Source organism: Rhinopithecus roxellana, chromosome 20 (assembly GCF_007565055.1).
Source record: "Rhinopithecus roxellana isolate Shanxi Qingling chromosome 20, ASM756505v1, whole genome shotgun sequence".
NCBI lineage: Eukaryota > Metazoa > Chordata > Mammalia > Primates > Cercopithecidae > Rhinopithecus > Rhinopithecus roxellana.
Genome location: NC_044568.1, coordinates 27,244,253 through 27,517,483, shown reverse-complemented (window position 1 = coordinate 27,517,483; position 273,231 = coordinate 27,244,253). Strand labels below are relative to the sequence as shown.

The 273,231-nt window shown below is 45.6% G+C and overlaps 4 protein-coding genes, 1 long non-coding RNA gene, 2 other non-coding genes and 1 pseudogene across 24 annotated transcripts; 4 read left to right on the top strand and 4 right to left on the bottom strand.

Moving 5' to 3' along the window:
- Positions 1-38,803: 38,803 nt before the first annotated feature.
- Positions 38,804-38,936, bottom strand: LOC115895338. Its single transcript, XR_004055545.1, has one exon. It is a non-coding gene; the product is annotated as a small nucleolar RNA SNORA70 (small nucleolar RNA).
- Positions 38,937-40,026: 1,090 nt separating this feature from the next.
- On the top strand, positions 40,027-123,814 carry TENT4B (terminal nucleotidyltransferase 4B). 5 transcript variants are annotated; one of them, XM_030925356.1, is made up of 13 exons: positions 40,027-40,141; positions 40,865-41,377; positions 101,436-101,559; positions 104,304-104,350; positions 106,496-106,616; positions 108,921-109,028; positions 113,699-113,827; positions 114,567-114,780; positions 116,053-116,179; positions 116,287-116,390; positions 116,635-116,681; positions 119,822-119,986; positions 121,113-123,814. In XM_030925356.1, the coding sequence occupies exons 1-13, from the start codon at positions 40,062-40,064 to the stop codon at positions 121,287-121,289; spliced, it is 1,956 nt and encodes a 651-aa protein (XP_030781216.1). In that variant the 5' UTR covers positions 40,027-40,061; the 3' UTR covers positions 121,290-123,814. The 5 variants fall into 5 exon arrangements, with proteins under 5 accessions (XP_030781216.1, XP_030781213.1, XP_030781214.1 ...); XM_030925353.1 differs by having other exon boundaries at positions 116,494-116,681; XM_030925354.1 differs by having other exon boundaries at positions 40,767-41,377; positions 116,494-116,681.
- A 616-nt stretch (positions 123,815-124,430) lies between these two features.
- LOC104672566 lies at positions 124,431-127,287 on the top strand. Its single transcript, XR_749407.2, has 2 exons — positions 124,431-124,535; positions 126,902-127,287. It is a non-coding gene; the product is annotated as an uncharacterized LOC104672566 (long non-coding RNA).
- An 11,993-nt stretch (positions 127,288-139,280) lies between these two features.
- Positions 139,281-212,919, top strand: ADCY7 (adenylate cyclase 7). 12 transcript variants are annotated; one of them, XM_030925202.1, is made up of 28 exons: positions 160,274-160,421; positions 165,864-165,966; positions 180,695-180,892; positions 182,065-182,484; positions 184,604-184,807; positions 185,885-186,046; positions 186,821-186,970; positions 187,467-187,615; positions 188,757-188,868; positions 193,302-193,429; positions 195,096-195,254; positions 195,464-195,596; positions 199,038-199,229; positions 199,605-199,639; positions 200,180-200,263; positions 200,453-200,525; positions 201,818-201,915; positions 203,123-203,207; positions 203,460-203,585; positions 204,353-204,451; positions 205,474-205,667; positions 206,534-206,627; positions 206,867-207,022; positions 207,724-207,870; positions 208,796-208,900; positions 209,135-209,249; positions 209,840-209,964; positions 210,192-212,919. In XM_030925202.1, exons 4-28 carry the CDS (start codon positions 182,269-182,271, stop codon positions 210,336-210,338), a joined length of 3,288 nt encoding a protein of 1,095 aa, XP_030781062.1. In that variant the 5' UTR covers positions 160,274-160,421; positions 165,864-165,966; positions 180,695-180,892; positions 182,065-182,268; the 3' UTR covers positions 210,339-212,919. The 12 variants fall into 12 exon arrangements, with proteins under 12 accessions (XP_030781070.1, XP_030781062.1, XP_030781063.1 ...); XM_030925203.1 differs by having other exon boundaries at positions 180,692-180,873; XM_030925201.1 differs by having other exon boundaries at positions 180,692-180,892.
- A 905-nt stretch (positions 212,920-213,824) lies between these two features.
- Positions 213,825-270,660, bottom strand: BRD7 (bromodomain containing 7). Of its 2 annotated transcripts, none has more exons than XM_010376373.2 (17): positions 270,423-270,660; positions 269,793-270,001; positions 251,613-251,742; positions 251,236-251,293; positions 246,531-246,675; positions 235,442-235,552; positions 229,932-230,116; positions 228,719-228,842; positions 223,822-223,897; positions 221,124-221,231; positions 220,585-220,720; positions 218,433-218,544; positions 216,838-216,894; positions 215,517-215,631; positions 215,084-215,227; positions 214,708-214,851; positions 213,825-214,057 (listed from the first exon to the last, which is right to left on the bottom strand). In XM_010376373.2, exons 1-17 carry the CDS (start codon positions 270,469-270,471, stop codon positions 214,002-214,004), a joined length of 1,959 nt encoding a protein of 652 aa, XP_010374675.2. In that variant the 5' UTR covers positions 270,472-270,660; the 3' UTR covers positions 213,825-214,001. The 2 variants fall into 2 exon arrangements, with proteins under 2 accessions (XP_010374675.2, XP_010374677.2); XM_010376375.2 differs by having other exon boundaries at positions 215,517-215,628; positions 270,423-270,585.
- On the bottom strand, positions 237,318-237,859 carry LOC104672567 (annotated as a pseudogene). Its single transcript, XR_749408.2, has one exon. The product of XR_749408.2 is annotated as a ubiquitin-40S ribosomal protein S27a pseudogene (transcript).
- LOC115895249 (40S ribosomal protein S27-like) lies at positions 242,233-242,501 on the top strand. Its single transcript, XM_030925213.1, has one exon. It carries the CDS (start codon positions 242,343-242,345, stop codon positions 242,499-242,501), a length of 159 nt encoding a protein of 52 aa, XP_030781073.1. The 5' UTR covers positions 242,233-242,342.
- LOC115895362 lies at positions 249,012-249,115 on the bottom strand. Its single transcript, XR_004055564.1, has one exon. It is a non-coding gene; the product is annotated as a small nucleolar RNA U13 (small nucleolar RNA).
- Positions 270,661-273,231: the final 2,571 nt, after the last annotated feature.

Genomic DNA, 273,231 nt, shown 5'->3' with positions numbered 1-273,231 from the left:
TTGCTTTTTCCTATAAGTTCATTGACTAGGGAGAATGCAGTGATAATTAGTACAGTTTGGTGCCCATGCCCTGATTCATACTAGACACCAGCAGTTTCATCCCATCACTTTAGTGTCCACAGCCCCAATGTGCCACTACAGCAAAAAAAGGCAAGTCACATTTAGTACTGTGAAAATAGTATTGACCTCATGAACCCCCCTGAAAAGGATCCGTGGAACACACTTTGAGAACTACTGGTCTAGAAAGAGCTAGAAAGAGAAAATAAGGAGGATTGAGACAAAGTTGTGAAGAAATCTAGTAAGTGCTGGCCTGGTTGGAGAATGAACCTGAAAAGAAACACAGAAGGAGTCTTCTGAGATGTAGAAGAAACCAGAAGGCTGAGCACAGTGACTCACACCAGTAGCCCTAGCATTTTGGGAGGCCTAGGTAGGAGGACCACTTGAAGCCAGGAGTTTGAGACCAGCCTGGGCAACAAAGCAAGACCCCGCCTCTACATTTTATACATTTGATTATTGATTGATTGATTGATTGATAAAGAGTTTCTCTCTTGTCCCCGAGGCTGGAGTGCAATGGCACGATCTGAGCTCACTGCAACCTCTGCCTCCCAGGTTCAAGCAATTCTCCTGCCTCAGCTTCCCGAGTAGCTGGGACTATAGGCACGTGACACCATGCCTGGCTAATTTTTATTATTTTTAGTAGAGATGGTGTTTCACCATGTTTGCCAGGCTGGTCTTGAGCTCCCGACCTCAAGTGGTCCTCCTGCCTCTGCCTCCCAAAGTGCTGGGATTACAGATGTGAGCCACGGCTCTTGGCCTCATTTTATACATTCTAAAAGAAAAAAAAAAAAAAAAAAAAACAGAAGAGTGCAGTCAAGAAGTAAGGGAGTGGCCAGGTGCAGTGGCTCAGGCCTGTAATTCCAGCACTTTGGGAGGCCAGGGCGGTGGATCACTTGAGGCTAGAAGTTCAAGACCAGTCTGGCCAACATGATGAAATCCCGTCTTTACCAAAAATACAAAAAATTAGCCTGGTGTGGTGGCGCATATCTGCAGTCCCAGCTACTTGGGAGGCTGAGGCATGAAAATTGCTTGAACATGGGGAGGCAGAGATGGCAATGAGCTGAGATTGTGCCATTGCATTCCATCCTGGGCAACAGAGTGAGACCCTATCTCAAGAAAAAAAAATTTAAAAAGAAGGGAGTGGCTTCAGAAGGAAGAAGGGGCCATGAGCATGGATGCAGTTGAGAGATGCAAGGAGGGATGAGGGATGTCTGTTGGTTTCGAGGCATGATATCACTGGAGACCTTAGCAGGGGATATTTCCATGGTGACCAGGTCAGACGTCAGGTTGGAGGGAGTGGGAGTGTGAGAGGGAAGGAGATGGAGCTGGTGAAATCAAAGCAGTCTTCAGAGAAATGTATGAAGGAGAAAACAGACAGCCGCATTTGAATGAAGGAGTCACAATTGCTAATGTCCTCCTTCCTGCATAAATGGATGAACTGGTGATGCAGAGGATTTGAAGGATGGAGCAAAGGAAAATGCTAAGATGATGCTTGGGTTTCCCACTTAGGTAATCGACTGAATAGTGGTCTATTGAGATGGGGAAACAAGGCCTAAGTTGGGTAGAACACTCCTGTAGTTTGAGATGAGAAAGCATTTTCCTACGAAATCTTTATTTCCTTTTTAAGGAAGTTTTTGGGTTCTTTTCTCCCAAACCTCAAAGACTGCCTACTGCTTCTGTTGGTTTACACACACACACACACACACACACACACACATACAATCAAGAGCTTCAAAATCTTAACACGGTCTTGTTCTCTTGTCCAGGCTAGAGTGTAGTGGCATGAACATGGACCACTGCAGGCTCGACCTCCTGGACTCAGGCAATCCTCCGACATCAGCCTCCCAGGTAGCTGGGACCACAGGCACGTGCCACCATGCCCAGCTCATTTTTTTTATTTTTGTAGAGACAGGGTCTTGCTATGTTGCCCAGGCTGGTCTCAAATTCTGGGGCTCAAGTGATCCTCCCACTCCACCTCCCAAGTGCTGGGAGTACAGGCATGATCCACTGTGTCTAACAAGGTCTTAGTTTTTTGTTTTTTGTTTTTTGTTTTTTTTTGAGACAGAGTCTCACTCTGTCCACCAGGCTGGAGTGCAGTGGCGCGATCTCGGCTCACTGCAAGCTCCGCCTCCTGGGTTCACGCCATTCTCCTGCCTCAGCCTCCCTAGTAGCTGGGACTACAGGCGCCCGCCACCGCGCCCGGCTAATTTTTTGTATTTTTAGTAGAGACGGGGTTTCACCGTGGTCTTGATCTCCTGACCTTGTGATCCACCCGCCTCGGCCTCCCAAAGTGCTGGGATTACAGGCGTGAGCCACCGTGCCCGGCCACAAGGTCTTAGTTTTAATGCTCTTTTTATCTTTTTATCTTTTTTTTTTTTGAGATGGAGTCTCACTCTGTCACCCAGGTTGGAGTGCTGTGGCATGATCTCAGCTCACTACATCCTCCGCCTCTGGGGTCCAAGTGATTCTCCTGCCTCAGCCTCCAGAGCAGCTGGGATTACAGGCACACACCACCGCACCCAGCTAATTTTTGTGTTTTTTAGTAGAGATGGGGTTTCACCATTTTGGCCAGGCTGGTCTCGAAATCCTGACCTCAAGTGATCCACCCGCCTCAGCCTCCCCAAGTGCTGGGATTATAGGCATGAGCCACTGTGCCTGGCCTAATGCTCTTTTTATCTTGTCCCTTCTGTGAGTTAAAAGTACATATTAATTATCTAAGAACAAAAAAAGTTATGTCTTCATATTGTGGAAGATTCTCAATTTTTGCTCATCAGAGAAATGTATATCTTTAATTGGGACTATTTTGGTCCACTTACTTGAAGCATTTTCTTCTTTTAGTGAACAGAATTAACTTGAGTCATTTTTTTCTATGCAGAGTGAGAATTATAAACAAGTGGTTTCAAGAGTTTTGCTTAAATGTATTCTTATTCCTCCTACTCTTATATAGGAGTCCTAATTATGAGAACACAGTTGCCCTAAAATTTTTACATTTTCAGCAATGTATGCTTGCCCATGAAAATAACACATTCTTTTTGAATAAAGAATCTACTATCTTCAATTACTTCCATTTAGTAATAGTGAAACCAGGGCCAAGTGCAGTGGTCACACCTCTAATCCCAGCACTTTGAGAGGCTGAGGCAAACAGGTTCCTTGAGCTCAGGAGTTCGATACTAGCCTGGGCAACATAGTGAGACCTCATCTCAAAAAAAAAAAAAAAAAAAAAAAAGCAAAACCAGGAAAAACACTTTTCTACTCTCATTTGTGGAAACAAATATCATGAGTTTACTTAACAAAGATAATTATTCAAGTAAAATAAGAAGAAATGAAGTTTTTCTGTTTTGTTTTGAGATGGAATTTCACTCTTGTTGCACAGGCTGGTGTACAACGGCAAAATCTCAGCTCACTGCAACCTCTGCTTCCCAGGTTCAAGTGATTTTCATGCCTCAACCTCCCAAGTAGCTGGGATCACAGGTGCCCACTACCACACCTGGATAATTTTTGTATTTTTAGTAGAGACAGGGTTTCTCCATGTTGGCCAGCCTGGTCTCGAACTCCTGACCCCAGGTGATCTGTCCACCTCGGCCTCCCAAAGTGCTGGGAGTACAGGCATAAGCCATCACACCTGGCCTGAAATGAAAATATTTTTGAATGAATGTTCTTGCATTAAAGGAATAATGGACAGGCGTGGTGGCTTGCACCTGTGATTCCAGTTGTTCAGGAGGCCAAGATAGGAGGATTGCATAAGCCTGGGAGTTTGAGGCTGTAGTGAAAATACATAGATAAATAAAGGAATAATGGATTTGCTTTTAGACCCATCAGATTTTAAATTACATATAATGGAACAGGTACTGAACATGGAGCTGAAATGATTTTCACAAAGCTGTTTCAAATAATCACCTTCATTTTTTTTTTCCTTTTTAAAAAGAATTTTAATTAAAAAAGATATAGAGACAGGATCTCCCTTTGTTGTCTAGGCTCGTCTCGAATTCCTGGGCTTAAGCAATCCACCTGCCTCAGCCTTCCAAAGCGCTGGGATTACAGCCATGAGCCAGCATGTATAGCCTCCTTTTTTCTTTCAAAGATGAATGTACAAAAATGGAAATTAAGTTTAAAATCATTAGAATCTTTAAAACTTTACACCATCCAATGAAATAGACAACTGAATGTTGCACAATTATTTTCATGAAAATTTGCACATAAATTTAATGCATTTCACAATTTGACAAAATATTCTCATAAACTACCAAAAAAGCCTTAACGCCATATGAAAGATACAGAAATGTTCACTTTTGATCTGTCACTTTCATCTTAAATAATAAGGTAAAATAAGTTCTGAAAATTTCAGATGACATTTTCCATTGCTGTATTGAAAGAAGGTATAGTTCCTTTGTATTTTCTTAAAACTGTGTTTAATAAAACAGGTAATACCCATGCCTTATAAACAGTTAAAACAATATTAAAAGAGAGTTCTTTTTTTTGTTTGTTTGTTTGTTTGTTTGAGATGGAGTCTCGCTCTTGTTGCCCAGGCTGGAATGCAATGGCGCGAACTCAGCTCACTGCAACCTTAGCCTCCCTGGTTCAAGCGATGCTTCTGCCTCAGCCTCCCAAGTAGCTGGGATTACAGGTACCCGCCACCATGCCCAGCTAATTTTTTGTATTTTTAGTAGAGATGAGATTTCACCACGTTGCCCAGGCTAGTCTCAAACTCCTGACACCAGGTGATCCACCCACTTCAGTCTCCCAAAGTGCTGGGATTACAGGCGTGAGCCACCACGCCCAGCCTAGAAGATAACTCTTGAAAAGTACTTTGGGTTGGGCATGGTGGCTTACACCTGTAATCCCAGGACTTTGGGAGGCCAAGGTGGGAGGATAGCTTGAGACCAGGAGTTTGAGGCCAACTCAACAAGAACCTATATCTTTCTTTTTTTTTTTTTAAAGAAAAGTTTTGGCCAGGCACGGTGGCTGAAGCCTGTAATCCCAGCACTTTGGGAGGCCGAGACGGGCGGATCACGAGGTCAGGAGATCGAGACCATCCTGGCTAACATGGTGAAACCCCATCTCTACTAAAAAATACAAAAAAAAACTAGCCGGGCGAGGTGGTGGGCGCCTGTAGTCCCAGCTACTCGGGAGGCTGAGGCAAGAGAATGGCGTAAACCCGGGAGGCGGAGCTTGCAGTGAGCTGAGATCCGGCCACTGCACTCCAGCCTGGGCGAGAGAGCGAGACTCCGTCTCAAAAAAAAAAAAAAAAAAAAAAAAAAAAAAGAAAAGTTTTGTTTTGTTTTGCTTTGTTTTGTTGAGACAGGGTCTGGCTCTGTCACCTAGGCTGGAGTGCAGTGGTGTGATCTCGGCTCACTGTAATCTCCACCTCTTGGGCTTAAACCAACTTCCCACCTCAGCCTCCCAAGTAGCTGGAACCACAGGCACGTGCCACCACGCCCGGCTAATCTTTGTATTTTTTGTAGAGACAAGGTCTCACTATGTTGCCCAGGCTGTTCTCAAACTCCTGAGCTCAAGCAATCCACCTGCCTCAGCCTCCCAAAGTGCTGGGATTACAGGCACGAGCCACTGCACCCAGCCTAGATTTCTTCTCTTTACATTTGGAAAGAAAAATAAGAACCAGAAACCTGAGTATCCCTCTTGCATTCTGGATTTTCTCCTTGCTTTAAAGAGGGCTTTAGAAAGAATGGGTCACTGGGTATCTGGAAGGCGCACGTGATTCAGCGCTCACCACGCTGGTTCCCCGCAGGTGCTGGGAGGTGAGAAAGTCCCTGTCCCTTCCTGCCTTCCAAGGTTTGCTGACAAGAATGAGAAGCCTGAGAAGTCTCTGTGGTATGTGGGAAGACACCACCCAATGAATTCTGAAAGAAACAGGAGAAAAGAGGCACTAAAGCCCACGTAGAAGCTTGAGGAAGAGAATGTGGCCTGTGCAGTTGGAATCCCATATTCCTGCCCTCATCCTGACACTCTGGTGACACCAGCCTGACTTTCAGCTGGCACCTGCTGCATTTCCTTGCCTGAGGACTTCCTTGAGCCCCCAGATCCTCCTTTGCCACAGGATGACAGGTCAGAAGTGCAGGGAGTAGACTAACCTGCCCCATTCCCTCTATGGATGACTGACAGGTGGAGGTGCATAAAGGCCCCACACTCCTGCCCCTTAGGCAGGAGGATCAGGTGTGCATTCTACATTGGCTCCCAGAGTTCTCTAGTAGATTAGGTTTTAGAGGCTCCCAGGGGACCCTGCTGGAACACACACCCACTGTTGCTCCCATCCCTTCCCTACTGGACTTCCCCTCTGCCCGCTGGTGTTTCTTGGGATCACCTACCTCCCACACAACTGGTTGCACTCAAAACCTTGGGAGAACTCAAGGCCACACAAGACATATTTGAGTTATATAGATAGACAGACAGACAGAGGGAGAGAGTGTTTGTTCTGTTCTGTTTTGTTTTGTTTTGTTTTGTTTTGTTTTGTTTTGTTTTGTTTTGTTTTAGCACTGAAGTCTGCCTCTCACCCAAGCTGGAGTGCAGTGGAGTGGTGCAATGATAGCCCACTGCAGCCTCAAACTCCCAGGCTCAAGAGAACCTCCTGCTTCAGCCTCCAAGTAGCTGGGACTATGGGTGCCCACAGCCATGCCTGGCACATTTTAAATTTTTTAATTTTTAATTTTTTTTTTTTTTTTTTTTTTTTTTTTTGGAGACAGAGTCTTGCTCTGTCACCAGGCTGGAGTGTAGTGGCACAATCTTGGCTCACTGCAACCTTCTTCTCCTGGGTCCAAGCGATTCTCCTGCCTCAGTCTCCCGAGTAGCTGGGATTACAGGCCTGTGCCACCATTCCCGGCTAATTTTTGTATTTTAGTAGAGGTGGGGTTTCGCCACGTTGGCCAGGCTGGTCTTCAACTCCTAGCCTGAAATGATCCGCCCACTTCGGCCTCCCAAAGTGCTGAAATTATAGGCGTAAGCCACGATACCCAGCTTTTAAGTTATATTTAAGTTGTTATTTGAAGTGGGGGAAATGTCTCTGTGTCTAAGATATGCAAGTTCATAAATTTACATTCTGGGTGTGTGAGAGTTCTATTCATTAGTCACACCTGTGGAGTAGTGCTTGTCAATATATAGGGCAATTATATTAGATTTCTTGCCTTAGGATAGAAGATAATTCTCCTGGCCAGGTGCGGTGGCTCATGCCTGTAATCCCAACACTTTGGGAGACTGAGATGGGCAGATGACCTGAGGTTAGGAGTTCGAGACCAGCCTGGCCAACAGGGTGAAACCCCATCTCTACTAAAAATACAAAAATTAGCCAGGTGTGGAGTGCGCACCTGTAATCCCAACTTCTAGGGAGGCTGAGGCAGGAGAATTGCTTGACCCTGGGAGGTGGAGGTTGCAGTGAGCTAAGATCACACCATTGCACTCCAGCCCGGGTGACAAGAGCAAAACTCCATCTCAAAAGAAAAAAAAAAAGGACAAATGATCTCAAAAGAAGACATTCAAATGACCAACAAATATAAGGGAAAAATGAACAAAATCATTAATCGTCAGGGAAATGCAAACCAAAACCATAAATGAGGCATCATCTCACCCCAGCTAGGATGGCTATTACCAAAAAGACAAAATAAATAAATAAATAAATGCTGGTGAGGATCTGGAGAAAAGCGAACTCATGCAGTGTTAGTAGGAATGTAAACCAGTACTGCCACTAAGGAGAACAATTGGGAGGTTCCTGAAACAACTAAAACTACAACTACCATATGATCCAGCCATCCCACTACTGGATATTTATTAAAAGGAAAGGCAATCAGTATACCAAAAAGACATGTCCGCCGGGCACTGTGGCTCATGCCTGTAATCCCACCACTTTGGGAGGCCGAGGCCAGTGGATCAGCTGAGGTCAGGAGTTTGAGATCAGCCTGGCCAACATGGTGAAATCCCATCTGTACTAAAAATACAAAAATTAGCCAGGTGTGGTGGTGTGCACCTGTATTCTCAGCTACTCAGGAGGCTGAGGCAGGAGAATCCCTTGAAGCCAGGAAGCAGAAGTTGCAGTGAGCCGAGATTGCGCCATTGCACTCCAGCCTAGGAAACGAGTGAAACTCCATCTCTCAAAAAAAAAAAAAAAAAAAAAAGACATCTCATCCCCTTGTTTATTGCAGCACTATTCTCAATAGCCAGGATATAGAGTCAACCAAGATATGGTATCAACTTTTTTCCAGTCATCTGGAAACAATAGATGAACGGATAAAGAGAATGTGGTATATTTACACAATGGAATACTATTCAGCCATGTTGTCATTTGTGGCAGCAGGGATCGAACTGGAGGACATTATTTTAAGTGAAATAAGCAGGGAACAGAAAGTTAAATAAACACTGAATGTTCACATTCTTTTTTTTTTTTTTTTTTTTGAGACAGAGTCTCACTTTGTTGCCCAGACTGGAGTGCAGTGGTGCAATATCGGCTCACTGCAACCTCTGCCTGTCAGATTCAAGCAATTCTCGTGTCTCAGCCTCTCAAGTAGCTGGGACTACAGGTGCGTGCCACCACACCCGGCTAATGTTTTTTTGTTTTTGTTTGTTTGTTTGTTTGTTTGTTTGTTGTATTTTTAGTACAGACAGAGTTTCACCATGTTGGTCAGGCTGGTCTCAAACTTCTGACCTCAAATGACCCACCTGCCTTGGCCTCCCAAAGTGCTGGGGTTATAGGTGTGAGCCGCTGCACCCGGTCTGCATGTTCATATTCATATGTGGAAGCTAAAAATAGTTGATCTCATAAAAGTAAAAAGTAAAACAGAGGATACTAGGGCTAGGGAGGGTAGGGAGAATGGAGGGATAGGGAGACATTTGTCAAGGATACAAAATTTCAGCTACATAAGAGGAATAAGTTATCATGTTCTACACCTGTATAGGATGACTGCAGTTAACAATAATATATTCTACAGTTTCAAATAGCTAGAAGGAGGGCCGGGTGCAGTGGCTCATGCCTGTAATCCCAAGGACTCTGGGAGGCCAAGGAAGGAGAATTGCTTGAACCCAGGAGGCGGAAGTTGCAATGAGCTGAGATGCGCCATTGCACTCCAGCCTTGGCGACAGAGTAAGACTCCGTCTCAAAAAAAATAAAAAGAAAAAAGAAAAAGAAAAGAAATAGTGAAGGGGCCAGGCGCTGTAGCCCGTGCCTGTAATCCCAGCACATTGGGAAGCTGAGGTGGGACAACTGCTTGAGGTCAGGACTTTGAGACCAGCCTGGGCAACATAGTGAGACTTCATCTCTATAACAAAATCAAGAAAATTAGTGGGGCATGGTGGCATATACCTGTAGTCTCAGCTACTTGGAGAATGAGGTGAGAGAATCGCTTGAGCCTGGGAGGTCAAGGCTGCAGTGAGCTGAGATCATGATACTGCACTCCAGCCTGGGTGACAGAGTGAAACCCTGTCTCTGAAAAATAAAAATAAATAAATAAATAAAAATAAAAGTAGTGATGGGAGGGATGTGTGATTTTTGTTCTTTGAAATGTGCCGAGATAGGGGCTGGGTGTGGTGGCTCACGTCTGTAACCCCACCAATTTGGGAGGCCAAGGTAGGTGGACCACCTGAGCCCAGGAGTGCAAGACCCACCAGGGCAACATGGTGAAACAAAAAAATAACCAAAAAAAATTAACCAGGTGTGGTGCCGTGTGCCTATAGTCTCAGCTGCCTGGGAGCCTGAGGAGGGAGAATTGCTTGAGCCCAGGAGACAGAGGCTGCAGTGAACCAAAATTGCACCACTGCACTCCAACGTGGTGACAGAGAGAGACCCTCTCAAAAAAGGAAGAGAGAGAGAGAGAGAGAGAGGAGAAGAAGGAAGAGAACAAGAAAAAGAAGAAGAAGAAGAAAAGAAGAAGAAAAAGAAGAAAGAAAATAAGAAGAAATAAGAACAGAAAGAGAAAGAAAAAAAGAAAAGAAGAAAAAAAAGAAAGAAAGAAGAAAGAAAGAAAGGAAAGAAAGAAAGAAAGAAAGAAAAGAAGAAGAAGGGAGGGAGGGAGGGAGGGAGGGAGGAAGGGAGGGAAGAAAGAAATGTGTTGAGATAGATTCTTCCTGATCATTCTTTTCTCCTTCTCTTCACTTGGGAATCTGAGGATATGGCACCAGGATGCTCTGCTCCAGGAACACCAATTTCCCCACTTGAGTTACCCATCCTTTGTGTCTCTTCTCTAGGAGCTCACACTCCAACCAACTGAGAAAAGATTTGGCTACAATGACACATTGGCTGGAAGACACACCCACAAACCCATGGACCACCGGACTGTGAGTACCGGTCCTTACTTATGCCTCCTTGCACCCCAGTGTTAAATATTGGTAGAATGAATGCATGGATGAATGAATGAATGGCAAAGACAGCTATTTAGTCAAGTACCCAGATATTTCTTGAAAAAGATGTTATTGTGGCCCAGAGGCTGTGCACCACCTTATTTATTTATGTATGTCACCCAGACTGGAATGCAGTGATGCAATAATAACTCACTGCAGCCTCTAACTCCTGGCCTCAGGTGATCCTTCCAGCTTGACCTCCCAAAGCTCTGGGATTACCAGGTGTGAGCCACCATGCCTGGCCTGAGCATGACTTGATCTTCATAGGATCCAAAGTCATGAACTTGTAGCCACATTGACAACTTGTCCAACTTGAACAGATTGAATGATCAAGCAGACATAGCTATAGTGTTACCTGTGAGAAACTGCAATATTTTATAGCTGCTTTGTTTGTTTTTTGAGATGGAGTTTCAGTATGTTGCCCAGGGTGGTCTTGAACTCCCAGACTCAAGCAACCCTCTCGCCTCAGCCTCCTGAGTGGCTGGAACTATAGGGACTCACCACTGTGCTAGGCAAAATTGTAATGTCTTATAGACACGCACACACACACAAAACTAAGATTTAAAAAGCTAGACAGAGATATCTTATAATTCAAGGTTTTTTAGCCATCAGCACATAGATGTTGATTAATCATTCAACATTAATTATGGTTGTGTTTTTCAAGTCCAGTTTTAGAACTTTGAACAAGGTTAATAATCTTGTATTGCTGTGGTCACAGTCCCTTGCTAATTACCAAAGGTAAATAAGATGTGATCACAAGAACAGTCCACTCACTGTGTCTCACATATTCTCTATAGCCCTAAGAGAAATGACTTTCATCATATTTTAAGTTGGTTGTATTGGCTAGTTTCTTTCTTTTTTCTTTTTCTTTTTTTTTTTTTTTCTTTTTTTTTTTTTTTTTGAGATGGAGTCTTGCTCTGTCACCCAGGCTGGAGTGCAATAACACGATCTTGGCTCACTGCAACTTCCTCCTCCCAGGTTCAAGCAATTCTCCAGCCTCAGCCCCCTGAGTAGTTGAGATTATAGGTGCCCACCACCACACCTGGCTAACTTTTGTATTTTTGATAGAGACAGGGTTTCACCATGTTGTCCAGGCTGGTCTCGTTCTCCTGACCTCAAGTGATCCACCTGCCTTGGCCTCCGAAAGTGCTGGGGTTACAGGTGTGAGTCATCGTATCCAGCTATATTGGCTAGTTTCAAAACAGATCGGGGACTATGCATTTGAAACCGTTCCACTAACATGATATGACAAGGTTTGTAAGTGATAAGCTTGGCAGCTTCGATATCTGGCAAGGTGTATGACCTCCCAGAGCTCTAGCCTGTTCTTTCTGACTCAGTTTTTCTTGCTCTGTAATGGGTTCTGCCCATTTGTCAGCCTGTAGATTTTCAGCTGGATTTTTTTTCATGTCAGCCAAATAAATACAGAAATTTCTCCCCCCACCCTGATTATAATCATTTTGGTCACATTTTTCAAAGCTTATTCTTAGACTATCCCCAAACTCCAGGGTAACTCCATATTATTATTCAAATTTTCTCTCAGATTAAATGTCTGTTAGGCTGGTTACACAATTACAATAAGGGAAAAGCTTAGCCCTTTCGTTTTGCATTTTACTTTGGAGAAGGTCCTCGTGGCTTGACTTTGCACATTTCTGGAAACAGAATTTGCCTTTCTGCTCCTTTGTGAGGTAGTCAAAGCACGATGTGCATGTGGTTCCAAACACAGTTAATTCTGTAGCTATTCTTTTGTTGAAGGTACTCACCACAAAACATCCTGAAAGGGGATTACGGGGCAGGTGCAACAGACTAGGGTGTTTCCTGGATGGGGAAGGCAGACCGCCAAGTAAAGGAGTAAGTGCTGAAGAAGGGACTTTACTTGAAATTGGAAGTCATAGGAGCTATTTGGTTTGGGGGGTGGATGTTTAAGTGATACATTTATAGAGTAAAAACAAAATTCAGGCCACGTGCAGTGGCTCACACCTGTAATCCCAGTGCCTGTGGAGTCCGTGCTGCCTTGGCCTCCCCAAAAAACAAAGAATTTTAGAGTCAATAGCACATTATGTTTTGACTACATCACAAAGAAGCAGAAAAGGTCCAGGCGCCGTGTCTCCTGACTGTAGTCCCAGCACTTTGGGAGACTGAGGCAGGTGGATCTTTTGAATTCAGGAGCTCAAGACCAGCCTGGCCAACATGGTGAAACCTCATCTCTACTGAAAATGCAAAAATATTAGCCAGGCATGGTGGCCTGCACCTGTAGTCCCAGCTACTTAGGAGGCTCAGTCAGGAGGATAGTTTGAACCCAGGAGACGGAGGTTGCAGTGAGTTGAGGTTGTGCCACTGTACTCCAGCCTGGGTGACAGAGTGAGACTCCATCTCAAAAAAAAAAAAAAAAAAAAAAAAAAAAAAAAAAATCCCAAAACAAACAAGCCACAACAACAAAAGCAACAGAAGGGTACATTCTTATTTTCCTCTTTTAAAAAATTTCCTCTGTTTCATGAATTATTTTCCCAGACGTGTGCAAAGCCAAGCCATATGGGCCTTTTCCAAGGTAAAATGCAAAACAAGGGGGCCAGGCTTTTCCCTTATTTTTCCCTCCTTGCCTAGGAGTTCGAGACCAGCCTGGGCAACAGAGCAAGACCTCGTCCCTAAAAAAAAAAAAGTAGCTGGATGTGGTGGTGCATGCCTATAGTCCCAGTTACTCAGGAGGCTGAGGTAGGAGGATTGCCTGAGTCCAGGAGTTGGAGACTGCTGCAAGCCATGATCACACCATTGCAGATCCAACCTGGGTGACAGAGTGAGACCCTGTCTCAAATAAATAAATAAATAAATAAATAAATAAATAAATAAATAAATACGTTCAGAAGAGTATAAAGTGAAAGTCTCAATTCTTCATGGATTTCTTATTCTCTAGTTTTCCTTCCCCAGTCTTCTGTTACTTTCTTGTATACCCTTCTAGAGATAGACTATGTGTATGCAGATAGACACGGCACTCTTATGACTGGTAACATATTATAACATTTGTGCACTTTGTTTGCTATTTTGCTTTTCTGTAACAATATACTCATTCAACAAATATTTATTAAGTACCTAATGAATGCTTGAATCCTGTCCTATGTACTCAGGATAGAGCAATGAAAAAACCAATCCATATTAGTTTTCTATTGCTGTGTAACAAATTGTTGCAAATGTAGCAGTTTAAAGAAACACACAGTTACTCTCTCTCGGTTTTTGTGGGTCTAGAGTCCATGCACTGTTTCCCTGAGTTATCTGCTTCAGGTTCTTGCCAGGCTGCAATCAAGCTATCAACAGTGCTATGTTCTCATCTGGAAACTCAACTGGAGAAGAACCTGCCTCTGAGCCCACTCCAGTGGTTAGTGGACTTCATTTTCTGGTAAGAATAGGATGGAGAGCTTTGGATTTTTACCAGCTGTTGTCCAGAGGTCCTCAGTTCCTGGAGGCTGCCCCTGTGCAGTTGACAAGCAGCAGCTTGCTTCAGGTCAGGCCAGCAGGAGACAGCATATCTGTTAGCAAGATGGAAGTCTTTTTCTTTTTTTTTTTTTTTTTTTGAGATGGAGTCTCGCTCTGCCGCCTGAGCTGGAGTGCAGTGGCCGGATCTCAGCTCACTGCAAGCTCCGCCTCCTGGGTTCACGCCATTCTCCTGCCTCAGCCTCCCGAGTAGCTGGGACTACAGGCGCCCGCCACCACGCCCGGCTAGTTTTTTGTATTTTTTAGTAGAGACGGGGTTTCACCGTGTTAGCCAGGGTAGTCTGGATCTCCTGACCTCGTGATCCACCCGTCTCGGCCTCCCAAAGTGCTGGGATTACAGGCTTGAGCCACCGTGCCCGGCCAAGATGGAAGTCTTATTGGCTGGGTGCAGTGGCTCATGCCTGTAATCCCAGCACCTTGAGGGGCTGAGGCGGGCGAATCACCTGAGGTCAGGAGTTCAAGACCAGCCTAGCCAACATGCCGAAACCCCATCTCTACTAAAAGCGGAAAAATTAGCCGGGTATGGTGCTGGGCGCCTATAATCCCAGCTACTCAAGAGGCTGAGGCAGGAGAATCGCTTAAGCCCTGGAGGCGGAGGTTGCAGTGAGTGCACACTACAGCCTGGGTGACACAGCAAGACTGAAAAAAAAAAAAAAGATGGAATTATTTTTGTATCACTCTCTGTAACCTCGAATTTTTGGGCTCAAGCAATCCTCCTGCCTCAGCCTCCTGAGTACCTGGGACTAAAGGCATGCACCACCATGCCCAGCTTATTTTTTTTTTTTTTTTTTTTTTTAGACAGTTTCACTCTTGTTGCCCAGGCTGAAGTGCAGTGGTGCAATCTCAGCTCACTGCAACCCCTGCCTTCCAGTTTCAAGTGATTCTCTTGCCTCAGCCTCCTGAGTAGCTGGGATTACAGACAACCACCACCATGCCTGGCTAATTTTTGTATTTTTAGTAGAGACGGGGTTTCATCACATTGGCCAGGCTGGTCTCGAGCTCCTGACCTTGTGATCTGCCCACCTCGGCCTCCCAAAGTGCTGGGATTACAGGCGTGAGCCACTGCACTTGGCCTGCCCAGCTAATCTTTAATAAACTTTATATTTATAGAGACAGGGTGTCACTATGTTGCCCAGGCTGGTCTTGTACTCCTGGCCTCAAGCAACCCTCCCACCCCAGCATCCCAAAGGGCTGGGATTGCAGGAGGGAGCCACTGTGCCTGGCCAAGATTGAGTCTTATAAAGCAACACAATCATGGGAAAAATATCCTATCACTTTGTCACATGCTTTTGGTTAGATGCAAATCACAGGTCCCACCCACACTGAAGGAGAGGAAATTACATAAAGACTTGAGCAGCAGGAAGTGGGGATCATGGGAAAGGAGACTATGTTAGAGACTGTCTGCCTTGCAAACCAAGCTCCTGTTCCCATGGAGCTTACGTTCTAGTAGGGGAAACAGACAACCAATGAATAGGAAAATAAGTGCATGTTGGGTGCTAAAAATAAGTGCTAAAGCCAAACAATAAATTTGGGTAAATGGAGCAGATGTAAAGAAGTGTTACTATAGAAGAGAGCAGTCAGGGAAGGCCTTTGGGGCAGCAACATTTGAGCAGAGACCTGAAGGAAATGAGGAAGGCACAGAGATTACTGGGAGAAGAGGCACCAGCCTCCAATGAGCACGTGCACAGGCCCTGCCGAGTGAGCATGCTGGAGGGTTCTGTAGCAATGCAGAGACCCATGTGACTGCAGCATAGTGATCCAGTAGCAGCATGCAAGGCTAGAGAGGAGATGGGGTTGGACCAGATAGGGCCTTGCAGCCGTGTTAGGTATCTGAGTGTGATACAAAGCCATTAGGAAACATGGGGCAGAGGAGAAACACTGGCTTTCCATTGCAAAGAATCACTTTGATCCTGGGATAAGAACAGATGGAAGAGAGGCATGGCTAGAAGGAAAGAAACCAGTCTTAATCATTTCAGCAAGAAACACTAGTGGTTTGGACCCAAGTCGTGCATTTCCTGGAAAGTAGGCAGCTGCCATCTAAAGGAAGAGCCTGCAGCATCAATGGTGGTTTGGATGTGTTGTAGGAGTGAAGAAAATGTTAAAGGTGATGCCAAGGATTTTGGCCTGAGTCACTTGAAGGATGGGGTCATCATTTACTGAGATGCAGAAGACAGTGAGAGAAGTGGGTTTGAGCAGAAAAAAAAAAAAAAAATCTGGAGTTTCGTTTGTTTCTTGTTTCTTTTTGTATTTTTTCTGGCAGGCAAGTTGTTACTTACACTCCTTAGTGGATTCTGACTTCCATGGCTACCATCCTGCTTAGAGTCTGATTTTATCATGTGCTGGAAACAAAGTGGCATTGTCATTGTTTCTTTTCTTTTTTCTTTTCTTTCTTTCTTTCTTTCTTTCTTTTTTTTTTTTTTTTTTTTTGAGACAGGGTCTTGCTCTGTCACCCACGCTACAGTGCAGTGGTGTGAACACAGCTCACTGCAGCCTCAGTTTCCTGGGCTCAAGAGATTCCTCGGCCTTGGCCTCCCAAAATGTTGGGATTACAGGCAGAGGGGGTTCCAAGCGTTGGTGTGGATGATTCTAGACCAACAGGGAAAGTCTGGGGTTTTTTTTAATGTAGGAGAAACAGGAAGGTCATACTTGTCTCTTAGGCACAAAGCAGAAAGTGACTCTCAAAACAAAACAAGAACAATAGTAAAACTGAGTTCCAGAAAAGAGCCTTGGAAACTTCTTTTGTGACCAAGTGACTCTTTTTCAAGAAGGCCTGGACTGTGTTTCAAGCTATATAGGCACTGCTAAGAGAACATTCTGGAATGAAGTGTTGACATTTAGTAAGAGCCTTTGTCTTTTTATTTCTTTTCTTTTTTTCATGCTATTCTGACAAAAGAGCCTTTGTCTGCCAGACGTGGTGGCTCACGCCTGTAATCCCAGCACTTTGAGAGGCAGAGGTGGGCAGATCATGAGGTCAGGAGATCGAGACCATCCTGGCTAACATGGCAAAACCCCATCTCTACTAAAAATACAAAAATTAGCTGGGCGTGGTGGCATGTGCCTGTAATCCCAGCTACTGGGGAGGCTGAGGCAGGAGGATTGCTTGAACCAGGAAGCCAGAGGTTGCAGTGAGCTGAGATCGCGCCACTGCACTCCAGCCTGGCAACAGAGCGAGACTTTGTCTTAAAAAAAAAAAAAAAAAAAAAAAAAAAAAAAAAAAAAAAAAAAAAAAAAAAAAAAAGAGCCTTTGTCTTTCAAAACGGAATTTGCCTGGTTGGATTGTTTAATGACAGGTGAGGTAGCAATTGTCAGTGAGCACCTTCTAAGGCAAGACCACCTTGTCTGAAGCCTTCTCCTTTATCCACAGACTATATGGCAGGGATGGGTTAAAAAGAAAGGGTAAAATGGGGCCAGGCACGGTGGCTCACACTTGTAATCCTAGCACTGTGGGAGGCTGAGGTGGGTGGATCACCTGAGGTCAGGAGTTCAAGAACAGCCTGGCCAACATGGTGAAACTCCGTCTCTACTAAAAATGCAAAAAATTGGCCAGGCGCGGTGGCTCAGGCGTGTAATCCCAGCACTTTGGGAGGCCGAGATGGGCAGATCACGAGGTCAGGAGATTGAGACCATCCTGGCTAACACGGTGAAACCCCATCTCTACTAAAACATACAAAATCTAGCCAGGCAAGGTGGCGGGCGCCTATAGTCCCTACTTGGGAGGCTGAGGCAGGAGAATGGCGTAAACCCGGGAGGCGGAGCTTGCAGTGAGCCGAGATCGCGCCACTGCAGTCCAGCCTGGGCGACAGAGCTAGACTCTGTCTCAGAAAAAAAAAAAAAAAAATTAGCCGGGTGTGGTTAGGGGCATCTGTAATCCCAGCTATATGGGAGGCTGAGGCAGGAGAATCGCTTGAACCCAGGAGGCAGAGGTTGCAGTGAGCAGAGATCATGCCACTGCACTCCAGACTGAGCGACAGAGTGAGACTCTGTCTCAAAAAAAAAAAAAAAAAAAAAAGGGTAAAATGCACAGCACTGCTAGAGTGTTGCATCTTGGTTGAGTTTCTGGGCTTTCTCTCCACTAGAGTGGCTGCCCAGAGACCAACACTTGCTTTGCATGCTTCTGGCCAAGGGCACTGCTTCCTCTAGTAACAGGAAAGATGGTGGGAGGAGCTGCCTACATGACCTTGTGAAAACCTGAATCTGAGGAATTTGTTACAGACCGGTCCGAAAATTTGAGAAAATGAACTCATTCTGGGAGTGGGTTTTTTCCACTCTCATTAGGCTGAGCTACCAATTCTTTTTAGGGGCCTTAGTGCCCGCCATGGTCAAGTTCTATAGAAACACCACTCAAAACAGAGATTATCGCTGGGCGCGGTGGCTCACGCCTGTAATTCCAGCACTTTGGGAGGCCGAGGCGGGCGGATCACGAGGTCAGGAGATCGAAACCATCCTGGCTAACACGGTGAAACCCCGTCTCTACTAAAAATACAAAAAATTAGCCAGGCGTGGTGGCGAGTGCCTGTAATCCCAGCCACTGGGAGGCTGAGGCAGGAGAATGGCATGAACCCAGGAGGCGGAGCTTGCAGTGAGCCCAGATAGCACACTGCACTCCTGTCTGGGCAACAGGGCGAGACTCCGTCTCAAAAAAAAAAAAAAAAGAAAAAGAAACAGAGATTATCCAGAATAGGCAAAACTATCAAGATAGAAAGTAGATTAGTGGCTGCCTAGGGCTCAAGCAGGAAAAGGAGTGACTACAAAGGAACCTTAAAGATCTTTCTGGAGACAGAGGTATTTTAAAATTGGAATGTGGTGATGATTGCACAGCTCTGTACATTCACTAAAAATCATTGAATTATACACTTAGGATAGGCAAATTGTACAGTATGTAAATTAAAATACAGCTCTTTTTAAAAATATTTAATCAGCCAGGTGCAGTGACTCATGCCTGTAACTCCAGCACTTTGGGAGGCCAAGGCGGGCTGATCACTTGAGCTCAGGAGTTCGAGACCAGCCTGACTAACATGGTGAAACCCTGTCTGCACCAAAAATACAAAAATTAGCAGGGCGTGGTGGTGTGCCCCTATAGTCCCAGCTACTCGTGAGACTGAGGTGGGAGGATCACTTGAGCCTGGGAGGCAGAGGTTGCAGTGAGCCAAAATCGCACCATTGCACTCCAGCCTGGGTAAGGAGAGTGAAACCCTGTCTCAAAAAAATTAATTAATTAATTGACAAATAATAACTATAATATATCTCTGTGGGATGCAATGTGATCTTTTGATATATGTACACACTGTAGAATAATTAAATCAAGCATATCCATCACTTCACATAATTATTTTTTTGCGGTGTGAACATTTAAGATCAGCTCTCTTGGTCAGGTGCAGTGGCTTACGCTTGTAATCCCAACAGTTTGGGAGGCCAAGGCAGGAGGATCACTTGAGCCAGGAGTTTGAGACCAGCCTGGGCAACATAGTGAGACCCTGTGTCTACGAAAAGTACAAAAATTAGCCAGGTGTGGTGCCATGCACCTGTCGTCTCAGCTACTTGGAAGGCTGAGGTAGGAGGATCACTTGAGCCCAGAAGATCGAGGCTGCAGGAGCTGAGACCATCCCAGTGCACACCAGCCTGGGTGATAGAGCAAGACACTGTCTCAATAAAATAAAATTTAAAAATAAAATAAAATAAAATCAGTTCTCTTATAGGTCTTGAAAACTTATTCTTCTGTATAATTGAAACTTCATACCCTTTGACCAACATCTCCCCATTGCCACCCCCCACCAATAGAACTCTTAAAACACACACTGCATTAGTCAGGGTTCTCCAGAAAAATAGACCAATATGATTGATCAGTCTATCTGTCTGTCTACCTCTATCTCTGTCACTGTATTATCATCTTTGACGTATTTTAAGGAATTAACTCATGTGATTATGGAGGCTGAGAAATCCCACACTCTCCTTCTGCAAACTGGAGACCCGAGAAGGCTGGTGGTGTAACTCTGAGAACTGGAGATCTGATGGTGTAAGTCCCGGGAGAGGGCAGAAGACTGATGTCTCTGCTCAACCAATCATGCAGACAGAGAAAACTCTCCCTCCCCTGCTTCTGTTGTTCTACTCAGGCCCTCAATGGACTGGATGACAGGACTGGATGAGGACCCCCACACTGGGTAGGTCATCTGCTTTACTCAGCCCTGATTCAAATACCAGTCTCATTCAGAATCACTCTCACAGACACACCCAGAAATAATGTTTTACCTAGGCACCCTATGTCCCAATCAAGTCGACACATAAAAATAACCATTACAAGTCTAACCCTTGTCAACCTGACACTCATCCTCATCTCCTGAAACCATACTTAGTTTCCAAATAACAACAATAACAAGGTCATAATTCTGCCTAATACGATACATCTATCCCGTGTACCACCGAAAATGCACAAACTCTTTCCCAGAAAAGGATGGGAATGAGTGATGTTTACTCTTCTCTTTGATATTCTTCTGAAACTTAAATACTGTGATGTTGCAGAGACAAAAGTGACTCCATCTTGAATGCTGATCTGCCATACTGACTTCTTACTAACCCCAGAATTGTGAATGCCTTCTGATTCCTACTTTATTTACTGTCCTTGGTGTAAGAGCATGTACATACTATAAATCCTGCCTTTAGGTCAAGGCAACCTTGATGTTACCACACAAATCACAGGCTATGACGCACATAGCATTCTTGCCTGTTCTGGAGGGCTGCTGTATTAGGCCATCCCTGCATTACTATAAAATTACTATAAAACATACCTGAGGCTAAGTAATTCTTAAAGAAAAGAGGTTTGGGCTGGGCGCCGTGGCTCATGCCTATAATCCCAGCACCGTGGGAGGCCAAGGCTGGCGGATCACCTGAGGTCAGGAGTTTGAGACCAGCCTGGCCAACATGGTGAAACCCTGTCTCTACTAAAAAATACAAAAAATAAAAATAAAAAATCAACCAGACGTGGTGGCAGGTGCTTGTAATCCCAGCTATTCGGGAAGCCGAGGCAGGAGAATCTCTTGAACCTGGGAGGCGGAGCTTGCAGTGAGCTGAGATTGCGATTCTCCCACCTGCAGGCTGCAGGCTATATAAGCATGGCTCTAGAATTTGCTTTTGGCGAAGCTGAAGGGGGAGCAGGCATGTCACGTAAAGAAAGTGGGAGCAGGAGAGACAGGGAAGGGGTGGGTGCCATACACTTACAAACAACAAGATCTCGCATGCAGTCAGGTGAGAACTCACTTATCACCAAGGAGATAGTGCTGAATCATTCATAAGGGATCTGCCCCCAGGGTCCAATCACTTCCCACCAGGCCCCACCTCCAACACTGGGAATCATATTGCAACATGAGATTTGAAGGGGACAAAAATCTAAACTATATCAGTTGCCTTAAGTTGTCTCTATAGAGCATATAGCCCCTTTCCCTTTCGTAGGTGAGCCTTGGGTCTGGGGAGGAATCATGCTGAGATCTACCTGTCTTGCTGATGCTCAAGACTAAACTTCTGCATATAAGTTCCCTCATAAATCACTCTTCATTGACAAACTGGTTCATCTGCCTCATTCCTTGGTTTCTCTGCTCCTTTGGCATTTGAGGGCTGCTTTGCATATATGACATTTTCATAGAACAGCTGTAAAATTTTTCTTGTTATTGTTGGTTTTCTTGTTTGTTTTCTATAGAGACAAGGTCTGGCTCTGTTGCCCAGGCTGGAGTGCAGTGGTGCAATGACAGCTCACGGCATTCTCATCTTCCCAGGCTCAAGCGATTCTCACCTCAACCTCCTGAGTAGTCGAGACTGCAAGTGCGTGCCACTACACCTGGCTACTGTTTTTTGTTTGTTTGTTGATTTGTTTTTTCTGTTTTGTTTTAGTAGAGATGAGGTTTTGCCACGTTGCTCGGGCTGGTCTCGAACTCCTGGGCTCCAGAAATTCGCCTGCCTTGGCCTCCCGAAGTTCTAGGATTATAGGTGTGAACCACCATGCCCAGCCTTTTTGAGAGAAGGTCTCACTCTGTTGCCCAGGCTGGAGTGCAGTGGCACGATCATAGGTCACTGCAACCTCTACCTCCTGGGCTCAAGAGATCCTCCCTTTGCAGCCTCCCAAGTAGCTAGGACTACAGGCAAGTGTCATCATGCCTGACTATTTTTTTTTAATTTTTGTAGAGACAGGGTCTCCCTGTGTTGCCCAGGCTGGTCTCAATCTTCTAGGTTCAAGTGATCCTCCCACCTCAGCCTCTCAAAGTGCTAGGATTACAGACATGAACTACCACAGATACAAAATTAACAATACTTAAATCCTATGATATAAAGTCATTACATGTTATGTTACATGATAAAATGAGAGGAAAGAAAACAAAGATATTTGCTACCCAAATGTGTTCATAATAAAATAAGGAGGAAATATAACAATTACAGTCCTCATTTCTGTAACCAGTCATGTGGTCATGGCTGTGTGTTTATTTATAACTACCTTCCTCCACTACCCCATTCTGTATTCCTTTTGCCTTCAGCAAACACCTCAGGTGGTCATGGTTCTTTATTTGGTGTTGTGATCCAAACCTTCATTCCTGAAGGATCTGGGCCATATATAGTCCTGTCTGGATTGGATTGTTGTATATTTTTCCATTCCACTTAATCAGAGGGCATGGTCATACTTAGAGGTGCTCTACAGGATCTCACAAATTGCAGACATACTCTTTCTTACTTCCATTGTGGAGTAGTAGTCCAAGTTTCCCTTGGTAGTCAGAATCCATTTATCTAGCCACTAGAGGATTCCTTTATTTTCTTATTGATTCAAGGTGTAGAGAAGCCCAAAGTGGCTGGGTGGTAGCCTTAACTTCCAGTTGAAGGCAATTATTGTTGTGTCTCCAGATGGAAGTATTTCTTCTTCTGGAACTAAGAGCTCTAGACCAGCAGAGCATAAAGTTGTGAGAACAAGAACCAAAAATTTTGCTACTGGGTCACCAGGAGTAATAGTGGTTCAGCTGGGCACAGTAGCTCATGCCTGTAATCCCAAGGCAGGAGGATTGCTTGAGGCCAGGAGTTCGAGACCAGCCCAAACAGCACAGGGAGACAATGTTTCTACAACTATATATACATATATATATATAGTTGTTGTTGTTAAACTAGCTGGGCATGGTGGCAAGCACTTGTAGTCCTAGCTACTTGAGAGGCTGAGGTGCGAGGATTGCTTGAGCCCTCGACTTCGAGGCTGTAGGGAGCTATGGCCATGCCACTGCACTCCAGTCTGGGCAACAGAGCAAGACTCTGTCTAAAAAAAAAATTGGTGAATGGTGCCACTCCCATTTCCACCCTTGATTCCTGACTGTGATTTCCTGCTGTAAGAGAAACAGCACCGTGACCAGGCGCAGTGGCTCATGCCTGTAATCCCAGCACTTTGGGAGTCTGAGGCGGGTGGATCACCTCAGGTCAGGAGTTCAAGACTAGCCTGACCAACATGGCAAAACCCTGTCTCTACTAAAAAATATATAAATTATCCAGTGTTGGCAAGTGCCTGTGATCCCAGCTACTTGGGAGGCTGAGTCATGAGAATTGCTTGAACCCAGGAGGCAGACGTTGCAGTGAGCCGAGATCACACCATTGCACTCCAGCCTGGGCAACAAGAGCGAAACTCCATCTCCAAAAAAAAAAAAAAAAAAAAAAAAAAAGAAAAAGAAAAAAGAAAAAAAAAGAAACAGCACTGTATATTGGATGCTGATTCAGAGCATATACAGCCTTCTGATGAACCTTGCCCTAGCCCTGCAAGATATTGTCACCTGCCTGGTACTGTAACTAAGTCTTCAAAAGACCATTCCACTGTTTCACCAAACCAGTTACTTCAGAATGGTGGGAAAAGACCAGTGAATTCCATGAGCTTGAACCCATTGCTGCATTCCTTTTGCTATGACATGAATTCACTGATGAGAAGCAATGCTGTGTGGAATACCAATACCATTATGATGGATTCGACATTCTATAAGTCCACAAATGGTAGTTTTGGTAGAAGCATTGTGTGCAGGGAAGGCAAATTAATATGCAGAGTAAGAGTTTATTACAAGCCCACACAGTGGAGCGCACCTGTAGTTCCAGCTACTTGGGAGGCTGAGGCAAAATGGGAGGATTTCTTGAGAACAGGAGTTCAAAGTTGTAGTGTGCTGTGATCATGCCTACAAATAGCCACTGCACTTCAGCTGGGGCAACATAGCAAGACCCCGTCTCTAAAAATAAAAAATAAGAATGAAAAAAAGTTTAAGAATCTATTACAGTAAGAACAAAACACTGTCCCTTCCATGATAGAAGCTGTCCAGTGTAATCAACCTGCCACTGGGTAGCTGGCTGATTACCCCCCGGGGAATATCAGGGACTCAGTCTTGGTCTCTGCTGCTGACAGATTGGGCACTTGCCAGTAGCCACAGCCAGGTCAGCATTGGTGAGTGGAAGTCCATATTCTCAAGCCCATGATTAACCTCCATCCCTGCCATCATGGCCACTCTGTTCATGAGCCCACTGGCTGATGACAGGGATGGCTGGAGAAAGAGGCTGATCGGTATCCACAGAACAGGTCATCTTATCCACTTGATTTTTTAAGTCCTCCTCTACTAAGGTCACCCTTTGGTGAGCATTCACATGGGAGACAAATATCTTATGATTTTTGTTCATTCTGCGAGGTCTATTCACATACCTCTTCTCCAAATTTCCTTGTTACCAGTTTTCCAATCATATTCCTTCCAAGTTCCTGAACATCCAGCCAAATCACTGTCCACAGCCCATGGAGTTGGTGTATAATTGCATGTCTGACCATCTCTTCCTCCAAGCACAGCATGCTGCCTGAAGTTTTGCCCACTGGGAAGATTTCCCTTCACTGCTGTCCTTAAGGGATGTCTCAGAGAGAAGCTGTAGTGCTGTCCACTTTCAGGTGGCACACACGTATTGTGCAGAACCACCTGTAAACCAGGCCTGTCTTATCTTCCTCTGTCAGCTGATTGTAAGGACCTCCCTAAGAGGCCATAGGTACAGAACGGGAGAGAGAAGGCAGTGTAGTAGGGGGGTGGGGCGGGGGGAACCATTGGTATTTGGGCCAGTCCTTCGTTAACTTACTTGTGCCTTCAGGGCCTGCTTGAACTCAATCATGTGTATACTACTCCCATTGGATGGTGGAGTGCTCCTGTGCACATCCAACTTTACGGCATTGGAGGTCATATAGCACCCAGTTTGTGATGGGCAGCTCAAGTCACATTGTAACTTGGTGGCCATGGTTGAGCATTCAGTATTTTTTTTCCCCCAAGATGGAGTCTCACTCTGTCACCTGGGCTGCAGTGCAATGGTACAATCTCGGCTTGCTGCAACTTCTGCCCTCAGAGTTCAAGTGATTCTCCTGCCTCAGTCTCTCAAGTAGCTGGGATTATAGGTGCATGCCACCATGCCCAACTAATTTTTGTGTTTTTAGTACAGATGGGGTTTCACCATGTTGGCCAGGCTGACCTCGTGATTCGCCCACCTCAGCCTCCCAAAGTGCTGAGATTACAGGCGTGAGCCACCGTGTCCTGCCAAGCATTCAGTCTTTACTAAGGCTCAGTAGCAGGCCAAGAGCTGTCTCAAAAAGAAAGTAAGCAGAAGGATGGCAGGGCTCTGCTGCAAAATTCTAAGGATCTGTTCTGTAATTCACTTACAGGAACCTTCTAAAGACTCCAAACAGCACCCCTGTCTGCCACTGACCTTTCAAGCACCATTGGCTCTACTGGATCATATGGCCCAAGGGGTGGAGCAGCTTGCACAGCAGCCTGGACTCATTGCAGAGCCTTGTCCGGTTCTGAGTCCCACTCAACACTTGGCAGCTTTTTGGGCCACCCAGTAAGTAGATTCGAATATTACACCTAAATGAAGAATATGTTGCCTCCAGAATCCAAAGACACCCACTGGGCATTGTGCCTGTATTCTGCCTGTAGGAGGGGGCAGATGCAACAACTTCTCCCTCACCTTAGAAGGGATATCTCAACATGCCCCACACCACTGGATCTCTAGAAGTTTCACTGAGGTAGAAGGCCCTTGAATTTTTGTTGGATTTATTTTTCACCCTCTGACATGCAAGCATCTTACCATGTCAGTAAGTGTAGAGTAGTTGAGACTCCTTGCTTCCTGGGTCCAATCAGCACGGTGGCTTCAATGTAATGGATCTGTGTGATGTCTTGTGGAAGGGAAAGGCAATTCCTTGGGAATTTAATTTTGTTTTATTTTTAATAATTTTTTGTCGTACATAGTAGGCGTATATATTTATGGGGTACATGAAATGTTTTGATACAGGCATGTAATGCATAATGATTATATGGAGAATGGGGTTCCATCCCCTTGAGCATTTATCCTTTGTGTAACAAACAATCCAATTATACTTTCAGTTATTTTAAAATGTACAATTATTATTTACTATAGTTACCCTGTTGTGCTATCAAATAGCGGGTCTTATTAATTCTTTCTAACTACTGTTTTCGTACCCATTAACCATCCCTACTTCCCACCTCCCCAACTACCCTTCCAAGCTTCTGATAATCACCCTTCTACTCTCTATGTCCATGAGGTCAGTCGTTTTGATTTTTAGATCCCACAAATGAGTGAGAAAGTGCAACGTTTGTCTTTCTGTGTAAATTTTGACATAGGGCTAGAGAGTTGACATATACTCCCCAGGCCGGACCTGAAGGTGTATTGTTGGCCCTGCCTGCTGAAAGCAAACTGCCTCTGTGGGCCTCATGGACAGGAATTCGAGGGAAAGGCCTTTGCCAGTTCAACAGCTGCAAACCAGGAACCAGGGGATGTGTTAATTTGCTTAAGCAATGAAACCACATGTGATACAGCAGCTGCAATTGGAGTCACCACCTGGTTAAGCTTGTGCTAATCCACCGTCATTCTCCAGGATCCATCTGTCTTCTGCACAGGCCAAATGGGTAAATTGAATGGGAATGTGGTGGGAATCATCACCCCTGCATCTTTCATGTCCTTGATGGTGGCACTAATCTCTGCAATCCCTCTGGGAAGGTGTTATGTTTTTGGTTTACTATTTCCTAGTTCAAGGCAGCTCTAGTGGCTTCCACTTGGCCTTTCCTCCCATAATAGCCCTCACTCCACAGGTCAGGGAAACAATATTAGGATTCCGCCAGCTTCTTTGTATGCCTATTTCAATTACACATTCTGGAACTGGAGAAATAACTGCAGAATGGGTTGGGACCCACTGGGCCCACTGTGAGGCAGACTTGAGTCAAAACTCCATTAATCACCTGACCTCCATAAGCCCCTACTCCCACTGGTAGGCCACAGTGGCATTTTCGGTACCCCAGAATTAGTATCAGCTCAGAGCTGGTGTCCAGTAGTCCCCAAAGGTTCTGATTATTTCCTTTTCCCAATGCACAACTACTGTGGTTACAGGTCCCTGGCTATAGGTCCCTTTGGGGAAGACTGGGAAAAAGATTAATAGCATACATTTTCATTAGCCAGGCACAGGGGTTCATGCCTGTAGTCCCAGCTAGTCGGCAGGCGAAGGCAGGAGAATCATTTGAGGCCAGGAGTTTGAGACTGCAGCGAGCCATGGAATCCCAGCAGTTTGGGAGGCCAAGGCCAAGGTGGGCAGATCATGAGATCAAGAGTTCGAGACCAGCCTGGCCAAAATGGTGAAACCCCGTCTCTACCAAGAATACAAAAATTAGCCGGGTGTGGTGGCGGGCGCCTGTAATCCCAGCTACTATGCTCCAGCTTGGGCAACAGAGTGAGACTGTGTCTCAAAAAACAAAAACAAAAACAAAACACACGCACACACACACACACAAAGATACATTTTTAGGAGTATTTGGATTCTTCTTCAACAGGACGAGGTCTCCCCTTCATTCAAGTGGTCCTGGATCAGTAAAGTGGCTGATGTCCAGCAATTCATTGAGGGGCTCTCACTCGATCTTTATGATTCATGTTAAACTTTTGTTCATCTGATCTAGAAATGTTCTGTATATACAGATCAAGTAAGAAAATATTTCACTTCTAGGAACACCCTGATAAACTTACCAATGCCAAAGGTCTTCATGAGTCAGACCATTTTGATTGCTGCCTTGATTCTGCTCTTCATCATGGCAAGCACACCCCCCTTTCCTCTGTTGGTCGAGTGCCAAAACTTGGCCCCTGCCACTCTGGGCAGGGGTGGGATCCAATGACTCCCATTGCATTTAGGCTTCCTGATTCTGTGAGCTCAGTTTCCACTGAAAGGCCAGGCCAGCTGGGCGCAGTGGCTCCCGCCTGTAATCCCAGCACTTTAGGAGGGTGAGGCAGGCGGATCACGAGGTCAAGGAGATACAGACCATCCTGGCTAACACGGTGAAACCCCGTCTCTACTAAAAAATGCAAAAAATTAGCCGGGCGTGGTGGCGGGCACCTGTGGCTGAGGTAGGAGAATGGCGTGAACCCGGGAGGCGGAGCTTGCAGTGAGTGGAGATCGCGCCACTGCCCTCCAGCCTGGGCGACAGAGTGAGACTCCGTCACAACAGAGCTCTCCAAGTATGTGCTCCCCTCACGATGTTATGTTTCACTGTATTGGTGAAAGGTGTGTCTTTTGAACTTTCCCAGTGTGGCTGAATAGGCCTTAAATGACAAATTCACTCTAGCATGCCAATCTCCCTAAGCTTCTGAATTCCTTTCCCTACATTAAACCAAGGCAGGTACGGCATTTCCAATTTGCTCACCATGGGCCAGGTTTCGGTCCATGTTTTCCATGTTTGAGACAACCAACCAAAATGTTAGAGCCTTTTCTTTTCCTTCTTTTTTTTTTAATACCCCCGAGACAGAGTCTTGCTCTGTCACCCAGGCTGGAGTGCAGCGGCTCGATCTCTGCTGACTGCAACCTCCACCTCCCGAGCTCAAGCAGTTCTCCTTCCTCAGCCTCCTGAGTAGCTGGGATTACAGGTGTCTGCCACCACATCCGGCTAATTTTTGTATTCTTGGTAGAGACAGGGTTTCACCATGTTGGCCAGGCTGGTCTCAAACTTGACCTCATGATCTGCCCACCTTGGCCTCCCAAACTGCTGGGATTACAGGCATGAGCCACCACACTCAGCCGTGTTTTTTTTTTTTTTTCCATTCAGAGTCTCACTCTGTCAGCCAAGCCAGAGTACAGCTCACTGCAGCCTTGACCTCCCAGGCTCAAATGGTCCTCCTACCTCAGCCTCCTGAGTAGCTTGGACTACAGGAACACACCATCATGCCTGGCTGTTTTTGTTTTGTTTTGTTTTGTTTTTTGAGATGGAGTCTCACTCTGTCACCCAGGCTGGCATACAATGGTGCGATCTCAGCTCACTGCAACCTCCATCTCCCGGGTTCAAGTGATTCTCCCACTTCAGTCTCCTGAGTAGCTGGGACTACAGGTGCACATCACCATGCCCAGCTAATTTTTGTATTTTTAGTACAGACGGGGCTTCACCATACTGGCCAGACTGGTCTTGAACTCGTGACCTCAAGCGATCTGCCCACCTCAGCCTCCCAAAGTGCTGGGGTTACAGGCATGAGCAACTGTGCCCAGTGTGTAATTTATAAATTATACTTTTCCATAGGTATGTGTATATAGGAAAAAGCATAGTATATGTAGGGTTCGGTACTATCCACAGTTTCAGTCTTCCACTGGGGGTCTTGAAACATATTTCCTTAGGCTAAGAGGTGACTACTCTACTTGAGTTTTCTAATTTATATGGACAGAAATGGGAAAGCATGTGTGAGAATGGATACAAAGGGTATGGGATAATGGCGGGAAGAACATAAGGCTGGGTCAGGCTAAATTAATTGATTTGGGCCCACTAAGCAGAGATTCTGCCTTTAATTCTTCAGTTTAGGGATTAGAAAGGCTCTAGGTCAGGTGTGGTGGCTCATGCCCGTAATCCCAGCACGTTGGGAGGCTGAGAAGAGAGGATCCCTTGAGCTCAGGACTTTGAGAGCAGCCTGGGCAACACAGCAAGACCTTGACTCTACTAAAAAAAAAAAAAAAAAATTAGGCTGGGCATGGTGGCTTGAGCCTGTAATCCCAGCACTTTGAGAGGCCAAGGCAGGCAGATCACCTGAGGTCAGGAGTTTGAGACCAGCCTGTGCAACATGGCAAAACCCTGTCTCTATTAAAAAAAAAAAAAAGAAAAGAAAAAAAATTAGCTGGGCGTGGTGGTGTGCATCTGTAGTCCCAGCTACTCAGGAGACTGAGACAGGAGAATCACCTGAACCCAGGAGGTGGAGGTTGCAGTGAGCGAGACTGTGCCACTGCACTCCAGCCCAGGTGACAGAGTGACACTCTGTCTCAAAAACAAACAAACAAAAAAATTAGTCACCAGAAGAGATTAACAATAACTAATAATAAAATAGAACAATTATAACAAACATGCTGTAATGAAAGTTGTCACTCACTGTAGTCTAACTTGCAATTTGAGGTGTGACAGCAAAACTAGCATGAATTTCATTTCTTTTTCCTTCTTCACAGTTTCACAGATAAAAGATTTGTTCTTACTATAGATCTTAGCAACCTCAACATATGAGTTTTTTTCTTTCCTTATTAAGTTGAGCACTTTCACCTCTTCACTTAGAAGAAGTACTTGACAGCTTCTCTTTGGCATATCTGAATAGCCAGCACCATTACTCTTACACTTTGGGGCTACTATTGAGTGAAATAAAAGCCACTTGCACACAAGCACTGTGATACCATGGCAGTCAATCTGATAACTGAGACAGCTACTAAGTGAAAATGAGTGAATAGCATACACAGTGCAGGTATGCTGGACAGAGGGATGATTCACATCCTGGGTGGGATGGTGTAAAATTTTGTTTGTTTGTTTTTTTTTTAAAGTATTGTATTATTTTATTTCTATTCTTTATTTCTTTTAAACAACCCTAAGACCGTTTAGCAATGACATGAGATTTTATCACACTACTCAGAACAACACGCAATTGAAGTTATGAGTTGGTTGGGCATGGTAACTCATGCCTATAATTCCAGTGCTTTGGAAGGCCAAGGTGGGAGGCTCCATTGAGGCTAGGAGTTCAAGACCAGCATGGACAACATAGTGAGACTCCCATCTCTACAAAAACAAAACAAAACAAAAAAATTGGCCAGGTTTGGTGGTGCACACCTATAGTCTTAGCTAACTTGGGAGGCCGGGATGGGAAGATGGATTGAGCCCAGGAGTTCGGGGCGGGAGTAAGCTATGATCACACCACTGTATTCAAGCCTGAGTGGAAAGCAAGACCCTGTCTGTCTCAATAACAAAACAAAACAAAACAAAACAAAAACAGAAAAAAAAGTATGAGTTGCTTACTTCTGGAATTTTCCATTTAATACTTTTAAATCGTGGTTGACTGTGGGTAACTGAAACCGTGGAAAGCAAAGCCATGGATTGGGAGGACTGCTGTAGTTCTTTTGGAGCATCGCATTCCTCCTCTTGGATCACACTTTGTACTTGACCTTATACTTGACCTTAGGGGCCTACTGGTACTTGGGTCTAGTTACAGGTCTAGAACCAAAGGGGGATGTTGGGGTGGTCCTGTAACAGAATCAGCATAGTCTTGCCTGTCAACTGCCTCAGTGGAGGCCTTGAGAGTTTCCTCAGGCAATGCAGAGTTAATTCCCTGAGATGGGGGTTGGAGAGTGATGGGGCGACCCATACCACTGGGGTGGGAAGGCCTCTTCCACTGGCAAGGGAGACACATCAGACTTTAGGGGCTCAATGTATCTTATCAGGGTCTTCCCACACATCCCTATTTCAATTTCCAGGATCCTGTCGTTTCCCAATCAATATGCTCACTTTAACAGTAGATGCCCTGTGAGACTAGATATAATTCAGTCAGTCACAGAATGAGGTTCTGCATTTGAATTTCAGCAGTCTCAGCTCTGTGGCTATAGGAAATAGAAGTCTTCTTCAGGCTTGCATACAAGCTCCAAAGCAATCTGCTTTACTAACGCTGTCACAGATACACCCAGAAATAATGTTTAATCTGGGCATGCTGTGTCCCAATAAAGTTGACACATAAAATTAACTATCACACACATATATACACACCAAAGACCCCAAAGTGGCTTGTAAACTGAGCAGTTTTGTTTCTAGAACAGTAGAAATAAAAGACATTTTGGCTGGGCAATGTGGCTCATGCCTCTAATCCCAGAGCTTTGGGAGACTGGGGCAGGAGGATCGCATGAGTCCAGGAATTCAAGACCAGCCCGTGGTGAAACTCTGTCTCAAAAAAAAAAAAAAAAAAAACAAAAACAAAAAAAACACACAAAAAGTTAGCTAGGTATGGTGGTGCATGCCTTTAGTCCTAGCTACTTGGGAGGCTGAGGTGGGAGGATCATCTGAGCCCAGGAAGTTGGTGGAGGCTGCAGTGAGCCATGATTGGGCCACTGCACTCCAGCCTGGGTAACAGAGTAAGACCCTGTCTCAAAAATAAATAATTAATTAAAGAAATTTGGATTATCCTGAGCAACATACAAGCTTCATCATTGCTAATTATTTTTAAGTCTCACTGGAAAATATTTCCCTACTTGGAATCCTCCTGGTATTTATGAAGGAGGAAAATAACATGAAACTATAATGTATATTTTGTGCAAAAAGGGGCCTAAGATTATTAATAACTGGAGCAAATGCTTCATAATGTAAATGATGAAGATACTAATATTAATAAACTATTATTTATGGTTTTTACTAACTCCAGAATAAAATACATTAATCACATACTGTCTAAAATTTAGTTGTAATGACAGTTTGTTTTTTTGAGACAGGGTCTTGTTCTGTCACCCAGGCTGGAGTGCAGTGGCAGGATTATAGCTCAACCCAGGAATAACCTTGAACTCCTAGGTTGAAGGAATCCTCCTGCCTCAGCCTCCAAAGTAGCTGAGACTACTGGTGCACAACCCACCACACCCAGCGAATTTATCTTATTGTTTCTTCTCCTTCTTTCTTCTTTCTTCTTTCTTCTTTCTTTTATATCTTCTGCTCCGCATCCTCCTCTTAATCCTCCTAATAATCCTCTTCCGCTTCCTCTGCCACCTATATTCTTCATCTTCTCGTCTCGTCCTATTCCTCTTCCTATTCATCTTCTTCTCTCTTTTCTTATTCTTCTTCTCTCCTCCTTCCTCTTCCTCTTCCTCTTCTTTTCTCTTCTTCTTTCTTCTTCTTCTTCTTCTTTATTCTTCTTATTCTTCTTCTTCTTCTTCTTCTTCTTCTTCTTCTTCTTCTTCTTTCTTCTTCTTCTCTTCTCTTCTTCTTTTCTTCCCCTTCATTTTTGACAGGGAGTTTCCCTCTTGTTGCCCACGCTGGAGTGCAATGGCACGATCTCGGCTCACTGCAACCTCTGCCTTCCAGGTTCAAGCGATTCTCCTGCTTCAGCCTCCTAAGTAGCTGGGATTACAGGCATGCGCCACCATGCTCAGTTAATTCTGTATTTTTAGTAGAGACAGAGTTTCACCATGTTGGTCAGGCTGGTCTCGAGCTGCTGACCTCTGGTCATCCGCCCACCTCGGCCTCCCTAAGTGCTGGGATTATAGGCGTGAGCCACCATGCCCAACCTATTTATTTTTTGTAGAGATGGGGAGTCTCATCATGTTGCCCAGGCTGGTCTTGAACTCCTGGCTGAAGCAATGCTATCCTCCTCAGCCTCCCAAAGTGTTGGGATTACAGGCATAAGCCACCACATCCTGCCTTAGTGACAGTTACTAATAATATCAGGTAGTTGTTGTAGAATTTCCCTTCTGTTGTGTTCAAGTTAATAAATCAAATCTGGGCACAGTGGCTCACACCTGTAATCCCGGCACTTTGGGAGATGAAGATGAGAGGATCATTTGAGGCCAGCAGTTCAAGACCAGCCTGGGAAATCCTGCAGATTTACCAGGGAAGTGGGAGGCTGGACTAGAATAGTAATGCCAGCCCAGGTGGGAGGATCGCTTGAGGCCAGAAGTTCGAGACCAGCCTGGGCAACATAGGAAGACCCCCCCCCCCCCCAAATCTCTACAAAAAAATGAAAAAATTAGCCCGGCATGGTGGCACATGCCTGTAGTCCCAGCTACTTGTGAGGCTGAAGCAGGAGGATCCCTTGAGCCCAGGAGTTCCAGGATGCAGTGGGCTAAGGTCGCACTACTGCACGCCAGCCTGTGACAAAGTGACACTTCAGTTCTAAAAATAATAAATAACTAAATGAAAACACATTTAAATTTGCATGATTCTTGGGTAGTTTTCTTTCTTCTTATTTCTCTACTAAATTTTTACTCTGTAGAACTTTGGTGTTTCAGTAAATCTTGCAAGTTAAGACCATCAATTCAACATGTTTCTTGTCTAGGAAGAAAAATATTGGGAATGAATAGGATGCTAAATTACAGAGGAACATGTCTGGGGTTGTAATAGCTGTGTTTTTTGACTTATCAACTTAGATGATTTTCAAGACTCCAATAAATGTCTGTTCTTTTGTTCTAAATAGCAAAATGAAAAGGTTGAGTAAAATTGACTATTTCTTAAAATTGATGGGGTGCCCAGGCTGGTCTCGATCTCCTAGGCTCAAGGGATCCTCCCATCTTTGCCTCCCCTGTAGCTGAGATGATAGGTTTGTGCCACCATGTCCAGGGAGCTGATTGATTGATTGATTTTAAGACGGGGTCTCACTCTGTCACCCAGGTTGGAGTGCAGTGTCGTGATCTCGGCTCACTGCAACCTCCGCCTCCCGTGCTCAAGTGATCCTCCCACCTCAGCCTCCCAAGTAGCTGGGATTGCAGGCACAGGCCATCATGCCTGGCTAATTTTTTGTATTTTTAGGAGAAACAACATGTTGCCCAGGAAGGTTTCGAACTCCTGGGCTCAAGCAATCTGCCCATCTTGGCCTCCCAAAGTGCTGGAATTACAGAAGAGAGCCACCGCGCTCGGCCCCAGCTGAATGATTTTTAAGGTACATTCCAGAAGATGTGCTTTATAATTCTATACCATGGCACACATCTGACACTCAATCAGTGCTTCATCTTGTTGCCCCCAGAGCAGGTTCCTGACCCAGGGCCTTGGTGTTTGTCGTCCCCTCTGTCTAATGGACCACTCCTTAGATGGTCACAGCCCACTCCTTCGCTTACTGCTCGGCTCAAATATCGCTTCCTCAGAGCAGCCTTCCCTGATTAGCCCATCTAAAAATAGCACACTGTCACTGTCCTTTAGCCTGCCTTCTTTTTCTTCATTGCATTTACCACTGTCTGATTTTATAGGCTTCCCTTGCTCACTGGCAAACTAGGTCCACCAGGGCAGGGACCCCATCAGAATTGTTCGTTGCTGTATCCCCAGAATCTGGCATCTAATAATTGCTCAAGACCGTATTTATTGAATTAATTGAATGAATTGCAATTTGAGTTTAAATATTTACTTCTTTTTGCCTCCTCAACCAGACAGCAATTCATGGAAGGCAGCCACAGGCCCTGGTTGCTTATTTATCACCTCTAAAGCAATTAGCTCAATTCTGCATGGATGATAGACATTCCACCAAGATTTGCTGAAGACCTTGAAACAAGGATAAGTTATACGGTTACCAACATGCATTCTTTCCAGGTGAAAGAGCACAGTAATGCCTTGTCTTTCGGCCCACACATCACAGTCTACAAAGTTTTTTTTTTTTTTTTTTTTTTGAGACAGAGTCTCCCTCTATTGCCCAGGTTGGAGTGGAGTGGCATGAGCTCGGCTCACTGCAACTTCCTCCTCCTGGGTTCAGGTGATTCTCCTGCCTCAGTTTCCCAAGTAGCTGGGATTGTAGACACACGCCACCACGCCTGGCTAGTTTTTTGTACTTTTGGTAGAGATGGGGGTTTCACTATGTTTGCCAGGCTGGTCTTGAACTCCTGACCTCAAGTGATCTGCTCACCTCGGCCTCCTAAAGTGCTGAGATTACAGGCATGAACCACCACGCCTGGTCATACAGTTTTTTGTTTGTTTGTTTCCAGACAAGTTTCGCTCTTGTTGTCTAGGCTGGAGTGCAATGGCACGATCTTGGCTCACTGCAATCTCCGCCTCCCAAGTCCAAGTAATTCTCCTGCCTCAGCCCCTTGAGTAGCTGGGATTACAGGCATGTGCCACCACACCAAGCTAATTTTGTATTTTTAGTAGAGACAGGGTTTCTCCATGTTGGTCAGGCTGGCCTCGAACTTGCAACCTCAGGTGATCTCAGCATCCCAAAATGTTGAGATTACAGGCATGAGCCACCGTGCCTGGCCAATAATGTTTAGTTTTTTGGGCTTTCCATTTTTCTTGTTTGAATTAAAAAGAAAAATGTTTCCCTGATCTTATGTCTTGAGATTGAATTTAAAAAATTTTTTTGGTTACTTTTTTTTTTTTTTTTTAAACAGGCAGTCTTCCTATATTGCCCAGACTGGTCTCAAACTCCAAGCCTCAAGCCACCTTCCAGCCTAAACCTCCCAACGTGCTGGGATTATAGGTGTAATCCACTATGCCTCTCCCAATTTTTTTTTTCAAGCAGAGTTTAAGAAAATATATTTAATTTTTTTTTTTTTTTTTTTTTTTTGAGACGGAGTCTCGCTCTGTCGCCCAGGCTGGACTGCAGTGGCCGGATCTCAGCTCACCGCAAGCTCCGCCTCCCGGGTTTACGCCATTCTCCTGCCTCAGCCTCCGGAGTAGCTGGGACTACAAGCGCCGGCCACCTCACCCAGCTAGTTTTTTATATTTTTTAGTAGAGACGGGGTTTCACCGGGTTAGCCAGGATGGTCTGGATCTCCTGACCTTGTGATCCGCCGGTCTCGGCCTCCCAAAGTGCTGGGATTACAGGCTTGAGCCACCGCATCCGGCCTTTTTTTTTTTTTTTTGAGACAGAGTCTCGCTTTGTCGCCTAGGCTGGAGTGCAGTGGCCGGATCTCAGCTCACTGCAAGCTCCGTCTCCCTGGTTTATGCCATTCTCCTGCCTCAGCCTCCTGAGTAGCTGGGACTACAGCCGCCCGCCACCTCGCCCGGCTAGTTTTTTTGTATTTTTTAGTAGAGATGGGGTTTCACCGGGTTAGCCAGGATGGTCTCGATCTCCTGACCTCATGATCCACCCGTCTCGGCCTCCCAAAGTGCTGGGATTACAGGCTTGAGCCACTGCGCCCGGCCTAATTTCTTTTTTAAGTAGACACCAGGTTTCATCATGTTAGCCAGGCTGGTTTCAAACTCCTGACCTCAAATGATCTGCCTGACTCAGCCTCCCGAATTACTGGGATTACAGCTGAAGAAAGACTTTTACTTAACACACTTAGGGTATTACTATGGTGTAACTGATGAATTAGCATCTGATAATAGTTTGGATATCTGTCTCCTCCAAATTTCATGTTGAATTTTTTTTTCTTTTTCATTACCTTGATCCTACATTACAGGAAAAGGCCCAGCTCATTTTTAAATGTTTTGTAGAGACAGAGGTCTCACCATGTTGCCTAGGCTGTTATCAAACTCCTGGCCTCAAGTATCCTTTCACCTCAGTCTTCCAAAGTGATGGGATTACAGGCATGAGTCACTGCACCCTGCTCATATATATATATATATATATATATGTATATGTATATATGTGTATATATATATGTATATATGTGTATATATATGTATATATATATGTATATATGTATATATATATACATATATATATATATATATACATATATATAAAATTTTTTTTTTTTTTTGAGATGTAATCTCACTGTGCCACCCAGGCTGGAGTGCAATGGTGCGATCTCGGCTCACCAAAAGCTCTGCCTCCCAGGTTCAAGTGATTCTCCTGCCTCAGCCTCCCAAGTAGCTGGGATTACAGGCATGTGCCACCAAGCCCGGCTAATTTTTTCTATTTTTAGTAGAGATGGGGTTTCACCACGTTGGCCAGGCTGGTCTCGGGAACTCCTGACCTTGTGATCTGCCTGCCTCGGCCTCCCAAAATGTTGGGATTACAGGTGTGAACCACCTCGCCCAGCTGGAGATTGAATTTTTAAAACAAATATGAGATCATCAAACAAAATTTATTTCTACACAATGTTTTGTTTTTGTCAGTGTCAGTAACATAAAAAATACTGCTAGTTATTTTCCTGGTCATGTAATAATTAGTATATAGCAAATTTCATTCAGGGAAAACTTTTTTTTTTTTTTTTTGAGACAGAGTCTTGCTCTGTCACCCAGGCTGGATTGCAATGGTGAGCTCTCGGCTCACCACAACCTCCACCTCCCGGGTTAAAGTGATTCTCTGCCTCAGTCTCCTGAGTAGCTGGGATTACAGGCATGCACTACCACACCTGGCTAATTTTGTATTTTTAGTACAAATGGGGTTTCTCCATGTTGGTCAGGCTGGTCTTGAACTCCCGACCTCAGGTGATCTGCCCACCTTGGCTTCCCAAAACGTTGGGATTACAGGCATGAGCAACCGCCCCCAGACAGAGAAAACTTTTAATACTGATTTCTAGTAATGTAACAGCAACAATAAAATAGAATGAACAAAATTCCGAAGGGTTTTTTGTTTGTTTGCTTGTTTTTGGTGGACAGGAAGTAGGATTTATTGGTGAGTATCAAGAGGGGGCAGCACAGTGGAAGCCCTCACGAGGGCAGGGCACGCCACTTGTCCAGAGGGCCATGATGGGGATGTACTTGACCCCACAGTCATCTGCGATGAGTCGCTTCTCAGCCACCATGTCTTCAAATTCATCCGCATTGAACTTGGTGAAGCCCCATTTCTTTGAGATGTGGATCTTCTGGCAGCCAGGGAACTTGAACTTGGCCCTGCGCAGGGCCTCAATCACATGCTCCTTGTTCTACAGCTTGTTGCAGATGGACATCATAACTTGGCCAGTGTGAACCCTGGCCACAGTGCTCTGGAGCTTTCCAAAGGCACCTCGAATGCCTGACTGGAGCCTATGCTGGCGTAGTGCAAGATCAGAGACATGAACAAACATCTGAATGGCCTGTCTTAGAGCAGCCCATACAAGAAACAGGCTGCATACACTACCAAGGAAGCTGTTGTTTGCAGCTGAAGAGTCTTTGTGTGTTTTCTGTATTTATGGTCACGCTATTTATTCTCTTATCAAAAAAAAAAAAAAAAAAAGGTAAGGTCAGGCGTGGTGGCTCACCCCCTTGTAATCCCAGCAGTTTTGGAGTCCGAGGTGAGAGGATCGCTTAAGTCCAGAAGTTCCAGACCAGTCTGGGCAACGCAGAGACTTTGTCTCTATGCCTTGTTGACGCGTGCCTGTAGTTTTAGCTACTCGGAGGCTGAGGCAAGAGGATAGCTTGAACCCAAGAGGCCGAGCCTGCAGTGAGCTGTGAAAAAGTCACTGAACTCCAGATGGCAGAGCAAGAGTTAGTCTGCAAAGAAAGAAAAAGGTAGAGCAATACTTAGTTCTTTCATAGTTTTCCATTATTTGTCATTAAAAAAATAGAAGGCCATTATCAGCCAACAGGGACTTGTTCTGGACTTTAGATCAACCTTAACGGGCCCACATAGAAGCTGTTCACTTACTTTTTGTCTCTTGATTTAAAATACTTAACATTCCCCTTTCCTTGTCTTTTTAACCACAGAGATTTGAAAGACATGCAAATAACGACCCAGTGGACAATCTTTGCTGATGCTAAATTTTCATTTTAGTCTTAAAAGGTTGTGGGTTTTCTTAAAATTTAATGCTGAACTCAGAAGAACTTTCTAAGGCTGTTGGTGCACCTTAGGGCAGGAGAGCGTCTTTGCTACGCCGCGCAGGAGTTTGTCTGCTTCTCTGTACATCTACACGTGTTTGCGTGTCCGTGTAAAGTGGATTGAGTGTGTGGCTGTGGCTTTCAGCCCTTGGCTCACGCTCTCAGTCTTAGTGGCCTCCCCCAGGGCTATGCATGGGGTGCAGGTTTCTGTGGCCTCGGGCCGGGATGAGGGGTCCCCCACCCCGGCCAGGGCGCAGCAGGGCGGGGCGCAGGTAGCTGTGCAGGGTCTCGCGCAGCCCGCCCCGGGGCACGCGCTCGGGCAAGGGGGCGTGTCCCCACCCCACCAGAAATAGTGTTATAGGCTGTTTTTCTTAAAAGAAAGTGTTTCAGAAAGCAGGCAGAAGCCGAGACGTCAGGGGCAGTTGGGAGGGCCCGGGGTCCAGCGGCCACAGGGATGGGAGGAGCGAAGGGCGGGGCGGCGCCTCCCACAACGCGCTCCCTGCGGGGCGGGCGGCGACCTCCATGCGGTCTCGTCCAGTCTCAGCGCCGGTGAAGCCCAGGCAGAGGAGCCGCGCGCGCGTCAGAGGCCCCTGGACGCCCAGGTACGTGGACCCCTCCGCAGATGGCGCAGGGACGGTTGGGCCGGGCGGTTGCGGCCCCGTAGCGCCGCGGCCTCTGTGACGCACGGCGCGGCCTCCGGGGCTGCTGTGCCGCGCGGCGGGGGCGGGGCGAGCGCGAGAGGGTGGGGCGGGGCTGGGGGGCGGGGCGGGGCTGGGGAGGGGGCGGAGCGAGCGGGGCGGAGCCGGCAGAGGCCCCGCCCCGCCCCGGAGCAGCGAGGAAGCTACGGAGCAGGCGCGTCTCGCCGCCGCCGCTGCCGCCGCCGCCGCTCGCCCTTCCGTGGAGCCGCCGCCGCCGCCGCCGCCGCCATTTGCACGGGGACCCCAGTGACAGGGGCTCGGCGGAGGGGCGGAGGGAGGGGGGGAGGGCCCGCGGAGCCCCCGAGGGCGGGAGCGACGCCGCCGGCGCCGGCCCGGCTCCCTGCGCGACCGCGCCGCCGGTGGCGGGCCCCGAGCAGCAGCAGCAGCAGCGGCGGCAGCAGCAGCAGCAGCAGCAGCAGCCGAGGCCGGGCGTGCGCCTGAGGCGGCGGCGGCGGCCCTGCAGGCGGCCGGGAGGGGCGGGGGCAGCGGCCGCCGCCGTTTGATGGATCCGAGGATCGCCTGGTTCCAGCCAGAGCAGCTCGGACCGTCCAACAGTCTGTGGATGCAGATCTGGGAGACGACCCAGGGGCTGAGGAACCTCTACTTCAACCACCACTGTCACAGCAGCGGCGGCGCGAGCGGCGGCGGCGGCAGCAGCAGCAGCACGGCCACCGGCGGGAGCGGCAGCAGCACCGGCAGCCCCGGCGGCGCGGCCTCGGCCCCGGCCCCGGCCCCGGCCCCGGCCGGCATGTACCGCTCCGGGGAGCGCCTGCTGGGCAGCCACGCGCTGCCCGCGGAGCAGCGGGACTTCCTGCCCCTAGAGACGACCAACAACAACAACAACCACCACCAGCCCGGGGCCTGGGCCCGCCGGGCGGGCTCCTCGGCGTCCTCGTCCCCCTCGGCGTCCTCGTCCCCGCACCCTTCGGCCGCCGTCCCCGCCGCCGATCCCGCCGACTCGGCCTCAGGCAGCAGCAACAAGAGGAAGCGCGACAACAAGGCCAGCACGTATGGACTCAACTACAGCCTGCTGCAGCCCAGCGGAGTGCGGGCCGCGGGGGGCGGCCGAGCAGACGGCGGCGGGGTTGTGTACAGCGGTACCCCGTGGAAACGGAGGAACTACAACCAGGGAGTCGTAGGGTGAGTGCTGGCCCTGCGGCCCGATGGCCTGGGAGGTGCGAAAGCGCAGCCGGGCACACGCCCACAGTTGGGGGTTGTGAGGGTCTGGGAGTGGCCACCCCCACGGCCTGCCTTTGCTTCTGGTGCACGAGGGTGCTGCTGGCCATCCCCACCCCCCTAGTCGTCCACACCTTTCCCCAGCCCCCTTAACCGTCGCCACCCTCCGCTCTCCTGTCCTCCCTTAGTCGTCCACACCTTCCTCCCCTCCCTCTTCACCGTCCACACCTTCCCCTGGTCCCCGCTTTATCCATTCACTCTCCTCCCATCCCCCTTAGTCAAACACATCTACCCCTGACCACCACACCGCCTCCAGCCCTCCACACCTTTTTCCCCATCATCACAACTCAAGATGAGACCGCTTAGCACGGGCATATCATTCATTCCCTGAGAACATTGGTATGTGAGTGTTTTTTGATGGTGCAGGACCCGGAGGTGCTTTCCTTGCCAAGAATAGAAACATCCAGAATGCTCCTCCCCCTCCCCCAGTCCCAGACAGCAATCATGTCAGCCCTGTAAGGCATTGCCTGCTCTTGACCCTTTGGCCCATCTTTTTATTTTTTAAAAATTCGCATATCACAGATGCCCTGTCTGTGGAGAGGGTGGCGTGGGATGGGTGACCGCTAAGTTTAGGCTGGGGAAGGTGGTGAGCTCTTCTGAGGCCCTGATAGAACTTTCCAGGAGTTCATGGTCCGCGGCTCCAGCTTCTCACTGTAAAGTTGTCATCCTGGCAGAGGCAGCCAATGCTTTTCATTCTAGGGGGTAGAGATTTATGCTAATGAGTGAATATTGCACCACTAGTGACTTTCTGTTTAAAGTTTAGCTGTTAGAAAATGGAATCTTACCTGACCCCTAGTGAATTATGTACATAAGCAGGGAATGTTTCCAGCTAGATCACCGTTCAGAAGAATCCCTGTGTTGGAATAGGTTACTGAGTCTTATTTGTTTTGCAAAACAAAGCTTTTGGGTCTCGTGTGTGTGTGTGTGTGTGTGTGTGTGTGTGTGTGTGTGTGTGTGTGTTTAGCTTGAGTATGGAGAACGGGCTTTCAAATTGCTTTTCATTTTTCAGATTCTGTTTTACATTGAGGGCTTTGGCATGCAAATGAAATTACCAATTAGTAATCCCATGTGAACCTTTTCCTGGATTTATTCATTCAGATCTGTCCTGCTTTGGCTGAGAGAGAGAGTTCTGTGTAACTTTTTGAAGGTCTAGATAAAATGAGTTGGTGGGTTCCATCTGCTTCCAGTGGGCTGGTGTCTGCTCTATGCTACTATTACAACTCCCACCTTTTGTGGAAAATGCAATCAAGCGTTTTAGGACTGGTGCTGTGGTACATGTCAAACCTGTCCTCACATTCCAGAAAGGGAACCCTTTGAGGATTGAGTCCTCTGTTGCTAAGCTTCAAGGGCGCTCTCCATGGTCATCACGTTTTATTAAAGGCTTGTGGTTCCATCCTGTTAGCATTTCCAAGTCTAAGCGTAAACCTGTGGTTTAGTGACAAGCAACTTGATGTTGAGGGTTTCTGGTAGTTTCATTTCATAGGAGTAAGCTCCAGTTAAGTAATCACTGTCAACGAAAACCTTGAAGTTCCTTAATTGCATTTTACTGGAGCCTCTTTACATGTGTCTAGCAAAAGATATAAGTCCAAGATGCTTAATTTTTTTGATAAATTAGAAATTGTCCTTTCCTCTGCTTGCTATTTAATGCAGAAGATACTCTAAAAGGTTCATATTTGTACCTAGTAGAAGCAAGATGTTCTTGTTCCTGATTCAAATGTATTGCCCTCAAAGGGATTAGGAGAGGAATTTTCATTTCTCAGAGGGATTACTGTTTTAAAACTGATTGTAAACCTCTTTAAAAACTGCTTATCACTTCACCAGATTTTCCATTCTTTTGCCTCCTCCCTTAGAGGATGTCAGCAGTTAAATTTTTTTAAAAAATTGAAAAAAGAATTTCAATTCTGAGACCTCCTAGTTTCAAAAAATACATTAAACAATTCCCAGGAGTGTTAAGAGTGTCTGGGTGCTTAGAAATTCTTGCTTTGATTCATGTATCCTGAATTTTTTTTTTTTTTTGAGATGAAGTTTCACTCTTGTTGCCCAGGGTGGAGTGCAGTGGCACAATCTCAGCTCACCGCAACCTCTGCCTCCCAGGTTCAAGTGATTCTGCTGCCTCAGCCTCCTGAGTAGCTAGGATTACAGGTGCTTGCCACCACGCCTGGCTACTTTTTTGTTTGTAGTAGAGATGAGGTTGCTCCATGTTGGTCAGGCTGGTCTCGAACTCCCGATCTCAGGTGATCTGCCCGCCTTGGCCTCCCAGAGTACTGGGATTACAGGCATGAGCCACCGTGCCGGCCTCATTATCCTGATTTCTTTTTTTTTCTTTTTTTCTTTTTTTTTTTTTGAGACTGGGTCTCACTCCGCTGCCTAGGCTGGAGTGGAGTGATGTGATCATAGCTCATGGTATCCTCTAACTCTTGGGCTCATGTGATCCTCCTGCCTCAGCTTCCTGGAGTAGCTGGGACTACAGGCACATGTCACCACACCTGCCTAATTTTTTTATTTTTACTTTTTGTAGAGATGAGGCCTCCATTTGTTGCCCAGGCTGGTCTTCAACTGGCCTCAAGCACTCCTCCCGCCTTGGCCTCACAGAGTGCTGGGATTATAGGCATGAGCCACCATTCTCGCCAGTATCCTTATTTCTTAACTTAAGGAAATTTTTCTGTTTTTGATACAGGTATTTAAAAATATCTGAATTGAGAGTGCACCTCGATGTTTTGCTGTTCTGAGATTAAATATACTAAAACTATTACCATTGTTGTCTGAATTCTTAAGATGTGACTGATAGTTAGCTAATAGGTTAACACATTGTGTTGGTTCTTGGCCTCTGAACTGATAGTCCAGATAGGGAGAGGACACCAGAAAGCATGTGAAAAATGGACTAGAACTATGGGACAGCTATATAGTCTCTCGCAGCTGTCTTTTGTGTTCTCTGCTTCAACCAAACTGGTTGACTTATTTAGAATTCTGACCTCTTGCATTGCCTAAGTCCTTGATGTTTTTGGTTTCTCCTCTGAACTCTCAAAGGGACTCACTTCATGCTCTTGGTATAGCCCACTTACGTTTAACTTTCCTTTTATTATGTCTTCCCTCTTACACATGACATGGACATTTCTTTTAATATGTAGAGTAAGATATTGGATTTCATCTAAAGTCTTCAAAATAAAACTCTTGGGCTCACCATCTCAGATTTCTTCATGTATCTACAGACCAGGGATTTTGTCTGCTTTTAAAAAAATTTTTATATTTTTTATTATTTTTAAATTTTAATTTAATTTTATGGAGACAGGGTCTTGCTCTCTTGCCCAGGCTGGAGTGCAGTGGTGTGATCTTGACTCACTGAAACCTTTGCCTGGGCTCAACCCGTCCACATGCCTTGGCCTCCCAGAGTGCTGGGATTACAGGTGTGAGCCACTGTGCCTGGCCTAAATTTATTTAAAAAATTTTTTTTGAGACAGGGTCTTGCTCTGTCACTCAGGCTGGAGTGCAGTGGCATGATCATGGGTCACAGCAGCCTTGGCCTCCCAAGCTGAAGTGATCTTCCCACCTCAGCCTCCTGAGTAGTTGGGATTACAGGTGAGTGCCACCACACCTGGCTCATTTTGGTATTTTTTGTAAAGATGGGGTCTTGCCATGTTGCCCATGCAGGTCTCCAACTCCTGGCCCAAGTGATCCTCCCACCTCACCCTCGCAAAATGTTGGGATTATAGGTGTGAGCCGCTGTGCCTGGCCTTATTTATTTATTTAATTATGAATGAATGAATGAGAGGGAGTCTTGCTCTCTCACCCAGGCTGGAGTGCAGTGGCACAATCTTGGCTCACTGCAACCTCTGCCTCCCAGGTTCAAGCAGTTCTCCTGCCTCAGCCTCCTGAGTAACTGGGATTATAGGCACCTGCCACCATGCCCAGCTAATTTTTGTATTTTTAGTGGAGATGGGGTCTCACCATGTTGGCCAGACTGGTTTTGAACTTCTGACCTGCCCACCTCGGCTTCTCAAAGTGTCAGGATTACAGGCATGAGCCACCGCGCCTGGCCTGGCCTTTTATGTTTTCAGTTGCTTCCATTGATTCTCTTTCTTGGGCTTTGCTGCCCTCCAAGACTGGCTGTGGTGTAGGATGCTGTCCACCTGCTGCTGCTTGTCCATGAAAACAAGCCATAAACCCTTTTATTTGGAAAGACTTAGTTGTTGATTGCTATGGAGAAAGAGGGGATGGCAAGAAGTAGCAAATACAGAGAATTTGCAGAACTTGGTCTTGAGCCCTGGATCCAGAAACTTCTTGTGGAAGGTGCTTGGTGTTTGTCCAAGCTCATGAGGATAGGTTTCTGTTGGCTGTACTGCCAGATCTGTAGATGCTTTTTTAAGGCTTGGATGACTTGTTCAAAACAATGTTTTGGAGTACAAATTTGGCTTGGGGACATCAAGACCTTGTTGGGAAACTTGGGTTTAAGGTATAATTTCTTAAACTAGGATGGTGGGAATGGGGATGTGAAGGGAGAATGAATGTGAGAGGCATTACAGGGTAAGGATGGAGAGGATTCAGATTCGTTAAGTGGATTTAATAATCACACTGTAGCTTTGAACTTGAGTGATTGGGGAAATGTTTGTGGTGTTTTTGGAAATAAGGGCCAGAAGGACTATTGGTTTGGGGAAGAAGATAGTAGGGGGATGTATAGGTAGACCCGCTAGTGGGGAGCTGAGATTTGGAGGGCCGAGATGTAGTGCTCTTCACTGCTGTAGGGCAGTATTGTCCTGTATGTGCCATCCTCTAGTGCCCATTTTTCACCATATCGTAGTAAGCCCAAGATGTTCATGCCTTTCTTCAGCGCTGCATTAAGGCTTATCTCTGCTTGCTTCTTTCTTTCTGTTTTTTTTTTTTTTTTAAGATGGAGTTTTGCTTTTGGTGCCCAGGTTGGAGTGCAATGGCGCGATCTTAGCTCACCGCAACCTCTGCCTCCGGTTTCAAGCGATTCCCCTGCCTCAGCCTCCCAGAGTAGCTGGGATTACGGGCATGCGCCACCATGCCCAACTAATTTTGTATCTTTGGTAGAGATGGGGTTTCTCCATGTTGGTCAGGCTGGTCTCAAACTCCTGATGTCAGATGATCTACCCGCCTCGGCCGCCCGAAGTGCTGGGATTACAGGCATGAGCCACCGCGCCCGGCCTATCTCTGCTTATTTCTGGACAGTATTATCAGTGAGATTGGTGTTACTGCTGGGCTCCAAAGCAATCAGACATAGTAAAGTAGATTGAATATGAAATAATTTGGAGGCCTTGTTCCAAATGATTTGTGCTCTGTTTAATTTCTGCGCATTTGCAATTATAGCCCACAGTAATTCTTAGTGAACTGGAACCTTCAGGTTATTGCATTTTACTGATTTGGGTACTGAAATATGCTTTTAAGAAGACGTTAGGTTTTCTATAGTGTAGATTGTACACTAACAATATAATTCATATTTAAGAATGTCTCAAAATTTAGTATGCTGTGTTCAACTAACTTAACTTTATTTGTTTTTTTTGTTTGTTTGTTTTTTTCTTTGAGACGGAGTCTTGCTGTGCCACCCAGGCTGGAGTGCAGTGGCATGATCTTGACTTACTGCAACTTCAACACTCCTGGGTTCAAGTGATTCTCCTGCGTCAGCCTCCTGAGTAGCTGGGATTATAGGCACCTGCCACCACACCAGCTAATTTTTGTATTTTTAGTAGAGATGAGGTTTTGCCACGTTGGCCAGGCGGTCTCAGACTCCTGAGTCAAATGATCTGCCCGCCTTGGCCTCCCACAGGGCTGGGATTACAGACATGAGCCACTGCGCCCGGCCACTAACTTAACTTTCATTCCACAGCTTCCATCTTTTATCCAAAATCTGTGATCAGTGAACACTGTCACCATTAACCATTGACATTTCAGTGTTTGGACTCTTTTTTTTTTTCTTTCCCCCTTTGTCTTTGTGGACTCTTTCTTAACACTCATAAAGTTTTAACTATTGAAAAGCAAAAAGAAACAGTGAGTGACTTTTTGGAATCTGTCTACCCAGTGCTCACACAAAAGGCTTACTACATTACAGGAAAGATAGGATGGGAAAGGGATACTAGAAAATTCTAAGTCAGGGACGAGGGTGTGTATTAGAAAAATTCTGATCCTGGCATGCCAGATGGCCTTACATCTCAACTTCTTCTGTGAAATTCCTGCCAACAAATCATAGTGTTGGAAGTACAGAAGGGTCCATGGGAACAGAATTTAAGGGCTCCCTTGGTGATACTGAACTGATCAGATGGTTCTCACTTGTTCTCAGATAACCTGCATACTGAATATCACAGGAAGGGTATAGACATCATGGCTATGGTTAGATATTCTTGCAACTGCTGAAGCTGAGAAAATTAAAGTCATTTTTTTTCCTGTGGAAAGTAGAAAATCAAGCTTTTATATGATTTCACACAGCTTTCTATTCTGTCTTCTGTTGACTCTGTTAAGAGTAACATTTAGTGGTGGAAACTATTTCAGGATCACACCCACAACACTAGAGACTGTATTAATCACTCACACACACATAGGTATAGAGTAATCTTGAAGGGGCTGTAGGCCAAAGATAATGCTTTTTTGAAGAATTAGAGACTAGTTACCAGCACCTGGTATTTGCTGTTTCCTACAGACCTGACTGGACAGCTTAGAGTCTGCTGAGGAATTCAGAGGATGGCCAGTAGAATGTTCTTTCCACCCCAGAATATTTGGTAGGGACTCAGCTGCTGTGGAATGCCAAAAAGACTTTAAGTTTCTTTCACTGTTCTTAAGATTACATGTAATTGTTTTTTGTAAGAGATTATATATATTCAAGTTGAGGATGGCTTTGAGCTAGACTTTTCCTTAATTTGGAACCACACAGCAGATGATACATTTATTTCCATCTGATAAGTTACTTGATGATGTAAAAGACATTTGAGTTAAAGATTTTTGGGAAAAAAGCTGAATGTTGAGCCATTTATGTTGTGTACTGGTTCCCTATTCACTTAGATAATTTTAAGTCTGAAAACAATCTTATCATATGCACAAGAGATTTCATGTAGTATTTGGTAATTAAATTGAGGAATTCTAGCTCAAGTCATGCTTTTTGCTGAAATAAATAAATAAATTAGTGCAGAAACCTGTGTTTTCAAAAAAAATTAATGTAATAAAAGTTTCAACAAAATGGAAGCCTTTATAACCATGTTTCAAATGTTATGCTAAACCTTTTCCATTTGTTATTATATTAACCTCCTCATACATAGCCCTACTATTTTTTTTTTTAACTTTCTATTTTGAAATAATTGTAGATTTATAGGGAGTTGTGAAAAATAGTACGGGGTCCATGTTCCCTTCACCAAGTTTCACCTAGTGGTAATAGCTCACATAACTATAGTTTAATGTCAAGAACCAGGAAATTATCATTGTTACAATCCATGAGGCTTTTTTAGATTTCACCAGTTTCACATGTATTTGTGTGTGTGTGTGTATATAATAGTATGCAATTTTATCATGTGTAGATCTGGATAGCCACTCTAACAGTCTATAGTTCTATATACAGAACTACTCCATCACCTCAGGGCTGCCCATGCTACCACTTTGTAGCTGCATGCACCCTTCCAGCAACCACTAATCTGTTCTGCATCTCTGTAATTTTGCCATTTTGAGAATGTTATATAAATGGAATCATGCAGAATGTAACTTTGGCTTTTTCCTTTTACCATAATTCCTTTGAGAGCCATCCAAATTGCTGCATGCATCAGTAGTTCATTTCTTTTTACTATTGAGTAGTAGTCCATAGTATGGCTGAACCACACAATTTGTTTAACGATTTACTTGTTGAAGGACATACCAGAAGGGTGGTTTCCAGTTTTTTGACTATTACAGATAAAACTGCTATAAACATTCATGTATATAAATATTTTTATATGAATTAAAGTTTTCATTTTGAGGGAATAAATGCCCAAATGTTTGGATTATATGGTAAGTGCATGTTTGGTTTTTAGAGAAACTGCTGAACTATTTGTTTTCTAGAATGACTGTATCCTCTTATATTCCTATCAACAACGTATGAGATATCCAGTTTCTCTGCATCCTGGCTAGCATTTAGTGTTACCACTTTTTTATTTGAGCAGTTCTGATATGTGTAGTGATAGCCTGTTTTGCGTTATATTAATCAATAAAAATAGCCTCATCTAATTTTAACTTTTTTATTTTAAAACATCTTGGCAGTATTGAACTTTCTCAGTGAGAAATCTCTAAAATTGTGACTTGAAAGGCTTGAATTTTCAAGTTTTTCTTTGGTTTTACTCTTAGCAGTAACATTTTAACTTTTTTTTGTCTTTGAAGTAATTTTCAGTGTTTCCTTTACATGTTGCTTTTTCTTAGAAACTAGTTATTAGCATGAAGTAGATCTTTAGTCTCATTTTCTAAAAACATAAAAAAGTAAAACTGCAGGATTTATTTCAAAATTGAGAGTCCTGTCTTTTCATATGAGGATATTTTATAGTCTGTTGGCTTGGCTATATTTTAGAGAGTAAACCTGTGGCTAGTGGTTTGTTGGTGGTGGTGGTGGTGGTAAAGTTTTCTTACAGCATTTTTGTACCTGAATAATACCTTTAGACTCTATAGAATAGATACTTGATCTTCAAATCTATCCTAGAATAAATTGTTTCATCTAAACAGCTTTGTGACCTGAGAACTGGGACTTAGTGCCTTAGTTTTCCCTTACTGGCCCTTTGTAGTCACTGTTTTGATTTAGTCAAAGTAACCTAACTCTTAGCACTGTCAGGTATTGTACATTCCTGCCAAAGCAAGAATAATAATACATAGGATTGTGTTTTAATTCTATGATTAGGTGACTTTTAGCTAATTTCCAGGAACTTGGACTTAATACAGTACTAGTGATAAGGCTTGAAATTTTAGTGTCTTTGTTCTTTAAAGTTATTCACTCTTTAGTTTCGTGTTTGTTTGGGGTGTTAGCTGAAATAACGGAGGAAAACCCCTGTAATGTCACTACCAGGATATAATTTCTGTTAATAGTTTGATGTAAAGATTTTTTGACTTTTTAATTTTTTTATGTATATATTTTATTTTTTTTCTTTCATCAATATGGACTCTTACTGTGGGCATAATTCTAATGTCTTTAAAGAGTTGGGTTTTGTTTATTTGTTTATTTTATTTTATAGAAATGGGGTCTCGCTGGGTGCGGTGGCTCATGCCTGTAATCCCAGTATTTTGGGAGGCCAAGGCAGGCGCATCACCTGAGGTCAGTGAGGTTGGTCACCAGGCTGACCAACATGGAGAAACCCCGTCTCTACCAAAAATACAAAATTAGCTGGCCATGGTGACATGCGCCTGTAATTCCAGCTACTTGGGAGCCTGAGGCAGGAGAATCACTTGAACCCAGGAGGTGGAGGTTGCAGTGAGCCAAGATTGCACCATTGCACTCCAGCCTGGGCAACAAGAGTGAAACTTTGTCTCAAAAAAAAAAAAAAGAAAGAAAGAAAGAAAGAAAGAAATGGGGTCTCACCATTTTGAAGGGTTTTGAACTCGTGGTCTCAAACAATCTTCCCACTTCAGCATCCCAAAGTATTGGGATTACAGGTGTGAGCCCATCTTGGGTTTTTTTTGTTGTTGTTGTTTGTTTGTTTTTTGTTTGCCACCATACCCGGCTAATTTTTGTATTTTTAGTAGAGACAGGGTTTCACCATATTGGCCAGGCTGGTCTTGAGCTCCTCACCTCGTGATCTTCCCGCCTCGGCCTCCCAAAGTGCTGGGATTACAGGCGTGAGCCACTGCGCCCAGCCTATTGTTCTTTAAATAAAAGAATGTTGTTTAAATAAAATAAATTTATTCTCTTACAGTCTGGAGGCCAGAACTTAGAACTGGTTTTCAGTCTGATTTTTTTTCTTCTTTGGGAGAAGGGCATCAGAATATTGTGAATATACTTTTTTGACTTAAAAAAAGTTTTCTCTGGGCATGGTGGCTCACTTGGAATTGCCTGTAATCCTGGCACTTTGGGAGAGGCTGAGGCAGGTGGATCGCTTGAGTCCAGGAGTTGGAGAGCAGCTTGGGTGACATGGTGAAACCCAGTCTCTACCAAAAAAAAAAATTAGCCAGGCATGATGGTGGCGTGCCCTTGTAGTCCCAGCTACTTGGGAGGCTTAGCTGGGAGGATCACTTGAGACCAAGAGGCAGAGGTTGCAGTGAGCTAAATTCATGCCACTGCACTCCAGCCTGGGTGTCAGAGCAAGACCTCGTCTTAAAAAAAAATTTTTTTTTACTAGTATGACAAACATCTTTTCATTTCAAATATATTTCTATACCGTTTTTAATGTCTCATTGCCTTTAGAATGACCTTGTATTCATAGTACAGGTGTATGTGATATTCCATTTATTTATTTATTTTTCTTTTGTCTTATTTTTGGTTATATTCCATTGATTTAATGTACCTTAATTTATCTTACCAATTTCTTGTTGACTATTTTGTTTCCAGTCTTTTGTTTTTTGTCAGACATGGATTAAGCTGAACCTTTGCCCCAGACAACATTATTTCTTTTTTATCAGCAAAATATGCGTGTAATAAAATTAAAATTAAAAGGCAAAAAAGGTTATCCTTTATTTTCTCCTTATTTTTATTGAGATAATAATTCACATCCCATAAATTTAACCCTTTTAAAGTGTACAATTCAGTGGTTTTGTATATTAGAAGGTTGTACCATCGCAACTAATTCCAGAACAGTTTCAATAAACTCTGAACCCATTATCACTCCCCACTCCCTCACACACCCTTAATCCTGGCAGCCACATAGAGACTCTCTGTCTCTGTGGATTTCTTTATTCTGGACCTTTCATATAAGTGGAATCATAACAATTTGTGGCCTTTTGTGCTTGGCTTCTCAAACTTAGCGCAATGTTTCCAAAGGTTATCTGTGTCGTAGCATGTGTCAGTACTTCATTCCTTTTTGTGGCTGAATATTTTATTGCATATATATGTCACATTTTGTTTATCCATTCACCTGTAGAAGGATTTTTAGGTTGTTTCCATTTTTTGGCTGTTATGAATATTACTGCTGTAGACGTTCACGTACAAGTTTTTATGTGAATGTGTTTTCATTTTTCTTGGGTATATACTTAGGTAAGAAATTCCTGGGTCTTATGTTAACTCTCTGTTTAACATTTTGAGGAACTGCCAAATTATTTTTTAAAGTGGCTGTGGCATTTTATATTCTACCAGCAATGAATTAAATTTCCAGTTTCTCCACATACTTGACAGCATTTTTGTTTTTTTTTTTTTGAGACGAAGTCTTGCTTTATTGCCCAGGCTGGAGTGCAGTCGCACGATCTTGGCTCACTGCAACCTCCGCCTCCTGGGTTCAAGTGATTCTTGTGCCTCTCAGCCTCCCAAGTAGCTGAGATTACAGGCACATGTCACCACACCTGGCTAATTTTTGTATTTTTTTTTTTTTTTTTTTGAGACGGAGTCTCGCTCTGTTGCCCAGGCTGGAGTACAGTGGCACGATCTCAGCTCACTGCAAGCTCCGTCTCCTGGGATCATGCCATTCTCCTACCTCAGCCTCCCGAGTAGCTGGGACTACAGGCGCCCGCCACCATGCCCGGTTAATTTTTTTTTTGCATTTTTAGTAGAGACGGGGTTTCACCGAGTTAGCCAGGATAGTCTCGATCTCCTGACCTCGTGATCTGCCCGCCTCGGCCTCCCAAAGTGCTGGGATTACAGGCGTGAGCCACCGTACCCGGCCTGATTTTTTTATTTTTTATAGAGACAGGGTTTTGCCATGTTGGTCAGGCTGGTCTTGAACTCCTGACTTCAAGTGATCCACCTGCCTTAGCCTCCCAAAGTGCTGGGATTGCAGGCGTGAACCACTGTACTCAGCCTAATTTTTGTATTTTTTATAGAGACAGGATTTTGCCATGTTGGTCAGGCTGGTCTTGAACTACTGACTTCAAGTGATCCACCTGCCTTAGCCTCCCAAAGTGCTGGGATTATAGACGTGAGCCACTGTGCCCAACCTGCACTTTTTTAATTATCTGTCTTCTTTATTATAGCCAACCTAGTGGGTATGGAGTAAGTGTCTCATTTGTGATTTTGATTGTTAGTGGTAACTAACAATATTGAATATCTTTACATGAGCTTGTTGGCCATGTACACATCTTTGGAGAAATATCTATTCAAATCTTTTGACCATTTTAAAATTGGGTTATTTATCTTTTTATTGTTGAACTATAGGAGTTCTATTTTATTTTATTTTATTTTACTGAGACAGGGTCTTGCTTTGTCACCCAGGCTGGAGTGTAGTGATGCCATCTTGACTCACTGCAGCCTCTGCCCCGACCCCAGGCTCAAGCGATCCTCCCACCTCAGCATCCCACAGCTGGGACCACAGGCACATGCCACTGTGCCTGACTGATTTTTTTTTTTTTTTTGTATTTTAGTATAGATGGAGTCTCACCATATTGCCCAGGCTGGTCTCAAACTACTAAGCTGAAGCAATCTGCCCATCTCAGCTTCCCAAAGTGCTGGAATTAGAGGCATGAGCCACTGTGCCTGGTCTATTTTATTTTTAAGATGAGGCCTTACTTTGTCACCCAGGTTGGAGTGCAGTAGCATGATCATAGTTCACTGCCATTTTGCCCTCCTAGGCTCAAACGATCCTCCCGTCTTATCTTCTTGAGTAGCTAGGACTGCAGGCATGTTGCTACCATGCCCAGATAAAATAGTTCTTTATGTTCTAGATCGGGGTGTCCAATCTTTTGACTTCCATGGTCCACATTGGAAGAAAAATTGTCTAGGGCCACACATAAAATACACTAACAGTAATGACAGCTGATGAGCTAAAAAAAGAATTACCAAAAAATCTCATAATGTTTTAAGAAAGTTTACAAGTTTGTGTTGGGCCACATTCAAAGCCATCGTGGGCCTCATGGCCGTGGGTTGGACGAGCTTATTCTAAATGCTAGACCCTTATCAGATGGATGGTTTGTAGCTATTTATCTCATGCTGTGGATTTTTTTTACTTTCTTTTTTTTTCCTTTAAGGTTTTTTTTCTTAAATAATTCAACTGATTATAAGCTTTAATCTTTTTGTTTTCTTGATAGTGTCGTTTAAAGCGCAAAGTTTTATTTCAATGGTGTCTAATTTGTCTGCTTTTTCTTTGTTTGCTTGTCATATGTAAGAAACTGTTGCTAAATCCAGAATGCTGAAAATTTACTTGTGAACTTTGTTTCCTTCTATGTGTTTTATAGTTTTAGCTCTTATATTTAGGTCTTTGATCATTTTGAGGTTTTTTTTTTTTTTTTTTTTTTTTGACAGAGTCCTGTTCTATAGCCCAGGCTGGAGTGCAGTGGTGTGATCTTGGCTCACTGCGCCCTCTGCCTCCTCGGTTCAAGCAATTCTCATGCTTCAGCACCCGAGTAGCTGGGATTACAGGCATGCACCACCAAGCCTGACTAAGTTTTGTATTTTTAGTAAAGAGGGAGTTTCACCATGTTTGTCAGGCTGGTCTCGAACTCCTGGGCTCAAGCAATCCTCTAACCTTGACCTCCGCAAGTGCTGGGATTACAGGTGTGAGCCACTGCGCCCAGTCCATTTGGAGTTCATTTTTAAAATACGGTGTGAGGTAGAGGTCCCATTTCATTCCTTTGCCTGTGGGTATCCAGTTGTCCCAGAACTATTTGTTGAAAAGACTGTTGTTTCCCCATTGAGCAATGTTGTGAGACCCTATCTCCATAAAAAAAAAAAAAAAAAAGAATGCAGAAGGAAACAGTTTTTGCCAATTTTGTAGTATTTACTGACAATTTGCATATATCTTTACATTCTTTAGCTATTTATTTTTCTTTTGAGTTATTGCCTTTGTTCATTTTTCTTTTGAAGGTGTTTGTCTTTTTCTTATTAATTTGTAAGAGATTTTGCAAATGTATACAATTTCTTTTTGAGATAGAGTTTTGCTCTTGTTGCCTAGGCTGGAGTGCAGTGGCGTGACCTTGGCTCACTGCAGCCTCTGCCTCCTGGTTTCAAGAGATTCTCCTGCCTCGGCCTTCCGAGTAGCTGGGATTACAGGTGCCCACCACCACACCCAGCTAATTTTTTTTTTTTTTTTTGTATTTTTAGTAGAGATTAGTTTCATCATGTTGGCCAGGCTGGTCTCAAACTCCTTACCTCAGGCGATCCACCCACTTTGGCCTCCCAAAGTGCTGGAATTACAGGTGTGAGCCACCGTGCCTGGACCTCCCACCTTATTTTGAAACAAATTTCTTTCTTTTTTTTCTTCTTTTTTTGTTTTGAGACCAAGTCTCGCTCTGTCACCCAGGCCGGAGTGCAGTGGCATGATCTGTGCTTGCTGTACCTTCTGCCTCTCAGGTTCAAGCGATTCACCTGACTCAGTCTCCTCAGTAGCTGGGATTGCAGGCATGTACCACCACACCTGGCTAATTTTTATATTTTTAGTAGAGACGGGGTTTCAACATGTTGGCCAGGCTGGTCTTGAACTCCTGGCCTCAGGTGATCTGCCCTCTTTGGCCTCCCAAAGTGCTGGGATTACAGACTTGAGCCATTGCGCCTGGCCAATATCACATAATTTCATATAAATATTTCTTTGTGTATCTTTAGATAAGGACTTAAAAGAAGACATAATCATAATACCATTATTAATACCTAAAAGAAATGAGCAATAAATAATTCATTTGTTGTATCAAATATCCAATGTTCATATTTCCTCAATTGTCCCATAATAATTTTTAAAAGTTTGCTTAAATCAAAATCCAAACAAGATTCTTTCGTTGCTATTGTTTGAGATACATTTGAAATCTTAATTTATAGATTTCTCTGCTATTTCTTTTCCCCCATATTTATTTGTTAAAGAAATCAAGTGTTATTTCCTATGGACTTTCTTACTATCTGGATTTTGCTGGTTATATTCCTCTGGCGTCAGTTTACTATGATCCCTTTTCCCCTGTATTTTCTATAAATTTGTAATTAGGTCTAGTGATTTGTTAAGATTTTGTGGGTTTTTTTTTTTTTTTTCCCAAAAATGCATCATAAATGGTGATGTGTAGATATCGCAGAAGACACATATCTTAATGTCTTTTTGTGGTATTAGTAGTTATTAATGATTACTGCCTATATTTATTAATTCATTATTTGGACTGTAAGTTTGATATTCTCGTTCTCTTGATCCTTTTTCTGTTGTTAGCTGTAATGCTTCTAAAAGGAGAAACCTTTCCTCTTCAAGCTACTTGGTTGTCTTAAGGGTTCACTTCTAATAGGGAAAACAGGCTAAGGGTGAAAAAGGAAATAGTTTTTAACTGAATCTGTTAATGAGCTGTCACCCCAGGCAAAGAGAAGCAAGGCAGGCCATAGGAAACTGAAGTGGGCTTGGGATGATTGGCGCCCCATGCGTGCATGCATGAAGGGAAGTTAATCCTCCCTGTAGTGAACTCTACTTGGCTTTTTGTCAGTGGCCAGGACTGTCAATGAAGACCTTTGTCCAAAGTCATACCTGGCCTTTGCTTTTAGCTCTTGGTAGCTGAAGGAAACCAAAACAGACCTATGACCTGCAAACTTCTGCTTAGTAGACAAAGTTCTCACAGCCTCAATTCAGTAAGCAGGAGTAAGATGCTTGCTTTTCCTTGAAGTGAAATGTGAATTACATGTTTCTTCAACTTGTGCTAATATTCTCTTTTTTTAAATTTATTTTATTTATTTATTTATTTTTTGAGATGGAGTCTTACACTGTCACCCAGGCTGGAGTGCAGTGGTGCAATCTCCGCTCACTGCAACCTCAGCCTCCCGAGTAACTGGGATTACAGGCTCCTGCCATCATGCCCGGCTAATTTTTTGTGTTTTTAGTAGAGATGGGGTTTCACTATGTTGGCCAGGCTGGACTTGAACTCCTGACCTCGTGATCTGCCTGCCTCAGTATCCCAAAGTGCTGGGATTACAGGCGTGAGCCACCACACGCGGGCAACTTGTGCTAATATGCTTAACAGGATGTGAATCATTCCTGCCCTCAGGCTAACATAACTCATACAGCCTTCCTTATAGGAAGATTTCCTACTGGGAGTGAATTTGCCCAGTAATTCCCCCAAAATATCCCCCAATCAAATATTTTAAAAGTCACCATTTACATGTAAAAACTGTAACAAGCATGGTAGCAGCAGTATAAAGAAACAGCAGTATGGCCCTTTTAAGGGAAGGCTCCAGAAGATGAGCTGCACTCACCCTCTAGGTCACAGCTACCTTAGGAGTTTGCAGTAGTTCCTGGGGAAGTCAGTAGACAAGGCCATCTCTCAGGCCTGGGCAAGATAGGGACTTTTTTTTTCTTTTGAGATGGAGTCTCACCCTGTCGTCCAGGCTGAATTGCAGTGGCACGATCTCGGTTCACCACAACCTCCACCTCCTGGGTTCAAGTGAGTCTCCTGCCTCAGCCTCCTGAGTAGCTGGGACTACAGGCACGGACAACCATGTCTGGCCCATTTTTGTAGAGATGGGGTTTCATCATGTTGGCCAAGCTGGTCTCAAACTCCTGACCTCAGGTGATCCACCCGCCTCCCAAAGTGCTGGGATTACAGGCATGAGCTACTGCACCCAGCGTTTTTGTTTGTTTGTTTGTTTGTTTGTTTGTTTGTTTTGAGACGGAGTCTCGCTCTGTCGCCCAAGCTGGAGTGCAGTGGCCGGATCTCAGCTCACTGCAAGCTCCGCCTCCCGGGTTCACGCCATTCTCCTGCCTCAGCCTCCCGAGTAGCTGGGACTACAGGCGCCCGCCACCTCGCCCGGCTAGTTTTTTGTACTTTTTAGTAGAGACGGGGTTTCACCGTGTTAGCCAGGATGGTCTCGATCTCCTGACCTTGTGATCCGCCCGCCTCGGCCTCCCAAAGTGCTGGGATTACAGGCTTGAGCCACTGCGCCCGGCCTTTTTTTTTTTTTAATTGTAGTGACAGGATCTCACTTTGTTTGACGGGCTATTCCCAAACTCCAGGCTTCAAGACGTCCTCCTGTCTTGGCCTCCCAGAATTCTGGGGTTGCAGGTTTGACCCACTGTGCCTGGTCCCAGAATTCATGTTTTTAAAAGTCACTCTGTGCCAGGCTCATGCCTGTAATCCTAATACTTTGGGAGGCTGAGGCAGGAGGATTGCTTGAGCCCGGGAGTTTGAGACCAGCCTGGACAACATAGCAAAACCCTAACTCTACAAAAATACAAAAAATAGCCAGGTATGGTGGCATGCGCCTGTAGTCCCGGATACTTGGGAGGCTGAAGTGGAAGGATCACTTGAGTCTAGGAAGTTGAGGCTGCAGTGAGCTGTGATTGTGCCTGGGCAACAGAGTGAAAAAAGTCACAACAGCCTGGGCAACAGAGTGAGAAAAGTCGCTCTGACTGTGGTGGGGAAAGTGGATTAATGGAGAATGGAAGCTGGGAAACATGGTGGTTCTTGCTAAGTCAGTATAAAGGGTTCACAGATGAGGGGGCTTCTTCCTAGTAAGGGCCTTGGCCAAATAGTCATGGATTTTTCTATTTGGAAGAAGCTCCTTCTCAATTTTTTTCCCCAAGGCATATGTGGTTGATGCTTGAACAACACAGGATGGGTCTGTATGGGTTCACTTATATGTGGATTTTTTTTCAACCAAACTTGGATTAAAAATATAGTTATAGGCCAGGGTCAGTGACTCATGCCTGTAAGCCTAGCACTTTGGGAGCCCAAGGCAGGTGGATCACCTGAGGTCAGGAGTTTGAGACCAGCCTGGCCAACATGGTGAAACCATGTGCCTACTAAAAATACAAAAAATAGCTGGGCATGGTGGTGTGCGCTTGTAATCCCAGCTACTCAGGAGGCTGAAGCTGGAGAATTGCTTGAACCTGGGAGGTGGAGGTTGCAGTGAGCCAACGGGGTGGAGGTTGCAGTGAGCTGAGATTGCACCACCACACTCTAGCCTGTGTGACAGAGCAAGACTCTGTCTCAAAAATAAATAAAAATACAGTGTAGGCCAGGTACAGTGGCTCATGCCTATAATCCCAGAACTTTGAGAGGCCAAGGCAGGCAGATCAGTTGAAGCCAGGAGTTTAAGACCAACCTGGCTAACATAGTAGAACCCCACCTCTACTAAACAAAAGTACAGAAATTAACCAGGCATGGTGGTGCACGCCTGTAATCCCAGCTACTTGCTAAACTGAGGCAGGAGAATTGTAATCCCAGCTGCTTGGGAAGCTTGAGGCAGGGGAATTGGGAGGCGGAGGTTACAGTGAGCTGTGATTGTGCCACTGGATTCCAGACTGGGTGACAGAGCGAGACTCTGTCTCCAAGAGAAAAAAAAAATTGTATTTACAGGACATGAAACCCGCCTGTATGATGTGCTGACTGGGAGACTAGAGTATGCACAGATTTTGGTAAACACGGGGATTCCTGAAACCAATCCCCTGAGTATATGGAGGATTGACTGTATATTTTAATAGAATTTATTTATTATTATTTTTAGCAGTTTTAGGTTTATGGAAAAATTGAGCAGGAGTACATAGTTTCTCTCTCTCCCTCACATTTCCCCCTTACTAACGTCTTGAAGTAGTGTGGTACGTTTGTTACAATTGAAGAGCCAAGTATTGATACATCACTGTTAACTAAGGTCCATAGTTTAGAGTTCACTCTTGGTGTTGCTGTTTCTATGAGTGTTGGCAAATATATAATGACATGTATCTACCATTATAGTATCATATTGAGTAGTTTCACTGCCCTAAAAATCCCCCTCGTTCTACCTTTTCATCCCTCCCTTCTATCTACCTGAGCCCCTGGCATCCATTGATCCTTTTACTGTCTCCATAGTTTTACCTTTTACAGAATGTCAAATAGTTGGAATCATATAGATTGGCTTCTTTCCATGTTCCTTCTGGCTTGATAGCTCTTTTCTTTTCTTTTTTTTTTTTTGAGATGGAGTCTCGCTCTCACCCAGGCTGGAGTGCAGTGGCGCAATCTCAGCTCACTGCAAACTCTCTGCCTCCTGGGTTCAAGCAATTCTCCTGTCTCAGCCTCCCAAGTAGCTTGGACTACAGGCGCCTACCTCCCTGCCTGGCTAATGTTTGTATTTTTGGTAGAGACAGGGTTTTACCATATTGGTCAGGCTGGTCTCAAACTCCTGTCCTCAGGTGATCCACCCACCTCAGCCTCCCAAAGTGCTGGAATTGCAGGTGTGAGTCACCCTGCCCTGCTAGCTCTTTTCTTTGTACTGCTGAATAATTCTCCATTGTATAGGTGTATGAGTTTATCTATTCACCTTCTGAAGAACATTTTGGTTGCTCCTAAGTTTTGGCAATTATGCATGAAGTTACTATAAACATCTGTGTGTAGGTTTTTGTGTGGTCATGTTTTTAGCTCATTTGGATAAATACCAAGGAGCACGATTGCTGGATTGTATGGTAAGAGTATGTTTAGTTCTGTAAGAAACTGCCAAACTGTCTTTCAGGGTGACTGTACCATTTTACATTCCCACCAGCAATGAATGAAGTTCCTGTCGCTCCACATCCTCGTTAGCATTTGGTGTTGTCAGTGTTTTGGCTTTTCACCATTCTAATAGATGTGTAGTGATATCTTGTTTTACTTTGCAATTCTCTAGTGATGTATAATGTTGAGCATCTTTTCATCTGCTTATTTGTTGTTGTTGTTATTGTTTTTTATTGAGACAGAGTCTCTCTCTGTTGCCCAGGCTGGAGTGCAGTGGTACAATCTTGGCTCACTGCAACTTCTGCCTCCCAGGTTCAAGTGATTCTCCTGCCTCAGCTCCCCAAGAAGCTGGGTTTACAGGCGCCCGCTGCCATGCCCGGCTAAGTTTTGTATTTTTAGTAGAGACAGGATTTCACCATGTTGGCCAGGCTGGTCTTGAACTTCTGACCCTCGTGATCTGCCTGAGCTCAAGCAATCCGCCTGCCTTGGCCTCACGAAGTGCTGGGATTACAGGCGTGAGCCACCGCGCCCTGTCTTCATCTGCTTATTTGATATGTGTATATGTTATTTGGCGGAGTGTCTGTTCTGATCTTTTGCCCATTTTTGAATCAGATTATTCTCTTATTGTTTCGGCGGTTCTTTTTGTTTGTTTTTTTGAGACAAAGTCTCACTCTGTCGCCCAGTCTGGAGTGCAGTGGCATGATCTCAGCTCATTGCGACCTCTGCTTCCTGGGTTCAAGCGATTCTCGTGCCTTAACCTCCCAAATAGCTGGGATTACAAGCATGTGCCACTGCACCTGGCTAATTTTTGTATTTATAGTAGGGACAGGGTTTTGCCATGTTGGCCAAGCTGGTCTTGGACTCCTGGCCTTCAGTGATCCACCCACCTTTGCCTCCCCAAGTAATGAGATTACAGGTGTGAGCCACCATGCCCGGCTTATTGTTAAGTTTTAAGAGTTCTTTGTATATGTGTATTTTTTGTGATTCTTTTAAAATTAATGCTTAATAAAATAATTGTACATATTTATGGGATGCATGTGATATTTTGATACATGCATACAATGTGGATCAAATCAAGGTAATTAGAGTATCACCTCAAACATTTTTCATTTCTTTATGTTGGAAACATTTCAAATCTTCTAGCTATTTTGAAATATATAGTAAATTATTAACTATAAGTCACCTCATTGTGCTACCAAACATTAGAACTTATTCTTTCTATCAGACTTTGTTTTTTTTACCCATTAACCAACTATTCTTCATCAGCTCCCCATCTCCCCTACTCTTTTTTTTTTTTGAGATGGAGTCGCTCTGTCACCCAGGCTGGAGTGCAGTGGCGCAATCTGGGCTCACTGCAACTTCCGCCTCCCGGGTTTAAGCAGTTCTCTGCCTCAGCCTCCTGAGTAGCTGGGATTACAGGCGAATGTCACCATACCCGGCTAATTTTTGTATTTTTAGTAGAGATGGGGTTTCACCATCTTGTCCAGGCTGGTCTTGAACTCCTGACCTCCTGATCACCCGCCTTGGCCTCTTGAAGTGCTGGGATTACAGGGGTGAGCCACCATGCCCGGCCCCTCTTACTCTTTGCTTAGCCTCCGGTATCTATCATTCTATTCTCTGCTTCTATGAGATCAACTTTTTTTTAGCTCCCACATATGAGTAAGACATGTAATATTCCTCTTTCTGTGTCTGGTTTCTTTGTATATTTTGGATAATAGTCTTTTATTAGATATGTGTTTTGCAAATATTTTTTCCCAGTCCGTGACTTATCTTTTCATTCTCTTAAATAGTGTCTTTTGCAGAGCACACATTTTACATTTTAGCACAGTCCAGTTTACCAATTCCTTCTTTCATGGATTTTGCTTTTGGTATTGTGTCTAAAAAGTCTTTGCCAAACTACAGTCATCTAGAGTTCCCCTTACCTTACAGGATTTTTATAGTTTTTGTTTTACATTTAGGTCTATGATCCATTTTAAGTTAACTTTTATGTGAAAGATGTAAGATCTATGTCTGGAATTTCTCTTTTTTTTGAGATGGAGTCTTGCTCTGTCGCCAAGCTGGAGTGCAGTGGCGTGTGATCTCGGCTCACTGCAACCTCTGACTCCCTGGTTCAAATGATTCTCCTGCCTCAGCCTCCTGAGTAGCACATGCCACCATGCCCAGCTAATTTTTGTTTTTTAGTAGAGACAGGGTTTCACCATGTTGGCCTGGATGGTCTTGATCTCCTGACCTCGTGATCTGCCCGCCTCAGCCTCCCAAAGTGCTGGGATTACAGGCATGAGCCACCACGCCCTGCCAGTTTTTTGTTTTATTTATTTATTTGAAACAGGGTCTTGTTCTATTGCCCAGGCTGTGGTATAGTGACACCATCAAGGCTCCATTGCAGCCTTGACCTCCTGGGGTCAAGCGATCTTCTTGCTTCAGCCCTCCTGAGTAGCTAGGACTACAGGTGAGCCACCACTCTGCCCAGCTAATTTTTAAATTCATTTTAGAGACAGGATTTTACCCTGTTGCCCAGGCTGGTCTTAAACTCCTGGGCTCAAATGCCCCTCCTACCTTGGCCTCCCAAAGTGTTGGGATTGCAGACATGAGCCACCCAGCCCAGCCAATATAATTCTCGGTTTTTTTTTTTTTTTGAGACAGAGCCTTACTCTGTTGCCCAGACTGGAGTGCAGTGGCATGATCACAGCTCACTGCAACTTCTGCCTCCCGGACTCCAGGTATCCTCCCACCTCAGCCTCCCAAGTAGCTGGGATTATGGGTGCCCATGACCACACCCAACTAAGTTTTTAAATTTTTTTAGAGATTGAGTCTTTCTTTTTCTCAGTCTGGTCTCAAACTCCTGAGCTCAAATGATCTGCCCGCCTCAACCTCCCAAAGTGCTGCAATTACAGGCGTGAGCCACTATGCCCAGCCTACAACTGTATTTGTAATAAAAAATCCACATATAAGTGGACATATACAGATCCAACCTGTGTTGTTCCAGCGTCAACCATATATGCCAATAATTCTTTTTTGTTGTTGTTGTTTGAGATGGAGTCTTGCTCTGTCACCCAGGCTGGAGTGCAGTGGTGCGATCTCATCTCACTGCAACCTCTGCCTCCTGGGTTCAAGCGATTCTTCTGCCTCAGTCTCCTGAGCAGCTGAAACTACAGGCACGCGCCACCACGCCCAGCTAATTTTTGTATTTTTTGTAGAGATGGAGTTTCACCATATTGGCCAGGCTGGTCTCGAACTCCTGACCTCAAGTGATCCACCCACCTTGGCCTCCCAAAGGGTTGGGATTACATCCGTGAGCTGCTGCGCCCGGCCTATAATTCTCTATGTTCATTGTTAGATTCAGTTTGCTAGTATTTTATTTAGCATTTGTCTGTGTTCATGAGAGGTATTGTTCTGTAGTTTTCTTTGGTTTCTTTTCTGTCTGGTTTAGGGTAATGCTGGCCTCATAGAATAGGTTAGGAAGTACTTCCTCTGCTTCTGTTTCTGAAAGAGAATTGAGATAATATCTATTTTTTTTTTTTTTATTTTGAGATGGAATCTTGCTCTGTCATCTAGGCTGGAGTATAGTGGCACCATCTTGGCTCACTGCAACCTCTGCCTCCCAGGTTCAAGTGCTTCTCCTGCCTCAGTCTCCTGAGTAGCTGGAATTACAGGCATGAACCACCATGCCTGGCTAATTTTTGTATTTTTATTAGAGATGGGGTTTTACTGTGTGGGCCAGGCTGGCCTTGAACTTCTGATCTCAGGTGATCTGCCTGCCTTGTCCTCCCAATGTGCTAGGATTACAGGCATGAGTCACTGCGCCTGACCTGAGATAATATCTCATTTAACAGTTTGGTAGAATTCACCAGTGAACCCATCTGGGCCTGGTGCCTTTTGCTTTAGAAGATTATTGATTATTGATTCAATTTCCTTAATAGATAAAGGTATCTTGAGATTGTCTTTTCTTCTTGGGTAAGTTTTAATACATTATGTCTTTTAAGAAATTATTCCATTTCATCTAGATTATCAAATTTGTGGATTAGAGTCCTTCATAATATTTCTTTGTTTTGCTTTTGATGGCCACAGGTTCAGAAGTGATGCCCCTTTTCATTTTTTCTATTAGTAATTTGTATCTTTGCCTTTTTTTTTCTTTCTTAATCTGGCTAGAAGCTTACCAATTTTGTTGATCTTTTCAAAGAACCAGTTTTTGGTTTCACTGATTTTTCTCTGTTAATTTTGTTTTCAATTTAATTGATTTCTGCTATAATTGGTTTAGTTCTGCTCACTTTGGATTTTTTTTTAGTTTTCCTAGAAAACTAAGTTTTTAAGTGAAAACTGAGATTATTGATTTTTAGATCTTTTTTGTAATGTTTATAGTTAATGCTATACAATTTCCTGTAAGCACTGCTTTCTCTGTATCTGACAAATTTTGATAAGTCATATTATCATTTTCATTTAGTTAGAAATATCTCTTGAGACTTCTTTGATCCATCTGTTATTTAGAAGTGTGGTGTTTAATCTCCAAGTATGTATTTTGGGATTTTCTGGCTATCTTTCTGCTATTGATTTCTAGTTTAATTACATGTGGTCTTAGAGCATACCTTGTTTGCTTTCTATTCTTTTCAATTTGTTAAGGTGTTCTTTGTGGCTCAGAAGTTGGTCCACTGTTTTTTTTTTTTTTTAAAAGAAAAACTGGCCAGGTGCAGTGGCTTATGCCTGTACTCCCAGCACTTTGGGAGGCCTAAATGGGAGGATCACTTGAGGTCAGAAGTTTGAGACCAGCCTGGGCAAAATTTTTAAAAGATTAGTTGGGTATGGTGGCATATACCTGCGTATGGCTGAAGTGGGAGGATTGCTTGAGCCCTGGAGGTTGAGGCTACAGTGAACTATGATCGCATCACTGTACTCCAGCCTGGGCAACAGAGTGAAACTTTGTTCTCTCTTGAAAAGAAAAAATAGTTGATGACATAAAGTTCATTCATCTTTTTTGTATGTGACTTCAAAATAACTACTGATGGTTAAAAAAAAAATCAGAATGATGCAGCCCAAGTGTCCATCAATGGATGAATAGATAAACAATATGTGGTGTATGAATACAATGGACTACTATTATTCAGCCTTAAAAAATAAGAAAATTCTGACAGTGCTGTAACATGGATGAACCTTCAGCTCATTATGCTAAATGAAAAAAACCAAACACAAAAGGACAAATATTGCATGATTGCACTTATATGAGGTGTCTGGAGTATAAAAGTCATAGAAACAGTAATTCAATAATTAGAATAATGATTGCCAGGGGCTCTGGGGAGGAGGGAATGAGGAATTCATGTTTAATGCATACGGAGTTTCATTTGGAAAAGATTAAAAAGTTACGGAGGTAGATGGTGGTGAGGGTTGCACAACAGTGTGAATGTACTTAATACCACTGAATTGTACACTTAAAAATGATTAAAATGGTACATTTTATGTTACATATATTTTACAACAATTTTTTTTTTTTTTTTTTTTTTTGAGACGGAGTCTCGCTCTGTCGCCCAGGCTGGAGTGCAGTGGCCGGATCTCAGCTCACTGCAAGCTCCGCCTCCCGGATTCACGCCCTTCTCCTGCCTCAGCCTCCCGAGTAGCTGGGACTACAGGCGCCCGCCACCTCGCCTGGCTAGTTTTTTTGTACTTTTTAGTAGAGACGGGGTTTCACCGTGTTAGCCAGGATGGTCTCAATCTCCTGACCTCGTGATCCACCTGTCTCGGCCTCCCAAAGTGCTGGGATTACAGGCTTGAGCCACCGCGCCCGGCCTTTTTTTTTTTTTTTGAGACGGAGTCTTGCTCTGTCGCCGGGGCTGGAGTGCAATGGCTGGATCTCAGCTCACTGTAAGCTCCGCCTCCTGGGTTTACGCCATTCTCCTGCCTCAGCCTCCCGAGTAGCTGGGACTACAGGCGCCCGCCACCTCGCCCGGCTAGTTTTTTGTATTCTTTAGTAGAGACGGGGTTTCACCGTGTTAGCCAGGATGGTCTTGATCTCCTGACCTTGTGATTCGCCCATCTCGGCCTCCCAAAGTGCTGGGATTACAGGCTTGAGCCACCGTGCCCGGCCCTATTTTACAACAATTTTTACAGATGGAAAAAATTTATTAAAAAACATCAGGATGGTGTTGACAGTGAAAAGGTTAAAGAGTTACTTTAAAAATTTACTTTATTCTGGCCAGGTGCCGTGACTCACACCTGTAATCCCAGCATTTTAGGAGGCCGAGGTGGACAGATCACCTGAGGTTGGGAGTTCGAGACCAGCCTGACCAACATGGAGAAACCCCATCTCTACTAAAAATACAAAATTAGCCGGGCGTGGTGGTGCATGCCTGCAATCCCAGGTACTCGGGAGGCTGAGGCAGGAGAATTGCTTGAACCCGGGTGGTGGAGGTTGCAGTGAGCCAAGATCTCGCCATTACACTCCAGCCTGGGCAACAAGAGCGCAACTCCATCTCAAAAAAAAAAAAAATTTTTACTTTATTCCAAATGTTTATATTTACTTTGGGGCTTCTGTGACCAGTTTAATTTTCATTTGTAATTGACTTGATAGAATACATTATGTTCAGTTAAGATTTCTTATGATGTGATGAGGAATAGGAATTTTATGTAAGTAAGCCCAAAATTGTATCAGATTAATCTGATATTTGCAGAAGATATTCATGCATTAATATAAGGACCACTCTGCTTATTCATTTGACTGATTTGTAGCAACATGGTTAGAAATCATCAAGGTGTTTGAGATCAAAGGATCATCAGAGGTCATATACTCTAATCCTTTCTTTAAAAAATTAATAACTTGAGCCTCAGAGAAGTTAAATGACATTACCAAGTTCTGCTGTTAGTATAGTGACTTTATCTTTACCTGAAGCCAGGGCTTCTTAGCCCTAGTCTGTAATGTGTCCTAGTATGCCCGTAGAATCTGGTCCTATCAGCCCAAGTCTGTTAAATCAAATAAAACTAGGGCTTGGTGCTTCCCCTTGTCTTCTACCATACCATTGGGTTTCCTGTGGACCATGCAGATAACGATGATGGGCTCAGTTGGCTTGATAGTGATAACTCCTAAAGCAGCTGCTTCTAAGTGTGGTTCTCAATCTGAGGAAGTTAAAAAAAATTTTGGTGACTAGAACCCACTTCTCAGCTACTCTTACTAAATAAATCTGTAGGGGAGTGATAGTTTTCAATTTTTTTTTTTGAGATGGAGTCTCGCTCTCTTGCCCAGGCTGGAGTGCAATGGTGCGATCTCAGCTCACTGCAACCTCTGCCTCCCAGCTTCAAACGATTCTTCTGCCTCAACCTCCCGAGTAGCTGGGATTACAGATGCGTGCCACCGTGTCTGGCTAATTTTTGTATTTTTAGTAGAGACGGGGTTTCACTGTGTTGGTCAGGCTGTTCTCGAACTCCTAACCTTGTGATCCGCCTGCCTCAGCCTCCCAAAGTGCTGGGATTACAGGCATGAGCCACTGTGCCCGGCCTTCACATATTTTTTGAAATAATAGGCCAGTTGTGGTGGTTCGTGCCTGTAATCTCAGCACTTTGGGAGGCCGAGGGGGGTGGATCACTTGAGGCCAAGAGTTCAAGGCCACTCTGGCCAACATTGTGAAACCCCGTTTCTACTGAAAATACAAAAAATTAGCTGGGTATGATGGCATGTGCTTGTGGTCCCAGCTACTCTGGAAGCTGAGGCATGAGAATCGCTTTAACTTAGGAGGCAGAGGTTGCAGTGAGGCGAGATCGTGCCCCTGCGCTCCAGCCTGGGTGACAGAGCGAGACTCTATCTCATTTAAAAAAAAAAAAATCATAGGCAATAAAGGTTGAGAACTGCTGCCCAAAGGATCTATTAAACTATAGGTTCCCAAACCTGGCCAATTATCAAAATCCCTCAAGAAGGGGCAGTGGGGTCTAAGGGACCCCACTGGAGGAGATTAGTAGTCCAAGAGTGAGGTGAACTGTTGGAAGTCCTCAGACTTCCAAACTATTAAAATAGAATAGTTTTGCTTCCTCAAAATAGAGTAGTTTTGCTTCCTCACTAATTTTTCTGTATTGATTAGAACCGTAACAAGTGAATTAAACAACTACAAAATAGTTATGTGGGCAACAGACATTATTGTAATGAAGTGAAGTTTGGCTCAGGCCTTGTAACACAATTGCTTTTTGGATTAAAAGTAAAAATATTTATTAAATCATGTGAGATTATGTGTAAGTTTTAAAAAATTGGTCTTATACAAAAGTGTTGGGTTTTTCTTTGTTTTTGGCTGGATTTGTTTTTAAGCAAGACAGAATATTTGTATTGTTGGAGAGTCACAGAGGAGGTGTGTTTGTGGATTTAAATGTGGAGATAGTGTGCCTTGAATGCCCTTTATCAGTCTGATTCGAGCCACCGATAATCATGGATTTGAACTACCCCCCCGCCCCCTGCGCCTAGATAGGGTCTCCCTCTGTTGCCTAGGCTGTGGTGCAGTGGTGTGATCTTGGCTCATTGCAACCTCTGGCCTAGCCTCTTGGAGTAGCTGGGACTACAGGCACACAACACCATACCCAGCTAATTTTTTTTTTTTTTTATAGAGACAGGGTTTCACCATGTTGCCCAGGCTGGTCTTGAACTCCTGAGCTCAAGCAACCCACCTGCTTCGGCCTTCCAGAGTGCTGGGATTACAAGGCCTGAGCCACCATGCCCAGCTTTCACTTCATGTAAAAACCATAGTTTTTAAAATCCACAGTCTTACTGACGAACGCAGAGGTTGTTTCCAGTGTTTTTCATTTGCAGTGCTGCAGTGATTGTTTTTGCACATGCCTCCTTATGCACATGTGCTGTGGCTTCTGGGACAGAGAATGGACATTTTAAGTGTTTTATTGATCCTGCTAAATTGTCCTTCAGCCAAACTGCTGCAGAGGTGATGGAGATGAGGTGGGTACTCAGGAGAATTGTGCCCAGTGCTTGTGTGCTAGTTGCTGACCTGGAAACATTTTATTAAAAATGCTTGATTAGGTTAGTGATGTAAAGATGATTACCAGGTGATAGTAACCAGAATAATTGTGTCAAAACATTAAGAATCATCAAGAGATGCCAGGCATGGTGGCTCATGCCTGTAATCGCAGCACTTTAGGAGGCCGAGGTGGGCAGATTGCCTGAGCTCAGGAGTTCAAGACCAGCCTGGGCAACACGGTGAAACCCTGTCTCTACCAAAAATACAAAAATTTGCTGGATGCAGTGGTATATGCATGTGGTCTTAGATATTCAGTAGGCTGAGACGGGAGGATCGCTTGAGCCTGGAAGGCAGAGGTTGCAGTGAGCCGAGACAACACTGCAGCCCGGGCAACAGAGTGAAACCCTGCCTTAAAGAAAAAAAAGAAAAAGAATCATCAAGAGAAAACTTAATTTGATGTGTTCTGCGTTTTCTTTGGTGCTTCCTGTCAGTGTTAGAAACTGTAGGTTATATATTTAATAATTTTTCTCCTGTATTTGTTCAACTTGACTATAAAATATTAACTCCAAATGCCTAGAATTTCAAAACATCTCTTTGTTATAAAGTATCAGCTATTTCTGAGTCCCCTTAAGCTCATAGTATTATGTCATTGTAAAAGATCTGTTGTGAAAAATAATTTTTGTCAACATGAAAGGTCTTACTGTGTCTCCTAGTTTACATTTTACATGGTCTTTTCCATATATTTATATAGTTGACATATATAGCTTTTTTTGTAAATATACTTTCCTATATGAACATGCCAAGGTTTACTTAAGCATTCTCTTATTCTTGGACATCTAAATTGCTTCTTATTTTCTATTGTAAATAAAGTGCTAGAAGCTTCCTTCCTGAAAAGTTATTTACTGTTCAGCTAGTATTTCCATCTGTGTTCCTCAAAATAAGATTGCTGAGATTCATGTATATTGCCAGAAAGATTGTGAGGTTTAACAGTGAATGAGGAAAACTTTTAACACTTAAGGTCTTCCAAGTACAGCAAGTTTTATCATTTTACTTTTTTTTTTTTTTTTTTTTTTTTTTTTGAGATAGGGTCTTACTAAGTTGCCTAGGCCAGTCTCAAACTGCTGGGCTCAAGCAATCCTTCTGCTTCAGACTCCGGAGTAGCTGGGATTATAGGTGTGCAGCACCACACCCGGCTTTCTTGTATTATTATTATTATTATTTATTTATTTATTTTTGAGGTGGAGTTTCACTCTTGTCACCCAGGCTGGAGTGCAATGGCCCAATGTCGGCTCACTGCCCTCCATCTCCCAGGTTCAAACGATTCTCCTGCCTCAGCCTCCCAAGTAGCTGGGATTAGAGGCATGCGCCACCACACCCAGCTAATTTTTCTATTTTTAGTAGAGACATGGTTCCTCCATGTTGGTCAGGCTGGTCTTGAACTCCCAACCTCAGGTGATCCACCCGCCTGAGCCTCCCAAAGTGCTGTGATTACAGGTGTGAGCCACCGCGCCTGTCCGCTTTCTTGTATTATTTTTATCTTGCTGTAGTGGTTGTAGGATTTTTGCCTGATGTGTTCATTGGAGTGTGTGTGTGTGTGTGTATGTGTTTGTGTGTGTGTTTTGAGATGTATGACTGTGTTGGTTGTGTTGTCATGCTTTGAAGGTTCATTCCTGTGCTCATCTATTTTTCTTGTTATACTTAGTCACTTAAAAACCTCTTTTTTTTGGATTTCTAATTTTTACAGTTCCTGTTTTATTAATCACCTTCTTATGTGAAAGTGAAGTAATAGTGTACCTGGCACCATTGAATTAGAAAATTGTGTGTCCCTGATCAGAAGATCACATACACAGGAACTAGATAAGTTGAGGGATTTAGCAGTTCCAGAAATGGGCATTTGTGTCTTCCAGTGGAGAAACATCTGCAAAAGAATTGTGCAGATTTGGTCGGGCACAGTAGCTCATGCCTGTAATCCCAGCACTTTGGGAGGCTGAGGCGGGCAGATCACCTGACGTCAGGAGTTTGAGACCAGCCTGGCCAACATCGTGAAACCCCGTCTCTACTAAAAATACAAAATTAGCCAGGTGTGGTGGCAGGCGCCTGTAATCCCAGCTGCTTGGGAGGATGAGGCAGGAAAATCACTTGAACCCATGAAGCAGAGGTTGCAGTGAGCCAAGATGGCACCATTGCACTCCAGCCTGGGCAACAGAGTGAGACTCCATCTCAAAAGAAAGAAACAAAAAGAATCATGCAAATCTATTTAACTTTCCATAAAGTGAGACAGAGCTCCGTAAGTTAGGGTAAATTTAAGGACATGTAATGTGCTCATTATGTTATTAGGAAATTAATGGTGAAATGGGTATTTTGGCCTTGTGTGGCTTCTTGAAGATGATCATGTGAAAACAGCAAGGCCTGGAAGGGAGCTGAATTGGGCAGATGCAGATTTGTGGACTCTAGTGAACTGTGGAGAAGCAATTGGGACTCCAGGATGAGATCTTCTTAGGTTGGTGCAGAAGTAATTACGGTTTTGGACTGTGAATTTTAAATCATTATAACTAGGCTTAAACACATCTTTATTAATCAAAATAGGAACCATTACAGTCAACACATTTTCACTAACAAGAAATAAGTTTGTTTCTTCCTGCAGCACAAAAATCCGTGCTTCAGGATTCGACAAACTCTTGGAAAGCATTTTCTGCATCCTGCTGCTTGCGGAAATGTTTTCCCTGCAAAAAGTTGTTGAGATGCTTCAAGAAGTGGTAGTCGGTTGGCAAGAGGTCAGATGAATATGATGGATGAAGCAAAATTTCGTAGCCCAATTCGTTCAACTTTTGAAACATTGTGTGACATGAGGCCAGACGTTGTCATGGAGAAGAATTGGGCCCTTTCTGTTGACCAATGCCGGCTGCAGGTGTAGCAGTTTCCGGAGCATCTCATTGATTTGCTAAGCATACTTCTCAGATGTAATGGTTTCGCCAGGATTCAGAAAGCTGTACTGGATCAGACCGGCAGCAGACCACCAAACAGTGACCATGACCTTTTTTTTTTTTGGTGCAAATTTGGCTTTGGGAAGTGTTTTAGAGCTGCTTCTTGGTCCAGCCACTGAGCTGGTCATCGCCAGTTGTTGTATAAAATCTACTTTTTGTCGCACATCACAATGCAATTGAGAAATGGTTCATTGTTGTGTAGAATAAGAGAAGACGACACTTCAAAGTGATTTTTTTTTTTAATTTTTGCTCAGCTCATGAGGCACCTACTTTTTGAGCCTTTTCACCTTTCCAATTTGCTTCAAATGCCAAACAAGCATAGAATTGTCAATGTTGAGTTCTTCGGCAACTTCTCGTGTAGTTGTAATCGATGATTGCTCTCAATTGGTCGTTGTCTGCTTCCAGTGATCAGCTTCTATGCCCCTCATCTTCAAGGCTCTTGTCTCCTTTGCAAAACTTCTTGAACCACCACTGCACTGTATGTTTATGAGCAGTTCCTGGGTCACATGGGTTGTTGATGTTGTGAGTTGTCTCTACTGCTTTACGACCCATTTTGAACTCGCATAAGAAAATTGCTTGAATTTGCTTTTCCTCCAACATCGTTTCCATAGTCTAAAACAAACAGCAAGTAATAAGTTATTAGCAAAAAACATAAAGCAAGAAATGCCCATTAAAACGATGTGTAACATAACCACATTTAGGAAAGTATTCCAGTACTGCAAATTCCAACAATGCAAAACTGCATTTCCTTTTGCACCAACTTAATACATTAAAAACACTTGATGCTTTAAATAAGTAGTGACCCTGGGATTCCTAGATCCCTTGTGGGTCCTGATGTAATGTGGTCTGCAGATGTTTTCAGTATTCGTAAAGGTGAACAATTTGCCTGTTAACTAAAATATGAAGTTGTATTTTGGGTTTGTGTGGGTCATCCATTCTCATAACGTCTGAGTCTTCTTTTTATTGACTTAGAGACTTCCAGTCCTCTTATTTTGCTTGGTGGTAGTATGTACAAGATAGAAGTTTAGGCACAATAATCTATTCAGTGGCTGTAATAGCAGCTTGTCCTGCCTGGTTTTTTTTTTTTTTTTTTTTTTTTGTAACAGCATTGAGGAGATATAATTCACCCATTTAAAGCGGGTGAATTATATCTTTTATGTTTTAATGTATTCCTAGAGTTGTGCAACCATCACCAGAGTAAGTTATAGAACATTTTCATCAACCCCAAAAGAAACTTTGTTTTCATTAGTCGTTCCTCCTCATTTCTCCCCTAACCTCCCAGCACTAGGCAACCATCAGAATACTTTTTGTCTCCACAGATTTGACTGTTTTGGACATTTCATATTAATGGAATGTACGATACAATAATATAATACATTAATTTTGGAAGGCCAAAGTTAATGGCCTTTGATGTCTCCCTTTTTTCACTTAGAGTAATATCTTCCAGGTCCATCTGTGTTGTAGCCTGTATCATTACTTTATCCTTTATGTGGCTGGGTAATATTCCATTATATCGTTATACCATGTTTTGTTTATCTATTCATCAGCTGATGGACATTTAGGTTGTTTTCCATTGACTATTAAGAATAATGCTGCCATCATGCTTGAGTTTTTTTGTTTTTTTTTTTTAGGGGTGGGTGGTGGGCAGAGGGCACAGTCTCACTCTGTTATGCAGGCTGGAGTGCAGTGGTGCAATCTTGGCTCACTGCAGCCTCCTCCGCCCTCTGGGTTCTAGTGATTCTTGTGCCTCAGGCTCCTGAGTATCATGCTGCAGTTTTTATGCGAGCATACATTTTCAGTTCTTTTGGGTCAATATCTAGGAGTATCCCCACTTTTGGTTCTGAGTGTTAATTGAGCCTGTTGTGTTCTCACATTCCCTGTACTTACATGGAAATAGTGCTTTGCCTAAAAAGAAAAACAAAAGACCTAATTGCGCAGGCGAGTGACAGAGAGAGAGAGAGAGAGAGGAGAGAGAGAGAGAGAGAGAGAGAGAGAGAGAGAGAGAGAGAGAGAGAGAGAGAGAGAGACAGAGAGACAGAGACGCTAGGGTTATTTCCACCCTGATACTCTTTGTGTAGTCTGGCTTCTGTGGGAATTTCTGCATCTTAGTAATGACAATTTTCAGTTACTTGCAGTAAGTAAATTATCAGCCAGTCTTACTCTGTATTACTTGTCTAGGAGGAATTTACTTGTATATTGAGAGAAATGCTGCAGCTTTTACCTTACTTCTAATGGGGATTAATGCTTACTTAACTTGCAGTTTCGGAGGCAAATAAAAAGTGTAGGACCAATTATGGTCTTTAAATGAGAGAGAAGTCTGGCTAGTGAATGGTGATTGGCAACTCCAGTTGACTGTTCATGGCATCTTAGATCTGTGAGGAGAGAGGAGGGAAGGAAAGTTCAAGCTGGTCTTTATGGTAAGTTCTGGAACATTTCCCTGTGTCAGTGGGTCTTCTGTTCATTCACTGTATAAAATGGCTGAGGAAAGTTTTCATTTTCATACTTCCTCATTGTGTAAACCTTTGATTTTTAGTGATTTCAGAGTCTGTTTTTATAATTATTTAAATATGTGAAGAGGATACAGAGTAGCATATGGAACCTCTGGTTATCTTCCACTGGGATTTGACACATTTGAGTTCCTTTTTTTCCTCCTTCCTTCCCTCCCTCCCTCTCTCTTTTCTTAAGGAATGCAACTACTCAGATTCACCTGCACACCCTTGGCATACCTCTCACTCCCGGTCACCCCCACTTCCTCAGAGGTGACCAGTCCTCAGAGCAAATGTGTGCCCTTTCCATCCGCGCTTTTATGCTCTCATCTATGTTTACATCTATTAGTACACTATTGTCTGTATTTTTAAACATTACATAAATGGTGTAATTTTTACTTTTAATTCTGTAGTGGTATTTCTCAAATTAAGTTCTGCATAAAACATTTTTATAGATATCCAGTGTTAGCTTAACGTTTTTCTTATTGTGGTAAAATATACGTAAGAGAAAATTTAGCATTTTTGCCATTTTTAAGTATACAAGTCAGCAGCATTAAGTACATTCACAGTGTTGTATAACCATCACCATTGTCCATTGCCAGAACTTTTCCTCATCCTAAACAGAAACTCTATACTCATTAAACAATAGTTTATCACTCCTTCTCTGCAACTAGATGCTGGCAGTCACCATTCTACTTTCTGTCTCTATCAGTTTGCCTGTTCCATCTAAGTAGAATCCTACATATTTGTCGCTTTGTTTCTGGCTTTTTTTTTCTTCTTGCGATGCTTTGTTTTAATTATGTTTCTGGCTTTCTTCATCTAGCAGGCCGATTCCAAGGTTCGTCCATGTGGTAGCTTGTATCACTTTAATTCTTTTAGAGATAATATTACGTTGTTTGTATATGCTACATTTTGTTTTTTCATTCAACCTTGATGGACATTTGGATTGTTTCCCCCCTTTAACTATTGTGAATAATGCTGCTATGAACATTGATGGCCAAATATTTGTTTGAATCTGATTTCAGTTCTTTTGATTCTACACCTAGGAGTGGAATTGCTGGATCATATGATAATTCTATGTTTAACTCTTTGAGGGATGGTCAGACTTTTCCACCATAGCTAAATCATTTTACCTTCCCATAAGCAAAGTTCAAGGGCCCTAGTCTCTCCCCATCATATCCTTTGCACTTTTTTTTTTTTTTTTTTTTTTGAGGCAGAGTCTCACTCTGTTGCCCAGGCTGGAGAGCAGTGGAACGATCTTGCCTGACCTCAAGTGGCCCCTGCTTTGGCCTCCCAAAGTGCTAGGATTATAGGTGTGGGCCACTGCACTCTGCCAATTTTTAAATTTTAATTTTCATGTAGTTTTCATTTTTTCATTTTTAGTTTTTTTAGTTTTTGAAGGGATAAGGTCTCACTTTGTTGCCCAGGCTGGTCTTGAACTCCTCACTTCAAGCAATCTTCCTACCTCAGCCTCTCAGAGTGCTGAGATTGTAGGTATAAGCCCCTGCACCTGGCCTTTACTCTGTCCTTTGATGCACAAAAGCTTTCCATTTTGATGAAGTCTATTTTTTCTCTTGTTACCTGTACATTTAGTGTCGTATATCTAAGAGACTGTTGCCAAATGCAATGTCGTGAAGCTTTCCCTCAGTGTTTTCTTTCCATAGTTTTATGATTTTAGCTCCTAAGTTTAGGTCTTTGATCTATTTTGAGTTAATTTTTGTATACCGTTTAAGAGTCAAACTTGAGACTCTGGGCGCAGTGGCTCACTCCTGTAATCCCACTACTTTGGGAGGCCGAGGTAGGTGGATCACCTGAGGGCAGGAGTTTGAGACCAGCCTGGCCAACATGCCAAAACCCCATCTCTAGTAAAAATACAATAATTAGCCAGGCATGGTGATGCATACCTGTGGTCCCAGCTACTCGGGAGGCTGGGCAGGAGAATCACTTGAACCCGGGAGGCGGAGGTTGCAGTGAGCTGAGATTGTGCCACTGCACTCCAGCCTGGGTGACAAAGTGAGTCTCCATCTGGGGAAAAAACAAAAAAAAGTCAAACTTGAGTCTTTTGCCTATGGATATCCAGTTTTCCCATCACTATTTGTTGAAAAGACTATCCTTTCTCAACTGTGAATGGTCTTGGTGTCCTAGCTGAAGTTATTTTTATTACTATGTTACTTAGGAACGCACGTAAGGCCGGGCACGGTGGCTCATGCTTGTAATTGCAGCACTTTAGGAGGTCAAGGTGGGAGGATTCCTTGAGCCGAGGAGTTTGAGACCAGCCTGGGCAATATAGCAGCAAGACCCCATCTCTATATTTTAAAAAAAGAAGAAGAAGAAGAAGAAAAAAACCACTCTGACACATAATTATTTAAACTTGTATGCATTCTTTTCTTTCTTTATTTTTTAAAAATTGAGATAGCAGCTTACTCTGTTTCCCAGGCTGGTCTCGAACTCCTGGGCTCAAGCAGTTCCTCTTACCTTGGCCTGAAGTGCTGAGATGACAGGTGTGAGCCACTACATCTGCCCTGCTTAGAGATTATAAAAAGAAAATAAGTTTACAAATTAAAGACAGATAAAATGACAGAATCAGTAAAATTAAAATTACTTTTAGGCCGGGCGCGGTGGCTCAAGCCTGTAATCCCAGCACTTTGGGAGGCCGAGACGGGCGGATCACGAGGTCAGGAGATCGAGACCATCCTGGCTAACACGGTGAAACCCCGTCTCTACTAAAAAAAAAAAAAATACAAAAAACTAGCCGGGCGAGGTGGCGGCGCCTGTAGTCCCAGCTACTCGGGAGGCTGAGGCAGGAGAATGGCGTGAACCCGGGAGGCGGAGCTTGCAGTGAGCTGAGATCCGGCCACCGCGCTCCAGCCCGGGCGACAGAGCGAGACTCCGTCTCAAAAAAAAAAAAAAAAAAAAAAAAATTACTTTTATGGAGCCGATGATGTTTATCCCAATTGATCCTCTCATTGTGAATATGGTATTGTTGCTGTGGCAGCTTTGGAGGCTTTGGCAGTGGCTTCTATTACCTTGCCATGAGGTAACTCAGTTCCCTCATTACTTTTCTCTGAGAACTGTAAAACCTTGGAGAGGTGCCCTCTGCCCTTCGCTTGGCATGTGTGTTATGCGGGGATCAGGTCTTACTCTGTTCTTGATTGTTAGTACAAACGAGTTAAAATCCTGTCATTTGGCCTTAGCCTGATGGTAAACACAACAGCACACATGGGCTTTGAAATCCCTGGGCAGCTCTATGTTTCTAGGGAAGCATCTCGATGATCCAGAACAGGCTTATACTGATGTTTTTGTGTAATTTTGAAATGAAAACACTGCATTTAAAAAATTCTCATAGAGAATGTATAGACCTGGAGAAGTGTTAGCAGACCCAGTTTAAGACATGTCTCAATATTATGGAACATTGCTTTATTCCCTATCCTGCTTATACATTTAATTTTTTCACCCACTTTTAAATAACTTGGGTACTGTGGCCTGTGCCTGTATTCCCAGCTACTAGGGAGGCTGAGGCAGGAAGATTGCTTGAGCACAGGACTTCGAGGGCTATAGTGAGCTGTGTTTGTGCCTGTGAATAGCCGTTGTGCTCCAGCCTGGGCAACATAGCAAGACCCTGAGACCCTGGGTTTTTAAAAAACAAAACAAGATACATGCTGACATTCCTAGTTTGGCAGGCAGAGCTTGTTCTGCTCCCCACCCTCCCCTTTCCCATAGTAACCGTTTATAGGACATCTCACTGTTGTCTACTCTGTGTTGCCTCTGCTTCCCTACGTGGTAGATCTAGAAATCTTAGGATTTCTTAGTTTTAGCTGGTGATCCATATATTTTTCTTAATTCCATTGTAACTTCAGCTTTTCTTATTGCTTGTAAGAAGGCTGTTTCCACTGAATACAAACAAAATAAAAGCTTTTATTTGTAATCTTAGAGATAGGATGTTTGTATTTAAAAATAATTGTGCTGTCAAAATTCTGTCAAGTTGGCTTCTACCACATTAGTTTTTTTTTAATGTGATTTATATGACCCTGGAGTACTTTGTCTTCTCACTGTTAAATTCTCAACTGAGTTGTCCCTATTTAAAGTGTGAGACTGTGCCAGTTTGATTTTAAAATATTGCAAGTGCGTTATGGCAAGATAAAGCTGCAAAGAAAGAACCTTCATGTTCCTTTGATTATAAATGCTTTTGGCACTTGTTTCTACTGGAAGATAACTTTTTCCTAATGTGTTTTTGAGGAAGGAACCTCCAACTCTCTAGACGGGTCTGGGGGCAAATGACTTAAAACATGAACTGAGGCCCTGGGCTGTCTCCATGAGGATATCCCCTCTATTGTCTCTGAAATGTCCCAGCATGTGGTACATTTCTTGTTAGTGTGGACTCCTCTGTATATAACACCCATTATTTATCTTCTGTGCATAACATGAAGTAGTGCCTTAATGCAATTCCAGGATGTAATTCAGAATGTCTATAAAAATACAATGTTTTTGTACATTTGCATCAAACAATAACCAGATAATTATATTTATTAAGAAAATAGTATTTTTGGCTGGGTTTGGTAGCTCACGTAATCCCAGCAGTTTGGGAGGCTGAGGCGGGTGCATCACTTGAGGTCAGGAGTTCGAGATCAGCCTGGCCAACGTGGTGAAACCCCATCTCTACTAAAAATGCAAAATTTGCCAGGCATAGCGGTGCATGCCTGTAATCCTGGCTACTCAGGAGACTGAGGCAGGAGAATCGCTTGAGCTCAGGAAGGGGAGATTGCAGTGAGCTGAGATTGTGCCACTGCTCTCTAACCTAGGCAACAGAGTGAGACTCTGTTTCAGAAAAAAGGAAAAAGAAAGAAAGAAAGAAAATAGTGTTTTTGGTATTTGTTTTCACAAACCTAGAGCATTTATGTGAAATAACATTACTAGTATTGATATTATACCATAGTATAATACTTAGTTCTTCAAATGATGTATCTCTGCTGATCAGCTACACGATATCTACGTGAGTTGTTGCGTGTTTTTTCTGTTTTTAAAGAGCAGTGCATTTTTGAATGCTTTTGAAAAATTGCAGTAAAATACATAAACATAACATTTACTTTGTAACCATTTTAATTGGTACAATTCAGTGACATTAAGTACAGTCCCAGTGTTGTGTAACCACTGTTAACTGTCTAGTTTCAGAACGTTTTAGCCCCAAATGGGTACCCTGTACTTGTTGAACATTCAGTCCTAGTGGCCCAGTAATCTTCTTTATGTCTGTATAGATTTGCCTGTTCTGCATATTTTATATAAATGGAATCATGTCTTTTTTGTCTGGCTTCTTTTACTTAGCATAGTATTTTCAAGGTTCATCCACCTTGCAGCATGTTTCAATACTTCGTTCCTTTTTATGTCCATTATGGATATACCACATTTCGTTAATGACAATTCTTTGGGGTAGCTACATTTTAAAACATTATAGTAAAATACACATGGCATACGATTTACTATCTTAACCACGTAAGCCTGCAGTTCAGTGGCATTAAATACATTCACATTATTGTGCAATTATCACCACCATCTGTTTCCAGAAATTTTTCATCTCCTCCAATTGAAACTCTGTATACATTAAACATGAACTCTCCATTCTCCCCTTCCTCCAGCCCTTAGCAACCACCATTCTACATTTCTATCTTTCTGACAGATTTTACTACTCTAGGTACCTGACATAAGTGAAATTAACCAGTATTTATCCTTTTGTGAGCAGCTTATTTCATTAGCTTAATGTCCTCAAGGTCCATCCATGTTGTAGCATATGTCAGAATTACTTTCCTTTTTAAGGTTGAATAATATTCCATTGTATGTATATGTCACAATTCGTTTCTCCATTTATCCATCACTGGACATTTGGGTTGCTTCCACGTATCGCCTATCTTGAGTCATGTTGCTATAGCTGTACAAGTATCTATTTGAGTCCCTGCTATCAATTCTATGAGTATATGCCCAGAAGTGGAATTGCTGGATCATATGGTAATTCCGTATCTGGTTTTTTTGAGGAACTGCCATGCTGTTTTCCACACAGCTGTATCATTGTACATTCCTTCCGGCAATGTACGAGGGCTCTAATTTCTTCACATCTTTGCTAACACTTACTAATTTTTTTTTTAATGGAATAGCCATCCTAATGGCTACTTTAAAAATATATTTAACTGGCTGGGCGCAGTGGCTCAAGCCTGTAATCCCAGCACTTTGGGAGGCCGAGACGGGCGGATCACGAGGTCAGGAGATCGAGACCATCCTGGCTAACATAGTGAAACCCCGTCTCTACTAAAAAAATACAAAAAACTAGCCGGGCGAGGTGGCGGGCACCTGTAGTCCCAGCTACTTGGGAGGCTGAGGCAGGAGAATGGCGTAAACCCAGGAGGCGGAGCTTGTGGTGAGCTGAGATCTGGCCACTGCACCCCAGCCTGGGTGACAGAGTGAGACTCCGTCTCAGAAAAAAAAAAAAAAATTAAAAAAAAAAAATATATATATATATATAACTTTATTTATTTATTTTTAAATTTTTTTATAGAGATGCCATCCTACTATGTTGCCCAGGCTGGTCATGAACTCCTGGGCTCAAGCAATCCTCCTGCTTCAGCCTCCCAAAGTGTTCGGATTACAGGCATGAGCCACCATGCCCAGCCCAAATTTAAATATGTAACTCAACACATAGCAGCTAACACCAAGCCTTTAAAAATATCATTAATAGGCTGGGTGCAGTGGCTCATGCCTGTAATCCCAGCACTTTGGGAGGCCAAGGTGGGCAGATCACCTGAGGTTGGGAGTTCGAGACCAGCCTGACCAACATGGAGAAACCCTGTCTCTACTAAAAATACAAAATTAGCTGGGCATGGTGGCGCATGCCTGTAATCCCAGCTACTAGGGAGGCTGAGGCAGGAGAATTGCTTGAACCTGGGAGGCGGAGTTTGTGGTGAGCCGAGATTGCACCGTTGCACTCTAACCTGGGCAACAAGAGCAAAACTCCATCTCAAAAAATAAATATCTATATCTATATATCGAACTTCTGACCCCAGTGATCCACCCACCTCGGCCTCCCAAAGCACTGGGATTACAGGCATGAGCCACCACACCCGCCCTATTAATTATATATGCACCTGTAATCCCAACTATTCGGGCGGCTGAGGCTGGAGAGTGGCTTGAACTTGGGAGGTGGAGGCTACAGTGAGCCGAGCTCACACTCCAGCCTGGGTGTCAGAGCAAGACTCTGTCTCAGAAAAAAAAGTCATTAATAAATGTGATCTTTTTTTTGCCCCTGTACAAGTTGTCAAGCAAGTATGACCTTCTTAATTGACCCTTTGACATGAACTGGCATGAGATCATGGAGGATGTTGAGGAGACAGTTGTTACCATAGTGCGCTTCTAAAAACTGTAATTCTATAGATTTCTTTAAAAAATTTGTTTAAATTATGAGTACACAATAGGTGCATCTATAGATTTCATTACCCTCAAATAAATGTACAAGGCAATGCAGAGAAATACACGGTGTAACTTGGTAGACTTGACCTATCAAGTTACTCTTGAATATGTTATGGAGCCTATGTGTTACTGGGGGCAGCAAACTTCTCCTGTTATGATAGTTGTTTTCAGCTTTGTTGAATCTATTTTCTCTGTCTTAACTACAACTGAGAAAGCAGCCATCGACAATATGTAGATGAATGTCCATGACTCTATTGTGGTAAAACTGTGTACACTGTAATTTGAATTGCACATAATTTTCATGTGTCCCCTGTATAATTCTTCTTTTGACTTCTTTTCAACCATTAAAAAATGTAAAAACAGGCGTGGTGGCTCATGCTTATAATCCCAGCACTTTGGGAGGCTGGGTGGATTGCTTGGGCCCAGGAGCTTGAGAACAGCCTGAGCAATGTGACGAAACCCTGTCTCTACAAAAAATTAGCTGGGCATGGTGGCATGTGCCTGTGGTTGCATCTACTTGGGAGGCTGAGGTGGGAGGATTGCCTGAGCCCGAGAAAGTCAAGGCTACAGTGATTTGTGCCACTGCACTCTAGCCTAGGTGACAGAGTGAGACCCTGTCTCAGTGAATGAATGAATACATTATTAGCTTGTGGACTATACAAAAATTAGAGGCTGTAGGTGAGCTGGGTATGGCCATTGGGCGTGGTTTGCTAACCTCTGGTAGAGAGGAATTAGGATATGTTAAAGGTGGTGGAACTGTCTGATACTTGCGTTCTTTTAGAAATACTTTGGAGTTAGCTTTTTGGTTCAGGCAAAGGACCAAAGAGTTAGGAGAGTCAGGCTGGTAAAGAGGAGTGGTGGGCCCATAGCAACAGGTCCTGGAGTCTTTAAGAGGAGGTGTGTCTCATGTGACATTGGTTGGTTGGACAAAAGCCTGGCATGTTGTCACCTTCCATAATAAGTGTTTGTGGCAATGTAGGTAATGAGAAGGAGGAGTAAAGGGTTCCTGAAGGATGAGGAGGAGGGCTGGTGGCTGCTATAGGAAGTGATCACCGTTTTGGTGGACCTGTCTTAGAGTAATGACCATCATACTCTCTCATTCCTTGTGAACTCATGAAGTCCCGTGGCTGCTAAAGCTAAAGGTCAAGTGGGGACTTCTCTGGGCACTGGGCTTGGTACCCCATAGAGCTGTGGAGTGGGCATTAATATCCCTGTTTTATAGATGCAGAGACTGAGAATGAGGACTGTTGGTAACTTTTGACAGGGCACTCAGCTAGAAAAGTCTGAGCCAGGATTTCAAGTCCCATGGCTTTACCTCTGTGGTCCTAATGGTTGGTGTGTTCAAGTGAGATCTGTTTTTTTCACATTTGGTTTTGATTATTGATTTTCATGCATTTTTTTTTCTTTTTTGAGTTAGTATATTCTCTCTCTTTTCTTTTCTTTTTTCTTTTACCTCCCTCCCTCCCTCCCTCCCTCCCTCCCTCCCTCCCTCCCTTCCTCCCTTCCTTCCTCCCTTTCTTTCTCCCTTTCTTTTCTTTTTTTTTGACAGAATCTCGCTCTGTCGCCCAGACTGTAGTGTGCAGTGGTACAATCTCAGTTCACTGCAACCTCCACCTCTGGGGTTCAAGTGATTCCCCCATCTCAGCCTCCCAAGTTGCTGAGATTACAGGCACCTGCCATCATGCCTGGCTAGTTTTTATGTTTTTGTAGAGACAGGGTTTCACCACCTTGGCCAGGCTGGTCTTGAACTCCTGACCTCAGGTGATCCACCTGCCTCTGCCTCACAAAGTGCTGTGATTATAGGTATGAGCCACTGTGCCTGGCCAGTATTTTTTTCTTTCTTTCTTTTTCTTTTTTTCAGGTTCATTGAATTTGCTTTGAGACAGGATCTTGCTCTGTTTCGCAGGCTGAAGCACAGTGGTGCAATCATGGCTCACTGGAGTCTCAATTTCCTGGGCTCAAACGATCCTTGCACCTCAGCACCCCTCCACTCCCACCTCCTACTCCTTTCCCCCACCAGTAGCTGGAACTACAGGTGCCAGCTACCGTGCTTGGCTAATTTTTAAAATGTTTTTGTAGACTAGGTTTCCCTATGCTGCCCAGGCTTATTAATTGATTTTCTGTGTGATCTTAGGGAAATCGATTATTTCCCATAAACATTTTTTAAATTAGATGTTAAATTCTGCCTAGTTTGCCTCACAGGATTATTGTGGATGACTGAATCAGAGAAGAGGTAAGAGCTCTTTGAAAAATATGAAGTACCATACAGAAGTTAGATGCTTTGTCCTGGTGAGACCCCTCCAAAGCACAGCTAAGGAAATATGGAAGGCACTCTTATCACATCATATAGCTTTGAAAGCCTAGCATTGAAAGTACGAACTTGATTCTTTTGGAGAAATCCTTTGGCTCTCAGTGAGTTTACTTTCTATTAATGACTGTATTAAGCGGAATGGAAACTGAAAGAGGAAAGAGGAGGAAGTCAGAATTAAATAGGAAGAGTAAGCCCATAGCAGAGTCCAGATTTAGACCCCAAGCTACTTGGAATGATACTGGACAATTATGGGTGTGTTTAATGATTACCCTGAGTCATGAAAACAAAAGGAGGCTTCAAATTATGTCTGGCTTAGTAATATAGCGTATTTTTATCATTATTCAAGTTTTAGCATGTAAAGAAGAAAAGTGTGCAGTACTTACACATACCATTTTCTATTAGTGAAACTAAATGAGGCCGCTTTAAAATTATCAGTGTTCACAATATCTTCCAAAAGACATGTAAATGTATAAATGTATAAAAAATATACATATAAAATTTACAATTTGGTGAGCTATATAGTAGATCTCTTATTTTGTCCATAGGTCTTAAAGATCTTATACTGTATTTAGGAATAAATATAACTTTAGTGGGAGTCCTTTACAGGGCTAATGAGTAAGCATTATTTTGATAAAGTGCTGTGTTGTCTACAGTAGGTATAGCAGAAATACTCTTGAAATAGTAATCATCCCAGGCCCTACTTTGGAGTGGAAGAAATAGTCAATGTAGAACTTTACAGTACATTGTACATAGATGTGCCTGCTAATAACTTCTGTAGACAGCAAAGTTTAAGAGAAATTAGGTGGTAAATACAACATATGTATCTAAATAAATTTGATCTGAGGGATTTGATAAGATGAAACAGTACATAGTCCAGAAAATTTTTATACTCAAAGAATTGTAGAAAATATCTTAAATGTTTTCAGTTTTGTGTGTATCCAGAAAATGTCATCCTGTGATCTGCTGTTTGGCAACCCATTGGCAGTATTACATGTATTGTTTTTATTTTGTTTCCTTTGCTATTTATTTGGTTAAGAGAGTTACCTAATTGGGAGTGTGAAAAAAAAAAAAAGATTTATTATAGTAGTGGGCTTTTGTTTGACTTCAGACATTTTTGTTGTTACAACAATATTAGTGCCTTGTTTGTGAAATTTGTTTACCGGGAAACCAAATACTTAGAATAACTTTTAGTTTGTCATTATCATCATCATCATCATCATCATCATCATCTCCATCATGAAAGGAAGAAGCCACCAATGTTGCTTTATTCTGCAAACAATATAATAGATGCTTGTTGAAAGTATGGAGTGAAATCTTAAATATATATGTTAAAAAGAGTACAACTGGCCAGGTGTGGTGCCTCATGCCTGTAATCCAAGCACTTTGGGAGGCCAAGGCGGGCAGATTGCTTGAGCCAGGAGTTTGAGACCAGCCTGGGCAACATAGTGAAACCATGTCTCTACAAAAAAAAACAATAGACAAAAATTAGCTGGGTGTGATGGCATGCACCTGTAGTCCCAGCTACAGTGGGGCTGAGGCAGGGGGATTGCTTGAGCCCAGGAAGTAAAGGCTGCAGTGAGCTGAGGTCATGCCACTGCACTCCAGTGTGGGTAACAGAATGAGACCCTGTCTCAAAAAAAAAAAAAAAAAAAAAGTGCAACTTTAAGCAGGATGTGGGCACATAACTGTAGTCTCAGCTACTTGGGAGGCTAAGGCAGGAGGGTTACTTGAGCCCAGAAGCTTGATGCTGCAGTGAGATGTGATTGTGCCACTGTCCTCCAGCCTGGGGACCATAGCAAGACCCCATCTCTTAAAAAAAAAAAAAAAAAAAACAGAGTACAACAACTTTGGTAAACTTGGAATATAAAGGTATTTCCTTAACCTGTTAAAGAGCTGATAGAGAGTGGTACTTTCAAACCAGTACACGTTATGTGAAACACCAGAGACACTTACCATTTGTTAAAAGAAAAACCTTAGCCAAATTAAATTTTTTTTTTTTTTTTCTTGAGACAGAGTCTTGCTTTGTCACCCAGGCTGGAGTGCAGTGGTGCAAGCACAGGTCACTGCAACCTTCGCCTTCTGGGTTCAAGTGATTTTCCTGCCTCAGCCTCCTGAGTAGCTGGGACTACAGGTGTGCACCACCACGCCTGGCTAATTTTTGTATTTTTTGTAGACACATGGTTTTGCCATGTTGCCCAGGCTGGTCTTGAACTCTTGGGCTCAAGGAATCTGCCTGCCTGGGCCTCTGAAAGTGCTGGGATTACAGACGTGAGCCACCATACCATTTAACGGTTTAATTGAGCAAAGAATGATTTGCAAATTGGGCAGCCTCCCGAGCCAGAGTAGGTTCAGAGAGACTCCAGCACAGCCATGTGGTGGAAGAAGATTTATGGATGGAAAAAGGAAAGTGATGTACAGAAAACAGAAGTGAGGTACAGAAACAGCCGGATTGGTTACAGCTCAGAAAATGCCTTATTTGAACACAAGTAGAGGTTTGAACAGTTGGCCACCTTTGATTGGCCAAAACTCGGTGATTGGCACAAGAGCAAGTTCCAGTCTCTTTACATCTCCATTTAGGTTATAGTTCACTATGGATGGAAAAACCTGTAGGTCAAACTTAAAATATGTGAGGAGACAGTTTTAGGCTAAACTTGATTTAACACATTAAATCCATAACAAGACAGGATGCCTGCCCTCACCATGTTATTTGATCTTATTTTAGTAATTCTAGCCAATGTAGTAGGGCCAGAAAACTGCCTGCTTGGTTACAAAATAGACATACAAAAGTCAACATCTGTAATATGTGACAGAAAATATAATTTAAAAAAGAAGAAGCCGGATACGGTGGCCCATGGCTGTAATCCTAGCACTTTGGGAGGCCAACACAGGTGGATCTCTTGAACTCAGGAGTTCAAGACCATCCTAGGCAACATGGCAAAACCCCGTCTCTACAAAAAAATTAGCCAGGTGCGGTGGTGCGCGCCTATAGTTCCAGCTGCTTTGGAGGCTGAGGTTGGAGGATTGTTTGAGCCTGGGAAGCACAGGTTGTAGTGAGCTGAGATCATGCCACTGCACTCCAGCCTGGGTGACAAAGTAAGACTCTGTCTAAAAAAAAAGAAAAGAAAAGAAAAGGAAAGAAAAAAAAAGAATAAGAAAAAAGAATTTCACTTACTAGAGGATCAAATCCCTAAGATAACTTAGAACAAAGCCAGAAAAGTGAAGAAAATATAAAAATCTTTACAGTGAGTTGCATAAAAAAAAACCTTGAAGATGTCAGATCAACTCATTAATGTGTTAATTAATATAATTAAAATCCCACTGATTTTTTTTTGTGGGGAGGGTGGGAGAGTCACTTGTTAAAATGATTCTAAAGAGCATCTGGAAGAATAAACAGGCAAGAATAGCCAAGAACATTTTGAAAACTAAAGATGGGTTTGGAAGACGATTGGTTTTGTACTATCAACTACTTACAGATTTTACATGAATTTTAAAGGGTAATCTGAGTCCTCGAATAGACAGAAATAGCCATAGATCTGAAAGAACACTTAAAACCTGATCTAGCTATCCATGAGAGTATGTATAATCAAAGTCTTTGTGTGTGAATCAGGAGTCTTTCAGGTGCAAAGTAAATAAACTCATAATTGCTTAAGCAAAGGTGGTATTTGCTTTAGTGACTCCAGAGAAAGCTCAAGTGCCTGTCTCTCCCTGACTTTGATTCTTTTTGGGGTTGGCTCCATTCTCTCCTGTTGCTAATGGCTTCCTTTGTGCAGCCAGAGGAAAGGAGGTGTGGTTTTTTGATACTTCCAGGCTTCTATTTTTATAGCTTGAGATCAAAGAGGGAAGTGACCTTCCTTAGAGTCAGTGTGTAAAGTCCTAAGGAAGATACCACGTGGGGTGCTGGGGCCATGTGCCCATCCCTGGCCCATGACAATGGGGATGCTACACTAACTGGATGCTACAGTCCTGCCTTGAACTGCCAACTGGCTTTGCACTGCAGCTTCACCAGAATCACATGGAATAGTAGGGATAGGAATTGTTTCCCAAAGAGAGTGTGTAGGGTGGTAAAATTACTAGTGGGGGAGTAAGGGGACTGGCCATTGGGCAGACTGGAGCAGCATTTACTTAGTCATTGAGAAAAGGATGGAACATTCAATAAAGGGTGCTGGACACAGTTTGTGCTCTAAAAATTTTGTGTTTCACCTATTAATTTATCCCTCCCCTTAGCCCCTGGCAAACACTGATCTGTTTACTGTCTCCATAGTTTTGCCTTTCCCAGAACGTCATGCCCTTGGAATCATACAGCATGTAACCTTTTCCAGTTGGCTTCTTTTATCTAGTAATGTGCATTTAGGATTCCTTCATGTCTTTTCCTGGATTGATAACCCATTTCTTTTTAGTCCTGAATAATATTCCATTGTATGGATGTACCACAGTTGATCCATTCACCTACTGAAGGTCATTTTGGCTGCTTCCAAGTTTTGATAATTTGAAAAAAAATTTTGAGACAGGGTGTGATTGTGTTTAAGATACTGGTCTCCTGAACAACTGAGCTCACGTGAACCCCTCTCCTCAGCCTCCTGGGTAACTGGGATTACAGCTATACACCACCGTGCCCAGTGTGACAATTATGAATAAAGCTGCTATAAACTTCTATGTAGGTTTTTTTGTGTGTGGACATTGGTTTTCAGTTCATTATGGTAAATACCAAGGAGTGCAATTGCTGGATTATATGGTAAAAGTATGTTTAGTTTGCTAAGAATCTGCCAGCTGGGTGTGGTGGCTCATGCCTGTAATCCTAGCATAATGGGAGGCTGAGACAGGAGGATCCCTTGAAGCCAGGAGTTTGAGACTAGCCCGGGCAACATAGTGAGATCTCATCTCCACAGAAAATTTAAAAATTAGCTGGTCGTGGTCTTATGTGCCTATGGTCCTAACTGCTTGGGAAACTGAGGTGGGAGGATCACTTGAACCCAGGAGCTGGGGGTGGCAGTAAACTGATCATACCACTGCACTGCAGCCTGGGTGACAAAGCAAGACCCTGACTTAAAAAAAAAAAAATAATAATAATAATGAGTCAGAGGGTCAGGAAGCAAAAATAAGTAAATAAATAAATGGAAGATAAAAGAAAAATCTATCTTTCAAAGTGGCCACGCCATTTTGCATTCCTACCAGCAATGAATGAGAATCTCTGTTGTTGCACATCCTCACCAGCATTTGGTGGTGTCAGTGTTCTGAATTTTGAATATTCTATTAGGTATATAATGCTGTCTCACTTGTTTTAATTTCCAATTCTTTAATGATATATGACATTAAGCATCTTTTTAATATGTTTACTTCTCATATATGTATCTTCTTTAGGGAAGCCTTTGTTTAGGTCTTCTGCCCATTTTTAAAAATGGGTTTATTTTCTTATTGTTGAATATTATGAGTTCTTTGTCTATTTTGAATACTTTTGCTTTATTTTTGTGTTTTTTTATTTTTATCTTTTTGAGACAAGTTCTCACTCTGTTGCCCAGGCTGGAGTGCAGTGGCATGAACGTGGCTCACTGCAGCCTCAACTTCTCCCAGGCTCAAACAATCCTCTTGCCTCAGCCTTCTGAGTAGCTGGGACTATAGACGCACACCACCACACCCTGCTAATTAAAAAAAATTTTTTACAGAGGCGGGGGTCTCACCATGTTACCCAGGCTGGTCCTGAACTCCTGGCCTCAGTCAATCTTCTAGCCCTCAGCCTCCCAAAGTGCTGATTATAGGCCTGAGCCACTTAGCCTAGCCCAGAATTTATTTTTTTATTTCTTAATTTTGAAAAAATATAGGACCTCATAAAAGTCAGTCTAGGTTTGTACATATTATGTTTTTGGTGTATATGTAAATGGATTCTTTGTGAATCAATTTGGTTTTGTTTTTTTGCTTTTAAAAATACCAGCACTGGGCTGGGTGCGGTTGCTCATACCTGTAATCCCAGCACTTTGGGAGGCTGAGGCAGGTGGATCACCTGAGGTAAGGAGTTTGAGATCAGCCTGGCCGACATGGTGAAACGCTGTCTCTACCAAAAATACAAAAATTAACTGGGCATGTTGGCACATGTCAGTAATCCCAGCTACTCAGGAGGCTGAGGCAGGAGAATCGATTGAACTTGGGAGGCAGAGGTTGCAGTGCTCCAAGATCGCGCCACTGCACTCCAGCCTTGGCGATAGAGCAAGACTTTGTCTTAAAAAAAAAAAGAAAGAAAGAAAGAAAAAAAACCGCAGCAGTGGCTGGCCAAGGTGGCTCACACCTGTAATCCCAGCACTTTGGGAGGCCAAGGCAGGTAGATCTCTTGCGGTCAGGAATTCAAGACCAGCCTAACGAACATGGCAAAACCCCATCTCTACCAAAAATACAAAAATTAGCCAGATGTGGTAGTGCACACCTGTAATTTCAGCTGCCTGGGAGACTGAGGCATGAGAATCATTTGAACCCTGGAGGCAGAGGTTGGAGTGAGCCACTGTATTCCATCCTGGGTGACAGAGGGAGACTCTATTAAAAAAAAAAAAAAAAAAAAAAAAGACTGGATACAGTGATGCACTTTGGGAGTCTGAGGTGCTCAGATTGCTTGAGCTCAGGAGTTTGAGACCAGCCTGGACAACATAGTGAGACATCATCTCTTAAAAAAAAAAAAAAAAATACCACCACTTGGTCAAAAGATTTCAACAGTGCAGAAAAAGAAAGCTGCTATATCTTGTCTCCAATTTAGTCTTGTTTCTAGTTTCGTTATCCAAATAATCACTACTAATAGTTAAAACATTTTAAATACGCATTGGGAGTTTGTCCTATTTAATATAAATTATTTATTGAGCAAATAATCACTGCTAGTATATTTTGGATACTGGAATTTTCATATGTAGGGGTCCTTGAATGTAAGGTGCCCCTTTGGTAGTTCTGTGCTTCTTTTACCTGTACTGTAGCATAGGGAAAGATGTTACAAATGGTTAGTATCTATTCTTAAACACCAGCCCTTCCACTAAAGGTAAACAACAAATAAATATATAAATGAAGTTTTGGTATTGGGATTACACAGGTTAAACACATCCATATTTCATTATTAATATTTAAGAATATAACAAACTTCTTATTGGCGTTTGGACCTTGTAGCTAGGGAAAGATTAAGCTTTGTTTATTTGTGCTTTGTTTTTTTTCTTCACTCAGATATTTGAGGGTTTCCCATTTGAGGAATACATTTATTAATCAAGCTTTAGTTGCAAGATATTTGATCTTAGAGAATACCATCAACCATTCTTCTTTAAGCTTCCTAACTTTACCCAAATTTGGTTGGATCTACTCAAGAGTAGTTTGGGTAGTTCAGAAATTTTATTGGAAGGGGAAATAATTTTTGACCCAAATTAGATAAAGCAACTCTTGGGTAATGATTTCTTTTCTTGTTCTCTCTTTATAATCAATTGAAAGTAGTAGTAAGGCTGAGTGGCAAAAGAAAGAGGCCTGGGGAGAATCGGGTGGTTTTCATTATCTGTTTTCATAGCAGCTAAGTGGGAAGGGACCAAGAGGAAATCAACTGAAAAACCATCCTTCTGAAACATTGGCCTAAAAAACTGTAGTCCAGAAATTGAGTGCAACTGGCAGTGGCATTTAAAAGGAATGCTCTAATTTCTAGGAAAGCAGGCACGACTACCTCTTAAAAGAAGAAAAAAATGAAAACTGTAATTTAGGACACACAGAGGAGTATCCATTCCCTGTACTTTTACTCTCGTGTCCTAACCAAGGAAGGGTTACCATAGCAAACACGGCATTCCTTAGCCATGATTCACTGTTGTAAATGCCTGCAGCATTCATAAAAGTAAGATATATGGGCTCTTTCTTTTTCCTTTTAAATCTGTATTTCTGTATTTAAATCTATATGTCATCATCTGTATTTTCTGTCTCCCTTGTTTTTTTAAATCTTGGGAGATGGTACAAATTATTTAGGAGAGTGAATAAGTTTCTTGTCTACAAATAGAGGAGAGAGAGGGCTTTTTGTCTTTCTGCTTTGGAACTGGAGAGCTTCCTATTTAGGCATGGCCTTTTTCAAGTGACCTTGTATTGTTATCAGTACTGTAGAAGGTAGGCACATTGTGCAGACTTTTTTTTTTTTTTTTTTTTGAGACGGAGTCTCGCTATCACCCAGGCTGGAGTGCAGTGGCCGGATCTCAGCTCACTGCAAGCTCCGCCTCCCAGGTTCACGCCATTCTCCTGCCTCAGCCTCCCAAGTAGCTGGGACTACAGGCGCCCGCCACGTCACCCGGCTAGTTTTTTGTATTTTTTAGTAGAGACGGGGTTTCACCGTGTTAGCCAGGATGGTCTCGATCTCCTGACCTCGTGATCCACCCGTCTCGGCCTCCCAAAGTGCTGGGATTACAGGCTTGAGCCACCGCGCCCGGCCATTGTGCAGACTTTAAAATGTAAAGCTTTTAGGCATTCCACTTGTAAACCTTGGCTTTTTAAAGAAAATTACATGTTCATTGTGAATATTTTCTTATCACCCTATCTCTATGCACGTGCAGACTTCCTTCGGCTACATTCTGAAAGGTGTAATTGTCTTCTTTAAGGACAGTGGACATCTATAGTTCTTAGGTCAAACTGTCCTCCTTCTGGTTTTGTCAGTTCTCAGCCACACTGTGTGAGCATCCATTTTCTTGGATCCTGGTTTGGAGCTCATTTTAAGGAACATCACATCCCTTTTGAGACTATGTGGACGTCGGGGTAGGTAGATGTTCCCCTGTGAAGAGAAGGCCCCTCCCTAAGGAGGTGCTTCTCTATTGAGTCTTGCATCTGGGCACACAGAGCCCAAAGCAGGAAGAGTTGAGTCTGAATAGGGAGGCCTGTAAGCCTCACTGCTCTGCCATAGCTAGGCCTGATTGGCCATGCTCCAGGAGCCCTCAGGAGTCTCTGAAGTCATTCTGCCTCTGGGAATTTTACAGAGGAGCTAATATTTGAGATCTCCAAAGCTGAGTGAGAGGGTGATTCTTGAAAAGGCAAGGCATGCGTTGGTCCAGTTGTATGGGGCTGTCATAGAAGAGGGCTCGGAAGTTCTTGTAAGTGAGGCTGGAAAGGTAGGCAGTGTTACCATAAGGAGGATGGAAATGACACAGATAGGCTAAGGAAGGGGACCTCGGTAATCATGCAGCGATGGCCTAGAAAAGGGAGAGGCTCATGGCAGGGAGACCAGTTTGGAGGCTGCCACAGTGTTCTACTGAGAGAGAAAAAGAATTAAACTCAAAGCATGGTCAGGGAAGGTGGAGGGGCAGGATCTGATTTGGAAGTGTTTTGGTTTTTGGTTTTGGGTACAAGGATTTGGAAACCTCTTGACTCCATAGATGAAGAAAAATGAACCAAGGAAGACTGAAGTTTCCACTCAGGGAAGAAAACACAGGAGTAGGAATAGATTTAAGAGAATGGCAAGCAGTTGTGTTTTGAACTTGTTTAGTGTGAGGTGACATCTTTGTAGGGATGTCTAGCTGCAAGTACAGGAGGCTGGATGTGTGCATGAGTTTCTTGGTAAAGATCCATCTTCAGTCTCCTGAAGATGTCACTCAGATTACACTGTCATCACCCCAGGGCCCAAGAGAAGACACTCGCTTCTCTTGGTGTCTAGGCGGGTTTGAAAAAAATCAAACAGTAAAAAATCATGCAAATTCAGACCTCTACTCCACCCCAGAGGAAAGTCCTGCTAGCAGTTTTTGTGTATTCTTCCAGAAATTTGCCTTGCAACATGTTTGAGTATATAAATAATCCCAGAAAGGTTGGGCCAGACACTAGCAGAAACTCACCACACACACTGCACTGGGCATGCAGAAACTTCGCGAAATATACTGGTGTGTGCTGTCACTGCATTCCTGGATTTGGGGGTCTTCTGTGTCCCCAGGTATCAGTATTGCCCACAGACTGACCACTGAGCTCCTTCCACAGCCGACCCACGTCACCCTCTTTCGAAGTGTGTCTGCAAAGCTAGATTATTAGATTAAGTGTTTCTGCTTTGTGTTTTCTTTAATGAATTTTTTTATAATGAAGTTCTTGTTTTAAAAATATACAGTGATAATTAACATGTATGCATTTTTCTTAAAATGACCCCCCAGTCCCTCTTCAGATGTAATCATTGTTAACAGTATCGTATATAGACCCTGTTCTATGTGGGGTGGGCAGAGGGCCGGTTAGCGGGTGGAACATGCATACTCACAACCATATTTTTCACATGGGAAAATATAAAGGTGACAGCAAATGTCCTGGTCTGTAATCTCATTAAGCAGACAATAATCACTGTTTGAAAAGCGGACAAATACATGCTGATTTTTTAAAAAAATTATAGTAGCACAGAAAGATACAAAAAAAAAAAGTTAAAGTCTTCCTAACTCTCCTGCCTGTACCCTCCACTGGGCAAAAGTCCCTGTCCCTAAGGTAATATCTGTTGACAGTTCTCCTTCCAGAAAACTTGCAATGCAAATAGGAGCATGTTGTGTATCTGCCTCTGTGTGTATGTGTTTACATGTCTTTTTTTTTTTTTTTTTTTGAGACGGAGTCTTGCTCTGTCATCCAGGCTGGAGTGCAGTGGCGTGATTTCAGCTTGCTGTGACCTCCGCCTCCCAGGTTCAAGTGATTCTCATGCCTCAGCCTCCCGAGTAGCTGGGATTACAGGCAGCCACCACCACACCCAGCTAATTTTTGTATTTTTTGTAGAGACGGGGTTTCAGCACGTTGGCCAGGCTGGTCTGAAGCTCCTGACGTCAAGTGATCCACCCGCCTCAGCCTCCCAAAGTGCTGGGATTACAGGCGTGAGCCACCACTCCTGCCCCTGCACATGTCTGACGCACACAAAAGGGATTCTGCTGAACACATTTTTTTGTGCTTTTTCTTTCCAACTTAACATATTTGACATCTTTATCAGCTTATATAGCTTTACTTCATTCTTTTAAAGAGGTTATTGACTATAAAGAGAAAGTCAAAGAGAAAGTCAGTCAATGGGTGCTTCTATGATTATTTAATTAGGTCCTGTTGATGGACATTGATACCATTTCTAAATTTTTTAGTATCCTAAATAATCCTGTGGTGAACATCCTTATACAGATGTCCTTGTTCCCTCATGAAAATATTTCTGGAGGATGGTAACAAGGGAAATTTTAAAAATTATTTATATAAACATTATCATTTGTTAGTAGAATGACCTGGGGAGACGTTGTAGTAATTTATGCTTCCCCACATGCATATGAATGCATTTTCAATATATTGTTTCAAAATTGGATATCATGAACCTTAAGATATATATATATATATATATATATATATATATATATATATATATATTTTTTTTTTTTTTTTTTTGGTGGGGGGATGTCCTGTTATTGACAGTTATCGAATAGAACTTTGTCAGTTCCTTCATGTAAGGATGAAGTTGGTAATTAAAGGGATCTGACTTCAGTTATGGAACTGGGAAAACTGGACCTTGATGTGGAGGTGGGCTCAGACATGCTATGTCTGGGCAGGTATCTCTTGGGAAGGAGTGTCACCCCTGAACAGAAGCATGGATGAGCCGCAGGGGACAGTGCTGAGCAGAGGGTCTGGCTGTGGGTCATCTGCCTCCCTTGACCTGGAAGGCACAAGGGAGCTTTCCACCTTTCCTTTGGTTTTGAGAGTGCAGAAGCTACTAAGCAACTCACAATGTGCCCAGGGTGGTCCAACTGAAGGATGCGAAACGGTTCTTCCTTTCCCAGCCAAAGAACTTGAACCTCCCACCCCGTGACAAGCATTATAAAATTCACATAATTTTGATAGGCTGGATTCCCTTTCTGTAGCAGATCTTTCCTCAGAGCAGAAGTGGTTTTTTTTTTTTTTTTTTAACCTAAATTACCTGTGAGTTTTATTTTTTAAATATGGAATATGTTTTTTGGATACCTCCTTGTCATATTAAATGTTGTTATTAAATTTGAGATTTTAATGTAAATTTTACCCCAGCAAATTAATTTTGTTTCTCTTACTCTCTTGTTTTTGGCATCTTTTCCCGTTATATAGTGGTGCTCATTTCATCATATTGTTCTTATATGACTTTTCCTTTATGAACAGGGATCTTGTTCACTTTTCCTTTTTTAACTTTTTTTTTTTTGTTTTTTCGAGACGGAGCCTTGCTCTGTTGCCCAGGCTGGAGAACAGAGGCACAGTCTCAGCCCACTGCACCCTTTGTCTCCCGGGCTCAAGCTATTCTCCCATCTTAGCCTCTTGAGTAGCTGGGATTACAGGCATGCACCATCACGCCTGGCTAATTTTTTGTATTTTTGTAGAGATGGGGTTTCACCATGTCATCCAGGCTGGTCTCAAACTCCTGGACTCAAGCGATCCGCCTGCCTCAGCCTCCCAAAATGCTAGGGTTACAGGCATGAGCCACTATGCCTGAGTCACTTTTCCTTTTAACATAAAAACACTGATATCCTAGAGAGGGCACTATATTTTGGGTACATATGAGTTCAGATCACAGAAGAGTTGTATTCTATACTTTTATCATTCTTACTTCAGTATGATGTATTTTATAATTTTATATGAGAAACTGTAACACTGGGCATGTGTCATCAAGCAATACCTACTCATAAATCATATTAAATTTTGATCCAAACATGGGACAAACTGAAGTTTTCCCTGTGTACTTGGATGCTTTCAGAGGCATAAAATTATATTACCATGTGAAAGCAAGCCTACAAAATTCCTCAGGCATCCACTCTGCCACTCAAATGAGAGCCAGACTTACAGTGCACACTCTACAAACAAACTTCAGCCCGTCAGGGTATTTTAAGTGCCTGAATATGCAAGGCACTGTGCCAGTAAAATTACTCAGTCCCGAGGATAGAGCATGTTAGAATTATTTTAAAATCTGTACTTGAAGTTTATTTCCTCAGTGTTCCAAGATACTTTATCTGGTTGTTCTCTGAGTATTTCACACGTAGCTAGTTACATATAGGTGAGATAGTGATGCTTGTGCCTGGTGTGGATGAGAAACTGAGCCTGGCAGACCTGAGATTGGATTTCCTCTTCTGACTTTGCAAGTGTGGCTTTGCTTTAATAATAGCCCTCCTCTTTTTCCGTATTCCTCTTCCCCCTTCCATTGTGCAAATATGCATCAATCAAAATACAAATTGATTGCAAATATGCATCAATCAAATTGTATTGTATTTTGATTGATGCACATATGCATTGATAGTTTCACATACGCATCAATCAAAATACAATAACCTGTGGAACCATTTTTTCTGAAATAGGAAGGTGGTGCCATGGGCTATTGATTGTTGAGGGTAGTCTTCAGAGCTAGTCTTATAAATCTATAATAATTTTCCCCCAAATTAATGTGCTAGTTAGAACACTAGATTGCAGCACTGAAAGCGAATTTTAGAATCTTTTCCAACTTTTTACCAAGTTCAGAAAACCGTTTTATTGGACCTTTGTTTGCCTCATGGTCATCTGGTTTCTTTATGCTGATAGTGACAGGGACCTTACTAACCTACAAGGCAACCCAGTCCATCCTGGGCAGCTGTGATCATTGGAAAGCTCTGAATCATTCATCTGGAAGCTGCCTATGGCAGAATAGTACAGAATATATGCATTGCACTATGTTCTACAGAACTATGTTAAATAAGTGTTCCTTTTCATTGTTAGATGGAAGTGACCCAGGGCAAGGATCATGTTTGATGAGCCAGTTTTCTCCTAGCGCCTTGAATATAGGCACTTGGTAATGTTTAGAGAATGAATTCTTTCTTTTTTTTGGAGACAAAATCTCACTCCACCACCCAGACTAGAGTGCAGTGGCACAGTGTCAGCTCACTGCAACCTCTACCTCCCAAGTTCAAGTGATTTTTGTGTCTCAGCCTCCCAAGGAACTGGAATTACAGGCATACGCCACCACGCCCAGCTAAATTTTTATATTTTTAGTAGAAAAGGGGTTTCGCCATGTTGGCCAGATGGTCTCCAACTCCTGGCCTCAGGCGATCTGCCTGCCTCAGCCTCCCAAAGTGCTGGGATTACAGACATGAGCCATTGCGCCTGGCCAGAGAATGAATTCTTAATCAGTTTCTCGTGACTTCAGATTGACTGACAGTTGTGCTAAATACTTTTTGCCTGTATTTGAATTAGAAAATTCGTAAGGGGGCCTTCAGAATAGATGCAGTCACATTTAGGAGTTTTTTTCCCCCCATTAGTTAAAATGCAGTTTTTCTATGGATCTGTTTTAGAACTACAAATAAACTCTGATCAGTCACTGCAGACTACGCAGTGAGATAAGAAGCAGTCCATTTGTTCTGTCGTTTATTCATGGCCCTCATCTTTGCCAGCAGACTTGTGCAGATGAGCAGAGCAAACTGTAAGCTTCCTAACAGCTATTCCCATTCAGCTGCTGTCTTCGAGAAGCAGAAAAGGATAGATAACCTTAGAGAACATAATCAAACCTGGGAAACTCAAATCAAAACAAAACAAAACTTCAAAACAGAAGTTGAAGGTCCCAAGGTACCCAGGGGCATAGCAAGGAAAACGGCCCCGCTGGGATATCTTTTGGATTCACCTACAGACCTCTCTGGAGTTTTAAGATCCACTTTTTGTGACATATTGCATAGCAAACAGGCCAAACGCTGTTGTAAATCATCCTCTACGAAAGGCCCAGGTTTTGAAACTGAAGGCCTGAAAAGGCTCCTGCTTACCAGCTGTGTGCTGTACCTGACACACTGAAGCCTGAGAGTGCCAGTCACCTGTCAGAGGGAACACAGCTGCCCTCAGGCAGAACCTGAGTCTAGAACTCAAGGTTTTTGACTCTTAGGCTAAAAATAAAAAATCAGAAGGAGGAACTATGGATTGCTTAATCAGTCACATTTTCACTTTCCAGAGTTTCTTGTAGCACAAGTTATAGCCTTTGGGGATTAGGATGTAAACACTTTTTTTCCTTCCCTAAAGCGATTTTTGGTCTGTCAGTTTTTCCAGCTTCCTGCTCTGGGCCCTGAAGGTGCCACACAGTTGCAGGCATGCTCCTCCTTCAAGGCTCTGTTAAGCTGTGGCTGCACTTCCTTCCCACTGCTGTGCCCCAGGCCAACCCCTCTGCCCCTTCCTTCCCCTGAAGCACCTTGCACCTGTTGCTCCGAGCCTCCTGGTTTATCCCAGTTAGTAGAGTCCCTGTGCTTACCTCCGTGGCTCAGTCCTCATGGGTGGTCAGTGCTCTAGGGAAGGTGAGCTGACTTCTTCACTTTCCCTTCCCAGCCATTTAATAGCTCTTCACAGCCTCACCAACTTAGAAAGGAATGCTGCTTTTCTCTCTGTCCCCCATCCTGACTACATTCAAGTCATTGCTCAGCCCAGTGAGTTTGTCCTTTCTTCCAGACCAGTAGTTTTCCCCCAGGCCCTCAGGCTTCAGCCCTTGAAGGCATCCTTAGCCCCCCCTCCACTATGATAGCCAGGCGCTATGCCTGGCCACAGAGTGTGGGTATGTGTGTGTGTTTTGTTTCTGGAGCCCATTCCTTTCCTTCCCAATCCTCCAGCACCTCATTGATTCAAGACTTTTCCCTGCATGTAGTCTAGTCTCTTTGCTGGTCTGTTGTTTGCATAGTTGCCAGTTTAGTCTTCTTAAAATGCTGCATTTTTGAAGTCAGTCTCTCTCTAGTCCCTGTCAGAAACATTTAAATAGCTCTGTTGCCACAGGGGGAAAGCTTGAACCTCTTAGCCAGTCAGTCATTCAGAGCCTGCCCTCTACTGGGGCCTGCTTTCCTCTCCAGATGCTTCTCCCACTCTGCCTGCCACAGCCCTTGTAGCTGGCTGATTGCCCTGTACCTCACAGGCTCTGGAAGTCTTCAGCTCCTTCGTGGAGCCTTTGTCTACCAGCCATTCTTTTCAAGACTTTGCTGTTGTTCGCTGCCTGATTTGTTCATTTGACACTTAATTCACTGAGCAAACATTATGAAAGATGTACTGTTTGCTACTGTGAGGAATGGATCCCCAAGAGGTAAGAGGGTCAGTCCCTACTGCCAGGAAATTTGCCTGCGTCACCTGGATTCAGTATCTTCTTGTATCTGTTAGATCAGAAGTGGAAAGGCCAAGGCCAGGCCGTATGCTTTTTAAATTTTATTTTATTTTATTTAAATCACCAGCACCTCAGCAAGTGTTTTGCACAGGAAATTTCTTATGTTATTTAATTATTTTAGTTTTTTTGATTAAATTCTGTACATTCCCATTTTAGCTTATCTTGAGTTATAACATTAAAATTAAGATAGTCATCAGCCGAATTATAAGACTTAATTAGATAAGATTCTTTAAGATAGTGATTTCTCATTAGATTGGCCCTGTTCATATTAACTTTTCTGCTTTTTTCTTCAGTCTGCATGAAGAAATCAGTGATTTTTATGAATACATGTCTCCAAGACCTGAGGAAGAGAAGATGCGGATGGAGGTGGTGAACAGGATCGAGAGTGTAATTAAGGAGCTCTGGCCCAGCGCTGACGTGAGTCCCTTCCTGGGTAGCTTATGCTTGGGACAGTCCTTGTCCATGGGCCAGAGGCCTATCTGCTAGTATCTCATGCTAGTCCTCACATGCAAGTAGAAGTACACTGTAGAGTTGTGGTCTAATTAAATTTTAAAAGCAAACAATTCTCTGCAGTCTTTAGAATTTGAGGCTTCCTAATTATTTTCGTTGGATTGGATGACTAACAACTTTTTTTTTTTTTTTTTGTAGTGCTAATAGCAACTACTAAAGGCAAGCTATCTTTAGAAATTATTAGTGTAAAGAGAAGAAAGACAAATCAAACCTCATTGTTGTAGTGGTCCATTATTGGATATGATATATCAAAACCTCATTACTACTTAGTTCCAGCCTGCCAGGGTAAACATTATGTAATTGTTTACAGCTGAATGAAAATGTCAAGTACGAACTTTTGTCACTTGTGGCTAATGCAGGCATAAGTCTTTTCTTATTTCTTTCCTGAAATTGCCATTTTTCATCTCTCTCAGACCGGCTAATTGCCTTTTAGACAGCTCCCAGTCAGTGAACAAAATGATTGCTCAGGATTTCTTCTTGGCTTATTTGTTGTTTTTGTTACTGGTACTAAGTCTTTTGTTTTTTGTTTTTGAGATGGGGTCTCACTCTGTTGCTGAGGCTGGAGTGCAGTAGTGCGATCACGACTCACTGCAGCCTTGATTTCCTGGGCTCAAGTGATCCACCTCAGCATCCCGAGTAGCTGGGACCGCAGGTGCACGTCACCACACCTAGCTAATTTTCGTATTTTTTTGTAGAGACTGTGTCTTACTATGTTGCCCAGGCTGGTCTTGAACTCCTGGACTCAAGCAGTCTGCCCGCCTGGGCCTCCCAAAGTGCTAGGATTATAGGCGTGAGCCACCACACTTGGCCTGTTACTGGTACTAAGTTAATACTTCACTTTTTAGGGCACTTTGAGGGCCTGTTTTATGATTTTGTGTATACAAAGAAGTACACAAAATAATATTAATAGAATCCATTACTTTGTGTTCTGTAACTTTTCTTTAGGCACTGTCCTGGGTGGTGTTTTTGTCCAATTGGCAAAACAAGGAAGTTTCACTGTATGTAAAAGTTGCATGTATATGACAGTATGTATATGATGCTGTAGGTAAAGGGAAAAGGCGAGGATACTAATATTTTATGAACAGTGACCATATGTCACATTCTTTCTCCTATGTGATCCAAATCAGTGGTTCTTAGCTAGTGGTTATTTTGCTCTCCAGGGGGGCGTTTGGCAATGTCCGAGACATTTTTTATTGTCCTGACTGGGTGTGCACTGCTAGTACCTAGTGGGTAGAGGCCATGGATGCCACCAGCCATTCTGTGATGAACAGTATAGGCCCTTACAACAAAGAATTATCCACTCCCAAATGCCAATGTTGAGAAGCCCTGGTCTAACTTAACCCTTATCTTTCTTAGGTGGAGGTTGACTATCTATCTCTCTCTCTCCAGCCAGCCAGCCAGCCATCATCTATCTACCTACAGATGAGGAACATGAGCTTGTGATTAGGTTCCCAGGTCCATCTTGCCTCAGAGGTTGAACTGGTTTCACTGTTTATCCTTTTCCCCCGCCCTGAGATGGAGTCTTGCTCTGTCGCCCAGGCTGGAGTATAGTGACACAGTGACATGATCTCAGCTCACTGTAGCCTCTGCCTCCCAGGTTCAAGCAATTCTCCTGTCTCAGCCTCATGAGTAGCTGGGATTACAGGCACCCGTCACCACACCTGGCTGATTTTTGTATTTTTAGTAGAGATGGGGTTTCATCATGTTGGCCAGGCTGGTCTTGAACTCCTGACCTCAGGTGATCCACCTGCCTTGGCCTCCCAAAGTGCTGGGATTAAAGGTGTGAGCCACTGTGCCCGGCCTATCCTTTTTTATTACAATTACCTGCACATGTATTTCTGCCTGAGTTCCCCTGTTCTCCATGGGTTGAGGTAGAATGCATCCCAGTTTTATGCCACAGCATGATGTTATAATGATGATGCCTGGTGTTCTCTGTGGAATTGACCTAAAGGCCCACACTTGCCCTACAGTTAAAGTAGTCTGATCCCAATTTAGTAATCTATTCGAAGACTCCTGCTTAGAGAACAAAAATTAAGGATTTGTGATTGTGTCTCTGGATAATGAGGGAACATTATTGATCTGAACTACTTCTGGAAGTTTCCTGTGGTTGGCTTTCTGTATCCTTAAGTACCACACCTCCATATTAAACCAACAGTGGATTGAAAATATTCAGAAAAAAACTATAAAAATAACAATGCACCAATAAAAACAATACAAATTATTTTAAAAATACAGTATAACAACTATTTAGATAGCATTTACATTGTACTAGGTATTATAAGTAATCTAAAGATGATGTAAAGTATATGGGAGGACTCGCATAGTTATATGCAAATACTCCACCATTTTATAGCAGTGACTCGAGCATCTTCAGATTTTGGCATAGTGGGACTGGAGCCAGTCTCCTGCCGATACCAAGGGACAACTGTATTTTGGTCTCTGTGTTTCTTATTTGAACCAGGTAAGTTTAAATTATATTCAGAATGTCTGCTTGTGAAACAGAATACCCACTTCATGAAGAATGGGGTTAGAAAAAAAATGCTCTTGTCATACCAAAAAGTACCAGTAGAGGGTAGCAAAAACTGACATTTCTCCATATCTTGGTGGCTTTATCTGATACCTCAATATAATAACTTCTTTTTCTGTTTCAGGTCCAGATATTTGGAAGTTTTAAAACTGGACTATATTTACCTACTAGGTTAGTACACTCATGAATCTTTTAAAGGACTGTACCTTTTCCTAGAGTGTATTCATTTTGGCTGTCAAATTTGTAAGGAGTAGAAACAAAACAAATTTATAAAACAAAAATGGGACTGGGCATGGTGGCTCACGCCTGTAATCCTAGCACTTCAGGAGGCCGCGGAGGGTGGATCACTTGAGGTCAGGAATTCAAGACCAGCCTGGCCAACATGGTGAAACTCCATCTCTACTAAAAATACAAGAATTAGCCGGGTATAGCGGCACGCTCCTGTAATCCCAGCTACTCCGGAGGCTGAGGCAGGAGAATTGCTTAAACCCAGGAGGTGGAGGTTGCAGTGAGCTGAGATTGCGCCACTGTACTCCGGGCTGGGCAACAGAGCGAGATTCTGTCTTCAAAAAATAAATAAATAAAATAAAATAAAATAAAGTAAAATAAAAAAGTAAAGGATTTACCAGCATTTAATTTGATTTACCTTGAAGTAGAATATCACTTCACATCATCTCCAAGACGTTGATGGTACAGAGAGATGGAAAAGGGATCATGTTGCAGTGGAATCAGTTAGTTACTAATTTTAGAAATTGACTACCTGGCAGAGTATTGCTCAGTCCCATAACTTAACCCACTGACAGAGATGTTAATGTAGTCTCATGATAAAATGTCTAATTGTATATCCTCTAGAATGTGAGTTCCCGCTGTCTCACTCACTCACTCTCTCACTCTCACTTTCAAATTAAGAACTCATTCTACTAGTTATGGCTCCAGCATCCTGATCCAGAAATTCAGGTACAGATCTCTTCTCTGAGAAAGATCTTGGCCTTTCAGGACTCTTGTTCAGTTTCAGTCTTCTCAAATGAGACCTCTCTTGATGCACAGCCTTGGAGGCTTTCTTTTGGAAATGATGTTTCTCTGGAGGGTGAATACTTACTCTCTAAGAATTGAAATTGTTTGAACATTCCATCATGGTTATTACTATTATTACTTAATCTCTCCAGAATAAAGTCAGCATCATGTTTTTCCATTTGAGCTTGATTTGGTACACTTTAGCCCAACTTAAAGCGTGCTGAAGTGGGTGGACCCTGGCAATTTCCATTCTTCCCATAGATGTCCTTGGCCTGCAAAAGTCATAATACTCAACTTCAAGTTCATATTTCTTACTTAGGTTCTCAGCTTCAGTAAAACATGAAAAATCACTCTTTCTTAAAAAATTTAATTAAATTTTATGAATAGGTAGTACATTCACATAGTTCATATTTGTAAAAGGCACAAAAATCAATACAGAGAAAAGTCTCAGTCCCACCTCTGCCCCCTGGTTCTCCTTGGAACAGCCACTTGTTGTTTTGTTTTGTTTTGTTTTGTTTTGAAACGGAGTCTGGCTCTTGTCGCCCAGGCTGGAGTGCAGTGGCGCTATCTCGGCTCACTGCAAGCTCCGCCTCCCGGGTTCACGCCATTCTCCTGCCTCAGCCTCCCGAGTAGCTGGGACTACAGGCGCCTGCGACCGTGCCCAGCTAATTTTTTTGTGTTTTTTAGTAGAGACAGGGTTTCACTGTGTTAGCCAGGATAGTCTCAATTTCCTGACCTCGTGATCCACCCACCTCGGCCTCCGAAAGTGTTGGGATTACAGGTGTGAGCCACTACACCTGGCCAGAACAGCCACTTTTACCAATTTCTCACATATCCTTTCAGAGATACCTGTGTATATAAAAGGACATGTGTGTATATTAACACAAATGGTAGCATGCTGGATACCTGTTCTGCATCCAGTTTAAAGCACTTCATAATATTTCTGAGTTGCAATTAATCTCATCCAGATAGGAAAATCATTATGTCTAGTACCGGAAGCCTTTATTAAGGAAAGGATGTTAAGTGCTTTTTTTTTTTTTTTTTTTGAGGTTTTACTTCTTTCAAAATCACCCTGTTTCCTGAGACCTGAATTCTGTGAAATGACTAGGAGGAGGAGTTTGTTAAAATCAACAACTACTATTTTCCCTTTCCACAAAACCATTATCACTAACACATTTAGTCTTCGTTGGCCAGGGTGGGAAATAGGTTTTAATTGTACTAATGAAGTCTATAAGCATGAGTGTCAGTTAAAACAAGTTTCCAGCTTCTTCAGACCCTCTTGTATATGTATTCTGTGTTCAGTGACATCGACCTAGTGGTGTTTGGGAAGTGGGAGAACCTACCCCTCTGGACTCTGGAAGAAGCTCTTCGGAAACACAAAGTCGCAGATGAGGATTCGGTGAAAGTTTTAGACAAAGCAACTGTAAGTTCTGCAGCATTTCATATTAAACCGCAGTTATTTACCTATGAAACTTGAATTAAAATTAAAGTTTGGTGAGCACAGTTACATTGCAAGTGAGTGATTCTTTCATTTTGTTAATGTCACCGTGCTTGCACATAAAAAGTTTTCTGGTTGTCCACGCTGGAGTGTGACCACACAATCTTGGGTCACTGCAACCTGTACCTCCTCGGCTCAAGTGATCCTTCTACTTCAGCATCTCGAGGAGCTGGACTACAGACACAACCTGCCATGCCTGGCTAATTTTTTTGTATATTTTGTAGAGACGGGGTTTAACTGTGTTGCTCAGACTGATGTCCAACTCCGGGGCTCAAGTGATCCACCCACCTCTGCCTCCCAAAGTGCTGGGATTACAGGCGTGAGCCTCTGCACCTGGCCTGCATTTCTTTTTTTTTTTTTTTTTTTTGAGACGGAGTCTCGCTCTGCCGCCCGGGCTGGAGTGCAGTGGCCGGTTCTCAGCTCACTGCAAGCTCCGCCTCCCGGGTTTATGCCATTCTCCTGCCTCAGCCTCCGAGTAGCTGGGACTACAGGCGCCCGCCACCTCGCCCGGCTAGTTTTTTGTATTTTTTAGTAGAGATGGGGTTTCACCTTGTTAGCCAGGATGGTCTCGATCTCCTGACCTAGTGATCCGCCCGTCTCGGCCTCCCAAAGTGCTGGGATTACAGGCTTGAGCCACCGCGCCCGGCCTGCATTTCTTTTAACAACAGCAGAATACCCAATTTTATCATACACAGTACTCACTGTAGAGATGTTTGTTTTATTCATTTTTATTATTATTATTTTTTGAGACAGAGTCTGGCTCTGTCGCCCAGGCTGGAGTGCAGTGGCGCGATCTCGGCTCACTGCAAGCTCCACCTCCTGGGTTCACACCATTCTCCTGCCTCAGCCTCCCGAGTAGCTGGGACTACAGGCGCCCGCCACCACGCCCGGCTCATGTTTTGTATTTTTAATAGAGACGGGGTTTCACTGTGTTAGGCAAGATGGTCTCAATCCCCTGACCTCGTAAGCCGCCCGCCTCAGCCTCCCAAAGTGCTGGGATTACAGGTGTGAGCCACCGCGCCCAGCAATGTTTTTTTCATTTTTTTAGAGAGAGATACAGTCCCACTATGTTGCCCAGGCTGTTCTCTAACTCCTGGACTCAAGTGATCCTCCCACCTCAGCCTTATGTGTAGCTGGGACTACAGGCGCACCCTACCACGCTCTGCTTATTTAAAAAAAATTTTTTTTTTGTAGAGATAGGGTCTCCCTGTGTTGCCCAAGTTGGAGCATTTTTTGAAAAGAACTCCTGATAGCTCATGTAAATAATCCTGTCAGTTTTTGAGAATAATTTTTATATCTTATCTTGTCAGGTTGCTTTTTGGGCTATTTGCAAAACTGACCAGTAATGCAAGTGGGTTGTAGTACATACCTTAAGAATCCAGCAATTTTCTTATTAGAAACAGTTTGATGATATAAAACATTTAATACCTAGTATTCATCATTCTTCATCTTATACTCAGAAAGTGTTCTCCAAAGTATTGAGAAAGGTTTTTGTTAGATAACTTAAAAATTATTATAACTGTATGTCAACTAATAAACGAGATGATGGGCTTATTAATTTACTTAACTGCGGTAATCACTTCAGTATGTATATCAAGATAAGTATATCAAAACACGTATGCCTTAAATATAAACAATAAAAATAAATAATCAAAAATTGGACACCAAACAAAATTCTCAATTTATAGAAATTACAAAATATATTGTATGGGGCCCAATGCTAAATATGCAACGTATGGTATTTGTAGCAGTCCAGAGTTACTGGGGTGTGCCATACTTAGAAGACTCAGTGTTCTTTTTTTTTTTTTTTTTTTTTTTTTTTTTGAGGCGGAGTCTCGCTCTGTTGCCCAGGCTGGAGTGCAGTGGCCGGATCTCAGCTCACTGCAAGCTCCGCCTCCCGGGTTCACGCCATTCTCCTGCCTCAGCCTCCCGAGTAGCTGGGACTACAGGCGCCCGCCACCTCGCCCGGCTAGTTTTTTGTATTTTTTTAGTAGAGACGGGGTTTCACCGTGTTAGCCAGGATGGTCTCGATCTCCTGACCTCGTGATCCGCCCGTCTCGGCCTCCCAAAGTGCTGGGATTACAGGCTTGAGCCACCGCGCCCGGCCGACTCAGTGTTCTTATGCTCTCATGAGATGATGGAGACCTCATGTCTAGTAACCCTCCATCCCCTGATTTTGTCATTTAATCTGGTTAAAGCATTTACATTTTACCTTTCTTCTCTTTATAGGTACCTATTATTAAACTAACAGATTCTTTTACTGAAGTGAAAGTTGATATCAGCTTTAATGTACAGAATGGCGTGAGAGCAGCTGACCTCATCAAAGATTTTACCAAGGTCAGAGAATTTAGTGTTTATACAATAAAACTATTAGAACGTAATTTTAAGATTCTGTTGTGGTGGTGTTCTAATATTTTTATATGCATGTTGCTGACAAACACCTCGCTCTCTCTCTCTTTCTCTCTCTCTCTTTTTAAAATAGAGCTAGGGTCTCTCTCTGTCACCTAAGCTGGAGTTCAGTGGCTGGATCATGGTCCACTACAGCCTCAAACTCCTGGGTTCAAGTGATCATCTCACCTCAGCCTCCCAAGTAGCTGGGACTACAGGCGTGAGCCACTACACCTGGCTTTTTTTTTTTTTTTTTTTTTTTAAGTGTTGGGGATCTCGCTGTGTTGGTCAGGCTGGTCTCTAACTCCTAGCCTCAAGCAGTCTTCCTGCCTCAGCCTCCAAAAGCACTGGGATTATAGGCATGAGCCACCATGCTCAGCCTGCACCTTACTTTTGTATGCAATGGTTTTGCTTTCTTTGAATCTGCTTGTAATGATCAGTGATTAACTTATAATGTGACCTCAAGTAAGAATTAAAAGTTGAAAAAGCTTTTGAAGAAATTGTCTGCTCTAGATCCTTCCTTGTAGAGACAGAAGAGATGGAATTCTGCTACACAGTTGATTCCATCTGTTTTTAACCTTCAGGAGTTCAGATTAAGAACCTTTCCTTTAACCCGTTTCCTGTTTGCCCCAAGAATACTCCGCGGGCAGTGAGCTGCGCTTTTTTTTTTTCTTTTTTTGAGGCAGAGTCTTGCTCTGTCACCCAGGCTGGAGTGCAGTGGTGCGATCTTGGTTCACTGCCACTTCCGCCTCCCAGGCTCAAGCAATTCTTCTGCCTCGGTCTCACAAGTACCTGGGACTACAGGCACCTGCCACCATGCCTGGCTAATTTTTGTATTTTTAGTAGAGATGGGGTTTCACCATATTGGCCAGGCTGGTCCTGAACTCCTGACCTTACGATCTGCCCACCTCAGCCTCACAAAGTACTGGGATTACAGGCGTGAGCCACCGTGCCCAGCTGTACTTTTTTTTTTTCTAAACAGGCAATAGGTTAAGAGTTTTAAGAGCCTTTTCTAGATTTCAATCCCTAAATTACCTTTAAGGTGTTTCCTACAGGCTTCCTTACTTCTATTTTGAAATGATTTAAGTTTATTTCTATTCTGTTTTCTTCCAAGATAGAGAAGAATTTGTCACCATTATCTGTGGAACATTTTACATACTTAGATAGTTGTCAGCTTTCTCCCCTCTAACCTAAACCATTAACTCCTTTGGCTTCTGTTAGAATATTCACAATTTTTTTTTTCTCAAGCAGCTCTAAAGTTTCTATTTCTTCTTTGTTTTTAAGAAAAAATGTTAACTACTTGATGTTGCAAGCATTATCATCTTGCATAAATGTATGGAAGACAGAAAAGCAGAAAAATAAAAGAAATATTATCCATAATCTCACTATATTGGGTGTGTGTGTGTGTGTGTGTGCACGTGCCTGTCTAATATTTTTCTGGAAAAAAGCTTTTAAAAATTGAAATTCGTATGCATGATAAAATTCATCAGTATGAAGAGATGGTGTAAAGTGAGTCACCCTTACACCATAGATAGTTAGATCATTTTTATAGAATTTCTCATTTCCAGTTTGTGTTGCTTTTTTATGTTCTTTAAAATTATAAGCAAAAGGAGTAGCACATTATACACACATTGTCTCATACCTTTGTAAAAACTTAATGTTTTGGAGGTTTCTTCCATATTGACACATGGAGGCTTGCTTTATTCTTTTTGTTGGTTACACAGGCAGTAGTCTTTTGTAAGACTGTGGCTGCTTGATTTAGCAGTTCTTCAGTGTTGTTCCAGTTTTTCTTTTGGTATTAGAAAAAGGGATTGACGAATATACTTCCATGCATGCATCTTGCTTCACACGTGCAAAGTGTTTGTAGGAAGAGTCCCAGAAGCAAAATTTTGAGGTCGAAGGGTATATCCAGATAAAATTCTGTTAGATATTTCCCTAATTATTTATTCTTTCATATTCTCATTTTCTCTCTGTCCCTCCCCTTTTTCTTCTTCCTCTCCCTATCCTTCTCTCTCTTCCTCTGTCCCTTTCTCTTTTCTCTCTTTTTCTTTCCCTCCCTCTCTTTTCTTTTCTTTTCTTTCTTTTCTCCTTTTCTTCCTTCCCCTTTCCCTTTTCCTTCCTTCTTCCTTTTCTTCCTTTCTTTCATTTTTTGACACCGGGTCTCACTCTGGTACCCAGGCTAGAGTGCAGTGATCATGGTTCACTGCAGCCTCAGCCTCTTGGGCTCAAGTGATCCTCCCACCTGTATCTGAGATCACAGGCGGGCCTACCACACCTGGCTAACTTTTTTTTTTTTAAATGGAGTCTCACTCTGTTGCCCAGACTGGAGTGCAGGGGCGCAATCTTGGCTCACTGCAACCTCCGCCTCCCGGGTTCAAGCCATTTTCCTGCCTCGTCCTCCTGAGTAGTTGGGATTACAGGCACGCACCACCATGCTTAGCTAATTTTTGTATTTTTAGTAGAGATGTAGTTTCACCATGTTGGCCAGGGTGGTCTCAAACCCCGACCTCAGGTGATCCACCCTCTTCAGCCTCTCGAAGTGCTGGGATTATAGGCGCGAGCCACCGAGCCCGGCCACTTTTTTTTTTTTTCCCAAAGTAGAGATGAGGTCTTGCTATGTGGCCCCCCCCCCCTTTTTTTAAATAGAGATGAGGTCTTGCTATGTTGCCCAGGCTGTTCTTAAACTTCTGGGCTCAAGCAGTCCTCCTTGCTTGACCTCCCAAAATGTTGGGATTGCAGACATGAGCCACCAAACCTGACCCCTTATTGTTCTTTGAAAGGGAACTGTATCTAGACTGACTTAACCACAGTGGTTTTTTTTTTCTTCTTTCTTTTTTTTTTTTTCGGAGACATAGTCTCGCTCTGTCACTCAGGCTGGAGTACAGTGGTGCGATATTGGCTCATTGTACCCTCCACCTCCCGAGTTCAAATGATTCTTGTGCCTCAGCCTCTAGAATAGCTGGATCTACATACATGTGCCAACATGCCCGGCTAATTTTTGTATTTTTAGTAGAGATGGGGTTTTTCCATGTTGGCCAGGCTGGTCTCGAACTCCCGACCTCAAGTGATCTGCCCACCTCGGCCTCCCAAAGTGCTGAGATTACAGGCATGAGCCACCGCGCCCAGCCCACAATGTTTAAAAATACTTACTTCTCCATATTTTTGTTCTTTCCTGTGCTTGCTTAGTTTGATACAATTTGCAAAAGTATAAGCTTTTTTTTTTCTTTTTTATAGAAGCCATGCGTGTTCACTGTAGGATATCTAGAAAACAGAGATAAGAGTAAAGAAAAAAATAGAAATCACTGGCCAGGTGCTGTGGTTCACACCTGTAATCCCAACACTTTGGGAGGCCCAGGCAGGCAGATCACTTGAGCTCAGAAGTTCAAGACCAGCCTGGGCAACGTGGTGAAACCCTGTCTCTACAAAAATACAAAAATTAACTGGGTGTCGTGGGCTGAGGTGGGAGGATCACTTGAGCCCAGGAGCTGGAGATTGCAATAAGCCAAGATTGTGCTACTGTACTCCAGCCTGGGTGACAGAGTGAGGGGGAAAAAATGGAAATAACTAGTAATTTTACCACCCTAAGTAATAATAGCTGTTAAGACTTCTTTGAAGATGTTGTGACTGCTTTGTTTTCCTCAGTGGCCCCAGCCTATGGCATGGCTTACAGAGAGGAATGAATGAATATGTGCACAGCAAAAGGTGGACTCATTCTGTACATACTTGTCCGTTCAGGTGTTCTCTCGGATAGCCCTGCCTCATTCCCTGTAAAGCGTGGAAGGGAGGGGTGGTCTGTTTGTAGTCATCAGCCCATGTGCACGTCAGCAGGCCGGATTCTTGTTTGCCCCAGGACTGTGGCAGAATAATCTAAAGCTCCCTAGTCTACAGTGGCGCGCCACCAAGAAAAGTGATTCTTAAAAATCTCACTGATTTAGTGCTTTAAGATGTTGGTGACTTTGTCCTTGTACTCTTTCTGTTATCTGTTTACAAGTGAATATTAGAGGGTCATGGTCACAAATGAGCATCATCAGTTACATGCTGTTAGTGTTTCTATCCTATAGCAAGTACTTTTTTTTTTTTTTTTTTTTTTTTTTTGAGACGGATTCTTGCTCTGTCGCCGAGGCTGGAGTGCAATGGCACGATCTTGCCTCACTACATCCTCTGCCTCCCGGGTTCAAGTGATTCTCCTGCCTCAGCCTCCCAAGTAGCTGGGATTACAGGCTCCCGCCACCACTCCTGGCTGTTTTTTGTATTTTTAGTAGAGACAGGGTTTCATCATGTTGGCCAGGCTGGTCTATAACTCCTGACCTCAGGTAATCTGCCTGCCTTGGTCTCCCAAAGTGCTGGGATTACAGGCATGAGCCACCATGCCCAGCCCTGTAGCAAGTACTTAGATGCTATTATTCATGTGTACATGTCTTACATTTTAGATATAAGGGGAGAACCATTCATTACCTATAGTTTACTCTTTTTTTAATAGCTTACTCTTAGAATGGAAAATTAAGTATGTTGTATATCGCTACCAAATTTTATAATGTAAGGACCAATTTATGCCCCTCTTAATGCTTAGATCTGTTACTGATACAGGAATTCATTGAAAATACAATTTTCTTTTTCAGAAATATCCTGTATTGCCATACTTGGTTTTAGTATTGAAACAATTCCTATTGCAGAGGGACCTTAATGAAGTATTTACAGGTGGAATTGGTTCTTATAGTCTCTTTTTAATGGCAGTCAGTTTCCTTCAGGTAAGTCATATGGGTATACCATGCTAGTGCACACTAAAAGCAAAAGTGATCTATCAGCTGGGAAACATTTTGGAAAAAATCAAAATCAACCTGTAATTGCATTGCTTTCCTTGATTACTTATGGTTTTTCCCTTTAAACTGGGTACATTTTCATCATTTAGCAAATACATATTTTTAAATTCCTATGAAAGAATATTTTTGGTTTCAAATCCCATACATTCTAGTATTTTTGAGACTTTTCACTGCAAATTTTAACATGCAAAATGTACGGCCTAGTTTCCATAAGCATAAATAGTATAAGTGCCAGCAATAAGAATGTCTTCTAAGCAGCTAAATCTTGTAAGTTTAGTTGGAATTGAGACCTGCTATTTGGATAAGCGAATTAGAGTCTTAGTATCGTAAATGGGTGTGTTTATGTGGTGCAGGGTTGCCAACTGCCTGAGTCTATTCGTGAGTCAGGACGACTTTGCTGATGTCTTGGGCCAAGCCAGCCCTGGTCGGCAGCCTGGTGCAGCCATAAAATTCAGCCTTACAAACAGTCTCCCACCATTCCTGCACCATGGGACTTTAGTGTTGTGTGTAACAGCAGTATAGGCTGCTGTTATCCCATTGTCAATTGACTGCTATGCTAAACCAAAATTATAATAATATTGCTTGTAGAAGTTAGAATATAATTTATTCCCCCTCTCCTTGATAATTTAGCAAAAATCCAATATAATTTCTTCTTTTCTGCTTTTAGTTACATCCCAGGGAAGATGCTTGCATCCCCAATACAAACTATGGTGTTCTCTTAATAGAATTTTTTGAATTATATGGACGACACTTCAATTATTTAAAGACTGGCATCCGGATAAAGGATGGTGGTTCATATGTGGCCAAAGATGAAGTACAGAAAAATATGCTAGATGGCTACAGGCCATCAATGCTTTATATCGAAGATCCTTTACAACCAGGTATTGAAATTAGGTAAATTTGTGGGCATTCAAAGAGAGGGCACTGTCAGTCACCTTATTATACTTTAAATTCTCTTTAGATGAAAAATGAAGGAACAACTTCTAATTGTTATTCTTTTTTCATCAAAATATTTCATGAGCAAACATACTAAAATAGACAGACACAGACAATAGAAAAACACCTTGGAGACTTCCAGATAAGTAGGGAGTAGAATCTGTTTAACCCTAAAAGCATAGTAGAAAAGGCATTACTTTTTTGGATGGATTCATGTTTGGTGGCTGCTTCTCCTTTTTCTTGGGTCCTTATTGCCTTGATTAACCAGTTGTGAGCAATTAATGAGGCTTTAATGAGATGATTCTGAAGTCCTTAGAGACAGCAAGCACAGTAATATCTTTGAATTCATGAGCAGAAGGATGCAAGGAGACAGTGTATTTTCTTTTTGAATTTCTCCTTTCCTCTTTGATTTTGCATGTCTCTTTATGCTTTTTCCAGCTTCGTGTGGGCTTGAAAGTAAGCAGAAAGTAAATTCCTTCCATGCTTTTTTGAAGTTCTGTTTGCTTGCTTATGTCCTGATTTTTCTGAGCAATATTTTTTCTTGATATAATTAGTAAAATGTTTAGATTCTGCATTGTTGGACTTCAGTGGAAGTGCTTTTAGTCATTTGCTTTAATGTGTAAACTTTGAAAATGAGTAAGGAAAGGGAGTGAAAAGATACAGTAGTTGCCTAGGAATCATTTTCTGGCTTATTGAGCTGCCTTATAAACATTAATAGTTCTATGTGTTTATTCACTGAGAAAACATTACATTGATTGGGAGCCTGCTGTGTTCAAAAGCATTGGGCCAAAGGACATGAAGACTTTTCAGCAAGATGATCCTTGCTTTTTAGGGGCTCATAATTTAGAGTGATAAATAGATATATAGCTAATATAAACCCAAAAAATATAGAAGTATTTCTAATGTAACTTGGGGTTTCACTCTTAGGAGTGAACAGGGCACTATTTCTTTTGTTTGCATAACTGTTTATGTATGGAATGGGACAGTTCTTGATGGGCCAGAATACATTTCGACAACTGATACACCATAATGAAGTACCAACTGCATGATGCACATATTCAGAGACTGGGGAGCTTTGGGGACAGCTCACAGCTCAGCTTCCAGGCACAACTCTGGTGGGATAGCTATGGCCCTTGCTCTCCTGGAAGAGGGTCGTCAACATTTAGTGCACATTAAGCACAGTCAAGCTTACTATGTTACCTATATTTCTTTTAAAGGTAATGATGTTGGAAGGAGTTCATATGGGGCCATGCAAGTGAAGCAGGCCTTTGATTATGCCTACGTTGTTTTGAGTCATGCTGTATCACCAATAGCAAAGTACTATCCCAACAATGAAACAGAAAGGTAAAAATTCATCTATAACCAGCCCATTGTGTCAAAATTGGTTGTGGCTTCTTATCTTCAAATTAATGTTATTCCCTCCCTCTCCCTTTCTTTTTAAACACGTGCAGCATACTAGGTAGAATAATTAGAGTAACAGATGAAGTCGCCACATACAGAGATTGGATATCAAAGCAGTGGGGCTTGAAGAATAGACCTGAGCCTTCATGCAATGGTAAGATATTTTCCTTGGTCGATTGACTGAGTATTAGAGGCTTTTCTGTGTTGTGTGCGTTTAATGGGAAGAAACGTTTTCCAATCTTTTGCCACTCTTTCAGGAAATGGTGTTACCTTGATAGTAGATACTCAGCAGTTAGATAAATGTAATAATAATCTATCTGAAGAAAATGAAGCCCTTGGAAAATGTAGAAGTAAAACCTCGGAATCTCTTAGTAAACACTCTTCAAACTCTTCATCAGGTCCAGTGTCGTCCTCTTCTGCCACACAGTCCAGCTCTAGTGATGTAGTAAGTATGAAAGCCTCAGCTCTTCTGAACTCAGACGCATGCACGTTCTCTTGCTGGGGTTAACACTATCTTGAAGGCTAAGGCTACTTCCTTTGCTTACATGTTACTGGGATATTTTAATAACTTTCATGCTTGTACTTTTTCTCAACATTTTGTTATGAAAAATTTCAAGCATACAGCAAAAGTGAACAAATATTAGTGAGCTTTCATGTACTCACCGATAGATTCTGCCATTAACCTTTTTACTTGCTTATCTCATACCTGTCTATCCATCACTCTATCCATTAATGCATCTTATTCTTTGATCCATTTCAAAGTAGATTACAGACATCAGTTCCCCTAGAGTACTGTAGCTTGTACGTCCTTGTAGCCAGACTGCAATATTTGTTTATTGTGTTTTCCTTTTTTTTTCTTTTGAGACGGGGTCTCCCTCTGTTGCCGAGGCTGGAGTGCAGTGGTATGATCTCAGCTCACTGCAACCTCCACCTCCCATGTTCAAACGATTCTCCTGTCTCAGCCTCCTGAGTAGCTGGGATTACAGGCGCCTGCTACCACACAGGACTAATTTTTTTGTATTTTTAGTAGAGACAGGGTTTAACCTTATTAGCCAGGCTGGTCTCAAACTCCTGAACTCAAGTGATCTGCCTGCCTCACCCTCCCAAAGTGCTGGGATTACAGGCGTGAGCCACCGTGCCCAGCCTGTTTTTTCCTTTTGATATGAAATTGACATATAAGGAAATCTTAATTGTACATTTACTAAATTTTTTTCTTAAATTTCCCCAATTTTTTTACTTTCATGGTGTAGGTTACTTGCTCATATGTTCACTAAATTTTATCAAATGCATACACATGTATAGCCCAAAATCCTAATAAGGTACAAATATTACCATCAACCCAAAGAGCAACCTCATGATTCTTTCATCAATCCCTAACCCCACCCTCAGAGGGAACCACTGTTACGATTTTCTTTTTTTTTTTTTTTTGAGATGGAGTCTCGCTCTGTCGCCAAGGCTAGAGTACAGTGGCGTGATCTTGGCTCACTGCAGCCTCTGCCTCCTGGGTTCAAGCGATTCTCCTACTTCAGCCTCCTGAGTAGCTGGGATTACAGGTGCACACCACCGTGCCCAGCTAATTTTTTTTATTTTTAGTAGAGACGGGGTTTCACCATGTTGGTCAGGCTGGTCTTGAACTCCTGATCTCGTGATCTACCCGCCTCAACCTCCTAAATTGCTGGGATTACAGGCATGAGCCACCCCACCTGGCCTTTAACATTTTTCTTGTTCTTTTTTTTTTTTTTTTTTGAGACGGAGTCTTGCTGTGTCACCCAGGCTGGAATGTAAAGGCATGATCTTCACTCACCACAACCTCCGCCTCCTGGGTTCAAGCGATTCTCCTGCCTCAGCCTCCTGAGTATCTGGGATTACAGGCACGTGCCACCACACTGAGCTAATTTTTTCTATTTTTAGTAGAGATGGGATTTCACCATGTTGGCCAGGCTGGTCGCGAGCTCCTGACCTTGTGATCTGCCCACCTTGGCCTTCCAAAGTGCTGGGATTACAGGTGTGAGCCCAGCTGTTACAACTTTTTAACACTATAGTTAGTTTTGCCTGTTTCAGAATTTCATACATATGGAACCACATAGAATATACTCTTGTGTAAGGCTTCTTTCACTCAATTTTTTTCAGCTTCCTGGTTGAATTTTGTTTGTTTTGTTGTTTTTTTTTGTTTTTTTTTGTTTTTTGAGACGGAGTCTTGCTCTGTCGCCCAGGCTGGAGTGCAGTGGCGTGATCTTGGCCCACTGCAAGCTCCGCCACCCGGGTTCACGCCATTCTCCTGTCTCAGCCTCCCGAGTAGCTGGGACTACAGGTGCCCGCCGCCGCACCCGGCTAATTTTTTGTATTTTTAGTAGAGACGGGGTTTCACCATGATCTCGATCTCTTGACCTCATGATCCACCCGCCTAGGCCTCCCAAAGTGCTGGGATTAGAGGCGTGAGCCACTGTGCCCAGCCAATTTTTTTTTTAATTGAGATATAATTAACATAAAATTCAGCATTAAAAATGTACAGTTCAGTGGTTTTTAGAACATATTCACAATGTTGTGCAGCCATCTCCAGTAATTCTAGAACATTTCCATACCCCAAGAAGAAACCCTGCATTTAGTAGTAGTTTCTCCTAATTCTTCCTTCCCTCCCTTATCCTCTGGTAATTTCTAATCTACTTTCTCTTTCTACCCTGATATAATTTTTTTCTTCCCCCATCCTGATAGAATTTATGTGTCAATTATAACGTAAGTTACCTTTTAAAATCGAAGTTAATTTGTAGTTTACTGATTTGATATCTAAAGCAGGCTTACCTGTTTGATTTTAACTTTATTAACTGTAGGACATGAAAAGTAATCTAAATATTGTATGTTGTTGATGACCATGTGTCAATATGGAATCATAAATCCTCCTGTGCAAAATCTCCCTGTGTGCCTTTTTGGTTCCTAGAGCAATATGCTCTGGAGGACAGAATGCCAAGCTAGATGTCACAGACACAGGGAGATGGAGTCTTGGGGAGTGAGAGAATGTGACTCTGAGATGCTGGGTAAAGTGCCAGGGCCAGGGTGGAGACCTGCAGAGAGACGTAGCATTGTCATGGTCCAAGCAGCCCAGAAACAGGTGGGGCTCAGCCCACTGTCGCTGGGAAGTCTGCACCCACCCACACCAGTATGTTTGGTTGGAATGATCACTGATTTGTCATTACAGACTCTCAGAGATTGAACTCCTTAAACCCATCATCTTGTGTCTGGCTGAAGCCAGGGACTAGGACCTAGGTTCCTCACTCTTTACCATACTCTTTCATTTTCTATAAATAAAAAAACAAATAAATTCAAACCTCTGTGAGCTCCTTCAAGGTAAGATGTGGGCAGTGGATTTAACAATGAACAGAAGCTCTCTGATAAAATCAGTCACTTTAAATGTTTGGAGGAAAATTTAAACAAACAAATAATTTTGTAAATTCCTCAGTGTGCTTCTTTTAACTCCCAAATGTTTAAATTTCGTCTAGAGAGTACTTTAACCAAAATTGTTTTTCTTTCTGAATATTGAGTATCTAAATTACTAATATGTCACATTATAACTCATGTGACTTGTGTTAGGATTCTGATGCAACACCCTGCAAAACCCCGAAACAGCTGCTTTGCCGTCCGTCCACTGGGAACCGAGTAGGGTCACAAGATGTATCCTTGGAGTCCTCTCAAGCAGTTGGCAAAATGCAAAGCACCCAAACCACTAACACATCCAACAGCACCAACAAATCTCAGGTGTGTGGAACGTGGATTTTTAATTGTTAGTATTTGATACAAAATATTTAGAGTTTCCTACATGTGAATAATATGCAGCATGGGTTTGAAGTAAACACTAGATTGAAGAACAAACTTACTTTATTCTAAGAGATTCCAACACAGGACAGTGCTTCTAGGAACAGGATGTCCTTGTGAGACACCATTGTAACATAAACCTCTTCAGAAATCTATTGACTGGTCCTTATAAGATGTTCCAGCCAAACTATCATATAAAAAATGTTTCAATTATACATGAAATAAGCTGGCATGAAGGTTTTGTGAGGCCTCATGGCAGTGTGCATATCTGGGAATAATGTATCCTTTTCTAATATTTTAATGTTCAATACCTTGTTGCCGGTGTTGAAATGATCAGCTGGCTGTCAGGCATGGTCAGTTGATTAACATTAACCTGGACTTAAAAGGCCACAGAGATACTCTAGGTTTTTTTGTTGCCTAGAATTGTCATTAACTGAGTAATGACTCAGAGTGAGGGGAGGAAGCCATTGATATGGGGCTCTGGCCTGAGGCCGGGTCACTCCTAACTGTAGCTAGGAACCTGGGAAGAGGCCTCTTGGCTGTCACCTTGTGTCTGATTTGACTCACTGAGTTCACTTTACCTCTGTGGCTTTTAGCCATGTATGCCAGACACAGACTCATCGCAAAATACCAGTTCAAGTGACAGGGTTGACAGAAGGGACGGGGGTCATGAGAAAGCCACAGGCCATGCATAGCAGGAAGGAAGCGGCCACCTGTGCTGACCCCAACCTACCCATGTGCCTGTCATGTCCAAGAGCCTCTTCCCACTATGTCACTTATGATGTGGTATTTGGGTTCGTAGGTTTCTTAAGAAAACCTTTGCATCCCACACACACTGTTAAGAAGGCAAGCGAGTGGTCTATGCTTTTCAATATTTCCATTAAAATAAAGTAAGGGTTTCAGAGCTAAAAAGAGTTAACCCCTGTAACAGCTTTTTCTGCCCACTAGATAAGTCGGTGATCAGTAAGGTAACTCTCTAGCCAGCATATTCCTAGTTTTGAAAGCTGTCCCGAATCCAGTTGCTTTTCTGCAATACTGATGTCTTTGTGGTTGTTTTCTGTTTCCGCAGCATGGATCAGCAAGGCTCTTTCGTTCTTCCAGTAAAGGCTTCCAAGGTACAACTCAAACAAGCCATGGTTCCTTGATGACAAACAAACAACATCAAGGCAAATCCAATAATCAGTATTACCATGGCAAAAAGAGGAAACACAAGAGGGACGCGCCCCTCTCAGACCTCTGTAGATAGTCGGCGCTGCGCGGTGGACTGTCTTCTCTGTGCAATGATCTCATGCTCAGGACAGTTGCGCAGGGACTCCTGGGAGACATTCAGGAGCCTCACACTGTTCAGACGTTGATTTAGCAACTGCGTTTTTTCCCAGCTCGCCACAGAATGGATCATGAAGACTGACAACTGCAAAAAAAAAAAAAAAAAAAAAAAAAAAAAAGCAAGCATAAAAGGGGGAAAAAAAGGCTGCTTATTTGATAAGTCATATGCTACAACAGGGTCATTTTAAGATTTAAAGCTTGAATGTAAAATAAATATATTTCTCATTGGCTTTATGCAGAGTTATAGGGAATAGTATTCAGTGTTGGTAGGGTGATAGAAACATAAAACAGTATCAGAGGATGGGGTGGGGAAGGAAAACAAAGGTATCTGATAGGAAGTCCAGATTCCAAAGGGGAAAGTGATCTGTGCATGTTTTTTTTTGTTTTTTTTTTTTAAATATTTTTGCATATATTTACCATTTTATTGTGTGTATGTATAGAAGACCATATAGGAAATTGATATTTGTAATAGTGGATTTGTTAATAATACTTTTTACATAACATTACTGTTTAAATTGTAAACAGATTTTTTCTCAGGATTAGTTTGAAAAATAATCTAAATTGTCATCTTAACATCCATATATAGGGAAGTGATTAGTTCTATTACTCAATTTGTTTTTCTCAGCATTGAAATGACTTAATAGAACCCTTGTGTCCTGCTGCAAAAATTTTTCCTCTCTAAAGAAAAGGTTTATGGTGGCAAATGATGTCTATTTTATTTTGTTAAAAAAAAAAATGTACTATGTACTTTTGTGTAAACACTGAAAAATCTCTGGTCATCTCTGAGAATTAACTTGCAACTGTTTTCTATAGTGCTGTCGTCTTGGGCCATGGGCAATTACATGACTTTGTGTTTGCTGCCTTTGCAGTCTTTTTTTTCCCCCCATTTCTTCCTAATAGAAAAAGACAAAAAACAAAAAAACAAAACAAAACAAAAAAACGGCCACCCATGTCTGGTCTCATTCCTGTTGCAGTGAAACTTCGAGTTCCACAGACTTTGCATGCTGGCTTCTCTAACCCTGTGTGCTGCGTGTGCCTGTTTCTCATCTCTTATTCTTTTTAAAATTCATGCTTAACTACTGTGGGAGAATAACTGTAAACAGCTTTAATTAAATCATACTTATAAAAACTATTTTCTTATATTCCACTTTATGCTTTTGGTATTGTTGATCTTTCCAAATTAAATGGTCTTTGATAATGGATCTATTTTGTATTGCCTTATTAAGACCAAATACTTCTTGTCATCCCATTCTTTATCCTCTTCTTTCATGGAATTGTTATCGTTAATTAAAACATTTTTAAGCATTGGCTTGTTTCAATCATACTGTAAATTTTGGTTGTAGTCAGCTTTGAGTGCAATGAGATGTATAATTCTGTTATCATTACCTGTTGAGTTTGAAACTCAGTTGGGAATATTTAATATAATAGAATGTAAGTGACATTTCTGAAAATGCTTTCTTTCAGGGTGAAAGCTCTTATGTTTAGCATCAGTGTGTATGGCTCTGTTAAATACAGCCATTTCTGAGACAAGATTCTTTTATATATATATACATATAAAGTACTATTGGCTTTTAGGAGTTTCTTTTATATACATTTATGAAATACTGAAGACCAATCAGACCATTAATGGACACTTAGTGTAACTTTTTATAAAGAAAATAATGCTAAAGTAAGACCAAAACTGATGTCATCACTGAAATTAACAATTTTCAATATGTTCATATTTTAATTCACAATGGAAAAATGTGTTCCAAAACTGGAAACTCATAGTACTCGTGTAAACTGTGGAAGATTTTAAATGTGATGTTATTTTGACAATGTTTTAAATTTTTGAGTCACATTCTGATCAGAATTTTTATTGAGATGTTGAGCTTTTGTTTTTGAAACTAGTTTGTCATAACATTGTGCATAATCACAGTATTTATTTTCTAGGACAATTGTGAATGTGTAGACTTATGTTTACTGCTAAGGGAACAATTATTTATAAAATAATATTAAATCCAGTATTAGCTGCCTATTTCAGACACTTAATACTTGCAGAGATCTATGTTACATTTACCACACTGAAGTTTTTTTTGTTGTTTTTTGTTTGTTTTTAAAGAATCACCCTCATTGTTGAAAGTAAATGTACTCTTAGGGTGCGAATATTAGTGTTCCAATAAGCATGTGATTATATTAAGGTGGTGGTAGCGGGAAGATAATCTTGATTCCATTGGGAATCTTAGGTTTTCGTAAATTTATTGGGAAAATAGTTTTTCCTGTACTGCTGAAGTTTCTTTTTGGTAAACAGTATCTTTCTAAAAGAAAAGCATGAAGGAGAAATTGAGGTGTGTATACATTTCCTCAAATGACCAGCATTGTATTCGTGAATACTGTGTATCTTGCAGTGAACAGTGGAAGCTGTTCATTTTTCAATCTGAAGTAAAATACTTTCAATAACTTTTAGTTTGCCTGCTCATTTGTTTTATACATTTCATCTCTCTATTTGACTCCTATCTTCTTTTTTGAGTTTTAATACTTTCTATAAAGATTTTGTGAATATATCAGAAATGTGTCATTTATATATTATAGTCCATTCATATCCATGAATCATAACCTTCCTTTGCCAATACTTGTAGAATGGGATTTTACAAATTCTGCCTCACTCTGGTGACATTTCTCTGGCAGTCGTGTATGTGTACCTGGCCATTAGAAATATTAATATTTAAATATTGTTTTTTAGAGGTGCTGATGGGTTGGCGAGGTATCAGCACAAAATCTTATGGGTTATGTTTTGATGATAAAAGTATATCCGTTTTTTCCCTCCAGCTTTAAGGTGACTGTGAAGGTGCCTGGTTTTGAACGTCTTTGTTTGGTTTGGAGATGCTGCACTCAGTTTTCAAATCTAGCTTGGATCTGTAGGACCTATGTTTTTTACAAGTAATTGCCCTCCAGTCTTCAACAGTTGATTCTGTTATATTTTTGGCCTGTTTTGAGTGTACTTTACCTTTTCTTGCATTTTGAGCCTCATTAATATTTAACTTATTTGATTTGGCTCCAGTATTCCTAGATAAAATCTGCACAGGGCAAAACATGGGCAATAGGGTGAGCATTTTTAATTGTCTTTTTCCGCTGGAACCTTATATATCTCCATGTGTTTTCTGCTCATTCCCTCCCCCATGAAATGGTAAGTGTACTTGTGTTTGCCTGAACCTATGGACTAGTGTTTGGGGTTTCTGGAAACACTAGAGGGTCAGGAAAGAGTAATGACCGCGTGAAGTACAGGATTCTCTTGCTGTGACATGTTCGTTGCAAAGCCCTCTCCAGCGACTGGGAGGTGTAGTTTTTAAGGCTGATCTGTTAGAAATCACCATTATGAGGTATTAGTGGTAAATGTTGCTGATATTTTTATTGGTCATGACTACATCTCAGTTTTACTTTAATATTGATCTATAGTTTGATCAGTTCCTTGAATTCTAACATGTTGATTTCTCAGTGTTTCTGTCACTAACCAAGAATGTTTCTAGACAGTTGGTTGCTTCACAGTCAAAATTAAATGGTAAACTATCAAAAAGACATTCCCAATTTTGCTGTGATAAATATTGAAACATTAAAATTAATGAACAGAAGACTTTATTCTTACCCATCTATTCTTGTTCTCCTAGTTCATTAAACTTTTTCAGTTACTGGAAAGGCACATTCTCTAAGTATTTGGTGAGCAAATATTCTAGAATGCCTCTAACAAACCTAATTGAATATAAAGGTTACATTTAGTAGTTACTGTTGATAGTAATTTTCATCAGAGTCATAGTTCATCTAGTAAAAATAGTAGAGAATGACGTTGACATTCCAGCATTAAAGTGGGAACAAAGATTTGTATATGAAATTCCTTGAAAGAGTTCATCTTGCCTTGATTTATGACCCTCAAGACTCTAGCTACCTGCCATCTTGTCAGAACATTTGTGGGTAGAATAAGTGTTAAAGATCAAATTTTAATATGCTCCTTAATATTTAACATAGCTAAGAAACAAGCCATATTTTACTGTAGAAGTTATTTACATGATTTGAAAACTTGATCTACCTGGAAGCCTTTTTCTCAGTCATCTTGTTCTGAGCCATCTTGACTTCACACCATTAGCAACTTTTCTTTTTTTCTGGTCAAAGATAATGAGCTAAATACATGTAGACATTGAATGTTGACAAAATTATTAACCAGAAAAATTGCTTATAAAGTCTGCTGATCTATTTGATATCGAATTAAATATTTGAGGACAGTTTTTAGTAAACTGCTAATGTTTATTTTATTGTCTCTCAGGTTTTTGGTTTGTTAAAAAAAAATATGTTTGGCCTTTACATTTTCTATTTAAGTGTGTACTTTATTGAGTTTAACCTTGTCCGTAGCCTAGTAGCCTGAAAGAAAAGGAGGCGGAACCAGAGAGATGGATGTAGTGCATTCCCTTTGGTTATTATAAATTTGTGGTAGCTCCTGGATTTTCTGAGAGATATTTTAGCTATGTCAATAAGAACAGCTAATGATGTGGAAATCAGGTGTTCTCTTGTGTATTTCCGTGAACGTTTTTTTTAGTATTTGCATATCATCTCTAGTTCTACGTTTTAACTTAACGTCCTTGTGGCTTCACCACTGAGGTACCTTTCACTACACCAGCTTCTGTGTGGTCTGGTAACATGGAAGGTCTCTTCTAAGGATAGTCTGGACATATTTTGGGGGAATGTTATTTATCTTAAAGATGCCTAGAAACAACGCATATAGTACCAGTGAAGTAAACAAGTTGCTCAGGCTGGGCATGGTGGCTCACTCCTGTAATCCCAGCACTTTGGGAGGCTGCAGTGGGAGGATTGCTTGAGGCCAGGAGTTCAAGACCTTTGTCTCTTAAAAAAAAACAAACAAAAACCTGAATGGTGAGGTGGGGTGGAATTGGGTAGGGGAGGGAAAGGAGGACTTGGAAAAGCATTCCCCAAAGCCAGTGACTTGGTGAAGTTCAGTACTTGCCTCTTAGAAGTTAGCCCATGCCTTTCAAAGAGAGTGAAATCATGGGTTATCAGCCACATTCTTGGAGTTAATATTTTTCTTCATCTTTCAATTTGGTTCTGTGCTATTCATAGCTCTTCCCTAAGACCATTTCATTATTACTTCTTATATTTAGGTGCAATTTATCATAATACGTTGTTTTGTCCCTAAACTTAATCTCCTAATTTTAAGATCCTCTCTGATTTTTGCATATTGAAACTTGCAGAAGTCACTTTAAAAAAATCTTTTGAAAGTCTTGCAATCCTAAAATAAATCACAAGCTTGTTTGTTAGAAGTGTCATGAGTCTCCAGTCTTTACTACTAAAAAGCAGCCCTGCCTTAATAAGCACATTGTTATGGGTGAAAAGTGACGGACAACAAGTGTAGTTTCTGGATATAAAGAGTGAAGGACTATTGGGTTAAACATTTTTAGTGGAATATACATAGATATGTATATTTAGAAACTTTGGTGAAGCCAGTATTTGTTTTTAATAACCTTTTCATTTATTTCCTTCTTTGATTAGCATTGTCTTCTGTGTTAAGAAATGTGGACTCCTGTGAGGTGCTGGAGGTTTGAATCATCTTGAAAACTTTTCCAGTCTTGTCTAGTTACCACTGCAGAGACACTAAGGAATTTACCAGAAAAAGATATTTGATACAAATGATTTAAGAAATCTCAACATTTCCTGAGGCCATATCACTGGGCAACCAGTGATGAAAACTATGAATGAATTGCACACCTGGAAGATTTTTTAAGCTAATGACAGTTTCTTCAAAGATGTCAATTATTTGCCTTGGAAATTTTATAAATTGCATTTCTATGCACATCTGCCCCTAGTGCTTACCACTTGGTTTATTATTCATAATCTGCAATTCAATAAAGGCTTTGTGCTTTCATTTATCTTCAAAACCTCTGGTATGAGCCCTTATGTAAAACCTGAATGACTACTTTTTCTAAAATTTAAAGACAGCTCTGTTTAGGCAGGTTTTCTTGTGCACATACGACATTTCTGTGGCTAGTTCTGTAAGGTGGTTCTCATCCTTTTTAATGCTAGTACTGGGAGATGCTTGAGGATGTTGTTTTCATCCTACTCTGTCCTAGACAATGATAACCGTTTGCCCCCCCCCACCAACAGCCACGGAAGATTATGGAAACTGATCTCATAGAATTTGGTTATTCACAAATGCCAGCCCAGTTTCACCCTCCACCTTAATGCAGGGGGTTATGCTTGCTATACTAAGCAAATGAAATGCATTACCATAGGTTGGGCAGAGTAACAAGTAACAGATAATTACAACAGAATAATGAAAACGGTTCTCCAGAGAAGCGATGAGAGGCAGGGTTAGTAACCAAAGTGCAGCCTAAGGCATGTCTCAGAATTTTCCCTCAGCAGGGTAGGACTTGGTTTGGACTGGTCTGTCTGCCTGGGAGCTAGCCAAGCGGTGACCAAAAAAATATCTCGGATAGTTTCCCATAAGATAATCCCAAACTGGCTTAGAGTGAAGGTGCTCAGCAGCATGTAGACAACTGGCGGGTGAAACCAGACTGCCCACTCCAGTGCAATGTCTTTTTTCCCCCCACCTTTTTTTTTTTTTCTTGAGACAGGGTCTCACTCTGTCACCTAGGCTGGAGTGCAGTGGTGCCATTCCAGCTTACTGTAGCCTCGTCCTCCTGGGCTCAAATGATCTGCCCACCTTGGCCTCCCAAAGTGCTGAGACTACAGGTGTGAGCCACCACACCTGGCCGATTTCTGCTGCTTAAACCTCTGCTGGAAGTGCTCTCTTTAAAAAGGCAAAAAAAGCAAAATCCTCCTAAATATTATCCCAAAAGTTTATCAAATATAATAGTAGAGAATGAATATCCATGACAATTTTGTCCATCTACCTAGACACTGAATTATTTCACAAGTAACATATGAATATATTTTCTATTGTGAAGAAATGTAAACATTTAAGTAAAAGGATCTAGCTGCACTTCAATCCCTAATCCCACTCATCTCCCCAAACCCATCCATCTTAATATTATGGGACATAGCCTAGATTTTTTTTCTGTGCATTTATACACATGAACAAGTATAATTTCAGGGGGTCTTTTATCCTTTAACACAAATGGGATCGTATTGTAGTTTTCTGCAATTCCCCTACCATATAAAGATGTGTTTCCAGGTCAGTACACATAGAGATATATTTCATTCCTTTTTATTATGCTGACTTTTGCTTGCAAGTTGCTTTGGCAAATTAATGTGTCAGACACATCAAGGCTAACAAATTAATAGAAATGTCCAGTATTTTCCAGCTTCCCTTTTGTTTTTAGAGAGAGGGTCTTGCTCTGTTGCCCAGGCTTACTACATCAGCTTACCTTAAATAGAGATTTTCTAAAGTACTACTATTTGATGACAATTTTCTTCTGAACCCATTTTACTAAGGAAAAAATCTTTCCTACAGTATTACATTTAAATTTTTTTTTTTTTTTTTTTTGGCCAGGCACGGTGGCTTATGCCTGTAATCCCGCACTTTGGGAGGCCAAGGTGGGAGGATCACTTGAGGCCAGGAGTTCAAGACCAGCCTAGGCAACATGGTGAAAACCCATCTCTACTAAAAAATACAAAAATTAGCTGGACGTGGTGGCATGCACCCATAGTCCCAGCTACTCTGGAGGCTGAGGCAGGATATTCGCTTGAACCCAGGAGTCAGAGGTTGCACTGAGCTGAGATTACACCACTGCATTCCAGCCTGGGCAACAGAGACTCTTTGAGACAGAGATTCTGTCCCCCCCACCCCCCCGCAAAAAAAAAGAAAAAGAAAATTGAAGAGATGGGGTGGGGGTGAGGTCTCACCATGTTGCCCAGGAACTCCTGGCCTCAAGTGATCTGCTCATCTTGGCCTCCCAAATTGCTGGGATTACAGGCGTGAGTCACCACACCTGGCCGGTTTTACATTCTTTTAAGTTGAATTTTCATGACTTGCTTTGAAAACTGTTTCATCTGATATTTTGCTGGGTTTAAATGTTATAGATATAACATGGTCATCTGAAACAGCGCTTTGCTATTTTTTCTATACTTTATTTCCACTTTTTAGAATATGTCACCCTTGGCAAAACTGATGAAACACTTACATTGGTCATTCTTCACCACCTACCGCTTAAAACTCTTTTAATTTCAAGGCCCTCCAATAACTGCAGCAGCAACAATTAAAACTCCCACTGAAAATAAGTGATCTGTCTTAGCCAGGCGCGGTGGCGTATGCACGTAGTCCCAGCTACTCAGAAGACAGGCTGGAGGACCGCTTAAGCCCAGAAGTTTGAGGCTGCAGTGAGCTATGTTGGTGCCACTGCACTCCAGCCTGGGCGACAGAGTGAAATCCTGTCTCTAAAAGAAAAAAAAATAAGTTATCAAAAAAAAGTAGAGTGGAATTAATTTTATGATGAGTAGAGGGAGGGAACTCAGGTGAGAAAAAGAATCCAGTTTTGGGGGACAGAAAAGGAAGAGTACTGCCTCAGATTTTGTTGGGAAAATCTGCAGGAAAATATGTTGGAAAAGAGAGGAGGATAAAATGTAGCTGTGAAACTGATCTCCCTAAGCCAGAGCAGTGCAATGATAGGTTTTTAAGGAGATATTTTCCTTGAAATCACTTTCTTAGGCTCTCATTATGTGACTGTAGAATTTCTGCTGTAATTGGCCGGGTGTGGTGGCTCACGCCTGTAATCCCAGTACTTTGAGAGACTGAGGCGGGTGGATCACTTGAGATCAAGAGTTTGAGACCAGCTTGGCCAACATGGTGAAACCATGTCTCTACTAAAAATACAAAAATTAGCTGGATGTGGTGGCACACGCCTGTAATCCCAGCTATTTGGGAGACTGAGGCAGGAGAATCGCTTGAACCCGGGAGGCTGAGGTGGCAGTGAGCCGAGATTGCACCACTGCACTCCAGCCTGAGCGACAAAGACTCTGTCTCAAAAAAATAAAAACATAAAAAAGCTGCTGTAATTTCTATTCTTTGGAAAAGTATTTCTTCGGGGGTGGGGGACTCCCTGTGTTGCCCAGGCTGGCCTCGAACTGCTGGGCTTAAGCGTTCCTCCTGCCTCGGCCTCCTAAAGTATCTGGGACGACAGGCATGTGCCACTACACTCAGCTCAGTAAGTCCATTATGAGATGTTCTATGTTTACCAGTTTAGCTTAGGAATGCAATCTTTGACTTTGAAGTTGGAAAAATTTCACCTTTCAACCTTTCAAGTAAAATGCTTTATATTTCTTGCTTGGCTGAAGAAACCACGTTAAACCCAAACTAAAAATCTAATAATTAATTTGAGAAGTAGTATAAATTTGTGTGTGTGTGTTGCAGAGGACCTTTTTCCTTGTATTGTAAATTGACAATATATAATTATGTATGTGTGTGCAAGTGCATGTGTGTATTAAAGCAAGTAACTACTATTTGAAAACACGAGAGTAAAATTTTGTTGAAGAGGAACCATCCGATGCACAGCTGAGACTAGAGGTAAAAATGCCTTAATGTTTAAGGAAAGGAAAGGAGAGAGTTATTAGAAGTATCAAGTGGCCTATTTAAATGGTGTATCGATTTTCAAAAGAGTTATTGCTCAATTTAGATTGTAAACCACTTTGGTACTTAAATCAGTCAGGTGGCTTCGGGAATGTGGCTTTACACAGCACCCCTCAAAATAGTCACAAGGTGGGTTATGCCACACATCTTCGTTTTTAAGAATCCAATTTTTTTTAAAAAAATGTGCTTTCACGTGTCAGGCATCACTGCCTAAGATATCTCTGTGGGGAGATGTGAGGTTAGCAGGCAGCACAGGGAAGCCTGTTGAGACAGGTGCTTAAGCAACACGGCAGAGCACAGGAAGCGCTGCAGAGGCGCTGGGGAGGTGGGCTGGGCCCTGCCAAGACAGGTGAAAGCAGGTGGATAGGACTAGGGCACCAGTTTCATCATAGTTTAAAGACAAATAGTGTTTTATTTTATTTTAATTTTTAAATAGATGAGTCTGGCTGTGTTGTCCAGGCTGCAGTTCAGTGACTATTCACAGAGGCTATCATAGCCCACTACAGTCTGGAGATCCTGGGCTCAAGCCATCCTCCCGCCTCAGTCTCCCAAGCAGTTGGGACTATGAGCACTTTGTCCTCTGTCCCTCCCTCTACTTTCCCCATCTTCTAAGGCAGCTATTTCCAACTTTTGGTGGTTTTCTGAGGTGCTGTGTTTACCTCCATGTCTCTAAACAATAGACCTCTATTGCTACTTCTTGATTCTTGATTCTTAGTTCTTGAAATTGTGTTGACTTCCCACCACCCCTGAACTACTTCTGTGCCCTAGCCTCCCAATAGAGTTAAAATGAATTTTGGTTAGCCCAATATTCAGTGTTCACATTATAGTGATTGTGTAAGGGCTGTTCTTATCAACTGAGCTGTATAATATTTCTTTATTTTTATTTATCTTTTTAAATTATTTTTTTTGAGGCAGGGTCTTGCTGTGTTGCCCAGGCTAGAGTACAGTGGCGCAATCAGGGCTCACTGCAACCTTGACCTCCTGGGCCCAAGTGATCCTCCCTGCCTCATTGTCTGAATTTTTTTTTTTTTTTTTTTTTTTTTGGTGGGGAACAGAATCTTGCTCTGTCACTCAGGCTGGTGTGCAGCAGCGTGATCTCAGCTCACTGCAATCTCTGCCTCCTGGGTTTAAGCCTAAGTTCTCCTGCCTAAGCCTCCTGAGTAGCTGGGATTACAGGCATGTACCACCACGCCCAGCTACTTTTTTTTTTTTTTTTTTCTTGAGACGGAGTCTCGCTCTGTCACCCGGGCAGGAGTGCAGTGGCTAGTTCTCAGCTCACTGCAAGCTCCGCCTCCTGGGTTTACGCCATTCTCCTGCCTCAGCCTCCGAGTAGCTGGGACTACAGGCGCCCGCCACCTCGCCCGGCTAGTTTTTGTATTTTTAGTAGAGACGGGGTTTCACCGTGTTAGCCAGGATGGTCTCGATCTCCTGACCTCGTGATCCACCGGTCTCGGCCTCCCAAAGTGCTGGGATTACAGGCTTGAGCCACTGCGCCCGGCCAGCTAATTTTTGTATTTTTAGTAGAGATGGGGTTTCACTATATTGGCCAGGTTGGCCTCAAACTCCTGGCCTCACGTGATCCAACCGCCTTGGCCTCCCAAAGTGCTGGGATTACAGGTGTGAGCCACTGTGCCTGGCCCGAGCTGTGTAATATTTCTTTTTCCACGCAAGTTCTTTTTGTTTTTCCCGGGGTTTTTGTTTTCCATGTTGTTTACTAATTCACCCTAAACTATGCCAATGTTCTAAGCCCCTCCAAATGCTTAGCACGTAAGGTATTTTATCACTGTCATCTTCTCAGAGGCATTTGTCCTGGAGTTTCTGGCCAGCTGTGCCCAGCACACAAACTTCATCCTGAATGACACTTTCCTCCATGCACCCCATGGGGCAATTCCTCTCCTATGTGTCTTGTGTTTCCCTCTTTCTTGATAAACTGTCTCCTTTCATTGGTGCTCATCCCCCAGTAGCTTTCTGGAAGTGTGCACAGGCAGTAGACATCTGAAAATGCTTTTGTTCTTCATTTACTCTCAATTGAGAGTTTGGCTGGATATAGAATCCTGGGTTGAAAACATTTTTCCTCTGGAATTTGAAACATTGCTTCATCACTCCCAGTGTTGTTGTGAGAAGTCTAAAGCTTGTTGTAACCTTTCCTTCTTGAAACTTTTAGGATCTCCTCTTTGTGTTCTAAAATGTCACCATTACGAAAGTTAGGCGAGTCTATTTTCATCTACTGCACTGGGAACTTGATGTGATGGGGCATCTGATGTGGTACTGTATGTCCTGCAGTCCTGGGAAAGCTTCTGGAATTATTTTTTCCCCTCCTTTCTGTTTTCTCAGGAACTCCATAATTATTCAGGTGCTGCATCTCCTGGACTGATCCTCTCATTTTATCTTTTCTTCTCTATTTTCCATCTCTGACTTTTTGTTCCACTTCCAAATTTTCTGTTGTTTTAAAATTTCTGTTATCATGTTTTTACTTTCCAAGTCCTTTTCTTGGCCCCAAATATTCCTTGTTAAAAAAAAAAAAAAGGTATCCGATTTTGTTTCCTAGTTACAATATATGTTTGGAATCTCTGGGGATGTGAATGGTATCATTTTGTTAGGTTGTTGTCTGCCTGCATAGTCTCTGTTAGCTTTTTTCTCATTTGTTGTTTTGGACTCTCTGTAGGGTTGAGGCTGTCCATGGATTTCTGGTGATTCCTGGTTACCTGCACATATTTAAGAGCTGGGGGGAAGCTCTGTCAATCAGTGTGGCTAAGTCAGTGGTGTGCTTCTGTAAGAATTAGCAGGCTGTGGGGTTCCCCAAAGAATTCCTCCAGCCTGGGGGTAAGGCTCTGGGCCACCGACATCCTGGGAGCTGAGCAGGGAAGAGGGCTAGTGTGAGGTGGGGGGAGGCGGGTGTCCCAGCCTTCCATGTGAATTTGCCTTTAAAGTTTTCCAGTTTTCAGTTGGGTAGCCCTGCCCACAGCTGGGCTTGGCGTTCCCCAATTCAGAGACTATTTTACCTTCTTCTGGAGAAAAGGCTTACAGGTTCCTGCTGGGGTAGGGGAAGGACTGGCACTCTTAGCTGCTTCTTAAATTTTCTTCCCTTCCTTCCTTCCTTCCTTCCTTCCTTCCTTCCTTCCTTCCTTCCTTCCTTCCTTCCTTCCTTCCTTCCTTCCTTCCTTCCTTCCTTCCTTCCTTCCTTCCTCCTCCCTCCCTCCCTCCCTCCCTCCCTCCCTCCCTCCCTCCCTCCCTCTCTCTCTCTCTCTCTCTTTCTTTCTTTCTTTCTTTCTTTCTTTCTTTCTGAGATGGAGTTTCACTCTATCGCCCAGGCTGGAGTGCAGTGGCATGATTTTGGCTCACTGTAACCTCCACCTCCCAGGTTGAAGCGATTCTCCTGCCTCAGTCTCCTGAGTAGCTGGGATTACAGACATGTGCCACCACATCCGGCTAATTTTTGTATTTTTTTTTTCTTTTTTTTTTTTTTTTTTAGCAGAGATGGGGTTTCACCATGTTTGCCAGGCTGGTCTTGTACTCCTGCCTCAAGTGATCTGCCCACCTCAGTCTCCCAAAGTATTGGGATCACGGGCATGAGCCACCATGCCTGGCCTTCTTTCCCTTTTTAATTAAGAATTATGGCTGAGGCAGGGCGCGGTGGCTCAAGCCTGTAATCCCAGCACTTTGGGAGGCTGAGACGGGCGGATCACGAGGTCAGGAGACCAAGATCATCCTGGCTAACACGGTGAAACCCCGTCTCTACTAAAAAATACAAAAAAAAAAAAAAAAAAATAGCCGGGCAAGGTGGCGGGCGCCTGTAGTCCCAGCTACTCAGGAGGCTGAGGCAGGAGAATGGCATAAACCCAGGAGGCGGAGCTTGCAGTGAGTTGAGATCCGGCCACTGCACTCCAGTCTGGGCGACAGAGCGAGACTCCGTCTCTTAAAAAAAAAAAAAAAAAAAGAATTATGGCTGAGCACGGGGACTCACACCTGTAATCCCGGTACTTTGGGAGGCCAAGGTGGGTGGATCACCTGAGGTCAGGAGTTGGAGACCAGCCTGGCCAACATGGTGAAAACCCATTTCTACTAAAACTACAAAAATCAGCCAGGCGGGCACCTGCAATCCCAGTTACTCTGGAGGCTGAGGCAGGAGAATCTCTTGAACCCGGGGGTGCAGAGGTTGCAGTGAGCCAAGATCGCACCACTGCACTCCAGCCTGGGTGACAGAGAGACTCTGTCTCAAAAAAAAAAAAAATATATATATATATACACACACACACACACACACACACACATATATATATAAAGAGAGTGAGCAGTATTGCCTGTGCATAGGCATTCATTAAGCTTCTGTCCTGTGGTGAGCACCGCTGGAGGAAGTGTGGGAAAGGAGGGAGCTCCTCCTTCCTCTGGGACAGGCAGCAAGGACCATCTGTCTGAGAATGCTAAGGCCATGCTCTGCGTAGTGATGCATCAAGAGGCTGTAAAAAGACTGAAAGGACAGGTATCACTCGGGAAACTTTTATATTCTCCTACTTGGATGTCGCTCTCATTGCCTGGTGAAGGGCAGGGTTGGGGTGGCTGAAATACGTGATTCTTAGCTTCTGTTGTGGTTGATTTTAAATGTTTAAATCTTCTCGCTGCACAAGTGAAATAAAGCCCCAAACTGTTGCCCACCACAGAAACTGACTCAGGCAACACATGCAGAGTTCCCTGGAGCAGTGGGCACTGGGCACTTACAAATTAGGAGGGACCCCAGGGCACTGCATTCTGGAGCTTATCAACACAGTGGCTAATTAAAATCATAAACATGGCCGGGTGTGGTGACTCATGCCTATAATCCCAGCACTTTGGGAGGCCGAGGGGGATGGATCATTTGAGGTCAGGAGTTCGAGACTGGCATGGCCAACATGGTGAAATCCCGTCTCTACTAAAAATAACAAAAATTAGCTGGGCATGGTAGTGGGTGTCTGTAGTCCCAGCTACTTGGGAGGCTGAGGCAGGAAAATCACTTGAACCCGGAAGGTGGAGGTTGCAGTGAGCTGAGAGTGCGCCACTGCACTCCAGCCTGGGAGACAGAGCAGGACTCTGTCTCAATAAATAAATAAACAAATAAAATCACAAACACATTAGACATGGACATCTGGAGACTTCCTCATCTGGACAGAGACATGCAACTTTCAAAAGCAGCTCTTCCGTGTGCATTCAATTTCCCATGCATACTTCTCCACTCCAAAATTACTAACATTTTCTCTTATAGGTTTCATTTTCAAGCACAAAGAACTCTATTAGTTTTTGTTTGTTTGTTTGTGTTTTTGTTTGTTTTTTTGAGACAGAGTCTCACTCTGTTGCCCAGGCTAGAGTGCAGTGGCCAGATCTCAGCTCACTGCAAGCTCCGCCTCCCAGGTTTACGCCATTCTCCTGCCTCAGCCTCCTGAGTAGCTGGGACTACAGGCACCTGCCACCTCACCCGGCTAGTTTTTTGTATTTTTAGTAGAGACAGGGTTTCACCGTGTTAGCCAGGATGGTCTTGATCTCCTGACCTCGTGATCTGCCCGTCTCAGCCTCCCAAAGTGCTGGGATTACAGGCTTGAGCCACCGCGCCCGGCCTGTTTGTTTGTTTTTTTAAAAAGACAGGGGTCTTGTTATGTTGCCCAGGCTGGTCTCAAACTCCTGGGCTCAAGGGATCATCCTGCCTTGGCCTCCCGAAAGGTAGGACTACAAGCTCATGCCACTGCTGGTGTAAAATTGTTTTTTATTAAAAAAAAAAAATTTTTAGGCCAGGTGCAAGTGGCTCATGCCTCTAATCCCAGCACTTTGGAGGCTGAGGCAAGAGGGTCACTTGGGCCCAGGAGTTCAAGATCAGCCTGGATAACATAGTGAGATCCTCTCTCTACAAACAAACAAAATAACCAGATGTGGTTGTGTGTGCCCATGTCTCTCTATGTTGCCCAGGCTAGAGTGCAGTGGTGCAATCACCACTCACCGCAGCCTCCACCTCCCGGGCTCAAGTGATCCTCCTCCCTCAGCCTCCCGAGTAACTGGGACCACAGCCATGTGCCACCAGTTTATCCAGCTGTGGTTCTTAAAAAAAAAAAAAAAAAAAAAGCCATTCCTTTTCCTTTCTGATGTGAAGTAACATCCTTGTCACAAATTAAACTCACCTGGGTTTGAAAACTACTGCATATTCCCAGACCCCACCCAAGGACCAGAATCTCTGGGAAGGGGACTCCAACCTTACTTGGAATCCAGTGCCTTAGAGACTCGCTACCCAGTCTGCCAAGGACCAGAAGCATCAGCGTAACCTGGGAGTGAGACAGAAGTTAAAAGTTTCAGTACCCACCCAGGTCTGCTGAATTCGAAACTGAGTGGAACCCAGCCACGTATGCCTTCACGAGACCTCTAGGTGACTCCGTTGCTGGCTACCAGTTGAGAATCCCCTATTGAGGCCGGAGTATACAATGGGGTGATTCTGCTGACAGGTCCACAGTGGCTATGGGGACCATGGGGATGATGGATATGTCCTGACAGTCCTGACTGGAGCAGTGATGCAGGCATGGTGTGTAACTCACTTTCTCCAGCTCTGTTTTCCTGTCTGCTGTCAGGAGACTTGCTCATAGATTTGCGTGAATATGACACACAGATGACGGACTGGGAAGTGATAGCACTCTTCCACACACCAGAAAGGGCTGAGGGCTCCTCGCTTGGAGAGCACTGAAGGTGGGTCCCAGCAGGACCCTCTTCCATAGCTGCTCCGCTCCCCTCTCTCTTTCTAGGGCTGACCTTGGCAGAGGTCACCGTGTCCCAGGACTGAGGCACTGGCTGTTCTGGAGGCCTTGGGGAAACAGGTGGGTTTCTTCGTTTTCAAGGTTCTGCTGAAGGGGTGGGGCTGCCGGGGGTGGGCAGTGCGTTCGGAAGCTGGCTCTGCTGATAATCCTATTCCCATTCTTCATTGCTGCCGGGATTCCCATTACCAGAGCAGGGAGGCCCCAGCTGCTCAGATCTTCCCGGGTGAGCCCTCAGGATGCTGCAGTGACCCGGCCAGGGCCCTCCACGGGAAGGCCGATGAATAGTGGAGTCGCACCAGCCCAGAGAGCCAATTGCCACCATGCTTGATGCCCGGGGACTGCACGAGCCCAGAGGAGCGGCCTGAACAGCGCGGGAAGCCCAGTGGGCTTGCTGCTGCTGGGATGTAAGTCTCAGGTGGGACCTCCCTGTCGCCATCTGGAGTGGAAATCAGAGGCTCCACCTTCCAGCCTTGGCCATCTGATTTCTCAGCATGGTTTCAACGTGGGTGGCCTCGGGCTAGGTTCCAGGCCCACCGCGGGGGGCAACGCCCTCCCACACCAGAATCTCTCCCCTCTAGGGTGAGCTGGGGTACCAGGCTCCAGGATCCCACCATAGGTTCCCAGTACATCAACGTTTCTCCTACCTGTTTGTCATAGATCCCCCGAGTGCTTGTTAAACTACAGACTCTCTGGCCCTTTCTATGAAGACCTGCTAGGGCCTTGGGGGTCGGACCTGAGAAATGGGCATAACAGGTGCTTCTGTAACCCCTCTCAGTGAAGTGGGAACTCCCAATTCCTGGGAGTTCTAAGACCAGTGGGAAAGGGCGGGACTCATGGAGGCCTGCAAGTGAGAAATGCCCTCGTGGACTTGATTACTCCCGCGGACGGTCTCCTCTGCCCCTCCCAGGGTGACTCACAGGAGGCTTTCTTGCTCACCCTGTCTGAGTTTCTTGGAAACAGGGCAGATTTTTTTTTTTTTCTGCCAACACTGGGGCCCCACCCTGAGCTGCAGGGATCACAACGAGATTACAACACCTACTTTCTGAGGACACCTACAGGGGTGGTTGCGGTCATCTCCCGCCTCTGAGCCCTGCCATAGGAGGTTAAGGCTTGAGTGAGACGCAAGGCGGGACCAAAGCTCCCCCGGCTTGGGAGGAGGGCACTGGCCCGCCGTCTGTGGATCCTTCCAGAAACACTGGCTCTCCTGGAGGGGAGGGGAGGCCTGGGGCAGAAACACTGCAAGAGTTTGCTAGAAAGTGTTTCCCTCTGGGGGTGGGGCGGGCCTGGCGCTCCCCAGCACGTGCGCGCGGTACCTGGAGAAAGTCCTGCTGGGACGCCTTTCCTTCCTGCCGCGCCCCGAGCTTGCCCGGCCGGTCCCTCCCGCGTCAGCGCATTTCCCACGGTTCTGGGGGAGCTGGGGCCGGGGAGGGGCGGGGGCAGCTGCGCCTGCAGGGTGGACGCGGCCTACGGGGCGCCCCCCAGTCCCCCGCCCCGGCTCCCGCCCCCGCGCCCCGGGCCTGGGACACGCGGCCAGCGGGGGGCGCCTGCGGCCGCTCCTCCTTCCCCGCCCGCGGTGAGTGCCGGGCCAGCCCGCGGCCACTGGGGCGGTCACTCTGGCGGCGGTGGAGCGGGAGCGCGCGGCAGGTGAGCGCGGGGCGCAGAGGAGCGCGGCGGGCGGGCCCGGGATGCGCCCGGGGTCGGGGGGTGCCCGTGGCCGCTGCCCCGCGCCGCGCGGTCCCCACACAGACGGGCGGGTGGCCCCTCTCCCGGCCCGTCCTTCCCCGGCCTCGCGGGCGCCCGGCGGTGGCGGCTCCTGCCCGGGTGGGTCGGGAATGCTCCGAGACCCTCCCTCGGGCCACGACCTCCCCACTTAGGCACGGCCGGCAGGGATACACTTCCCAGACGCTGCCCCAGCCGGAGCCCGCTTTGATGACAAGACTGAGACCCGAGGGAGGCCGCCCGGCCCCAGACCCCTGCGGTGGAGCCCGGCTGGCTTAGGGCGCAGAGCAGGGCTGGCTCCGGGCGGCGGGGCCTGTTGGAAGCAAACACTGCACAGGGTAGCAGCCTCTGTGGGCGCAGGACCGGGCTGTGGGTCTGCAGCGCTTGCGCCAGAGCCGGTAGAGAGCAGGACCCCTCCGTGGCCAAAGAGGACCAGGGTCCATGGGAGAGTGAGCCAGGCCCGGCCCCTGCCTCGGATCCCAACCTGGGAACCCAGATGCCTCGCACATGAGGAAGTGACAATGGGAGCCGACCCCTGTTGGGAGAGAGAGGCTGGAGCCTCTCCATGGATTGGAGTTGTTCCCTCTCCTGGTTTATGTCTCAGGTCCCCTCCCTCCAAGCCAGGAACTCCTTTCTGAGCCCCAGAGCTGAAGCTGGAAATGACCGCGTGGGCGCCGTGAACAGAAGTAGAGCCCTTAAAATGAGGAGCAGGATACCCTGTGTGGTCGACTGAAGCCCCCTCGGGCCCGGTCCAGAGTGATGCTCCAGAGATTGAATGACTGAATGAATGACCAACAGGACTGTAGTGGACTCTGGGTGAGGCTACAGCTGTGGGGACTTAGGCAGGGGCTTTGGGCCCTGAGAGGAGGGGGTTCTGGGGTTCAGTGAATGCCTTCAAACATGGGCAGGTGCCCTTGTAGAAGGGAGTTTGTGGGCTGTGGAGCTGGGGGCAGGCTGTGGGGAGGAGTCAGACTCCAGGTTTATGGGGGGACCCCACAGAAGTGGCTGACTGGGCCTGGGTAGAGGGGTGAGAACCCTCTTCCCCACTATCTGATGAGTTGAATCCATATGCGGAGGCAGGGTTTTTTTTTTCTTGAAACTGGGCCTTGCTCTGTCCTCCAGACTGAAGTGCAATGGCATAATCATGGCTCAGTGCAGCCTCCACCTCCCAGGCTCAGGTGATCCTCCCACCTCAGCATCCCTAGTAGCAGCTGGGATTACATACAGGTGTGCGCCACCATGCCCGGCTAATTTATTGATTTTTTTTTTTTTTTTTTTTTTTTTTTTTTGTAGACACATGGTCTCACTATGTTGTCCAGGCTAGTCTTGAACTCCTGGGCTCAAGTGATCCTCCTGCCTCAGCCTCCCAAAGTGCTGAAATTACAGGTGTGAGCCACCGTACCCATCCTTCCTTTCTTTTCTTTTTCTTTTTCTTTTCTTTTCTTTGACTCCTGATTTTTATTATTGAGTTTCTTCTCCATCTGAAGCTGTCTTCTGTGGCTGGGAGCCTGGCCTCACAGGACCAGGTCTTCTAAAGCTGCCTCCCCACTGCTCAGTATTTGGGATCCCTAGGTGCTGGGTCCTCTTCCTTCAGCAGCCACACAGGCCCTGAGTGCCCCTGGGCTTGAAAGAATGGGTACTTTTGGGCTTTTCACAGAGGGGAGCAGGGAGAGGTGAGGCCTGCTGGGCCCTCCCAGGGAGCCTTCCAATTTCCAAGGCCCTTACAAAGCCCCTGCGTATCCCTTGTATCTTTAATCATAAGTCAGGCAGGACCCAAACGACCAGCCCATTTGCAGGTGAGAGAGCTGAGGTCCTCACAGGTCTGGTAGCAAGGAGCTGGGCTGTTCTGATGTGGTCTAGGTGTAGCCCGTTTGCATCCACATCAGCCTGAGCCCCACCCCCGAATGCAGAGTCAAGTGGGCCTGGTGAGTGCCCCACCGCAGGCAGCACACATTCCCTGCCTTTGCCCCGCCCACCTCTTCCTCTTCCCGTTCCTACACTGTACCTAGAGTTGCCCTGGGGCTTTGCTCCTAACCCCCACCTCTTGGAGCCCCCTTCTTGATGGGCACAAAGGAATGTTGCTGATGGAGAGGGGTTTATGTCTCCTCCTTCCTATCCCTGGCTGAATCCAGCAAGGGGCGGCCTGTGTCTGGGCAGGAGGCAGAGAGGTGAGTTAGGTGTGGGCCCTGCTGTGGCCAGTAGGGGAGACCGAGTGGATGCACTTTGACCCCAAACACTCACACTGCAGGCAGGCCAGGCTGTGCTTTTGTGCATTGAAGGGTAAGGAGGGACCGTTACTTTTTACAGATACCCTGTACAAAAATTTAGGGTATCTTTGGGGGAGTTTGTGGACAGATCACTTTCTTATTTAGTCATGCTTTCTGCGTTTTCAAAATTGCCAGCAATGAGGAAGAAAAGCAAAACTTTATTCCCTTTGTGTTTGCTCTGGTAAATTTTCAAGAGCAGTTCTGCTGCTTCTGAATCTTAGAATTGGATTTGCAGATGAGGTCTGGAGGCTGATGCCAATTTCTGAATTTGACAGGATAACACATGGTGAGGTTCCAGGATTTTGAGGTATTTCAGTACACATTAGCCTCACAGCCTAACAGAATGGCCTGGGACTCAGGTGGACGATGCCCTGTTGGTCGGTGGCAGAGCTTCTTGCTGGCATGTCACCTCTTCTGCTGTGTGTCTGCTGGGATCTGTGGCTCATGGTGGTTGGGAAGCTACCTGGGTCCTGCCTCCTCTTCCCAGATGTGCAGACTGTGTGTGGGCCCCTTGAGTGCTTTCTGCTCTCTGCATAAGAACCTGCACCATTCCCACCTCCCAGGCCTTGCCCTTTGCTGTGTCTTCTTCCTGTAACCCTTCCAGTATGGTCCTATTGTGTGTCTTAGCAAGTACTCAGGCTCTGGCCTGGCGCAGTGGCTCACGCCTGTAATCCTAGGTCTTTAGGAGGCTGAGGCAGGCAGATCGCTTGAAGTCAGGAATTTGAGACCAGCCTGGCCAACATGATGAAACCCCGTCTCTACTAAAAATACAAAAATTAGCTGGGAATGGTGGTGGGTGCCTGTAATCCCAGCTACTCGGGAGGCTGAGGCAGGAGAATCACTTGAGCCTGGAAGGCGGAGGTTGCAGTGAACTGCGATTGCGCTACTGCACTCCAGCTTGCTCTGGGTGACAGAGCAAGACTCTGTCTCAAACAACAACAACAACAACAACAACAAACCAAAGTACTCAGGCCCCTCTTAGACAGTTGACCTCATGGGTTCCCCCTGAGCCCTGGTCTGTGGGTTAGGGATGTGGCCTGCGGGCAATTACGACTTCAGGCTCTGCCTTTTAGACCTGGACATTTGGGCCTGGACTATAAGGGGAGAACATGGCAGGCACTGCTGGCCCCAGCTCTCTGAGGCCCTCGTTATCACCCAGTTTGCCAGGAGGTGGGGGGACTCCTTTGCAGGTGAGCACATTCTTTCTCTGGAAATAGCTACGTGGGGCCCTGCTGGGCGGGGGTGGTGGGCATCTGGCTAGGGCCATTGCCAGGCGTGGGGAGCAGGCAGCCTGAGGCCCAGCCCATGTGTGCACAGGAGAGTGCTCCTTCAGTTAATGACCACGTGCTGAGTGAGGCGCCTTGAGCAGCTGTTTGCAGAGGGATCCCCTGTTCAGTTAACAACAAAGGTCTTTCTTTGGAAACTCTTGGGCCTGGAAGACAAGAGCAGCACAAGCTCTAAAGAGAGTCCCCCGAGCTTGAGTCCCACCTTAATGTTTGGTAGCTGTGTGATTTTGGGCAAGTGTTTCAACTGAGCCTTCAGTTTCTCACTTATAAAATGTGGACAGTAAGAGTGCTTATCTCAAGGCCAGGCGTGGTGGCTCAAGCCTGTAATCCCAGCACTTTGGGAGGCCGAGATGGGCGGATCACGAGGTCAGGAGATCGAGACCATCCTGGCTAACACGGTGAAACCCCGTCTCTACTAAAAAATACAAAAAAAAAAAAAAAAAAAAAAAAAAACTAGCAGGGCAAGGTGGCGGGTGCCTGTACTCCCAGCTACTTGGGAGGCTGAGTCAGGAGAATGGCGTAAACCCGGGAGACAGAGCTTGCAGTGAGCTCAGATCCGGCCACTGCACCCCAGCCTGGGCGACAGAGCGAGACTCCGTCTCAAAAAAAAAAAAACAAAAAAAAGAATGCTTATCTCAAAGGCCAGGGATTTAACCTCCAGGTTAAAGGACATTGAAGAGAGGTGACAACAAAATGAATTGGCCGGGCGAGGTGGCTCACGCCTGTAATTCCAGCACATTGGGAGGCCGAGGCGGGTGGATCACCTGAGCTCAGGAGTTCGTGACCAGCCCGGCCAACATGGTGAAACCCCATCTCTACTAAAAATACAAAAAATTAGCCGGGCATGGTAGCTTGTACCTGTAGTCCCAGCTACTTGGGAGGCTGAGGCAGGAGAATCGCTTGAACCCAGGAGGCAGAGGCTGCAGTGAGCCGAGATCACTACACTGCACTCCAGCCTGGGGGGCAAAGCAAGACTCCATCTCAAAAAAAACAAAAAAACATAAAACCTAAAATGTAGTATGTGGCCAGGTGCAGTGGCTCACACCTTTAATACTAGCACTTTGGGAGGTTGAGGCAGGTGGATCACTTGAGGTCAGGAGTTTGAGACCAGCCTGGACAATGTGGTGAAACTCTGTCTCTATTTTAAAAAATAAACAATTTTAAAACAAGTAAAATTAAATTTTAAAAATGCAGTATGTGAGCATACGGTGGGGAAAAAGGTATAAAGCACATTATTGAGATGGTTGATAAAATTGGGTATGGGCTGTAAAGTATTATATCAACATTAAATGATCAGATAACTGTTTATCTGAGCCCTTGTTCTTAGGAAATTTGCAAGGCTAAAGGAGCACTCTCAAATATTAAAGAGAAACAAATGTATAGATATCTAATAGAAGGAAGCAAAATGGTACAAATAGGCAAATCTGGATTAAAAAGCATAGAATTCTTTGTACTTATCACTTTTCTGAAAGATTTTTGAAAGTATTTAAAATACAGCTTTAAAAAATGCCTGTCTTGCTGGTGAGGTGACTTACACCTGTAATCCCAGCACTTTGGGAGGCCAAGGTGGGAGGAACGCTTTAGGCCAGGAGTCTGAGACTAGCTTGAGCAACACAGCAAGATTCTGTTTCTTCCCCAAAAAAGAAACAAAAAATTGCCAGGCCTGGTGGCACATGCCTGTGGTCCCAGCTACTCCAGAGGTTGAGGCAGGAGGATCACTTGAGCCGAGGAATTCGAGGCTGCAATGAGCTATGATAACTCTACTGCACTGTAGTTTGGGTGATAGAGCGAGACCCTGATTTAAAAAAAGAAAAAGAAAAAGAAAAAAATGCCTGTCTTATGAGATTGTGGTATGATGAAATGACATTACTTCATGGTACTTAGAACAGCCTCTGGCACTCAGTGAGCATTAGCTGTTATTGTTGCTGTTGCTTTTTGTTATCTTTAGTATGGGCAACGTGTGTACCATCCCCTGTCGCCAGGCCTTGTTTCTCCACTTTACAGATGACACAGTTGAAGCCCAGAGAGGTGAAATGGCTTGCTCAGGACCACACTGCAGAGTCCAGCGCCGTGAGAGGAGGACTGCAGAAGTGCTTAAAGTTTATTTTGAATTAATCATCAACATTTGAAAACCACAAGATTTTTACATAAAGCCCAGATTTCTAGTTTCTTTTGCCAACTTAGAAGGCCTGTACCCCTGGCCATGTTGCTGCGTGGCAGCTACTAGTGGAAGCTCAGCAGGGTGGCGCCTTACCCAGTGCTTGGGCCTCCAGTGTCCCCCAGTCCCCGCCTAGCCGGCCAGCCTTTCCCGTCATTGCCCCCTCCTGGCCTCTGGGGACTCCGAGTTCACTGTCCTGGGAAGTGATTGCAGGGTGCTGGGCCAAAAGCTTGGGTTCTCCCCTTCCCCGACCTGCTCCCCCACGCAGAGGGTATAGCATTGCACTGCCTTGACTCAGCCAATCTGGTGTTTGTGGGCAATGGCCGGGGGCTTCAGGCGAGGAGGAAGAGGAGCTGAAGCTTTGGGGCTCCAGCCTGCTCTCCTGTCACAGTCCCAGGCCTCTGTCCATCCCTCCTGCAGCCTCAACCATGTGTCTGGCCCTGAAGAAGGGGTGCAGCAGGGTGGCTCGCTGACCACGCCTTGAGGAGGGTGCAGGAGGAGCCCCCGAGCTGCTGTTTTTGTCCTCGTTGGGTGTATGTAGGCAGGCAGTCCTTTCTCTGCACTGAGCCTCGGTTCTTCCTCTGTGAGATGGGGCTAGACCACCTTCCTGGAGGGTGGGTGGAAGCGGGAGGAACGGGACTTGTCAGTGTTGAGCGCGGCTGAGCTCTGCACACATGGCTGACAGGATGGTTTCATTCCAGTGCGTGGCTTCTAATGCCACTGGTCCCCTGCCAGACTGGCTTCGGGGCTAGCAGGAATGGGTTGAATAAAGGCTGGCAATAGGCATGCCCCAGGGTGTGGGGTGGAGGCAGCCACTGGGCAGGCATTGTTTATGTGCCTGGGTAGGCATTGTTTATGTGCCTTCATAGCTGTGCCTTAAGGTCCTCATCTCACAGAGGAGGGGACAGGCTCAGTGAAGATGGCAGGAGCTCACCTTGGTGAGTTTGGTGTTCAACAGATGGGGAAACTGAGGCTCAGAGAGGTGATGTGACCCTCAGGGGTCCCCTGATCAAGCAATAGCAATGCTAGGACTAGAAGCCAGAGTTTCTGCCTCCTGGGCTCTGGGCTGCATTCCCAGGAGGAAGAAAAAGCTCATTTCTTATTTTTAAATAGTTTTCATTTTTTAAAGTACAGAAACAATTCACATTTAGGTAATGAAAAATCAGAAAATATAAGTAATAAAGTGGGGAAAAAACTTTTAATAGAATCTGAACTCGAAGTAACCCATTAGCATATTGGTGTATATTCTTCCAGACTTTTTTTCCCCAACATATTACAAGAAAAAAAGTTGAGCATTACAACTTTCCTTATTGTCCTGTAAGGGGAGTTCTGTCTGCCCCAGGCTTTGGGTGTGGAGTTGGGGGTCAGGGAGGTTGAAGTGTTACAGACATCACCAGCCCTGCCTTTGACACAGGAGGTGCCCTGGGTGATTTTCTGCCCCCGGTGCAGATATTTTGGTTGTTTCCAGCATTTTTGCAGCTAGAGAGCTGCACTAAACAGCCTGTAGCTAAGTCCTTGCATGTAGTGGGACTGTTTCTTTAGGGTAAATTAAAACAAGTCGTTATCTTTTTCTTTCCTTTTCTTTTTTCTTTTTTCCTTCCCAAGATGGAGTCTTGCTCTGTCGTCCAGGCTGGAGTGCTGTGGCACAATCTCAGCTCACTGCAGCCTCCGCTTCCTGGGTTCAAGTGATTCTTCTGTCTCAGCCTCCTGAGTAGCTGGGATTTACAGATATGTGCCACCATGCCAGACTAATTTTTGTGTTTTTAGTAGACACATAGTTTCACCACGTTGCCCAGGCTGGTCTCAAACTCCTGGCCTCAAGTGATCCACCCCTGCCTTGGCCTCCCAAAATACTAGAATTATAGGTGTGAGCCACCGCGCCCAGCCAAAAATGGGTCCATTTCTTACCTTTGTGGTGCCCTCAGGCTGGACCCAGGTTTGTGGTGGGACCGCATCTGGGAGTGTGGAGGTCTCAGGCACTGAGCGCTTTCCACTGCCCACTCTTCTGTGGTCAAAGGATGAGACAGGGAGGGGCTCCTGGGGGAGGGCTTTGCTGGGAGTGTGTTCTGACGCCACCGTCCAGGTTGGCACTGGAAGCCTTTAAGCTCCTGTGGTGAGGTGGGTTGAGGTAGGGGTGGAGGCGGTGGCGTCTGCTGCTACATGCTGGTGGGGCCTAGGGGGTCAGAGCCTGGAGCCTCCTTTGCTTCCAGCGGGAGGGGACCTCAGGAAGAGCTTGCATGTGTCTCTGTCTTTGTCCTTGTCTGTCTCTAACTGCCTTTCTCTGTGTGTCTGTCTGTCTGTCTGTCTGTCTGTCTCTCTCTCTCTCTCTCTCTCTCTCTCTGTCTCTCTCCAGTCAGGAGCAGGGTTGAGGCTGGGTCTGTGTTTCTGACCCTGAGACCTCAGGAGAGTTACCTTCCCTCTCAAGACCACACGATCCTCATCTGTAGGAAGGGGCTAAAAATGACCCCTTTGCCGTGTGAGAGACGGAGGAGATGGCAGATCCCACAGTGCTTTCAGTGACAAGGTTTTGACATTTCGTTATGAACAAGCCAACAGACACAGCAGCAGACAGGGCAGCGCACCAGCACACCACCCCACGCACCCCTGCCTCTGCTTCCGCAGGCTCCAGCCCGTGGCCTCTGGGAGCTGCCTCTCCTCCCACACACAGCCCCCTCCAGCCACCCTGTCACTTCATCTGTGAGAATGGTAGTCTATGTTACTAAAAGATAAGATGCTTAAAAAACAGACAATGACCAAAGAACTGTTAAAACTAATAAACTAACACAGTGAAATTGTAAAGTCAACACACAAAAATCAGTCATATTTCTGTATGTTAGCTAACTATCTGAAAAAGAAATCAAGAAGATAATCCCATTCACAATAGCCACATGAAGAAATACTTAGGAATAAATTCAACCAAGAAGGTGAGAGAGCTGTATGCTGAAATCTATAAAACAATGAACCAAGAAATGGAACAAGATACAAATAGATGGGATGTTATCCATGTTCATGGATTGGAAGAATTAATATCGTGCACATGTCCATACTACCTGAAGCTATGAAGAATGTTGAATGCAGCCTCTGTCAACATTCCAGTGACTTCTCACAGAAAAAGAAAAAACAGGGAACACACCTTTGGTTTACAGCGAAAGCGATGTCTCCCTGTCCCCTGCCCCCGCCCCCTGCCAAAACAAAAGAAAAAACAATTCTAAAATTCAGGTGAAACCATAAAAGACCCCAAATAGCTAAAGTGATCTTGAGCAAGAAAATCAAAGCTGAAGGCATCACACTACCTAATTTCAAAATATATTACAGAGCGACAGTAATTAACATAGCACTGTGCTGGCATAAAAATAGACATATTGGGCTAGGCATGGTGGCTTATGCCTGTAATCCTAGCATTTTGGGAGGCTGAGGTGGGAGGATTGCTTGAGGCCAGAAGTTTGCAGCTAGCCTGGGCAACATAGCAAGACCTTGTCTCTACCAAAAAAAAAAAAAAAAAAAATTAAAAAAATTAAAAATTTGCCAAGTGTGGTGGCAGGAGCCTGTAGTCCCAGGTACTTGGGAGGCTAAGGTGGGAGGATTGCATGAGCCTGGGAGCTTGAGGCTGCAGTGAGCTATGATTGTGCCAGTGTACACCAGCCTAGGTGACAGAGTGAGCCAATTAAAAAAAAAAAAAAAAATATATATATATATATATAATTATTTTTTATACAGATAGGGCCATCCAAAGTGCTGGGATTACAGGCATGAGCTACTATGCCTGGCCCATAAGACCCTGTTTCTGTAAAAAAAAAAAAAAAAAAAAAAAAAAAAGAGACGTATCAACCAATGGAACAGGATAGAGAGCTCAGAAATGAACCCATGAATACAGTTACAGCTCAATAATTTGTTTGTTTGTTGTTCAGATAGTGTCTCACTCTGTCACCAGCCTGGAGTACAGTGGTGCGATTTTGCCTCACTGCAAACTCCGCTTCCCATGCTCAAGCCACGCCCCTACTTCAGCCTCCTGAGTCACTGGGACCACAGGTACATGCCACCTTTGGTTAAGTTTTATATTTTTTGTAGAGATGGGGTTTCAACATGCTGCTCAGGCTGGTCTTGAACTGGTGAACTCAAGGGCTCTGCCTACCTCGGCCTCCCAAAGTGCTGGGATTACAGGCATGAGCCACCATGCCTGTCCACTCCACTGATTATTTTGACAAACGTGCCAAGAACACACCATGGGAAAAGGATAGCCTCTTCAATAAACGGTGTTGGGAAGACTGGGTATTCACATGCAGGAGGATGAAATTAGATCTTTACATGCAAAAACCAACTCAGAATGGACTGAAGACTTAAACATAAGACCTGAAACTATAGAACTACTAGAAGAAAATGTAGTGAAAAAGCTATGTGATACTGTTCTGGGAAATTGTTATTTTGACCCCAAAATCTCATGCAACAGAAGCAACAATAGACAAGTAGGATGATGTCAAACTTAAAAGCTTCTGCATGGCAAAGAAAACAGTTAACAAAAGAGACAACCTGTAGACTGGGAGAAAATATTTGCAAGCCAAACATCTGATGAGAAGTTAATATCCAAAATAGATAAGGAACTTAGTAACAGCAACAACAACAACAAACCCAATTAAAAATGGGCAAAGGATCTGAATAGACATTTTTCAAAAGAGCCCATACAAATTACCAACAGGTGTACGAAAAAATGTTCAACATTACTAATCATTAGGGAAATGCATATTAAAACCACGGTGAAGTATCACCTCTCACCTGTTAGAATGGCTATTATTAAAAAGATAAGAGAAGCCAGGTGTGGTGGCTCATGCCTGTAATTCCAGCACTTTGGGAGGCTAAGGCAGGAGGATTGCTTGAGCCTGGGAGTTTGAGACCAGCCTGAGCAACATAGGGAGAACCCATCTGTACAAAAAATAAAAAAAAACAAGCCAGGTGTGGCAGTGTGCACCTGTTAGTTCTAGCTAGTCAGGAGGCTGAGGTGGGAGGATCACTTGAGCCCAGAATTCAGAGGCTTCAGTGAGCTATGATCACACCACTGCACTCCAGCTGGGCAAGACCCTCTCTCAAAAAAAAAAAAAAAAAAAAAAAAAAAAAAAAAAAAAGAGAGAGAGAGAGACAGGTGTTGGAGGAAATGTTGAGAAAAGGAAACCCTTGAGCACTGTTGGTGGGAATACAAATTAGCACAGCCATTATGGAAAATAGTAGGGCCCCCCTTCCTTCCACTCGTGGGTACATGTCCAAAGGATTTGAAAGTAGCATGTCAAAGAGATATCTGCACTCCCATAATTATTGCAGCATTATTCATAATAGCCAAGATCTAGATACAAGTGTCCCTTAATGGATGAAGACATACATACACAATGAGATATTATTTAGCCTTAAAAAAGAAGGAACATGGGCGAACCTAATGGACATTACGCTAAGTAAATAAGCCAGGCACAGAAGGACAAATACTGCACAATCTCACTTATGTGTGGAGTCTAAGAAATCTAGGCTGTGTGCGGTGGCTCACGCTTGTCATCTCAGTGCTTTGGGAGGCTGAGGTGAGAAAATTGCTTGAGGCCAGTTGTTCAAAACAAGCATGGGCAACATAGCACCCCGCCTCTACAAAACAAACCAAATCCAAAAGACCACCGCCAACAAAAAAATCCAATTGAACTCAGAAGCAGCAAGTGGAAGGGTGGTTACCAGAGGCTGTGTGTAGGTAGCGGGGGCAGGGATGGGGTGGGGAGAGGGATGTAGATAGGGAGAGGCAGTCAGAGGATACAAAGTTTTAGTTAGGAGGAATAAGTTTTTTGAGACCTATTGCACAGCATGGTGACTATAGTTAATGTATATTTCAAAATAACTAAGAGGGTCATTTCAAATGTCCTCACCACAAACAGTGCTAAATACTTGAGGTGATATGTTAATTAACTTCATTTCATCATTCTACATTGTATATATGTAATGTCACTTTGTATCCCATAAATATATACAATTATAACTGATCAATTGACAATAAAATTTAAAAAACAATCATATTTTACCACACATATTGCTAAACATTAGCAATAATTCTTTAAGATCATAACTATCAATTTGGTGTTCAAACTTCCAATTGTTTTGTAAATGTCAAATATATATATGTATTTATATTTTATATATTAGATTTATCTTTTTTTTTGAGACAGGGTGTCTGTTGCCCAGGTTAGAGTGCAGTGATGAGTCTCGGTCCACTGCAACCTCCACCTCCCAGGCTCAGGTGATCCTCCCACCTCAGCCTCCCAAATAGCTGGGACCACAGGCATGCACCACCATACCAGGCTAAATTTTTTGTATTTTTTGTAGAGACAGGATTTCACCACATTGCCCAGACTGGTCTCAAACTTCTGGACTCAAGTGATACGCTTGCCTCGGCCTCCCAATGTGCTGGGATTAGGGACGTGAGCCACCATGCCAGGCCTATATATTATTAGCTTTTTAAAATCAGGATCCAGAGCCAGGCATAGTGGCATGTACTTTGTAATGTAACCTCCAAGCTACTTGAGAGGCTGAGGTGGGAGGATTACTTGAGGTCAGGAGTTGGAGGCTGTGGTGAGCTATGGCTGAGCCACTGCACTCCAGCCTGGGTGACAGAAAGAGACCCTGTCTCTTTAAAAAATAATAATCATCAGGATCCGAATGAGGTCCGCGTGACGAAACTGTGATACGTTTCTACAGTCTTTCATCCGTAGGACTGGTACTCATTCATTCTCTCTGTCTTCCATGCAGTGTTTTTGTTGAAGCTGGGTCCCTTTACCTGTAGGAGAGCTTCCTGTAATGTGTAGCATGCTCCTTGTCCCCTGAATCCCGTAAACTCATAGTTGTATCCAGAGGCTTGATCTAATTCAGTTTTGATTTTTTTTCACACAACAGCACATTGGAGATGCTATTGGAAATTTCTGGGAGGCACATGTGGTCTGGTGAATTTCCTTTTGTAATACTGGCAGTCATTGATATTCAATGACTTTAAGGTAGTTTTTTTTTTTTTTTTGAGACATGGTCCCTCTCTGTCGCCCAGGCTAGAGTGCAGTGGCTCAATCATAGCTCACTGCAGCCTTGAGCTCCAGGCTCAAGCAATCCTCCCACCTCAGCTTCCCAAGTAGCTGGGACCACAGGCGCCCACCACCTGCTCAGGCTGATTTTTTTTGTAGAGATGAGGTTTCACTCTGTTGTATTGGTTGGTCTTGAACTGCTGGCCTCAAGCGATCCTCCTGATCTTCCTGTCTTGGTCTCCCAAAGTGCTGGAATTATAAGCATGAGCCACCACGCCCAGCCCTTAAGGTAGTATTTTTAATTATGGTAAAAACCTTCCATTTTCACCCTGTTACAAGTGGTGCCTAGTTTGGTGTTGGGTGGAAAACTACCCATCTCAGGGCATTGCTTTTCCTTATTCTTGTTTTTTCTTGATTGTAGCTGGTTTTCCTCCTCTGTTAATTATGTGGGTAGTATATTTTCTTTAGAGAAAAACTGAAAAGCAGATCTGAACAAAAAGATAAATATTAAAGTAAAACTGTGCCAAATTCTATCACCTACTGATAACTCCTAAGATTTGGGACATTTTCTTCCCGATTTTCTTGTATGCAAAAAAATACAGGCATCCCTGTGAAATCGTTAAAAAAGAAAGGGGTCACACTTTACATGAGGTTCTGGGAGCTGCTATTTTCAATTCGTGGTATGTCTGAAGCCCCCTTTGAGGATCTGGTGGAAGGGACGTGGCCTTCCTCCCTGCCTGTCCATGGGTCACACTGGGCCGGGTGCAGGGAAGGACAGGCGGCCTCTGGTTCGGCCCAGCTGCCAAGTTTTTCAAAGGAAATAAGGGCTTTTGGTTGGCAGGGCAGTCGCTTTCACATCTGTTCTTTTAGGATTCTCTGCTGTTACTCAACACACCATGACCCCAGCTGCCCCTTTCCTTCTCCAAAGCCCCGTCTCCCAGACCTGGCAGAGATCGGGGCTCTGGGGGTCATGGGAGCCAGCTCCCTGCCCTTGAATGGGCTGTGTTGCTTACATGAGGTCGGGCTGTTCATCTTTCCTTGTTCTGGCATTGGAACAGGGCCAAGCAGCAGCGATTTAGGAGGGGCAGTAGCTGCGGGGTGCTGGGTTTAATGGGAAAGATGCTGTTTACTTAGAATATGTGTTCATTTGGAGTGGCTTTGGGGCTTACCCCAGGCCACCCCTTAGGACCAGCACTGATTAGGGCTCAGAAGGCCCTAATGGACCTGGGCATTTTCTTATGTTCCTAGCATGAGAAAGGAACAGATCCCTGCACATCCCTGAGCCCACAGCTGGGAAGAGATGTGGGCAGAGGCCTGGAGGAGGTGGGTGGATGCACTGGAATGTTCCCCTCCTCCCAGGGGGAGTGGCTCTATCAAGCTGTGCTACCTCTGAGTCTCTCTCCCTGGGGAGTTCACCTCAGTCCCAAGTGTGGAAGAGCTGGGGTGCATGAAACCGCATGGAGTCAGCCCTGCTCTGTCCTCCCACGTGGGGTGAGGGGGCGCTCACACTGCTGGCTGCACCGAGTGGGTGCCATGTTTCTGCACTGTGTTCTTGTTGGGAGTATCTGGTACAGGTCAATCTGGCAGAAATATCGTGAGGGCCTGTGGTGCTGGGGAGAGGTGGTCCTTGCCCTCAGCCAGATGGGTAGATGGGTCTGATGGAGGAGAAGACAGGACCCTCAGTCACTCCTGAGCAGGGAGGGTGCTGCATGAATAAGTTCAGGTTCTTTGAGCTGCAAGTGCCAGAAACCCACTCTAACCAAAGGGAAGGGAGAAAGAGAGGACTTGAGACTTTGTGTGGATTCAGACATGGCTGGATCCAGGGACTCAAATGGTATCATAAAGACTGCTTCTCTCTCCATTTCTCTGTCTTGGCTTCCTTTTCAGGCCAGTTCTCCCACAGGGAGGTTGTATTTGTAATCTATTGCTGTGTAACGAATTACTCCAATTACCTCACAATTTCTGTAGGTCAGGAGTTCAGGCTGAGCTGGGTGCTTCTGGCTGGGGTTCTCTGATGAGGTTGCAATCAAGCTGCCTGTCAAGCTGCAGTCATCTGAATGCTTGGCTGGGGCTGGAGGGTCTGCCTCTGAGGCGGCTTCGTCACATGAAGGGTGGGTTGGTGCTGGCTGCTGGTGGGAGGCTTCAGTTCCTCGTACAGAGATCCCTCCTTGGCGCTGCTTGAGTGTCCTCGCACCATGGTGTCTGGCTTCCCCTAGAGGGAGTGATCCAAAGGAAAGCTGAGTGGAAGCTGTGATATCTTTCACAATCTCAGAAGCCGCACATTGTGGTTTCCACAATATTTTTTTGGTCACACAGGTGGTGTGGGAGGGGACCATTCACAGACGAGTTCCAGGGGACAAGCATCACTGGAGTCTGACTGCCACTGTAGCAAAGATGGCCCCAGTGGCTCGTAGCCCACACCTACTGCCAGCTGAATGAGAACACTTTCCCACAGTCCTAACAAAAGTCCCGAAAGTGAATTTCACAGGACTACCTGAGTCTTACACCCATTCCTCAATATACACTGGTCGTGAATCCACCCCTGCAGGGCTGGTTCCCCTTAGGAACAAGGAGCTGTTACCAAAAGTGGACCTGACATCCTCTCTGGAGAGGCCTGAGGGAAAGTCTGTGGCATTGTGGCCTAGAGGAGGTGATGGTGGGGCACTGGGGAAGGCTTCCTGGTAGAGGTGGCACCTGTACCTGGCAGGATGGGTAGCATTTTGAGCATTCAAGGGGCACTAAGGCCTGAGCAAATGCATGGAAGTCAGGCAGCTGGGTAGCAAGTGGAGGGAGATAAGGATGGAAAAGTGAGTTGGGCCAGGTGGGGGTCCCCGAGAGGCAGGAGGAGGAAGCAGGACTTGCTTCTGGAGGCACAGGCAAGCCATGGAAGGTGTTTGAAGGCAGGCACGTCGCAGAGCCTAGGGATCTAGGGTTTAGAGCGGGGAGAGTGCCTGGCTGTCCTCCTCCCTGCCAGCTTGCACCGAGCACCCACCATGTGCCTTGTTGGCATTCCTCACAGCCCCTCACGGGCTCCCAGCAGACTGGGCCACATCTCCTGACTTTACAGAGGGGCTCCCTGAGCCACCAGGGTCCCCTAGTTCCGCCATAGTCTCTCCTTGGAGCCCCTGACTCCACAGCTCTCAGAGAGGAATAGTAACAGGACCTTCCTGAAGGCTCCTCTTCATCCCACCAGGACGAGGCGGGGGGTTGGGGATGAGTGGCCAGCCCAATTGCTCAGACCCTCCCAGGGCTCCTCTGGGTGCCGTGAACCCCCGACCTTAGGGGAAGGAAGAGGTGACTGTGGCATGGATGGTGGTTTTTCTCCTCATACCCCCGGCCCCTACAGAGACGTGCCCAGAGTTCCAAGCCCACTGGGTGCTGAGGGTTTCCTCCCCCCGGTAAGGGCTCAACATCTGGGTTTGTTTGCTCAGCACTCAGCATTATTTGTCCCTTGGCTGACTGACAGCTTGACTGTCTGCCTCGTTTTGGCTGCAGTTTGAGTCCCTCCTACTGACTGTTTCATGGCCTCATCTTGGGCCCCCATCATTCCCCAGGGGAGGAGGTCCTTCTCCCCTAAACTCTGGGCCACATGTGCCTGGACCCTGCTGGGTACTTCTCCTCAGATCTGTTTTTTTTTTTTTTTTTTGAGACAGGGTCTCACTTTGCCACCCAGGCTGGAGTGCAGTGGTGTGATCTCAGCTTACTGCAAACTTTGCTTCCTAGGCTCAAGTGATCCTCCCACCTCAGCCTCCCGAGTAGCTGGGATTCAGGCACCTGCCACCAAGCCTGGCTAATTTTTGTTTTTGTTTTTGTTTTTTTTTTTTTTTGAGAGGGAGTCTCGCTCTGTCACCCAGGCTGGAGTGCAGTGGCGTCATCTTGGCTCACTGCAAGTTCCGCCTCCCGGGTTCATGCCATTCTCCTGCCTCAGCCTCCTGAGTAGCTGGGACTACAGGCGCCCGCCACTGTGCCCGGCTAATTTTTTGTATTTTTAGTAGAGACGGGGTTTCACGGTGGTCTCGATCTCCTGACCTTGTGATCCGCCCGCCTCGGCCTCCCAAAGTGCTGGGATTACAGGCGTGAGCCACCGCGACCGGCCTAATATTTGTATTTTTAGTAGAGATGGGGTTTCACCATGTTGGCCAGGCTGGTCTCGAACTCCTGGCCTCAAATGATCCCCCGTCCTTAGCCTCCCAAAGAACTGAGATTACAGGCGTGAGCCACCATGCCCTGCTGGCTTCTCCCCAGAGCTTTATGCCATGCCTTTGGTGGGCACCTCTTACCTCCTCCCAGCCTAGGAACTTGCATGAAAGGAAACTATGTCCAAGTCAGTTTTGTGTCCGCAGGACCAGGGAAGAGGATGGGGGTTGCTGAGTGGGACAGGAAAGGATTGGGGCCGTGCTGTGTGCCCTGGCACCTCTGTCGAGCAGAAACCAGCCTTCCCTGTCTGATGCTTTGAAAGCCCAAGCTTGCCCTTCTTTGGGGGAGTTTTAGGAAAGAGGGAGTTTGTTCAGCAGACTTGGGAGCACTGTGTGCCAGGGCTGGGACATCTTGAGTGAGGGCATCCACCATGCTCATTACCTTGTAATGGGGTTAGGGGCAGCCTGTCCCCAATGGAAGCTTGTCCTTGTTCCCAGGGAGGGTTGGGAGCATGGGTTGTGAAGTGAGGTAGACCTGAGCTTGAATCCTGGCTCTGCCTTTTCATAGCTATGTGTGCTTGGGCCAGCAATGTGGTGTCTCTGAGCCTTGGTGCCTTCTACAGAGCAATGATAGCAGAGCCTTCCTCAGCGCTGCCAGCGAGTGCCATGAGGCTGTGTGTGTCAAGTCCTAGGTGATGTGCAGATCCTAGGGAGCATTGACCTGTGTGTGCTCAGATCCTGCCTGCTGGGACCTCCTAGACAGCATGAGGGGTGGGGTGTCCAATGGTGGCTGGTGGCTGGGGCTGCAGGGAGCAGCTAGTGTGAGGCAGTTCTCAGGCTCCAGCAGGGAAGAGACTCACCGCCACATCTTCCAAGGAGAAAGCTGGGAGGGCGGCCTGGGAGGGCAGGAGGTGTTGCTCAGTGGGACAGGAACCTTGGTTATCAAATGGCAGGGTTTACTGTGCCCCTTTCATTATCAAACTGTAGGGTTCGTTATCACACAGCCCCTGCTGTATGGCCAGTTTATCTTCACACTCCCTGCTCTGTGGCTGATGCTAGAAAGCCCAGGGCCCCATCAGCTCCCAGCAGGCAGTGGGGAACCCCCCTCCTGTGTCCAGGCATCTGCATGTGCCCTCTCCAAGCCACTCCTTTTCTCAAGCCAAGATCATCTTGCAGAAATGTTGGTCAGGGTGGGTCGCTCCCCACCTGCCATTTCCCTGGACTTGCCCTGCCTCCTATGCCCTTTTTCCTTGGCCCCCTGATATCTCCCCCAGTGGCTCCATCTCCACACCGTGCTTTCCTCAGGGTTTGATCATGTGTCTCATCAGCCTCTCGCCCACGAGCCAGGTCAGATCTGTTCTGTTTCCTGAATCTATTGAGCATCCAGCACCATGCCCTCCCACATACACAAATGGGTATCACTCAATACCCATTTAAAAATGGATGGTAATTTACATACAGGCAAGTGCACAAACCTTCAATGTACAGGGTAATGGGTGTACTTAGGCACTTGCTTGTGTAACCAGCACCCAGGGGGAGATTTAGAACTCCTCAGCCCCCAGAAGGTCCCTGTGTACCCCTTTCCAATCAGCGGCCTCCCTAGAGGCAACCACTGTCTTGCTGTCTGTCGCTGTAGATTAGTTTCATCATTTCTGAAGTTTCATATAAATGGAAACGTGCTGAATGTGTCTTTTGTGGGTGGGTCTTTCACTCTCCTTGCCATCTCAGATATTCATTCATGTTGTGTGTTAGGAGTGATCCGTTCCTTTTCACGGCTGAGTAATTTTCTGTTGTGTGAATATATGAAAATTTGTTTATCCATTTACTCATTGCAGGATGTTTGGGTTTGCAGTTTGACTGTTAGGATGAAAGCTTCTCTGAACACTTGGATAGAAGTCATTTGTGGACATGTGTACTCATTTCTTTTGGGTAAATACCTGAGATTGAATTGCTGAGTCATTGGGGAAGCATATGGTTTGCTTTTGTCCACACTGCCAGGCAGTTTTCATCATCGTGGCTCCATTTTACATTCCCACCAGCAGTACATGAGAGTGAAGAGCTGCTCCTCCTCCTTGTCAACACTTGGTATTTTCATTTTAATTTTAGCCATTCTAGTGATACGGTGGAATCTCTATATGGTTTTAATTTGCTGGTGACTAATGGTGTTGAGTGCCTTTTTTGTGTGCTTATTGGTCATTTTGGCATCCTCTTTGTCAAAGTACCTGTGTAAGTCTCCTGTTCATCTTTTAATCGGGCCATTTGTCTTTTTCATATTGGTTTGTGGGAAGTTTTTCTTTTTATTTTCTGAGACAGAGTCTCACTCTGTTGCCCAGGCTGGAGTGCAGTGGCGTGATCTCAGCTCACTGCAACCTCCACCTCCCAGGTTCAAGCAATTCTCCTGCCTTAACCTCCCAAGTAGCTGAGATTATTACAAGCATATGCCACCACGCCAGGCTAATTTTTGTGCTTTTAGTAGAAACGGGATTTTGCCATGTTGGCCAGGCTGGTTTTGAACTCCTGACATCAGGTGATCCGCCCACCTCAGCCTCCCAAAGTGCTGGGATTACAGGTGTGAGCCACTATGCCTGGCCTGGGAGATCTTTATATACGCTAGGGAGGAGTCTTTTGTCAGTCATATAGGGCGTGATTTTCCCAGTCAGCAGCTTGTCTTTCCCCTCTCTTGATGATGATATCTATTCCTTCTCTGCTCTGGGACACCCAAGCTGGGGAGACATTTGCTGATAGGAGGGCGACACTGATGGGGAGGCTCCCCTGAGGTCTCCCACTCTCTCCTGTGGCCTCTGGAGCAGCCTGGAGCCCTGTGTGAGTCCTATGCCTGTCTCCACCAGATGGCAGACCTTAGGTCACCTGCTAGTCCCCTGCATGGGGCCTGGCACAAAGACAGCACTTAACATGTTCAGTTCCACCTGATCAGTATGCGTGGGATGTCTACACTGTGACTGGCTGGGGCTGGATGCTGGGGACACAGCTGTTGACATTACAGCTGTCCTCCCATCTCTGCCCTCCCCAAGGATATAACCTAGGAAAGACAGACCAGCAACCAATGGTCACAGCACAGAGGTGCTGTGATGGAGGAAGGTACAGGGGCTGGAAGGAGGTGTGTCTGACCCTGGATGTAGGAGGTGGAGGAGGTACACCCTTGCTTTGAAGAGCTCGTAATCCCAGGATGCCAGTCACATGCTCAGAAGGGCTCCCTGAGGACCAGGTGCTGCTGTGGCCAGCGGACTGGACGCCTCCCCCTCTGATTTGGGAGTCTCCACTCCCTCCTCCCAGCCTCTCCTGATTTGCTCCCTCACCACTGAGCGCACCATGATCCCAGTGGGGAAACTGAGGCCTGGCACAACAGAAGGGGTGCTGGGGTTTGGTTCCTGGCCTCATGGTGCCAAGGGATGCTGGGGTTCTCCAGGGACTCTGATTTTGGAATAGGAGCCCCAAGGATGGGCCCGCCCCTGCCCTGCTCTCAGCGTGGGAGCGCAGGTGAGATGGAGAGGCAGTGGGCTGGACTGGAAGATCTTTGACCTCTCAGGCCATCTCCTGGGCCCCTCTCAGAGGTGGACGGGGCCACCTTACTACATAGACAGGGAAATTGAATCCCAGGAAGGTGCGGGGGCCTGTCTGTGAGCATCAGAGCCCTCAGGAGGCTTAGGTCAGGCGGCTAATTGCTAATTGTTCATTAAGGATGCGTTTGCTGCCCACTTCGAACAATTGTCTTGGGGCTTCTAATGGAGGTTTTTGGTGCTTGTTTTATTATTATGTTTTTTTTTTTTCAAAATTGTTCCAGCTTCAAGCTTCAAATTTCCATGAAGTCATTGGAGCCCGACAGCTCCCAGTCCTGGCAGCTCCCCGGCTGCAGAGAGCAACACTGTGGCTGGGGGAGGGGGCCCTGCATACCCTGAGAAGCTGGGCTGCGGGCTGTGCCTTAGCCTTGCTGTCGCCGCCGCCAGAGCAGGAAGTGGTGGGTCCCAGATGTGACTCACTCTCATTAGGTAGCGTGGAAGGAGCCTTCGGATGGGTGAGCCTGGACGCGTCTGAGGAAGGGCAGGCGAGGGCTGGGCTACCTCCCTGCAGACCCTGGCCGGCTGCTGGGGCCCAGGAGGAGAGCCAGGTAAAAGCGGGGTGTGGGAATGGAGTGTCACCAGTCCTAGTGGCTTGAGTCCCCGGAGACGGGGCTGAATGGTGGGTGGGAAGCAGCTCACCCGGCAGCCTGGCCTGGGAGTGCACTGGGCAGAGTCTGGGCTGGGGAAGGAGGAGGCTCTGGGAGCCTACTGGGCAGACGGCTGGGAGAGGCGACCCCGCAACAGGGGACCAGAGGCGCCTTGTCACTGGCTTTTCCCAGCCTGACAAGAAAGTGCGGTTATGACCTCGATGTTGTGCATCTGGTCTGTTCCATCTGGAATTCTACGAACCACAGACTCTCAAATGTCCACACTCCTTCTCGAGGGTGTAATTTTTACATTTACAAGCACACATGACTTTTCTCAATGAAAGGAAACATTGGCAAGGGAAGGGCAATTCAACTAATTTTATGAAATTATAAAACAACAAACAAAACCTCTGAAAGGGGTGCATGCCTGAGGGTCAGCGAACCAAGATGCCTCCGAAAAGCAGACTGGTTTCCCTTCCCCTGCAGCGCCTCTCCTCCATCCCCTAGGGACCTCATGGGCCATCTGGAGTGGGTCTTTCTGGAGCTTTCTATGCATTCATCTAAACATGCTTGCACAGAGGGTGAGGCAGTTGCCTCTTCTTTGTGTCATCACATCAGGGTCAAGGGCAGGGACGTCTGGGGCTGGGGGCTTCCTTCCTGGCCAGCCATTGCTGAAGGGGGAGAAGGGAGGGCTGGGAGGGGGAAGCTGAGGGCCTGGAGGTAGGGGCCAGGCCGGGCCGCCTGTGACAGGGGCCCTGGTTCCAAGACCTGGACAGGCAGCCAGTGTGGGCTGGATGTGTCTGGAAGAGCTGTGTGACTGTGGGCCTTCACTAGCGTCACCAACATGCAGGTGGAGGCTGTGAGGGGTGGACTCAACACCAGTGTTTCTCGGAGTGAGGACCGGGCTGCCCAGGGAAACGCAGGGGGTTCTAGCCTGTAGGTGGAAGGACACATTTAATATCTAAGTATTTGTCTTAGAGAAAAAAAATCTGTAAAAAGGACATTGACATTATGACGTCTTGACTGTATTATTGTCTTGGACGAGGCCAAAGAAGACACAAAAGTGACAAGCCAGCCAATTTTAGAGGAAGTGCCAAATGCTGGCTCTGCAGGAAGTGCAGGAGGCTGAGGGGGGCTGCAGCTCAGGAAGGCATTTGTGCACAGCCTTCACTTCCCACCCAGTTGTCTGTCTTCCCACCTCCAGAGGCCCTGGGTTCCCAAGGTTTACCTGCAGCTCCTGGTGCAGGGTACGGGGGAGGGGAGGCTCTCAGATTGTTCCGAATTCTGTGGCCTTCAGAAGGGAAGATGTGAACTTTGTGGAGGTAGCTCTCCGGTGGTATTTTCTTTCTTTCTTATTTTTATTTTATTTTTTTTTTTTGAGATGGAGTCTCTGTCTATTGCCCAGGCTGGAGTACAGTGGTACCCTCTCAGGTCACTGTCACCTTTGCCTCCTGGGCTTAAGCCATCCTCCTGCCTCAGCCTCCTGAGTAGCTGGGACTACAGTACCGCGCCACCACACCTGGCTAATTTTTGTATTTTTAGTAAAGACGGGGTTTCACCATGTTGGCCAGGCTGGTCTCGAACTCCTGACTTCAAATGATCCACCCACCTCGATCTCCCAAAGTGCTGGGATTATAGGTGTGAGCCACCACCCCCAGTCCACCACCCCCAGTCTCTCTTTTTTTTTTTTAAAGACAGGGTCTCACTCTGTCACCCAGGCTGGAGTGCAATGGAGTGGTCATAGCTCACTGAAACCTTGAATTCATGAGCTCAGGCAATCTTACCGCCTCAGCCTTCCAAAGTGCTGGGATTACAAGCATGAGCCCCATGCCCAGCCTTCTAGTGCTGTTTTCATGAAAGAAGCAGCTGTTTACTAGCAGCTGTTTTCCTAGCGATGTGGGTGAAGCTGGTATTGCAGAATCTCTTTGCCAGGACTAGGTCTGCTTGAGGGACGTTTGCTTGAGGGCATGGAGGTTGGTGCAGGGAGAGCTCAGGCAGTAGAAGGTGGTCTGGAGTGCGGCCTTGGGACAGGCCACAGGAGAGTCTCAAAAAGAGAAGACATCTCAGCACTTTGGGAGGCCAACATGGGCAGATCACTTGAGCCCAGGGGTTCGAGACCAGCCTGGACAACATGGCGAAACCCCATCTCTACAAAAAATACAAAAATTAGCCAGATGTGGTGGCATGTGCCTGTAGTCCCAGCTACTTGGGAGGCTAAGGCAGGAGGATCCTTTGAGGCCAGACGTTGGAGGCTGTAGTGAGCCATGACTGTGCCACTGCCTGGGTGACAGAATGAGACCCTGTCTCAAAATAAATAAATAAATTTTTAAAAAGAGACAAAAATCTGACTCGATGGTTGCACTGGAGACATGCACCCCACTCTACAGTTTATAGCTACTGATTTGACCCATTCCCTACCTCCTCCACCGCTCCATGTGGTAGGTGACATTCACCTCCAGTTTACAGAGGATAGACAATCCAGAGGGGCTGTCTGTCCTGAATCACCCAGCAGATCGGTCCCCAGGCATCCAGTTGTGCCCACCACAGTGTGGTCTGCTGCCACGTTTGAGCCTGGAGTCAGGGCCTGGACACTGTGTTTTTGGCGAGATCAGATGGGGCAAAGCTGAGAACAGGGGCTCTGGTTGGTGCTGAGGGATTCATGGGGGTAGTCCTTACTGGGAGGATGAGGAATTGGGCTCCTGTGAGGGCCTCCCCTACCCCGCCCTGTGCCTGGCCTTCGCTGGGCCCACTGCAGGAGGGAAGGGGTAGGAAGAGGCCTTCTGCATGGCTGGGCCAGGGTGGGCTGTCTCACGTGCTTTCCTGGACATGTGGTTGGGTCGTGCCTTTGCTGGGAGGTAGGCGGTTTGTTCACTCCCTCTCATTGCAAGGGTCACAGAGGTGGCCGGGTGGCCTGTCGCTCAGCACCGCTCCTTGCCTCCTTCCTGCTGTCCTGGAGGAAGAGGGTGTGGACTTGTTCATACCGAGGTGACGCAGCATCCCCTCTCCCACCTCTCCCACTGCCCAGGGAGAGGGCAGTGCTTAACCCCACTGGAGAAAGTTCCAGGTCTTTGAGGGAGCATGCAGAGTGGGTCATGGTGGATGCCTGTGTCAAAGCAGCCCATTCTAGCCTTTCATGGGGTTGGGGGGAGGCATTTACTACTTTTTAAAAGACTCATGTGGCCAGGCACCGTGGTTCACACCTGCAGTCCCACACTTTGGAAGGCTGAAGTGGGCAGATCGCTTGAGCTCAAGAGTTTGAGACTAACCTAGGCTACATGGCACAACCCCAACTCTACAAAAAAATACAAATATTATCTAGCATGGTGGTGCATGCCTGTAGTCCCAGCTACTCAGGAGGCTGAGGCAGGAGGATTGCTTGAGCACAGGAGGTGGAGGCTGCAGTGAGCTGAGATTGTGCCACTGTACTCCACTCTGGGTGATAGAGCAAGACCCTGTCTCAGATAGAAAGATAGATAGATAGATAGATAGATAGATAGATAGATAGATAGATAGATAGACAGACAGACAGACAGACAGACACATGTAGCCAAGAGCTGGAAGTTAGTTGGAATTAGAGAATGAGACCACATCCAAACACCAGCCAGAGAAGCAGGGGTCTTCCAGAAGTTATCCGGTCCAGCCCCCTGCCTGCAGGCAGAACTGGACTGTGCTCTGGTCCAGTGGCCCAAGTTCCAGCTCTGCTCTGTCTCCTCCCAACAGCGTATGAGATGAACAATGGATGGAGCCTGTTTCTTGCATCTGTGAAATGGGTTGGTAAAGGTACCCCCTGCATCAGATGGTTGTAAAGATTAAATGAGCTGATGCACACTCTGCGCCTGGCACAGCGGTGGCACTACCTAAGTGGAAGTGCTCATCACTGTCGGTGTCACGAGGCTCTCCTCTGCCTTGTCCTGCCTTGGGTGGGAGACTGGACCTCCTGGGGGAGCTGGGGAGGTGCAGGCGGGCAGGGCTGAGCTGAACAGCCTCCCTGTCACCTGCATCCCTTGGGCTAATCATTTTCTCTTTTCCTCGGTTTCCTTATCTGTAAAATGGGGCTGACGGCAGGGCTCAGGTAGGTCAATGGGAGGGCTAGCTGGGTGAAAACCCTTCCCAGGCACCGGAGACTAGTGTGCCCAGGCTGAGAGGTTGCCACGCAGTGGCTGGAGTCCCTCCAGCTGTGTGTGCTGGGGATCCCGCCAGCCCCCTCATCTGTCCAGTGGCCCCCTCCCCACCAAGGACAGTGGCACAGTGTTGCCCAGCTTGCCATAGGCATCTAGCCTGACCTGCTGCTGCCCATGGATTTCTCAACTGGCCACATCATGGCTAGGGCATTGCCCAACCCTGAGTGCAGACCTGCTTGGCCGAAGCATCCTCCATTCCCCGCTGTCCCCTGGAAGCCTGGAAGCCTTTCTAGAAGGGACCAATATTGGGGTGGAGAAGGGTTGGGTGGTTAGTCTGGGACCAGAGCTCCATTCCTCTTTGGTGGCCATTTCCTTGGAACATCTAGGACTGTGCTTTCCTGCTGCCACCTGCTCTCTCATTTTTTATTTTGACAGGATCTGGCTCTGTTGCCCAGACTGGGGTGCAGTGGCCTGATTGTAGCTCACAGCAGCCTCGACCTCCTGGGCTCAAGAGATCCTCCCACCTTGACCTCCCAAAGTGCTGGGGTTACAGGCATGAGCCACCACACCCGGCCTGTCCTCTTCGATGGGCCAATTTCACAGGCATTTTCTGAGCACAGCACAGACCAGTGCTGCCGAGATGAACCCGAGCAGACTCTGCGTTAGGATGGGGTGGGGACGGCTGACCTTGGGCCTGGGAGAAGGTCCTCCCTGTTCTCGAGCACAGCCATCTGGTCAGTTTCTCCTGGCTTGTGGGGGCCTCCCAGACCGGGCCTGACTTCCCTCCCAACTCCCGCCGCTTGTCCCCATCATCCGCTCTGGGCCAGCCCCCCTGACATTTTCACCCCCAGCTTGGCTCTCTCCTGCCCCTTTCCTGCCCTTGGCCCCCACAGTTACTGCTGCCTGGGGTTTTCCCCCCAACCGCTGCTTGGCTGTGTCCCCTAGGTGAGGGCCTCCTTCAGGGGTCCTCCAGCATGGGGAGAAGAGGGGACCCAACTGGCTCTGCTCCTAAGCCGTTCACTCAGCCACCTCCCCCACTCCCTTGGCCTTGCTTTGAGCCCCTCTCTTGCTGTGGCTAGAGCCCGAGGGATGCCGGGATACCCTCTTCTTGCCATTCCTCCGTTTATGTCCCTGTCTCCTCCACCACCGCTGACCGCTGGAAGGGTGACCCCACGACTGGGCCTGAGGGAAAGGGAAGCCAAAGGAGGTCTTTGGTGCAGGCACCCCACTTTCCAGTTGTGTTTCCTGGCCCCAGGCTCTGCCCATTCTTGCCTCCTCCCAGGGCATCGGGACCTACTGGAGGTGACGGGGCAGAAGGAGCGGCCATGACCTTCAGACACAGGCCTGTCCCCTGGGGAGGAGCTCGTGTTCCCGGAAGGCAGAAGGTACCTGCAGTGGGTGGTGCCACCACCTGGCCTTCTAGGGCCCGGATCCCTGGAGGCCACTGGACCCAGGGCACCCTGATCAGGGTGCTTTGTCTTCCAGGCCCCAGGCCTGGGTGACACCCTCCAGGGTGCCCTTCCTGCCCCTGTAACTGGCCAGCTTTCCTCATGCTGGCCTCTGAAACAACTCAGTCACACTGCCTTGGGCACAGCTCACTGAGGTCATTGCTTCCTGGAGTCACCGACTGGCTGGGCAGGGAGAAGCCTAGGACGCTGGAGTGCAGCTGCTCTGCACAGATGGGGAAACTGAGGCCCAGGGAGCTCTGCAGCCTCGGGGCTGGTGTGTCTTCCTGGTGGGAGTTATGTTGGAGGGGCAGGCCCTGCCCCACTCACAAGCACGCCCCTTCGCCTCACTCATGGGAGGGTGTGGACTGGGGGCCAGTCTTGTGGGCTTGTCATGGTCCTGCTGCTGTTCTTCAGGGTCTGGGTCTCCCTACTCCTGTGCATCTCCTCGCTGGAGCAGGGGTCCAGGGTGCTGGTATAGGCTGGGATGAGACCTCCTTCTGTGTGTGTGCATCTGGTTCCTGGGCCCCCCAAGCCTGTCTCCAGTACCCCATCTGGCTGTGAGGAGGAACCCTTTTAAGTTGTGTGAAGGAGCTATTTTAAGGGGGCCTGGGCTAATGGGAAGTGGCCTCTTTTGATATACCCAGACTCTCTGGAGACACTGCTCCGTCCCCTGGGGGCAGGGACCCGCACTTCTGTATCCCTTTGTCAAGCTCAGCTCTCTTGAGCACAGGTACAATAGCAGAGCTGCCCTTTGGGGGCGGGCAGGAAATGAGGCTGAGACCCTGGTACTGAAGTGTGTCCCCAGTGCCTGTTTTTTTTTTTTTTTTTTTTTTGAGACGGAGTCTCGCTCTGTCGCCCAGGCTGGAGTGCAGTGGCTGGATCTCAGCTCACTGCAAGCTCCGCCTCCCGGGTTCACGCCATTCTCCTGCCTCAGCCTCCGGAGTAGCTGGGACTACAGGCGCCCGCTACCTCGCCCGGCTAGTTTTTTGTATTTTTTAGTAGAGACGGGGTTTCACCGTGTTAGCCAGGATGGTCTCGATCTCCTGACCTCGCAATCCACCCGTCTCGGCCTCCCAAAGTGCTGGGATTACAGGCTTGAGCCACCGCGCCCGGCCCTGTTTTTTTTTTTTTTTTTTGAGACGGAGTCTCGCTTTGTCGCCCAGGCTGGAGTGCAGTGGCACGATCTCGGCTCACTGCAAGCTCCGCCTCCCGGGTTCACGCCATTCTCCTGCCTCAGCCTCCAAGTAGCTGGGACTACAGGCGCGCACCACCACGCCCGGCTAATTTTTTGTATTCTTTAGTAGAGACGGGGTTTCACCGTGTTAGCCAGGATGGTCTCGATCTCCTGACCTCGTGATCCGCCCGCCTCGGCCTCCCAAAGTGCTGGGATTACAGGCGTGAGCCACCGCGCCCGGCCTCCCAGTGCCTGTTTATGTCATGATTTCTCAGCCTGCTCACCCTGGTATCTGGAGCCGACTGGGGTGGCCCTGGGTGATGGCACTTGCTGTGTGCCCACATCTACGTTAAGCCCCTGAGAACTGGGTATTGTTACCAGTCCATTCTGTGGGTTAGGAAACTGAGGCCCAGAGAGGTTCAGGAACATGCCCAAGGTCACACAGCTCCTCCAAGGTGGAGCCGAGATTCACAGCCTGCAATTGGATCTCAGAGCTTGTTCTCCCAACCACCATGCTTTCCTTCCTTCCCTACTGCCCTGCCCTGGTATTTCTTTTCCTCACTTGGCTCATTTATGACACTCTGCCCTCCTCCTGGCATGGGCTCCTCCGGGGACCGTGCCTGTCTTGTTTGTTGTAGCAGCAGCAGTGCCTCACCCTGCACCTGCTGCAGGCGGGAGCTCAGTGGCACTTGGCAGATGGAGGTCTGGTGGCACCAACAAGTGGCCTCTTTCCTGGTGGCAGGATGGGCCCCCTTCCATGTGCAGTGGTTCTGGGTTTATGAGGTTTTATAGCTATGAGGTCATTTCACTGCTAGAATAGGCCATGGAGCAGACAGAAGGGTTTCATCCCCGTTGCTCAGGTGAGAAACTGAGTCCTGAGAGGCAGGTCACCTGCCAGAGCTCATGCAGATGGGACTGGGGACTCCAGGGTTGGGGCTTAGTCCTTAGCTGCCAGTTTAGTGCTGGCTGTACCCCACAGTCTGTGGAGTATGGGGTTTGACGTCCCCGCGTACCAGGCAGGATTAAATCCTGGGAGCTAGGTAGTACATGGCTGGACGTGCAGCCAGGTAATAACAGGTCAGGGTGGCCTGTGCTTCTGTGGGAGGTGCAGGCCCTGGGGAAGCTAAGGAACAAGGCCAGACTGGGAGGGGACGAGGCAGCCTTCCTGGAAGAGGTGGCAGCTCAGGTTGGCCCTGAAGGGCGGGCAGGAGTTCACCAGGCAGAAGGCATTTGGAGGTGAGGAGGTGGGCGTGTTTTTAGATTGCCGGAGCTGGAGATGAAAGGGTGGGGCTTGTTTGGGGAACCGAAATCAGCCAAATCACGCAGCCACAGAGGAGGCCCGGGAAGTTCTGGAGGTGTTTTTTGGCCAAGGGGTGAGCAGAGATCGGGCTTGGTGTTCTGGGGGGTCCTGGGTAGGTGTGGGAGGCCTGGTTTCCGGGACCATGGGGCTCTTATGGCCTGAGACTCCATCACAGTGACCTCCTGTGCCCAGTAGCTCTGTAAGGGCAGGATTTGTGGAAGGAAGGAGTGAGTGACCAGGAATGGGGGCTTGGGCTCCAGGGACAGCCATGGCGAGGGCTCTTGAGCCCCCGTGTGGGTGCAGGGCCGGAAGCTGGGGCTGTGGTTGGTTGGGGAGGCCGGGTGGGGCTGCTTCCCCTGCATCAGGGCTCTTCCGGACTCCTGGTGCGGCTGCACGAGGCAGTCCCCTCTGCGTCTCTCACGTCCTTTAGGCCTGGATCAGGTTCTCAGGAAGCCTCGGGAAAGTGAGGGTCTTAGCGCCTTGGTTTAGGGTTAGGCGCTTTTCGAGCTGATGTCGTGGAGGCCAAACTGGGGGCCTCCGGGCCAGGTGGTGGCTTTAGGCTTGCTGTTGGGACAAGAGGCCAGGCTAGGCAGTGATGCCTCACTGGGCTCTATTGGTGGCCCGCTGAGCTCTGGGTGGGAGAGGCCTCTCCCATTGACCTCTCTGTGACTGGCTTCTCTGCTGGTCTGGGTGGGAAGGGACCTCAGAGATCCTGGAGGCCTTTCCTGCCCTGGGGGAGTCAGGCCCAGAGAGGGTGAAGAATTGCCTGAGTCACACAGTTGGTGATAGGGAGAGCTGGGACTGTACCTTACATCACCTGACATTCAGCCCAGGGCTCTATTCCCTGCACTGCCTTACCTGTGGCAGATGGGGAAACTGAGGCAGGTGGGCCACTCCTCTGCATTGCACGGGAGAGGCAGGAAATTCAACAGGAGCCCTTTGCCGTGTTGGCACTTGGAGCTCTTTTCCTGCTTGCTTTTCCCCAGGGCAAGGTGCTTCCCAGCTGAAAACTGCCTAGGGAGGTCGCTGTTGAGACCACGAGCACCACAGATCCCCGGTCTTTCACTCAGGTGTCTCCTCTCACCACCTGGCAGGCTAAGCTCAGGGTGGGTATCCTGGCCCACAGGCAGGTGCATGGGCTGGTCCCTTCGGCACCTGCAACTTTCTTGTGCACAGCTAGCCCAACCTGGGGCCCCCAGCCTTAAGGAGCTTTAGAGGCTATCAATTAAGGGGAGGCTAATGGGCTCTACAGGCCACAGCTGCCCAGGGAGGCTTCTTTGGGGAGGAGTTCCTAGGTGGTCTCGGAGACTCCAGAGTCAGCATTTCCCAAAGGAGGTTTATTAGGGATTCAATGCAAAGAGTCTCATTAACAAAAGGATGGGGAAATGTTCAGCTGTGTTTAATTCAGCAGGCTTCTTTCCTGCAGGACTTGTCAGAGCCTTTAATCTGCTAATGTATATGGGGGATCTTTAAATGGGGAAGAGGAGAATGTTGAGCTCAGCACCACCTGTGACCAGAAACGGCTGCGGATGTGTATGGCTGCACATATGTAGCTTTTCATGGCCCTGCTTTTGGGCAGAATGCACCTCAGGAAATGCAGATAGAGAGTTAATCTGCACTGGGTCTTGGAGGAGGGGCAGGCCTGGATTTGAATCCTAGCTCCACTATTTCCCAGCAGGTGGGCTTTGGGCTTGGAGGTTAAGGTCCCAGAGTCAGTTGCCCTGGCTAGAAATGGAGCGAGAGCACCCCCACCCACCACCCTTGGGTAGTCAGGGGGACGGGCCTCAGCCCATGGTTCTCTGCAGGTTCTCAGAGGAGATGACCAGCCAGGTGGTTTTTGGCCCAGTTTGTCTCTCAGCTGGGCTCCGAGGTCACAGAGCTTGTTTTGAGGCCTGGGTACTGCACTCTCTCCTGCCAGGAAGCCTGGAAGGTTTGGGCCGAGGACCTGACTCTGCCTAGGATGTCACCTGTGAGCTCCCTCCAGCTCAGACCAACATCACCACCTCTCTCTGACCTGGGTTGGGTGGGACGGTCACTCCCTTGAGGCCCAGATAGGCCCTACATGGAGGGGTCAGCCCACACTGCCGCTCATGGCCCTGGAAAGCCGGCCTGAGTTGCTGACCAGTGTTCTCTCCACCTCCCAGAGGCTGGGCACTCACAGGCCAGAGTGGGGACTGGGCCTCCTCACCCTCAGTGCTGCTGGCTCATGGCAGGGTTGAGACCTCTCACTTCCACACCCCATAGGCCTTTCTGACAACTTGGTGATGCATGCCGTCTAGACTGGGGTGTTCTGTTCCAGGAGTGGCTCAGCATACGGCTTGCATCACCCCCAACTGAATCCTTTCAAAACCCTGTGGGGTAGGACTGTTATTCTCCTTTTGTTAAAATGAGGAAACTGAGGCACAGAGAATCTGTCAGGTCATGTAATGTATTATTTCTTTTAATATTTAATTTGTTTGTGAATGAGTGAGATGGAGCCTTGCTCTGTTTCTCAGGCTGGAGTGCGGTGGCACAATCATTGCTCACTGCAGCCTTGACCTGAACTCAGGAGGTCTTCCTGCCTCAGCCTCCCAAATTGCTGGCTCTACAGGCACATACCACTGTGCCTGGCTCAGTTTTAAAATTTTTTTAGGGATAGCATCTTACTATGTTGCCCAGGCTGATCTTGAACTCTTGGCCTTAAGCAATTCTCCCACCTTGGCCTCCTGAATAGCTGACATCACAGGCATGAGCCACTGTACCTGGCTAGGTCACGCAATTTAGGTGTGATGGATCTGGGATTCATTTTTCTTATTAGACTTTTTTTTTTTAAGTCACATAAGCAATACACTGACAATAGAAATAGAAACTGAAAATGAGAAGTGAGATTTATCCACTCTGTGACATCAACAGTTTTGGTTTTTCTGTGTCCTGGTTCCATCTTTATTTGTTCCAGGCATTACCGTGTGGATTTTTCACAGGATACCCTGTGACATTAGTTTCAAGTGGCCTCAGGCTTTTTGACAGCTGCATAGTATTCTATTGTAAGGTTGCATCATAATTTATTTCACCAGTTCCTAACTGATAGGTATATTATTTTCAATCTTTTGTTATTACAAATAATGCTTCAATGACTAATTTTGTGCTTATGTCATTTCACACTCGTGACAGTGTTTGTACGATACATTACTCAAAGTGGATTTGGTAGGTCAAAAAGCAAGTATGTCCTTTAGTGACTTGGTTAGATATTAATAAACTGCCTTCACTGGGGATTCTACTGACTCACATTCCTGCCTAGGAGGGAATGTGAGTGCCTGTTTCCAACACAGACTTATGAGGCTTATGAAATGCTTTGATCTTTGCCCATCAGATAGGTAAAAATGGTTTTCCATGGTGGTTTTGTTTTTGTTTTAAAGATGGGGATTTTGCTTTGTTACCCAGGTTGGACTCAAACTTCTGGGCTCAAGTGATCCGCCTGCCTCAGCCTCCCAAGTAGCTGGGACTATAGGTGCATCCCATTGTGCCTGGCTACTATGGTAGTGTTTCTTTTTTTGAGACGGAGTCTTGCTCTGTCACCCAGGCTGAGTGTAGTGGCACAGTGTCTGCTCACTGCAAGCTCCGCCTCCCGGGTTCATGCCATTCTCCTGCCTCAGCGTCCCGAGTAGGTGGGACTACAGGTGCCCGCCATCACACCCAGCTAATTTTTTGTATTTTTTAGCAGAGATGAGGTTTTACCATGTTAGCCAGGATGGTCTCAATCTCCTGACCTCGTGATCCGCCCCCCTCAGCCTCCCCAAGGAGTGTGGTCAGCTTCCTTCCAAATGCTGTGGGTTGGTTGTTTTTTTTTAAATTTTTATTTATTTATTTATTTATTTATTTATTTATTTATTTATTTATTTATTTTGAGACAGAACTTCTCTCTGTCATTCAGGTTGGTGTAGAGGCATGATCTCGGCTCACTGCAACCTCTGCCTCCCGAGTTCAAGTGATTCTCGTGCCTCAGCCTCCCAAGTAGCTGGGATTATAAGCATGCACCTCCATGCCTGGCTAGTTTTTGTATTTTTTAGTAGAAATGGGTTTCATCATGTTGCTCAGGCTGGTCTCGAACTCCTGGCCTCATGTGATCTGCCTGACTCAGTCTACCTAGTGCTGAGATTACAGGCGTGAGCCACCATGCCTGGCCCTTCCAAATGTTTAAGAGTCATTTAGATTGTCTTTTCTATGAACTTTCTCTTCCTAGTCTTCTCCCATTTTTCTGTTGGGTATTGGTCTTCTTTTTGATTTGTGGGAGCTTTTTACATATGAAGGAGATTAGCTCCTTGTGATATGAATCATGAATGTTCCCCTAATCTGTCATGTGTCTTTTGATTGTGCTTTTGGTAGTTTTTACCATGTATATTTTGTTTTTTCATGTAACTGAATTTATCAGTCTTTTCTTTATGGCTTTTGGGTTTTGTGTCAGGATAAAAAGGCCATATTCACTACAGCATTATATGAGAATTCTTCCATAGTTTCTTGATGTCTTTGGAAATAATCTTGGTATAAGTTGTGAATCCAGTTTGCTTTCTGTCTTGTGGATGCTGCCTTTCTAAACAGAATACTAGCAGCCTAAGAGTTAAGACTCAAATGCACATCCTTTCTGTCCCCTCCAGAACAGGACAGTGGTTACTCTGGGTTGCATCTGTCCATGGGCCTGTGAAATGGGTCTCTTTGTTTTTTTGGCAGAGCCTCATTCTGTTGCCCAGGCTGGAGTGCAGTGGTGCAATCCCATCTCACTGCAACCTCCGCCTCCCAAGTTCAAGTGATTCTCATGCCTCAGCCTCCTGAGTAGCTGGGACTATAGGCACATGCCACCACCTTGGGCTAATTTTTCTATTTTTAGAAGAGACGGGGTTTCACCATGTTAGCCAGGCTGGTCTCGAACTCCTGGCCTCAAGTGATCTACCTGCCTTGGCCTCCCAAAGTGCTGGGATTACAGATGTGAGCCACCGTGCCAGGTCTGTGGAGCTCTTCTTGTACCTCCCAGCCCCATTCATGTCTTGCTGTCACTGCTGGACCCACTGTCAGGGTGGGGCCCTAGGCAATGTGCGAAGTCAGCCACCACCCTCTTGTCCTGGGCAGGATGAGCACCACTTGAGGTCCCCCATGGTCAGCTGGACTTCCCCTTTCTGTTCTTCCTTATCAAGGGAAAAGGGATCAGAAATCTGTTAAATGTGGGCGTGAAAGTGTTTCTTTTCTGAAGGGGGAGGCTAGTGAGGGCAGTGCTTAAAGAAATGAATCGCTAATGGAATTTCAAGCAAGAGTGAGGAAAAAGTAGGGCTATTCCTCCAACAGGGGGTCCTGGTTGATTGGTTAGTCAGTTGATAAACACTGTTGCCTGAACACACACTGTGTTCAGAGCCCTAGCAGATACCCTGGTTGGGGCAGTGCTAAGGATTCTGCCTCCTGGGAGCTCATTTCCTGAGCAGAATTTCCTCTTGGTACCTGGCCTGACGCCTGGTGCACAGAAGGCATTAGTGCACAGCTGCTGAAGGAATGCATGGTCGAACTCCCCCTGGGCAGTCACTAACTAGCATTAGAACGGGCGTGAGACATAGTAGACCTGGATTCCTACCCCTGGCCGCTGGAGCCTTGGGGGTGCATTTTAAAGGAGAGATTGATCAGTGTAATGCTTAACCAAATGAATGAAGTGGAGGGGAGGATTTCAGGAACAAAGAACACTTTTCTTTCTTCTTTTATTGTTGTGTCTCTGGCAGTTTTTGGTATCAAGATGATGCTGGCCTCATAGAATGAGTTAGGGAGGAGTACCTCTTCCTCAATTTTTCTGAATAGTTCCTATGGGAATGGTACCAGTTCTTCTTCGTACATCTGGTAGAATTTGGCTGTGAATCTCTCAGGTCCTGGCCTTTTAATGGTAGGCTATTTATTACTAATTCAGTTTAGGAGCTCATTATTGGTCTCTTCCTGGCTCAGTCATGGGAGGATTGTGTGTCCAGGAATTTATCCATCTCTTAGATTTTGTAGTTTTTGTGTGTAGAAGTGTTTGTAGTAGTTTCTGATGGTTATTTTTTACTTCTGTGGGGTCATTAGTAACATTCCTTTAGTCATTTCTAATGGTGTTTATTTAGATCTTCTCTCTTTATTAGTTTAGTGGCCTATTTTATTAATTTTTTCAAAAAAACCAACTCATTGATCTTTTGAATGGTTTTTTGTCTTGTTTTTCTTCAGTTCAGCTCTGATTTTTGTCGTTTCTTGTCTCCTGCTAGGCTTGGGGTTGATTTGTTTTTGCTTCTCTATTTCTTTCCGTTGTGAAGTTAGGTTGTTAATTTGAGATCTTTCTAACTTTTTGATGTGGGCATTTAATGCTACAAATTTCCCTCTTAACACTACCTTAGCTGTGTCCCAAAGAATCAAAGAACAACTTTCTACCCATCCCTAGAAGTGGCTCCCTGGGGCCAGGTGAGAACCTCAGCCTTTTCCCTCAGTTTTTCTCCAGTCCCTTATCCTTTTCATTTACTGATTCAGCCTCCACCCCTAGCCCAGCCTCAACTAGGCCAGAGCTGGTCTCAGAGGTATGACACAGCTCCTCCTTTGCAAGAGGGAAAACTAAGGCACAGGTCAGGCAAGAGATTTGTTCAGGGTCACAGAGCATGTTGGTGGCTAAGCTGGGACTGGAATGCAGGTTTTTGGTCCCCAAGACTGATCAGCAGCCTGTGCCCTGGGAGTGGGAGCAGAGTCAGCCTGGGGGTGCTTGGGGGCTGTGGAGGGGGAACAGGGTTGGCTGGCAGTCATGCCATTGGGGAACTTCAGCCCTTGCCCCTGCTGGCCAACTTTGCAGGCTATCATCAGGAGATGCAGTGGGGGGCCTGGGTGGGGGCCTGCCCACTCTGCATCTGCCTCTCCCTGGACCCGATGGTTGAACTCTGATGCTGCAGGACTTCCTCTAACACTAAACCTGACTTCTTGGCCATTTGCCAGTTTGTCCTGCAAGCTTGGCCTCTTGGACATCATGACCTGTGCAGATGACCTGGCTATCAGCACCCCCAGTTTACTGATAAGGAAACTGAGGCCAGAGTGTGCAGGCAACTGCCACTCACAGGCCATTGGTAGCAGAGCTGGGATTGGGTGCAGGCATCCTCCCAGAGGCCAAGTGTAGTTGGGAGAGGTGTGCTGTGGCGGGTAAGGCAGGTGTGCAGGTGCTTCCCGATCTTGAGGGAGGCCCTTTCTTCATCTGCCCTCGTCCTTCAGCCGTGGCGCCCTCCTCCCTCACCCATGCCACTCTGCATGCTTCCCTACCCTGGGCCTGGCGCAGGATTCTGGCTGGCTAACCTTCTCGGCCATTCACGTCACAGTCGTTTGCCAGGACCAGCTGCGGGACACACACACAGATCCCCCCACAACAGTTTGGCGAGGCAGGGGCCTGGGATGTTGGACCCACAATGGGAAGGCCTCTGGGTAGGGGAGGTGCCTGGGAGAGCAGGGCATGGGGGCCACAGAGCTCTGGGGACAGGGAGGGTCTGGGGAGGGCTGGGCTTGGGGTGTGGGACCTTGAATACCAGCAGAATTGAATCCCTGGGTTCCACGAGGTTTCCTGGGGGCCTCTTTGGGTCAGGCCTGCACTGGGCAGAGCAGCTGCTGGCTTCATGGAGCTCAGGGTCTCTTGAGAGAGATCGCATTAACATGAGACTCCCTTGGCAAATGAAAAATCTGCCTACCAGGGGCACTGAGAGCCAGCAGGCCCGGCGGGGGGCAAGATGGAGCATGCAGGTTTTTGTGTCTTCAGCACGTGACATCCCAGGCAGGGTGTGGGCCCAGGGGCCTGAGTGGGGCCTCTTCCCTGGAGGCTTCCATGCCTCCCCCCGACTCCAAGGTCCCCACTTCCCCTTTTTGAGGCCACCAGGGCCCCACGGAAGCCCTGAGCCTGCTGAGGCTTGGCCGGAGGAAGCCAGGCTGTGGTTTCTGCCAACAGTGGCTGGGTGAGGAAGTGACTGTCCTGTCTGCATCTGTGAAAGCTGGGGGTTTCTAGAACATACTCTGCACAAGGGCTGTGGTTGTGCTGGGGACGCTGCCAGATCAGCTGGACTGGGGAAGGATTTCCCGAGCACCCGGGAACCTGGCCCTGCAGTTGCAGTATGGAATCCCAGTCTTCTGCTTCTAGCAGTTCTTCTGGCTGGAGAACCTGGACCCAGCCAGCCAGTATTTGGTGAGGAGACCACAGTCCTGCCTTAGTTGCAGGATAAGAGGGTGTGTGAGAGGTTGCTCAGAGGGCTTCCTGGAGGAGGAGGCCCTCCTGGAGTTCACTGACCTGAACTTGCTCCTGCAAGGCAGAGGGAAGTAATTCGACAGGGTCCCCTAAGCTCCCCACCTCTTGGTCATAGCTCTGTCCTGGGCCTTGTTTGTGGGGAAAAGGTTGGTGTTTTGGGATATTATGGGATTTCTGGATGCCAGCACCATGAGGGTGATAGGGACCCCAGATATCCTATGTTTAAATTCCAGCTTTTTTTTTTTTTTTTCCCAGACAAGGTTCTGCTCTGTCACCCAGGCGGGAGTGCAGTGGCATGATCATAATCCAGTGAATTCGGCCTTGACCTCCTGTGATGGAGGGATGAGCGGGGCTGTCTCCTCCAAGCCCCAGGTCCCTTCTGGAGGACTGCCTGTGTCTGCAGCGTCACACTGTCATCTCTGTGCTGACTGGGACCCTTCCAGTTGACTCTGAACCCATTGAGGGGCCATGGGTGCTTTTTAGACGTGACAAACTGGGTCCAGAAGCCCGATGTGGACTTTGAGACTCTTGGTTGCGAGTGACAGAAGCTCAAACTGGCTGCAGCTGAAAGAGGCATTGCTTGTCCCATGTGGTTAAATATCTAGAGGTTGCATAAGCTTCAGGCACAGCTGGCTCCTGTGGCCCCAGGAGGTGTTGCCACACCCCTGTCTTGTGCCAGTTCTCCATGTTGGTGTCATTTTCAGGCGGGCTCTCTCCTTGTGGTGGCTCAGGTGTCTGCTGACAGTGCCAGGTCACCAACAAAAGAGAACGCCTCTTTCCCTGGGTCAGCAGAAGTCCAAAGAGAGCCCTCACTGCCCAGGCCTGTGGCATTGAGGCTTGAGAGGGACTTTGCTGATTGGCCATACCGGGGTCATGTGGCCCCTGAACCAGGGTACTGAGGGTCGGGAGAGGGGACATTGCACAGCAGAAGCGTGAAACACCCTCCTCCCATCTGGATACCTTCCCCGCAGGGGAGTCCCCTCCTCTTTAAAATGGGGCTGCTTACCCTGCTGTACCACCGGGCTGGTCGTGAGGTGAGAATAAGTAAGGGCCTCTGGGACTGCAGTCTCCTCAGGAAGAGGGGACTTGATACCTCTGCTCTTGGTGACTTTAGAAGTCAGACAGGACCCATGCAGTGTGGGTGAGGGAGTGACAGGGAGGCAGGGCTTGACTTGAGCTAAGGGAGGACTCAGGGCCATAGAAGTGCCCAGTGATGGAGGAGACTGCCCTGAGAGGTGGTGAGCCCCCATCGTGGAGGTGTGCACGTTAACAACAGGGTCATTTCTTAGCAAGCAGGTGTGCACTAACAGCAGGGTCATTCAATCCAGGGGGCCCTGGATTGGATGTGTCTCAGACATGGCAGAAGGGTTCCTTTATCCAAGGCCTTGTGGGGAGGCCCTCCCTGTTGCCAACTGAGTCGAGGACTGGTGGAAGAACTGGTGATTGGACAGGAGGCCTGGAAAACTTCCCGGGCAGGGGGTGCCTCTGGATCTGGCTTTGGCAGGGTGGCTCCTAGGGAGGAGCTGGCCTGGGGCCATGCCACTGGTGGTGGGTTCCTGGACCCCTCTGGAGATGTGATCAGTGAGTTCATTCCCCCCAGGCCTCACGGTGTCCGGCTTGTTCCAGGAGCTGGCCAAGGTCCTTGGATGGGCCGAAGTCCTTGTGCCCATGCTCTCCACTGTTCACCTGCCCCTGCCTGCCGTTGCCCGGAAAGTGGCCTAATGAGTTCCTTGAGAGGCGTGTGTACCACGCCTGGGTTCCCACGGGCCCTTGGGACCCTCTCAGCTGGTTCCTCCCTCTCCTCGTGGTGGCCCAGCCTGGCTTTGCCTGGAGTGGGTGTGTCCACACACTCTTCCACCTGCACTTTCACGCACGTGTCTGGCCGCCTCAGCTCTGGTCTGGGGGCTTTGCCTGGGAGATGGAGCAGCTGTGGGGAGTGGCCTCAGCCCTCTGGTGTTTGGAGCTTCTCAGTCTGGCCGTCCTGGTGCACTGGTGTTTGGCAGCAGGCCAGGGGGCAGGCAGGGTTGCTGTTTGTGTGCTGTGGCATCTGGCTCGGTCCCCCGGGATGTCAGTGGGGAAGCCTGGGCTGAGGAGCCCTGGTTTGGGAGCTGGCAGACCCGGGTTTGCATCCCAGCCCATCTGTCTACCAGCTCCAGCAGTGTGATCTTAGGCAACCACTCTGCCTCTCTGGGCTCAGTTCTGCGTGTGTGAAACGGTGGTGCCACCTTGGCCTTTGCCGGTTGTGAAGATGAGAGTGAATGTGTGTGCAGGTGCCGGGGGTGGCAGGAACTGCTGCTGTTATTACTGCAAAGGGCTATTTTGGGGTGGGAGGGGGCTGGATTGAATGTGTCTCAGGCAGGGACCTTATCTCGTTTGGCAAACCCTGCAGCACAGGGTTGGATGTACATGGTTAGCACACAGTAAATGCCTCTTGTGGAATAGACTGGTTAGTTTAGATTTAGAAGTTGTAAACTAGTGGGCTGCAATCACTGCAAAATTTGAAATCAGCTGCCAACATTTAAAAATAATTTTACTTAGAAATCAGATTTGTAGCCTGTCTGAGCACTTTAGGCACTTTGACAGCTCTGGGCCACACCCCAGAAGGGTTGCCCCTCATTGAACAGGTGCTAAGGCCTGTAGACACCTGCCCAGGCACTGAAGGAGACAGGGCCCCTCAGCAAATGACCCCTTCCTCCTTCCCCAAATATGTGGTTTTTCCATTTTGTTCCTGGTGTGTGGTGATGGAATAGGAACTTCCAGAGGAAATAGAGCCTGAGGTGGCTCCTGGAATCAAGGTGGCCCCTGGGATCTCATAGTAGCAGGTATTGAGGTTGGGGGGCTTCCCTTAGACTTGGGGACCCTGGATATTCTGCTTTTTGCCTTTGGGGACTGGGGGCTCGCCTGGCCACCTTCCCTCCGCTGGACCAGCTGTCCTTGGAAGCTTCTGCTGGTGGCTGGCCATGTATGCCCCATGACTGCCCTGAGCCATCCCGTGTCTCACAGCCTCCCTCCTGTGAGATAGCCTCTGCCTCTGGCCCTGTCCTGGTTCCAATCCAAGGCAGGCCTGGAGGACACTGGGGGCCTGGATTCTTGGTCCAGGGTTGCCCTTTTCATGCAAGGTTCCTGTTGGGAATATGGCAGCTGTCCCCAAGTCCCCATTGCTGTGTGAGGGATTGCACAGTTTTGGTAATATTCCTTCCTTTGGAGACTGATGGGGATCACTGGGGAGAGAGAGTCCAGCCTAGCACACAGGAGGTGTAAGGACTGGCAGGCGTAGGTGTGATTCACAAGCCTTTTTGGAATCAATGAATATGCTAAGGAATGAATGGTGCTGGGGGAAGAAGGAGACCATGTGGGCTGAGCGTGGCAAGCCTGGGGTGTGCTCACAGTGTGTCACAAAGGGGCCACCGTGTCCCTCTCTGAGACTCAGCTTCCTTTTCTGTGAAGCAAGGCTTGCAGACATCTGAAATTTATGTCAGTGGGCTATTTAAAAAAATAAACAAGATTTTTGCGGGGTACAGTGGTTCATGCCTGAAATCTTGGCACTTCGGAGGCTGAGGAGGGTAGATTGCTTGAGCCTAGGAGTTCAAGACTAGCTTGGGCAACATGGAGAAACCCCATCTCTACAAAAAAATACGTGGCCCACTGCAGCCTAAGCCTCCCCAGGCTCAGGTCCCAGCTACACAGGAGGCTGAGGTGGGAGGATTACCTGAGTCCAGGGAGGTTGAGTCTGCAGCGGGCTATGATCACACCACTTCACTCCAGCCTGGGTGACAGAGTGAGACCCCATCTCAAAAAAAACCAAAAAACAAACAAAAAACAGAAAGAAAGAAAATGCAAAATGCAGTTTTATGTGGAGCTTACTATAACACAGATGCAGGGGGCTGCTCTGGCTGAAGCAGGCATGGGTTGCCTGAGTCTATGCCCTCTGATCTTCCCTTCCCAGCAGGGGCCTGATGCATGTCCCCAAATCTCAGGGCTCCTAGGATCGCAGCTTGGAACCGTCTGTGCCTGGAGACATGAGACTCACTGGAAAATGAAGTGAATGTGGTGTTCGCACCAGGACGATGCAGATAGCAGAGCCTGGAAACAGACCCCATCCGTGTGATCACCTGACTTATGAGAGAGGTGGCTCCACTGAAATTCAGTGAGACAATTGCTGGTTCACTGAACACTACTGGGATAATTCAATATCCATGTGGAAAAAAGAAATGAACCTTGATCCCTACCTCACACAATACCCAGAGTGAATCAAGATGAATCACAGACCTTAGTGTGAAAGCAAAACAGAGAAACGTGCAGAGCAGAGCTGCCCTATAGAAGTTTCTGTGATGATAGACATGCTCTGTTGATCTGTGCTGTCCTGTACAGCAGCCGCCAGTCGCATGTGGTCATTGAGTATTTGATTTTTTTTGTTTTTGTTTTTGTTTTGAGATGAAGTCTCACTCCATTGCCCGGGCTGGATGCAATGGCACAATCACGGCTCATTGAAACCTCTGCCTCCCAGGTTCAAGCCATTCTCCTGCCTCAGCTTCCCGCGTAGCTGGGATTACAGGCACACACCACCATGTCTGGCTAATTTTTGTGTTTTTAGTGGAGATGGGGTTTTATCCTGTGGGCCAGGCTGGTCTCGAACTCCTGACCTCAGGTGATCCACCTGCCTCAGCCTCTCAAAGTGCTGGGATTACAGGCATGAGCCACCATGCCTGGCTGGCTGTTGAGTATTTGAAATGTGGCTAGTGTGACTGAGGGTCTGAATTTCTAATTTTATTTTAAATTAATCTAAATTTAATTTAAAATAGTGGCTGGGCATGGTGGCTCATGCCTGTAATCCCAGCACTTTGGGAGGCTGAGGCAGGAGGATAGCTGGAGCTCATGAGTTCAAAACCACCCTGGGCAGCAGGGGGAGACCCCATCTCTACAAAAGAAAATTTAAAAATTAGCTGGAGATGTGGTGGTGCACACCTGTAGTCCCAGCTACTTAGGAGGCTGAGGTGGAAGAATCACTTGAGCTCAGGAGTTTGAGGCTGCAGTGAGCTATGATCATGCCACTGCACTCCAGCCTGGGCAACAGAGTGAGACCCTGTCTTGAAGAAAAAAAAAAGCAGCCACATGTGGCTAGTGGCTACTATCTTGGACAGTGCAGTTCTAGAAGACACAGGGGACTAGCTTTACAACAACAGGACATAAAAGTTAGGTTAGGGTTAAGATGGATAAATCAGACTTGGTGCTGTGAGGCCTGGGCCCCGCTCTCCCCAATGCCAGCCCTCCCCTGACTTGGCCCATTAGGTCAAGTTCCTGTCTGCTTCATCTCCGCAGAGCTGAGGAACTGCGTGTGGAGTCAGCCCAGTCTGGATGCACAGGAGGATGCCGACGGTACAGTGAGTGAGGCCTGGTGCCAGAGCTGTGTGGACCCCTCATTGGCCATGGAGCAGCAGGCCCAGAGGCCCTCTCCCCAGCCCTGCTTGCCTGCCTTGGAGAGGACAGAGGCCTAGGCCCACGGGGCAGGGTGTTGGCAGACAGATGCCCTCCAGGCCCTGGGGCCTCCTTAACGGCCGAGGGTGGAAGATGCCGGCCAAGGGGCGCTACTTCCTCAACGAAGGCGAGGAGGGTCCTGACCAAGATGCGCTCTATGAGAAGTACCGGCTCACCAGCCAGCATGGGCCGCTTCTGCTCACGCTTCTGCTGGTGGCCGCCACTGCCTGCGTGGCCCTCATCGTCATCGCCTTCAGCCAGGGGGTGAGTGAGGGCAGCCCCCGGGCTTCACATCTCAGCCCCAACCTTGGCCAAGCTGCCATCTTCTCTTAGCCTGAGTTTTCTCTTCTGTAAAATGCTATTTTTTTTATTTTTTTAATTTTTTTTGAGAGTCTCACTCTGTCACCCAGGCTGGAGTGCAGAGGCATGATCTCGGCTCACTGCAACCTCTGTCTCCTGAGCTCAAGCAATTCTCCTGCCTCAGCCTCCCAAGTAGCTAGGATGACAGGTGCGTGCCACCATGCCTAGCTAATTTTTGTATTTTTGGTAGAGATGGGGTTTCACCATGTTGGCTAGGCTGGTCTTGAACTCTTGACCTCAGGTGATCCACCTGCCTCGGCCCCCCAAAGTGCTGGGATTATAGACGTGAGTCACCATGCCTGGCCAATGCTATGTCTTTTACAACACGTTTAGACTGGTAGAAGACAAGTTTCTAATTAAAAAAAAAATGTTTTTGAGACTGGGCCTTGCTGTGTTGCCCAGGTTGGCCTTGAACTCCTGGGTTCAAGTAATCCTCCTGGCTCATCCTCCTGAGTAGCTGGGATTACAAGCATGCATGACCATGCCCAGCCTCTCTAACTTTAATTCAATTTTGAAGTCTGGAGTGGTTTTAGATATTACATTAACTTGTTTGAATAAACTATTCTCATTTTTCTCCATGATGAAATTTGATTCTACTGAAGACCTGGGTCAGGGATGGCCTGCGTATCACTGCCCTCACTTCCTGTACCCATGCAGACATCATTAATCAATCTCTACACTCCACACACTCCTGTCTACGTTCTCAGAATCCTCCTTTTATTTTTTATTTTTATTTTTAATTTTTTGTAGAGACATGGCCTTGCTATGTTGCCCAGGCTGGTCTTGAACTCCTGGCCTCAAGCGATCCTCCCTTGGCCTCCCAAAGTGTTGGGATTACAGGCGTGAGCCACTGTGCCTGACCTCAGAATCATTTTTAACACAGCCCTCCAGGCTGGCACCACTCATGTCATTTCTGGCCCAGGCACTTGCCTTGGTACAGCCACTAGCTGTGTTCAGCTATTGAGCATTTAAAAAGTGGGTAATGTGACTGAGGAACTGCATTTTTCATCTCCCCTCCCCTCCCATCTCCTTTCCTTTCTTTTGAGACAGAGTTTCACTCTTGTTGTCCAGGCTGGAGTGCAATGGCACTATCTTGAACTCGCTGCAGCCTCCACCTCCTGGGTTCAAGTGATTCTCCTGCCTCAGCTTCCTGAGTAGCTGGGATTACAGGCGCATGCCACCACACCTGGCTAATTGTTGTATTTTTAGTAAAAACGGGGTTTTGCCATGTTGACCAGGCTGGTCTCGAATTCCTGACCTCAGCTGATCCACCTGCCTCGGCCTCCCAAAGTGCTGGGATTATAGGCATGAGCCACCATGCCCTGTCCATTTTCTTTTTAGTGAATGTGAATTTGATTAGCAGAGTTCTGGAAGAACACTCAGAAACTCCAGGGTGTTTATATGAGTCAAGTGGCCAGGAACCAGCGGCTGCCAGTGCAGCCTGGATCCATGTGGCTATCAACCACAGGACACTTGCTACTGTGTGCCAGCCCCCAGATCAAGGCCTCTGCCCCCGCGGACCTCCTGGATGCTGTGCCCGTCCCGTCCTACCTCTGTGCCGTTGCCCCAGCTCCTCCCCTGTGGGATGACTTTTCCTGGTATCCGTCACCAGCCTCTGCTCACTCACTGAGGGCCAGGTGCAGTGTCGTCTTTGGGCAGCTTTCCAAGGCTCTGCCTGTGAACGAGTCTTGCCCTGTGCTTGTGGTATCACTTGTGGCTATGCACAGAGCACCGTGGGAATCCAGAGAGGAGGCAGAGGTGGATGGAGAGTAATGGCATCATGGGCGGGACTGTGGGTGATGCTCTGGTTCCCGAGGTGATGGGAAGGGGGTGGTTGAGGCAGCCTTGGCAGAGATGACAAAGAAAGGCCAGAAGGTGAACGGGAACCAGGCGTGGGAGGGCTCATCCACACCCTCCATGTGGAGGAAGCTGTAAGTGAGGCAGCTGGCCCAGCAGGCTTTCTGGAGGAGGTGGCTCTGCACTGGGAAAAGCTGAGTCATTTCTGTCTGTTTGCTCTACCCAGGACCCCTCCAGACACCAGGCCATTCTGGGCATGGCGTTCCTGGCGCTGGCGGTGTTTGCAGCCCTCACTGTGCTGATGTATGTCGAGTGTCTCCTGCGGCACTGGCTCAGGGCCTTGGCACTGCTCACCTGGGCCTGCCTGGTAGCCCTGGGCTACGTGCTGGTATTCAACGCATGGACAAAGGCGGCCTGTGCGTGGGAGCAGGTAACGGGGACTCTGGACTCCCTGCTGGCTGCGCCCTCAGGAGCTCCCATCCCCGTGGTTGGTAGGCATGCCACAGGCCTTTCCTGCCCCACGCTTGGCTGTGTGTCTAGGATGGCCCCAGGCTGGTTTTATCTCTGTGAGTTCTCTGCATTGACAGGGCTGAGGTGGGGAGAGCATCCACTTGGATGTTGGGCTGCAGCACTCTCGGGTGGCTCCAGTTTGGTTGGAGATGACAGAACTTCAGCTCAAAGAGGCAAAAAGGCACAAACTGGTTCCTGTGTCAGGAAAGGCCGAGGGGTCGGTGCTGGGCTCCAGTGGGATAACTGGACCTGGGGCCTCTGGAAAGCTTCAGCCCCAGGCACGCTGACCCCAGGTGGGGCAGAGAAGGCCACAGGGGCTCCAGGCTGCCCACCTCAGCTGAGACAGAGGCCGCTTTCTCAACCAGCTCGACCTGCAGGCTTGAGCCACACTGACCTGACTGTGGTCACGGGCCCAGTCCTAGATGGTCACTGTCACCAAGCAGTGGCACACTCTGACCAGTGGGCCTGGGTCCTATGACAGCTCCTGCGGCAGGGGTGGGGTGGGGTGAGGCCCAAGGGAACCATGTGGACTGAAGGGGAGGGAGAGGGCAGCACTCCCAGAGGGGTGGACGCAGGACCGGCTGGTGGGGTTGGTGGGGCAGCTCTGGGAGTGGAGGGAGGGCGGGTGGGGCCGCATTGCTGGAGGCAGCTGGTGAGAGGGTGCCTCAGCCTCCCGGTAATCATTCCTGCCGAGCGAGAGCCATGTGGCAGGGGCACCAGGTGGGGGCTCCCTGGATCACGCGGGGCATGGAGCCTGCCACCTGGGGTGGCCACAGGCAGTGGATCAGCACAGGAAACCATGGACCATGTGGCCGGGCCCACTCTAGAAACACATTCTGGCTTTTCTTGTTCCCTCGTATGTCTGCCCGCGCAGGGGGTGGTGAGGGAGCCAACCTAAGGACACCGACTGGGTGGGCTGGTATGGTGCAGGTTTCTGGGGGTCGTAGGGCCTGGGGCAGCATCTCGGGGCACTGGGCTCACAAGGCTGCATCCACAGGTGCCCTTCTTCCTGTTCATCGTCTTTGTGGTGTACACGCTGCTGCCGTTCAGCATGCGGGGCGCTGTCGCTGTGGGGGCCGTCTCCACCGCCTCCCACCTCCTGGTGCTCGGTGCTTTGATGGGAGGCTTCACGACACCCAGTGTCCGGGTGGGGCTGCAGGTGAGGGATGGGCTAAGGCCTCTGGGGAGGTTTTGTGGTCTGGGTCTAAGGGCAGATGGGGGCCCCCTCTGGGTGAGTCAGACCCAAAAGCCCCGGAGCTGTGTTTGTAGACAGCCTGCTCCAAGGCCGGGTCCTCTCCAAGTCTGCTCGGAAGCTGGGCCTCAGGCGTGGCCCTGCCCTCTGGCCTTTGCTTTGCTGGCCTAGGGCTCCCCTATGGCTCAGCCCTCAGGGTTGTGACCTCAGGCCCTGCCTCCTGGTTCAGGGATACTGTCATGGCGTGAGTCCCGTTCCCAAAGTTCTTCCTCACAGGCCCTGTCTTGACGGGGCTTGGGGGAGTATCCCAGGACACTGCCTTGTGTCTTTGTGTTGAATGACTGAACCATCTGTTCATAATTATTGGGGGTTTAGAGATGTGTTTTCCTCCTAACCAGGCCTGGCGTTCTCTCTGGGCACAGGCTGGCCCTCTGCACAGCCAGCTGGGCGCTGTGCCCTCTGGGACTGCTCTTAGCACTCAAGCCCCTCAGGCCCTGGGCTCTGTGAGGTGGTCTCTTCTGCCTTCCTGGGTGTCCTGGTCTTGCAGTCCTAGTGACTCACTAGGAGACTAGCTCCTGTCTGGGCCTCAGTTTCCCTGTCTGCCCCAGGAAGAGTGCCATTCTCAGTGGGTTGGGGGTCAGAGAATGGGAAGAGGTGCCATCACTAGTCTGCCTAGGAGTCTGGTGCCCGGGAGGGCAGGGGCCAGGCCACATACTGAGCCCCACCCTGGTCCACCCGCAGCTGCTGGCCAACACAGTCATCTTCCTGTGCGGGAACCTGACAGGCGCCTTCCACAAGCACCAAATGCAGGATGCGTCCCGGGACCTCTTCACCTACACTGTGAAGTGCATCCAGATCCGCCGGAAGCTGCGCATTGAGAAGCGCCAGCAGGTGGGACCTGGCCCCCACTCCTCACCCTGCACACCCCTGTCCTCTTCCTCTTTCTGTTGGACATGAGACACTCATGCCGCCATGTGCATGAGGTGCATGGACAGACACCTGTGCAGGTCTCACCTCGGTAAGTCCTGGGCTCCAGCAGGATAACCGTAGCCTGCTGACCCTTGACTCTGCCTTCCTCTGTGTGGTTTCAGTCCTGGGCACACCGTCCCCAGGTGGCGGCAGAGAAGGCCGTAGTGGCTCCAGGCTGCTCACGCATCAGCTTAGCCTCCCCAGCTGAAAGAGCCCTTTTCTTAGTCAGCCTGAGTCCCTGGGGCTGCTGGGTACATGGGAGGTAGATGCCCAGTTGGGTTGGTGGAGGACAGGAGCAGAGTTGGAGACATTGTGGGCAGGGTGGGCAGGCAGGGAGGACAGAGGCCAGGTCTGGGCCCTGATGCTACCTTGTCTGTCCTCTGCCGGTCCCTCTGCCGGTCTGCCCGCCGGCACCCAGGAGAACCTGCTGCTGTCGGTGCTTCCAGCCCACATCTCCATGGGCATGAAGCTGGCCATCATCGAACGGCTCAAGGAGCATGGCGACCGCCGCTGCATGCCCGACAACAACTTCCACAGCCTCTACGTCAAGAGGCACCAGAATGTCAGGTGGGCGGTGAGATGTGTGGACAGCGTATCCCGGGGGCTGGGTCCACCGTTCCCCCGGCCCCCAGGCGGCCTCCCTGCCCTATCTGGAGGCTCAGACCCCTGCCCATATAGGGATTGGGAGAGGGCCCCATGGTTCCAGATTAATCCGGGGCCCTCCCTGGGCCTCAGAATCCCCACTTGTTTCCCCAGGGGCAGGATCAGATCAGGGCTCTTAAATTAGAGAATTCAGATTGGTATTGGAAGATCTAGCACCCCCCAAAACTGTAAAACTGTGTGAGCAAACAGCTTTTGTGAAGGAAGGGGTCCTTTCCGATGATTCTCAAGGTAGCACAGGACCCCCAGAAGGAGGTAAAGCCCCCCGGCCTTGGTGCCCAAGAGTGCCCCAGTTCTGACACACCTGTCTTCGGCTGATTTGCAGGGAACCACAAAGTTTTACTTGAATGCACTGACCTGAGTTTGTCAAGTGTAGATGTGGGTGCTGGGTGCCATTGAGTGTAGATGTGGGTCCCGGGAGACCCCTGGGGTCCTCTGCCTGCAGCGCCAGCATTACATCCAAGGCTAGCCTGCTGCCTTTTCTCTGGTCTGTGGATGGTCCATGAGCTTATGGACTTTGGAGCAGGGAAACCTGGTGCAGATGCCAGCTCTTGGCTTCCCAGCAAGTCTCAATGTCCTGGAGCCTGTTTGTGCGTCTGTAGAATGGGAGTTCTGCAAGGGTTGTGTGAAGACTCAATGCCTGTAAAGCGCTGGGTGTGGAGGCTGGCTTGAGGGAGCATGGAGCCGCCTCTCACCAGGGAGTTCTGAAGTCTGTGCTGCGGCGAACATTGAATGGGAAAGGGGAAGGCTCCACGCTGCCTGCAGGAGTGCGCTTCAGCTGTCTGCAGTGATGGGGCCTGGGGTGGGCCTGAGGGCCCTGCAGGTTCTGGACTTTGCTCCCTTCTGCTTTAATGTGAAGTCCCTGGAACTTTAATCTGTCTTTATGGCTGGGCGCGACTCTCCCATCCCTATGGAGGCTGAGGAAGGGCAGAGGTGAATGGGCTCAGGCCTGGCAGGCTCTTGGGGCTCCAGACGGTCCTCCATGCTCCTGCTGCTGCTGTCCAGGAGCCTGGCTGTGACACTCCCTCCCATCCCGCCCCACCCCCAGCATCCTCTATGCAGACATCGTGGGCTTCACGCGGCTGGCCAGCGACTGCTCCCCCAAGGAGTTGGTGGTGGTGCTGAACGAGCTCTTTGGCAAGTTCGACCAGATCGCCAAGGTGAGCCTGTTGGCCTGCACTGGGCAAAGCCAGGCCCCTCCCCTGCTCATTGCATCCCTAGGGGTGTCCTGTGTCCAGCGCCCTGCTGGGATTGGGATGGGGAGGCGTGGCTGAATTTTAGCATCCAGTCAGCAAACACAAGCACCCCATGGTAAAGGTGGGGGTGAGTGGTGGCCACGGCAGCCAGGATCCTGTGCTCCCAGAGTGTGAGGCCAGTGGGGAGACTGACAGTGCATACTGGGCGATATACTGGGGCTCCGGAGCCCAGATGGGGACTCAGGAGGAGGAGATGGCTCCATCCTCACTGGCAAGGCCAGCAGCCTCTACTCACCTGGTAGCTCAGGAGGACTGTGGAATGCCCAGCCTATCCCAGAAGCTGCTTTTCACAAGATCTGAGGTGAATCATGGGCACGTTAGACTTTTATGTTTTGTTTGTTTTTGTGAGATAGAGTCTCACTCTGCCATCAAGGCTGGAGTGCAGTGGTGCCATCACTGCTCACTGCAGCCTCTACCTCCCAGGCTGTGATTCTTGTGCCTCAGCCTCCTGAGTAGCTGGGACTACAGTGTGGCACCCACCACCACGCCTGGCTAATTTTTTGTATTTTTTTTTTTTGTAGCAATGGGGTTTCGCCATGTTGGCCAGGCTGGTCTTGAACTCCTGACCACAAGTGATCCTCCCCTCTTGGCCTCCCAAGTGCTGGGATTACAGGCGTGAGCTCCTGGCCCACCTTAAAGTTTGAGATACTTGTGGCCGGGCGCGGTGGCTCAAGCCTGTAATCCCAGCACTTTGGGAGGCCGAGACGGGCAGATCACGAGGTCAGGAGATCGAGACCATCCTGGCTAACACGGTGAAACCCCGTCTCTACTAAAAATGCAAAAAACTAGCCGGGCGAGGTGGCGGGCGCCTGTAGTCCCAGCTACTCCGGAGGCTGAGGCAGGAGAATGGCGTAAACCCGGGAGGCGGAGCTTGCAGTGAGCTGAGATCCGGCCACTGCACTCCAGCCCGGGTGACAGAGCAAGACTCCGTCTCAAAAAAAAAAAAAAAAAAAAAGTTTGAGATACTTGAAAAAACATCTGAGGAGGAAAGGGAACAGTGTTCTTAGCAGGGGGAACAGCATAGACAAAGCCTGGAGTAGAAAGAAAGCCCCATGTGTCCATGGGGTGAACATGCTCAGTGGGCGTGGAACAGGGTGTGAAGGGGACAAGGGCACAAGGTCAGACGTGCAAGGACATGAGGGCCAAGGCGAGGACCAGGATGCTGAGGAGCTCGACAGGTGCCAGGCAGGGAGGGAGGTCAGGCAAGGCATATTTCCATTAATGGACCAAATGGTCCTGAGAGTGGGTGAGTGATAGGCCCTGAACCTGGGTGGGGCCTTGGGCCTACATGGTATGTGTTTGAAGAGAAGTGTGGGGCCCAGGAAGCCTGGGGAGCACCTCGCCCAGCTTCAGGTGATCAGGGCAGGTTTCCCGGAAGTGGTGGCCATTCGATAGAGGCTGAAATGTAATTTAAGGTGGTGGCTCCCTATCCTGGCTGTACTTGCGAATCACATGGGAAGCTTAAAACACCAATGCCCGTGTCCATACCCATCAGAGTTTTGTTTTGTTTTGTTTTTGAGACAGAGTCTTGCTCTGTCACCTAGGGTGAAGTGCAATGGCATAATCATGGCTAATTGCAGCCTCCACCTCCCTGGGCTCAGGTGAACTCCCACCTCAGCCTCCCGAGTAGCTGAGACTACAGGTGTGCACCACAACCCCAGGCTAATTTTTTTTGTATTTTGTTGAGATGGGGTTTTGCTATGTTGTCCAGGCTGGTCTTGAATTCCTATGCTCAAGTGATCCACTCACCTCAGCCTCCCAAAGTGCTAGGATTACAGGCATGTACCATCACACCCTGCCACATCAGAATTTTTTTTTTTTTTTTTTTTTAGACGGAGTCTCAATCTGTCGCCCAGACTGGAGTGCAGTGGCGTGATCTCGGCTCACTGCAAGCTCCGCCTCCTGGGTTCACACCATTCTCCTGTCTCACCCTCCCGAGTAGCTGGGACTACAGGCGCCCACCACCTCGCCCAGCTAATTTTTTGTATTTTTAGTAGAGACAGGGTTTCACTGTGTTAGCCAGGATGATCTTGATCTCCTGACCTTGTGATCCGCCTGCCTTGACCTCTCAAAGTGCTGGGATTACAGGCGTGAGCCACTGTGCCTGGCCAGAATTTTTAAGAGCCCTCCAGTGTCTCTGTGGGCAGAGAATCAATGGTCTAGAACTTGATGGGAGGCAAGTTATGACTTCACACCGGGAAGAATTTTTCATGATCAGAGCAGCTCAATCCTGGGAGGGACTGGAAGTGGGCTCCCTGTTGCAGGGGGTAACCAAGCTTCTATAGGACTGCACTGGTCAGGGATGCTCTGGAAAACTGTCCCATCCTGGGGATTGTGGACTGAGTGACTCAGAGGGCCTGTCTAGCCTGGAACCTTCCTTCAGGATCTGCATGGCTTCTGAGCCAGCAGCTGGGAGCCCCAGAGGTTGAGGCTCGTGTGAGGCAGGGGCCCTGGGCTCAGGCCACAGCTGGCCCTTTCCTTACCATAAAGCCCATGCAGAGGGTCCCTTGCCTCTTGCACACAGTCTTCCCTCTCCAGCAGGCCCAGGAGGCATGGCCCTATTGCACAGATGGGGAAAGGGAGGCCATGGCAGGTGCCAGCTTCCCAGAGCATCTAATCTCTGGGCAGAGTTGGGCAGGGCTGGTCCCAGCCTTTTCTCCTATCAGCAATAAGATTCCAGAAGTGTAAGCTCTTTCCAAGAGCCAGGGCCTCCTCTCTCAGAGGCATACAAGTCACACCTTGGCGCAAGACCCAGCTCCCCAACTCCAAGTGTCAGAGACACAGGGGACTGTCAGCTGGTGGAGCAGCCTGGGGAATGTGGCCTCCCCTACATCCCTGAGAGCCAGGCTGGGTCCACGGGCAGTCCTGTGCCTGGTCCGAGAGGAGATCAGGGTAGCTGGACCCTAGTATCCAGGTCTGCCAAGGTTGCCTGCTTTCTAGGAAAGTCACTGGCCTCGTGTCCCTGCAGTCACTCAGAACTCACTCAGCATGTGCCAGATGGGGCCCAGCAGGAAACATCTGGCACACGCTCAAACTGAGTAATTGGAGGAGGGCGCAGGCCAGGGACGGTTCCCAGGATAGGCAGGGGCAGGGGACCTGGAGACAGGGCTGGTGCTGTGTCTGGGGCCTGGGTCTGTGATGACTGATAGGCACAGAGAGGGGACGAGGACAGGATAGGCTCTAGACCTGGAGACTGATGGTATTCCAGGAGCAGGGCTAGCGCTCGTGAGCCTGCAGGACAGAGCCGTCTTAGCTCCCTCCCTGCCAGAAGCCAGAGCACAGGGCCACCTGCTGGGGTGTCCAGTCTGAGGGTCAGCTGAGTGGGTAGAGGGTGGGGAGGGGAGAGGAGAGGCAGATGGTGCTCCTTCCTCAGTTCCCCTAAAGCCCCACCCACAAGGCCTCGGTGCATGTGGCCACCCTTGCTGAAGGCTTAGAGAGGGCCTGGTGATGCAGCAGTGCCTCAGATGAACCTCAGAGGGCTCTCGGGGTCCCCTTCCCTCCCTGGGCCTTTTCCTATGAGTCCCCGGCCTCACCCCTCTCTGTCTCCGCCCTCCCCATCCCTCTTTCCTCTTTGCATTGGTATCTTTCCTCCCCACCCCTAAGTCCTGTCAGCACAGCCACTGCTTGGGTGACCTTGAAACCTGCTGACTCCTTGGTGTGTGCACCTGTGACCTCTGTCCTCACTCCCCACTCCTGCAGCATCCTGGCTGCCTCGCTGTCTCTTCCCCAGCTGCTGTGAGTGCCTGAGCACTCTCCCTGCAGAGACTGGCATGGCCGGTTCTCTTGGTTCCTCAGGGTTTTAGCTCAAATGATTCTGATTCCTTCTCTGAGAGGTCTTCGCTGGCTTCCTGGGAACATCACCTCCCTCCTGTGCCTTGGTTTTCTCCTTAGTCCCCGTCAATAAGGGGGGCACTCTGTTTTGTTTTTGTCTTTCTAGTTTAGTGCCCACCCCTCCTGCCTGCATGCAAGCTCCGTGGCTGCAGAGATTTTCGTCTATTTTGTTCACTGCTGTATCCCCTTGCTTGGCCTGGGGCCGGGTACTCAGTAGGCATTCAAACATTACCTGGGCAAATGAAACCAAGGCAGACCCCTGCCCGAGGCCCTTAGGAACACTTGTGTTCACCTCTGGTGCTTGCCTGGGAGTTCCTCCTGGGGAGGCCCCCATGTTGCTAAGCCTTTTGCCAGGCCCAGAAGTGGCTCCTGGTGACTGGACCCCAGGAGGCAAGTCCCCAGCCAGGAGAGAGCTGGGCGCACCCTGGAGGGTCGGGGGAGGCGGCTGTCGTGAGAGGTTCCCGCCCCAGACCTTCCAGTGACCAGGCCCCTCCCTCACCCTGCAGGCCAACGAGTGCATGCGGATCAAGATCCTTGGTGACTGCTACTACTGTGTATCGGGCCTGCCCGTGTCGCTGCCCACCCACGCCCGGAACTGTGTGAAGATGGGGCTGGACATGTGTCAGGCCATCAAGTAGGTCCTGAGCAGACCCACACACTGGGTCCTGCCCCATGGCGGACCCTCCTGGGCATGGTAGGGAATTTGTCATTCCCATGTCACCAATGGGGAAACTGAGGCTCGGGGGATGGGGGGTGAAATCAACTTGCCTGGACCACCCAGCCTGCTGGAGGATTCAGACCTCATCTGTTTTCATCCCTCCCCGTGGTGCTGCCTGTGACTCTGAGTCCTAGAAAGCATCTCCGGAGCTCAGAGCTGGATAATGTGAGGTCAGGGCAGTGGGCTCTGCTCCCCTCAAGGCTGGGGTCTTAGCAACAGCAGGAGGCTTCAGGGCAGGCAGCCAGGGGATCTTTCAGACCCAGGGATCGACTCCAAGGCTCCATGTGCTTGCTGCTTCCCAGTGAAGATCCTGGAGTCAGGCTTGGTCCTGAGGCTGTGGGGAGACCCCCAGCTCTCCTCCAGGTCCCCTGAGCAGCCGGGGTCTGTGGGAGGAACTTGCTGAGAGGGCTGTATGGGGAGAGGGCCAGGCAGGCCCAGCCAGGCTGACCAGTGTGGGGCAGAGCAGGGCTTGGTGGGGCTGCCAGTCCCAGGCATCAGTCCCTGTTCCAGACTTTCCTCCTGAAGTCCAGCCACAGGTGGCTGGTGTTGCCAGAAAGAAGCCTGGGCAGAGCTGGAGGGGCCTGGCCCTGCACCACTGCCTGCGTGACCTCAGGCTGGCCCCTGTCCTGTAACAGGTGGAGGTTGTACAGGCCCTCATGCGCCTCTGGCTCTGACCCTGGAAGGCTTGGTCAGTGCCCAGCCTTGTCGGTGGACATGTGGTGCCGCTTGTTATGCGGACTCAGGCTCTGTTCCTGTCTTGGGGTCCCCTGTGCCCCAGGGAAGCTCTCCTGTGGGGCTCCACTCCTGTTCTCAGTGGTGCCAACAACTCCTAGGGCCCCTGCTTCCCAGGGACTGGTGGGGGGTGCATAGAAGGTGCCCATGATCTGGGCCCTGTGTTCCTTGTCTATGGTAGGTTTTGGGTGGTTCCTGGACCCCCTCTGTAGACCCCAGTAAACTTAAATAAATTTATTTATTTATTTATTTTATTTATTTGAGACGGAGTCTCGCTCTGTTGCCCAGAGCGCATCTCGGTTCACCACAACCTCTGCCTCCTGGGTTCAAGCGATTCTCCTGTCTCAGCTTCCCAAGTAGCTGGGACTATAGGCGCCTGCCACCACGCCCGGCTAATTTTTATATTTTTAGTAGAGTCAGGGTTTCACCATATTGGTCTCAAACTCCTGACCTCAGGTGATCTGCCTGCCTCAGCCTCCCACAGTGCTGGGATTACAGGCATGAGCTACCATGCCCGGCTCCCAGTAAACCAGCCAGTGCTGCTGGGTAGGGAAAACACCCAGTGATGGTATTTTGGGTCCATCAACATGGCCTGTAGTGACTACTTGGAATTCCTCCTCCTTCCTACCTAACCCTTGAGGTCAGGTGTGGCCACACCTACTTGTGTGCTCCCGGGGACGGGGCACTCAGCTCCTCCTAAAGGGGCAGCCCCATCAGGCTGAGAACATTCTCTCCATGGGCTGAGCCTGCCCTCTTCCCACACGCTGTCCGGTACCCACCCCACACCTGGGAGCTTCAGCCTGTCCCAGGGCTTAGGCAGGGCTGGGGTGACTGGGCCACTCTGCCCCAGGCAGGTGCGGGAGGCCACGGGCGTGGACATCAACATGCGTGTGGGCATACACTCGGGGAACGTGCTGTGTGGGGTCATCGGGCTGCGCAAGTGGCAGTATGACGTGTGGTCCCACGACGTGTCCCTGGCCAACCGGATGGAGGCAGCCGGAGTCCCCGGGTGAGGCTGGGCAGGGCAGCGGCAGGGCCAAAGGCCTGGGGCTGGCTGTGGATGGAGGGTTCTGCGGTAGGTTGGGGGTGGTCAGGTGTGGAGGGAGGGATGAATGCAGAAAAGCTGGCCTGGGGCCCGGGCCTGCCTGCTGTACGTCCCTGGGTGGATGCCAGCCCTCTCTGGGCTCCGAGGCTCTGCCTGACTTGGGTCTCCTGCAGTCGGGTGCACATCACGGAGGCGACACTGAAGCACCTGGACAAGGCGTATGAGGTGGAGGATGGGCACGGGCAGCAGCGGGACCCCTACCTCAAGGAGATGAACATCCGCACCTACCTGGTCATCGACCCCAGGGTACGAGGGCTCGGAGGCCGCAGCTGGGGGGGACCCGGAGGGGCTGGAGGGGCCCTGGGGGGCCTGGCCTGCACCTTGGGGGAGACCCCCATGGAGGGAGAGGTGGGGAAGGGTCCTGCCTGGGCAGGAGTGAGCTCCCTGTTCCCAGGCACGTTCTAGGCACTGAGTAGTCACTCCCTGGGCCTCCATTCTTTTCTATGTGATGGGAAAACAGCACCTGCCTCACCAGAAGGAGCTAATCTGAGCGAGGCCCTTGCGGCGCGCCCGGCACGTCACAACATTCTATGAATTATCGTCACTCTTGGTTTATTTTCCATGAGGTGGTTACTAATCTCGCAGATTTCTGAGAGACACACTTTCGAAACAAGCTTTGGATGAGACTCAGGAAAGCAGGGAGTGGCCTGGGAGCCACTGGGCAGGAGCCTCTGAGTGTCCTGGGTGCTGACCGCAGGTCCCCTGCTGGCTCCAGGACCCCATGGTGGGGGAGGCAGTTCCACTGCCCTGGCCAGGTGGGGCCCGCCTCGGCCTGTCTGCTGCCCGCCCCTGGCCTGCTCGAGGGAGTCTGGCATGTCTGGCCACTACTTTGTGAATCATCCTTGAGGCTTGCTCAAGAATATCGGCCCAGCCAGCGAGTGGCTCCTTTCACTCTGGTCCTGAATGTGCCTTGGGGCTGGCCCGACTGCCAGACCCTGGGGGCCCAAGGGCTGGCCTGTGAGCCTCCCTACACATCTGCTGGCCTCACTCTGCCCCCAGCACCCCCAGTGCTGCGCCATCCATACTGAGCCAGCATCTGGGAAAACCCCTCCCGGTACCTGTATCCTGCGCCACCACCCTCCTAGAATAGGGCAGTGATCCTCGTCCTGTATCCCGGCCCTGGCCCCGCCCCTCCAAGCCCCTCCCCTGCTCTCCTGTTCCCCTCACCCCACCTGGTCTCCTCCTGCCCTTCCACTACCAGGCTGGTGGCACCCGCAGGTCCCTGCACCCAAAGCACTCCTCCCTCCGTCCCTAATGCCCTTGCTTGTTTATCCATTTTCCTTTTCTGTTGTCAGCGTGAGTGCCATGCCAGGGGGCTCTTCCTCTCCAGGCTGCAGCCCCCTACCCCATGCTGAGATGGGTGCCCAGCTCGAAGCTGGTGCTCAGATAGCCCTGGAATGAATGAAACAGCGCTCCTCACCTAGGAGTCTCCAAAATCTACCCCCACAGGCTGCCAGGTGGAGCAGAGAAAACTGCAGGCTGCCTGGGCAGACAACCGTGAATCATGTTTCGCATAAGTGTTGCATGCAGTACTCAACTGGGCAGCTGTATTTATCTGGCAGCTTGTATCTGTATTTATCTGGCAAAAGTTTTTGTTTAACTTTATTCATCCACACAGTTGAAGTTCAAAAGGTGTGAAGGGCATGTTGTAGAAAGAGTCCTTGTCCCCCGCCGGCACATCTCCTCAGAGGGGACCTGTGCAGTGAGTTTCTTGTATTCCCTCCACAGGGATTTTCATGGACACAGAGTGAACTGCGAGTCCCCTGACCCTTCATGCTAAGGTGGCAGTGGCGGGCCCCATGGTCGTGCACCCTGCATTTTTCCTACCTTTGGGACATCCCTCCTGTGTGCAGGGAGCTCATCTGTAGCTCCTGTTTTTGACACGGAGGTGGATTTTCTGCACTGGCTTCTGTGGGCTCTGCCTCACCATCGCTGTATGGCCTGACTGGGGCAAGGTGGGCTCCTGTGGACTGGATGTGGCTGCAGGTGCCCCTATGGGGCTTACACCAATGCCACGCCCATTCTGAGTAGGATGTGTTTGCTCAGAACTGAGGAATCTGGGCCGGGCGCGGTGGCTCAAGCCTGTAATCCCAGCACTTTGGGAGGCCGAGACGGGCGGATCACGAGGTCAGGAGATCGAGACCATCCTGGCTAATACGGTGAAACCCCGTCTCTACTAAAAAATACAAAAAACTAGCCGGGCGACGAGGCGGGCGCCTGTAGTCCCAGCTACTCGGGAGGCTGAGACAGGAGAATGGCGTGAACCCAGGAGGCGGAGCTTGCAGTGAGCTGAGAGCCGGCCACTGCACTCCAGCCTGGGCGGCAGAGCAAGACTCCGTCTCAAAAAAAAAAAAAAAAAAAAAAAAAAAAGAACTGAGGAATCTGATTTTTATTTATTTCTGCTTTTTGTTTGTTTCTCAGGGGGCTGGGGTGTCTGGATTCTCTGCTAAGTGCCAGTGACCTTGAACTTGAACGACTGGGCACTGTGTAGGCAGAGTTGCCCCAATGGACGAGGGGACAGAGAAATGCACCCACCCCCACCAGGTTGCTCACCACAGGGCCAGCGAGCTCTTCCTGCTCCGGGACACTCACCAAGGCCAAATTCCACATGGCTCCCGTGGCTAGGCAGATAGACGTGGCTAAGGACTTAAAAATGTTTCCATCCCAAAAGGAGGCAAGAGGTTTCCAGGAAAGTTGAGCTGTGGCTTAGTGAGTGTTTGTAGTTGTGGAGGCTTGTCCACGGGGTGTTTGCGGGGCCCTAGGAGACAGGACTTCTGGAGGCAGGGGAATGTTTCAGGGGCTAAGGACTCAGTAGACCCGGAGCCGGCTTAAGCTCATCTCTGGTGGCCTTTGGGTCTTTCTCTTCCCTGCCCCTTTTCCAGTCCTGTCTGGCCGCCCCAACCGAGGAAGGCCTCAGGCATGTGTTCTTGTCTCAGGGGGGTCTCAGGTCTGTGCCATGAGGGGGTTGGGCGGGTAGGGCTGGCCATGAATTCAGGACCTGGCTGAGCTACTGAGTGTCCAGCATAAGGCTGGGTCTCGCAGGCAAATGGCAGGTCATGGCCCTGTGCCATCTGCGGTTGGGGGCCACACAAGTGGAACTCTCTGGATCGCTGCCTTGGGGGTTGGCTGGCCTCTGGCTTGGCCATTTCTTGGGGCGGCCAGTGCCCCTCTTCCTCCTGGCTGCTTCCCACAGGAAGGAGCGAACGCGTGCTGGCCACATGTGGGAGGGCGGGCTAGGATGCCTGTGGCTTCCCCAGGCGCCTCCTGGGGAGGGGCTGATAGGTGCTCAGACCCCAGGGACTCTCTGATTCCAAGGAGCCTCAAGGGCAGTGGGGCTTCGGGCTTGGGACCCGAGCCCTGCCTCTCTCCCTGGGGAGGCAGAGCAGGGAGTGGGGTTGGGTACCGTGGTGGGTACCCACTAGCCTCTTCTCCGCCTGGGGCAGGGCCAGGGCGCTGAGCTGCGACCCCATATGGCCTGGCCTCAGTGTGCACCAGGCTTTGGCTGGCCAGTCCTCAAGGGCAGCCACTCTCCAAGGGGACTGCCGGTTGAGCAACTTCTTTGCTATTTTTTTTTTCATGGGCTCAGGGCGGTGTCACACTTCAGGGAGAGCCGGATGGGGGTGGCGGCCCCTTCCTGGGCCGAGAGGGGAGGAGGTGGCACAGGCCTGTGTCCATGTCTGCCCCCAGAGCCAGCAGCCACCCCCGCCCAGCCAACACCTCCCCAGACCCAAGGGGGATGCAGCCCTGAAGATGCGGGCGTCAGTGCGCATGACCCGGTACCTCGAGTCCTGGGGGGCAGCGCGGCCGTTTGCGCATCTCAACCACCGTGAGAGCGTGAGCAGTGGCGAGACCCCCGTCCCCAATGGGCGGAGGCCTAAGGTAGGCACCCCTCCCACCCAGAGAGCCAGGGATTGGGGCCCCAAGCCAGGGGCAGGAGAGTGAGTGCTGAAGATCTCCTACCCTCTCAGCCTCACTGTCCCCATCTGTAAAATGGCCACAGCCTCTGCCCTACCTCTTGGGGCTGGAGAGGAAGCAAAGGCATTTGGAGAATACGTCAGGATGGCCAGGAACATCCCTGTCCTCCTTGGTGCCTGGACTATGCTCAGTTGTAGTCAGGATGTCTGTGGCTTGGATGACCCCGACACCTTGTCCTGTGTATCAAGTACTGGAGGGGCTGCAACTGGCCCAGCAGTGGCCTTCAGAGGGCCCAGTGTTCTGGGGAGTGACTGTATCCTTTCCTCCTTTCCCTTTCAGAGCGTTCCCCAGCGCCACCGCCGGACCCCAGATAGGTGCGTGCCCTGCCATCCTGGCAAGTCCTGCTGCAGCCACCTCCTCCAAGCAGGCTGCCCTGACCAGCCTCTGTCCAGTGGGCAGCTCCGCAAGGCCCAGCCCAGGACCTCTGTGAAATTGGCCAGGTCTTGGGTCAAAGCATTTCTAGGAACCAGAGTTTCCTGGCTCCTGGCCCTTCTACATGGCCTTGATGGAGCACCTGTTGTGTGGTGCCCTGGCGGGGTCAGTGGAGTCGGTGGAAGGGAAGGAGATGCCTGTGGGTGTTCTGGTCTCCATGCCAACCCCGGGGGTGTAGCTGAAGACGCCTTGGACTGGGGCTTGGGTCTGCCCTCTGCGTCTGGCTGGGCTGCTGGCCAGTTGGGCCATGCTGGACGATGCTGGGTCCTCACTTGCCCTCTCTGGGCCTCAGTGGGACCCACCCATTCCTTCACCATCCCACACGAGGTTCTGGGACCGCACTGGTGGCCACGCCCACGCCCTCCTCTGGGAGAGTTGGAGGTGGTCCCTGTGCCCATCCTGTTGTTGGTATCTGATTCCAGGAGCATGTCCCCCAAGGGGCGGTCGGAAGATGATTCGTACGATGACGAGATGCTGTCAGCCATCGAGGGGCTCAGCTCCACGAGGTGAGGCCTGAGACCTCTGTCCACCCCATCTCCTCTCCCCCTTGGATAAGGGTCCCCCATGCGGGCAGGCCCACCTCATGCCCCATACCTGGTGGCCCAGTCTTGTTCCTTCCCCCTGCCTGCTGCCACCTCCCGAGGGAATGGACCCCTTCCCAGCTCCCATCTCACCACAGCTGCCCCCGCCTACAGGCCCTGCTGCTCCAAGTCTGACGACTTCTACACCTTCGGGTCCATCTTCCTGGAGAAGGGCTTTGAGCGCGAGGTGAGGACCCCCAGCAGCCTCCCCCACAGAGGGACAGGGTCTCCAGGCCTGGGGTGGGGTGGGAGGCGCAGGTCATGGGGCAGCCTGCATTCCCAAGACCGGCTAGGGGAGGGGCACTGAGAATCCACAGCTGCTCCCGGGCGGGGGTGGGGGCGGGGCCCGTGCAGCACCAGCCTGGCCTCTCTCCTGTCAGCCTCATTCTATGACCCAAATGCGCCATCAGAGATTTGCCTCCATGGGTCTTCAAGACTTTTGCTCCGTCCAGTGCAAAGCCTTAGCAGATCCTGGCATGGATGCCTCACGCTGACGGCATTGGCCTTGCAATGAGACGAGAACCCAAAACTCAGTTAACTATCAGTGTCCTGTCTTGCTGCTACGAGCTTTTTGTACTGATAACGACCATTTCTTTACTGAGTGCCTTCTGAGTTCTGGCAGCATCCTCGGCACCCACATTATAGAATTTAACCATCACACGGCCAGCCCAGGGGTGCTGCTATACCACTTCACAGAGCCTGTCCCCAGCTTCAGGTGTGGCCTGTGAGAGAGGACAGTCCCGGCCCTTGGTGCTCCAGGGGTACCCCTCTCCCTCCTCAGCCTGAGGAAGTGGCACCCAGAGTCCAAGTTTGGGGGTACTTCCTCTTGTGGGGCTCCCTGAGTTGGGGGCTTCCTAGGTGAGGTCACGACAAAACCTGCCTGGCAGGTCTTGCAGGCCAAGTGACCTGCAGGGTGTGGCTGGTGTGGCCAGGGCCGCCGAGCCTGCTTTCCTTCCCTGCAGCAGGAACCCTTCTGGGGCTGTGATCCCACAATGGCGCCTGGGTGGGGGTGGGATGGTCTCCCTACCTGCCAGCTTCTTGGTTTGAGGTGAGGACAGCCCCAGAAGCTCAGACTTGGCTCCTATCCATGAACTTGGGGCCATGAGCTCTGCAGGGCCCTTGGAAAGAGAGAGACGGGTGGCGTAGGGGAGAGGAAGGCATTGTCTTTAAATAGGAAAAAGTGGAGAATGGAAACAAACGAAACTTACCAAGTGTAACATCACCTGGAACTCCAGGAGGGTAGGAGGGTTTTAATTTATTTATTTTAAAAATAGAGATAGGGTCTCACTATGTTGACCAGGCTGGTCTCAAACTTCTGGGCTCAAGTGATCCTTCTTCCTTGGCTCCCAAAGTGCTGGGATTACAAGTGTGAGCCACTGTCCCAGCAAGGAGGTGTTTTTTTTAAAGCTGATTCACTGGAGGCGGGGTGGGCAAGTGGCACTGCAGGTGGCCACCCCTCACAGTCCCTGTTGCCCCCAGTACCGCCTGGCACCCATCCCCCGGGCCCGCCACGACTTTGCCTGTGCCGGCCTGATTTTCGTCTGCATCCTGTTCGTCCACGTCCTGCTCATGCCCAGGTCAGTTGTAGGGAGGGGTGTGGGGGTCCGGCCTGCTGGGATCCAGGCTGGAAGGTGACTGTGGCAGGACCCACCAGAGAACCTGCAAGGAGCTGCATGATTTGGGCTGGAAGGGGTCAGCTGCTGGGGTCCCAGCAACTGGACCAGGGGTTGTGGCTGCACACCTTGAGTTATCAACACTTCTTTTTAATAGAATGTGTGTTTTCTGCCACAGGCCTCCCTACTCCCTAACATCTCTCTCCTCAGTCACCTGTCATATGTGTGGCCTGCAGGCATTTTGGTTGGCAGCCCTTGCCTTAGGTGTTTGAAGTGCTAGGAGGATAGACTCTGAAAACTGTAGGCACCATCCTTTCTCTCTTATATACAGTGAAATTGAGGCACAGAGAGTTAATGATTTATCCGAAAGTCACTGAGATTCATGCTTCTGGCTCTAGGGCCCTGCTGGTGGGGTATACGGATGGGGGTGAAATCAGAGGGAAGGGGTATCTATGGTCAGCTACTTGGTGCTTTCTAGAAGAGCAGTTAGGCCGAAGCATCGACCAGGATTGTGTTTGGCTTAATAAAGACATAATAGGGAGGCTGGACACGGTGACTCACGCCTGTAATCCCAGCACTTTGGGAGGCCGAGGGGCGAATCACTTGAGGTCAGGGATTTGAGACCAACCTGGCCAACATGGTGAAACCCCGTCTCTGCCAAAAATACAAAAATTAGCCGGGCGTGGTGGCGGGCGCCTCTAATCCCAGCTACTCGGGAGGCTGAGGCAGGAGAATGGAATGAACCTGGGAGGTGGAGCTTGCAGTGAGCCGAGATCACGCCACTGCACTCCAGCCTGGGTGACAGATTGAGACTCCATCTCAAAAAAAAAAAAAAAAAAAAAAAAAAAAAAAAAAAAAATTAGACATAATAGGGAACGCGTTTTTACTTTTTTTTTTTTTTTTTTTCTGAGTCTAAAGACAGCAGATATTGTTCATTTCTTACACACTTGGACCAAAGAGTGCCACGGTCTTGACCTCAATCTTCATGGTCTAGCCGGGCCCTGTGTGTTGCCCATGGGGCAGCTGGACCACAGTTTTCACAGGTCCCCTTTGCTGTGGGCAGAATACCAGGTGGGGTGGGGACAGGTGGCTGTGAGCCAGAGGATTGGTGGGGGTAGTGGTCCTGGGCAGAAGGCCCGAGGCAGAACTGAAGTTCTTCCCTCCTCTCCAGGACGGCGGCACTGGGTGTGTCCTTCGGGCTGGTGGCCTGTGTACTGGGGCTGGTACTGGGCCTGTGCTTTGCCACCAAGTTCTCGGTAAGTGGGGAGCTCTGGCCCCCTGGATCCTCTCTCCCTGCCTTGGGACGCCTGCCCAGGAGCCCTCCCTGGTGAGCTTGGCCGGTCTGAGCCCTTGCTCTGGTCAAGGTTGGGTGCCCATCTCTCCTGCCTCAGGGACAATTCCGAGTGCCCTGGAGGTTTCTCCTGAAGGACCCCTCCCCAGGCTGCCTGGGACCAGCCCTCCTTGCCCAGGCTGTTGGCTTTGGGTGACTTGACCCTGTTACCCCACAGAGGTGGTGCCCAGCCCGGGGGACACTCTGCACTATCTCTGAGAGGGTGGAGACGCAGCCCCTGCTGAGGCTGACCCTGGCCATCCTGACCATCGGCAGCCTGCTCACTGTGGCTATCATCAACCTGGTGGGTCCTGGGGTGGGGAGGCAGGCCTCCTGGGTAGAGGGAGACCTCCAGATTTGGGATGCCTACAATGTGGCCTTAAAAGCTGCCTCTGGTTGACCTCTCCCCCAAGCTCAGCAGGTGGCCGTGGGGGGGGGTTCCTCTTTGCAGACTCAGGGCTCCTCACCTTTGGGTTTTCAAATGAGGACTTTGGGGGCCCAGAGAGCTTCTGTGGCCAGCCCCAGGAGGATGGGATGCTTTGAGCCACCACATCCTGACACCCCATTCATTCTTCACAGCCCTTCTGAGACTCAGTTTCTCCTCTCAGGGATGAACCCTTGCTCCTCTGCTGGTGCTCAGAGGCTCAGTGCTGCAGAAAGCAGCCTACGGGACACTTTTCTACCCTCCTCTCAGACCCCGCATCCCGGGCTAGGGCCTCTCCCTCACCTCTCTGCCCGGGACCCTGGGTTTTTGGAATGTGTTACTGTGACCACCTCCCTCAGAGTCACCTGGAGAGAAGGTTGAAAATGTTGGTCCCGGCCGCACCCCCTGGCTGCTGCTGCTCTGGGGGTGACTGTGCCCTCATTTCCTAGCCCCTCTGCCCTGTGAACCTGATGGCTGCTGTGGGGTGTCGGCACGGTGGCTTGAGCCATGCTCAGAGCTGATCCCAACGTGAAACCTCACGCTGCTGTGACACTCATGGTTGCCTGGGGCCCACCTTATATGGCCTGGGCAGGTTCCAGTGTTCCTGTCCCTGGACTAACTCTGATGGGGACCCGTCTCCTCTGCAGCCCCTGATGCCTTTCCCAGTCCTAGAGCTGCCTGTTGGCAATGAGACAGGCCTACCAGCCGTGAGCAGCAAGACCAGAGCCCTGTGCGAGCCCCTCCCGGTGAGTGCATTGGGTCCGGCTCCGTGGTCTCAGAGTGGGGCTGCTGCTGCCAGGGGTGCAGTTTGGACCCTCAACGCATGGGTGCTGACCCTTGAGAGCACAGCACGTGGAGGCTGAGACCAGCCTCTCCTGCAGAGCTGGGAAAGCAGGGTCCCATGGGCCCAGCTGGACTCTGGCCCAAGGGAGTGAGGGCCTTGGCAGGCTTGGTCTAGGCTGTGTGGGCGGGCAGGGAGTGAGGGGAGCATCTGGCCTTGTGGGGATCTCCGGGTCAGGGTACCTCCTCTCTGACAGGCCTGCCGCTGTTTTATACACGAGTATTCGCAGCTCAAGGAGGGGTTTCATTAGGTGGTGGTGCCAGGGCAGGCTCAGGCAGGCTGACGGCAGAGGTCAAGGTCTCTGCCTGGAGGCCCTTGCAGACAGCAGACTCTGCAGCCTCAGAGGGTGGCAGTGCTCTAAAAGGCAGAAAGGTTCTGGGACAGGGGATGGTGTGGGGAAAAAGCTGAGGCGTGTGTTGGGAGCAGTGGGGTTTTGGGTGGGTTGTCTCCTGGGGAGGGAGTGGGAAGAACCGGGAGATTGAGCCAGGGGCAGGCTTGATCCAGATTGGAAGGTGCAAGAATGCTGGGGTGGAGTGTGGTCTTTATTCTGGGGGCTGGGGAGCCACAGCACAATCTTGAGCAGGGCAGAGGTCCTTTGGAAGGGTAAGCTCACAAAAACTCAGGGAGGCAGCTTGGATGCATGCATGCTCCGGCCTTGACCTTGACCGTGGTCTGTCATATCCACAGCATCTGCATACTATGTTTTCTCCCCTCTAAATGAGCGCACTTCATAAGAAATAAAACTACAGTAAAAACAACAAAACAATGGACACTCTTAGGTCTCACCGTTTTTTGTTGAGAAGGGAGATGGTAAGGCAAGAGGGTGATGCTGAGGTGCTGGGGAGTGAGGCTCTGGGGTATGTGCTGGGCCTGAGGCAACAGTAGGTGGTGGGGTGGCTCTGTCCTGAGTGACACCCCACCCCTCAGTACTATACCTGCAGCTGTGTCCTGGGCTTCATCGCCTGCTCCGTCTTCCTGAGGATGAGCCTGGAGCCAAAGGTTGTGCTGCTGACAGTGGCCCTGGTGGCCTACCTGGTGCTCTTCAACCTCTCCCCGTGCTGGCAGTGGGACTGCTGCGGCCAAGGCCTGGGCAACCTTACTGAGCCCAATGGTACCACCAGGTGGGGCCCCACCCGTCCCCGTCCCCGTCCCCATGGTGGTCTGTTCACCTGGTGCCTGCTTGCACCAAGGGGCTTCTGTGTTCATAGGGAGTGGGTACCTTGCAGGGTGGGGCTGGCAGATGGCCTGGCTTTCGTCTCACAGTTGGGACCGACGCTTGCCCAGGTCCCAGGTCTCCAGCGCTCAGAGCCGAGGAATTTGATTCACTGGCAGGTTCTTTAGGAGTCTCTGGTCTGACAGAGGCCACCGGGTCATCCTGTTGCCAGGCCAGTCTAGTAGTGGGGAGGGAAGAAGGCTGCAGCTCTAGCTCTGTGCCTCTCAGGGCCATGTCCTGGGTCTCAAGTTCTGGAAGGAGCAGTTGCTTCCATCTCTTCCTGGACAGGTGGCAATAGCTGTGGCGCTAGCAGGGCTGAGGTGTGTGGTTCTAGGGGTTCTGGGTCCCAAGTGGATTAAGGAGTGGACCTGGTCCCCCTAAACAAAAAAGGTAGAAGCCTGGGACCCAGAACACAATCTGCTCCTGTGGGTCTGCCCCGCACCTGCAAAATCCTTATGCCACCCATCCACCCCACCCCGCCTGCCACTGACCCTGGCTCACCAGGAGCTCTGGGCTCCCTTCAGGCCCTCATCACGGCTGATTCTGGTCATTCAGGGGTGAGATCAGAGGTCTTTCCCACGAGGGCTCCCCCACCTCCCTGCCCACCTCGCCCCTCTTCCCTTTATAAATACCCCAGAGTTGTCTAGTTTTCCACCCACCCCCTTAGAATCCATTTCCCCCATTCCCCTGGGTATGCGTGGCACCTGGACAGCATGACTCAGTGTGTTGGGGTCGTGAGTGCTGGGAGTGACCTGGGCCTCCCTTCACATCCAGCGGCACCCCTAGCTGTTCCTGGAGGGACCTGAAGACCATGACCAATTTCTACCTGGTCCTGTTCTACGTCACCCTGCTCATGCTCTCCAGACAGGTATGGAGGCTGGCCCCGCCACCCGAGCTCTGCCTGCTTTTCTTCACCTCCATCTGGAGATGGGGCGGGGTGGGCTCGTGTGGAGCAGCAGCAAAGACCAGAGTCCTGCCAGGAAAGCACGGGTCCCCTGGCCAGAGGCTCCAAGGACACCAGGGACAGACAGACCCGGCTAGGAGATGCACAGCAGCATGGCCCCTGCTCGCCTGCGGATGGGGTGCTTATGTTCACGCTGTTTGCAGATTGACTATTACTGCCGCCTGGACTGTCTATGGAAGAAGAAGTTCAAGAAGGAACACGAGGAGTTTGAGACCATGGAGAACGTGAACCGCCTTCTTCTGGAGAACGTCCTGCCAGCCCATGTGGCTGCCCACTTTATCGGTGACAAGTTAAACGAGGTGTGCTGAGAAGGGGCTGGGGCGGAGGCAGGGAGGCGGAGGGTCCAGGCGCAGTCCATAGGGTGAAAGTGTGGAGCTGGAGTGCACACCGAGCTTGGCTTCCTCAGGTCTTGGCCTCACCGGGATGCCCAGGCAACAATGTATGGGATCAGCTGTGAGAGAACAGGTCTGGGGTCAAGGACCTGGGCTCAAGTGTGGTTGTGGACAAGGCACCTTGCTTTCCCGGGCCTTGGTCTTCACCTCTGTAAAATGGGCTGACAGCACTTCCCTACAGGCTTGTGGCGACGATGAAATGTGTGTTCAGCGGTTTGTGATCTGGACATTCTGTGTTGATGAAAATGTCTGTACTTCCACCAGTTCTGTGTAGCAAGTTTTCTAGATAGGAAGCAGAGGCCCAGTGAGAACGAAGACCTCCCAACTGTCACCCTCCACTACTGCAGAGTTTCTTACCCCATGTGTACATGGAAACACCCATGGTGCTTCTGTGGGCAAAAAACCAACCTGAGCCTGACCCTCCCTGGCCACCTGATTCTTTATCACCTGGTAACAGCTGCCAGATGAACCTCATGCAGCCCACCCTCCTCCCAACCCCCTGAAAGCTGGGCTGGGCAGTTCAGTGCCATCTGCTCCTGAGGCCTTGCCACTCTTCCCATCCCCTCAAGAGGTGAAGTGGTGTTAAGGTCTGGTTTCTTTCCATCCAGGACTGGTACCATCAGTCCTATGACTGCGTCTGTGTCATGTTTGCCTCCGTGCCGGACTTCAAAGTGTTTTACACAGAGTGCGATGTCAACAAAGAAGGGCTGGAGTGCCTGCGCCTGCTCAATGAGATCATTGCCGACTTCGACGAGGTACGGCCTCTAGCCCAGCCCTGTGCAGCAGTCCCAACCCATGCTGGAGAGGGAAGGGCGGCGGCACCTGCCATCCTAAAACCCAATTTAAAAATGTGACACAGGGCTGGGCAAGGTGGTCTATAATCCCAGCACTTTGGGAGGCTGAGGTGGGTGGAACACTTGAGGCCAGGACTTTGAGACCAGCCTGGCCAACATGGCGAAACCCTATCTCTACTGAAAATACAAAAAATTAGCTGGGCTTGGTAGTGCACGTGCCTATCATCCCATCTACTTGGGAAGCTGAGGCAGGAAAATCGCTTGAACCTGGGAGGCGGAGGTTGCAGTGAGCTGGGATCACGCCACTACACTCCAGCCTGGGTGATAGTTCACAACTCTGTCTTCAGAAAAAAAAAAAAAAAAAAAAAGCAACATGGCCCTCCTGGGGGGAATATACATTACACAGAATATGAAAGTACACATTTCTTTTTCATTCTGTTTTATGCAGCAAATATTTCGTTGGCATCTTCTCTGTGATGGGCAGCTTGCTAAGATTAGACTCAGGCCCTTTAGAACAGCTTCATTTCCAACTAAGCCCATGCTACCAACCAAGCCGATTCAGAGGAAATCAGTTTGGGTTGAATTATTTGCTGGAGACAAAGAATCTACATTCCTGTGTAGATAATGCTGTGTTTGCTCTGTGCAGACATAGATGGAAGGGAAGAGGGAGACAGTGTGGGGACGGAGACGACAGGAAGAGCAGGAGCCGCCAAGGGCCATGTCCTCACCATGCTTAGTCATGCACTCAGCTGGCAGGGCAGCCTGAGACGTGTGTACGAGAGGCGGCGATGGGTGGAGGGAACCCCACACCCTTCCTGAGGAGCGGGGGCAGCCTGGCTGTGGCTGTGGAGTGGCAGCTGCTTCACTGCTTCCTTCTCGCCTGCAGCTCCTGCTGAAGCCCAAGTTCAGCAGCGTGGAGAAGATCAAGACCATCGGCAGCACATACATGGCAGCTGCAGGGCTCAGTGTCGCCTCAGGGCACGAGAACCAGGTACTCAAGCCCAAGAGGGGAAATTCAGCCGGCTGCCCTCACTTAAAGGTGACCTGTCACCTTACCTAAAGGGTGTGTCCATATCCTATCCTGGGGGAGGGGGCGGGGCCCAGGTGCTTGTAGGGCTCTGCCAGGATTTTAGTGGTGGAGATCCTCAACAAGAGTGGCGCGCCAGGCCCATTATGTCTGGGGGCTCTGGAGACGCAACGATCTGACCCACAGCCTGTCCCACAGGAGCTGGAGCGGCAGCACGCCCACATTGGCGTCATGGTGGAGTTCAGCATCGCCCTGATGAGCAAGCTGGACGGCATCAACAGGCACTCCTTCAACTCCTTCCGCCTCCGCGTCGGTGAGCCCGGGCGGTAGAGGGGTGGGGAGCCCCTGCCTCTAGGCCAGCCCACCCAGTCTGTGCAGCACAGCTGCACCTCGCCATCTATTATGAAAGGTTTGAGAATCCTTCTGATCTGACAAGCTCAGCAGTTGGACAATTATTCTGACGTTTTGCATAAGCATATAGTTAGCATACAGTTACCATTGAGAGTTTTAATAATATGTAACTACAGAAAACGGAGAACCAAAATTATTGACTGTAAACAGGTAACCTTAAAATATAGAGAAGGAAGCAAAGTTACTTAACCTAAATAGTTGCGGGCCTGCACTCAAAGCCAGGCCTTTGTTAAAAGGGAGAGTAGCAGATACAAGTGTTAACATCAAACCCAGACTTCTGGCTTCTGAATCTGAAAAAGAGCTGGCCGGGGAATGCCCTCCTCACATCCCAAGCCTGACTGCATCACGGTGACTCTGAGAAACAAGCCAGCCTTCACTCTAGTTGTTTTGTCCCTGCATCCTGTGCTGGCGTATGGACTCTCTGGCCTCCCCTAAGGACAGAAGCCTGAGGCTTTGCCTGCATGCTTGGCTAACTGTAAACATCATCTTCAGGCATAAACCATGGGCCTGTGATTGCTGGAGTGATTGGGGCCCGAAAACCTCAGTATGACATCTGGGGAAACACAGTCAACGTGGCCAGCCGAATGGAGAGCACCGGAGAACTTGGGAAAATCCAGGTAAAGACTCATCGGGGAAGCAGGTAACTGAGGGGAAAAGATCTTCCCCAGAAGTGAGGGGACTTGGACTTAAGAGCTGCTGCCTCAACCAGCAGCCATGGTTCTAGGCTTCTAGCTATCACACTCTCTGGGGAAGGCGGACTGGCGTGCCTGGGCAGTCTCTATCTGTCCCTACCACGACAAGTGTTCTTCCCGCCTCTGAAGACACACGTCTCCTTCCTTTTCAGGTTACCGAGGAGACCTGCACCATCCTCCAGGGCCTCGGATACTCTTGTGAATGCCGTGGCCTGATCAATGTCAAAGGCAAAGGCGAGCTGAGAACTTACTTTGTCTGTACGGACACTGCCAAGTTTCAGGGGCTGGGGCTGAACTGAGGGCTCCTGCTGGGTTCTGAAAAGGCTGGGAAGCCAATCTCCTTCCCTGAAGTAAGCCCGGGAGAAGACTCCAGCCCACGCCAATCCCAGAGGCATGCAGATGGTGTGGCCACCTCCCGGCAGATGGCTGTGCATGTTGGCTTCTTTGGACCTGCACTGAAGGATTTCTCAGACACACGCACCAGATTCTGGCTTGAAGCAGCCACTGAGCCATAATGCGCAGGGGAGGCCAGAACCTCTGTGCCTGGTCTGTAAGAGTTTCCAGGCAAGCTGGAGAATGTTCACTGGTTCAGGGCTGACTTTGAGATCTTTGTTCCCTGAAGTGCTATGGAGGCGACTTTAGCACATGATGAAAACAGACACCCACCTCAGTGGCCTGTGGGCATGCAAAAGTGAGGTCTGTTTTTCTAGACACCAAGGGGGAGTAAGCTGAGCTGTCTGGCACGGATTGGAGACTCCCTCTCCCTGGTGGGCCCAGCAATGAAAGCGTTTCTCACAGCCGCATTCTGGTAAATGAAGCTGAAAGGGGTGTAAACGGTTTCAAACAGTAGAGAAAAACACCATAATTAGCACTGTTGCTTTTTGCCTTGTCTGGTATGTTTGTTTTAAATGAATACATTAATGGGGGTTTTATCCTTTTGAATGACTCTTAGCTAGCAGACAAAAATCTCTTCCTCCCAGTGTATGCTCTGCCTTTTTAACCACTGACACGTAGGGAGGACTACTGTCCATTGTCAGCTTATGGGGTCAGCTGGCTGTGGGGGTAGAGTCCTGAGGAATGAGGAAAGTGGTCACAGCAAGAAGGCAGGGAGCAGCGGGGCCTTGCCTTTGAATGAGGCAGCTTGTGAGGCAAGCATTCTGGAGAGAGGTGCCTAGAAAGTAAGGTGCAGCCTTTCAGCTCTTCCTTGATCACTCACGCATCTTTGCGTTCTCCCCTGCCGTCCTTCAACTGTATCTTACTTTTCTTACTGGAAAGGAATGGAATCTGTTTAGAGATAAGTTGGACAACCTGTGAGTGCATCTCTCCTTTAGTCTTCACAGCTAACTTTGGAGAGCTTCAAAACTACAAGGATCTACTTGGCATGGGTGTGTGCACAGGCTCCTGGATCTGGGAAGCCTGCCCCCTCACAAATGCTGAGCCGTTCTTGCTCTGAAACTGCACGAGTCAAGGCAAATGCAAAAAGCCAGGTTTTGGGGATGTGTCTTTACCTGTGCTTCAACTTTCCAAGGAATTGAAAGTCAACCTAACTGTAACAGGGTGAGAAATAACAAAACTGCCCGTGCCTTTTTCTGAAGGGACTTCATAACCAAAAGACTTAACCAGTGGCCTCATCACCAGAGCATCGCCAGGATTTCTAATGTACTCAGTTTCCCTACATAGCAGGGATTCTTAGCTAGATGTCACCATGAACCCCGTGAAGTTCTACAGAAAGTCTTGCATACAGGAGCCTTTACAAGATTATACAGGGTTGCAGACTGGCTGACTGACTGGACTTGTTGGGGTCCTGGGATGAGTTGTCCCCTGACTGCAAATTAGAGTACAGCTAAGTGTGGGGGTCGCGGTAGAGGGAACGAAAATTGAACCTGCCTGCCTGTGCTGTGTCATGTGTGGCTTTATCAGCCCGAGGAAGGGCAGGCGTATTCTAATTTGCACAAAGATGCTGGGTGGACTAGTGACAGCTCTGATGTGCTGCACATAACTGGAATCAGCGTGAATAGAAGAACTTGCTGTATAAAGGAATTTCATGGCAACAATGCTGGTAAGGGCAATTAGCTCGCTTAAGTTGCCTTTTTTACACACCAACTTTTTACATGAAGGGTTGGTTTCACATGAATACTATACTGAAATCTGTGCTCTCAAGATCTAGCAGTGACCAGGGCTGCCCAGCGGGGGCTCTCCTGGGAAATCAGTAAGGTTTCTGTTGCTAATATAACATGGAAACACATCAGTGCACTGGGCCTCTCTGAGGTCAGCTTATTTGTACTCTTGCAATATTTAAGTTGGTTTTTTCTTCAGTAACAGAAACCCCAGTTGGGAGTTGAACAAATAACTGATTACCATTCATGCATTTTTATTTCCTATTAAAGCACTGTGCTGTGCTCAGATAATAATAGTTTGTAAGTTTTTAGTTTTCAGTGTTCAGGTTATAGAATATAACTGACCATAAAAATTACCTGCAGGTATTTTCTTTTTATGAACCTGTTTTTAAATTACCAAATTATTTCTTTACTGGTTTCTGTTTTATGACAGAAACAAGTATCTAACAGTGACCTTCTCTATGGGTCAAGGACTTCCTTACAATTTCTCCTAACTGGTGAAAATAATACCTGAAGTTTTCTGCCTTATTGAGGAAATTTCCTAACAGAAGAGAAGATCATTAACCACTGCATACTCTGTGTATATAATAGGTCAATATAAAGAAACATGATTTGAGGTGGTGCATGCAAATAACTAGGGTTTATTCTATATAATGAGTATTTATAGATCTGTAACATTTGTTTCAAAATGCTGTTTCATTTTTATAAATACCAGTGTTTAGCTGCTTTTTATACATTAAATTAGCAATTTAAAAAACTCAAATATCCGAAGGTATTTTAAATTTAAGTATTTTCTTGGTCCTCAGGAACTCACTAGAGATTAAAAGTAGTCTCTAAAACAACTTGAAAATTTGACTCTTTTAGCATAAGATTTTGAGTCTTTTGGGGGAATTAATTTTCCTTTACCCTACTTGTTATTCCTAAATACTAATTTTCAGTCAGGAAAATGGAAATCAAATGGCTTCCTGCCTGGGTGATTTATAGAAGGATTGTATAAAGGCCTTAAAACTTAATTTGTTCACTGAACAAGGCTATCTCCATCCTGATTTTTTTCTCTTGTGTATAACAGGTTCTATACAGATTCAGAAAAATCACCATTTATCTCAGCTTGCTGATAAAAGGGGGCCATGCATCTTGTGGTCTCCTACTTAAGAGTTCAACTGCTTGGGTACTTGACCTTTGTATTTCAGATAAACAGTAAATAGAAATGTCACCTTTTGGTAATCTGGTAACTCCCTGATGTATTCAAGGATGACTTAGTTTATCTTATTTGGCTTATTACTTTGCTACAGTACTAGTAACTCTTTAAAAAATGGAAAAAAACAAAAAACACCAGCCATGTGACACTGCTATAAAACTCCCAGTGTGCTTTTGTCGGGGGTGGGTGGGAGATGCCTAATTACCCATACAAGGGCATCATTCCCATTGGGTATGCAGGGGCAGAACCACACTAGTAAATTCTAAAATTATTTCAAGTATGTTCGTATAATGGAAAATCTCACTGGATGGGGCCATTTTAAGAACGTTTCTTAGTGATGGTCCTGTCTGTGGGACGTAAGGAAGAAGCACAGGTAGGCACTATTTTGAAAGAATGTTGTGCAGGTATGGCAACAGCCCCAAGCACGTTCCTTCCTCACAAGGGCTCCTTTCTGTATACATCACCAAGATGAGTCCCAGGTCCAGCTTTATTACCTAATACAAGTCCAACCTCTGGAACATTCAAATTCACTGTTCCAAAGTTTAATTAAAAACACAATTTACAAATATTTAATATCTTCTGAAAAGCATTTCTAAGTTAAGAATGAAAAAATATGTACATAACATATAATCAAATACCAGGCAGCCTCAACTTCCACCAGGTCCACACTCAGCAACATCCGTCTTTTTAGGTTCTTCAGTATCTGAAAGAAAAAGACGTCACTTAATTCAACATTGTTTTTACCTTTTAATTAAAAAGGGGACATGAAGGTCAAGCTGCCATCCAGAAGTGTAACTGCTGAGAGCCATTCTTTACCACATCCAAGGTTGAACACTAGGCGCATTATCAGGCTATTATTGTGGCTCTTCTGCACACAGGCAATCTTTATTAATTCTTTAGACAAGATAAAAGGAAAACTAAGAATAGTTTTATGCATGAAAAACAGACAAAACCTTTCAAGTGTTATTTGAAGGGAGACGACTAATGACTAATGTTCCTTTTACAGTTGGCCCTTCTTAGCCATGGGTTCCACGTCTGCAGATTCAACCAACTGCCAATCAAAAATACTTGGGGAAAAAATCCAATTAAAAAATACAATGAAAAAAATACAGTATATTAACTACATTCTATGAAGTATATAAGTAATCTAGAGATGATTTAAAGTATACTGGAGGTTGTGCACAGCGTATATGCAAATATATTTTATGTTAGGGACTTGAGCATCTATAGAGTTTGGTATCCTTGTGGGGTAGATACCAAATCCGGGGTCCTGGAACCAATCTCGGGCAGACACTGAGGGATGACTGTAGTCACTATAGCTTTCCACTTTCCCAGAGAAAATAGGGCACGTACCTTCTGTCAAATCCACAAAGTTGTTTTCCACGAGGGGGGAAGGAATGGAAATCCCCATTGCTTTTCGAACTCCATACGTGCTTACAATATCACCTGGAGTTACTTGCTGTGCAAGTTCTTTAAGATTATTGGTCACTTGTTCAGCTACCAAGAAAAACAAAGATAGTTCCAGATACTGAAACATGGTTCCTTTAGACAGAGGCATCCCAAAGAACAGTAAATGTACAAATGCAAAAAACCAAAACAAAACAAAAACAACACACAACTGTCCCTGGGATTCACATCAGCATTACTCTATAGTGCCATTACCACTGTACTCAGAAGTTTTTTCTTTGAAGCATCCCGTGACTCTCCTCTTATGGGAGGCAAAACATACCAAGATGCATTTCTCTGTATGAGGGACCCAACAGACAGATCATGTTGGGAGGGGGTCTGGTGCTCAAACGTTCATTCTGGGCTTCCTGGAGTTCCCTGAGCAATCTGGTAGTCTCATCAAGTTTCTTCTGGAATATTTCAGCTTCTGTGTGGTAAGAAAAAGAACACACGGAAGAAAACAGACACACTTGTGTTTGATCTTGTGTAATAAACTGACTCCTAGGCTCTAGGGCTTTGCTAATTATTGGTTAGCCTTCTCCCTTCAAAAGAGTAATCCCCTTGAAATGAAATCAACACACCATACCCATTCATTTAACTTGGTAAGCCAAGATCTTCCTGTGGTGAATGGCTATATTAATCTGTACTTATGAGACATGAAATCTTGACTGCCTACATCATGCAGTTTTTCAATCAAACCCTCTGGAGACACTCACCTTCAGAGTCAAAAACTTCAACTGGAACGCCAAAATTTGTTACAGCTTTCAGCGCTATGAGCCTGTCTTGAGTACTGGAGTCCAAACGCCCTGGTGGCTCTACTTCTATAATCTGCTTCAAAAGGAAAAACAGGCAATTACTGGAGTTTGCTAAGCCACAGCAGTGCTAACTAGAAATTACTAAGATGGTGTGTATTTACAGGCAAAGTTACTCTACCTATTTACTATGGAGTCCTAATTTTGATGCTTACAGAAAATGAATTTCCAGAACACCCTTTTAAAATGCTATTCCCAAATCTTGGCAAAAACAGGTATTCAATAAATCCACACTTCTGTGAAATGTAATGGTGTATCCCATACAATTTATATCATTTGTTTAGTATGGCAACTATTCTAAAGATGAAGTAATGAGAGCCTTATTGTTGCTTAAACTGTGAAGAGCTTTTGGTGATGACAATGCCTTGTGTTTTCGAGATTCAAAGACTATTTCAGTCCGTCTAGTCCATATACCTGCATTCCTACTGACACACTTCCTGGGTCTTCTCCAGGCCCCCAAACTAGGCTGTCAGTATTGCATGAGAGAAACAAAATCTTAAAAAGGATGGAGCTGGCCCAGCGCAGTGGCTCACGCCTGTAATCCTATAATCCTAGCACTTTGGGAGGCCGAGTTGGGCGGATCACCTGCGGTTAGGAGTTCAAAACCAGCCTGGCCAACATAGTGAAACCCTGTCTCTACTAAAAAAAAAAAAAAAAAAAAAAAAAAAAAAAAAATTTAGCTGGGTGTGGTGGTAGGCACCTGTAATCACAGCTACTCAGGAGGCTGAAGCAACAGAACTGCTTAAACCCAGGAGGCAGAGGTTGCAGTGAGCCAAGATCGCACCACTACACTCCAGCCTGGGCAATAGCACGGGACTCCGTCTCAAAGAAAAAAGAAAAAAAAAAGGTAGAGTTTTTATTTTCAGAATCGTTAAGACTCAGAGTTTCCATAACCTCAACATTGCTTTTTAGGAATAGATCAACCCAGATATTAAGCAATCAAAAGCGAATGGTTCCATTTATACTATGGTGTGGCTCTCCAACTCTAACAATCCACCTGATTTCTCTGCCTACATATGGGCTAAAAACTTGTGGTGGAGAAACTGTATAATAGTGCAACTTGGCACTGATACACATTTATGGTTTGCCATTTCAGCTAGGCCCTCACAACTCTACTCACTAACCCTTTTACTTCTTACCCAATAGGCCTTCCCATTCTCAAGACTTCTCTTACTCCCCTTATTTTCCATTTAAATATTTCTCGTAAAGTGTAAAATAAAATCACCTCCATTTCTTTTGCTGTGTCAAGTGTCCTAGTATGGCCTTCATCTTCAGGCAATGACTGTAAGGATAAAGAAAAACAGCTTTTTAGGAAAACACATGAAGGCAAATATCAAGGAAAAGAGAAAACTGTCAGGAGTTTCTTGGCAAGAGAAAATGAATACAAATATGGACTACTACAATATAATTTTTCAGACCAAAATGACTAAATACAATTATTAGCATTTTGAGAGGATTCTGTGAGCTGAGGTACTTATTACTGGTGATGTTATTTCCATGCCTGATCAAAAGCTACATACATATTTAAGAAGGTATTTGGTAAATAACTTATAAATACGTAAATAAATGGTATCTGTTTTTATCAGAAAAATCCCTGACAAGAAGAAGACAGGAAGGAGTTCTAGGGATTACTCTTCATGAACAGAGCAATAGTCTCAGATAACAGAGGATAATAATCAAATGCTACAGAGAATGTGAAAGCTTCCCAATCTTGTTCTGCACAGATAACGCACCTGGGAACAAGAGACAGATGTATCATGGACATCAACCAATGATGTCATCTTTCTTTGAAAGGTTCTGTTGTCAGTTATTTAACCAATTCCCAATTTCTAAAAATTATAAACAATGTATCCTTATATGTAACTTTTGTATTTTTTCTAGAATAAATTCTGAGAAGAACTGCTATATTGAAGGACAGAGACACTTGACATTTTGAAACACATTGCCATATTCACCAAATGAAAAATACCCAATTTTCGTTAGATTATTAATTCATTCAGATTAATTGATGAGAAGGATATGGTAAAAAAATGTGTATTTTTAATTGATGTAAAGTTTCATTTTTTAGGTTGTGTGATGAAAGCGGTCTGAGTGCGGATATTTTACAGCAGTCATCGTTGAGCCTGACTGAGGCACTAACCTCAGCTCTGCTGATAGGTCACCCAGCAACCATATGTGCGGTTGTGAGCAGGGTACCAGGCACTACAGTCGCAGTCACCATTAAGAGTTAGATCTCCAAGAGACACAGGGTTTCTCTAACTATTGTGACAGGAACATTCTGGAGATCAACTCTCTTCTGTATCAGCAGGAACATTTTCTGGTTCTAATCCTTGAGCCACAACTCTGAATGATTCCAGATTACGAACTATCTGCAGCTGCACTAGAGATAGCTTACAAGTGTTAATAAAATAGCAATGAGGAAGCTTTTTACTTTTTAACTTGAGGTTCCTCCCGATGTGCTATTACTGCATAAGGAAAAGCCATTCCCTATCATTTTAGCCAACTTAGTTTCACGCCAGTGAGCAAAACTTTGCTTTTTTGTTAGAGGACACAACACCGACTTCTGAGTTGTAAACCCCATTTCTGAGTCCTACATTCCCAAGATGAGATAAGGATAATGCTCAGGCCCTCACAGATCCTGGTAGCTAAGTTACTCCTTTCCGTTCATTGTCCACCCGTGGCCTCCACCTGGGCTGGGCTGTCTTTCAGGGCCATGGAGTTCAGCTGTCATAATGGTTAATCCCATGGTTTCATTATACTGAATGACTAATGCTTGAGAGTCGATAATAAATTACCCTGTTCCGTTAGCAGCGTTCTTACCATCTCCATATCTTGTAGGGTCCTGGAATGACCTCCTTTTGTTAAAACATCCAGTAAACTGTCTGCCATGACATATGGATAATCTTGGCACGTGGCCAAAAACTCATGGATGCTGCAAGAGAGGAAAGTCTCACATAAATCACTTCCACTGGCTTTATCCTCCTATCAGAGCCAACTGTTCCCATTAGATGCCCTCGGTTACACATCAAGACATTAAATTTCTTCCTAGACACAACATGGTATCTACAAATTAATTAGCAGTAACATTATCATGAGAGAATTAATATGAAGAACACAGTAAAAATAAAACGTTCCAAAGAAAAATGAGACCTCAGTGACGGGGTGCAGACTCAGTCCCTGAATCTTCTGCTCCCCGCCCTTTCACTTCCTGTCTACAGTAATCACCTTCACCTCAGGACTTTGATCTGGGATCAAAAAACTCTCAAAAGTCACATATCCAGTTTGGACCACACCCTTTGGTGCTCCACATGGAAGTCTAACAGACATCTCAAGCTTAAAATATCCAAAACTGAAATGCTAGATCTTCCCCACTAAGTAATGTTCCAAAGTCTCCCCCTTCTCAGTAAATAGCAACTGCAGCCTTCCAAGCTCAGTGTGCAAACCCTGGAGTCAGCCTCAACATCTCTTCCACATCCACTTCAATCAGTAAAGAAATCCTACTGGCTGATGACTGAGCCCTTCTCAGAACCTCACCTGCTACTCCCACAGTCCATTTCTCATCTCCCTACTTCTGTCCTTGCCTCTCTACAGTCTATTCTCCAAGAGTAGCCAGGGTGATCCTTTAAACATCATAAGCTGGACTGGGTCACTTTTCTGCTCGCAATCCACCAGTAGTTTCCATCTCACTGAGAATAAAATTCAAAGTGCTTATAAGGACCTACTCTCACCAACGCCCTCCCTGGCCATGTGCCTGCACACTTCTGCTTCTTCCTGCTGTTCTTCAAGTGTGTTGGGAAGGCTCTCTCTCAGGCCCTCTGCATAGCTCCTGCGCTGCCTGGAATGCTCTTTCAGGTGGCAGACCTGCTTGCTTCCTCACCTCCTTCAGTTTTTGCTCAACTTTCCCTTTTATGCAGACTTTCCTGACCGATTTAAAAGTGTACCCCTCTCATAGCCCCAGCACTACTCTCTCCTTCTCTGCTGCTTTACCTTTCTCCAAAGCACTTGCCATCATTTGACAAGAGGGCACGGGCCTTTGCCAGTATTGTTTCCCTGTGCAATCCCTATTTGTGGTATGCACAGATGCATAATCCAGAAAGAATTCATTCAGGCTGGTGAGGTCTAAAAGATTAAATGGCTTGATCTGAAACCACAGTCAACTTCAGACTTACGGACCCCTACCCTGTAAAAACAACAACAACCAAACCACACATACTAATGTGAAAGTGAACAGATTCTCCCTTTGTCAGAGAAACAGGGGACTGGTGAATCTACAGGGTTAATTTCTTACACATAATGAAAATTAACAAGGTACTACTGCTAAGAAGGAATAATATCCAGTAAACTACTGCCATAACCCAAGCTCAGCGTCCCATCCTGAGCCAGAATCCTGCTGAGTCAGGACGGATCTCATTGTGTTGATGGGATCCAAACTGCTTAGCATCCTAAACAGGAACACAGAGATGATCTTCCCACAGAAACATGCAATAAAGAATGGCTGAGTTTAACTGCAATGGTCTACCTGGCATGTGATTGGTCAAAAAGGCTTTTATGTGGGTTGCCTATGGAATAGAGCCATCCTATCCTGCCTCCTTTCTCGGGAAAAATGTACTGTGGGTTCCCAAACTGATCAAGTTTGGACTATAACTCACTGACACACAACATGTTATAAGAGAGCAGATGGCATGTCAACATTTTGAAGTAGCAAGTTCCTAAACTTTAGTACTGGCTGAGGTAGTCTCTTTAAAAATATATTTTTGTTTAAGAATTAAAATACTGCAGATGCCACCATCAGGGAGACATGCTCTCTCTCCACTAAAGGATAACAGTAACTATGAATCCATTATTGTTAGCTAAAAAAAATTACGGAGCACATTTTTTACTATTCGGCCAGTTTTGTCAGTCTACCCACAAATCACGTATGTACATTAATGTTTTTAAACAAATGTAATCAGAATATTAACTGGAGACTCACCTGAAATCGCCTGGAAGATCAGAGTCTTCCCCATAGGTTGAATAGATTAAATCAGAATCATCCTTGCTGATATTCGCAAATGTGGAGTCATAATGCGGTGCATAAGAACTGTAGGGCCCATAATTCAAATACAACACTGTTGAAAAAATCAAATACTGTAACACTATTCTTTAACTTGTATGTCAATCTATTTTCTTGTTTTACCAAAAGGTTATTTATTCTCTCCTAACTTTACTACTTCATTGACTGGTTCGCAAATCTAAGATATTTTCTCCCAAACAGGTACTTGTAAAGTTACAACTCAAGTGAATTCTTCCCTACAAGGGAGAGGAGAGGAACAAGAAAGAACAAAACTCATTTTGAATATGAATACCCAATTTTCCAGTCTCTTCTGAAGTTAATAAAATAGCTAATTAATGTTGCAAAAATACCACCAAGATACTGGTACCCATCTAGTGAATAAAGCGTAATTGTGCTTCCTTTCCCTAATACCCCAAAACAGAGAAGAGAAAAAAATGACTCCTATGCAGGAGCCTCACCTGGAGTGACTTTGTTCCTTTTATCCTCTTTGAACCCCTGCAAAGTATTCACTCCAGACTGAAGTCTTCCAGTTGTCATTCCCAGTCTCACAGGGCAGTAGCCTGGCTCTACAACATAAAACCGAGCACAGTGAAGGAGGCCTACATGGCCATGACCCACGGGGCCCTCTGCCGAGTGACTCCGCATACACCACTGCATGTCATCTGCATGACCGTGAAGGAGGCTGGGAAGCCCTTACTACACCCACTTTTATAAGAAAATCAAAGTTCAGAAAGGCGGAGCTATAGCCAGGACCAAAACTTAGACCTGTTCATTACACTCTCCTGCTTCCTGGAATTCTTTATAACCACGTACACTTCACTTAAAAAATTAGATTTTTATGAAAAACAAAAGCCACGAAAACTTAAAAGCTGGGACTTCTTTTTTTTTTTGAGACGGAGTCTTGCTCTGTCGCCCAGGCTGGACTGCAGTGGCCGGATCTCAGCTCACTGCAAGCTCCGCCTCCCGGGTTCACGCCATTCTCCTGCCTCAGCCTCCCGAGTAGCTGGGACTACAGGCGCCCGCCACCTCGCCCGGCTAGTTTTTTGTGTGTTTTTTAGTAGAGACGGGGTTTCACCGGGTTAGCCAGGATGGTCTCCAATCTCCTGACCTCGTGATCTGCCCGTCTCGGCCTCCCAAAGTGCTGGGATTACAGGCTTGAGGCACCGCATCCGGCCAAAAGCTGGGACTTCTAATGTTCAGATGAGAGTTAACTAGTACAAAGGTTAGTAAAAGACTGAGGGAAAACACCTGCATTAAAGACAAAAGGGCGACTAACACATGAAGGATAAATGAGTGTCTATGAAAGGCACACTTTTAGTGCAACGAGAACAGGCATTAGCCAGGAATGAATCCCTGTGATGAAGGTGGGAATACGTGACATAGAGAAATCATAGGTGGGCACCTGAGGGGACTGCAAAAGATGCTGGCAGGAGAAGATGTGGTCTCCCACAGTATCTAACAGAAGGGCATCTGCTCTCCTGAAGAAGAGTCTGAGTTTGTGTCACATGATCAGCCTGCAACGGAGGCTACTGCCACCAGTAACCGGTGTGGTGAAGGCACTGTTAACCAACTGAACATCTAAATCAGATCTCCTCTCCTCAGTGAATAGTCTAGAATTTGGTTTCCTAATGGGTATGGGTACCAGACGATGAAGCTGAGAAGATGAACAGGCGTGTCTTCTACCTTAAACCAGGAAAGTGGCCTACAGAGGGAGCTGTGCACACGGGGAGCCAAATCAGCTTTGGCCACATTTGATTATGTCTCAGAAACTGGAAACCCAGGAAACCAGACCAAAGGCAGAGACCACACTCCTGGCTTCACAGAAAGCAGCAGATCTTAAGGTGTCACCTCCATCAGTTAGCTGCATCTCCTAACACCAAATGTTTACCACAGCTATACTAGAGCAATGTTCTCAATCCTGTGGCATTCTTTGACCTATGGTCATATAAAATTCTACTTGTTTGCATCAAAGTAAAAACTGAGTTTTGTTTTGAAAACAGCACTAGCTCTTTTTCTTCTATTACTGTTCTACTCCTTTAGAGAACATTCATAGTCCCCTTCTTTCCATCTTCAAATGCTATTCCCTGCTTCAAGGTTTTCACACCTGCTGTTCTCTCATCCCTTACTCAACCTAAACATCATCTCCTTAAGGACACCTTCCCTGACCCCCAAACACTAGGTCAGTATCTTCTATTATGATCACAGCTGTTCTTTTCCTTTGTAGTATTTATTCATTATAGACACATACCTGCATAGTACTGATTAAAGACAGACTTCTTTTGACATGAGCCCTCCTCCCCCGACTCCATAGAACCTAAGGAAAAGAGACTCCTCTCTCTCTGTTTTGTTCTCTACTATACAGCTAGCTCCTAAGACAGCACCCTGCTCATAGCAAACAATAAACATCAGAGACTGTTTCCTTAAGGGTAAAAATTCTGTCATTATTCATTTTCATATTTCCAATTACTTCTCTCATTATGACAGTATGAAAATAAATATTTGTTGACTAAATTAACACTCTCACATTTGCATATCTCAATACATGATTCTCCCCTCAGACCAGTGACAAAAAGTTCTAATTCTGACATCAAATTTCAAAATATAACCTATATTATTTCCATTAAAACATCATTTGAGTAAACAAAAATATGACTGAGGTTCTAAAGATTCCCAATCTTTACAAACTTTCTACTGACTTCAGTGAAAGATACGATGTCACTAAGCATACACCCTCCATTATTATTAAGGCACTATGTGGCATATACATTAATTTATTCACTGAAATAAAGAGACCAGTTAAATTTATAATATCATAATCTGTGGGTATGAGATACCTCTAAACTGAGTGTCTATTCTAAAGTCTCTTAAAATCAGGGCTAGGAACTACTATCTAAATTATGGCTTTGTTAATGGTGGGTTTAAAATATTTCAAAACTTTTAATTTTAAGGAAAACTTGATATACCGTACCTATTCCAAGATGAAGTGAAAGTTAGGCTAGCTGCTACCATAAAATACATGACATCTAGCTAGATCCTCTGCATAATGACACAGTTAGACTGATAAATATTCAAGCTTGTTGCTTTAAAATGTTAACCCAGGTTACTGTTCTCTGCCAAATAGCATCAAGTTCACGCACAGTTTTACTCTGATCCTACCTCCTACAATGGGATCCACAGGATGGAGAAGTCCCAGTGTTGTTGTTCCATCTGGTTTTCTTCTTTCGAATTCGCACTGCAATGACCCAAAGTATTCAGATGGAATGAAGTGTTTTATACAAACAGACTGAGTATCCTTTATCCGAAAGGCTTGATACTAGGGTGTTGTGGATTGCAGATTTTCCCAGATTTTGGAATATTTACATATACACAATGAGATATCTTAGGGATGGAACATGAAATTCATTTATGTTTCATCCATACTTTACAGACACAGCCAGAAAGTAATTTTATACAACAGTTTAAATAATGTTGTGCACCCGTCACAGGAGGTCATGTGTGGAAGTTTCCACTTACGTCATCATGTCGGAGCTCAAAAAATTTCAGATTTTGGAGAATTTCAGATTTCGAATTCTTGGATTAGGGATGCTCAGTCTGTACCATATTCATATATGCAGCAAACCACAAAGCCTTATTTTAACCTAACTAATATTACAGGTGGCTAATCGTTAAACTCAAGGTACTGACTTTCACACCTGTCTCCAGGTACACAGGGGATGATGGGCTAGAGAAATGGAGGTGAGGAAAATCTCAGAATTCTAAGAGCTCAGTGGGTCCTTAAGGCTACCTAGTTCTCCCCAGTCTATCAAAAAAGGTACTACGGACCAGCAAAGGACAGTGGCTTGCTTAAAGGCATGTATACATCTACTTGGCTTTAAAACCAATGTGGGCAGGGACCCACCATCTCACTGTCACCCAAGACACAGACATGGCTTCTGTTCCTAAGTCCCCATTAAATGTTTCTTTCTGGAAACATTTAAGCTGGAACATGTGGTGAGCTAGCCAGGAGTTGAGGGACCAAAAAATGGGCAAAGGGAAGGAAGCATCCGTGGGGGAAATCCCAGGTGGCAGCCACTTCCACGTGGAGTGGTGTGGCTCACGTTTTAGACGCCTGTGCTTGAGTACAAGGACACCCTGAAAATGCCAGTGTATTTGGAGTGATTGTTGGCTGAGAGCCATCCGTCGCACTGTGGTCAGGAAGGGCAGCCGGCAGCCACTGCAGCAAGACGGCCACTTTTGTGGGCTGCTTGTTTGTCAATAGGAGCCCAGCTAGCAGCAGAAGCAAAAGTAAAACAGCTTGAGTAGGAATTACAATTAGGAAAAATATTTTTTTGAAAAAGAGCTCTATATTCAAATGTCAGCTCAGTTAAAACTGCTATTTGGGCTATACATATACAAACATATGTCTATTGTTTTAATGCCGCTGTAATGGCGCTGTAAAATGTCTCAGTCAACTGAGTTCTGTTTGGCTATCCCTCCTTCCTCTTGCCACCCTCCATACCATATTAGGGACCTCATGGAATTTCTGGCAGCTTGTGATCCCTTGAGGTAAACAGTAAAGGCATCAAATACTCCTCCTTTTGGGAAGAATCTCTGTTTTTCCTCACAGAATACCAAGAGTTGTAAGCAGACAGATTCCTCTCAGATCGAAAATTCTGCTCTTTTCTGTATTGTATTACCTGATCTCTAAGGCTTTCTGGGGACCCAGGATTTAGTGATTTGGGGTGATCTAAAACCTGCCTTCCAGTAAGTATTAGGCTCTAAAAGCTGCACGCTTTCTTGGCCCTGTTCCTTAAAGGGCTCCCCTCCTTGAAACCAGTAATCTAATAAGGAAACAAGTTGAAAAGACGACATTTTTTTTTTTTTTTTTTTTTTTGAGACAGAGTCTCACTCTTGCCCAGGCTAGAGTGCAGTGGCAAGATCTTGGCTCACTGCGACCTCCTTCTGGCAATCTTGTTTTCAGGTAACGGTGGTTAGGTTTAGGTTTTGTGCCTTTGAGATGTAAATTTTCTACCTTGTTTCATCTACTTTGTTATGACTTTGGAAATGATAGTCTAAGAGGGGGAGAGAGTGAAAACTGGCAAATGAAGAATCTTATAAATCTGGAAGATCTGCTTCTGTGTGTTTGTATGTCTATATATGTGTCATGTGTATGTGATATATCACTACCAAAATATATGAAAGCGCTCTAATCAATTGACCAAAGAAAAGTAAGTGCTTAAATCAATTATTTTATTTAAAAAAATAGAATTTGGCTCAAATGCCTTCTAGTTCACACAACTTTAGTAATCCTTGTTAAATAAAACTAGTTTCAAAATTCTCTTCTGTAATTGTAAATCTTAAAGTCATGTTATATTAAGTAATCTTAGGGTTTTCACTTGAAATTAGGGTTACTAAGAGTTAAAATAGTTAATATATGTTATTAAAATTACTAGATATAAGAAAAACAATTCTATATACATAGTATATAAAGAAAAATGTGTTTTTGGTAAAGACACAACATCAATTTACAAAAATCAGTAACACTTCTATACACCAATAATGTTCAAGCTGAGCGCCAACTCAAGAATGCAATCCTATTCACAACAGCCACACAAAAAATAAAATACCTAGAAATATATGTAAGGAGGTAAAAGATCTCTACAATAAGAACCAAAAAACACTGCTGAAAGAAATTATAGATGACACAAATGGAAAAACATCCCACGCTCATGGAAGAATCAATATTGTTAAAACGTCCATACTGTCTAAAGCAATCTACAGATTCAATGCTATTCCTATCCAATTCCCAACGTCATTCTTCACAGATTCAGAAAAAACTATTCCAAAATTCACATGGAACCAAAAAGGACCTGAAGCGTCAAAGCAATTCTAAGCAAAAAGAACAAAGTCAGAGGCATCACATTACCCAATTTCAAACTATACTACAGGTTGGGCATGGTGGCTCATGTCTGTAATCCTAGCACTTTGGGAGGCTGAGTTGGGTGGATTGCTTGAGTTCAGGCGTTCGAGACCAGCCTGGGCAATATGGTGAGACCTCATTTCTACAAAAAATACAAAAATTAGCTGGACATGGTGTTATGCACCTGTAGTTTCAGCCACTTGGGAAGCTGAGGCAGGAGAATTGCTTGAGCTCCTGAGGCGTAGGCTGTAGTGAGCCAAGATCATGCCACTGCACACTCCAGCCTGGGCGACAGAGTGAAAGCCTGTCTCAAAATTAAACCAAACCAAACAAAAGCTCCCATAAAACTACAAGGCTACAATAACCAAAACAGCATGATACAGGTAAAAATAAACAAAATAACCAACAGACCAATGGAACAGAACAGAGAACCCAGAAATAAAGCCACATACGTACAACCAACTGATCTTTGACAAAGTTGACAAAAATAAACAATGTAGAAAGACAATTCAATAAACGGTGCTAAGAAAACTGGCTAACCATGTGCAGAAAAATGAAACTGAACTCCTCTCTCTCACAATATACAAACACTAACTCCAAATGGATTAAACACTTAAAAGTACGACCTCAAATTATAAAAATCCTAGAAGAATATCTTGGAAATACTCTTCTGGACACGGGCCTTGGCAAAGAATTTTCTATGTTCTCAAAAGCGAAAGTGACAAAAACAAAAATTCACAAGTGGGACTTAATTAAACTACAGAGCTTCTGAACAGCCAAAGAAACTATCAACAAAGTAAAGATACATCCTACAGAACAGAAGAATATATTTGTGAACTACGCATCCAATAAAGGACTAATACTCAGTATCTGTAAGGAACTTAAATCAACAAGAAACAAACAAATAGCCCCATTAAAAACCGGGCAAACGACATGAACAGACACTACTCAAAAGAAGACATACAAGCAGCCAACAAACGTCTGAGAAAATGCTCAACACCACTGATCACTGGAGAAATGCAAATCAAAACCACAATAAGATACCATATGATATCATTACTAAAAACTCAAAAAAATAAGAGATGCTGGCAAGGTTGTGGAGAAAAGGGAATGCTCACTGTTGGTGAGAATGTAAATTAGTTCAGCTCCTGTGGAAAGCAGTTTGGAGATTTCCCAAAGAACTAAAAATAGAATTACAATTTGACCCAGCAATCCTAGGTATGTACCCAGAGGAAAAAAAATCATTTTACTCAAAAGATACATGCATTTGTATGTGTACTGCAGCACTGTGCACAACAAAGACAAAGAATCAACCTAGGTGCCCACCAACAAAGGACTAGGTAAAGAAAATGCAGTACACACACACACCATGGAATACTACACAACCATAAAAATGAATCAAATCATGTCCCTTGCAACAACATGGATGAAGACGGAGGCCACTATCCTAAACAAATTAATGCAAAAACAGAAAAATATTGCATGTTCTCACTTAAAAGTAGGAGCTAAACACTGGTGCACACAGACACAAAAATGGGAAGAACAGACACTGGAAATGCTAAAAGGGGGCAGGGAAGGAAGGGGGCAAGGGTTCGAAAACTTCCTACTGGGTACTATGTTCACTATTTGGGTGACGCGTTCAAGATAAGCTCAAATCTCAGCATCATGCAATATACCCATGTAACAAAATTGTGTATGTACCCCTTGAATCTAAAATTAAATAAATAAAACCAATGTGCTAAACAATATGATTTCAAAAGACCAGAATACAAATGTTTTCTTGTAAACTTAAATTATGTAGTTCATGTTCCCATTTTAGAACATATTATAACTTCCTTTTTAAAAAATCCAGTAAAAGTGGGTAAGATTAATCATGTCCTTTATAAATGAACACAGATGGTCCTCAACTTACAATGGAGTTACATCCAATAAACCTATTGTAAGTTGAAAATATCATGAGTTGAAAACGCATTTAACAATCTGATAAATCCATTGTAGGGAATTGTCTGTTATTAATTTTTTTCCTGCTAAGTATTATACTGATGAAGAGCTCTAAGGCAGACATGGATTAAAAATACGCAAGCAACTTAAAAACTAAAAGTTTCAGATGTCCCAAATCAGTAGGTAGAGAAAAGAAAGGCAAAGCTCAATCACCTGACTGTTCACAAGCCGCCTGGTCAGCTTTCCTCCAGATTCCTTCACGATGCGGTCAAGCTGCTCCTGCTCTCTCTCTAAATTATTGCTTTTAAACTTATCTTCAAGCATATCTTTGTCTTTCCTGAAAACACACATTAATACTAAGTAAAAAAAAAACAAAGATAAGATGAAAACATTCAAATGAATTCTAAATATGAATACAACTAAAGTGGAGACATTTGGACTACAGTCACTCATTGAAACTTATTTCCTTGATGACCTGGTTAAGGGTCTCTAATTAAAGAACAGAAACAGTAAGGCACACCTAACATGCTATTTCCCTACCTTTTTCTGTTCAGTGTTACTTGTGTTAAACGTTTTTCTGGGAACTTACAAAAAAATTTGTTCTACTTCAAACATTACTTTGTAAGGGAGAAGAATATACCATTGTTCTTTTGAAGGTTGATTTTTAAAATTTAAATTTAAAACAAGTACTGAAGTGTGTAAATCTTAGAACAAAGAAAAACTTGTCACTAGTTTACTACTTTCTTTGCATTATGACAGCAAAAATCCCAAACTGCTAACTACTACCTTCCTCAAAGCTGGCAGTGAGGTGCTGACAGTGAGCTGGCAGTGAGCTGGCAGTGAGGTGCTGACAGTGAGCTGGCAGTGAGCTGGCAGTGAGCAGTCAGGGCTGGCTCCCAGTGGTGTGAGTGAGCAGACGCGGCTGCTGCCAGCTTCACAGGTGGCTGCCTGGGTGGAACAGTGGTTCAGTGTTGCTCCCACCAGCTGATGTTGGGTGGAAAACATGGGCACGCTGCAGTGACAGCTCATCTGCTTAAGACACAGCAGTGACTGTGCTCCCACTGAGCTCCTTGCTGCTTTATGGAAGGAGGTAATGACTACGCATTTTTTTTTTTTTTAAAAACAAACAGTTCTATTTAAATAAACTCACTGACCATATGAGTCCCAAAAGATACTTTATAGGTTTTAAAACTACTTCAGTAAGAATACACATTAGAACTGCTTTCTGAACTGTTTGGACAATCCCATATAGTGCTTCATATGAGAAGAGGGGTATCACACCATCAAAATGGACTTTCATGCCCAAACACCACCACTACGGACATACTAGCACTTGGTCTTCCCAGGTCAGGCCCTGAATCAGTATTTCTCCCCCTTACTAGCTTGAAGAAGACAGTTTGACCTTAACATCCCAAAGATCTTTTACTTTTTATTTTCTTTGCTGGGACTCTTGAAGGCATGTGCTTCGGCATCTCCAGAGTCCTCTTTCTCTCTCGGCCAGCAGCCTCCGTCCTCCCCACTCTGTGAGGTGTCTGTTCTATCTTTCTGCTTTCGAGTTTTCTGCAAGTCAGCCATGAAGTCTATGCTCTGCTTCAGGCTCTGAATTCTTTCCTAAACATATTCGAAAATATTCTTATTATATGTTTGTCATTAACTTTTAAAGTAAAGCATTTTTTTTTCCCCACAGGAGTTTGTACTTATTCTGTCATTAACCAGGGAAGAAAAACAATGAAATGTAATCATATACCAAGAGAGTATTGTATTTGGAAACCATGATAATGCCTATACCTTCAATTCTTAAAATTTAATTTCCAACTTCACAGAAAGCTTTACAACTTTATTGCCCTATCAGAAAGTTGAGAGGAGAAAGTATGAATTAAGACGAAGTATTCTTTGAAGTACTGAATTGGAAGAGTAAAATTTAGTTTAATGGTGTGTTAACATTTTGTGTTTAACAGACTGGCTTATCTTTTGACAGTTAAGAACTGTTAGGTGTATCAAAGCCTAGGGCATGTGAGCGTGTGAAGTTCCTCTCTATTCTGGTAGCCCGGGGTGCTCACTGATGACGCTGGCATTTCACTCTGTGTGAAAACAACAAGCCTTAAGGAGAAGACAGGCTGGTGGCATAGTTCCTTCCTCAGAGTGCAAAATGGTTTCACTAACGAAAGAAGTCTTGTTTCCCTTCTGTGAAACATGTGCTTAATTTTCCGCTGCAATGATGCGCTGTGAAATTTTCACTGTAGTTAAGGGCTTGAGGTTTCTGCGTAAATTTTAAGAAGGCATATTTGTTTCTACTGACTACCTTGCCTGTTACTCTGAGAGTTATCACTGGGTAAAATATAGAGTGCAATCTCCTTAAGGTTGCACAACAACAGCAGGGAAGACTTCTGTGGAGTAACAGAAACTAAAAACTAGAAAAAACCAGAGGCCATTCAAACAAGAATAACGCGGCCCAGAAACAACAAATGACTCACCTAAGGTCACTAAACCAGCAACTAAGACTAGGCTTGCTGTCACTCATGTTGGGCCTTTCCTCATCACACCACGCTCTATTAGTAGTGCAGATGGTGAGATCCTCACGAACATAGTTCTTGCTGTTTTTTACTGGACTTTTAATCTTAAAACCATTAAAGCGATATATTTTATTGTGGACAAATAAAAATATGGGTAGAGAAGAAAATAAAAATCTTCTTAATGTATCATCCAGAGAAGAACAGTGTTAACAAGTTTATCATTCCGGTACTTTTCCAACCATTACATATCTTAGCAAATGGAATTATACTGAATATTTAGTAAAAAGCATTTTTTTGGTTAATAAATTATAAGCATTTCCTCTCCATTTCAATAGATATTTTAAATATTTTAATAACTATTTAATCCCACATCTACATCATGATTTAATTAATGGCCTATGATTGAACATGTAGATTTCCATGTTTCCACTATTATAAATAAAAGTACCATAAACATCATTATAAATAAATCTCTCTAGGAACCACTATCTCTTTAGGACAAACTCTTAGAAAGGAAACAAAGTCAAAGGGAATGAGTATTTTTGAGGCTTTTGATAATTACTGCCTTCCAGAAAAGGTATACTAATTTACATACTAATTTACATTAGTGTTTGAAAGTTTCTCTGAATCCTTGACAAAATCAATTGTATCGTTTAAAAACCAAATCCATTAGAATCGCTTGAACCCGGGAGGCAGAGGTTGCAGTGAGCCGAGATTGCGCCACTGCACTCCAGCCTGGGTGACAGAGTGAGACTCTGTCTCAAAAAAACAAAAAACACAAACAACAACAACAAAAAGCAATCTTATTTGATTTTTAAAAACACGTTTTATTTTGCTACATTAAAAATATTAGTTTAATTATTTTTGTAAGTTCTCGGTAATAATTTATTTACACTGTATAATTTTATAAAGCAGAACTTACATTAAGAACGCTTTGGGATTTTAAAAAATATGACATGCACAAAATCAATTCAATTAGAGGAAGTTTCTAAACCTTGAAACAAGTCCCAGGAAAGAGTGAAGTTTAATTTTCCTTTGAAAGCAATGTCTTTTTCTTTTTTTGGTAATTAAAATGCCTCCAGGTCAGCATATCACTGATCTTCAATTTTACAATATTAAATGGCTAACAGGGCTGGTTCTTTGCTAATAATATAGCTAACATTTACTTAGTGCTTACCCATGTACCAGACACAATTCTATGAGGTAAGTACTATTATTATCCCCACTTTACAGGACAGGAAAAAGGCTGAGAAAGGTTACCTGGGCTAAGGTCACATAGCTTCCAAAGGGTAGAGCTAGGACTTGAACTTTGATTGGTCTGATTTCAAAACCACTATGCTACGAATAGTATTGTTTGTACTACAATGTAGCATTTTACTCAAGTATTTATTTAGGAGATAAAAAGTTACTCTTCATCTGTTCATTCTTTCTTTTGAGAGGGAGTTTCGCTCTTGTTGCCCAGGCTGGAAATGGCATGATCTTGGCTCACCACAACCTCTACCTTCCGGGTTCAACCTTTCTGCCTCAGCCGCCTGAGCAGCTGGGATTACAGGTATGCATGCATCACCACGTCCAGCTAATTTTGTATTTTTAGTAGAGACGGGGTTTCTCCATGTTGGTCAGGCTGGTCTCAAACTCCTGACCTCAGGTGATCCGCCCGCCTCGGCCTCCCAAAGTGTTGGGATTACAGGCGTGAGCCACTGCGCCTGTCCTCATCTGTTCATTCTTTATAAAAATAACACGTCTACTAATAGTTGCTATTTGAGTATAACTGAAAAAATGAGTGACTACTCTACAATCTTTTCAACGAACATTTAAAAACAGTTATCTTTGAAAAGACACCATTCATGGAAGGGTGTGCTGGGGTCTCTTGGAGCACAAACTATTAGAAGAGTTAACTCAAAAGGTCTAAATTTAAACGTTTAAAAATCACTGTTGTGACGACCCCTCCCATGTAGGGTGGAGAGAACAGTCAACAGGAAGCTAATAACACAGGATGGGTGGGGCTCCTCAACAGCAAAAGCTCTGAAAAAAAGGAAGACAACAGAGAGAGAGAAAGAAAGAGGGAGAGAGGGAAGGGAAAGTGAAGAAGAAAATTTTATTTTCTGTGCTTTCAACCATTCCACACGCCAGTAAAATTCAAGAGATAATGGAATCTTTTGCTTGTTGTATTAACTACATTACTTAAGGAAGTGGTAACTCAAAGGTCATTAAAAATTAGGCTCCCACCACCCAATTCAATGTACATATTTTGGGGTGACTAAAGGCTGCATCTGTTAAATGCATTTTTACTTCAAATGCAGTAACAAGAAGCATTTCCAGGTCTTTAAACCTGGAACATGGCGTGGTTCTAGATTTTGAGTCTTCCTGCAAAGAATGGGTAAACATTTCATATTCCTCTTCCCTCTGCAAATGTTGTCAAAGATGGGTAACTGGTTTCCATTAGTTTCCCAAGTCTTTAGGAAAGGGTGGGAACTGATGTTGTCTAAATATTAGGAGCGCAAGAATAATCAACAATTCAAACATGTTTTTCTTTCTCTAGTTAAGCAAATCCAAGAATCTCTCAGCCAAGCACACAGACACTCAGACATCTGCACACCAAGGCATTTCTTTAAATGTAAAACTGTAATACAGAAAAATGAATCACCATAAAAATCGGAAAACCATATGCAGATGCACGACTTATTTTTATCATCCTTTAACTCCCCTGAATGTGAGCTTAAGCTCTCGACTCTGATTCCTTTCTCCTTCTACCAGTGTCTCATACCCACTCATTTCTTCTTTGCAAAATCCCTGTCCTACCTTGTGGTTCTTTTTCATAATATCCTCTCTACTCTACCTCTTATCTAGAATCAGAACAGTAATGCTAAAAATCATCTTGGAGATCACAGACTAAACCCTTCTTCAGGGATGAGAACACTGAGTCCCAGGGTAGTTAATGTCTTGCCCAAGGTCCGCAAGTTAGTGGAAGAGAGCTAAAATTAAAACTCTCTTCTGCCTGCCTGCCTGCCACAGTATGGTGCCAGGATCATCCTTGATTCGTTCCCTAAAGAGGTCTCTTACTAATAGGTTTCTCCCACTCAGAGTGGTGAGAAAAACCTCAAAAGATATGGCTTATCTTGTGAGTTATTTTCTCTAGCGGATGCACAGTGATCATCTCAGTTTACCCTTCAAAGCCTTTTATCAACTGTCTTCCTGGTGATACTCGTAATTTTTGCCACTGTGTACAGTATCTCACGTTTAAGCTCTTTCCTGCAGTTTGATGATGATGTGTCTGTGCCTACGCATACACTTCTCTGACCTCAAATGTCTTACTATGCATTAATTCTTATCCTTTAAGGAAGAGTCTGCTCTTGTGGAGAGGTGGTTTTGAGACAGTTTTGAATTTTTTCTCATTTGTTTTTTTTTTTTTTTTTTTGAGACGGAGTCTCGCTCTGTCGCCCAGCCTGGAGTGCAGTGGCCGGATCTCAGCTCACTGCAAGCTCCGCCTCCCGTGTTTACGCCATTCTCCTGCCTCAGCCTCCCAAGTAGCTGGGACTACAGGCGCCAGCCACCTCGCCCGGCTAGCTTTTTGTATTTTTTAGTAGAGACGGGGTTTCACCGTGTTAGCCAGGATGGTCTCGAACTCCTGACCTCGTGATTCGCCCGTCTCGGCCTCCCAAAGTGCTGGGATTACAGGCTTGAGCCACCGCGCCCGGCCTCTCATTTGTATATAGTCACATGTAGCTTAATGAAGGGATACATTCTGAGAAATGGACTGTTAGGCAATTTTGTTGTGTGACCATCAATGAGTACACTTAACACAAACCTAGATGGTATAGCCTACCAGACAACTGGCTAAATGATATAGCCTATTGCTCCTAGGCTAGGAACCTGTACAGCATGTTACCATACTGAATACTGTAGACAGCTGTAACACAATGCTAAGTATTTGTGTATTTAAATATAGCAAAAGTACAGTAAAAATACAGCATTACAATCTTATGGAACAACCATTGTATATGCAGTCTGTATACACAGTATTATGCAGTTCATGACTGTATTTTCTTACTAGAAATTCTGTGCTTCTGACAGGACTGACCAACATTAGATTCCACCCCTACAAATGCAAACAGAGAGCTTTCCTCTTCAGAGTTCTCACAAGTCAGCCAGTCTTATCCTGGAATTCAGGCTGATGTTTCAAGCTGATGTGTTATCTCTAAAGAGATAATTACAAGTGAATGCCAATATTTATTTGTACTGATTCCAAGTAAGGATTTTCCTGTCTTTTCTTCTCTTTATTAAAATTTTTTTCATTTAGTATTTTCTACTTTAATATAACCTGCTAATAAAATAAATACTGTATTGTATCTGTATTACTATGGCCAACAAACAGGGACACAGATTTTAATAACTATTATTTATGACAAAGAGTTTCCCTTACCTGGCTAAGAATTTTCATCCCTGAGTGCAACAGCTTCTTTGCAGCTTTATAATAAATGGTCTCTGGTTTATTGTAAATCATGGCATTAGTACACATTAGTTTGAAGTTATCCTGCAGAAAGAATATTAGGGGAGAAAATGAATTAATGCAAAACAAACTACCCCACACCCCCAGGTTAAAACCATACAGGTCCTCTAAAAATTTAAAAAGCAACAGCATCCCTTTCTTTCACTATTTACTAAACAATACTAACAGCAATTTATTAAGTTTTAAGACTCACCAACAAAACAAATACTGCTAAACGTATTTAAATATGCCATTTTATTTCCCAAATTCTTAAATATTTTATAGTACCTGCACATAAACTGTAGATCCCACAATGAAACTTTTAAATGGGTTTCTTCAGTATAATCTTACTGCACATAAAAAAAAATGTGAAGAAAATACTTCTATTTCATATGTAATGATCTTAGCTGAGTAGTTCATGTAATTAAAAAAAATATTACTCTTAGCTTTAAAGCAAACATCTTAAATTTCCATTTAGGAATTGAACATTTTATTTCAGATCTTGACTGAAAACGGAGCAGTCCTAAATTATCGCAGTATTTCCTGCCAAATTCACATTAACTGAGCAAAAAATGTTAAAACATTTACACTATTTTTATGTGTTTGGATACTATCATAAACTAAACATAATTCGTAGAATGTTGCAAAACCATGCCAATGTGAAATAAACCATACAACCTCAAGGAGTTAAAACATGTAACTGGAGTAGCCAAATTACCAAAACTGTCTTTTTGGCTTAAATTTCAAAGTCTGCGTATGTGCTGGAGAACTTGACCCCACTGCATGCTTTCATGGTTAAGTAATTTTTACATCTATAAATGTGCGATTCATTATGCCAAGGCCTTACTAAGTTAAAAGAAAAACCGAAGAAAACAGAATCTGCCCCCTACAAATTTCTCTAAAAAACAAAAACATTCAAATTCCACTATTTAATAGTAATGACAGGTTAGAACACTTAAATAGAACAAAAATAAGTAGACTGAGTTCTATGTAAAAGTATGTAAGACTGATTGAAGGGTCGCAATAAATTTGGTATTAAAGTGGATGAAGTATATGTGGATCTTCAGTTTGGGCCATGACTCTATAAACAGTTAGGACTCTGCCAGATCCTGGATCTCTAAGCATCTGATGAAAGCTATGGGACCACTCCTTAAGTACACATACACACACAGTTGAACACAAAAGTCTTCATGTAATTTTAGTAGGTTCTTGGTCCCTCTAAAGGCTCATCATGGTACCCAAAGGACCCTAGATTAAAGACATCTGTTACAGATATTTGGAAAAGCTTCCCTTCTGTTAAGAATTACTAGGCAGGGCATAGTGGCTCACCCTTATAATTCTAGCACTTCGGGAGGCTGAGGCAGGTGGACTGCTTGAGCCCAGGAGTTTGAGACCGGTCAGGGCAACACCATGAAACCCCGTCTCTACTAAAAATACAAAAAAATTAGCTGGGTGTGGTGGCACATGCCTGTAGTCCCAACTACTCGGGAGGCTGAAGCACAAGAATTGCTTGAACCCTGAAGGTGGAGGTTGCAGTGAGCCAAGATCATGCCACTGCACTCCAGCCTGAGCAACAGAATGAGACTCGGTCTCAAAAACAAAACAAAACAAAACAAAATAAAACTACGTATGTATCTGGGGGCATGGGACGCAAGTGAAGCGAGACACTAGACTACTACATATACTCAAACTAAGTGACCATTTGGCCTATAATTGGCCAGATAATGGGCCTATGAACTGGCAAGAGTACTGAACTGTTCTAATGAGCACAGGACTGACTTATCAAAGCAATTTGTAGATTCCTTAAATCTTTTTTTTTTGTTAGTTTGTGTCTTTTATTAACTCATACAGTTATTTGTCTTCTGGCTTGTTGATGCAATAAGTCAGACAACATTTGCCACAATAATGTCTGTCAAAGTGGCTTGCCATAAACACCCCAGCACCACATTCATCAGATGGGCACTCTCGACGAAGGCGACTAATTTTGCCATTCTCATCCACCTTATAATATTTCAGGACAGCCAGCTTAACCTTCTTTCTCTTGTGCTTATTCTTCTTGGGAGTCGTGTAAGACTTCTTCCTTTTCTTAACACCACCACGAAGTCTCAACACAAGATGAAGAGTAGACTCCTTTTGAATATTGTAGTCAGACAAAGTACGTCCATCTTCCAGTTGCTTGCCAGCAAAGATCAGTCTTTGCTGATCAGGAGGAATTCCTTCCTTATCCTGGATCTTGGCCTTTACATTTTCTATCGTATCTGAGGGTTCAACCTCGAGGGTGATGGTCTTCCCTGTAAGGGTTTTCACGAAAATCTGCATTTTGGTGGCGGCTCCACCGCAGATGGCAGATCGAAAAGTGATTCCTTAAATCTTAACACAATGTGCTGGTCTTTACTGAACTGTGTGTGACGGCACTGGTCATTCAAAAAGCTGTGTCTTCCTGCACACTTTTCACACACACACACACACACCACACACACACACACACACATATATTTTATTTCAACTACCAAATGAACTGAATAAATATTACTTTAGGCTGTTGAGCTTTCCCTAGAAAAAAGTGGCAATGTAGAAATTCTAAAGAGCTAAGATACCAATTCCTTTCAATTATGATAAACCCTAACCTGCTTAAAAACACTCTGGGGACACACTTCTACTCTTCTTACTGTAAGAGAAAGATCAGAGAAAATCATTCACAAAAAGAAAAAAACCCAAAAAGCTGTGAAATTCTTTTCCATTAAGCAATGGTAAGGTCAGCAATATGCGGAAATAAACAATTTTAGCCTAATTTTCACCAGATAAAAAGTTGGGACAAGTTTCCATTTCTCTAAGAGAGAATGTAATTCAGGTTCTTTGGAGAAAATGGAATATTACCTATAAACTCAATAGTAAAGGGCACTAAACACTGGTATTCTTCATAAATCTCTGCTTATCAATATGTGGATGAAAAAAGGGACTAGGTAAAGAAATTATCTTTTTTTTCTTTTTTTTTTTTTTTAATAGACGGAGTCTCGCTCTGTCGCAGGCTCTGCCTCCCGGATTCACACCATTCTCCTGCCTCAGCCGCCCAAGTAGCTGGGACGACAGGCGCCCGCCACTACCATCAGCCAATTTTTTTGTACTTTCAGTAGACAGGGTTTCCACTGTGTTAGCCAGGATGATCTTGATCTCTTGATCTCCTGACCTCGTGATTTGCCCGCCTCAGCCTCCCAAAAGGGCTGGGATTACAGTCGTGAGCCACTGTGCCTGGCCGTAAAGACACTATCTTATTTTATTTTTAGGATAATAACTAATTAGGGTAACCAATTAGGGTCTAACCCCTAGGTCAAGTGAGCACTACCATGGTTATGTAAAAGAAGTAGAGATAAAACAGATATTATCTAAACCAATTAAGTTTGTGGCTATTGAATACATAGTAAATTTTAATATACATGGTTCCTTTCCCTGAAATCAACACACACCAGGACATTCCCCCAAATGGGAAAAACCTCATCTATAACAGACATATATATTATCTTAGAAGCTTTCAGGTCCTTGTAAATTTTCTATTCTCTTCTTAAAGCTGAAGAAAATATGCTCAACAAATAGAGCCAAAATGAACTCAAGAAAGCAATTAACTTTCATCAAATTGGAAAATGTAATTAAACCTCTCTTTAGTATTTCTGGACAAGTCAATTTATCCTTTACTTTAGAGTATATGTGATACGGTTTGGCACTGTATCCCCACCCCAATCTCATGTTGAATTGTAATCCCCAATGTTGGGGGAGGGACCTGGTGGGAGGTGATTTGATCATGGAGACAGATTTTCCCGTTGCTGTTCTCATGATAGTGAGTTCTCACAAGATCTGGTTGTTTGAAAGTGTGTAGCGACAGGTTCCAAGATGGCCAAACAGGAACAGCTCCAGTCTACAGCTCCTAGCGTGAGCGATGCAGAAGATGGGTGATTTCTGCATTTCCAACTGAGGTACTGGGTTCATCTCACTGGGGCTTGTCGGACAGTGGGTGCAGCCACGGAGTGTGAGCCGAAGCAGGGCAGGGCATCACTTCATTCCGGAAGCATAAGGGGTCGGGGGATTCCCTTTCCTAGCCAAGGGAAGCCGTGACAGACGGTACCTGGAATATCAGGACACTCCCACCCTAACACTGTGCTTTTCCAACGGTCTTAGCAAACGGCACACCAGGAGATTATATCTCGTGCCCAGCTCGGAGGGTCCCATGCCCATGAAGCCTCGTTCACTGCTAGCACAGCAGTCTGAGATCGAACTGCAAGGCAGCAGCGAGGCTGGGGGAGGGGCATCCACCATTGCTGAGGCTTGAGTAGGTAAACAAAGCGGCCAGGAACCTTGAACTGGGTGGAGCCCACTGCAGCTCAAGGAGGCCTGCCTGCTTCTGTAGACTCCACCTCTGGGGGCAGGGCACAGTTGAACAAAAGGCAGCAGAAACTTTTGCAGACTTAAACGTCCCTGTCTGACAGCTTTGAAGAGAGCAGTGGTTCTCCCAGCATGGAGTTTGAGATCTGAGAACAGACAGACTGCCTCAAGTGGGTCCCTGACCGCCGAGTAGCCTAACTGGCAGGCACCTCCCAGTAGGGGCCGACTGACACCTCATACAGCCGGGTGACCCTCTGAGACAAAGCTTCAGAGGAAGGATCAGGCAGCAACATTTGCCGTTCTGCAATATTTGCTGTTCTGCAGCCTCCGCTGGTGATACCCAGACAAACAGCGTCTGGAGTGGACCTCCAGCAAACTCCAACAGACCTGCAGCTGAGGGTCCTGACTGTTAGAAGGGAAACTAACAAACAGAAAGGACATCCACACAAAACCCCTTCTGTACGTCACCATCATCAAAGACCAAAGGTAGATAAAACCACAAAGATGGGGAAAAAACAGAGCAGAAAAGCTGAAAATTCTAAAAATCAGAGCACCTCTCCCCATTCAAAGGAACACAGCTCCTCACTAGCAACAGAACAAAGCTGGTCGGAGAATGACTTTGACGAGCTGAGAGAAGAAGGCTTCAGACAATCAGTAATAACAAACTTCTCTGAGCTAAAGAAGGATGTTCAAACCCATCACAAAGAAGCTAAAAACCTTGAAAAAAGATTAGACAAATGGCTAACTAGAATAAACAGAGTAGAGAAGACCTTAACTGACCTGATGGAGCTGAAAACTATGGCACCAGAACTACGTGACGCATGCATAAGCGTCATTTGAATTTGGCTCAGTAGCCAAATTTGATCAAATGGAAGAAAGGGTATCAGTGATTGAAGATCAAACGAATGAAATGAAGCAAGAAGAGAAGCTTAAGAGTAAAAAGAGTGAAAAGAAATGAACAAAACCTCCAAGAAATATGGGACTATGTGAAAATACCAAATCTATGTCTGATTGGTATACCTGAAAGTGAAGGGGGGGAATGGAACCAAGCTGGAAAACACTCTTCAGGATATTATCCAGGAGAACTTCCCCAACCTAGCAAGGCAGACCAATATTCAAATTCAGGAAATACAGAGAACACCACAAAGATACTCCTTGAGAAGAGCAACTCCAAGACACATAATTGTCAGATTCACCAAAGTTGAAATGAAGGAAAAAATGTTAAGGGCAGCCAGAGAGAAAGGTCGGGTTACCCACAAAGGGAAGCCCATCAGACTAACAGCGGATCTCCTAGTAGAAACTCTACAAGCCAGAGAGAATGGGGGCCAATATTTCTTAAAGAAAACAATTTTCAACCCAGAATTTCATGTTCAGCCAAACTAAGCTTCATAAGTGAAGGAGAAATAAAATCTTTTACAGACAAACAAATGCTGAGAGATTCTGTCACAACCAGGCCTGCCGTACAAGAGCTCCTGAAGGAAGCATTAAACACAGAAAGGAATAACTGGTACCAGCCACTGCAAAAACATGCCAAATTGTAAAGATCATCGATGCTAAAAAGAAACTGCATCAACTACTGAGCAAAATAACCAGCTAACATCATAATGACAGGATCAAATTCACACATAACAATATTAACCTTAAATGTAAATGGGCTAAATGCTCCAATTAAAAGACACAGACTGGCAAAATGGATAAAGAGTCAAGACCCATCAGTTTGCTGTATTCAGGAGACCCATCTCACATGCAGAGACACACACAGGCTCAAAATAAAGGGATGGAGATCTACCAAGCAAATGGAAAACAAAAAAAAGCAGGGGGATGCAATTCTTATCTCTGATAAAACAGACTTTAAACCAACAAAGATGAAAACAGATGAAGAAGGCCATTATATAATGGTAAAGGGATCAATTCAACAAGAAGAGCTAACTATCCTAAATATATATGCAACCAATACAGGAGCACCCAGATTAATAAAGCAAGTCCTTAAGAGACCTACAAAGAGACTTAGACCCCCACACAATAATAATGAGAGACTTTAACACCCCACTATCAACATCAGACGGATAAACAAGACAGAAAGTTAAAAAGGATGTCCAGCAATTAAAATCAGCTCTGCACTAAGCGGACCTAATAGACATCTACAGAACTCGCCACTGTAAATCAACAGAATACACATTCTTCTCAGTACCACATTGCACTTATTCCAAAATTGACCACATAGTTGGAAGTAAAGCACTCCTCAGTAAATGTAAAAGAACAGAAATTATAACAAACTGTCTCTCAGATCACGGTGCAATCAAACTGGAACTCAGGATTAAGAAACTCACTTGCCTTTCCGGCAGTGATGACCTACCCACACGAGAACACGCCTCTCGCAAAGGATCTCCTTCATCCCTCCCCAGAAGAGAAGAGGAAACACAAGAAGAAACGCCTGGTGCAGAGCCCCAATTCCTACTTCATGGATGTGAAATGCCCAGGATGCTATAAAATCACCATGATCTTTAGCCATGCACAAACGGTAGTTTCGTGTGTTGGCTGCTCCACTGTCCTCTGCCACCCTACAGGAGGAAAAGCAAGGCTTACAGAAGGATGTTCCTTTAGGAAGGAGCAGCACTAAAAGCACTCTGAATCAAGATGAGTGGGAAACCATCTCAATAAATACATTTTGGATTAAAAAAAAAAAGAAAAGAAACTCACTCAAAACTGCTCAACTACATGGAAACTGAACAACCTGCTCCTGAATGACTACTGAGTACATAACGAAATGAAGGCAGAAATAAAGATGTTCTTTGAAACCAATGAGAACAAAGACACAACATACCAGAATCTCTGGGACACATTTAAAGCAGTGTGTAGAGGGAAATTTATAGCACTAAATGCCCACAAGAGAAAGCAGGAAAGATCTAAAATTGACACCCTAACATCACAATTAAAAAAAACTAGAAAAGCAAGAGCAAATACATTCCAAAGCTAGCAGAAGGCAAGAAATAACTAAGATCAGAGCAGAACTGAAGGAGACAGAGACACAAAAAACCCTCCAAAAAATCAATGAATTCAGGAGCTGGTTTTTTGAAAAGATCAACAAAATTGATAAACCGTTAGCAAGACTAAGACTAAGAAAGAAGAAAAGAGAGAAGAATCAAATAGACGCAGTAAAAAATGATAAAGGGGATATCACCACCGATCCCACAGAAATACAAACTACCATGAGAGAATGCTACAAACACCTCTACGCAAATAAACTAGAAAATCTAGAAGCAATGGATAAATTCCTGGACACACACACACCCTCCCAAGACTAAACCAGGAAGAAACTGAATCCCTGAATAGACTAATAACAGGCTCTGAAATTGAGGCAATAATTAATAGCCTACCAACCAAAAAAAGTCCAGGACCAGACAGATTCACAGCCAAATTCTACCACAGGTACAAAAAGGAATGGTACTATTCCTTCTGAAACTATTCCAATCAATAGAAAAAGAGGGAATCCTCCCTAACTCATTTTATGAGGCCAACATCATCCTGATACCAAAGCCTGGTAGAGACATAACAAAAAAAAGAGAATTTTAGACCAATATCCCTGATGAACATCGATGCAAAAATCCTCAACAAAATACTGGCAAACCAAATCCAGCAGCACATCAAAAAGCTTATCCATCACGATCAAGTTGGCTTCATCCCTGGGATGCAAGGCTGATTCAACATATGCAAATCAATAAACGTAATCCATCATATAAACAGAACCAAAGACAAAAACCACATGATTATCTCAATAGATGCAGAAAAGGCCTTTGACAAGATTCAACAGCCTTCACGCTAAAAACTCTCAATAAACTAGGTATTGATGGGACGTATCTCAAAATAATAAAAGCTATTCATGACAAACCCACAGCCAATATCATACTGAATGGGCAAAAACTGGAAGCATTCCCTTTGAAAACTTGCACAACACAAGGAGGCCCTCTCTTACCACTCCTATTCAACATAGTGTTGGAGTGGGCCAGGGCAATCAGGCAGGAGAAAGAAATAAAGGGTATTAAAATAGGAAAAGAGGAAGTCAAATTGTCCCTGTTTGCAGATGACATGATTATATATTTACAAAACCCCATTGTCTCAACCCAAAATCTCCTTAAGCTGATAAGCAACTTCAACAAAGTCTCAGGATACAAAATCAATGTGCAAAAATCACAAGAATTCCTATACACCAATAAGAGACAAACAGAGAGCCAAATCATAAGTGAACTCCCATTCACAACTGTTTCAAAGAGAATAAAATACCAAAGAATCCAACTTACAAGGGATGTAAAGGACCTCTTCAAGGAGAACTACAAGCCACTGCTCAACGAAATAAAAGAGGACACAAACAAATGGAAGAACATTCCATGCTCACGGATAGGAATAATCAGTATCGTGAAAACGGCCATACTGCCCAAGGTAATTTACAGATTCAATGCCATTCCCATCAAGCTACCAATGACTTTCTTCACAGAATTGGAAAAAACTATTTTAAAGTTCATATGGAACCAAAAAAGAGCCCATATTGCCAAGACAATCCTAAGCCAAAAGAACAAAGCTGGAGGCATCACGCTACCTGACTTCAAACTACACTACAAGGCTACAGTAACCAAAACACCATGGTACTGGTACCAAAACATGAGATATAGACCAATGGAACCCAACAGAGCCCTCAGAAATAATACCACACATCTACAACCATCTGATCTTTGACAAACCTGACAAAAACAAGAAATGGGGAGAGGATTCCTTATTTAATAAATGGTGCTGGGAAATTGGCTAGCCATATGTAGAAAGCTGAAACTGGATTCCTTCATTACACCTTATACAAAAATTAATTCAAGATGGATTAAAGACTTAAATGTGAGACCTAAAACCATAAAAACCCTAGAAGAAAACCTAGGCAATACCATTCAGGACACAGGCATGGGCAAGGACTTCATGACTAAAACAACAAAAGCAATGGCAACAAAAGCCAAAATTGACAAATGGGATCAATGAAACTAAAGAGCTTCTGCACAGCAAAAGAAATTACCATCACAGTGAACAGGCAACCTACAGAATGGGGGAAAATCTACTCATCTGACAAAGGGCTAATATGCAGAATCTACAAAGAACTCAAACAAACTTACAAGAAAAAATCAAACAATCCCATTAAAAAATGAGTGAAGGATATGAACAGATACTTCTCAAAAGAAGACATTTATGCAGCCAACAGACACATGAAAAAATGCTCATCATCACTCGCCATCAGAGAAATGCAAATCAACACTACAATGAGATACCATCTTACACCAGTTAGAATGGCGATCATGAAAAAGTCAGGAAACAACAGGTGCTGGAGAGGATGTGGAGAAATAGGAACACTTTTATACTGTTAGTGGGACTGTAAACTAGTTCAACCACCGTGGAAGACAGTGTGGTGATTCCTTAAGGATCTAGAACTAGAAATACCATTTGACCCAGCCATCCCATTACTGGGTATATACCCCAAGGATTATAAATCATGCTGCTATAAAGACACATGCACACGTATGTTTATTGCGGCACTATTCACAATAGCAAAGACTTGGAACCAACCCAAATGTCCATCAATGACAGACTGGATTAAGAAAATGTGGCACATACACACCATGGAATACTACGCAGCCATAAAAAAGAATGGGTTCACGTCCTTTGTAGGGACATGGATGAAGCTGGAAACCATCATTCTTAGTAAACTAACACAGGAACAGAAAACCAAACACCGCATGTTCTCCCTCAGAGGTGGGAAGTGAACAATGAAAACACCTGGACACAGGGTGGGGAACATCACACACTGGGGCTTGTTGTGGGGTGGGAGGAGGGGGGAGGGATGGCATTGGGAGATATACCTAATGTAAATGATGAGTTAATGGGTGCAGCACACCAACATGCACACATATATATATGTAACAAACCTGCATGTTGTGCACATGTACCCTAGAACTTAAATTAAAAAAAAACAAAAAAACAAAGAACTTAATTAAAAAAATGTAAACCATCTTAAAAAAAACAAAAAAGAAAGTTTGTAGCACTTCCCCCTTCACTCTCTCCTGCTGCCATGTGAAGATGTGCTTGCTTCCCCTTCATGTTCCACTACAACTGTAAGTTTCCATGGGCCTCTCCAGCCATGTCTCCTGTACAGCCTCTGGAACTGTGAGTCAATTAAAGCTCTTTTCTTCATAAATTACCCACTCTCAGGCAGTTCTTTATAGCAGTGTAAGAATGGACTAATACAATATGCATACCTTATACGTCTAGAAATAGAAAATACCCTCAACTTTCATTAAAATATTAATTTTACTTGTATTGATCTAAAGCTAAAAATTTCACTCTAAGGTTGGAAAAAATATACTGTGGAACACATATCAAACTCAAAATTTCACTAAAGACAAAAATAATTATGAATGAAAGATATCAGATGACCTATTTCATCTGGTTTTCCATCACCAAGTTCATAAAAAGTTTTCTGAAGCAAAAAAAACACAAAGATATTGGATCTTAAAATAAACTCAATTCTTTGCAAAATAAAAGGTCAATGAGAAAGATTCTGAATATCAGATATGCAGATTTCTACCAAGATTTTGTGTATATAGGACTGAAGAGTTACCTTTAGTTCTTCTATGGACTGATAGTCATTGTTCTTGATCTTTTCTTTCATGGTACTAAAATCCATTGGGTGTTTAATGATCATGGAGTAGCCAGGAGCAATAAAATCAGTTACGGGAAATGAAAAGAAAGCACTTGGATCTTTTCTGTGAAGATATGCAAAAGACAATGTTATATTTTATTCTATTACAAACAAATCTAACAGTCTAGGAGCATAAGTCAGAGGAAACCCTTCAGATGCAGAAAGAATTTGTAATATGTTAACATATTTTTAACTGAAAACTGAAGAAATGATTTTAAAGTCTATTAACTATTTAATAACAAGTAAGTTTTACATACTAGCTGTACCCTCAGGATGGAGATTTCTTTCTTTTTTTTTTTTTTGAGACGGAGTCTCGCTCTGTCGCCCGGGCTGGAGTGCAGTGGCCGGATCTCAGCTCACTGCAAGCTCCGTCTCCCGGGTTTACGCCATTCCCCTGCCTCAGCCTCCCGAGTAGCTGGGAGTACAGACGCCCGCCACCTCGCCCGGCTAGCTTTTTGTATTTTTTTTTAGTAGAGACGGGGCTTCACCGGGTTAGCCAGGATGGTCTCGATCTCCTGACCTCGTGATCCGCCCGTCTCGGCCTCCCCAAGTGCTGGGATTACAGGCTTGAGCCACTGCGCCTGGCCAGGATGGAGATTTCTTTCTTATAAAATACAAAGCCTAATTAATTAACAGCTCCACCTATATAGGAAAAAATAAAGCAAAATAAACCTCAACTAACTGACCAATGTTTTAACCTTTGGGAAATTAGCACTGTATATTTTTAATCAACCAAAGGGGAAAAGGCTGAAATAGTAACTATTAACATACATCTACAATCCTCCATATTAACTTCTAATAGGCTTGCATTTCTGGTCCATGTATGTCTATTTTCTCCATCAATGGATATAACTTCTATCATGCACATGTGGGGGATGCTAAAAAAAACTGACATTAAAAAGCTCCTCTTTATACCTCCATATGTGTGCCAAAACAGGACTAGACCAAAAAAACCCCAAAATCAGAAACCCAAATTTGAAAACTAGTGCTCTTCATCACAGATTCTCAACACTGGCTGTACATTAGAATCACACAGGAGCTTTAAAAAAATTCCAATGCAGGGAAGAAGTGGAAGGAAGACTCAGCTTAGACCCACTGTATCAGAAGCTCTTGGGGAAAAAGGGTAGGGTCCAGGCAGTGATATTTCCACGGGCGAGTATTGGCATTGGGATTTGAGTATTTGGCATTTGTATTTCCAGTACTGTCAAGTTGAGAACGAGTGCTTTATATGATTAAATCATTAGGCTGATTTTTTTCTTCCTTCTGGAAATCTGGCATACCAAGAGTTTTCTTCCTCCACAGAATAACAGTAAAAATATGGTTTAAAAAATAACAACTTTAAAAACATATTTACCATGTTGCTAGTCCCAGTGGCAGGCACTTGACATATTTTATATCTAACCCTCACAAAAGCCATCAAAGTGGTGGTATCTTCCACCACTGGAGGATACTGAGGTTCAGTGAGGTTGAAATTATTTATCCTAAGCCATGCATTAAATAAGAGAGTTGAAATCTGATTCAGGTCTATGTGAATATGCCTTTGTTTTTCAGAGCAGGATGCCTAAGCAGTGAGACTGAAAAATGACAACAAGCAAAAATACCCAGTCAGGACCTATACATCAAAATGTACACTGTCCACAGGAGTTACCGTAATGGCAGCATTCATCTCTGGGTGGCCTCCTGCAGCTACCCTTTGGAGGAAATTATCTAACTCCTAGGTCAATCATTTTAATACAGAGCCCCATCTAGTTTTGACCAAAAATGCTAATAACAAACTTGATCAACTAGATTTTATTTTTTTTTTTTTAAACCAGGCTTAGCTCCTGGTAAGGATGAGGAATCATCCAATCACTAAAACTAATCAAAAAGAGTGTGGCTCTGGGTTCTAATTCCCAAAATGTTTTTAACAATGCTAATGTCTTTAGACTAAGAAATACTTTCTGAAGTGTTTTCTTTTCATTAAGATTTTGTTTCTAATTGACATATAATTGCACATATTTAGAGGGTACAGTATGACATTTTGACACATATATACTGACATACATATATACAAGGATACTTCCGTATCACTGTGTAATGATCAAATCAGGATAATTAGCATATTTATCACCCTAAACACTTGTTATTTCTTTGGGTTAAGAACATTCAAAATCCTTTCTTTTAGCTATTCTGATGTAAATAATAAATGGTTGTGGACTGCTGTCACCTTACTGTGCAACAGAACACCAGAGTTTATTCCTCCTATCTAACTGTAATTCTGTACCTGCTGACCAACCTCTACCTTTCCCTCGCCTCTGGTAAACACTGTTCTACTCTCTACTTCTATGAAATCAACTTTTTAAGATCCCACATGAATGAGATGATGTCATATTTGTGCCCTCACCATATTTTCTGTCTTCACATCAGATGGGTAATGTGCTGACGCTGTAACAAAGTTTGAGGGCGGTAAATCTCACAAAGGAACACGAAAACCCAATCATTTCACTTATGAACTACAAAAGGATTGCACAGTATTTGTTCTTCTGTGTTTGGCTTATTTAACATGATGTCCTCTAGGTTCATTCATGTTGTTATAAATGATAGTATTTCATTCTTTTTAATGGTGGAATTAATATTCCATTGTGCATACATACCACATTTTAAAAAATGCATTCATCCATTGATGGGCACTTAGACTGATTCCATCTTGGCTATGATGAATAGCACTGCAATTAACATGAGAGTACAGGTATCTCCTGGACATACTGATTTCATTTCCTTTGGATATATACCCAGTAGATGAATTGCTGGATCATACGGTAGTTCTATTTTTAATTTTTTGAGGAACCTCCATACTGTTGTCCATAATAGCGATACTAATTTACATTCCCACCAACAATATATACAATTTCCCTTTCTCTACCACATTCTTGCCAGCTTTTTTTTTTTTTGTCTTTTGATAACAGGCATTCTAATTGGGGTGAGGTGGTATCTCACAGTGATTTTGACTTGCATTTCTCTGATTATTAGTGATGGTGAGCATTTTTTCATATTACCTATTGGCCATTTGAATATCTTCTTTTAATTAAGTCATTTCTTTTAAGGTGACATCATTAACCTACATTCTGGTCTTATGTTGCAAGAAAAACTGTAAGGCAGTCATGACACTCGACAGTCACACCTTGTAAACTGCAATGGAATACCCAACACCTATTCACTCCCTTTGGACAAGTAGTGAAGTAATGAATGAGTTATTTAAATATAAAGACTAGAGATGTAATTTTTCTCAAACACCAAAAAAGAAGAGAGACCAGTAAGTTCTTTTTTTTTTTTTTTTTTAGAAAAGATCTCATTCTGCTGCCCAGGCTGGAGTGCAATGGAGCTATCACAGCTCACTGCAGCCTCAACCTTTTGGGCTCAAGTGGTCCTTCCACCTCAGTCTCTGGAGCAGCTGGGACTACAGATGCGTGCAACCACACTAGGATTTTTATTTTTTTGTAGAGATGGGGTCTCACTATGTTGTCCAGGCTGGTCTTAAACTCTTGGCCTCAAGTGATCCTCCCACCTCAGCCTCCCAAAAAGTGCTGGGATTACAGGTGTGAGCTACTATACTCGGCTAACTTCTGATCTTAACTGTAAACCTAAACAGGCATTGAATACAGATTACATTGGAGAAAAATTACTTACAATGTGTTCTGGGTTGACTTAAGTTCAATACAATGAAAGAAAGTCCACTGTAAAAATGTATGCTCTACAACCATAAACCCTTTGCAAATAATGTAAATATCTTTGAGTAAAGAGAGGTATCAAAATAAATATTTATTTTTATTTATTTATTTTATTATATTACCTTTTTGAGATGGAGTCTTGCTCTGTCACTCAGGCTGAAGTGCAGTGGTGTGATCTCAGCTCACTGCAAGCTCCACCTCCCAGGTTCACACCATTCTCCTGCCTCAGTCTCCTGAATAGCTGGGACTATAGGCGCCCGCCACCACGCTCGGCAAATTTTTTTGTATTTTTGAGTAGAGATGGGGTTTCACCATGTTAGCCAGGATGGTCTCGATCTCCTGACCTCGTGATCCGCCCACCTCGGCCTCCCAAAGTGCTGGGATTACAGGCGTGAGCCACAGCACCCGTCCCAAAATAAATTGAGTTATTCTTTTCCCTTTTAAGAACTCAACATTGGCTTAATCTAGGCACTGAAATTTTAAAAACAAATTTCTGCTTTTAAAAAAAGGCCATAATTCCTATTCATGGTGTTTTATTTTTTCTCCCATACTTAATCACTGTTAAACATTCATGGCATGATAAGCATTGTACAAATACACAGAAGGTATTTCCATCTAATACCAAAGTGGAAATAGCTGTATTGTTTATTCCTGGCTTAAAGTTTTAACATCAGAAGTTACTTTAGAGACAGAAATTTGTCATTAAAAGTATTATGTAACACCCTTCAAGTTGCCAGGGAAACAAACCAAATAAAGAATATCTAAAAGTTAGCCTCTTGGAGTACTTCTGCTGCCAGGCAAAATATTTATCATTCACTAAAATCAAGTACATTTGGAGTTAGGCACAAATGTGGTTTGGATGCTACACATTTACCATTTTAATTTCTATGTTATAAAAATATTGGAAAAACATTTACCTCTGCAATTGTCTCATCAGTTGATTCAAAGCTTCTTGAAGGGGTGTCTGTTCTACTTCTAAAGTAAAGAAGAAGGGAAAAGGGTGTTTTAAAAAGGAGTATTCTAGAGAGTATTATTTACTAGATCATTTTCTATTTAATAATAACCATTATTAAATACCTCATACAGAAATTCCATTTATCTTAAAAATATATTGAAGTTTTGAGAGTATCAATCCAAAATTGAAGCTAATTTAAAGCTCTTATGCAGTTTGAGAGAAAAAACTTAAAAATTCAATTACAAAGCTCCAACTTAGGAGCTAAAACCCCACTATTTTCCTGAGCTATAATAATTTCAGCATCCTCATTCAGGATAGTTAATTCAGAGTTATTCCAACCTTCTTGTTTGGCTAAAGAGCTTGTGAGAGGCTTCTCAGGGGGCAAGTCTAATCTCACAGGGGCGTGACACTGGAGGTCTTTTTCTGCCTCATTCTCCACCCGGTCTCGATCTCGCTTCTTTTTATCCTCCTAAATAGAACAAAGGGAGATAATTTAGAAATATTTCAGAACCAGCATCTTTAAATACACAAATCATTTTAAGGGGTGAAAAGACATCATTGCAAAGAAAATATTCTTAATAATGAGCTCAATGTATTTTACTGCCATCTACTGGAAAAGGAGAGAATAATATGTTCACAAAGGAAAAAAAAGGGCATCTCTATGCCAGAAATAACCAGTTAGAAAAACAATACTATCCAAAAAAGCAACATAGTGTGTATAGAAACAAATCTAATAAAAGATACCCAAAACCTTTTGGGAAAAACTGAAACATTATTGAAGGTCACAGCAGAAGGCCTGAATAAAGGAGATATACTATGTTCATGAATTGAAAGAGTCAATCCTCTCTCAAGTTATCAATACATTCGATGTAATGCCAATTGAAATTTAAAAACAAAAATTTTCATGGAATTCGACAAGCCAATTACATTAATTTACCTTGAAGAATGAGCGATTAAGAACACAAGAGTTTTGAAAAAGGTCAGAATAAGATGATATGTCTTACCAGATATTATTTGTGTAACGTGATAATAAGACAATGTGGGTCTGACAGACAAATAAACCAACAGAAGAGATCAGAGTCCAGAAACAGACCCATGTACATAGAATAATCTTAGTATATCACATAGGTGACATTGTTTATCAATGACAAAAGGGTGGTACTGAGACAACTTGTTACCTGAAAAGAGAAAATAGAATTTGAGTTCTACTTCATGCCATACACAAAAGTGAATTCCAGATAAAGACTTAAACATACAAAGCAAAGCTTCAGAACTTCAGATGAAAGTAAAGCATCTTTAAGACTCAAGAATAGAAAAAGACTTTCTTAAATAAGATACAAAAATAATAAATTTTTGGCCGGGCATGGTGGCTCAAGCCTGTAATCCCAGCACTTTCGGAGGCCGAGGCGGGCAGATCACGAGGTCAGGAGATCGAGACCATCCTAGCTAACATGGTGAAATCCCGTCTCTACTAAAAATACAAAAAAAAATTAGCCGGGTGTGGTGGCGGGCGCCTGTAGTCCCAGCTACTCGGGAGGCTGAGGCAGGAGAATGGCGTGAACCCGGGGGGAGGAGCACTCCAGCCTGGGCGAGAGTGCGAGACTCCGTCTCAAAAAAAAAAATAAATTTTTAAGGAAAAACTTGATACATTTGATATTAAGTTGATAAATTTCGGTACCTCAACAAAATCCATGAACCAAGTTAAAAATCTAACGATAGACTGAGATAAAGTACTTGAAACACAACTTATAAAACATTAAGATTCCATAAAGAGCATCTATAAATCTATGCAAAAAGGCAAAAAATCCAAAAAGGAAACAGATAAGCGATATTACAGGTAACTCACAGAATAAGAAACGTGAAATGTTGAGAACATGAGAACTAGCTCAAGCTCCCTGGAACTTGGGTAATTATAGATTTAAAAACTAGAAGTTATTTCACCTCTCTTTGGCAACATTTAAAATGTCTGAAATGTCAAGTTTTGATAAAAATGTAGATAAATGGGATTTTCATACCTTGCAATTGGGTGAATAGGAACAATCCTTAGCAGAGCAATTAGTAATATCTATCAAAGCTAGCGAAGCCTTTATCCTACTTCTCAACTGCTACTGTCTGTGCATATACCAGAGAAATTTCCTGTCGTATGGTCTACATGGAGACTTGGTACAAGATTACTGCAGCATTGTTTAAAATAGTAAAAAATAGGAATAATCCAATGCCTATTAAAAGGAAAATGGATTAATAAATTATGTCGTATTTACATAACAGGTAAAATAAACGAGCTAAAGTGATATTGTATCAACATGGATAACGTTAAGAAACAATGTCTGGAGAAAAAGTTGCAGAACAATGATCTGTTATGAGGTAGTATGAAAATGTGTAAGCATACACTGTTTAGAGATTTATACAGAACTTGTAATTATAAAAACATGCATGTGATATACACCAAATTCAGTAGAGTGGTTCTCTCTATTAGAAGGAAAGAGAGAAATGGGACTCTGAAAGGGTATAAGGGACGCTTCATCTCTGTCTGCCCTCTTCTTTCCTTAGAGGAAAAAAATACATATATATACATACATGTACGCATTTTTAAAATTTAAATTTTGAAGTAAAATTGTCCAACAATGCCCATTTTATGCTCATCAAAATCAAGATTCTCAACAGGATCTTACGGACTCAAAAAGCTATTTTCTTGGCCTATACCCTATTTTTTATTTCTAGTATCTAAAGCAGCGGTTCTCAAAGCATGGTCCCCAGACTGGCAGGATCAGGATTATTTAAGATTTTGCAAGAAACAAAAATTCTGAGGTCCCCTTGTGGTTCACAAGCTTTAGTGTGCATTAGAATCACCTGATGGTCTCATTAAAAACACAGATGGTGGCCGGCCGCGGTGGCTCAAGCCTGTAATCCCAGCACTTTGGGAGGCCGAGACGGGTGGATCACGAGGTCAGGAGATCGAGACTATCCTGGCTAACACGGTGAAACCCCGTCTCTACTAAAAAATACAAAAAACTAGCCGGGCGTGGTGGCGGGCGCCTGTAGTCCCAGCTACTCGGGAGGCTGAGGCAGGAGAATGGCGGGAACCCGTGAGGCGGAGCTTGCAGTGAGCTGAAGTGAGCTGAGATCCGGCCACTGCACTCCAGCCCGGGCGGCAGAGCGAGACTCCATCTTAAAACAAACAAACAAACAAACAAACAAACAAACAAACAAACACAGATGGCTGGGCCTTGTCCCTAGAATTACTGATCTGCAGGTATGGGGTAGAGACTGAGAATTTGTACTTTCTAAAAAGTTTCCAGGCCATGTGGGTGCTGCTGGTATCGGGACCACACTTTGAGAATCACTGATCTAGAGCTTTGCACTCTATTTTCAGAATCCAAAGCACCTAATACAGAATATATGGTTGTTTTAAAAGCTCTAGAGAGCAGTGTTATAAAATGAATTCATGCTTGATCCTAGTTACCACTGTTAGTTGATTAATGTATTTTCACCACCTGGTGAAATACATTATGCTCTAGGAGTCCAGCTTCATGCTCCTATGCTCTAGGAGTCCAGCTTCATCCTTAAAACACTCTCTTGGCTGGATGTGGTGGCTCACCCGTCATCCTAGAACTCTGGGAGGCCGAGGCGGGTGGATCACTTGAGCTCAGGAGTTTGAGGCCAGCCTAGGCAACAAAGCAAAACCCCATCTCTACAAAAGATACAAAACTGTGCACCTGTAGTCCCAGCTACTTGGGAGGTTGAGATGGGAGGATGGCTTGAGCCCCAGGAGGCGGAAGTTGCAGTAAGTCGAGATTGCACCACTGCACTCTAGCCTGGACAACAGGGCCAGACTTTGTCTCAAAAAAAAAAAAAAAAAAAAGAACTAAAATAATGAAGTAAAAAACCACTGTGACCTTAGGCAATTCATTTACTCTCATCAGACCTCTTTATCATACGCAAGATGGAGATTTAACTGTTATTATTTATCTTACAGAGTTAAAGAGATGGTCAATTATGAACTAGCCAAGTGGAAAAAGTACCAACGGAGGGTATAATGTTTCTGAACTACCCCAACTAGTATCTTTACCTAGTTATCCTTTATATAAAGTAACTACTTTATTATTCACTAAAGTAAGAAGTCTTTGGGGCTAGGGAGTCCAAAAGAAAAAATAATATAAAAACATACGCTTGGAAACTACCCTAAACTGAATAGAGATACTGTAGCATACTATTTCCAGACTGAGAATCTGGAGATCTAGCTTCTAGTTCACCAGCATATGACTTTTAACAAGGTACCCCACTGTTTTAGACTCAGTTTCCCATCTGTACAACACAAGGCTTTGATCTCTACAGGTCTCTCTCCACCTAAAATTCTGATTCCAACCTTCGCATTTTCTTCTTCATAATTCAGAGTATGTTGTAGAATCCTGTTGTGAATGTCACTTATTAAAGGAATACAGTTATGTAAAACCATAAGTTAACATAGTTCTGGTTAATAGTAAATTCTGTTAATTACACAGAGAAAACTAAGCAAAAATATTAGTGCCATTTAACTTCAGGTAGTTAAGGAAGAAGAGTTTACAGTTAGTTTATAAAGTGGGTTTAAATTCTGGCCTCGTCACTAGTAGGTGGCAAAGCTATGATATCATGGATAAACTATGCAATTAGCTATGGCATCATGGATAAACTATGTAATTTTTTGGAGTCTAATTTTCTAATCTTTAAAATAGACAAAACAATACATACCTCATAGGACTATTTTAAGGATTAAAGTTTATGTAAAGTTTTAGCACATTACTTAGCACATGACGGACATTCATTCAATAAATGAGGCTTTACTGTGTAGCTATATAGTGAAAAAGAAAATACATACAACCCTACTCTTACAGAGCTCAGAATGGAACAGCAGAGATGTTCATTAAATAACTCATTTAAAAAAATAAACATGTTTATAACAGCAGAGATGCGCATTAAACAACTCATTTAAAAAACAAAACAAAACATGTTTACAACTAATTGATCACAACCAGCTACAGATTTCTTTGTTCCTTCCCCATTCCCACTGCTTCACTTGACTAGTCTAAAAAACAACAACAAAACAGATTTCAAGGACAGAATAACTTTTGGGTGAAAATAATTTAGACTGGAAAAGTGTGGGAAGGTTTCCATGAGGAAGTAATATCTGAGCTGAGATCTGAAGGACAAAGAATCCAGCCAGGTTGGGGGTGGAGGTGGGTGTGTGGGAACAGCTTCCAGGCAGAGGAAATATCTTGTGTGCATGAAGATTTGAGGCAGGAGAAAGGAAGAGGGGCTATTTCCATAACTACAAACACATTTACTCACTTCTGACTAGATTCTAATTTGCCCACAACTTCATGGTAAGTTATTAATCTGTGAGTAATGCTTTTAAAGCAAATCTTTGCTCAGATTATTAGGATTTAACACTCACCAAACCACATTATTCACTCAACAAATGACATCTGCCTGTTCTACTGGAGCTTCCTCTGGACATGGGTCCTTGTCTTATTCAGCTCCATACCTGCAAGCTCAGCAATGCCTAACACATAATACTTGCTAAGTATCTGCAGAAGTAATTAATCATAGGAGACAGCATGAAATAGGAACACAAAAGCATGCAAATTAACAGCTGAAGTCCTTAGTAATAAGTACTGTCCTTCAGGTTGGTTACTTTTGGAGGATATATACACATACATATATTCAAGTGATGCTCCAATATGCAAAACAATGTACAGGTCCCTTTTAACAGCTGATTCTAGACTCCAATGAAAAATGTTTCATTACCTTGCAGCTGCACATCATTTTTGGCCCTAGGCTAAAAACAGCATTTGCTACACAGGTTAGCCATTATCTCTATGATGCTTTCCCCTGGCTGCCCACGGCAGAATGAGGCATACCTTTCCCTGGATTCCTGAAACACGTTAGTCAAACCTCCCTTAGGATTTACCAGGCTGTGAGGTTTATTTATACTTTCATGTCTGATTTCTGAGTCCAACTTTGAGCTCCTATAGGATATTATTTATTTATCTATCTTAATCACTGCAGCCTAGTACAATCTGGCCAGATAATAGGTGTCAGGTAAATATTTGTTGAATAAAGAAACAGATAAACAGCCTTCTATCAGAGGAGCAATGCTACTCAAAGGCCCCTTTTCTGAGTTCCTCCTTCCTTGGAGAGGTCTTTTGGGGTTGAGATAACTACCTCAGGAGGGAGAGACATGGACCAACCAATGCTGAGAAAGGGGAAGAGTTTTCTGCCAAGTCAGATAAGCTACAGCAGCCCGGAGATCCCAGGTGTGACAGATGGCACAAGTCAATGAACTGTGTTTTGCCAGAATTCTCATTTTGCTTAATATGATTAGTCACTGCTCCTCTCTAGTTAAAAGCTACCTCATACTCTGTGACTCAGTTGAATCAGCAATACGAGATACTAACAGCACCTACATCACAGAATTATTTCTAAGGATCAAAATAGTAAATATACACAAAGAATTCAGAATAGTGTCTGGCAGACAGTAAACACTCGAATGTTAGTTATGAGTCTGCCTCCACTGTTGGACTTAGTATAGTGCTTTAATAAAATAGGTATTTACTAGAATTTACTGTAATTTCCATTAAAGTTTTACTTAATTTTAGCTTTATATATAATAACATCCTATATGTGTTAATGCTTTTGAGTAAAAAAATTTTCTTAATGACTACTATCTTTCTCATTTTATTCTGGTAACATCCCTAAGCAATGTGACTGGCCTAACCTCTTTCAGCAACTAAACCTGAAGTTGACCTACAAAGCTGTTAAGACATCATTTGGGTTAGGACTATGTTCTTCAGAACAGCAAGAGAGTTTCAATAAAGGAACTGAGACCACTCATCTGAGCTATTTCCATAAAAAGCTTTCTATGCAGGTCTCTTTACAGTTTCTACTCTCTCCATTCAATATTTGTTAGATATTGTTACCAGATTTATGTTACTAAGGCTCAGCTTTTATCATTCTTCCACTCAAATTTTTTGACTGACTACATACTGAAACTCAAACTCCTTACTCGGCCATCTCAGCTGCCTTTCAGATCTCACCCTATCCCCCACTCCACGCATTCTGTGTTTAAAAAGAGATCTACTTTATGTCCCCTATACACATCTCCTTCTTGCCCATTTTCGAGCTAATCCTCTAACAACAGTTCCATAATCCTGTTTGGTGTGTGGTTTTCCTGACCTCCATGTCTCTACCCAGTGGCCTATCATTCTATTCAGGGATCATCATCTAAAGTCAGCACATAAATAAAAACTGAGTTGTCAGATCACCTTGGAAAATACCTGAAGTAGTCCATAAAGTACAATACTCATGACTTACAATCTTAGAATACTTCTACTGAACTACCACAAAAAGAGCCATTTCTCTCAGGGCATATAGTTGACCCCACGTTAACTGAACATATAGTGTTACATCACTGTATTTTGATTTCTAAAGCCCAACTCAAATGCTGCTTCCTGAGCAAAGTCTTCTGTGATTTCCCCCAGCTCCATGTACTCTCAGGAGCCGCAGAACTAGAACCCTGCCTCTGTTAGGGCACTGACTTTATTTCCCCATGTGCTGTGGGCAGAGGTTGGTGCCCACTTTAACAACTCTTTTAGATTAAAGACTTCTTAAGGGCAGAATTTGAGTTACTGTTCTGGCACTAACTGTGTGACCTTGGTAAAGTTACTTAACCTCCCTGAGCCTCAATTTTCTCATTTATAAAAGAGGAGATAATATGATCGAGTCATTCTATTTGTGGGTGTGTATCCAAAAGAACTGAAAGTAGGGGTCTTAAAGAGAACTTTGTACAATTCATGTTCCTAGCAGCATTATTCATAACAGCCAAAAGGTGGAAGCAAACCACATGTTCACTGACTGATGAATAAATAAAATGTGGCATATCCATACAATGGAGTAGCATTTAGTCTTAGAAGGGAAGGACATTCCAACACGTGCTACAACAGATAAACCTTGAGGACATCTTGCTAAATGATACAGGCCAGCTACAAAGACAAATACTGTATCATTCCACTTACATGAGCAGTCAAACTCATAGAGACAGAAAGTGGAATGGTGGTCGCCAAGGTCTGAGGAAAGGGAGAAAGGAAAATGGGGAGTTGTTAATGGGTATGAAAAAGTTCTGGAAAACAGTTGCACAAAAATGTATATACACTTAACACTAATGAACTGCACACTTAAAAATAATTAAAATGGTAAATTTTATGCTATGTATATTGTACCACAATCCGACAAAACAGAGAGAGAACACCAGTCTCACAGGATTACAGTAGGGAGTATTGTAGGATGATGTACATAAAGTGCTCAGCACAGAACCTAGCATGTACTACATGCCTGATAAGTGTTTGGATGAACGGAGGCAAGATGGCGCACTTCCGGGTTCTTCATCCCCCCAACTTTTCCCGCGCGCGCGAAAATCCAGCCGGCGACCCGGGAAGGTGCAGACCAGCTAGGCATGCGCCAGGTGATGTCAATCTGAAGAGACCAAGATTTACCTGGTCGCACCTGTGGAACGCCCCCTGACACGCCCATGCCCCGCCTATTGCCCTCCCACTCCTAGAAAAGCCGCTCCGGAGGCACGCCACGCGCGGCCTTCCTCAGTCCTCCACTCCTGTCGGGATGTCAGGACTGCGGGAACTCCGTCCGAGAGCTGTACGGGTGACTCTGGGGGCCCCTTTTGTCAGGGGGCCAACAGACCTCTCCCTACCCACCTTCTTCCCTTGAAGCTAGGTGACCAAAATAAACTTGCAGTTTTGCCCCTACCCTTGCCTAGTCGCTGGTTCTTTTGTACCCGCTCTGGTGGTCTTAGAAAAACAAAACAGTTGGTGCCGAAACCCGGGAGGAGACCCCTCCTCAGGCCTCTAAGGGTTGAGGAACCTCCTCCTGCTCCCACGCAGCAGACGGACCAGGACCTGAGACCCGCTTCCCTCACTCTCACGGCCTCTCTGGGGTAAGTGCCCTTGTCTCCTCTTTACCTCCCTCGGCCAGAAATCCTGCGCAGGTCCGGGGTCCATTTGGAGCCACCAAGTGGCTCGGGAGACCCGTTCAGGACGGAGACGTCCGCCTGAAGGTAATCTCCACTTAGGCTTCAAGAGCCTCTCATCTGTCTCTGCTGGTTCCAAAGGACGCTTTGAAGCCAGGCAGGGATCCATTCCCATGTCCATTGGGTCCATTGTGTAAGTAAAGAGGAAACAAATGGGAAACCCCCAGTCCAAATTTCCAAAGAGCACCCCCTTAGGGTGCCTCCTAGCCAATTTAAAAACCTTATAGCTTGAGCAAGACCTTAGGAGGAAGCGGTTAATTTTCCTTTCCACTGTGGCGTGATCGACCTCAGCAATTTCTGCCAGCGGCTAGGCAAGTGGTCTGAAATTAATTACGTACAAGGCTTTTGGGCCTTACGCTCTCGTCCCGACCTGTGTAGCCGATGCTCTTTGGCCCAAGTTATGCTAGCCAAGGACGCCGGCTCACAGGAACCCGAAAAAGAGGAGTCCTCATTCCTTTCTGTTCAGCCGGAGGATCTAGGGTTTCCCTCACTTCCGCCCTATACTTCTCCTCCCTCCGCTTGGACTCCTCCTTCCTTTTCCTTACCTACTAGTAATCCGCTCAGTCCCGTGCTTCCTTCGGGGCCCCCAACTGGCTGTCTTGAGTCTCCTGTCTCTGCACACACCCGCTCTAAGTGCCCTGCTGATGCCTCCACTCCTGCCCCACACCCTCCTACAGTGTTAGCGCCTTTGCGAGAGGTGGCTGGGGCGGAGGGGGTAGTCAGAGTGCATGTCCCTTTTTCATTGGCCGATCTTTCCAAAATTGAAAAGCGTTTAGGGGATTTCTCAGCTAATCCCACCGTCTACATAAAGGAATTTAGATACCTTTGTCAGGCCTGTGACTTAACTTGGCATGACCTCCAGGTTATCCTAACCTCCACCCTAAACCCTGAGGAGCAAGAGCACATCCTAGCGGCCGCCAGGCAGCACGCCAACCAACTACATTTAACTGACGCCACCATCCCACTAGGGGAGCAAGCAGTCCCCTCGGCAGACCCGGACTGGAACTATCAAGCAAACCAGCCTGGGCGCCGTAGGCGAGACATAATGGTTCAGTGTTTGTTGGCTGGTATGCAAACAGCCTCAAACAAAACTGTAAATTTTAACAAATTAAAAGAAATTATTCAAAATCCAGAAGAAAATCCAGCCGCATTCTTAAATAGGCTGACTGAGGTTCTAACCCAATATACCCGGTTAGATCCGGCCTCCCCTACAGGGGCCACCATTTTGGCGTCTTATTTCATTTCTCAATCAGCTCCTGACATTCGTAAGAAACTTCAGAAGGTAGAGGATGGTCCTCAGGCACCAATACAAGACCTGGTTAAATTAGCCTTTAAGGTCTATAACTCCAGAGAGGAGATGGCTGAGGCAGTGCGACAGGCACGCCTCAAACAGAAGGCCCAGCTCCTAGCAGCGGCTTTACGGCCCAGTTGTAACCCCAGACCAGAGAGCACACACCCCGCAGACTCCAAGGCTACGAAAGGAGCCTGCTATAAGTGCGGCAAGGCGGGACACTATGCCAACAGGTGTCCGCAAGGTCCCCGAGCCCCAACGCAGCCTTGCCATAAGTGCAAGGCGTCAGGACATTGGGCCAATGAATGTCCTAAGCCTCGTCCACCAGCAACCCCCTGCCCTGCTTGCCAGCAGGGAGGACACTGGAAGTCTGATTGCCCCACCCTGAGAACAGGTGCTGCGTCTCCACGTGACCCCCTTTCCCAGGATCCTGGGAGCTCCTTCCAGCTCCTACATCTGGACGACGACGACAACTGAAGGTGCCGAGACTCGGGGACCCCCATCACCCTCGCCGAGCCGCGGGTAACTCTCCTGGTAGCGGGTAAGACAATTGATTTTTTAATAGATAGCGAGGCTACCTATTCTGTTTTGCCGTCCTTCTCTGGACCTAGCCTTCCATCCGATATCTCTGTAGTAGGAGTAGACGGAAAGCCATCCACCCCACGAAAAACTCCACTCCTTAATTGCTGCCTGGCCAACAACTACTTTGCGCACTCGTTCCTCATTATACCCTCATGCCCTACCCCCTTACTAGGCCGAGACATCCTGAGCACCTTAAAGGCCTCCATATACATTCCCACCAACTCATCCACTCCCCTTCAACCCCCTCATGACCTGTTGCTCATGCTTTGTGCAAGTGCACAGGCTCCTCCTATGTCGCCCCCACCCCCCATCTTCCCTATTTCTGTACACCCTCAAGTGTGGGACACTTCCACCCCGGTCATAGCTGCTCACCACCCACCAGTTCTCGTCAAGCTCAAAGATCCCACTCGTTTCCCAAACCGCCCCCAATTCTCTCTCTCTCCGACACATCTACAAGGTTTAAAGCCAATTATCACGCGACTACTTAGCCAACATATTCTTGTCCGCACACATTCCCCCTGTAACACTCCAATACTTCCAGTTAAAAAGGCAGATGGAACGTATAGGTTAGTACAGGATCTTCGGCTAGTCAATGAAGCCACCCGTCCCACGCACCCTGTAGTTCCCAACCCTTACACCCTTCTGCCCCATATCCCCACCAATTCTACTTATTTTACTGTGCTAGACCTTAAGGATGCTTTCTTTACCATACCCCTACACACAGACTGCCAGTTCCTTTTTGCTTTCACATGGGAGGACCCAGACACATCTCCAGTGGCAAGGGACACTCCGTGACTACACTGAAAATGAAGTCTCATTTTATACTTATATTGCTGTTTCACTCATACACTCAGACCTTTGCTAGTCCGCCTACTGTATGGCAATTTTTTTCTCATCACTGAAACTTGGCCATAAGACAGCCGAACACACTCAGTAGTACATAGTTCTGCCAGTTGTCTTCCTTAAGGCTATTTCTCGTGCTACTGCCCAATCCTTCCTTTCCGTTATTCAGCTCCAAATTCATCCTGAGGTAATCATACTCAGGCACCCAATGGAGGCCAAAACGGCCCCCATTGAAGGCTATTTCTCGTGCAACTGCCCAATCCTTCCTTTCCGTTATTCAACTCCAAATTCATCCTGAGGTAATCATACTCAGGCACCCAATGGAGGCCAAAACGGCCCCCATTGAAGGCTATTTCTCGTGCAACTGATCTCTCTCTAAAACTCTTAACCATACAGCCACTAACTGATCCCTCTATGTCCCTGTGTCCTTGGTCCCCAGTCTAACTCTATACAGCCAGGCAGAAGTAGCAGAGCTTTTCCAGCAACTTTCCATGCCACTACGCCACTCCCGTCAAAACGGGCTGTTTTTCCTCCCTCTAGTTATTGGAATCAGCTGAAAGCCTGGCCTCCCTGCAGCGCCGAACTACCTCAATAGCCTAAGTAGCTGCCCAAAACAGGCAAGCCCTAGGCTTGTTTACAGCTGAAAAAGGAGGCACTTGTCTCTTCCTTAGAGAAGAGTGCTGCTATTATGTTAGCAAGTCAGGCCTAGCAGACACTAACATTCAAACCCTCAAATGCTTCCATACCTCGTTCCTATACTAATACTGTGCTTTATTTTATTCTTCATCCGTACGTCCAAATGCCAACCATGGGCCCCGACCTTAACAGCGCCCCTTAACAGCAGGAAGTAGCCAGACAGACCACGGCGCCCCTTATCACTATAATCAATAAAAGGTTGGACTGTTTGGATGAACGGAGGCAAGATGGCGCACTTCTGGGTTCTTCATCCCCCCCAACTTTTCCCGCGCGCGCGAAAATCCAGCCGGCGACCCGGGAAGGTGCAGACCAACTAGGCATGCGCCAGGTGATGTCAATCTGAAGAGACCAAGATTTACCTGGTCGCACCTGTGGAACGCCCCCTGACACGCCCATGCCCCGCCTATTGCCCTCCCACTCCTAGAAAAGCCGCTCCGGAGGCACGCCACGCGCGGCCTTCCTCAGTCCTCCACTCCTGTCGGGATGTCAGGACTGCGGGAACTCCGTCCGAGAGCTGTACGGGTGACTCTGGGGGCCCCTTTTGTCGGGGGGCCAACAGACCTCTCCCTACCCACCTTCTTCCCTTGAAGCTAGGTGACCAAAATAAACTTGCAGTTTTGCTCCTACCCTTGCCTAGTCGCTGGTTCTTCTGTACCCGCTCTGGTGGTCTTAGAAAAACAAAACAATAAGTAGCAGTTGTTATCTGTACAATGTATGTGTAATTTTTTTGTTACAATCATAATGGGTGTGTATATATTTACTTCCTCTAATGTAATTTTAGAAACACATCTGTAATTTTTATAAATCATTTTATCAAGTTAACAGCCACACAGAATTTTACCTATTGCATCTTAGTTTTACTTAACTATCGTCTTGTGTATGTATGACTAGATCAGATGGCATGAGCATTTTTTATGAGCCGTTATTTTATTTTTTACATAACACGGGAAAATATAAGACTGAAAATTTAGGAAAGGAAAACTAACGTTTTAAGAGTCACGCCAGCAGGCAAATTCTTTGCCAACTGCTCAGCATCAGAATATTTAAGGAATAAGAAAATTCATCACTTTCATAGGTGTGGTGTCTGGTGGAAATCAAAGCACGCTGTACCCCTAATGCTCTGGTTGGCATTAAATACCACTGCTGTACAGGGAGAAATACTGCTGATCCTACCTGTTGGGGCATTTTAAACTAATATAGCTAGGGGCCTTCCTATTCAAAACAAGAAATTCAGTTAACTAAGGCACCTTTGAAAAATTATAAGGCTTTGTGCTGTGTGTGTGTGTGTGTCTGTGTGTGCGTGCGTGCACTTCCCCCTTTATCTTATTTTCCTAAGTAACTGATTCCTAATTTTTTTTTTTTTTTTGAGACGGAGTCTCGCTCTGTCGCCCAGGCTGGACTGCAGTGGCCGGATCTCAGCTCACTGGAAGTTCCGCCTCCCGGGTTTATGCCATTCTCCTGCCTCAGCCTCCCGAGCAGCTGGGACTACAGGCGCTCGCCACCTCACCCGGCTAGTTTTTTGTATTTTTTTAGTAGAGACGGGGTTTCACCATGTTAGCCAGGATGGTCTCGATCTCCTGACCTCGTGATCCGCCCGCTTCGGCCTCCCAAAGTGCTGGGATTACAGGCTTGAGCCACCGCGCCCGGCCCTGATTCCTAATTTTTAGCAAGGTACAATACCCCCATTCACTCCCCACAACTAAAATGCCAGACATGGTAGCTCACACTTGTAATCTTAGCACTTTTGGGAGGCTGAGGTGAAAGGATCACCTGACCACAGGAGTTTGGGACCAGCCTGGACAACACAGCAAGACCCCATCTTTACAAAAAAATGTTTTTGAAAAAATTAGCTGGGTGTGGTGATACACGCCTGTAGTCCCAGCTACTCAGGAGGCTGAGGTGAGAGGCTCACTTAAGTCCAGGAATTTGAAGCTGCAGGGAGCCATGACTGCACCACTGCATTCTGCCCTGGGCAACAGCGCAGGATCCTATCTCAAAAAAGAAAAAAGACAACATCTTCCAGTCTCCCTAGCAGCTAAGGTGACTATGTGATTAGGTTCTGATTAGTAAAACATAAGCAGAAGTTATGTATGCCTTTTAGAAAAACGTTTTGAAAGGAAGACGACATCCTTTGTCCTCCATCCAGCTGCATGGAACTGAGAGAAGAGTCGCCAGTCCCTCACAATCATCCTCTAGCTCTTCTTTCTCCCAAGAAGAGATCACAGCAACTACTGTCCCTACAACTTCCTGGACATTTAGAACAGAGCTTATAGAGGCATCTCTAAGGTCTCCCTCCCTACATAACATTAGCAAAAAGAATCTCTCCCTGCTTCCCTGGTCTAGCCTGGAAAAAAAAAATGACCCAAACAGTCCCTACAGAACCAGTGACACCCCAGATGATCTGAAGTCTCTACCCCTGAATATGAAATAGAAACCATCCCCCTACCTGTCCTAGTCTGAGAGGTGTTGTGTCCAGAAGAGACTGTGGATATGAACCCATTTTAGGTTGCAATGACATCAAAATACAATGGGACTGATGATCATTAGAGCCACAGTCAAGAAAGGATAGAGCGGCTGAAACATGGGGTGGCGGGGGGCACTTCTAAGAACCTATCCTGAAGATATTCTCACACGAGTGTACGAAGGTGTGTGTACAATGAGCCTCACTGCAGCACTACATGTAAGATTTAAAAGTAATAGTCGTAAGTATGGTATATCCATGTAACTAAATACTATGTAGTCAATATAAAGAATAAGATAATGAATAAAACAAGAAATGAAGAATATTAACATATCCGTGGGATTATGGTGGTAACTGCCAGAACAAAAACCAGAGTGGTTCAAAGTGGTTACCTCAACTTTTGTTAAACAAGACGATGGCCAGAACAAAGGGCACACAAGAGACAAAGGTGGATGAGCCATGTCAACACACTTGGGAGACGGAAGGCAAATGGGATGATTTGCAGAACAGAGAAAGCAAGATACTCCCGTATGCAGAGAGGTGGACACCTTTGAAAAAAGCCCAAATCCCAGAACCCTGGAAAAGCTCAGAACTGGGAGACACAGGGAACCTGAGAGTCTCCAAATCTCCAGACGAGCCAAAAGTGAGGAGAAATGCCAGACTCAGAAAACTGGGTGGTAAGACCTTCAGCTCCTATCCCATAGTTGGCTCCAGAAACACGGATAAAACTGGCAAAATCCATCTCCTAGGAGAGGATTTTTCTCTAGAGAAACTAAAATCCCACAGAAAACATCTGTAAGGTACAGACTTGGGGCATTCTTCACCAAAATGACCGAGGCCCTGTTAGTCACTCTACAATAAAGTCCATTAACTGACAACCTCTGTCTAGGTACAAAGCATTTAATCAGCTTTGTACAGACTGCAAAAGCTCAACAGACAACTAAAGGATGCTTTCAACAGAAAACAGAGACAGACCAATATATGGAAGAATTTGGGGGAGAGAGAGACAGGGCAGGGAGCAAAAGAAAACTTAGGAGGAAAAAACAGGAAAAAACTTCAATTAATATTCTCAGAGAAAGAAAAGAATATACTGCATCTAAAATCAAGAACAGGGTGCTAATTCAAAAAGGACAATTAGAGAACAAGAAAAAATTCTTGGAAGTTCAAGGTATAAGATCTGAAATAAATCCAGAAAAGTCAGAAATTTTAGGGATGTTCCTTGAAGGAAGAACCTTCCCCCGCCCCACACACACCCAGAAAAAATATGAGAAAAACATAAGAAAATTAGAGGATCAGTTCAGGAGTCTAATATCTAAAGGGCAGGAGTTCCAGAAACCAAGAAAAGAAAAAGTGAAGGGAAAGAAATGAACACAGGAATACTTCAAGCAAACAGCTCTGAACTGAAGGCACAAGTATTAATTGCGAAATATCAGAATACTGAAGATAAGAGGGAAGATCCTAAAAATTTCAAGTTAGCAAATACTGGTCATATGCAAAGGACTAAGAATCAGAATAGCAACAGACTTCTCAACACCAATTTTGGGAGCCAGAAAACAACAAAGTAATGAATGCCTTCAAAAGTCTGAAAGAAAATAATTTTCAATCTAAACAAATCAAACCATCAATCTGTATGAGGGTAGAATACAGATTTTCAAACATGTTAGAACTTATAAAATCTACCCCTGTGTATGCTTTCTTAGGAAGTTCCTAGAGTTAAGAGTCCACCAAAACAAGAGAATGAATCAAGAAAGAGGAAGGCATGAGATCCAGGAAGCAGGTGAAGGAGAGTCCCAGGAGGCCCTGACAGTAACTAATCCAGCCTCCAGGAGACAGAGAGCTATAAGATAAATGTCTCCAGAGAAAATAACTCAAATGAGTTTCATAAATCTTAGAGTTTGGGAAGAATTATTAAGCAATAACCAAACAAAAGAAAGCAATGATCTAACTAGTTAAGATCAGATTTGTATTTGCATACTATACTTGTCTACAATCAGTTTAATATTGATTTAACCAATAATTGTGACGCACCTATACCTTGAGCAAGGGAAACTGAATTCTCACCTTCCATAACATGATGTCAGTAGAAGATATAAACCGCTACATCAGCAAATAGCAATATAAACTTGTATTTCGAAATGGAGATAAGTAGGCAAGGAAAAATACTAAAAAGTGTAGGAAGTACAACTCCAGAGTGGAGCAGCAGCCTGCTTTGTGTCAAAAAGCTGTGTAGTAGTCTTGACTTTTAAAAACCATCTTCACGCATTACTTTACTACTATTAATCAAAAAAAAAAAAAAAAAAAAAAAAAAACTGGTTACCTCTGAAGAGGGAGTCTATGTGAAGGATTGCGGTGAGGAAAACTTTTTTCATTTTGTGTACTTTTGTACCACATGAACTACTTTTAAAAAATCAAATGCATACATGGGTTTTATAATTTAAGGAAGAAAACAAAACATTACTCCTACCTAGCCAAAGCTAATAAAAACTGGGACAAAAGGGAAGGAATAGACTTAAGAAATCCCCAAATAAGATCTCTAAGACTTGGTGACTTAGCAATGTGTTCAATCACATGGAAGAGAAAGCTCCTGTTGTATTTACGAACATAAGAAAAATTATATAACTAATCTATGAAAATTTACCTTCACAATAATTGATTTACTAAGTCGTTCAGTGGCAGGTTAAATTTGGAAAGTTAATAACAGTAATAACAATGTTATTATTATTAGAGACAGAGTCTCGTATTATTGCCCAGGCTGGAGTGCAGTGGTGTGATCATATCTCACTGTGACCTTAAACTCCTGGGCTCAAGCGATCCTCCCACCTCAGCCTCCTGAATAGCTGGGACACAGGTGCACACCACCAGGCACTAGAAATTTTTGTAGTTTATTTCGTAGAGACAGGGCCTTGCTATGTTGCCCAGGCTGCTCTCGAACTTTCAACCTCAAGCAATCCTCCCACCTCGGCATTCCAAAGTGTTGGGATTACAAACGTGGGCTGCTGCGCCAGGCCATTAATTATTCCGCCTAGCTTTCAAACCAAGATGGTAGCTACTCATTCTTTTCTGTTAAATGCAAATGGTTAAGAATATCAATCTCCATTACAGATCTCTGACCAAATTTTCTCAATAGACTACAACATTGTTTTAAAAGATTTAACGTTGCTCATTACAGATTTGGCATTATAATATTTATTTCAGAACAAAATTTAAATCCCAGTAAATCCCATTCACTTCTGAAATGACTATGTTCGACAAACCTCGAACATTGAGGCTTTCTTGAGCATGACTTTTACCTGCCTAAACGGAAAAAGCATTCTTTGAAGCAGCTCCTGAAAATTTGGGCTTAGCTGCTTCCTCACCTGATGTGCGAGTACAATTGCCTAAGAGTATAATTCAAAAACGATTTGCTGAAACTCATAGATGATTCATGTCTCTATTCTGTCCTGCTCCTCTTCAAATGAGCCAGATCTTAGAGGCGTTTCAGTTTACCCAGATACAAAGAAAATAAAGTGAGGTTGGCAGCTGGAGGAGGCGGTGCCGTCCGCAAAGCCAAAGCAATGCAACCACTTGTACCTTAACTCTTCTCCGTTTTCTCCCCTTTTCTTCCCCCGGAACCTGCTTCTCTCCTTTCTTTCTCTTTTTCCGCTTTCTGTCCTTGTGTTTGTCATGATCGTTTTTGTCTTCGAAGAGGCTGGAGTCGTGCCCCGAACTGCCCGTGGAGAGTTCGGTGACTTCGTTCCCTCCTACTTTGAGAACCAGCTTCAAGGGCTTCTCCACATACTCTTGAAAAAAGAAAAGAAAGGAAAGCGCGTCGATTAAAGTCGGGGCTCTCCAGGGAGTGCTAAGGGTGCAGAGCGCGAAGGCGCAGCAATGCCGAAGCGGCTTTGGGCGCCCCGCGAAGAACCTGTTGAATGACAGAGCCCGGCCCGGGGGTGCGGCGCCGACCGCCCCGAACGCTCCCAGGCCTCTCGGGCCGCCTCACGTCTCCCCACCAGAGACCCACCGGACCAGGGGGACCCGGGTTCGAATGCCGCCGCCGCCGCACGGTGGGCAGCGCGGCCTCGAGCAGGACGCGCCCCCTTCGCGGGCCTGGGCCTGCCATGGGAGGGAAGGGCCCCGGGCCGCCCCTAAGCCACTGGGAAAGAGCGGAAGCCCGGCAGATGGACCGAGAGCCCACCGCCCGCACCCCGGCCCACTCCTCACCCTCGTAGAGGTGTTTCTCCGACTTGTGCTTCTTGTGCTTCTTGCCCATGTCCGACCGGGCCCCGGTGCCCGCCCCCCGCGCCAGGCCCAGGCCGTGCGGCGCCGCTTCCGGTCCGGGCCAGGCGAGCGGAGGGCGGGAGCGGGGCCCGCGAGACCCCGCGCCGCGAGGCAGGGGGGCGGCGCGCGCCGGGCGGCGCGAGGCCCCTCTCGAGAAGACGGCGCGCGAGACCGGTCGGAGCCCGAGAGCGGTGGCGGGGGGGTGAGCGGCCGGAGCAGAGGCGGGAAAGAGGGCCCGCCGCGCGTGCAAGGTGCCGGCGGCTGCGGGTGGCGGCCCCTGGCGACCGGAGGTGGCGCTGCAGCTCGCGGGCCGGGGGCGGAGTCGGGGCCGGGAGCGGGGCCGGGGCGGGGCCGGGAGCGGGGCCGGGGCGGGGCCGGGGCGGGATCTACAGCTCAGAATCTTGTCTTTCTTCCTTCCTCCTCCTGCCCTCAATCTGTCTGTCTTGTTTCTGTCTCTGTGTGTCTCTCCCTCCCTCTCCCCTTCCCTCCCTTCTTTCTCCTCCCTCTCTCTCTTTCTTTCTCTTTCCCTTCTTCCCTTCCTCCTTCCTTCCTTTCTTCCTTCCTTCCTTACTGCCTCCCTTCAAGCCTTCCCTCTCTCTGTTCTTCCTCCCGCGTCTCCCTTCCTCCTCCTCTCCCCGTCTCCTTCCCTATTTTTTCCCTTTTCTTTTTTTACCCTTCCTCCTTCCCCCACTCTTCCTTTCTTTCCATTTTCCCTTGCTTCTGTTTCTTCCCTTTTACAATATTGACTGAACCAGCAAACTCAGCACATTGGTGACTGAAGATTCTAATCTTTAAAAAAATCTTATGTGCTGATAGGTGAAGATTTCCAGATGTCTCGACTGTCTTTACTTCTAGCTGTATGGTGCTTTGTCTGTTTTCAGATAAGCTCATAATTATAGTCTCCTCTTAAGAAAGGATCTGTTGTCAGTCATTTATACTTCAGGAAGAATTTGGACCCATGAATCACCTCTTCCAGGAAGATTTGTAGCTTTACCTTGAACTTCAGTGGTGAAATTATAGGCTTATATTTTAGGACCCTATTGTTGGCAAGTGATAGAAACCAATTTAAATTATTTCAAGTAAATGAAAAGGGATTTATTGGTTTACATGTCTAGGAAGGGCAAGAATAAAGCTTGCCAGAGGGAAGACAGGAACCAAGGATGTAATGCTGTTGACTGGCATGCCAGCTCTTTCTCTCTCTTGTCTCTCTGTATACAATCAGTCTCTGTCTTCCCCCTTCTTTCCTATATGGCTGGAAACATGGCCACCATCTGCTTCCGAGGCCTCTTCTTTATAGTGTCCTGACCAACTGGGAAAAAGATCTCTTCTTGTCAGCTTCACCCGGAAAACTTTCCCAGGGAAGGACTCTGATTGGCTTGGCTTGTGTCACATGTTTTATGGGACAGGGGATGGGAGATTGATTTAGCCTAGATGCCAAATCTACCTCCCAACCCCCTTGGCCAAGAGAAGTGGAGTCTGTGATTGGCAGTCCCTGCCAGACATCTATGGTTAGCCAGGGAAGATGAGATTCTTCTAATGAAGAGAGTTGCTTTTTCATGAAAGCTAAAAGTGTATGTCTATTATTTCCCTGCAACAAGCCTCTCTGGTGTCCGTGAGGTAGAGATCGGGCTGTAGAAAGAGGGGTTGTGTTGGGGAAGAGACCTTCTGCTGCTCTGAAATCAAGCCAGCAAGGCCCCCTAAGCATAGGGCAAAGCTTCATTTCAGCTTTTCAGCCATTGTCTATAACTTATTTTGCTTTAAGAAGAACCACTATGTCAACTCCCACCGTGGGTCTGGCCTCTATTGTGGCATTGCTTTGCTCCAGGCTCAACCTGTGGGTTTACCTGTCTGCTCCTCATCACCCTGGGTACCTCATTGGTACTTACAGCATCTGGCACAGTGACTACTACTGTCCAAATGCCCCTCAGAGGAAAAAGGTCTGGTGAACTCATCCATCCTATTGAGTTAGTAATTTCCCTTCCCTCTCAAGAGTGATTTTACACAGGTCACAAAGTGGTCACAGCAATGGAAAGTGAATAAGAGCATGAAGCAGAAAACACCTTCCAGAAAAAAGTTCCTGGACGTGGAAGCCCAAACTCATCTAGTTTTAAATTCCCAGTATTAATACCATGAAGGCACATAGAAGGCACCAGAAAATGCTAGTTGAGCTGTATGGTCCTGGTTTGGGCAGACTCCCCCAGAGATTTCTGCCTGCTGCCATTCATGTCCTCCCAGTGAATGTGGAATGGCCTGGAGACTGGCTTCAGAGCAATAGAACATGGCAAAGATGATGGACGTCACTCCTGTGATGAGGATACGTAAGACTTCAGTCTTGCTTGCCGACTGTCTCTCTTGCCTTCTTGGCTTGCATGTTTTGATGAAGCAAGCTGCCATGCTGGAGAAGCCCATGTGACAAAGAGCTGAGGCCGGCCCCCAGTTGACATCTGGCTACAACTGAGGCTGTCAGTCCAAAAGCCTTGAAGGATTGAATCCTGCCAGCAACCGTGTGAGCTTCAAAGTGGATCCTTCCTTAGTGGAACGTTCAGATGAGACCTCAGTCCTGGCTGACATCCTGATCACAGCCCTGTGAGAGACCCAGAAGCAGAGGACCCAGTTAATCTGTGCCCAGACTTCTCCCCACACAGAAAATGGGAGCTAATACATGTATGTTTGCTTAAGTCACTAAGTGTTGGGGTAATTTGTTACATAGGAATACATGGCTTATACAAATATCATTTCAAGCAGGGAAACT

Excerpts from the sequence above, each read along its gene's own strand:
- ADCY7 (XM_030925210.1), top strand. The coding sequence starts at position 182,269 with ATGCCCTCCAGGCCCTGGGGCCTCCTTAACGGCCGAGGGTGGAAGATG. Across the intron at positions 187,616-188,756 it reads AAGAGGCACCAGAATGTCAG|CATCCTCTATGCAGACATCG; the intron begins GTGGGCGGTGAG and ends CCCCACCCCCAG. Across the intron at positions 199,640-200,179 it reads CACCGCCGGACCCCAGATAG|GAGCATGTCCCCCAAGGGGC; the intron begins GTGCGTGCCCTG and ends ATCTGATTCCAG.
- BRD7 (XM_010376373.2), bottom strand. The coding sequence starts at position 270,471 with ATGGGCAAGAAGCACAAGAAGCACAAGTCGGAGAAACACCTCTACGAG. Across the intron at positions 270,002-270,422 it reads GGAGAAACACCTCTACGAGG|AGTATGTGGAGAAGCCCTTG; the intron begins GTGAGGAGTGGG and ends TCTTTTTTCAAG. Across the intron at positions 214,852-215,083 it reads ATACAGAGAAATGCATCTTG|CTGAACAAGTGACCAATAAT; the intron begins GTATGTTTTGCC and ends TTTTCTTGGTAG.
- TENT4B (XM_010376372.2), top strand. The coding sequence starts at position 40,740 with ATGGATCCGAGGATCGCCTGGTTCCAGCCAGAGCAGCTCGGACCGTCC. Across the intron at positions 101,560-104,303 it reads AGCTCTGGCCCAGCGCTGAC|GTCCAGATATTTGGAAGTTT; the intron begins GTGAGTCCCTTC and ends TTTCTGTTTCAG. Across the intron at positions 104,351-106,495 it reads GGACTATATTTACCTACTAG|TGACATCGACCTAGTGGTGT; the intron begins GTTAGTACACTC and ends TTCTGTGTTCAG.
- LOC115895249 (XM_030925213.1), top strand. The coding sequence starts at position 242,343 with ATGGATGTGAAATGCCCAGGATGCTATAAAATCACCATGATCTTTAGC.